Source organism: Varanus komodoensis, unplaced genomic scaffold (assembly GCF_004798865.1).
Source record: "Varanus komodoensis strain SLA01 unplaced genomic scaffold, ASM479886v1 scaffold25, whole genome shotgun sequence".
Lineage (NCBI taxonomy): Eukaryota > Metazoa > Chordata > Lepidosauria > Squamata > Varanidae > Varanus > Varanus komodoensis.
In genome coordinates, this window is record NW_025335661.1 from 6,279,813 (window position 1) to 6,568,170 (window position 288,358).

The following is a 288,358-nucleotide window of genomic DNA, read 5'->3' on the forward strand; positions in this document are numbered from 1 at the left end:
GAGATAAGACAATATAAAAAATTAAAATGATACAATTAAATTTTAAAAATTAGGATGGGGCAGGTTAAAAATCTAATAAATAAGAACACATTTTACTACCTCAAGTAACTAAAACCAGTCTGCATTAAAAAGAAAAAAGCTGGCAATACCCCCCCCCCCCAATCTCATGTGCTAGATAGAGTTGGTAAATGCCTGAGTAAAAAGAGCAGTCTTAACCTGACACTAAAAAGATAGTAAAATTGGTGCCAGAGGAACCTTGGTGGGTAGTTCATTCCATAATTTGGGACTACCATAGAGAAGGCTCTCACCTCTGCTGCCGCCAACCACACTTCCCTTGGAGATTGCACTGGAGGAAAGCGTTGTTGAATGCACTGTCTGGGGACATTGCGGGAAGTTGTGTGGGGCTTTAAAGGTTAAAACCAACACCTTCCCTCAGTCTCAGAATCACATAGGCAGCTTACGCAAGCAAGCCAGAACTGTTGTTATATTTTCAGACTGCCTGGTTCTAGTTAATTGTCTGGATGCTGCATTTTACATAAGCGGCAGCTTCAGAATTGTCTTCAAGAGCAGCCCTGTGTAGAGTATATTCCAGTAATCTAGTTTGTAGATTCCAGAACAGGGATTCTGAACCCAGGTTTTCCTTATCCAAATGGGAGTATAGCTGCACCTCAAGTGGCAAAGATGGATTAAGGACCCCACTCAGCATTGTCATGTAGATATTGAATAGCATGGGGGCAAGACAGATCCCATATTGGAGAGTTCACAGAGGCAAACAGTTCTCCCCATGCACCACATTTATTTACTATTTTTGTTTGTTTATTGGATTTCCATCTCACCCATTAGCCAAACTGGCTCTCCAGGCAGTTTACAGAGTATGTACTAGTAACAATGTACAAGAAAAGCATTATAAAATGAACAAATATATTACAACAATAAAGATGCAGGACAGAAAAGCCCACAATAAAACCAAACGATTCCACAGTTCTTAACAGAATAAAATAAAAAGGCACAGTAGCACAGGATACAATAAAAGTCAAAAAAATCTTTAAAATTACCTTAACAATTAAAATATTGGGTAAATAAAAAGGTCTTTGCCTGGTGCCAAAAACAATATAAAAATGCACCAAGCAAACCTCTTTAGGGAGCTGATTCCAAAGGCAGGTGCCACTACCAAAAAGACACTTTCTGCAATCAACTCTGCAAGTAGGAATGGACTACTGCAATGCAGTAGCCCCCACTCCCACTCAGATAGTCATCTGAGAAAGATACCATGGCTAATGGTATCAAAAGCCACTGAGGGACCCAAAACTATCAACAGCACCACACTCTTCCCTCTTGCTCCCAGTATAAATAGGAATAGAGGGCAAACAAAGCTGTTTCTGTGTCTAAATCCCAACTAAAACGGATCTAGATGATCAGTCTCATCCAAGAATGCCTGGAGTTGGTTGGCCATTATTCACTCAAGAAGGGAACATTCATCACTGGCCTAACACTGAGTCTTCCAGGTCCAAGAGGGTTTCTTCAGGAGTAGCCTCACTATTGCCTCTTTAAGGCAAATGTGGGACCACTTCCTCACATAAAGAGGCACTTTCTGGCCCTGCCCGTGCATTTACCAGCCAAAAGGGGAAAGGATCTGGTGCAGACATTGTTGCACCTTACATTGTTGCATTCTCAAGCTGTACCAACTGAAACTCATCTAAGAAAACTGGACCAGGCTGTGCTCTGGGGATCTTGCCAGGTTCAACTGCTGTAAAATTGGAGCCTAAGTCCTGGCAAATGCAAGTTACTTTATCCTGGAGGTGCCTAATGAATATATTGCAGCAGGTCTCAGAGGGAACTAAGCTGCCTTTGGGTCCAGAATGTAATATGCCCTGGATGACCCGAAAGAGCTCCACTGGTTGACAAAAAGACTGGATAGAGTAGTGTGATCTTGTTTCCCTGTCACCCTCACTGTCCATAAATATCCTTTACTATACTTTCCAGGGCTTGACTGATCCACTAGGAGATTCTCTCCATCTGCACTGCTCCTTTGGAGTTAACCATGCCATGGCTTACTCACACAGGGAGGTTATCCTTTCAAGTTGCAGTCATGAGCAGATCAAGCACATGAAATCTCAGTTCAGAATATGAATATTTTTAGTACACCTGTAGCTTTTGATCTCATAGTATAGCAAGAACGACCTAAGACTGAGAAGCATTTTGAATGTCCTTCTGAAAAGCAGAAAAATGCCAAAACTGTAGAGAGAAAGGTATTCAAGCTGGCTACAACACAAATATTGATACCGCAAATTTGAGCACACATGAATTCCTTTGCGTTACTATTTCCTTGAATCAAAGGAAATGCTCACACCCAAGAACATCAAGTAAATACAGCCACATCAAGGCTGAAACTACAGCAATTTAATACAGAATATGATACTTATTTATCTAGTACATTTCTAACCATGCAGGAACTAAAATTCTTAATGAATACATTAGTAACACAATACACAATACAACACATATTCATTTATGTTGTTATTAGCAAACAAGTAGACAACTGTCACAGGTCCTGCATTCATAATTCCTACCTAGGAATTACATGAATAATTCTAAGGCACTTTCCCCAACCTGGCACCCTCCAGCTGTTTTGGCCTTCAATTCCTGTTAGTCTTAGGTAGTCAGCGATTTTAGGAGTCACAGTCCAAACTAACTGGAAGACGCCAGGTTGCAACAGGCTGTTCAAAGGCCCTTTTCCCTCTTAACGTAGAAATCAGCTTGGGAAATTATGCTGAAAATTTCTGTACAAGGCATTCTGAGTCTCAGCCTTCATTCAGTGCAGCTAAAACAGAACTGGGGGTTGCATTTATTTTAAGGAAACATAGTGTAATTTGCAAAGAAGGTCCATCACTTCTAGAATGATTGTTCAAAGTTCCAACAAGACTGGCAGCCTCTGTTCACTGCATTTATTTATTTATCTATTTGGATATCAAGTTGTATCAACTAGGTAGGATCACAGCAGGCTTAGACAAGAAGTATAGCCCTTTTCTCTCCTGCTGTCACGAGGAAAGTCTCTTTTGTGAAGGTAGTATCTGCAATGAGGGGAAAGTACCAATTGGCACAACCCACAGATTAGTAGCTGTCACTGCCTGTTGAATAGTACAACCTGGGTGTCTTGCACTGGATATCTGACCAGGGTACATAAGTCACCTCTCTGCCAGCAACTGATATCTGCTTACCCAGCACCCCTAAAGTTTAACACACATCTGTTAGCTTGGCTGAGAAGTCCACGTCGACAATGTGGGTCAAGATATATTGGTCCACCATCCACCAGTATCAAAATATATCTGATTACTTTAACAAAGAATTTGATTAATTTATTAGAACACACACAGAGCACAGCAGTCAAGTAAACTAGAGCTAAGCAGAAGGTAAATTGGGATTTACAGAGCAATTTTGACATAATTTGCAGTAGATCAACAAGGGCCTCCAACCCTAATTGTTTAGTGATAGCAATCTGTCGTTTTCGATTAGATTCTAGAATCCTTACTTCGTCATAACTCAGATGGAGTTATTTTGCACATGCTGGTCATCCCAGTGTATATTTCATTAGGTAAAGAAGGTAATTGTCTTTACCCCTTTGGTCACTATTTTGTATCTAGATCCACTTGGTGGGCTTCTGAGATTTAGTAGAAAGCGAAGCAGATCCCACAAGACTGAAATCTCCCCTTCTGTGAAGTATGTAACATCTGATTAACATTCAGAAAAGCAATACTGCAATGCACTGGTGAGTTTTAAAGGTATATCAGATTAACACAGCCACCACTCCTAAGATTTCTAAACTCATAAACTTGCCTTATCTACTAAGGCTATTGTTACTTGTTTTTTGGCGCCAGGCCAAGACCTTTTTATTTAAATGTTATTTTAATTGTTGATTTTATTTATTGATTTTAACAATTTTATAAATAAATTACTATACTGTACTGTACTAGGCAGGCTCACATAAGATCAGTCCTAAGAAATACTATATTGGTTCAAACGTTTTGACCTACTGCTCCCAATGGTTTGTCACCATTGACTATCCTGGCCTGGACAAACTGAAGTTGCAGGCCCTACTTCTGTGGGGTGGGATGGCATGAGGTGCCCTCTCCTACACCTATTTCATGGAATTTCCAGGAATAAGGCTAGCTAGCTCTGAATGAGGACTGGAAACTGAATTGCTATACAAAAGACTACATAATTCTTTGCCAACATGGTATCTTCCAGATGTGATCACTGGCTCTGGATGTTGGACACTTGTACAGGGCACCAGGATGGTAAACTCTAGACACATTTCTCTCCCTGTAAAATTGGCACAGTGGCATGATATTAGACAAAGTGAAGCATACAGTGACATGTAATGTTACACTGTCAGGAACAATGAGAGATGCTCATCAATATCTTACTGTATTGACTGGACATCACTGTCTGCACAGAAACAAAAGATTTCAACAGTAAGAGGAGTTCCTGCCTTATCTGAGTTTTGCTTTGTATGAAATTTGCTTTCTGAAGTTGTTGAATATTTAAAAATATGACTCATCTGTATGCCAATCAATAGACTTTGAGGCTTTTGTATGCAACTGAGAAATGAGATTGGCATTGGAGGAGATGATGGGGAAGAAATTTGAGCATACTGACTCTTGCTGCAACAATGGATGTTTAGAATGAGGGCTAGTTGGCTGGGAATCTAAACAGCTTTAGCCCCATTAGCCATGGATTAAGAACGTAACAGCCATCCTGGACCATATCAAGGACCATCTAGTTCAGGATTCTGTTCACACATTGGCCAACCAGCTGCCCACGGGGTCCCATAGAGAGGACAGAAGTGCACCCATGCTTCCCACCCTCCCACCCATGCTTCTCAGCAACTGGTGAATATAGGAATTCTGCCTGATCACATAGGTGCCATATAGTCATCAAGACTAGTTAGTATTGATACTCTTCTCTTCCACACATTTGTCCAATACCCTTTTAAAGCTGCCCAATTTGATGGCATCTTGTCTAGATGAATTCCATGGTTTAACTATGTGCTGTGTGAAGAAGTACTTCTTTTTATCTATCCCGAATCTTCCACCAGTCAGCTTCATAAAATGGTTCCAAGTCCTAGAAAAATATCTCCCTATCCACTTTCCTCATCCCATGCATAATTCTGTACCTCTTCACCTTATTTGCTTTTTTATATGCTGAACAATCCCAGATGTTGTTCTCCTTCATCCCAGGGGGACTCTAGCCCCTCAATCCTTCTAGTTGCTCTTTCCTGTCCTTTTTCCAATTTTCCAATATTCTTTTCTAGGTATTGTGGCCAGAACTGTATGCAGGATTCTAAGTGTGATCACACTATAGTTTTGTATAAAGGCTGTTTGATACTGGCAGTTTTATTTTCAAATCCTTTCCTTACTATGCCTAAAGTGGATTTTACCTTTTATCACAGCAGCTGCACCCTGGGTCAGCACTGAGCCAGCCATGACAACCCCAAGTTCTTTTCCTTGGTCAGCCACCATTAGTTCTTATCCCAGTTGGTATTTTTTGTCCCAGCACACATTTTGATGCTCATTTACCCAGTTTGGAGAAATCATTTCAGAACTCGCCACAAGTCCTTTTTGTTTTAACTATCCTAAATAATTTGATGTCATCAACAAACTTGGCCATTTCATTGCTCACTCCTAATTCCAGATCATTTATGAGTAAGTTGAAAGGCATTGGTCCTAATCCCTGTGGAACTGCACTCTTTGTATCCCTCAGCTAGGAGAATTTTCCTTTCATTCTACTCTGTGCTTCCTGTTCTTTAACCAGTTAAAGAGGGGACCTTCCCTCTTATTCCGTACTGCATGGATTGTTCCTGTAGCTTTGCTGAGGGACTTTGTCAAAAGCCACATGTTCATTAACATTCTCAAAGAACTTTAAAAGGTTAGTGAGACAGAATTTAACTTCGGGAAAGCCGTGCTGATTCTTTCTCAGCAGCACTTGCCTTTCTATATGTGTACTAATTTTATCTTTAATAATACTTTCAACCAATTTATGAAGAGGAGCCATTAAACCAAATATCTTGTAATTTCCAAGATCTCTCCAGATTCTTTAAAAATGGTGTTGCATTAACTGTTCTCTAGTCCTTTGGTACAGAGGCTGATATTGGGACTGGTTAAATATTTTTGAAAGAATATCAGCAATTTCATATGCCAGCCTTTTATGAACTCTGTGATGGATACCATCTGGATCTGATGATTTGTTAGCCTTCAGTTTGTCAGTAAGGTTGAATAATATTTTGTTTCCACTGTCTGCCTGAATTCCGCAGACACCGTTCCTGAATATCTAAGTTCATGCACAGGTATCTGTCCTGATTTTCTTGCAGTGAAAGCAGATGGGGAAAAATGACCCAGTTTCTGTGCAATCTCCTTATCCTCCTTTAGCGATCCTTTAATTCCAAGAACATTCTACACTCCAACTGGCTTGCTAACTGGTTTCTTTTTTCTGATGTATTTAAATTATGATTTATTGTTGGCCTTGATATTGCTGGTTAATCGCTCTTCTCCCTCTCTTATCTCTCAAATGTTTGCATCTGTCTTGTTCAAAATTGTTTTTCCCTCACTTCCTGAGGATTTCAATTTTACAAAAGAAACCTTCTTTTCTCTAATAAATTCCATGACTAACTATGCTACCTACCTCTTGGACTTGGTGCTACTCTTGTTGGGCTGTTTCAAGCTCCTCATCATGTACCAGATGGATAATAAGACTGAACTATATCACACAGTTCCATTCTACTGTCGTTCTCAGTCCAATATCCCAATTTGGGATATAATACAACTGGACATTGCAGGTTTGTTGTATGCCACTTATCCCACTGAACATATAATATTCTGGGCAAATCCCACTGGAGTGCACAGTGTCCTCAGCCATAGCCCGCTCCATACTCCTGTTTGTGTATAACAGATTACATATGCGTTGGAATGTTTAACTGCATTGGCCATTCTTAAAACATTGAGGGAAGAGGAAGTATTTCACATAAAACAAGCAAACAAACAAACAAAACATAGGACCTGAGTTAGAAAAGGCAGAACTCCTCTCTGTTCCTCCAGCATTGTTTGGGAATGAACACCAGAGTCAGAGCTATGTTAAAATCTCAGATTTCTTAACTGAGTTCTATGGGCAGCTCCCAGCAGTGGTAAAGGGCAGATTTCAAAAATGTGTCTCAAATGGATGAGAAAATGGGAAAGATGCCTTGTGGCATCTTAAAAGCCAGGTCTGCAATCCCATGCAGTTATCTGGGAGTCAGACCCACTGAACTCAAAGGGGCTTATTTCTCTGTTAGGCAGGCAGAAGATTGCCTTATGCCACATTTATTACTAGATACAAGTCCTTCTTGAACTAAAAAGTGGTAAATGGCCAGATGTTTTCTACTACAACTCTCATAACTTCGGCAAGGGGCAAGGGGCGGCATAGAAATGTTATATTATTATTACTATTATTATTATTATTATTATTATTATTATTATTATTACATTTCTATGCCGCCCCTTGCCAAAGCCTTGGGGCGGCTTACAACACAATAAAATACATTGAAATACAATAGAACATAATAAATTACCATTAAATACAAAAAAATACACTGAGTTTCAAACAAAATAATATAAAATTAAAAATAACAGTATAAAATAAGTAAATAAATAATATAGGAGGAGAAAAGAGAAGGAAGAAGAAGTTGCCCTGGCCAGATCATATATAATAATATATATAATATATAATATAATAATAATAATAACAATAACAACAACAACCCCTGACGATTGGCCGCACTGGCTGGAGCTTCTGGAAGTTTCAGTCCAAAACTTGTGGACGATTTCAAATTGCGAACCCTCCTCTCAGATGCAGGATCCAGGAAATGGCACTTCGAAAAAGGTAGGGCAACCTGTTGCACCCCTTCGACCTCTCCTGATCTCTCTGTAGCCGACCACTAGACCACAGGACAGGATGCAGCAGAGGGAGAGCGCCAGGAATAGGATCCAGGGGCTCAGTTTCCACAGGGTCGGCCCGAGGAAGGCCACGGAGAAGAGCATCGCCAGCAGCAGGCAGAACGCCAGCCACTCCCAGGGCAAGATTTTCCGCAGCAGCCCCCTGAGGCTCGCTTCGGCGCTGCTGGCGGCGGCGAGGGCGGCCGCGGGAGGCGGCGACAGGGCCGTTTCCTCTCCTCCCTGCTCCGACAGGGGCCGCTGCGGGGCCGCCTCGGCTGCTTGTCCCGGAGGCAGCCGCGGCGTGGCTAGTTGGGCGTTGCTGTTGCCGGCGCCGCCGACAAGCAGGTGGTCCACGCCGCCATCCAGCACGGCGGTGAGGCGCCTGCAGAGCGGGCACTGGATCGCGGGGCCGGCGTCGCCGCTCCGGGCTTGGCACATCTGGCTCAGGCAATGCAGGCAGAAGGCATGGCGGCAGCCAAGCTGTCCTGGACCGCGGCTCTCCGCGTCGAACGGGCTGTAGCAAATCCGGCATTCCTTTTCCTCGAAGCAGCCGCTGAGCGATCCCTCGGTTCCAGGCGGCGGGGCAGAAGCGGCCGGGGGCTCATGGACGCCCCGCGGCGACCCCTTCTCGGTGGCCCCCGTCGCCTCATCGCGCCGAGCGCCTTCCTTTAGGCTGCAGCAGCTGCTTTCATCCTTGCCGGTGGCCGCCTCTTTCCGGTCCATCGTTGCGTCCGAGGGGGCTGGCGGAGAGCCGGGGGGGGGGCTGCGCTCACGCGCCCCCCGCCAACCCTCCTTGCTGCCGGCCCGTCTGCGCCGGAGACGAACGGCGCCGGGGGAGGAGGAGGAGGCACTGGAGAACCGGAGGGGCGTGAGTCGCCCGTGCCGCCGAGATAAGGGGCGATGCTCTTCGTGTGTGCCGGCGCGGCGCGCTCACCGGAGAAGCTGCTGGCCACAACGGCACGTGCTCCCGCGCTCTCCGCGCCGCCGGCGCTGCGTGCGCTCCTCCCGTGGCCATCGGGGTCCCTCCCAAGAAGAGCCGCAGGGTGCGCGCGTCCACCAGGGCTCTCTGCTTGGATCGCGGCCCGTCCATCCAGCAGCGATTCCATCAGCTCTAGCTCTTGCACTGCCCAGCACAGCCTGGTGCGCCCCTGAGATTTTCTCCCCTTGCCATATGGCGAAGATGACGTGTATATGGCAAGCAAGGCCTTTTTGGGTGGAAGCTTCCAGACTAGGCTTTCATTGTGCAATCACCTTGCTTTGCTCACAGGACCTTGGGGGAGTCCATATGCCCTCCCATTCCATTTGCAATCCTCTGGCGTTTGTTCTGTTTGGGGTTTGTTCTGCTTATCTTATTAAAGAAGTGGCCAAGGGATGTGCACAAATGTCTTGTCTTGCATTCTAGATTCATCTCTTTGGCAGCCTGTTGCTTTCTTGGCTTCCAACACTAAGCCTAAGGGAAAACATCATAATGCAATTCTTCCTATAGGACTTTTTCAGCTCAGGAAGCACATGCAGCCTGAGCGACTGAGGCTGATGGAGACCTGTGTAAAAAGACAGACAGACAGACAGACCACAGAAAGCACCCTCTGCTACCTCACCGTGATTAGGTGAGCTCAGAATCACCACAGAAATGAACTATAAAGGACTGAGAATAGGACAGAACAATGGAAGCCTCTGTCCAGGAAAGAAAGCCTATATGGAGGGCAGATTTGGGCTCAGTACTAGCTCCACCTCTTCCCTAGAACTAGATCTGCTTCCCCCTCATGCCCATGCTGAGGTGGATGCAAATAGCGGTCAGCCTAATCCCATTGCTGTCACTGTTGAAGTGACAGCAAAAACACGCGCACACGCAAAAGCCTCCGGAGGAAAAGAAAGGGGAATTGAGCTGCACAAACTCCGCCAATAGAGAATGCTACTTGTGAAAAGCTATTAGTAATTTCTGCGCTCACACTAGATAAATTTGGTAGAATTCCCACCATCGCTACAATTTTTGTGCCCACATTTAGCGTTGAGGGTTTTGAGAGGTCATTTGTGCACATCTCTATTCAGTAAGCCTATTGAGGAATTTCAACCCTCAATATGCATTTCAACCTTCAAGAGTATTTTTGGATGCAGGACAGGGGGGAGGGAGTCACAAAAGATGAGAAACTACCAAACAATTGTAGATTGGGGTTAGAGGGGTGGAGTTACCTGGGGAACCCCTGTGAGCTGGGTTGGAACCCCAAGATCACCGGATTTGACTAATGGGTCTGAAGTCCCCCTCCCTGGTCCAAAACTGTCTCTGCTTCTAGCCTCATTCATCCTCTAATCCAGAGGTGGGGAGTAATTTTTGCTCCCAGCCATCCAGCCACTCACCTAGGCCTGCTCAGGTTGAATGATGTCAGGGAGCATAAACATCAGATGGAGAGAGAGGTCCAGCTCTTACACATTATTGTCTCCTCAATTAGATTCATCCAATTCTGAGGAGAACCAGGGGCATCAGAACTAGCAGCCATTGCTAGCCTTCTCCTCTAAGAATTTATCCAATCCTGTTTAAAGCCTTCCAGATTAGTAGCCATTGCTGCCTCTTTTGCAACTGAACACCATATTTTAATTATGTGCTGTGTAAAGTACTTCCTTTTATCTGTCCTGAATCTCCCACCAATCGACTTCACGGGATGGCCCCAGGTTCTGGAATGATGAAAGATGGAGAAAAAATGTCTCCATGTTCACCTTCTCCATACCTTGCCTAATTCTGTATTTCTCCATTATCCTAAAGAAATTAAACCCCCTCTCAGGGAAGTAGGAAAAATTAGAAAGGGAAGGGTAGAACATGCACTACCATACATTTCATTTAATTATTTTTCGCTATATGTAGAAATAACCCCCCACATGCAGCCCCACTGCCCCTGCCATCCCCCACTGACCACTGATTTTTTTTAAATGCATTTGTAACAGAAATGGAGCACCCAAATAGCCAGATTTAGCTGGATCTAATCTTCAGAGAGCGTGTGAAGCTATCCAGAGAATAGGTTAAACCCCTATTCTCTGATTTGCCTTTTGACTCACCAAAATAACCTGTCCTCTCTGGAAGACAGAAACTTGCCCTGTGCTGAGTCAGACCCTTGTTCCATCTAGTCCAGTTTGTGGACACTCACTGGCAGCAGTGGCTCTCCAGGGCTTCAGGCCCAGCTGTTTCCTAGCCCAGCTTGGAGAAACCAAGGATTGCTCTTGGGACCTTCTGCCTGCAAAGCACATGCTCTGCCACTGAGCTGCAGCACCTCCCCATTCAGCTTCAGTGTTTGTCCTTAGCTAGTCCATAACTGGTGCCAGGCATTGATTCAGAAACCTGAATTTAGATGGAAAGGAGAGAGAGAGTTCAGTGCCATCCGCATACCGGTGACAGTGATTGTCCAAACTTCCAGTGGGTTCAGGAAGGAGAAATAAGATGCGACCATGAACCAATGGTTGCAGCATTGAAGAGAAATCCCTCAGCACCACCTTCTGAGATTGCGTTCCAAAAAAGACTGGAGCCACTATATAACAGTGTCTCCCCATCCCACCTCAAATGGATGCCTCAGAATGATACTGCAGTCAATGGTATCAAAAGCCACTGAATTTTCCAACAGAACTAGCAGGACACACTCCTGCTGCCCAGTTACTGGCACAGATCACCTGTCAGGTATCCCTTCCCATAACCAGGCTGAATGAGATAATGCATCTCATCCAGAAATCCCTGTAACTGGGAAGTGGTACAAGGTACAAGGCCTGGTACAAGGCCTGGTTCGAGTGGTACAAGGCCTGGTTCGCCTGGGTCCTAAGGAAGATCCGATGCCACCCTCAAAGGCCCACTGTGACGACTTTGCCAGGCATTTCAGGGAGAAAATCACTCAGATTCGTCACGAGCTGGACTCCACTAATGAATCAGAGGTCTCTGGGGAGATGCCAATGCTACCGTCTGGTCCAAAATTATTGGAGGAATTTCAATAATTGCGGCCCGATGATGTGGACAAGGTGCTTGGACGAGTACGTCCCACCACTTGCCTATTGGATCCTTGCCCATCTTGGTTAATAAATAACTCCAAGCACGGGATTGGGACCTGGATCTTGGAAGTGGTTAATGCTTCTCTGAGGGAGGGTCGAGTGCCTGCCCCTTTAAAGGAGGCGGTAATACGACCGGTCCTGAAGAAAGCGTCACTGGATCCAGAGATGGCCACTAACTATAGACCTGTGGCCAACATCCCGTTTCTGGGCAAGGTGTTGGAGCGAGTGGTGGCGGGACAACTCCAGGCACTCTTGGATGAAACTGATTATCTGGATCCTTTTCAGTCCGGCTTCAGACCCGGGTACAGTACTGAATCTGCCTTGGTCGCCCTGTACGATGACCTGTGCAGGGAGAAGGACAGGGGGAGTGCATCCCTGTTGGTTCTTCTGGACCTCTCGGTGGCTTTCGATACCATCGACCATGGTATCCTTCTGGATAGACTTGCGGGATTGGGGGTTGGAGGCACTGCTTTGCAGTGGTTCCGCTCCTATCTCAACGGTCGATTCCAGAAGGTAGTGCTGGGGGACTATGTCTCTGCGCCATGGCAGCTATGCCATGGAGTACCACAGGGCTCCATTCTCTGCTATTTAACATCTATATGAAACCGCTGGGAGAGGTCATCAGGAGGTGTGGGCTGCGGAATCATCAATACGCTGATGATACCCAGCTCTACCTCTCGTTTTCCACTAATCCAGGGGAGGCAGTGGCTGTGCTGAACCGGTGCTTGGCCGAGGTAATGGAATGGATGAGGGCCAACAAACTGAAACTCAATCCAGACAAGACGGAGGTCCTGTTGGTTGGCGGATCGGGCTTTGGAGAGGGTGGATTTGACCTGGTCCTGAATGGTGCAACACTCCCTCTTAGGGACAAGGTCCGCAGCTTGGGAGTACTCCTCGACCCGGAGCTTTCTTTGGAAGCTCAGGTGACAGCGGTGGCGAGGAGCGCCTTCCTTCAGCTTCAGCTGATTAATCAGCTGCGCCCCTACCTGGAGTATGACTGCCTGGCGACGGTGACACACGCGCTGGTGACTTCCCGCCTAGACTTCTGTAACGCGCTTTACGTGGGGCTTCCCCTGAAGACGGTCCGAACACTTCAATTGGTGCAAAATAGAGCTGCCAGGTTGCTGACAGGGATGGGGCGTTATGCTCACATGACTCCAGTCCTCCGTCAGCTTCACTGGCTGCCCATTGAAGCCCGGGCCCAATTCAAGGTGTTGGTTATGACCTATAAAGCCCTAAACGGCTTGGGTCCTGGCTACCTGAACGAGCGCTTACGTCCGTATATGCCCGACCGCCCCTTGAGATCTGCGGGAGAGTCCCTTCTCCAGGAACCCTCCATGAAAGAAATTAGGAGAGTAAGTACTCAGAGGAGGGCTTTCTCTGCGGTGGCACCCAACCTATGGAATTCACTCCCCAAAGAGGTCCACCTGGCACCGTCGTTACTGGTTTTTCGGCGCCAGGTAAAGACCTTTTTATTTAAACATCATTTTAATTGTTAAAATATATGATCTGGCCAGGGCAACTTCTTCTTCCTTCTCTTTCCTCCTCCTATATTCTTTATTTACTTATTTTATACTGTTAATTTTAATTTTATATTATTGTATCTCAATGTATTTTTTGTATTTTTGTATTTATTGGTAATTTATTATGTTCTATTGTATATCAATGTATCTCATTGTGTTGTAAGCCGCCCCGAGGCTTCGGCAAGGGGCGACATAGAAATGTTATAATAATAATAATAATAATAATAATAATAATAATAATAATAATGCCTCATGACCTTGCCCACAAATGGAATACAGGAGACCAGCCAGAAATGAGCAGTGAGGTTCAGGGTCAGATTTGTTTTAACAAAGCTTGTGCCATGACCTTCTTTAGGCAAGATGCAATCACACCCTGCCAATATGAAGTATTCACCACTAACTTTACTGTGTCTCCAACCCCCCTTGGATAATTGCATCAAAGGGTACAATTACATATTTCTGAATAATTAATAGTGTGCTTTTGTGTATCATTTTCTCCAGAACAAAGATGCAGGCATTCATCGATACACTGAAAATAAGGAAAATAATTTTGATGGGGGAAAAAGAGAGATAATACATTGATATTACTCCTATGGGCTCTTCATAACCAGATGTATCATGCAATTGCTCTCTCATTCATTCCACTGCTTAAAATAATGACTGTGACTTTCCATTGTGTGTGTGAGGCAGGGAGGAGGAGGGAATCCAGATCCACAGTGCTAAAAATAAGACTTTTTGTAACAGTGATCCTCTGGGCTTCCCTGTGAAATTTTCTCATTCAGTCAAGCAAGGATTGATTTTCGCCAGGCTGTTCATATCAGTGAAGGCCTTACAAGAGATACAAGGAAAGACAAATTGGCCATTTGGACTTTTAGCTCCCGCAATTTTTTAAAGATAAAAACGGTTGACAGTAGGTGTTGTAGAACTGCTTGAATGTAGGCTTAGGGCAGGCTTCCCTATCCTGGCCCTCTTTAGATGTGCTAGATGAGAACTTCCTTGCATTTGTGCCCTATTGCTAACAAAATAATTGGGTGTCAACATCCACAATGGTGGAATTGGTGCCTACCAGAGAAAGAGCCTTCTTTGTACTGTCCCCCAGCTGTGGAATGACCTTCTCAGGGATAGCCATCTGGCATCCTCTTCATATACAGAACCACACTGATTAAGAAAGCTTTCTCTACCAGAATGCATTTAATTTCTAATTAATTCATGCATTTTCAGAAAAAGTAATCCTGTGGCCCCTGAGTGAGAATCCCCTCCGAGATCAAAGATCCCACTCCGACCTTGGAAGGTGGACTGGGTGGACTTCCCTGTCACAGGACAGAAAGAACCACGCCAGCAACTTCTCTGAGGACAGAAAAGCAACTAGGGAGGGAGAGGAAAGGAGGCGTTCTGGTGTGAAGCCAGAGGGGCCTGCATGTAAGGTTATTCCAAGTATTCTTCCCTTCCCTTCCCTTCCCTTCCCTTCCCTTCCCTTCCCTTCCCTTCCCTAATGCCCTTTTTAGATGACTGAAAAGTCTGTTTAGTGAATGTGTAGGAGGGTAGGGAAGTGAAAATCAGCTCTGCAACCCCTCTCTTCCTGTTGACATCAGCCTATTGGAGCCTAGTGGAGCACAGGGCTTTTGGAAGCTCTGAGTTCAAGAGTTTCTGAGGACTGAAGCTGTAGCCCATAGGATTGTGCCCTAACAGTTGAGTAGCACAAATAGACTAAAGGTGCAGTCCTATGCGTAATTAGACAGAAGGAGTCTACAGCTCTCAGCATACTGAAACTGATTATTTAATAATAAATTCAGATTTTTCAAGTTTTTAGAAGCCAGGCATGCTTATACATGTAATCCTTTCTCTGATAGCTGTATTTGTTTCAAAAGGACATGTATTTTTCATCAGTATAATGCTACTCTAAAGGGGAGGAAGAAAACCAGTCAGTCAGTGCTACGTAGAGCCTTCTTGAAACCTTTAGAACTTCCTTCCACAACTCCAAGCTTGAACCCCAGACAGATGAGGTCCATTTATGCGGTAAGGGTAGTAAGTCCAGAGGAATCACACCTTTCTAAAACGACTTGCCATGTTTTCACTTTCAGGGCCACTAGAAGTGTTATCTTTCTATTATTATTTGTTTCCTTTATATCCCCACCTTTTTCCAAGGGGGCATTTTTGATTCTTGTCCTCATCATTTGCTTCTTGCAGCAACCCTTTGGCATAGGTTAGGATAAATCAGAGACTGGCCCATTGGCAGGTGGATACCTAGTCCCCACAGGTAGACGAGAGTCCCACTCCAACTGTGTTTCCGCAAAAAGCAATGCAATACAAGAAGGAGCCAGCAGGTGGATCTGTCTGTGCCATTTATTTCTATTACTAAAGGTTTTGTCAGTAGAAGAGCCATCTTGCTCCCTCTACTTTTTGCCCGCTGACATTCTCATAATCAATTCCTTTGTCCGTAAGAAAGCCCCAATAACTTTTCATTCCTAGATACACTGAAATTTTGCCTCACTGTAGCATACGGGATATCAAAAGCACCATTTTCTCCATTTCAATGTCTGACTTTTCTTTTTTATCCTCCCCTTGACATCTGCATCCGCTGCCAATGAAGCTGTTGGGGTTTGTGGGTTTCTGAGGCTGCAGTCCTATGCACCTATGCACCACTATGTATAGGTCTGAGGGGAGTTGAAGCCCAACAGCATCTGGAAGGCCACACAATGCTCCACTTCTGTGATATAGGAGTAAGTCCCACTGAGGTCTGTGGACAAGCATAGAATTGCACTGATGGCTGCACCTGCAACAGTGCAGACAGTGGCTCCCTCTGCAAACATTTACTCAGCTGAAGCAAATGTCTTCCAAATCTGGGCACCCAGGAGTCGCCTTCTTTATTTCTATGGTTGTGGCAGCCCCGCTCTGCATCCCCATCTGTCCTTAGCAGATCTGTTTTGCTATTACATTGCAATAGTCCAGATGCACTACTAGAGCAGAAGTTAGCTGTTGGCACACATATCTCACCTTCCTCATGAAGCTAGTGCATAGGAATGATATAACATAGAAAATTAAAACTCCAAAAGAAGGATTTTTCTGCTCTCTCTGTGTGTTTTTCATGCAGGGGCCCCAACAAGCCACAGATCTTAGGGTCCATTTTACTGAGCAATAATTTTAGTTTCATGTATATTGAACATTGCAGCATCTCTTTAATAAGGGATTGTCTAATTCAGCCAATTGCTGGCAGCACAATATAGCAAATGCATCATTTAAATGTATGTTTGGCAATACCCAGTGATTGCTTGTTTTGGGGCAGTATTTATTACATACACACTACTTGAAAAGGAACATTCTTAATATTCACTGTTGTACAAATTATTTGCCTGCTTCATGGAAATTAACAGATGGGAAGCAGATTCTCTGTGCCTTTTTAACAGCTAAAAGATTAATATTATAGAACTGAAAAGATACATACTCACCTGCTATAATGCAAAAGATTGAGGACCTCAACAGTACTTTCAGTATATGAATGGGTGGCATATGGATGCCAACTCCAAATGGATAATTATTTGGATATTTGTTCCACTTTTATTGAAGCTGTGTTGAGGACTCTTACAATATTTACAACCCACGGGTCAGACTAGATGGCCCGGGAGACCCCTTCTGACTTGCTCTATGTTTCTAATATTGATTAAATTGAACATAATATATCTCAAGACTAAAGAAACTAACAAGACCAGCCCTAGTATTAGGAAAAGTGAAGCAGTTGCCTCAGGTAGCAGAGGGTGGTGAAAAAGCGGCAATGTGAATGTTATGTAGCCTGCCCTGTGATAGAAGTCATGGCCTTATCAAGAGTATTGAAATAAGATTCAACATTACTGCAGTTGCTGACAAATGGGATGGGAGAGCTGCCTTTTATCTTTCACCACAGCCCAGCCCAAAATGGCATGGAATGGCTCTGCAAACTAACAACAAGAATTACTTTCAGCCTACCTGGATTAAAAATAATGCAAATGTAAGAGCTACCAAATTCCATAGGAACACTTATCTGCCTTGTCTGATTCCAGAAGAAATTCAGAAGCACATGACCATCAAGGTCCTTCAAAGTACAAGTTTCTCATGGACATTGATCTTCCAATTTTATAGTTTTCTGTGCCTCTCAGCTACTCAGGCAAAGGCTGTTCATCCAGCTCCCCTTGACATCAGAGCAGCTAAAAATGGAAGCCTGATCATAATAGTACACCTTTTTCTCTAAGTTGGCTTACATAGTTCTCCTCTTCTCAAGCTTATCTTCACAACAATAAATCTGTGAAGAAGGTTGGGCTGAGAGTCTGTGACTGGTCCAAAGTCACTCAGTGAGCTCCATGGCTGAGTGGGAAGTTGAACCCAGATTACCTGAATCAAAGTCCTGCACTCTTACACACTCAAGGGTTTATTAATTTCTGTATCCTCTGGCCTTTGCAAAAGTAAATGCTTGCAGTTTGTTATTTGTAAATCTGGGCTGAAATGAGGAATCCTCAAGAATAAGCTTAGAACTCACCAAATTGCTCAGCAGCCTAGAGCAGAGATGAAGAACAACTTGTCTACAAGACTTATTGACACACAGAACTCGGCCCTAAAAGCCTCTCCTAGTTAACATAGCCCTGTTTGGAACCATATCCCCATCCTGCTCTGGTTTGTCTTTTAGGCCACTGAAACACTTTTTGAGGAAGCTCTAGGACCTAAAGTGTCAGTTCAGGCTCTGGTGGCCACCTATTGTAATTCGTTTTTGGGGGGAACACTAATATAAAAAGGGGGCTGCCACAATGGAATACATATAACCTGTTCCATAACAAAGTGCCTGCTTTTAGCTGGTCAGTGTCCCTGCCCATAACACCTACCTTTGGGCTACTGTAAGCTGATAAGGGCTCAAGCAGGTCAATTCCCTCTCTCTTTATCCATTTTTGTCATGCCGCTGCTGGAACACTCATCTTTCTTTAAGGAACTAAAGTTTCCAGAGGCAGAAGATGCCATTGAGACCTAGGGAAGCCTGGGCCCTCACAGAAAAGGACCATGGGTCCATTCCCACAAGAAGAGAGGAGTCAGAGGCTTCAGAGTCATTGGCTGGAATCAAATTGTCCTGCTCCAACTAGTTTTAGTTCTCCACCATGCAAAACACAGAGCTGATGACAGGAGATATATCAAGCACAGTTTCACCAGGCAACCATGGATTTTCCAGAAAGACGTCAGAAGAGTAGCCAATGTCAACTGCATGGGCTAACAGTCAAGTGGAATCCCTAGAAGGCAGGGTCAGGCAGAAGTCAAAAGGTCGATAACAGAGAGGCCCCATCAAGGCAAGTGAAACAAGATACTGGGCAGAAAGAGCTGAAGCACTGGCATGATTTTCAGCCACTGTCTGAAGCAGAGCGTCTCTTCCTGACAAGATGAGCTTGTCTCCCTTGAGGGCCCATAAGCACCCAGGTCTTCTGATATGGATAGTTCTGTGGCATCATCTGCCTTTTGGGGGTTCTAGTTCCTTAGAGAAGGAGTCTGCCAGCCTTTTCCAACCTGGTATTGTTAGCAGCAAAACTGGGCCATGGACTAGATAGGGCAAGGGTGAACCATGATTTAGTTTTTATAGACTGCTGTCTCTCTCATTTTGCTCCAAGGCAGCAGCAACTATTTTCACAGGCTGTGCAAGTGTGAGAAATAACTGGCTTGCAACAATAAAACTGCTAAATTTGCAGGGTTGAAAACCAGCCAAGTTGGATGAGACCAGGAGTCCTGAGCTGAAGGCCAGCTAGAAAGAGAAAGATTGTGCATTATTCCAAGCAGATGCTGTCCCCCTTCATCTTAACCACCACCATCTCTCTCCAATTAGAGAACCATTTAGAAGATCCCACAAGTGTCTCAGACCAATGACAGAGCAAGTTGAAGTATCACAGGCTACAAGGAGGGTCAGGAAGAAAAGGGATATGTAGAGCATTCAGGATTCCTGCTAGTCTTTTCTTGAAAAGGATTCCATCCCAAGTTGAGCTGCTTCTGAGGCATTCTACTTGCAGTGGGCAACACCTTCGTTTTCTGAGTGTGTGTATATGTGTGTGCAAGCTGTCTGATTGGTTCTGGGCATTTAAGCCCAGGCTGATTTTCCTTTAAATCAGACTGCTTGGCTGCTCCAATGTCAATACACTGTTTGTCTTTACTTTGCCTTTACTTTCCCCTCCTGAAAGCAAGATTGATCTTGCTGCCTCTGGCTAGCAGAAACTGGCCATTCCTGTGAGACTACAAGTAGCAGTTGAGGAACAAGTTAGTCACCTACTTCACACTCAGAAGGAGTGCTTTTCGCAGTGTCTTGGACTAAAGTTCCCATCACCCTGGATCACTGGCCATCTTGGCTTGGGTGAGTGGGAATTGTAGTCCAAAACACCTGGAGGACACCAGGTTGGAGTAGGCTTGTGATGGAGGATGTACAAGATCTCATTGCAAGTCTCCACATATGATGACTATGACAACTATAATGATGGTGACAACAGCAGCAGGGCTGAGATGAATCACTGCCCATCAGAGCAGATGAAACTAGGCCAGGTAGACCCATTAGACTACTTCCGTATATAACAGTCCTATGTTCATAGATGGAACACACTTTTGCTGAAGTCTTAACATCTACTAGGTGGTATTTTTAAAAAAATGAATCTATAGAATCTAAGCTATGGGGAAAGACCATACATTATTTCTGTTATAAGCCCTAGTGCTTCAGATAACATACTTGGTTATCTGGAGCATCAGGATGACATCTGTTGTACTTGCTTTGGTGCAAAAATGAAAACTAAAGCACTCTTTGTGGGAGAACTGTTTGAATGAGTAACTAAAACATTCTCAAAAGAGCCAAGGCATGCTAGCAGTGAAGCAAAATACCATGTGTTGCAACCAAGTGATGAACAAGCATTCACATAAACAACAGTATGCCTATTGGAAGATTTGTCAATTGGCACTAACATATTGACTGCGGAATTGATACACTGAAGACACTGGTTATGCCTATATCGAGCTCAGTGAACACACAGCTTAAGAGAAATAATGCAATCTTAGTGTGTGTAGAAATGGCTTATATGCAATTGCTACTTTTACATTTATATCCCACCTTTCATCCTTTTGCAGGGAACCTAAGGCAGTTTATGACATTCTCCAGCTTTCCTTTTTATTTTCACAACCACTCTGTGCAGTAGGTTAGGTTGAGATTCAGAGACTGGGTCAAAGTCACCCAAGTGAGTTTCTCAGAAATGGGACTAAAACTCAGCTCTCCCGAGTCCCAGTCTAAAACTTTTAACCACTACACCAAACTGGCTTCCTTGCTTTCACATCCAAATATCCATTCCCTGGCAAGGTGAGAAGCACCTTTTATTGTATGTGCAGAAAGCACTTCTTATTTTATTTATTTTTATTTGGAAAAGGCAGAAAAGAGAACCCCACTGTCTTTTCTTCATATCTAAGTGCAGTCCTGCTGACTCTGTCTTGGATGAATTTTGCAGAAAGTGCAGTTAAAATGTTGTAGCTGTTCAAAGAGAACATAATAACTAATCTGTTTTGGAAAGCCATAACCACCCCCACCCCAAAATAAATTCTCCCAGCTAGAACAAGAGCATTTTAAGTGTCAGTTCCAAAAAAGGGAATGAAAGGTCCATATGCACCCCTCCGGGGGTGTTGTTCTGCGATCCGGGTGCCACAGTCAGAGATGGATCATGGCTGGGAAGCAGCACCTGTCATCATGATCACACTGGGTCAGAAATTAGCTTTTTTCCCAAAGGAATTGCTTGCACAGGAATGACCAGGTGGAATCTCAACTGGGATTAGCTGTGTGGTTTCCTGCCACACACATACGCAGCTGCAAACATACAGTTTATGGGTCTCTGCACACCACACAAAACGGTCCTTGAATAAAAGCTAAAACATCAGTTTGAGAAATAGGGAAGGAGTCAAGATGGTCATAAATCTTGTAGTACAATTTCTCAAGATAGCATAGGAATCATGTTTGAAAAGACTTTATAAGTACTATTTCTATTGATTTCAATAAATTTCATCTTACCTTTTTTTCCTTCAATCAATTCTGTAAGTACATTTGGGGAAATTTGCTTTCCTCTTTAAAAATTGTGTCAAACTCAACCAGGCATATTTCAATGTAACATTAAAACAATTTGGAGCAGATTAATTATTTTAAATGGCATGCAAAATTTCAATGGAAATTAGCATTACCATTTCACGCAATGCAAATCATACATAATTACACAGTATTATCTGGTTACTTACCACATAAACAGGAAAGTTAATTACTTCTATCTGGAGGAGATAAATTTGCAGCAGGCAGCTGCTTCAGTGCATGTGCTTGCAGTAATTTGTGGGATGTGCTTACCTTGTGCAAAAATTCACTTTTTTTGTTTTCATGATACCCAGAAACAGAACTGTGTGCCAAATGCAAAATAAGCATGTCAATCAGCAGAATTGTATATAAAACATAATCCCAGTAATTATTAAGTATTGAAAAACTTAATTTAAAATATTTAGGGCCCAGAACACAATTTTCCAAGGCACTGAAGAGAACCATATGTTTATTACACATACATCTGGGTATTGTTATATTTATGGTATATTTATACTTAAACTGAGCAATTTTTGTATTTATTGTACCTTTTAAGCAGTGTTAAGGACTCTACTACATACAGAGTAAGTAGCAGGAGGTTAATACATACAGCTATAATTTGTTTATATATCTGAAGCATTTTTATGCCACTCCCCTGCCAAAAAGCTCCTATTGCAGTTTACATAAAATCAATTAACCACAACCATCCCTGCTGCAGGCTTACAATCTAAAAATACATCAAACTCAAGAAAAACAGAATGGGGAAGGAAGAGGGAAGACCATTATTTCAGTAGGGCTGGTCTGGCCTTGCTGGCCATCTCATCTCATTCAGTCCAGGATGGAATGACTGCTGGCAGTGACTGCTGCGTAAGGCAAGCTTTCATGAGCGGGTTTTCAGAAGAACTCATGGAATGGACATTCAGCTTTTGATTGCAGACACCTTGGTACCTGTTGGGCACTCCCATTCCATCATAAACTTCATTTCCTGATACCCACTCAGTTAAACCCTTCTAACAGACCACCCCAGCAGTAAACTGCATCCTATGTGCATTCATTAGAATAGCCACTGAGGACTCCCCACATGTGCAGCTGTCCGCAGGCATCCCAGTAAACATATGGAAGTCAGGGTGCGGCAGGGCAGTGACCCCCCCCCCCAGTGCATGCTCACTGAATGCAGCCCCTCACACAGGACACCAACGGTGTGCTCACACTCTGTGTATTCATATTCAGATGCCTTGATTATTCTTATTTTTATTAAGTAATAACAATGCGATATGATACAAAAATACATTGGCTTTGTGATCATTAATTATTCAGATCCTTCTTCTCTTTTAACTTCTTCTATACTTCCCCTTTTCCCCTTCCATCCAAAACTGCATTAAATCATACAAAGGTTTGATATCCTTTCCTTTTATTAATACATGTTCAGTGAACAACCCCTAAATATCATTAAAATTGTTCTTATTTGTCAACCCTATTTTCACCCTAATACTAAATGTTTACTTATCATTAACGGCTATATTCCAGATTTCTTTATATCATTCGCTTAATTGGAAATCCCATTTTTCCTTGCAATTCTTTGCTATTATTAATCTTACAGCTGTTAATAAATCTGTTATTGATTTTTCTCTTTTCATTTCTTTTCATAAATACCAACAATAATGCAATTCCAGGATCTGCTTCAATATCTAAACACAATATTGCTAATTTCCTTAAAACCATTTTCCAAAATTACCTAATATTTTCACAGTCCCAACATATATGAATATATGGCAACCACCCATTTCAATACTAATTTTCATACTAGAAAATTACCATTACTATAAACTTTCTAGTACCATTTTCATACTATTACCATACTAGAATTTTCTTTAATTCTAATTGACATGTTTTTTAGTAAACCCATTCTTCCTTACTTATATTCCTGCTTAACTCTATTTCCCACAAAACTTTCCAAGGGTCATATTGGTCCTTCATTCCTAGAAAAATCTTACAGATCTCAATTATTATCCCTCTTGTTTGCATAATATATTGTTTTTCCCTACACAATCAAAACTTTCCAAAGGTCATATTGGTCCTTCATTCCTAGAAAAATCTTACAGATCTCAATTATTATCCCTCTTGCTTGCATAATATATTGTTTTTCCCTACACAATCAAAACTTTCCAAGGGTCATATTGGTCCTTCATTCCTAGAAAAATCTTACAGCTCTCAATTATCCCTCTTGTTTACATAATATATTGTTTTTCCGTACACAATCTCTTCAGTAAGATCTCTACATTTACCATTTTTCTTCATCCATTCTTTAGTCCATTGTTCTAATTCCACAACATTAAGGACCAGGTTAATCTTTCTTTTCCTAATGCCACCATTATCCTTTCCTTGTTATCCATTTTCTCCAAACAATCTTTTAACTTAAAAACATTTTCTTCTTTCAATACTTTTCTCAAACTACCTCTCATATTTTCCGGAAATTCTTTGATTTTTATAACTATAATTAGTGTGAGATAGTTGACACATATCTTGTTCTATACTCATCCCAAATTTGCACCATATTTTAAAGAAAGGGCTTTTCTATCTTTCTTACAATCTTCTTGTCATCCTGTTCTAAACAGTTTAGAAGGGATCCCTCATTTTGTTAGAGTCCAATTCTGCCCATATTATCTTTTCAGGCTGCATTATAATGCCTTTGATATATCTCATTTGATTTGCAACATAATACAATTTAATATTCAGAATACCTAATCCTCCCATTTTTAATTAATTATACCATAATTAATTATATTAATTATTACCTTTTCTTGCTAATCCTTGCTTTCTTATCCTCATTACAAATTTTTATTAATCATATTTTGCCAACCTTCCAATTCTTTTCCTAATATCTTAATCTGCAACATCCTGAATAAAAGATTAATCTTAAATTTTTGATTTTTCATACCGCTCTGATTTTAAGGATCTGTCTATGATCACACTGGCTGGGAATAAAGAAACTGAAGTCTGACATACCTAGCAAGCACCAGGTTGGTGTGGGGGGAGGGTGTCATGGCTCACGGCTGACTAACATCAGCCAGGATGGTTCATCAGATGAAGCACCTGAGAAAGCCAAGTGCACACTTCCAGTGGGGCTACTCCATGGTTTAGCAAAACACCAAGCTCCTCTGGCATCCAATGAGAAGACACCTCATCCCTTTCTACAGCAGTAGAGTCTGAACTGACCCGTTCCCCAGGATTGTGCCCTGAAGACTGCTGCATGGCAACAGTGAAGGAACTTGAGTGCCCACTCAACCTTCAAGTGTGTCAGTTCTGGAAGATGGAGGCACAGGATGCTAGGCAGAGATAAAATGTGTCCCTCAAGAAACACAGATTCTTCAAGAGTAAAGCTCATCACACGAGGAAGGTCCTTACTAGTAGGCCTGTAATGACCTGCATATGAGCCTAGAATATGGGGTGCAGAAGCTTTAAGTCAGCATTTACTAGTGCTTGGAATGTCTTACTTTCAGCTGTAGGGTGCAGTCCTATTGATGGCAACCTTGATGCTTATCCAAGCCTCTATGCAAAGTGACTTCTACCTCCTTGCTCCTCCCACTCTGAAATTCAGCTAGGCAATTCAGCAAGTTTCACAGGTGCCTCAAAAGGGGAGGGGAGGGAAGGATGCTGGAGTACCAACAGGAAACCTCATACACTAGTGGCCCTAGTCTCCTTTTTATCCCACCTCACTCCTCCCATCCCTTATCTTCACTCTGATTTTCTACCCTCAGAGAAACAGCTGGCATGGTTCTTTCTATGCCAGCTGGAAGGGGGAAAGGGGCATCAGAGCATGGATCCTGACCTCCTCCTGTTGCCAGCCTCAGATCTGAAGTACTCTGAAGCATCGTAGTTACTACCTATGGGCCCATTGGATCACTCTGCTAGTGACCTGTGTATTGTTTCCTTGGCCTTGCTTTCTGATTGAACCCCTGAGCTACAGACTTCTGCTTTTTGGACTGCAGTTCTGTTTGACTAGTCACCTGAGCCTGGGCCTTGGCTGGCCAGTGGCTGTATCCTGGCTTATTCTGACATAAACTGATCCCATACTAGACTGATACCACTTCTGCATGACATTTTGCTTGACTATTGATTTGTCCTAATGCCTGGTGTGACACAGTCTAAGCAGGAGCAGGAAAGTGGGTCTATATACTGGCCCCTGGAACTCCTTTGTATGTCAAGAATTATGCCCTTTACCCTTTTCAGTCAACTGGACCTTCTGAAACACTCATATGCCCCTTTTCATGCCTTCTGTTTTGATACAAAGAGATATAAAGACATCCGCAACACATTTCACAGGTGGATTGTTGGGACCAAGTTCAGTCAGTACAGGTGAACAGAATAAAACATGGCTTTCTTGAGGAGATCAGGCACTGCTTTGACTCGGCCTGGGACTGCCATATCAGCATTTGATCACCTGAGCATGAACCCAAACTTGTTGGAGGTCAAAACATGAGCAGACATTTTGTAAACATATAAGTCTAACTTCACTCTTCTTGTATGAAAGTTCAGAATGCAAAGAGTAGTACAGGGAAAAGACCCAGCATGGAAGGTGGAGAGGGAAATATAACTTTCCAATATTAATGAGAAGGAAAAGTCCATTGGATGTCAATCTACAACAAATGGACTTAAAACATGAAGTATAAACCATCTATTTTTATAGAGTTAAGAAATACTTTTAAAAAATCCTTTGTGCCTGATTTAAGCATGCTGAGATGTGTAGGCCCTTTCTGTCTAAACATATACATGGTTCTGCCTTTACTGATTTTTTAAAAAAGCTTGGAACTACCTAAAATATGCTTCTGATAAATTGGGCAATTACAAAGTTCTATTTTTAATTGAGGCTGTAGCATATGATTAATTAAATTAGTAGATTTGTAGCACAATTCAATGAAGCTGCCTGTAACCCTCGAAATTCAGAAGATTCTGGGCATCCCATGCAGAGCAGGAACACAGAGGCAAAGCCCATCTCCATGCTTCTCCTGCCTCACTAAGCACGTATATAGCCGATTTTGCCCATCTAAGTGTTTTGCCTCAGAGCTCAAGGCTTAGGCACTGCCAGGGTATTTTGTTTGCTGGTAGAACCTGTCTCCTCCCCATCCTCAAAAGGTTGCTCTTGTGACTTCAGAGACAGAGCATTTTTGGCTGTAGGGGCAGCAAGAAGCAGGTTTGATGTCCCTCTGGTTTGGTGTCCCAGCTCTGCTCTTAGAGCAAGTTTTGAGGCGAATGCTGGGACTATGAATAATGCTAGACTCTGCCCACTGGCCAAGGAATTGCAACCAAAAGCAACATGACTAAAAGGTATCCCCAATAAATTGTGATCAAGCTTTTATATAGTAATACACCTTACAATAAGTGCAGATGGCAACAATCATCTTGGAAGAGGCATCTCCTGCTTTATCTGTCTGAAGAGGAAGGGGAGTCTATGTGTCATGTAAAAAAAAGGACACATCTTGCTGCAAACTCAGAAAAACTATGCTAGAGCAGAACAAGAATCTGTGAAGTCCAGTATTCTGTTCACACAAAGACCAATCAGCTACTCATGGGAGGCCCATAACTGCAATGGCACCTTCCAAGCAGTGAACACAGACATACTACCTCTGACACTGGAATTAGCATATAGCCATCTGTCTGGACTAGTTTCCATTAAAAGCTTTATCCTCCATGAACTTCTCTAAACCCCTTTCAAATTGGTGGCCATTGTTACATCTTGTGGTAGCAAATTCTATAGTTTGACTGTGTGCTGTTTGAAGAAGTGCTTCTTTTTGTCTGTGCTGAATACCCCTCCGGTCACCTTCATGGGATGACCCTGCAGTCTAGCATTATGACAGGGAGAAAGTGTCCTCTCTGATGTTGCATCTGATGGTGACTTTAACAAAAAGCACCTTTACTCTTGCAAGGCAGGATTTTCACCACGAACTGCAACCCTCCAACATTAAGGACCAACTTGGAGGTAGGGACTAAATGGATAGGATCAAAAATCAGATGCCCTGCTTTGTATGAACAGAAATACTTTCCACCTACACAAAGCCAGCAACAACTGTCCATTGTGTGGATGCCAGGTAAGATGTAAGGTAATAAGGTATTATCACAATGGTCCTAATATTCTAGCAGCAGCACCACCAATATAGTTATATATATACTTATATATACAATTATATTATAATATAATAATATGATGATAAATATGTTGTTGGCATCACCTGCAAGCAACCATTGTCTTTAAACTTCTGAAATAACTGGCTATAAAAATCTCAGTTGGTCAAGTAAGATGGGAATGTGGTTTTTCTGCTCACATAGAGGACTGAAGTATGAGTCATTTACATACTTGGAACTAGGCTCGAGGTAGGCCTCTTCAAACAAGATCCTCTTTACCTTATACAGAAGAAAAGGGTGAAAGAGCAGACTCAACAGGAATGCAATTCTTCATCATGCCCATGTGACTGGGAGTGGGTGGAGACCAGGCTGGAGGCTGCTCTGCTGCCAAGAGCCAGAGCTGGTCTGGCATACAATAAAAACACAAAACAAACATGATATTCGTAGCAAAAGAAGGTGGTATTGAGTTTATGGATGTGAATCACATGAAAGTTCTCTTAGTATAATTGCTCAGCTGAAATAAACTTAGATTACTCTCCCCCACCTGGCAGCTGCCAGTTGACAATCCTATCAACCCCAGCCAGCATGGCCATGATGTTTTAGATTGGGGGTGGCAGGTATCCAGAAGGCACCAGGTTGGACTGACCTAGGTTAGCCAAATGTGGTACTGGCTTCATATTGCATACCTACAAGGATGGCAGCCAAACATATACTTCCTTACCATACATATACCCTCTAAAATATTGAGGGGATTTTGCTTTTTGTTTTTTTATTAATGGCATTTTAATGCTAGTCAATAGATGAAACTTACATTGCTTCAGCAGCATGCAGAATATGCATGCAGAAATAGCTAGTTTTTCTTCTAGGTGACGTGATGAACCAACCCAGCTATCCTGATGGCCACTTTAAAATGGGAACATTCTGCTGGAGTGTAAATATATTGTTATTACGGATTACAGCCAGACTTCCAATGAGTACTTTTCTTTTAATTTAATTTTGAAATATGTTTGAAAATATTTCAGAATGGAACATAGTCAAATTGCAAGTTTATTCTTCCATGCTTTTCATACTAAAATTGAGCAACTTTATTCCATTGTCTAGTCAATGGTGGTACCAAAGGTTTAGGAGACTGTCTTACAGTTTGGCATGTGTTTTCTCCTAAGGAAAGGAAAAACTGTTGGCCATCTGATATAACATTATTGTGATAAACAGAAGTGGATTGAACCTTGTCCATGTACATAAGAATATGAATTCAACAACTAAAATTTAAATATACAAAGAAAATACTGGTGTAACTCACGGTTACTTGGGTCATTTACAGTCAGTTCCCTCAAAAGTTTGCAAATTATAAGTCATGGGTTATTAGGGCTCAATTGACACTTGCAGAAGAAAAGGCAGGGGCAGGAGAATCAAGTACAGGGTGAAATCAGGCTCAGAGCAGAAGCAAGACACCACCAGATTCAAAAACAGTTTGGCAGAGAAACAGGCAGGGACAGAAAAAGGGGCCTCAGGAAAGACAATATGCTCAAAGGAAAGTGCATACATCATGCAAAGCTGTAATTCCAAAGGCCACGTCAGAGACTCAAAGTGTATTATGATATACAGACAAATTGAGTCCAGAATGTTGCATGACATTTGGCAAAACCCATTAGAGGGAGAGTCCCTTTCAAAGCTAAGGAGGAAGAAAAAGAAAGGGAGTACATTTCAGCAAGATCTTTAAGACATCTTCTACCCTTTTGAAGTCACCCATTGTTGTTGGGTTTTTTTTGGGGGGGGGGGTTGGTCTTTTTGTGATATGACATGGCCTGGTTCCTGGTACAGGCGAGGGAGAAATTTCACCCCATTGCCCTCACTTCTTTGCAACACAACAGCATTGTTTGCAATGCAACAGAAACGGCTGGCTGTTGAAGTGCTGGAGAACATCAACATGGTTGAAGAAACATCCAGCTCAGTTCCAGACAGCATCATCAAACATCCTAATTGACAATTGCTCAGAGAAGAGAAACATGTTGTTTGCTTCATATTCCTCATTTCCCCAAAACAATACAAAGGCCAATTCAAATTTGGTCTCATTTGGCAAGGGTGGCCATTTTCCACCATGGCTGCTCATGCAGTGGACATAATTTTAACAATGTGTTATGCATGTTGCCTGAAACTGAATTGAAAATAAAGTGAGTCAACTCAACACAGCACTGATCCTTATATCCTGTAACTGCCCAGAGAGCTGTGCCTACTGAGCAGTATAAAAATGAATGAATGAATGAATGTAGTCTAACGCATCTACTTTTTTCTTTTGCAGAAGTGAACAGTAGATAGCAATATATACTGACATATCTATGAATACACATATCTATACTGCACTTCATTCTTAGGACAGGAACCATTTTCAGCACAAGCAGTCCTACATCCAGAGAAAGACAGTTCACAGTAGGCATTCTGAATGTGCGGAAGAACAATCCAGTGAATTTCCCACCCCTGCTCATTATGCTCATTCCATCCCAAAACAGCCTGGTAGATGTTATTCATGAGGGATGCTGTTGCACACTATCTTCCATCAGTAGAATGTCTTTACAGCATCTTTCCTGTAAAAGACATTACCCCCTCTTCGTTCGCTAATATGCTCTCACTGTTGCAAAGCTAAATTGGATGGAGTACTGAACAACGTTGCCTCAACAATGCTCTGACTTCCTGCCTTTCAACACCAAAGTGAGCCAGCGCATGTGAAATCTCACTATCTGTCTCATGCAATCATTTTCCCCTTTCAGGAAAATAATGGTGCAATGTACAGCAAGCCTCAAAAAGACTGGTAATGCCTTTTCTACTCTTCACCAGGTTTTATGCTATTATCGTGATCATCTACATATGCAAAGTTAGTCCTAGTACCAAAACATACCCACAGTTGATGTACTAAATTAGGCATGGGCATGAAACTGAATTGTGTGAAATTCACAGCAGGTAAAAGGATGCACTTCTTTCAGAGTTAAACTGTAGCATTTGCTAGCATAAGATCTAGCAAGGGCCACAGACTTGAATGGCCTTAAAGACAAATTCATGGAGAAGAAAGTGATCAATGGCTGCTAGACCTGATGGCTATATGCCACCTCCAGGCTCAGAGGCAGTACGCCTATGAATACCGGTTGCTACTACACGCATGTTTTACTTGTGTGCTTCCCCACAGGCAGCTGGTTGACCACTATATGGGCAAAATGCTGGACCCTTGGTCTGATCCAGCATGGATCTACTTATGCCTCATGCTTTAGCCCAGCATCTTTCTAATATCCAAAATCAGGCTAATATCACATAAATGTCAGATACTGTACCTTTGCATATATGACACAACAATGTCAACTATAGAGAAAAACTGGGACTTGAAGATCAAACCAAACTTTACAGAGAGAACATGGGGTTCCTGATGTCATGACTCTACATTAACAGAGGCTAGAAACCACATGCAAAGACGAATCAGCCGAGGAGTGAGAAATACCTAATCTAGCCACTCTTTCAGTATCCAAAACTGGAAGTAATCCTGGCTGGGCGGGTGGCATGGCCTTTGGGAAGGCGTTTGCAGATAAGAAGGAGGAAGCAACTTTCTGTGAAGGAGCCAGAGCAGATGAGTTAATCTTTACCAGGAAAAATGACAGCTTTAAAGACTACTAGTTTAATCATGGGATAAGCTTATGTGGAATAAACTATACTTATTTCTGTTTCCTTCTATATCCCTGCATTGAAGGAAACATTCCTAAAATGGACTGGATATTCCATGAATTGAACTCAGAGCCATGGAAGCTCATTAATTAATTAATTAATTAATTAATTAATTAAAACATTTTTATGCCGCCCCATTCGCCGAAGCCTCGGGGCGGCTTACAATAATAAATAAAAGTAATTATAATATAAATTACAAAAAATATAAACATTAAAAATCCAAAAATACAATATAAAATAAGCTGCCCTGGCCAGATAAAATCAAGTAATACTAACAGTTAAAATGTTGCTTAAATAAAAAGGTCTTCGCCTGGCACCGAAAAACAAATAACAAAAAACAAATATGTCACAATAAATTCATTAGTCTCTAAGGTGTCATAAGACCTTTATTGTTTAGGCACAGGAAAGATTAAGAACGCCTTCTCATCACTGATCATCCCCGTGAGTGGTCCTCCAGCCACTTAACTCCTATTATTTCAGCACTTGTGCTGCTGCTCTTCAGAGACATCTCACTTCAAAACAAACAGAAGAATCAGTGAAAATTTCTGATTTCCTTCATCCTGATTTGAAACAATTCCTAATTCTTAAGTCTTGATACCATCATCCTAATATTTCCTCCTTGTCTGTGCATTTTTCCCCAAACGCATCCACTTATTACATGGGGTGCAGACCAGTATACATTGTAGGCTAAGGCAGCAGATTATGCTTATGGCCATTATCCCCAGTATGAAAACATGTGCTCCAACCGCATAAAGTTGGGGAGTCATTATGTCAGCCATTCTCCTATTCCTGACTCCTGCGTTATTTTGATCCCTGGTATTACCTGTTGGACTGCTCTTAAATCTTCCTTGACGTCTGTTGTGTTTAAATCCATCTCGTAGGTGTGTCCAATCACCCCACAGGCCCCTCCTTTGGTACTAAAACATGATTCAGAGCCACCCTATTTTGTGGTGTATATGCCTCCATGTGTTGCATCTCTCCAGCCGGCTTTCCTAGTGCGTGCATAGTAGCATTTCCAAGAGCCACTATTGCACAGGCCATTTGCTCCTGAAGATGTGCTAAATATACATGGGTAGACACTGCAAAGGAGGTTATTCCAATCCCTATCACCTCTCCTCTTGTTGGAATTGTCAGCTCCTTTCCTGCGCAGCTCCTCCGTTACTGTATGTCTCTAGCATGTCTTCGTGAATACTGATCCTGGCAGGGTACATCTCCTAACTTTATTATTCCTACTGCCACTCCTGCACCTTCCTTATGATAACTGGAGAATCTCCCCACACCCCCATTTTCAAGAAAAAATATCCAGGAAGGGTTACACACCCATCCTCACATACATAGGTGCCAACCCAGTGCAGCATGACTGCTTTCCAGTATCCTTTGGGCCTCCTCTTGTGATCTCAGATATATCACACTTCCATCCAGTCATGTTAACCGGTAAAAGACTCCATTCTCCTCAAACTGGAGCCCTGAGCACACACTCATTCACCTTTATGGTCCACCTGTCACAGTCCCTGGTGCATCCCCATTTTACACATTTAGCTTCCTTCTTCAAAACACTCCTCTTTCCCATAGATCCTCTAACCTTTGAAAAGAGGTTCTCTATCCAAGCCTGGAGCAGTCCTCATCTCCCGGTTCATTCCCCAATTTCCTGCTCACTCATATCCAAAATGCCCCTAAATTATCTTAATTATCTTTGATGTCCAAAAGTGAATTCCCCCTTATTCCCCTTTGCCAACAAGCATCAGTGGGCATCCTTGATGTCTTGCTGCACCGCTTTCCACTCTGGATTAGCCGCCCACACTTGCTCTATCCCTGCTTCCACTGTAACCCAGCTGTAAAATTGCCACTGAGGCACAGGGATCACTATGTGTTTTGGCATGCAAACGAGGACGATTGCAATGCTGTCTATCTGGCAGCGTTATCTGCCCTACCTGATCAGCAAAACAATGGCCCCAGCAGCCCCTATACAAGCCACCAGTTCCCATCCTCTTGAACCAACAGCCAATACCAACAGAGATCTGACCTTAGCACAGAGGTGCATATAAGCAACCCCCTCGCCAGGATTTTCATTTTTCTCCAACAGTTCCCCCCTTTTGTGAGCAACCAAACAAATCAGCCAGTTCAGATGACTCCTGGTGCTTCCTCTTTCTCAGGAAGCAGCTTCTATCCATGCAGCTCAGATGGGGATTGTCTTAGTCAAACCCCTTGATCTCTTTGCCTCCTCCTTTGGCTGCAAGGAACTTAGTGCCAGCCAGCTCTCACCTTTAACCTGCTCCCCTGCACTTTTGCAGCACTGCTACCCAATCTATTTTGAGGCCTGGTTTCTTTGCTCCCTAGGCCCCTCCTTTTGACCCATTGACCTAAAGATATGATCCTCACTAGGGTTGAGACCCCCACGATGATGAATACTTTGTCTAAGGCCACCATCCCTTTTTGGTCAACAGCCTTGGGTTAGCCTGCTTTGCAAGGTGGGAGCAGTGTGAAATGAGGCAATGGCCTAATGTCCAGTTCAGTTATCTGCTTTGTCCTTTGAGGCGATTCTTCGAGATTTCTTTGTCTAGGCTTCACTCAATTTCTGGACTCAGCTGTGCACTTGGGCTGTAGGATTTGTCTCTCACGGTTTGCCTGGTTAGTCCTTTGCTTCTTCATGGATGATACAAAGAGCAAGACAGAACACAGGAATCACAGTCTTTGCAGTTCCAGTTCATCTGGTGTCTGGAAAGTACAGCTCACAAAACAGGTGGATTAGAAAAAAACCCTTTACATTTCTTCACAGACACTGGTTAACCACGTTAGCTTGGAGAGAAAGTTGAGAAATCTTTGTCCCTTTTCAAGCCTGGTCCCCCCCCCCCCACACATGTCTGTTCAGCACAGTCTCAAGAAAAATGTCTGAGATGTTCAAATCCAACCCATGCCAAAAGCGCACACAAGAGGAACCCCTTGTTGAACTTGCGTGCTTCAAACCCATTGCTTGGTTAAAGCAAACTGTGCCTTCTGATGGCATTTGTCCAGTGAGAACATGGTATCACACAAATTCTTACAGAGATGGTACCCCCTCCCCCACATACAGAAATACAAAAATGTTCCAAATCCATTACATATACATGCTACTTGAACTAGCACCCTTCACAATCAAACAATCAATGCTTGTTCATCTTGATGAGCATGGCTGCTTATGCTCACAGCAAGAAAAATTAAAAAAAAAAAACCTTGCCATTTCCTGGGGCTAGCAAATAGGCTTAGTCCCCATCCCCACCCCACAAACATTAGGTTACTGTAAGGAAAACTGTCCTTAGCACCATCAATATTCCTTTCTTGTACAAAACACCCTCCATAGCTATCTTTCCTTGCAAAATTTGGAGCCTGATCAAAATATTTGGCAACATTGCAAAAAGGAAAAGGGAACGACCCTCTTGTTGAAACCACAGGGAAAAGTAGTCTCCCACTGTGCACCCATGTGCACACGCACACACCCAACCAAACCGCCCCAGTTCCACCCATTACCCCCCTTCTTCCACTCTTTGTGTTGTGGCACAGCCACAAGATGGTATACCTAGAATTCAGAACATATTCCCCTCCCCCTTCCACACAAAACTCCTGGTAGTCAACACAAACAATTAATGCATTCCCACAATACCGCTTCTAGGTGGTTTCCTTCCCTTAAAAAAATTCCCCTCAGCCTCCCCATTGAGAGTGCTCAAGGAGCCTTTGTTTCAACCCAATCCTTTCCCATGCAGAATTTTTCCTGAGGCAATGCAGGCACCCTCTGGTTGATGGACCTTAACAGTCTGGCAAAAAAACTAAAAACCTGAAAAATAGTAACAAATCAAAGTAGAACCCACAAGTCAGAGGCCAGCTCACCCAATGCATATTCTACCGCAGGACCACAACTCCTAAGTTTTGCAGCAGTATCCATAATGCTAACAGAAACTTGCTTGCACTATTGGTTGACTTGCTTAAGAGGAAACCACAGCAGACATTAGAAGAAACAGCAAGCTACTATCACTGTGTTTCTTCCTCTTCTTTTTCCATTAACTACTGTGTTGTACATTTTGCAGCTACATCCTGGGTGAGTTGTACATCCTTGGCTCACATGTTGTTGCATAATTTACTAAGAAGTAGACCTATAGTCTAGTAGTCCTTCTAGGACATTGTCACCTGCATAGTGCTAAACAGTGCCCTGATACTCAGTCACCTGCCTTCTACAGTTATTGTTCTATAAATGTAACATGCCTGGGGCATAAAATTCCCCCCTCCTAAATCTACATAACAATAGATAATTGAGGTGCTTTTGTGGTGGCACACAAACTGGGGTACAAAATAAAGTTGCCTACTGGAAATCTTAATTTGTTCTGAGTACCAAAAGAGGAACAAACCCCTCCTTCATCCAAAAACTGGAATCTATTTTCTTACGCTGATTATAAATTGATAGGGCAAAGCCTTGTTATTCAAATTGTAAGTTCATATAGAAAGGCGGTTGCTATGTTGATTGTATGTTGATAAGGAAAGGCACTGTTATGATAACTGTCTGAAGTTGTCTGTACTAGCTGAAACCTGAAATCCATTGTTTGTAACCTGTTGGGGAAACATTCAGTCAAATAATGGCCTTTCATAGGGGACATTTGCATTACCTGAGCTGATTTGTGTCTAGGGTGCAAAAAAGAGATCCTCAAAATGAAGAATATTATGGGCTGCTGCTACTGCTGCTGCAATAAATCAACTGGTCTAATACAATTAACACTGATATTTTTTTATTCTGGCCATGACAGGTAAAAGGCGAGAGGGGAGGATGTGAACTGCAACATCCAATTTCACCCTTGGATGAGGTTCATTTGATATTCCCAATAATCCTGCTAAAGCTGGGTCTTGATCTAGGCAGTACCCAGATGGGAGGACATAGAAGACCCTATACATGCCCCCTTGACTTTCATCACAGAATAAAGATAAGATATATATTTAACAGACTTGCTGGTATCTCTGCCCACAAATGCCCCAACATAAAATAATGGAACAATTCAGTATTTCCATAACTGCATTATATTCTATATTCTTCAGAATGGCCATTATGTGTTTCAGGATTACTAGATTCTTTCTAGGGGAGCATCTGACTCTATGCTGTTGCTGATAATTTTATTTACTAAATATTACACCCATGACTGCCTTGAGCACAAACAACGTAAAGTACATCAATACCTTAGGAGCACTGAACCTCCTACTGAATGTAGGCACAACCCTATATTTGTTTAGACAAAGTTAAGTCCAATGATTCATAGCATTTCCCTGACAGCCCTTAAAAACTGTTGTGTGACCTTTGGATATATAACAAATCTTACTGGGAGTGGTTCTCTAAGAAACTAGCACTGAATAAAGCACAATATCAGGTGCTGCAGAAAGGTATAGGAGCTACATGTCTACTCAGAAGTAAGTCCCTGAAGGATCTAGGAGCACCCCTACACTGTGTGCCTAGCATTGCAAGGGGAGTGCAATCCCACGCAAAATAGGAGAAATTCCCCTTTATATCCACACAGCCCTATGTTCAAAGCCATCTGATCTATTTTCATAGTGAAAAAAATGGTAAGGATTCTAAGAGAAACATCAATGAAGTGCCAAGTTTTGACAGAATGGAATAGGAAAGGATGGTTCAGAGAAGCATTCAGTGATTTCATTTAATATTTCATGCAAGCATACTAATCTCCATTTAGGCTGCAACCCTATATGGGAGTAAAACCCACTGAATTCAGTGAGACTTACCTCTGAGTAGATATGTCTAGGTAGCTAACGAGCATTAACTAATGTTTGGCACTTGAGTCAAGCCAGTACATCTTGCACCTATTTCTTCTTCTATGACTTCCTGTGTTAACTGAAACTATTTGCTTCCTGCCTGTGGTACACAGTGCTGGATCACCTTGCTTAATTGTGAGAAGGTAGTCTGTGAAGAGGCTTAAGGTCTCAGAACAATTGCATAAGTACAGTGGGATTGGACCAGATGAGTATCTGGTGCTATTAGGAACTCGAGGTCTACCCACTGAAATGCAGGATGCTCGGACCACAGTGGAGCATGCACTGTTAAGCTATTCAAAGGCAACAGCACTAAAAGCAGATCAGCACCAGGCTGCGCTGACAGCTGCGCTCTGCGGACTGGTGCCTCCGCATTGCAGTCTAACAGAGAAACTGATAGACAAGCGGAATGGCACTTACCCATGCAAGAGGAAAAGGCAGCTTCTCCTAAAATATCAACAGCCTAATCAGAGCACCACTGATGCAACTTAATCAGCCATGAATGTTATTTAATCAGCCAGGATAAATTAAAGGAAAGTCTTATTGTTATTTTGAAATGAGTGTCATGATACAGGGATAGTTTTATGTACATCCAGACAAACGGTGCATCTAACACAGCAATGCCAAGCTTGAGGACTCACAGCATCACACCAAAGTCAAAGGTGTTGCTAACATACATTAATTAGTGACTGAATTATGAATGAGGACACAATCCTATTCATGTTTAGACAAAACATCTACTGAACATTTAGAGTGAAAAGACGCTGGCTGGGAAATGCTGGAAGTCCGGATTTTTTCCCTTTTTTCTAAACATGCCCAGGATTGTACCGTAAATGTAGCATGGCTCTAACCAGGATTGAGATTCATCCTTTTAATCTATACAACCATTTAGTTTGAGTGTTATTTCTCCCCCACCTTTTTACTGATATGTTCAAAGCAACTAAGAATTTGGGCTGGAAAACTTCTCATTAGCTGCTTAAGCTTGTGAGATGATGCAACATTATTTCTGTTGTTACTTTAATTCATCCTTTACAGCACCACCCCAGAGACGTCCTACAGATGCTTTCCTGTGCAGTGACAGAAGTATTTGAAGAGGAGGGGCAGGACTTCAGATGACTGGAATGGCTCTAACTCAACTCCCCCACCTGGCATCCTCCCCTGCCAGCACAGAGATTTCACACATCTAGAGGAGGCCAAGCGGGGAGGGGGGCTGTACTAACAAAACAAGGGCATGATTCAAGGGTGAGCATCACCAATCATAATTCTCTGAATGACCACCTTTAGTGGCCAAAACAGTACCATCCACTAACAACACTGAAGGATCTGCAGGCTTGGGGAAGCCCAAAGGTTACATCAGACTCAAGGTGGGGGAACCTTTAAGGAGCAAGATAGCCTAATGAGCAAGGGAGCCAAAACAAGCAAGCACACCAAACAGCCTAATGAGGGCTCAACATGCTCACAGATCACAGAATGTAGAGTGTAGCAGGTAAATATATGTAGCAGGGTAAAGGAATCGAATAGAATATCGTGGGAAAGAATTGACCCTTAGAACATCTCAAACCTACACCCTTAGGAGCATCTCAAACAGGGGCATTTCGTTGTGGCAGCTACTTACAAAAGTATATACATTCGCTTCCACCTTTTATCCTCACAACACCCCTGTGAGGTGGGTCAGGCTGAGAACGGAGGACTTGCCTGAAGTCGTCCTGCGTGTGAGAGGTTTCCCCCAGGGCCCTAGTCCAATGCTCTGAAGCTCTACTACGGTCGAGGTTGCCCAGGACGGAGAGGAGCTTTGCATCATCAGGAAGGTTAGTGTTGAAACGGCCGCTTTGCGCAGTCCACGTAGCCACGCGCCCGTCAACGCGTACGAGGTCGCCATCTGATCTCTCAGACGGACCCACCTGCCCGCTGCTTCGGGAGCCGCGCCAGCCACAGCCGGGGAGCATTCCCGGGAAGGCCGAGCGGGCAGCGGCCCCGCCGCCGAGGAGAGGCTCGCTGGGCCGCAGGCGGAGCCACCTGCGCGTGGGCGGGGCTCGAGCCGGCGGCACCTGTCGGCCTGGCGCCCCAGCCGCTTCCCGGCCCTTTTCCTCGGGGCTCCGCCGCGACGCGGGAGCCGGCAGCACTCGGGGCACGAGCCTCCCGGCCGGCGCGGGACAGCATGGCCGCGGCGGTGCGCAGCCTCACGGACGCGCAACTCGTCGCCCGCTTCCAGCGCTTCTGTGGTCTCTTCCCGGGCGCCGGAGGCGGAGGAGCTCCGCGGGCGGGCAATGGCAGCCACAGCCTACCGCCGCGGGGCGCCTGGAGCGAAGGTCGCCAATGGGCCGCGAACGCCACCTGCAACGGCGCCATCAACGGCTGGAAGGCAAGTGCATCCGGGGATGGGAGCGCGTAAGAAGAGGAGGCTTCAGTTCAGAGGGTCATCAAGTTTTGGCGTCGGACCCGGAGAGCGCCGCCCGCGCGGCCGCCCCCCCGACCACCCGCCCCGGGACCGCCGTCTCGGGCTTTGCGGCAGGCTGGGCTCGGGAAATGGCGCGCGCCTTATCGAGGGGACTTCAGAAGCGGAGAGGGCAGGACACGCGCCCCATGCCTAGTAAAACTTCTCTCGCGCATCTCTGCAGCTTTCTCGTGTCCTTGCCTTGCCCCGGGATCTCGCTCCGGACGCGTCCCCCGCCCGCCGCGCATGGAGGCAGCTGGGCTTCCCGTTGTTGGGCGAGTGAGGTGCCAGGCGAGGGCGAAAGCAAAGCGCGCAGACCCGCCCGTGGGCAAATCCAGAAAGTGGGGCTTCGGTCAGACTCGCAGATCCGCACGCGCCGTTAACCTCGCCTCGTGCCCTGTGAATGTGAAACAGGCGCCGTACTGCAGCCTCGCCCGAGCTGGCGCCCTCCAGATGTATTACGCTGGAAATCTCACGGTCCTGAGCCATCCCTGGCCGATTGGCCATGCTGGCCGAGGATTGTGGGAGTTGTGGTTCCGCACATCTTGGGCAAGGCTATGGCACGGGTCGCTCTGGTACTTAAGACCAAGTCTGCAGCATTAAGGCATGAGCTGTGATTGCTTTGAAGCATCACGTGTGGGTGAGTGGTGTTTGCTTAAATGGAGTGGGAATTGGACAGTGACAGAATATAGGAGAGGGCTTGAGCTCAGATGAAGAAAAACCAGTGGATGCAATGGAATTCTAGTGCGTACCCATAATCAGGTATACTTGAGAATCGAGTGAGAATGGAGAAGAAGCATCTGAGTGCCTCTGTTTGATCTTCTGTTTGTCATTCAGTGGAAGTTCTTTAGAATTATTTGGGGCTATTACATGCTGGCTCCAAGGACATCCTAAACCCACTGTAATGTATTTGCTAGGCATTTCTAGGGCACAATCACTTGCATCCACCCAGACTTTGACTCCAGTGTTACAACAGGTGAGTCAGGCGAGGTTACTAGAGTACAGCTTGCTCTATTTGTCTTGGATAAACCTGGATGCTTGGACAGGTTTGTGTAGCTACCTCTACACAGGATCCTTGCCCCTTCTGACTTACAAAAATCAGAAAGGAGGCAGCACCTGGCTAGATCAGGGAGGAGATTGTCTCCTCAAGAAAGGGAGTGCTCCCATGTTCCTTAAAAAGGACAGTGGTGAGATCATTCCTGAAGACATAGAGCCTCCTGGTCATGTCCAGACTCAGAAGATCTCAACAACTTTAGGCCAGTGGCAAATGTTCCTTTTCTGGGCAATACCCTTGAGCAGCTCTAGATCCCTTATCTGTGTCAGTCTCAGTTGGGGTTCAAGTCAGCTTTTAGCATGAATACACCCTTGGTTGCCCTGTATGTTAGGAAAGAGACTGGAGGAGTGGTTCCCGGATGACACTCCTAAATATTTCAGTGGCGTTTGGAACCATCAACCTTGCTGTATTTTTGGGCTGACTGTGTGAGCTGGGAATGGGGGTGCTGCAATGCAATGGTTCTGCTCCCACCTGAATGGATGGCTGAATAGGATGGTACCTGGATGATATTGTTTGGGCTGTGGATTCTACAGTAAAGGATTCCTCGGGGTGGGTCTGATCCGCATGCTATTCAACAACTGCACAATACCACTGAGTTTTGGAGTGCATGTTTATCAGTATGGTGATGACGTGCAGCTTTTCTTTTCCATCTGGTGATGCTGTAGATGTGCTAAAGAAGGCTAAGAAGCTGAGATGTTGTTAGTGATCAGTTCTCCTGGCTAGATGGAGGGAACTCAACCAGTTCTGGATGGGGTTGCATTCTCCCAGAAGGAGCAGGTTCAAAGCTCAAGGGGCCAGCATTGTTACTTGAAGCTCAGCTGTCCCCAGTGACATGGAGTTCTTTCTGCTTCAGCTGGAGGTTCAGCTAGACCCTCTCTGGATATACATGCACTGTTTTCAGTAATATAGGTTTTGTAACCTCCAAATTAGACTAAAGGGGCTGCCCTTGAAGACTGTTCTGAAGCTGCAGCTGGTCACAAAACATGGAAGCTGCAACCAGATGATCTAAACATAAAAACCCAGTTCTAGCCCTCTTGCACTGGCTGACTGTATGCTTCCAAGCCTGATTCAAAGTGCTGCTTTTACTGTAGAAGGCCCTCCACTGGACAACAATACTTTATGGAAAGCCTCTTCCAGTCTGAATATAACTAGACCTTGCAATCTACAGCTGAGATCTTCCTCCAAGTGCCACCTCCAAGGAAGACTTAGAGGCTAGGCTGAAAGGAGGCTAGCCCTGACTTGAAATAATCTCCCTTGTTTAGGCCTGTCTAACATCAACTTCACCATCTTTTTTGGCAGTAGGACTGTCCTCTAGTGCTAAGTATTTATTTATTTGTTTGTTTATTTAAAACATTGCTATGCCGCCCCCATCGCAACAAAGCCTCGGGGCAGCTCACAACATAATTAAAAACATATAAATAATACTAAATATAATAAAGATTAAAAAGCCTGGTAACATCTCGGCTAAAAATTTAAAATCCTATAAATATATAATAAATTAACAATTAAAATAAATTTTAAATAAAAAGGTCTTAGCCTGGCGCCGAAAAACAAATAACAATGGCGCCAGGTGGACTTCTCTGGGGAGCGCATTCCATAGGTGGGGCGCCACCGCAGAGAAAGCCCTCCTCCGGGTACTCACCCTCCTAATATAATTCACGGAGGGTTCCTGGAGAAGGGCATCTGTTGCTGATCTCAAGGGGTGGGCGGGCATATATGGACGCAAGTGTTCCTTTAGATAACCAGGCATGATTTAATGGCATGTGATGAGACATGCCAGCTATTTTAGCAGGTCTAGTTCTTTTACTTAAATAGTTGTAGCTGTTTATATTATTTATTTTACATCTGTACTAATTTCTATCATGTATCTTAGAATTATAGTGCTGTATTTTGTTGGAATTGTAATTTTACTGTATCTGTGTTTTGTATTTTGTGATTTGTTGTAAACCCCCAAGAGCTTCAGCTCCTGGGTTGTACAGAAATTAAAGAAATATTTTTTCCCTTTTTTAAAAATAATCCTGACCTTGTAAAACTCAGTGAGATCTGGAACATCCCTACTCAGAAATAAGCTCCACTTGAGTTCAATGGGACTTACTGCTAGGTGAATGAGTGCTAGATTGTCACCTAAGAGTATTTCCATAGACAGGGCTCCAAGCCCTCTCAATTACCATTCAAAAGACATTGTGCATCTATTTCTATCTTTTTTTCAATTGATTTTTTTACTGTAAGAAAAATGACAGAAGAAGTGAAGGGAAAACGTTGCAGGGATATAAAGACTGCCTGCAAAACCCTGTGAATGGGAAAGGGCTAATGAAGAAGAAAGACTCATCCAAAAGCACCCACAAAGAATTGAAATAATTCAAGTCAACTAGATGATGATATCTAGCATTTGAAGATCTGGCAGTAAATACTGAAGATGCCGCAGTTTATTCCCTTTTTCCCAAGCAACTTGAACATTCCTCATGTCTAGCAGATCATCACAAACATATTGGCTTGGGTATAAAGTGGCATGTCTTCTACTCCATGCTATGTCAGAGAATGTAATGTAGAACAAACAGTGTGTACAATAGTAATGATTGGACTGAGTAATGATACCCTTTATTTACCAAACCTGAAGTCTGTTGACAAATGATCTTGTTTGATTCTATATTTGCACTAGAGGCACTGTTAGAACAAGCTTCAGTGGGTTACCATTATAGTACTGGTGGAAGGAGGAAAAATATTCTTCATGGAAATTCTGAAATACTATATTATTCAGGTAGACTCTCTGGTTTATTTTCTTTTCTCTCTGCTTCTATTGTCTTGTCTCAGGAGGTAACTGGACAAGGATGTATCAATTAATATGTAGTGCCATGTCCAGAATGCCTCTGTATATAAATGTTGCTCAACTTTCTTCTTAATCCTCCCATTGTCAGTCACAAATGTCCCCATATGAATTGGACCCTTGCATTTACCCATCCCAGAACTGCTGACACTTTCTGACAGCAATGCGGCTCCAGGGTTTAGGGTAAAACTTTTTCCTAGTCCTACGTAATAGTTGAACCAGAACCTTCTGGATACAAAGATTGTTCTCCTCGCACCTAGCTTCAGCCGTTCTTTTGCCCTATTTTATTCTCACTCCACAAGATGTATTTCTTGTGCTACTCCAACTCCCTTTTGTTCTGTCCTCCTACTGAAATTGCTTGTCTTGTGTCATCCAAACCAACCCCTTTCCTTCTGTGTCCAGTTTCTCTTGATACCTCATTTTAACTGCTGTTGTTACTCGCCATAAAGTCTCTGGCTTATGGCTACCTTATGAAGGAATGCCTTCTGCTCTTGTAAGCTCAAGGTTGTGGCTTCCTTTATGGAACTGAGTTATCTCTTAGTTGGTCTTCCTCTTCTCCTCCTGTCTTCAACTTTCTATCATGATTGTCGTCTCCAGTGACAGCATCAGTTTTGGCATTTTTCTTTCTATTTATTTATATCCATTTCTATGCCGCCCCATAACCTGAAATTTTTCTGGGTGGTTTAGCAAAAGGTAAGGGGAAGTTCTGGCTAGTTTTGGTCTAGAACCCACTTATTTGGTATGTATTTACAAAGATCTCCTCCAGCACCATTTTTGAACATATCAATTTTCTTCCTGTCAGCTTTCTTCACTGTCCAATTTGCCTTATTCTATTAGTTTGTATTTACTTCTGGAGCGTCTCCCATTTCAACCTCTCAGTTCAAGCCTGTTGGCCTCTCTTCTATTTTGAGAAGACTTAGTCTGATTGTTTTTAGTAGTATCTATCGTTCTGTGTTTTTTCCTCTTACATTTAAAAAGTATGTAGTCTATAGCTACATTAGCTTGAATTTCTTAGTTTCAGTCCTCTGCTTTAAGAGGATTAATTAGGGTTTCATGTGTTATATGCCATTCAATCTACTTTAGTATCTTCCTTTGCGTTTTCCTAGTAAAACCATATAATGATATTTAAGGTATCTGTCCTTAATGCTGATACTTTATTTGTAGGTTCTTCCAGATTTGTAACTTTGGTACTTATTTATTCTTCATTTTCCACTGCATTTGCAGTACCTGGTGTGCTGAGGCCCAGAGGTTTGTTCTGTGGAACATTTCTGAAGTTAATCTCATGAGTTTACTGTAAGCACAGATCAACCCATATAACTTTAGGCAATCATCTTATGTTTCTTGCTTGTTGTAATGCACCACTTTCAAAAGTTTCTTATCCTTGCAGGTGTTCCCTCAACCTATTTAATTTCCTTTGTTTCTTTTCCTAGAAGGACCACCACTGCTCTTTCCCTTTAAGAATTCTGGGAAGTGTGGAAATTGGGAGAGAGGGAATCCTGGCTACATCCCAAGCCTTCCCACCTCTATTCCTGGTGGAGGGCTTCTAGTAATAGCAGTCAAGACAATGGGCAGCTCTTCTGGCTTTTCCTCCCTAGTGTTTTGGTTTTCTCTGGAAAAAGTGGTACGAAAACACAGGAAAGCTACAAAGTTATGATAATGGCCAGGTTCCCACAGTTTCAGTAGGGGAAATAAGCCATGCTTGATGTGGGTCTCTGCATCATTACCCATTGCAGCTTGTCTCGCTGTGCAACCCAGTTTGCTATAGTTAACATGTACCCAACACCATGAAACAGCCTGCCACTTATTTCCCCCACAGGATTGTAAGAACCAGGACAGTGTTACCTGGACCCCTTTTAGTTCTGTGAATTAGGTGATGCAATTGCACAACACGATCCTATGGCAGCATCCTGTGCAGATGCGATCCTATGGCAGCATCCTGTGCAGATGCGACTCGTGGAAATGAATGGGGCTTATTTCAACATTTGCATATGCAAACTTCTGTTGGTGGTGGTGCATTTTCTCCTTTTGAGTGAGGAACATGTTGCTGGTACCAAATACTCTAGTTACTTTCCTTAAGTAAAGTAGGGAAAGACTAAAGTTTCACAATAATAAAATAAAAGAATTCGACTGCAAGGTATAGGCAAATTCTTCTTGCTCTCAGTCCTACCTCATTCAGTTACTAATGAGGTAACTTATTCCATATCCTCTCTCTTGCAATATCGGAGACTTTCAGCCTTAATCTAGCACTGCATAGCCTACAGCAGTTTACTCAAAACATTAGCTTGATACACGTTCTTTTATATTTAATTAAAAAAATAAGCCTGACTAACAAGAGGCAGGGATTGCCTATTGTGCTTAGCATTGGTCTGATCAAGAGTAATGCTGGAATTCTAATCCCTAGTAAGTCTATTTATATGCCTTTGGCAAGTCAATTGCTCTTTGAAAGGTGAGGTTGGCTGCTTCATTCAAACAATGAAGTCTAATTTATTAATGTTGTACAGCACTTTGAAGAGATAAAGTCATAAGTGAAAGCTGGGAATTAAGTATTGTCTAATCATGCCTCCCTGTTGGATACTAACTATAGATACTCAATACTGTAATTCTTGAACTGGTGAAAGTATAGAAGGATTTTCAGCCTTGAGTTTACATAACATGATTTTTGTGTGTGTCCTGAAAGTAGAATTTAAGTGTTTCTTTACCAAAAAAAAAAAGGGGGGGGTAGCTTCTGGGTTACAGCCATGTTCCCAGCTTCTGTTATAGATGTTTCAGATCTGATCTACTCCTGCGGCAGAATCACTCCAGATTGTGTTTTACAAAGTGTTTCACTTCAGATAATGGGTGGGTAAACTGCATATTTGAATGCACCCCTCTAAAAATCATTTGTTAATTTACAAAACCAGCATGTCAAGAAGAAACATTATCCAGCTTGCATCCAATGGTGCCATTCTGCCAATGAAAGGGAGTCCTCTGGCAGATTTCCAACAGATTTTCATGTTTCTCTGCTGCAGTCCCTGTGTGGCCCCAGATCTGTTCAGGTGGGTTGGGGGAGACTCTGCAAGGGATTTGGGGAGGTTTGGGAAGGAGGGGATGGGAAAGAACTCTTGCAGAAACAGACATCTGCTCAAGCATGGTTGAATCCAAGCATTGGTCAGATTTCTTAATACTGCTAGCTGTTCAGCTGCAAAAACTCTTTTTCATTTCATTCAATTCCTTTCCTGGTCTGCAGCCAGAAGCCAAGAAGTGTTGCTCCACATGAGTCTACTGCATCAGTAGGTCAGCTGTACCATTGCAAAGTTGCTAAAGAAGTATTTCTTCCAGAACTGCTTCCCTATATAAAAATGAAGTGATCAACCTGGAGTGCGCTAAACTTTTGTCCTGGGGCATTGCTTTATGCAGGAAATTTAATTTTATATGGGAAGGCTTTCTGAATACAAACTTTCCATCTGTTAATCCAAAATGGTACAGCTGAGAATTCTACTGCATAATTTATAGAAAAGCTCTTAATGAAGAATCTACAAGAAAATGTTTAAGGGACTCAGTACAGATGTCACAGCAAGTGGTCATTAACTTTTTCCATTGTGGGCTTGTATTGTCCAGATCAAGTCGTGGTATAGCACCATGGCTTGATTTGGGCCTGGATATCATGACAAAAAACAACCATCTGCTGTATGGTTTCTGCTTACCTGTCCCAATTATCTGTTGGGACTTTCTGATGTGGGGGTTCCATTTTTCTATTTGGGTGAAAACAAAACAAAACTCAACAGAGTCCTGTAGAAAAAGTAGTAACAGAAGAGCTGCTCTGGGGATCTGATCTTTTCTAGCAATGGTGTCCTAGCAACATGCACATCATAACTTGCCTTGTTCCTATTGGCTAAGAACTGGGCCCATCACCCTATTTACTTTCTGAAACAGGGAGAAAGCAGATAAATGCACAGTATGGGAAGGGGGGATTGTAGCAAAAGTGTTGATTTTAATTAAAAACAAAGACAATTCTTTGAGGACTGGATTGGTTAGGGATAATTAAAGAGACAGCAAAACAATCAGGATGGGAAAGAAGGAAAATCTGTCTCAAAACCTTGCCAGCCCAATCAGGAAGAGGTAGCTGAGGCAGAATTTTAAGAATTTTTAGCTGTTTTAAGAATTTAAAACAGCTAAAACATACAGTAAAATTGACCCTATAAAAAGAAAAATAAAATTCTGTGTTGGTTGATCCCCTCAAGCCCCTCGATAGCTTGAAGGCCTCAGCATAAAGGGCTACCTTAATGAAACACCAAAAAGAAGACAAGTTTGTCACCAGCTGGACTGCAATTTATTCCATAGATGGGAGGACACCACAAAGAAAGCTGTCCCTCTTGTTGCCACCTCTGAACTTCTCTCAGATTTGGCACTAGAAGGAAACCCCAGAGGTAGAGAGTGGTGTCTGATTCGATTACAGTTGGGAGAGGTACCCCACCAGGTATTGTAATCCCAAGCTGTGTAAAGGTTTATAGGTTAAAACCAGCACCTGAACTGGGCCAGAAGCAGACAGGCAACCAGTGCAAGCAGGCATAACCAGTCTTATATGTTCAAACCTACATGTCCTAGAAATCTGGTTTCTGCTACATTCTGCATCAGCCGTAGTTTCTTAACAGTCTTCAATGGCAGCCCCACATTGCAATAATCTAATTCAGATATTACCAGAGCTTAGATTACTGAAACTAGCCTATCCGTGTTCAGTATGAGTGTGGGTGGGCCAAACTCGTATCTGAACATGGAGAGGCTAGTTCAGATATGAGTGTAAAACTGATAGAAGGCATTCCAAACCACTAATGCCACTTGAGCCTTGAGCAATAAAGATGGATTTGAATGTGCTCCTCAGGCAGAGTGCAACCCCATCTAGAACAGGTAGCACACCTTCCATCCTGTAAGAGGAACTACCCGCCAACAACATCTCAGGCTTGTTTGGGTTTAACTCTTTAGTCCATTGGTGCAGCCAGACACTGGTTTAGCATATCCATACCTTTACCTGCTGATAATGGAAAGGAGACAGAGAACTGCTCATTATCAGCATACTGATGGCAACACACTCCAAAACTGCAGACAACCTCACTCAGTGGTTTCATGTAAATATTAAGTAGCATGCAGGTCAGAACAGACTCCTGAAGAGCTCCATGCTGGACAACCCATGGGGCTGAAGAATATTTTGAGCACCACCTTCTGGAGATGACCTGCAAAGTAAGGGGAGAACCACTGCAACGCAGTACTCCCCGTTTCTAACTGAGAGAGTCATTCCAGAGGGATACCATGATTGATGGTATCAGAAGCCACAGTGAGATACAGGAATATCAAGAAGGTCATGCTCCCCCAGTGGGCACCAGTGGCAGAGACTAACTTGTCCCTGTTCATCCACCCAGGTCTCAGTTACACAAGCCAGATTGGCTGCTTCATCCACCATTAAATCACGTATAAGGGAAAACTTACTCTGTACCGGTCTGGTATTTTGAAGTAGAATCTGCAAAAACAAGGACAGCCTGACATGGCAACCATCAAACCTGTAGGTGGAAGGAGGAATGGAATACTACCAGTCATGAGCTCAGGAGCATTCCCTGTACCAGGCCAGTTCTCCTTCCAGCACCATATCACCTTCTACCCAATACAACACAGATGGGGAACCACAACATTTCCCCACTTGGCCCTATACCCTCCCTGCCCCGCCCCAGGCACGTCTCAAGCAGATGCCCAAATTAGCAAATCAACACTGAAGAGGTAAGTAAGGGAGAAAGTGAAGACACACCTTATCTTTGTGACACCTGGATGAAGCAGACCAAATGGCCCTGCAGCAGGCCTGCCTGTTTGCTCAGGAGGATGCTGGATTCCAAGGCACCGTGACCGACCGCCCTCTGCATGAATGGGAGCAGCAGAGACAGTGAAGACAGCTGGAGGTCAGGACAGCTTGCAGCAGTATCCACCTGCCCAGGAGTCCCAAAGCTACGGGGTGCAGTGTCCAGGTCAGAGTGAGGAGGATTTTGCTAAGGTGGCTGCTAAGATCCATGGTGAGGAAGGTGTGGCAGGGTGGGGTGGAAAAAGATGGAACCAGCCAGAGTTTCTGATCATCTGTCAGGAAGAAGGTGACAAGTTACTGCCAGTCATGGCAACCTTTCCCCTGTGCTTGCTGTTTCATGCAAACCTGCTTAGCGTCTGGTGTGCCTGTTCAGAATGTTTTGTTCCACATGATTTGTTTGGGTTTTATTTCCTACTCCCCACGGTCGGTTGGCACTCTGCAGCCAGTGAGCGTGTTCAGGCAAGCAGGATGCACGCACCATTTTGACAAGCAGAAACAATGTTGTAATGCAGGCCTCATCCTACACATATTCCGGAATTGCATCCTATATGTATGCACCTCTTGAATTATGCAAAAGAAGTTCCTATTTTAATTCTGAAATCACATTTTCAACATTTCTAAAATGATTCCATTTCTGATATTTAATACCATGTTCTAAAATTCCCCTCTTGCCAGGTTGTTTAGTTAATTTAACATCCAGCCTGAAAAGGAGTCTTACAAAGTTTTGTAACATTTAGGTTGCTACTGAGAAAGTATCATCCCAATGTTTGGAGTTTAAAAGATATATAATGCACTTGTTCTCCTGTGACATCATGTTTGACTAACTTCAGAAAAATCTTGCAAGAACTGGAGGAAGATTCAAGGGGATAAGTTTCCATAGATATATTTGCTAATGGCTTTCATGTCTGAATGTTCTACTTGAGTGCAGCTAAAAGAATCACAACTGCTAGTCATGGAATCCTGCAGCTTAATTATACTATTTATAATTACTAACCTATGTTTTCTACTGGGTGGTCTTTGAGACTAGTCCAGTTTACCATTGTGGGACATGCAAATGCTGTGTGTTCCAGTTTCATGCCTTCTTTTGGTTACTTTGTGTTTAACTCTTTTATATTGGTTGTTATTGCAATGATTGGGCTGCTTCCTTTGGAGGCAACTTCAGGCTTGTTCCGTTTGTAACTGGTTCAGGCTGTAAATTATTAATTGCCTGTTATGTAATATCAAAGACATCAGGTTTCCTCATTTCATTAAGCCAATCATTTTTAATTTTGTTTTATTGTGAAGTTTATTAGATCTAAACAAAAACAAAACTTGGGTGTTCACATGAAATGTAAATAGGTCAATTACAATTGATACAGAAGAAACGTATATCCATCTATATTTTGCATAAAGCAAAATATGCTGCTACCCATAAGCATAGCAGTGCCACCCATTCTTAAACTGGTTTGGGAGGCTCACAGATCATGCTGATTTACATCCATTTTACCATGCCTTTAGAAGGAAATAGAAGGGCAGCAAGCATAGGAATATCCACTGCTGAACAGCTCATTGCTCTGTGTGTTTTGCATTCCATGCTGGAGGCCTGTGCCTTTTGGGGATACTCTACATGAAGAGTTTAATTTGCTGCTTTGCTGAGACAGCTTCTTTCATTTTCATGGCGGAAGGAAAAATGCATCCTTTACATGGGTTTTTTCCCTGGGGTTTGCACTTCCCTGTCTATTAAGGAACCACAAGATGATGCTATAGTATAGCTGCAGTAAAGTGGATTTGAGATTTTTCATGAGGTTTTTGTTCCAGCTTTTAAAGTTTATACCAGACTTTCCCCTTCTAAAAGAAAAAACCCACAAAAATGTCTGGCAAACATGGGAGGGGCCCTGGATGAGAATCTTGTCATGAAAGGGTCCCTAGAATGTCTGTGGGTGCACAATAAATTAACTGCGCAGACAAACCCTAAGAATGCCTGCAGTCCTGCATTTCCATCAGTTTCCAAAGGATCATCTTGTTGTGAAGTTAAAATAAGGGGCAGCCCTGTGATGCCTTTGGAAGGACATCAATTGGTTGGTTGTAGGATCAACTAAGATTTTAGTTCTGGAACTAAATATTGCAAGTTGCAATCACTGATTGCTTGGATACAACCCTTGTAGTAAACTGCTCAGAAAGCTTCAGCTATTAGGTGGAATAGAAAGGAAAGTAAATGAAATTGTGTCTTGAGTGATGAAGCTTCTTCCAAGGTTTTGTTGCTGCCAATTTTGTGTAATGTCTCTACATGGTTTCTTCCTCTTTCTTGCATCAGAAATTATTATACCTTTACCAGGTCTTGGAAGGAAAGCACAACAGACTTAGTCAGTGTTAATGATGTGAAGTGCTATGCTTGGAGAGTGTTCAAAAATTCATTAAAATGAATGAAAGATGCATCTGCTCTGCCTTTCACCATGGTCCTTATTCTAACAGCTTGTACCTGGTACCCTCCAGTTATGAGGAACTTCAGCTTCTCTTTGGCTGGCTGAAGGTGATGGGAGCTATAGTCCAACACCTTTCAAGGGCACCAGATTGAGGAAGGCTGGCATACAACCTCATCTGTCTCTTTGTTTAGTGGGACTTTCCCACAGCCCCTTATTAGCCCCTGGCCTCATCTGCTCCACCTGCCCTTCCATCATTTTGTAAGTAGTTCCACCCCTTTAGCCACACCTGCTGGTGAGTTTCCTACCTGCACACTTTGCTTCTATTGATAAATGACGTTGTTATCATGCCGTACCTCTAATGAACATTGAGTGTACGTGCATACATATGGTTCCCTCAGTTGATCTTCTTCAGAAGCCCTATAGAGAGCGAACTGGTTCAAGGAGGCTTTGCAGCTGAGATCGATTCAATCCACTTCTCCCAGGGCCGTAGCCAGTATACCACTCTGGTTTGCTTCACTCCTTCCAGTTCCTGTTCATTACTCTGTTCCCATATACTTTACAATCCCTGTCTATACCCATCTCCTCCTATGAGGGTCATTTTTCCTAGCCCAACAAATTATAGATGTGTATCAGATGCAATGCTAGAGAAAGTGGGCATTATCTTCATATTAGCTTTATATGTGAAAGTTAACCTTTATGTTTTCCTCTTTACTCACACCATTTCCCCCCATGAGTTCCTTGATTAGTTTGGTTACCTTCTCTCACCATCCACTAAACCTGACTTCTGCTTACCTTTACCTTGAACATGAATTGGTCCATCACTGATCGTGCTGCGAGGTAGGGGGCATGGGAAGAGCTATGCACCCGAGCTGAACTTCCCAGTGGAATTGCAGTCCTGGCAGCTCACAGGTTGCCAGCTTTTTGGAAGTCTGGTTCTGCAGGGAAAAAAGTCACACAGGAAGAGCCATATGTATAGTGCCCCTGAAGAAATCGGGCATGAAAGGGAAGCATCAGCAGCAGGGGGATTATGGTCGGGACACTCATGACAGGCCACATAAGTGACTTCTAAAGGCCATATGTGGTCTGTGGGTTGCCCATTCTGGCTTTAGCTACTCTTCTGGGCTTCCTGAACATTTATTTGATCTGTACTGAATTCTTGTAATACGTTCCTTGAAGGAGCTTGATATTATATATGTTTGTTTGCTTATTTGCATGTTTTTCACCCTGCCATTCTACAAAGAAAAGAGCAGTTTATTATCGTAGGTAAATAAAACTTGATGGAAACAATAATACCATTATATTGAATGGAATCTCTATCTTCCTTCCTTCCTGCTATGGCATTAATCATTTCTCCATTCAAAACTATCCTAATCATGTTTGAGCCTGGCGCCTCGTTGCCAGCTTTTGGTGTTTTGATGCCTGTATTTCTGGAGATACAGAAGCTGCATTCCAGCCTGTGCATCATACAGTTTCTCCAACTGGTGCCCACTGACATATGTTGCGCAGACAAACAGGCACCACGAGTTGTGGCTAGCCCTGAAGCAAGCCTGTGTTCAAAAACAGTGGAGAGCAAATTGGACCACAACAAGCACACAGACTGCCATGTCTTGCTTCTTTGTGTTCAAAGAACACAGTTGTTTGACATAAGAGGCTTCTAAGAACTTGGTATCTGAAAAACATCCTAAAGAGGCCATTTGTTTTTAATATTGTCAACCCTGAACATGATCCCTTGCAAGAGCAGGCCCTTCATCCCTTTGTGAAGTTAAGTGGATCAGATCTGGGAGCTTCTAAGATGGAAGGTTAGAATAAGTCTTCAGGTGCATCCATACAGAAGACTCTTAGCACTCCCCATAATTTCTTATTTTATTTTGTAGATTTGTATACTCCTCAGCAAATATATATATTTCTAAGACCTCTATTGTTTGCCTTTTCCACCAGTTTTTCCTTAGCATTTTTTTTCCACAGTAGGAAAACACGGAAAGGACAGGGACCTCATACTGCCTCCAGAAAGCTGGCTGGGACATCACTGTGATTTCCTGGTCCTGTAATAAGCGATGCACAAGACACTTGAGGAGCCAAAACTTAGTTTCGTAAGACTGAATAAAAGCAACATGTGTACCACCCTCTGACCGTAATTGTCTCCTGGCAGCTGCACCAGGAGCTGCCTTGCCCTCCTTTGCAGCTTCTGCTGGAGAGCAGGCACAGCTCCTTGAATCCTCTTGTTACCTCTACTCTGAGACTGGAAATAACAAGGGATTCCCGCACATGCCACTTTACCCTCCATTGGGAGGGATTCCTTTATGCAGGAGAGTCTTGGGATTCTTTTCCAATTCCTCAGGAAGCCTCCAGTATCCAGGGTGGATCAGATGAGCCCAAGCCTCTACAGGCCCAATGAGCAACCTCTGCAGCTTCTTGACTCCGAGTGACAGAGCTTACAAAAACTGCCATTCAGCATTTTGTCATTGAGAAAATGCATAATTGGTTGGTGTTAAGGCTCCTTTTCTAGTCTGGCTTATGCTTCAGTTCTGCTGAATGTGCTGTTGTTGAAGTTCTTTTAAAACAGCGCTCCCATGTTTTGTTTGTTTACTCCACCTCTCTTGTACAAAGTAACCTGTCTTGTAAATGGAGTGCGTACTGATACACATTATGAGTAATATTGTTGCTAGGATGGAAAGCATAGAATAAACAGTTGAGGTGCCTCCAAAGGTCATCACTATATTTTGGAAGAAGGGATAACAATTATCTCTAATAAGCACATTTATTTAATTCAAACTCACACAGTGTATTCATAGACATGAACTGGTCTGGTTTGTGGTTGAGTAACTATTTTAATCCAGGATTTCTTCCACTTCTGGAACTTCAAGCTTTAGTTTCATAAAAAAGCATAAGAGCAATAAAGCACCTTTCATATAAGTAATTTAATAGTTCTGCTAAAAATGTGGAGCATTTTCAGACACAGCTAAGTTTGGAGAGAATGAAGATCTGATTTGCCAGATGAAACTCTCTCCTTGTCATTCTGAATGGGGCAGCTGCACCTGGGAAATTGGGCTTGTGGGAACTCAGAAGAGGATATTTTGTATGGGTTGTCATGCATGACAAATAGCTGGACATGTTTTTACTCCCTCTCCCCTGCAGTCCTTGCAGCAGAGGGGTGCTGAACTTCATGCTTATTGACCACATCTGCCCCCCTTGAGATCCTGCAGAGACCATGTGGAAGTTCTTCTCCTGCCCCTGGCAGGAAGTGTTGGTTTCCCAGCATTTGTGCAGTGTGTTTCCCCATATTTGAAAAGGTTGACGTGCTTCTCCCAAAGTGTAATTACTGGCAGAAAGAGCTGGAATGTATAGGGGAGTTATGCATTAAATCTGCAGTGGGGAGCTATGTATTTCTGGTATTCTTGGCCCTGCACCTTTTGCATTTGACCTCACACTCACACTCACAGGGAGGCAGCCCCCTCGAGCTTCTATTTGGCTCTCAGGCAGAAAGCGGTTCCACACCCCACTCGGATCTGTGATCATGATCTATGCGGTGGTTTGCATGTGGACGGGGAAGTGTAAATGCAACTCATGGGCAGGAGAGCTTCCTTTGTAATAAATTTGCAGATTTGAAATGAGTGATTTCCCCCTTCCATCCATAATGTTTTCAGTATGAGGGCTAGCAGCAGGTGCTGGTGCTGGGAGATGTTCATTTGGAGGGCAGCAGGGAGAGGACTTTTCACAATACCATGTTGTGCCCAGCTACACCCCTGGCCAAAGCTGTGGCAACTTGGCACATATTAGCAGCAATCCATGTGATGATTAGTGCTAACTGCTGCAGACTCTTCTCCGTGACAGCGCTGCCATCAAATCGGTGTACTAGACACAACGCTGGCTGCTGGATACGATTAATGGGCACATTTTTCACATGTGAATAGCAGCTGCAGAGGAAGCCTTGGGACTGGGGTGATGTTGCGGGTAGCAATTGGAAGGGCAGATGGAATGCTACTTTGCCCTGTGTAAGGATGCTTCCAGATTAGGTTTTTAGGGCAACACTGCCTTCGCTATAATGCCTTTCCTAATCATAATCTTATTTTAGGAAAGGGGAGTTCTGGATTGTGTCATTGTCTTGCACTCCTCAACTTTTCATGTCTTATAACCATCCTGCTTCTTGATTACGGATAATTGATTAAGGAACCGGGGAGAAAGGATAGCTCAAATTGCTGCACGCTGCTTTCTGGTTGGCAATGCTAGGAGCACTTTTTCTGGAAGCACCCATAGTTAGGTGTCCAGATGCCCTAGTTGAGCTCTCTAATTTTGGAGATCTTTCAGAGAATAATCTCCTATCTGAAGCTTTCTCTGTTTGACTGGCTCTCCGGTCTGAAATCAAAGAATCATTAAAAAGCAGGTGAAGCAGAGTAAGAACTTCGGATTTGCCATCCTCAGCTAGCGACCGCAGACTGAGCAGGGACACAGGTCACCTAGCCAGTCTTCTCCCCATGGTAAGATGCCTTCTATTGCCATTTAAATTACTGTTGTTCTTTCTAAATTTGCACCGTAGGTTTGCATTTCAAAACATTGTGTTAAACAGTATCTTCTCCCCCCCTCTCCCATGGGTAAGTGGCCAACCTACCCTTAAGTGGCCAGCCTGCTATTTGTATTTCATGCAAAGCTCCCAGTGCTGACAGTGGCAGCTTTTGGGGATGTGATTTTTGTCAGGAGATGGTGGTAGCAGAAGACAGAGATAAATTTCTTGCCCATCCCATGCCAAGATTTCTCAGACTTCTCCATGGCTGCGATTTACATAAGGGAAAGGTGCATGTTGACAGCATTCACATAACTAAGATGTGTCCAGTGTCCTGTTTTCAAAAGTCATCTGCCTGGTCTGTGGTGAAGCTCAGATTCCAGTAGTGGCAACTTACACCATCCTCTTAAATTGCCCTGATGAGGCAGGAGTGGCATGAGGCGGGTGTTCTGCTCTATGTTGAGAAGGAAGTGTTTGCATCGATTTTGTGACTATCGGCCGGCCTATCATACTCTGCTTGCTTGTAAAAGGAATTCCCTTTTGTCTTCCAATCAGTGACCCCACTCCCATCAGAAGCAAGATAAGAGAGACTGCTGTTTAGGAAAACAAACCAGAACAGCTCCTTGTCTGCCCTTGCTGCTCGCAGACAAGCTGCCGCATGCATAGAAAAGGATCCCCTTGATAATGGGCAAAATTGACACTTTGTGAACAAAAAAACATCCCTTCTGATAAATAGACATTGGTTGAATATGTGTTGTCCAGAGGGAGAGGTCTTATGGACACTATCATTTTTGGAAAGTAACTCTTAAGATTCAGTAAAGATAGATCTTAAAGGGATGGTTCCTATCGGCTTTGGTTCTGGCCTAATACTAATAGAACCAGTGGGACTGGCACATTTTGTGAAAGTCATGGCTTCCACTAATGTGCCACCTTCACACACACACAGAAGAACAGCCATGCCAGAGCACTTCAAAGGTCCATCTAGTCCAGCACTCCATACCCATAGTGGCCAACCAGCTGCCCACAGGCAGGATGGCAAGACTTCCTCCTGCCCAAGGGGAAGTCTTGCCTCACAACTGGTACTCCTCACAACTGGTACATTGCGACATGCCACTTCTGCTAAAGGCTAGTAGTCACTGATAGCCTCCTTCCTCCTGAATCTATCCAGTCTCCGTTTAAACCCATCTAGATGTGTGGTGTCACCATGGCTTCTAGCAGGCATTTGAAAGGGCATGTGAGCAGGTCCCCTTTCTTTTCTAAGTGCCATGAACTTCTAGTATGCTCCAGAGATATAGGCAGCTCTCTGGGGCAGCTCCCTGTTAATGCCTCACTCGGGGGTAGGAAAAGAGGAGGTGGCGGCAGCTGCCTCTTCTCCTGCCTCAGGTGGTGGGAGGCTTTCTTCTGACCATGAAGATGATGCACTGTGTGGTGCTTCAGTGCACAATGCCTCTTGCCTCTCTAAAGGCTTAGTAAACAGCACAAAAGACGTTGCAGTGACTGGCACTGTTTGGGGCTCTCCAAGCTGTGGAGTCACAGACCTGTGCCCCTTGATCCAGCAGTGTTAGCTAACAGCAGAGAGGAAATTATAAATCAGTATATATTACAGAGCAATGGAATGCCTGCATTGCTGGAGTGCTTGATATCTTATAGGCATTTTACTAGGCTAGGCAGGAAATGGCTTGTCAATTTCCTCTTTTGTCAATTAAAGCTCTAGTGTTAGAAATCAAACTTTATCTGGAAAGAGAAATTGTTTGAATAACAAATTAGTTTATGGAGTTCTAAACACTGTTGAAACAATGAATGTAGCATTTGAGTTCTCCTTAAATGTTTGCTAATGTGTACAAAAATTCCCTTTCAGGACTGTTCGCAGGAGTACATTGTAAAGAATTATTTCTACTACTACCTGTTCAGGATTTCAGCTGCAATGGGTCAAGAAGTTTTCTATATTACATTCCTTCCATTCACTTACTGGAGCGTTAACCCATGTGTTGCTAGAAAGCTAATTATTATGTGGTCGGTAAGTATTTTTCAGAGTATTATCACATATCTCTACTTTCTTCCGTTTGCAAGGAATCCATAGCAGTTTATAAGGTTCTGCTGCTCTCCATGTTATGCTCACAACAACTATGTGAGTTAAGTTAGGCTGGGATGCAGTGACTGGCTAAAAGTCACCCACTGAGCTTTATGGCTGAAGATGGACTGGAACCTGGGTCTCTCAAATTCCAGGCCAGCACTGTTAACCAATAGACCACACAGACTCTCTGTATATTACTATATTTTGACAAGTTATTGTAACAGTTGCAGTTACTTTTTGTCTTACTTTTTGGTTGCAAATCAAGCTGTATAACTTTTACATTTGTGGGATGTAATTTTCTGGAAAATGTAACATTTTAGCATGCTTATTTCTGAGTTCCCAACACTAACCCTAACATAAGAACGTATGAAGAATCGTGCTAGATCAGACCAGGGTACATCAGGCCAGCGTTCTGATCACAAAGTGGCTAACCAGCTGCTCACAAAAGACGTAAGTGCAACAGAGACCCTACTTCCCATGTTCCCCCGCAACAATTATTACTAGCATGCAATTTTTAGGTTTGATGCAGTGTTAAGTGAGCAGGTGTGCAGTGTGGAGTCCCTTGTTTCCTCTCCTCACATGGCTCCAAGGCATTCCTCAAGAACAGATTTTTAGGTCTTGGGGACTGGGGTCTGTAAAGGGAGGAGAGCTGAGTTCTGCCAGGGATTTCTGTTCTGCTGGTAGATGGACAACTTTGGGTACAACTTTGCCAAAACAAGAGAAACAATTGTAATAAATTCTTATAAAAACCCTGTATTCAAAATAAGAACCCTCATCTCAAACTTCAATCTTATACCACCTGCCTGGGAGTAAGCAATGGTGCTTACTTCTGAGTAAATGTTGATGGAATTGCATTTTTCTTCCAACAGCGCTATTACAGAGGTCATCCCATATTTTCAAACACTGAACTGAAGCTGAGAGTGGGTAGGACCTACTAATCCAGACTTTCAAATTCTGACCTGAAGATTCTTGTGTGCAGAATCTGCTGTGTATTCTCAAGTCAGAAATAATTATTTGTTAGGGAAAGGAAGAGTAAATCTCCATTCAGGACCACAACTCTAAGCTCTCTCCTCTTAAGAGATGGCCGATGGGTGTTGTCAAATCTGGTAGCTCTAGACACCTATGAAATGCTATGCATGCAATTCCAATCAAGCAACTTGAACTGAGCACAAAGCCTTGGTCGTAGAATGTGGATGGTTAGCCAGATAAACACTATTGCTCCCCTGCGCTTGGTGGCTCACCCACCATGGAATATCAGCCTGGGAGTCTGCATCCATGCTCAGATCTCCTCCACGGAATTGGAGTAATAAGATACTTAGCAAAGAACTCCTGAACCATTTTGTCACTTCATATTTCACCCATGGTGATGCTTGTCGGAACATGCAGTTTTCTGCATTCTTCACCATCACATACTTTTAAACAAGCACATTGCAACATGAAACCTGAACTTGTTTAGACACAAGGGATGATCTTACCCCATCCAATGACAGCAGCTTAAATTGGCCATGTATGTTGTAGGAGAACCTGACTGGAACAAAGCAAATCTGGATGCTAATTTCAGTATTACTTTGATTGTCACACTGATTATCTCTCACTGGTGATTTTAAGCCTATTAATTTTTGAATGCTTGCAAGAATTGGGCATCCAATTATCTGGAATAGCTTGACAGGGTGGAGTGGTGGCTCCCCACACATTTTCGCTTGTGTTTCAAAATTTGCATTCATGTTTATGAGTTAAAGACTGTCTAATGTTTTTTTTATGTCTGCATGTGTGTGTGTAGTAGTGACCTCTGCTGGAGCCACATGGATATTACTCAAAAAGGTTAAACACACAGTAGCTTGAATTCTTGGAGAATCCAACTAGATCTCTTCTTGGAGATCTATCAAATATAATAGATCAAGAGGCAATGTTTGTTTCATTTCTGTACCACCCCATAGCCAAAACTCTCTGGGTAATTTACAACAGACAACATCTTTGTGCTTTTAAGGGTTTATCTTGGGGAGAAAAAGCCTTTGTCATGTGCTGTGTGATGGAGATGTTAAATCGATATATGGAAACAGTGATGCTACCCAAGTTGAGGGGTGCCTGGGTATGATGTCCACCTCCCCACAAATCTTTCTTGGAACTTGCTCCACCAACCATCTGCACCATGCAGTAGCAGAAAGAGAAGTATCTTCTGTTTCTTCTTTAAACCACCATCACCCCTTGTATAAAAGGTTGAGTGCCTGTAAATATCGCTAGTACTTGCCTTTCAGCTTCCTTCTCTGATGTCTTCTGGTTCAGGGATGTTTTGAAAAACACCAGTCAGTCACTATCTTTATTACATTGTCTAGTCAAACCTTTTACTATTTTGGAACATGCATGGATTTAAGCAGATTTTTCTTCATGGGAGATCTGAGTCCTTAATACAATTAATTACCTCTGCAATCTTCCAGCTGTAATTATTCCAGTTATAATGTTGCCTTTTTTAACTGCATTGATTTACCTGGAAGGCATAAAACAGTAAAATACTTCATTGTGTAGAAGTATGCAAACTTTCCAGTTTAACAGCACTCTTTCCACTTGAGGCTTTAAATAGCATTTTTGTGCTTAGTACTAATGTTTAGCTGCTATGAACAGTCTGGAAATGGCTACAAGCTTGGTGAAAATAAGCTCCTCCACTGTTTTTGGTCCAGTTCAGCATAGGAAGAGGAAATCCGGCTCTCAGGGATTTGTAATCCAGAAAATATTGAAAGCAAACCGATTGTTCAATGCTTTTAAGACCTGATGGCCTAAAACACAGGCGAGTTGCATCAATTTGTGGCCCCAGATTTCCCTTGGAAATTCTTGGGTTGAGTTGAGGAGAATGTATAAGAAGGCAAGTTACCACTGGTACTGCCAAATCATACAAGGCAATACAGAGAACATTCTTTTATCCAAGCATGCTTTTAACCTCTGTGGTGGAAAAGGATGCTTCACAGTATTTATATCTTGTATGCATATGATTGAGCTAAGTACATATGAATTATTCTGCACATTGTTTCAAGTGCTTTGCATATGTATGCAGGCAGGTACTGCTCATTCTGTGACACTCACAGCAAATATATTAAAGGGCTAAGCCTAGATTATTTGGATTTTGCCAGGGGAGTGTGATACAAACTGATAGATTATACCACATTTGGATGCTTAGCAGTGCCCAGCTGATGGCTTCAGAGTGGCTTGAACACATTACGTTTTCCCTGAAACTCAAAATCTCCAATGCTTTTATCTTGAGTTTGTGTTGGTATATTCACAATTGCCTTTATTGCTGCTGCACGCATCCGTTCTGATTCTTCCTTATTTCACCTTAAACTGCATTTTAGTTAAATTGAAAGACTGTGGTTCTCTGGTTTCTGGTCTAACATCACACTGTTGCAACCCCCTCATATTTTTAGACTTTGAATACAGGCAGTCCCTGAGTTATGAATGTTTGAGTTACCAACAAACTATACTTAAAAATGAACTACCATAAAGCCTATCAATTTAAAAAATACTACAAAAAATCATTATCATTATAGAAAGAGAGGAAGCAAAAGGGGAGCGGGAGGCCTCCAAAGCAAAGGGGAGATCTCTCTGGCATTTCCTTGCTGCAGAAGGGAGGCACTTGAGCGGCATATAGAGATTCTCAATTTTTCTAATTTCATGGGGGTCCTACACCCCTAATTGCCACGATTGTGGAGAGCCAACTATATGTGATCAGAATTACATACAAATTTGACTTAAAGATGATTTACCATTTTCTCAGAAATGAAACTCTTTCATAACCTGAAGACTTTAACCTGAAGTAAATTTTGAACTACATACCACATTACAGGTTCCTATCTTGTGTGAAAGTACTTTAATAATTTTGAGCCCCCTATAAGTGAATATGGGAGTCTAAAATATAGGTAAGGATGATTGAGATTGCCATACTCACTGATGGGGGTCTTAAAATATTATGAAACTTTCCTTTGTTGCCAAACAATACAGATGCAATGCCTTGAAACTTAATTCGCTTTAGCGTGATTGCAATGGCTTTATTTTGTCCAGTCTCTGTGACTGAAAGCTCCTATTCTTCCTACCTCTATACAAATACTTGGACCACAACATTCCACACCATGCCGTTCTCTAAGGTTCTAGTTCCTGATGTACCCACAACACTTGCTTGTTCTTTGAACTTGAGCTTCAGCTTTCCTTGGAATGAAGGAGTTAAAACTAATTCTGACAAAGTATTATGAGGTGTGTGCTTTACTTCAGTTTTCCAAACACTGCACAGAATTAGTCATGCTTCTCCCTTTAACTTCCATGAGTCACATAACTTAATCCCCATACATTGGTCTAAAATTTGCAGGCTAGCTATCTCACACCATCCATTATGTTTCCATTTTGATCCTTCAGTAATGGAAAGGAGAGCTCTAAAAGCATTTTCTACATTGCAAGACAAAACTAAATGCACATTTTAATGCATGTAAAACATCACATGCTTTAATAATTGCATATATAAACATGTCATATGCTAATAAACAAAAAACCCTCCACCAGCTTTTTTCATATTCTAGCTGCTTCTTAAAATAAGCAAACATCCCTGCAATTTATTGACTCATCTTGAAATCTGTTCTGAACTAAAGGGCACTCTTAATTTTATGAACTGATCTGGTAGAAAACCAAGGCTGATTTCTAATTTTGTAAAGGCCTAGAGTGCCAGCTGTAAATCAGAATGTCTTTGAGAAACAACACAAGATGCTTTATAAGTAGAAATGCACTATCAGACCTGGTAATGCGGCCAATTCTGGTCTTGCCTCCCTCTCAACGGGGTGAGGGGACATTTCTTTTTTGACTTGCAGGAGGATTTACTGGGCATTTGTTGATTCAAAAGTGAGTTTGGATTTCTTTCCTTTTTCTTTTTTAATCAGTTTGGGCCATCGTGGATGGTTCGCAAAATCCCATCTTCCTTATTTTTTCTTACTTTTAGCATTCAGTTGGATTGGGAATAGTAATACTTCTTGTGAAACAAATGAGGTCCTACATGCAAATTGTCTTGCCCCCATGTGTAGCTCCTTAGTGCAAGGGACACACTGATCGATCCAAGTTCCCTGCCTTGTACAGAGGCACACAGGACTGCAGAACACGCAGGCAGGGGTGCAATGTGAGATGCCAGTGCTCAGCCAAGGAGAATCCAGAATTGCAGGTAGTTCTGATGATTTACACAAACCAGTTCTAGATGTGTCCATCGGCTACAAGAAGTGGTTTTGCTTTGCATTTGGTTTGTTTTTGTTTTTTAATAAAGCTGCTGGATCTTAGTCCAGGACCAGTTCACACCAACACATTTGACGTTACAACAAGGAATGACACAGAAAATTCATTCTCCCCCAGCCACTGTAAGATTGCAGCTAAACAGAGAGGGGTATCAGGGATGAGAGCAGCATCTTTGCTAACACAAAAGTGTTGGTTCTGCATCCCTGTGAGTCTTGGGACCATTAAACCATGGTATGCAGGTGTATCAGCAGCAAGGTGTCAGACCAACCTCCAACCCTCTCACCTGTGCTTTTAGCTGAAGAAAAGATTTGCTACTCACTAAAGGATGGAAACTGGATTTAGGGTTATGAGCTTTTAACTCAGATCTCAACCCAAATAGAGAACAACTCATCACTCTGATGTTATTATGAGCAATACTTCAACTTGTTACATAGTTTCTTTTTTAATTTGTCTTCAAGCATTCTGCATTTCCATTCTGAACCAGAACAGCCAGTGCTTTGTGGAGTGAAATCCATTTGTGAAAGTGTAGCAAAAAATGGCGCCAGCATAGCATACTAAAAAAAAAGTCACTTTTCCTCAAATCTCCAGATGTGAGCTGCTGATAAAAGACCCAGTTAGGCTTTTGCTATGATCTTGACCTTGTGACCCAACCAGTGACTTCAATTAATACAGGCACTATCTGTCATTAGCTGTTATCCATGACCATCAAAGGAACTGTTGCGCTTCTGAAGTGCGTGATTCATTGAAGGCAAAGCTCCAGGCTACCAGTCTCAAAATCCTGATTTTAGGGGCGTTCTCGAGCAATTCTGTAGCCTTCACTGGTGCATGAGTGATAGTATGCTGAGAAAGCAGCTTGAAGATAGCAAACTCTGATGCTACGGCTTGGTTCCACTCTGTCACAGCTGATTTTTCCAGGAAGGTGGGAGAAGCTTTTGGCATTTTGTGTGAACATGCCATAGGAGTTAAAAACTTAGTGAGAGCAACAGAAAATGCAGTGAATGTGATGACGATAGCACAGAAAGGTGTTCATATTCAAGCTTCACATAAGTAGCATAATGTGCTACAACAAAACATTATTTGGCATGAGGGATATTTAAAAAACAAAGAAAGAAGGAACAGATGCACAAACGAAGAACAGCACTCTTAAGAATCATATTGGATCCTTTATGGCTTCTCTGTCCCCTGCCCGCCCCTCCCCTCTAGATGCCAATACCTTTTTCATTCTTTAGCATCGTCATAGAATTGTTGTAATGCACTCAAAGGAGCTGCTGAAATGCCATGGAAAACTTGTGACACTTTATCATGACGGGAAGGCTAGAGAATTAAATGCAAGAGGGCAGATGGAGTCTTCCACAGGAAATGATATGAAATTTAAACTGGAGTGGCATCTTGAGGCATAGTGAAATATAAAAAAGAGAGAGGTAGAGAAGGGGGGAGGGAGGAGTGGGGCAAAGCAAGATCAAAAAGAAATACAAATCCTGTAGACAAGAAATTAGTTACAAACTTTCAACAAGATGTGGCAGCCCAAATCCTTCCTGTTTTTATGTGTTTAATAATCCAGCTGAGCATGGCTTGCCATATCTTTGCTTAAGGCTATTGCCTAGAGATTAGGTTCATGAAAGAGGAACATGTTTTCTCCTTAAAGGTATAAAAATGCTGGTTGCTTATTGTTATTATTATTAATTCTATTTCTATACTACCCTCTGGCCAAAACTCACTGGCTGGTTTACAGTAGTTCAAAAACCAAATGCTACAATAACACACCATTTTAAAAAATCCAAACTACAAAAATCCAAAAACAAATTAAAAACGGTGAGATATGGTAAAGGTTAAGCCTGTTAACACCTGTTAACACTGAGATGGGTAGTCTTCACAAGCCCCTGAATATTCTTTTATGACTTTAAATGCTTTGGCATAAAGGAACAACTTAACTTGGCACCAGGATGATGAGATGAGCACCGGACAGGCTTCAGCAGGGAAACTATTTCATGGGTGGGTTACTACCATTGAGAAGGTCCTCTTGCTTGTTGCTGCCCTCCAAGACCTTCTCAGAGTCGGCACTTGGAGCAGGCCCCCGATGCTGACAGTAGAGTCAGTTGAAAGAGGTGCTCTATCAAGTGTAGCAATCCTAGACCACTTGGGTTTATGATGGGTGGGATTATGATGCCTTCTGCTGTGACTTCAGAAGAGTCTTTCCCAATCTGATGGTCTCCAGAAGTGTTGGACTACAACTCCCAGAGTTCTCTGCCAGTGTGGTCATTGACCCGACTGGCAGGGCATATTGGGAGCTGTGGTCTAAATATATGGAGAGCATCAGATTGGGGAAGACTGCTTTAGAACATTTTACCTTCTTCATGTATGATGCGTTTGGGGCACTTCTTTCAAAGTTGCTGCATTTCAATATCTTTGAAGTTACCTTTGTTCATGTTTTAATGCATGGTTTAATCTTACTTTGTGCCTTTGCCACAGAAAGTGAGGGAGCATAGGAAGCAGATAATAAAAATCCAAAAGGTTTTCTCTAGAGTTGAGTGATTTGAGTAGAGACGATCTAGTGTGTTGCCCAGAGTGCCAAGGTCCCTTGAGAGCTGTGATAGGTCTCCGAGAAAAACAGGGCACATGTGGACGGCTCCCCAGGTGTGCCCTTTCAGCAGAATGGGACTCCCAGCAGTTCACCAAACAGCAGGCTGTAACAATATGATTCAGCTGGAGCGCATTGCACCTCCTGAATTGAGAGCAGCACCCACTTGCTTTTAAACTGAAGACAGTCCCCAGCCAGAGAGCTCTGTGAAAAAGGCTTTGTTTAAATAAAACTTGACTGTTTGGAAGAGCCTGAGTCTGTGGGGTGCAGTCCACCAACTCAAACGGTCAGGAACTTGATTCTACTGGGAATTTGGAAGTCATAGCAGCTCCTATTAGGTTCAAGTGTGCCCACCTGAGAGTTACAGTTTTTGCAGGGTGGAGGAAAGCCCTTTCTCTAGAGCATGGGAAGCTAAGCTGATGCTCCTTCAGATGAACAATGTCATTATATAATAATTTAAAATTAATAAGATACAGGACATCCTTCTGCAAGGTACTGGGTTGGGGAAGGCTGATGCAGGGTTTCATAGGCCTAATTCTATGAAAAATGTCCTACCTTTTAATTTGTCTTCTTTTCAAACCAAATCTGCCAAGAAATAAGAGTATATAGACTGCTGAAGGGTTTACTTATGGTATTGGTGGGAATGTTTTGTCTTCCCTGGGATACTGCTTTTCAGTGTAAACAGACAAGGTAAAGCACAGTCCAGTTGCATGTTGGTGGAGTGAGGAACATCTAAATTGGCCTTCCCCCACCAGTTTTCCTGCTTTGGACTTCAAGTCCTATCGGCTCCCTCACCAGCATGGTTAATGGGCAAAAATGTTGGGAATTAAGTATCTAAAGGACACCTGATTATGAAAGGCTGGTCTAAAATCAGAGCCGGTGCACAAGAATGATTAGTGTTCAGCCACTGGGTGATCTGTGGCTACTCACTTTTTCTCAGTTTAACCCACTTCATGGGGCAATTGTGTGAATAAAGTGGGTTAGCTGTCTGTCTGTCTGTCTGTCTCAATTCTTGAACCACAGCAGTGAACTTCTGTACCCGAGAATCAGTCTGAAGTCTCCTTAGGCCAATGAAAGAAGCCCCTCTCCCTTGTAACTTCAGGACAAATGTAAACATAAATACCTTTCTGCTCTTCCAGATGGTCATGTACATTGGTCAAGTCTCCAAAGACCTTCTGAAGTGGCCTCGTCCTGGTTCTCCACCCGTGGTCAGGCTAGAGGAAAGGACAACTGCAGAGTATGGGATGCCATCCACACATGCAATGGCAGCAAGTGCGATCTCTTTCACTTTTGTTGCTATGACGGTGGACCAGTACAAGGTATGCATAAATAGTCCCACAGAGCCTCCCTGAACTGTGCAGTCTTCTTGTCCAGGACTTCAGAATGCCTCCTGCTCTAGATTCGTCCGTCCATCTGTCTGTCTCAGTATGCTTCACTAGCCTAGAGCCGTGAAAGCCTGAAAACAAACAAACAAACAGAATCTATGGGGAGGAAAACAGGGAAATTTGTTTTCTCCAACTTTTCCAAAAAGTCAATTTTCACCTTTTTCTCCCACTAGGTTTGTTTCTCCCTGGATGTTCACTGCACTTGGTGCTTATGCGCATTGGTTCTCATCTGTTATTCTAGCATGCTGCTATTAATTCTACTCCTAGTCCATCTTTGTTCTTTATTTTGATCCATGTGGGTCTTCAAATACAGTTCATTGGCAGTAAATTTCATAGTCATCCTTTTGCAGAGATTAATTTGGAGCTCTTCAACCAGGTTTAATGTAGACTTAATGCCTTCTGCAGTTGTGGCTGTCTTTACTCTCCATCGTGTGACTCCACATGAAAGAGTCAATTGCACAGGGCCAAATACAGGGCCAATATATTTGTGCACACACATAGCTGTGCCCTCTCTTCTCAATCCTCCACCCTTTTGCAGAGAGGTAGGGAAGAATCGATTCCCCTTCCTCCTCCTATAGGTGCTGCTGCTGCTGCTGTGTTGTTTTGTTGGATCAGCTTGGGTTTCAAATATAGCTGGTTGGCTCTCAGTTTAGAGACCCCTTGAAATGAACAGGATTCCAGCTGGTTGTGAACAGAGTATGTCATAACTGAGTATGGCCCTGGAGCCAACCCCCCCCCCCCCCCCCCGGTGATTCCTGCATCTCTGGCACCCAGTCCCAGCAGCGCCAACCCAGGCCCATGGCTGCAGGAATGAAATTCTTCTGACCACATCAATGCAGAACACGTGATTGCTAAATATTTTGCTCCTGGGTTTATGATTCTAATTCACAAGACTCGCAGTTACTCAGAACTTGCCCTGACACTAAACCCTGCATATGGATGGGCCCTTGTACCTGCTTGATTATACGCTACCTATGATTTGCTACTCATTTCCCCCACCTTTCTTATGTTCACAGTACCCACTTGAACTAGGCCTTATGGGAGCCTTTTTATTTTCAACCCTGGTATGCCTGAGCAGAATTTACACAGGAATGCACACGGTGCTGGTAAGGCGTCTCCTTGCTAAGTTGATCCATGCAATGACGTGTTGATTTCTCATGTTAGTCCTCAAGCGTAAATGTAAGTCAGTATTAGAAAAATTAAAGCTCTCTTTCACACACACAGTGATGCTTCTAACTACAGCCAGTGCAACATTTCTGTTGCATCCTTCCTGCACTAAGGCTATGCATGTAAATATACTCCATGCTTAAGCATCCTGAACATGAAAATAATTTTTCTCTCCTCTTCATGCCATCCTTTCTCCCCCAAAATTGAGTGCCATTCTTTAGGCATTGCCTATATGCAGGTGGCCCTTGGGACAAAGCTTTCTGGCCCAGTGAAATGGTGGACTTCCCAAAAACTTCCAGGGGTTACTCACTAAGTGCTTCAGGGGAATGGGAAGGACAGCAACAGCTGAATGGTTTGCTATTGGTGGAATACATAATCTTATGCACTATATAACTAAAAATAGCCCCAAAGTCAGCTTTCCAGCACATCTGTAGAATGTTAAGTTGGGGAAAATTTTTCTAATTTCTGTACTCAGAAAAAAGTAGATTATAAAACTTAAAATAAAATCTCAGCACAATAATCACAGGCAGTAATTCTTGTGATTTGGTAGTGTTTTGTGTATGTTGCCTTTCCTTGTGACAGAAGGACAAGGGACATTCTAATTTTAAATGCATACAGTGAAAAAGACTGTTCTCATTGGCTCTCCTGGCCCTGGTCTCATGCGAAAGTCTTCTGCTGTTACGTTCTGTGTAATGCAATTCCATCAGTCTGTATTATGATCCTGAATGAGTATTGGTACTTCTAGAACACCTGTTCAGTTAGTGAAGCCCCCTCTGCTATGTGCACACACATACATAGCACAGACCTGTTCACTGAACTTGACACCTACTTGACGGTAAGGAAGGGAGAAGCTATGGTGATCCCAGCTTCTACAGTATTACACTGCCATTTGAGGCAAGTAGGATTTTTAAATTAGATTAGATCATTGTTTAATTTAATTCCTCTCCAAATGTGTGTTTGGAATTATTTCCATAATGGGGAAGGGTTGTGCCAGAATTAGGTATCCACATGGAATTTACAGGGGAGATCAACAGACAAGAATGAACAGGAATTTAATAGCCTGTGCTCACATCTTCCTGGCAAATTCTATTCGTTCTGGATTTAATGAACTAAGGGAGCAATCCTGTGAGTGTTTATACAGAAAAAAGTCCTACAACTCACAGCATGCCCTGGCAACACTTTGAGGCATAGGATTATTCCTTAAGAGTCACGCACTAGAAAGGGTAGCCTCCAGGCAAAAGGTTATAGTGTTGCTAAAACTTGTACCCATCACCTGAACAAACTGGAAGTCTGAGGTTTGCTGTGTGTCTCTTTAGTACCTGCCAAATTGGCTATTTTAATCTGCCTGGGCTAGGATTGTGAGACTTCACAGGCATCTTTGAAGGATGAGAGAATTCTGTTGCCTTCAAGGAGGCACTTATGAAGCCTTTACCAAACATCCAGAGGTTTCAGAAAATGACTGCCCTGTGGCAGTTATTCAGTCATCTTCCATTCCTGGGGAAGGTGTTGGAGCTGCTTTCCAATACCAGGCAGCGTTGGATGCTGTAATATGTTTCGATCCATTCCAACCCATTTCTGACCCAGTAGAGGGATAGAGATAGACTTGGTTGCCCTGGTAGATGACTTAGGCCAGGTAATAGATACAATGAAGAATGCAACCTTGTTGATTTTCCTTGACTTCTTGATGGTAGGGTAGCATTTTATATGGATTGCAATAACCTTCTCGACCACCTATCCAGGTTGGGCTTGCAAAGTATGTTGCTATGATGGCTTCAGCCCTTTTTGGAGAATTAATCTCAAAAGGTGGTGACAGGGACTGTTGCTCTACACTTGGAGCCATTGGCTTATGGGTGCTGCAAGGGTCTGTCTTGTCCCCCATTCATTTTAATATGTATCTGAAACTGCTGGAAGAAGTTATCCAGAAGTTTAGGCTGAAATATCAGTGTACAAATGACAGTTCTGCCATATTACCTCTGTATGTCTTCCCCAAATTCTGAATAGATGTAAATGTGTGGTTGTTCTTCCTGCATTAGGGAGGATAGTTTTACAAAGAATTTATTTAGTTAAAAGCTTCATATGGTGCTTTTCAGGGGGACCTCTCCCTAATGTGCATGGCTGGAGAGGACCAGCAATCAGGGGTTGCAGTACCAAGCATTAGAAAAGAATGGCTTTAATTCATCTGAAAAGGAGGGAACAAGCAAGTGAATCAGCATAGCTACAGGAGGAGATCAGATTCAAGTCAACTCTATTCAATACAGATAACTGGATTCATTAAAATATATTTAAACTGCAGATGCTTTATTGTTGCCACAACTTTACCTCACTCTCTTGAGATCTAAAATGTTCTTACCAAACTATAATTCAATCTGTTGAAAAGGAGGACTCTCTTACACATTAAAATAGCTTTATTCTTTCAAGAGAGTCAACAAAGGCTTCACTCTTCACTGCCACCAACCAAATCTGAATTTAGAAAAGTTCTTTATTATCATCTCTGCATACTAAAGGAAGAATGCAGACTCCATTTTTACCAAGTTTGGGTCATTAATTAAAGATAGACTGGAGAATCTTCCCTTTTAAGCTACAGTTTGATCTAATAAAGGCAAGACATTTACCAACGTTCATGACAATGATGATAAACTTGCAAAATGTGGTGTACATGTGTGAAATATTTGCATGTCACGCTGTTGTATGATTATTAGCCACTCTAATATATATCCAATTTCCTGTATAACACAGGACAAAACAGCAGAGACATTGAACATTTCCGGACTTGGAAGGTCCATCATAATATACTAGCACAAGTTATGGAAGCTTCTATGTAAAATTATATATGAACATTTCCTAACCTGGGGCCCTTCAGATGTATTGGATTACAACACCTGTCATTTTCAGCTTGAATGGGGATGATGGGAGTTGTGATCTGTTGGATTGCATGTAGAGTTAATCTGAAGAGGGAGGAGGCTTACTATTCAAATCTGCCAATGTTCGTTGTGATCTTTTGAAATAATGTACATCGAGGTGAAAGAATGGTTTGTTGGGAAAGGTCTGTACTGTTTTGCATTCACCATGGAATGAGGATCGGCTGATACACTGGAATGTCTATTCTTGAACAGCCAAGCTGACAGTATTCCAAATAGTACTTTTGCTTCATTAACCTGAAAGTGAACTGGTTTCAAGCCACTCATCAATAATCCAGACCTAGGTTACTAGAATTACTTTTTTTCTTTTTTGCCTCTGTTAAACTGGCATACATTCAGTTCTTTCTGCTGTGTTCACACCTTTGTTCCTCCTCAATCTTTTCATTAATATTATTTCCTCCTTATGGAAAGTACATGAAGGACACACAATCCTTTCTGGAGAAAATATGAAATTAAACTGAGGTTATGGGTGGGGAGAAGTTTGTATTGATAGAAAAACTGTTGTCTAAACTTGCTTTAAATGTCTTTCTGAAACCCTTTGCATCTTTTAGTCATTGGAAGTTATATTTTTAGAAAACATGGATGAGGTCATTTTCCTTCCGGAACAAAGATGAAGATGAGTAGCTGAAGTATCTGTGTGTGTTTGAATGGTACATAATACAAAAATATGCACAATACTGCCATAACTCTACAAATGTAGGCAATATACTACCCCTGAAAATCCAATTTTCACCAATATTAAGAGTCCAGAAAAGAATTAAAGGGGCAAGTCCACAATCCCTTCTTTCTAGCACAGGTCTGGTTTATTTAGTCTTGTTATCTACTTGAATTCTGGCTACTATTATGAGGCGATGAACATATTGCAAGCTTTAGGTGAAACATGTAGAATTTTTTTTTCAGACTTCAGTAGTCACCCATCCTGCATTATATGTGACTACACTCTCTGTCTACTGGGGAAATATTCTAACAATTGGTATCCCTATAAGTAGATCAGTCAGTGAGGGTGATCAGTTGATATACAATTTAAACTATAGTGGATGGTGCAAACATGTGAAGAGTGCTCCAGACCCTGTTTTCTCTTGTCACATGTGTCAGTCAGCTGAACTAGAGAATCTCCATGGATAGAGAAGATTCTCTTCTTCAAACCCTCACCTTTCATGGGTATGGCTTGAAGGGAGCCATACCGATCTGCTGCTGTTGCAATTTAGAAAAATGTGTATCAAGCTGGTGCGGATGGAAGTGATGGGGGAAAGGAGCAGAGACGGTGTGCACCCTCTCCATGAAAGTCTGCTCATTCTGCATCTAGACCAACTGAACAGGGTCTGTATATCAGCTTTGCAGTGTATGGAGAAAGGGACTGAATTCTCCTTGGAACTGCACAGGGCTAACCACTAGACCCCCATCCATTTATCAAGGACAGTCCCCCCTAGACCAGCATCCTCCTGAAGTCACTCCTTCCCCACCTGAACAGTATCACAAGTTTATCTCACCGTGAAATCTACACAGCAGAAAATAATGCAACATATGAAGTTATGATATAACTTGTCTGAAGAAATCCAGGATATAATGGCAGAAACAGCATGAGGAGGTCAGTCTGAGGTGACCGCTATGTGATACGCCATTGAGGCAGGCACAGCATGCTGGTACAAACCCCTAGTTTAGCTCTCCTGCTAGATATTTTACCCTTAAATCTCAGATGAGGAATGCGCATCCTCAAGGGTGCTATCCAAATGCAGGTAGATACCCCCAGCTTCCTCCAGCATCAGTAGAATCAACCAGGAATTGTAGTGGAGGTGCTAAGCCTGTCAAGAGAAGCAGTTGATGTGCCACCCATACTGCGCCTATTCATTTACAGTTCTGTCCCCTCTCTCACCTGGTGTCCTCTAGATGTTTTGGACCATAGTTTCCAACATTCCTGATCATTGGCTTTCTTCATCAGAAGTCCAAAACATCTGGAGGGCACCAGGTTTGGGAACATAAGCCCCATTCACTTTAGTGACTGCACACTATGTAGAACTAACATTGGATAAAACCCCAGACTGGGGAAGGCTGGTCTAAGATAGCAGAAGAACCCTACTGGTTGGATCAGCCCAGAGGTCCATAAAATCCCGCACGGGGACACCTAATGCTCCTAACAGGGGCAGCAATCATGGAATATTGTTGCAGCGCCTCGTCTTAAAAAAAATAGGTCAAAAGCTAAAGGGAGAATTGCCTGTGTGTGCTGTCAAACTTTTAAATACACACTATAGTGAGAGAACATGCTGAAGGTAACAAAGAGGTGAAACTCTACAAATGCCTCCAAAACCACTAACTAAATGCGACAATAGTTTTAGTTTTAGTTCAGTTCATGCCTTGAATTGTTTTTTCTGGTGTTGTGAGAGAAGCTTTAAAGATCATGGTAAACTGTTTTTAAAAGAACAAAATAAAAGATAACGGGAGGGCCATGGGGAAAGATGCAGGAATGCCCTTTGTCTTGGGAGGAATGGAGGCTCTGGAATAAATTGAATTGGTGCCAATATGAAAAGAATAGCTAGTGTAGAAATATCCAGGATAAAGGTGTTGGCTATGAAAGCCACATTTTAACAAGGCCAAGAACAGAGAATCCTTTGTTTGTAGCTGTTTTGTTTGTTTGTAGCTGTCCTGTTCTCTTAAAAGGGAAGATCACTGCAAATATCTGAAAATGTAGGGGGATGCAACAAAGAGCCATTGCATAATGACCAGTATGTTACTGGGCTGAGTAAAAGGAGACAAGACGGAGGTGTACAAAATCATGCAAGGAATGGAGAAAGTGGACACAACAACATTTTTCTTCCACTCCTATAACATTGGAACCCATTGGGATCTTCCCATGAAGCCAAGTGAAGGGATATCCAGAAGAGATAAGAGAAAGTTCTTTTCCGTGCACTTGTATATGTAACCTATCCAATTTATCACCACTACGGCCATTGCTGTGGATGGCTTTAAAAAGGGATTGGACAAATTCCTGGATGAGAAGGCTATCCATGGCTACTAGTCCTGGTGGCTAAATGCTAACTCTGGTATCAGAGGCAGTATGCCTGCGTACACGTTGCTGGGGACATGAACAGGAGAGTGCTAATCCTCCCATGTCCCGCTTTAGCCAGTGGCGCATGGTTGGCCACTGAACAGAATGCTGGATGCAGCAAGCCTCTTACATTAGTCTCTTGCACCCCTATGCTAAAACATAAGTACTTTGGTATCGCATCATGTGGTACACTTTGGTATCTCGCCGTGTACACACTAACACCTCCTCCAGTGTCTGTCACTGGAATAAGTCAGTTTAATCAATTTTGTCCGGGCAGTACACAAAACCTGTGTAGGCTTTTAAAGGGTGTAGCTACTGGTTTTGGCAGCTCTGCTGAATAGAAACTGGCACTATGACCTTGTGTGGGAGTTAAGTATTGGCTGTCATTAAATCGTGGGTTGTTATTGCAGGTGTTCCCTAGAAAATAGGGTGACGATGACATGTTATCCACAAACAACCCAACAACAAAGTGTGGATTCTCTTCCTCGATTGCTTGTTATTAACAACTCATAGTTAAATCATAGCATGGAGTTACAACTCATGGTTCAGCAACAGTTCATGCTCTGGGTTGTTGTTACATGTGAATCAAGCAGCTTCTTTTCCTTTCTGCAAAGCTTAATTTTTTATAAAGGCAAAGGCATTTGCCAGAACATGATTCATCTGTTATTCATTATCCTAGTGATTCAGAAAACAAGGAGATGAGGTCATAACCAAACTTATTTATTTGTGTGTCCGTGTGCAGGCACTGTGGAGCCAGGCCTCTCCCCTCCGTTTTTTTGGTGCAAGTGGGAAAACATTAACGCTCATACTTCCATTCGCAGTGGTCACCAGTTCATTTCCAGGTTTTTAACCTTTAAAACCAAAGCCCCTAAATTGCTTAGGGCCATGTGTCTTTCCCAGTATCAATTCATCTGGACCTTTAAGCCATCATGTCACACCCTCCTCCAGATATTCCCACCAAATGAGACAAGGCAGGGTAGAACCCTGTATGTGGACTAGGACCACTTAGCACCTAAGTTACGATCCAGCCAGCTGTAGATGAAGACCTTCCTCCCACCCTCAGACATTTGAACACACATTTTCTGTTTTCAGCATTTTATTCCAATTCTAGTTTTAATCCAGCTTTAGGCAGCTGGTTTTATCTTGCCTTTATTCTGGAATGTTTTTATACATATACTTAATTTTTTAATATGTTGATATTTGATAGTATATTGTACAACACTCAAAGAACTTTGGTTATTTGGTGGTTTAAAAGTTTTGCAAATATATTATATGTATGACTAACATTATCTTCTTCTGTATCTTTCCAGGACGTGATTGTTGGCAGCCTGATCTCAGTACTATTAACTGCTCTTGCTTATCCTACCTGGGACCTCATTGATCACCTGATACTAACCAGCCCTTTGTGTCCTGTATTCTGCTTTACGGTGCCCCTTTTCTTATGCTACAACTATCCTAAAGTAGATTATTACAGCCCTACGAGGGCAGATACCACCACTGTTCTAGGAGCTGGGGCAGGAGCCACTATAGGATTCTGGATGAATAATCACTATGTCTCTGATGCTTTGACTGAAGCTCCTGCATACAGTACTGTGTCAGTCACTGGCAAGATGCTTCTGATGGTTGCAAAGTTCCTGGTAGGAATTGGTGTACTGCTTGTCACACGGCAGATCATAAAAAACTTGGCTCTTAAATCACTGTGTTCTTGGTACAAGGTTTCTATTAATGATCTTAAAGCTCTGCAGCAAGTTGAAATTGAAGTGCCCTATAAATTCATAACCTATTCTTCCGTTGCCCTGAATGCTACAGTGCTTGTGCCATTACTGCATAATATGTTGGGTTTAAGCTAAATGCTATGCATTTTTTCCAAGAATAGCCCAGATTATGGGATGCACTAGAAATGTATGCTATTGTAAAGACTTGAATAAAATAGTATTGTGCCTTTCTGCACTGCTAATACTGGAGATCTGAAAGGAGCTTCTTAGTGGTCTATTCCCTGCAGCACGAGACAATTAGATATTCAGCAGCTTCCATCTACCCGCAACTCTAGCAGTTTTGTGAACTTTAGGGAGTTTTCCAAATCAAGCCAAGCACTGCACTTCCTACAACAGAAGCATGATTCTGCAAGATCCAGTGTAGGTAAAGACGTTTCTACAAGCATGTAAGAAATGACAGTTGTAGGAAGATTAGGATGCTGTGTGCAAGGCAGTTATGAGGACACTGCAGTTGATTTGGCTCTGAAACAGGTTGCCCACCTAGCAAGAAGAGTGGAACCTTGAATTAATCTTCTCGAAAACCAGCCTATGAAATGCCCCTTTGTGTGTGAGTGGACTTTTATCTGTTCAGTCATTGCTGTGATGCTCTTGGCACTCCATCCTAACGTAGGACAATGTTGACAACATTCTGTGGCATGGTTTTGTATTACTTGTCCAAAAGGTGCAAGTAGAGCAGACATCTTGTTACAGGGTTTTTGTTGGTTGTTGTTAGTCGCGAAGTCGTGTCCGACCCATCGCAACCCCATGGACAACATTCCTCCAGGCCTTCCTGTCCTCTACCATCCCCAGGAGTCCACTCAAGCTCACACCAACTGCTTCAGTGACTCCATCTAGCCACCCCATTTTCTGCCATCCCCTTCTTCTTGTGCCGTCCATTGTTGCCAGCATTAGGCTCTTCTCCAGGGAGTCCTTCCTTCTCATTAGGTGGCCAAAGTATTTGAGTTTCATCTTCAGGATCTGGCCTTCTAAAGAGCAGTCAGGGTTGATCTCCTCTAGGACTGACTGATTTGATCGCCTTGCAGTCCAAGGGACTCGCAGGAGTCTCCTCCAGCACCACAATTCAAAGGCCTCAATCCTTCGGCATTCAGCCTTCCTTATGGTCCAGCTTCACAGCCATACACTGCAACTGGGAAAACCATAGCCTTGACTATATGCACTTTTGTTGGCAGGGTGATGTCTCTGCTTTTTAGTATGCTGTCTAGATTTGCCATAGCTTTCCTCCGCAGGAGCAAGCGTCTTTTCATTTCTTGGCTGCAGTCCCCGTCTGCAGTGATCTTGGAGCCCAGAAAAATAAAATCTGTCACTACCTCCATTTCTTCCCCATCTATTTGCCAGGAAGTGAGAGGACCAGATGCCATGATCTTAGTTTTCTTAATGTTGAGTTTCAAGCCAACTTGTTGGTACAGGCCATTAAGTCAATCCCTGACTTACGGAGTTCCTATGAAGGAAATCCTTCCAAAATGTCCTATCCATGACAGCCCTGCTCAGCGCTTATAAATTCAAGGCTGCAGCTTCCTTTATGGAGTCAGGTTATTGACTCTTGATTGCTGATCTGGGCTCCCATACAGGGTCCGCATCAAGGGTAGGCATGGTCAAGCACAGACCTACCAGCATGTGCCTCCTGGATTTACCTCTCCTCTTCCCCATTGCAATCTGTTTGTTCATCAGCCTCTTGACCTGGTCTAGACAACTGTGGTGCTGAGAAGGAAACATACTTGTTCTCACTAGATCTTCCTGTCAAGCAGGGAAATGGTAGTGGTGATGAGAAAGAGTAATGGTAACTGGTGATGAGAAGGTTCTCACTAAGAGGCAGGTCTCCTTGAGGGTACCTTGCCCAAGGGCCTTCAGAGACCTGGAGCTGACATGGCTCCCATGCTCCTCTTGTACAAATTTTGTGCCACTTTTAGCTTAATTCTTTCCTATCAGAAAATGTGACAATTCATCAGCTTTCAGGCTCAGTATTGGAAGAAATTTCATGGATATAGCAGTGCTATGATCCTCTGAAACTGTGCAATGGTAGGGTTTCTAGATCTGCAGTAGTGTGCATACTCCATCATCACAGCTACTCAATTGCTCCATCAGTGGGGCACTTAAGCACGAAACTTTAGAGCCAACAAATTTAATTGCGAGTGCAAATGTGATTATGGCGTATTTTTTGCTACCTAACAAGTTTCACTGCAAGACTTTGAATCTTTCCCTCTGATTTCCACTAGTCATTTTTGTGCAACTGGATAGTTCCTTTTGCCAGGTGAAAGCTTTAACCAAGCACACAAACAGCTACTGCCCTGGGAGCTTTTTAAAAACTTTCTCTATACTGGACTTTAGGGCAGGATGGAGCTAAAACTAGAAATGGTTTGATGCTAAAAAAGATCCATTAAGATCTCAATTATAATCATCATCACAAACTGCTATAAGACTGTAGTTTTGCACAGACTCTCCAATAGGGAATTAAATGCACTACAACAGCAGAAACTTCAGAGTTTAGACTTATAGGCCTGGGAATTTGCTCAAATATAAACACAGGCATAGACTTCTGTAACGCGCTATACGTGGGGCTGCCCTTGAAGATGGTCCAGATGGTCAATTGGTGCAAAATAGAGCTGCCAGGTTGCTGACGGGGACTGGGTGTTGTTCTCATATAACCCCAGTTCTCCGTCAGCTTCAGTGGCTCCCCATTGAAGTCTGGGCCCAATTCAAGGTGTTGGTTATCACCTATAAAGCCCTCAATGGCTTGGGACCTGGTTATCTAAAGGAGCGCTGGCGTCCATATATGCTCTCCCGCCCCCTGAGATCGGTGGAGGAGGAGCCCTCTGTGAAGGATGTTAGGAGGGTGAGTACCCGGAGGAGAGCCTTCTCTGTGGTGGCACCCCACCTATGGAATGCGCTCCCCAGAGAGGTCCGCCTGGTGCCATCGTTGTTTTTCGGCACCAGGCCAAGACCTTTTTATTTAAAAGATATTTTAATTGTTAATTGTTGTTCTTATTTATTGGTTTTAAACTATTGCCGAGATGCTCCAAATTTTTAATGTTATTCTATCTTACGTTGTTTATCTTTTTTTGTAAGCTGCCCCGAGGCTTTCTGCGATGGGGGTGGCATAAAAAATGCTATAAATAAATAAATAAATAAATAAATAAATAAGCTTTAAAGTAAAGTATTAAAAAACCAACACAAACCTAGCAGCTACTTAGGAAGCGAGATTATTATGCTAGGATTACATAAATATTCCCAGATATTTGAACTTCCACCATAAAAATAGGGCTGATTTCTACATTCATTACTCCCAGCATCTTAATGCTTTGGATGCATTCTGTAAAATATGGGTTGTATGAAGGCCAAAGGCACCTGAAACCCAATAAAGTGCTCATATTAAAATAGAAATTCATTAGGGCAATATAAGGGAAGACTTGGACTCCAGCCACTATTTTTATCCATACAGAAAGGTACTGAATTCTTTCTACACCTACATCCCCTCCCCTCCACCCCTTGCTCTGCTGATTGCTCATTACCTGTATTCCCATCATCTCCAGCCTTGAGAGCATGTTTGTGCAGAAATAATATCTAGTTCAGTCCTCAGGGAAATATATTGCAAACAGATTTCTTAATTATGTGCTAGGCTATGTAGTTGATTCTGATTTAGACATAGCTCTTGTTTTGTTTTTAGTTAAAGAACTGTTTTTCCAGATTGCATGTATTTTAGCTTGTTTTATAAACACATGTATATGCTCTGATTTATAAACTACAACCTGCACAATTTCTATTTTGTACCTTTTACTGTAACTTGTGAAATATGTAAAGTGTATTCTGAGAACTGGTTATCTCTGGCTTCAGTCAAACCTTACATGTCTCTGGAAACTCTATTTTTCATTAAAGTGTATTTTGTCCTGAATGTATTTGTAAGTGTATTAAATATTCATCTATAGCAGGGGTTGGTGTTCTTGGCCCTGGGCTGCTCTCTGTGTGAACAGCACTTCCACTGCCCTATAGCCCTGCCGATTCAGTAGCCCTGGGGAACTGACTTCCCCCTCAGTGACCCAAAGCAATCGGGGAAGCACTGATACTGATTGGGGGAGGCATCTGGGAACTAACGGGAACTAGGACTACTGCCTCCATGCTGCATTTGACCGGGCTGAAGCTGTTTGGCATGCTCATTGTGCCACCTTGTCCCCAGCGCCACACTTCCCAAACTCAAGGACAAGTTCTATAAAACTGGCCACACTTACTACTAGCCAATTGCCAAAGGTCAATTCCCCTGCACTCAGAATATATACTATAGCATTTTGAGCTCTGTAGAAAGCATTCTCGTCTGACATCATTGTTTACCCACTTGAACCTTATAAAGGGACTAACATCATGTCCACAAACCAGAGAGTTCCTTTAGGAATATACAAATAGACTGGGGACAATCCTTCTTTGCTGGTGGTACAAGAGATTCCTGGTGTCAGGACACACAGGATGACTGGGGACAATCCTTCTTTGCTGGTGGTACAAGAGATTCCTGGTGTCAGGACACACAGGATGACTCAAACACCTTGCAGCACAAGGCTGCTTCCATTAAACTCTGATATTCCACAGCACAAACAGGACTCACTTCTCAGTTCTCCCCTTTGGAGCTTAAGTCTCAGAATAGGTAAATACAGAACCTGCACATTTTATTTTGATCCCTTATTTTCCAGTGAAGCAACTTGACATGCAACTGTAACTACTGTAGAAACTGGTTTACAAAATTCTAAATTTTTGCAAGGAATACATATTTCCCTGCCCTCTGTTGAAGTTTGCTGCAACCCCTATACATGAAGAGCTAAATTGCTCAATTCTGTTCACATTTGTTCAACATTTGTTATAATAACTTATCTTACTTCATGCAGTAAGAATAGAATGAAATTCCTGTTACGCAGCTACAATCAGTTACAGTCTGAAGTTCATCCTCTGGAACCTTCTGGAAAACACATGTATTCTGTCCATACACTGAACTTATGGCTCAATCTATTGGGAAAGGTCATCTTTTGTTACTTAAATCAGCCTTGTTGCACTGAAGGAGCTTTTTTTTAAATTAAAGACCATAACAAGACGGGCTTAGCTCATTAAAAGTAGGGACAAGTGCCTGATGATAGGAAAAGTGGGATGGTTGCAGGACAAACGCGAACTGAAGGATGCCAATCTTCACAAGAAAGGTTCAATCTTGATTTCTAGAGCAGAACAGGGCATGGTGAGCTCAAATTTGGTGACAACATCAGGGTGGAGAACTCCTAGGCTCCCGATGCTCTGCCCTTTCGCAAAGATCTCAGCACAACGGCCAGGGAAAAAAGCAGAACCTGAAAGAAAAGAAAGGGAAGGGGGAAATTAATGTTTCTCCAGGAAAAAAAATGGCAGGAAACTTAAAATCAAGCACAAACATGATTGTATTGTAACTATTTCTGTTAAAACAATGAAAAATAGCTTTCAATGAGCAGCACTTCTAAAAGGTGCTTTTTTGATAAGTACATTTTTGATAATATACATTCTTGATAAGTAGGCTTATTTCATAATCAAAATGCATTTGACTTTGGTATTATCAATAACCAAATGGTATAACTGCAGCAATCCAAAAGCAAAGCTGTACCATATATTGTGAAATAAAATTATAAGCCCATGTTTTCAGGGATGGTTGAAAATCTTAGTTTCCAGACTGCTAGTCTTACATGGATATACAGTAGCATAGAGAGAGGTTTAAGCCCATTACAGCCAATATGGATCTACTTGTATTATATTCCCTACTTTGGAAACTTTCTTGTATTCCTATTAAAATTCTTTGAAATTGTAGTACAACTAAGGACTAATCCATGTTTTTATCATGGAGAAGTTATCACACAGTAACTTCCCCAAAGAGTTCTCATGTGGTGACATGTTCATGCAAGACTTCCCCAATACAGGGGAAAATGTTGCAGAGAAAGTTACATTATGTGGAAATGCTTATGCCCTTTTCCTTTTCTAGACGGGCACTGTTACCTAGACATAACATTTGCTATCTCCAGAGACAGATGACGCTGCAAAGGCCACCACGATGCTTTGCAATTGACTGCTAGAACTTTGTCCCACAAATATTTGCAACTTATGTATCTTACAGCAAAACAACATGCAGCACAAGATCTCTGTGACTTGTTTTTTCATTAAAAGCTGCTGCAAGGGACAGCGGAATGTAATCCTTTCCCCCACATTGTTTCCTCAGCTTAAACTATTCCCCTACCCAAGTTGCTTTTAGCCACATTTTTGCCCTGAGCTGTGCAAATTTCCTTCTGCTGGTGCATAAGTAGTAGTACCAGCCTGTAGTTAAGAGACCAGCAGATTGATGGAGTGGTGGTCTTCCAGGTGTTCCTGGACCATCATTCCTGAGCCCACTGATTGACTGATTACTTGATTTCTAGCCCACCCCATTAACCACATAGGTCCCTGGATGGGTTACAACAATAAAACACATGCTGCCTGGGGCTGAAGGGTGTTTGAATCTAATAACATCTGGAAGCCAAAGGGTCCAAAACTCTGATCCATAGGATCACTATGCTGAATTAAAAAAGAAACAGGAGGACTGCTACATTGGTCTTCAAATTCATCAAATTCCTGAATTAACTGCTTAATGGCAGTTCAGAGGTATTCTTTGTAAGTACGTTAGCATACTGCATAACCTTCTCCTCAGTCACAATGGATAAGTCATCCTAGAACAAAGAGATTAACATAACTAGCAAGCCATATATTTTTTGGAAAGGACTGATTGTTACCCAGCTTAACAAGGGATATATTATAGGTCAAATTACCACAATTCGGAACCTTATATTTGAGTAAAAAGGCAAAGTCACATACAACCCCAGCTGCAAAAAACTTCATCTGTCTCTCATCTAATCCTCAACAGAAATTCATAGGGAGAAAGACACTGAAGTCACTGGTTTCAGATAGAGTTGCATTAATGTAAGAGGTCTGAGTTACATACTTTTAAAAAGAAGCTATTAGCAAAAGCTCCCATGAAGTATCCTGTACTAAGTGACTCAAAAATGATCCCAGAAGAGCTGGAGACTATACTGCAGTGATGTACTTCTAGAAATAGCATACCAAGAAATGCTGAGTTAACAGCAATATGCAACCATTTCATTTTGATTTAGAAAATTTGCCAAAAAGAAAGATGCTGCTATCGCAAATTGGGGTGGGGGGGGCCCAATCTCAAAATCTCATATTTTGCCATTAACAAACTCCTACTGTGTATAAGGAAGAAATGCCACAGGACTTACACGGGATAATTCTATTCCCTGCATTCTGAAAATATCCATGTGGAAATTAAAACAAAAAACTCATTTACATACACACAAAATTATTAGCATTTAAAGAAATATATCACAACAGCAAGAACACAGCAAAACTTTGGAACTTGCTTGATTTCCTGTATCAGGCAGGCAGTGAATCACTTTCAAAAATTTATTTTCTAGCCCCTCCCCCCAAAAAATCAGAAATGGTATGTTGCATCATTTTCCTGGGTCTATACTGCCCCACCGGTAACTATCAAAGGTGGGGCAAAAAGTAGTTCATACTGACTATAAACAAATGTTTGTGCATTCTGGGAATAGAAGTTCTAACTATTCTTGTCAGAGAAGCATTATATGTAAGCTAGAAGCAAAAATAAGAATTCACAGTAAGGATGTGATCCCTAAAATGCTTTGAGGTTCAAAGAATTCTGTTATTACAGCTTTTACAATATGCCCCTAAGAACCAATCATTGTCTTTGTGTTCAGACTACAGAACCACTCTGATTACTCAAGGCATAACTCTTTGGTCACTAATCCAATGGAGTACCTGGTCTTTAGCACATTTTCTGGCTAACTGATCTTCAAAAGGCTTGTTGAATTCTCTATGTGCTTGGCTGTCAGACACCTAACATGACTGCTTTTATCTGTTCAATTCCTTCCCTTCTTCCCATATTTAGGAAGGGAAAAAAATAAAGGGATGATATAGGAACAGAGATAGGATAAGCTTTATAGATCATGCCACTTCCGCTCCTATAGTTTGAAATGAATGAATGCTAGATATATCTAAGCAACAGAAAGGAAGGGTTATGTTATGCAACATGATTCTTGAAGTTTCAAGTCACAATTTTCACTAGTTAATGTTTATTACCTGGAACCTGGAACAGAAACCTTCCTATATATGTTGACTAAAACATAGTACACATTTAAAATAGTTACAGTCATTCCAAACAAACAAGCTAGCTCTTTCAACAGGGAAAATATAGAAAACTTCAATTTGTCCATTTCAGGAAGCTTAGTGAACTTAAGTTATGAACAACTCTAACATGAACTTGGAATTAACATTTAAACACACAAAAATACAATATCTAATGATACAGGAATGCAAAACCTTCAAAATGCCAGACTCTATAATACTATTTTACTAATTGAATAAAATATATAAAATGTATTTCACTAATGCTGTTTTCATAGTAAATATATGGTTTGATAAATTTTGCATGTAAATAGCAATTAAGTATCTTTACCACACAGCTGCAATATTTTTTTCTCACCATTCTATTTGGCAGATAATCTTGCCCGCAATTAAATACGATTTTGCATGAAAATATGCCATACTCAGCATTCACAACTAGTATTAATTCCAAAATGCCCATTCCAAGAGAGAGAGAAAGAGTGAAAGAATAATTAAAGGAACTACTTACAGAGCAAATGCAAACATGTAATCTGATCTGTGTAAATTGCTTATGCCGGAAGTAAAACAGTTAACAGCCCCTGAAGTTTCTAATACATGTAATCCCCCAGTTTAACAGCAGGCTCTTGTCCCTTTTCTGAACATCAAAAAGAAGAATCTTTACTGTATGTTTGAATCAGTTGGACAGGTGTCGTAGTCTGGACAGGTATGCAGATGCAGGACAAAAAGGGATAATTACGTAGTTAGCCTATTGTGGAGTGTGAACTCCTTGAAAGGAGAAAGAAACATTTTCATTTCACAACTTCTGTGATGAAGTTCGTTATGAAAAGTTTTTCATCTCACAACTTCTGTACTGAAGTTTGTTACTGAAAAATGAACTTGAGCATACATCAGTCTTTGCATAAACTATTTACTGAGGTTAACTGAAGTATCCATTCTACTGCAGTGTATATAATTCCCCAGTGATGAGCCCATGAGAAACATGATTTAAGTTATCATCAATAGATCAAAAAGTACTTAAAAGCACCGAACCAGCAGTCATGGGACTGTATAGACAAGGAGCTATCCAGACTGAGCATTTCCTGGCAAAAATACTAGCTTTTGCCTTCCAAGGTGACATTTGCTATCATCTGCCTCCAATACCCTTCTGCTCTTTATATAAGGCAAACTGGCCATTCTCTGCACAAAAGACAAATGGCTAGATATTTAACATGCAAACTGGCAATGTCCAGTAACACGACCATTCAGTAAGAGAACATTTTAACCAGCCAGGTCACACTGTAACTGATCTTAAGGAGGCCACTGAAGAACAAAGGAATAAAGGAAACTCTAGCATGATAGATTGCAATTTATGAAAAAAAAAATCCTACTCATGTAGGTCTGCATTGAGACAATGGTTTTCTGTCCTACTACAAGAGTTACTTTACTCACCAGTGCTAAGTTGCTTCTGTAATTACCAATTCCTGTGGCTGCAAAGAGCCATTTTGCACACTTTCAAGCTATAATTGCCATTTAACTCCAGACTTTATTCTTTGCCTTTCACCCATACCTGACAACCAAGGATCACACTCTATGAATCTGATGAGGAAGATTCTAGTCCACCGAGGCTAACCCTCTGCAAACTGTTCCTAGAAATGCATGTTTTCCAAAGTAAACACCTTCATGCTACTTGACACATTACAATCTGTGTACTGAAGGCAAACACTTTTCTCTAAACCTGAGCAATTGACTGAAAATTTCTACAATCAATACATGGAGGGAAAAGGAGGCTAAAGACAGAATTCCCCACATCCTGTCTTCAGTATAAACTGTATCATGTAAACAGAGCTGCTGGTGTCAAATTTTGTGTTTCTATTACAGGCAAGACAATTTCTCTTCATAATGTGAAAATACTGAATTTTAGCAGTTTGTCTGTTTTTAATGCAGACTTACACTGACTTTGCATGTTCCCCAGATGCAGATACACCTGCTAGCTGAATTTTTGTGGTTGTCAATTTTCAGACTGCTTGACAATAATTTAACTGAAAAGTAACAAACAAGATAAAGATCTATGCTAATAATATGTTTAATATTTAAATGGGGTGATGTACTTTTTATTTGTGATAAGAACCACATGAGAACCATGAAGCTGTGGAAATACCTGCTTCATTTCCACTGTCTGAACAGAATAAAATTTAGATTCTTATTTAAAACAAGCTATTTGAATTAAACCTTCAAAACTGTGGAAATAATAATCTGTCAGCTTCCTTTAGACCAACCTCAGCAAGTAATGACCCAACACTTGGATAATTAGCAATTCATTGGATCCAGGTGTTTAGGATAGAATTCATCATGAAATTCTAGTCAATGCTGAAAGTTAATGGGAATTTTCAAAAGTACAACTGTGCTTTTACAGAAATCCAGTTCATCTCTATGGAAGTTCTGTTAGATGGCCCATAAGAGGAACAATTTTGTCTAAAAAATTCAGTATTATGCTACTTGCTTAGATTTGTATGGACATTTTTATTTTGTGATCAGCATTCAGATACCAACATATCTGGCAATAACTAAGGTAGATTTTTCAGTAGTATGATGGACAAATGAAAATGTCTCACAACCAGCACACCAGCTTTCCACCAATTTCTTGTTAGTAGGCTTCACAGACGCCACTCTGTCTGAGAATGACAAAGAGGCCAAATCAAGTTAAGATGATTCCAATTCCCTAGTGTGCCACTATTTCCACACTCCATTCTTTTCTCCTCATAAAGAGAGAATTATATCAACATGTCAACATGAGTTACAGTGTTTGATCTCACTATTAAGTGTTTGATCTAATGACAGAGAATCTAGCAGTGTCCTGTACCTGTGAAACATTCCAAAATGATTTCTAGTGAGAGAATTTAGTGTAGGGCAGCAAAATAAATTTAGGAATGAACATTTTAGAAGAAGCCTTTCCCTAAATCCTCCCCTTTCTAACCATCTCCTAATTTACCCCTTTCACTGATTAATATCTTTTAAAAATACATTTCCTATACCTTGCCTTTCTCCCACAATAAAGTATATATAGGATTTCTAGATAATCTCCATTCAAGCACCAACAAGACTCAGAATGGTTTCGCCTCAGCAAGATGATGGCAGCATGCCCCTCCAAGCATGAAATGGGTCAAGTTAGAACCCATGTCTGACTGGAGTAAAGGGGAAGAAAGGGAGCGCTGGGTGGGAGGATCAGTCTCCCCACATAGCACCTAAAGACTCATCCTATGATCAGCTTGCAGGCATTTCTGTGACTCAAGTTACTATATGATTGAGAAAGTGCAGCAGTTCATTCTTAAGACTTTAAGAAATATTAGATATTTATGCAATGTCTTAAAAAAAGACCCTCGAAAAACTAACTTAGTTTGTAGAATGACTAAAACAGTCTGCAACACATTTGTAACGCAAAAACCATTACAAACTATAGATTATAGTGTGACAAATCAAATACAAATGCTCCACATTTTGATTTCTTTGCAGGGATTTTATTATTACAGCATGGTTTTTGTTTTGTTTTAATGTATTGTTGCTTCACCTTACCTATCCACAACACTCCTAAAGGCTAGGAAAAGTGATAGGATGCAGCAGTTATGGCTTAGCAAACTACCTTGAAGCTATCGCCAGGATTTGTCTTCTGAAGATGTAGTTGTGAACTTGGCAATAATTAGATAACACCTCTGCCTGTAACCTGATCATATTCTTTTATAAAGGGGCATCTCAGAAACAGAAAAACCGACATGGAATTCCCTAGTCCCTCCTCTAGCAGTGCAGTGAGACAGTCCTACAGTTCCCAGAATCCCAATATATTTTTCTGCTAAATATGCATAGGATTGCATTGGGATCTTTCCCAGTGTTTTAGCTGGAATGCAAAGAAACCAGGAGCAAAAGGTAATCAATTAACCTTATTGCAACTGTATTGAAGTGAAAAAGGTCTTAAGCAGCATTTACAGTAGCTGCTTTTGGGCTTGCTGATCAAGATCTTTTCACATTTTTCAGAAGTGCATGAACTACTAGCTACTTGGTCATCCTGAATGTCACTGAGATTCTCATTACATTAGAGCAAAGCTCATTTTGCAGTCCTGGGAACTGTCTTCATTTATGCCATAAATATTGTGGTAATGTAAATATGCTGGACATTTTCCAACAGATGTAATAACTGCCTGACTGCCAACCAAACTTGAAATGGAAAACTGTCATTATAGTTTACTGTCGTTAGCATTTTCTACACAACATCACACCTTCAATTAAGTAAATGGGGGCAAGAAACAAAGGAACAGAACATTATTAAGCGGCAGCATTATGATAAAATTCTCTCATCTGGTATTAAAACACAGCCAGGACTTTAAAGGAATTTCATCCCAATTGGCTGGTCTACAAACACATTTATATAATTAGGGGAGCAGAAGGACTCTTAGGACAGCATACATTTTTCTTCTACAGCTCTGGACAAAAGATATTACAAGATGTTCAATTTCTAAGGCAGCAATCCTATACATGCCTACTTGGGACCATTTTGCTCAGTCTTGCCTATGGGTTCACATGTAGAGGACTGCAGTGTGTTAGAACTGGATCCGGACTAAGCTGGTTACACTTTAGTCCCACTGAAATATAATGAGACATAATCAACTAACTTGTCCCACTGATTTCAATAGGAGTAAAGCACAGTCTAACTTAAATCTGGATCTAATCCTTAGTTTCTGAATGGAAGGATAAATCAAAGAAATGTACTTTTGATCCCCTTTAAGTGTCAGGCAGTTTATTATTTTGGGTTGTCCCAAAATGAGTCAAGGTTTCAAAGATGAGCAAGGTTTTATCTTTAATAAACTTGATCACCAAGGGCTAAATTTCCCATTCAATATATTGCAGGGTTCTAGTTACACTAAATACTAGTGTGAAGGCCTGGGGAACATTACAATTTCACCCATATTTTCAAGCATCTGCAATTGTTGCACAGGTGTTGCTATAAGGGCAAAAAGGTCATGACCCCAAGATTAACTTAATGGATATTTAGGTATTACTGGAACAGAAGGTGATCTAATAACCATGGTTTGCACATACGGAACAAGAACAAACATATAGCGTAAACAGACACCTTATTACATACAGTAAACAGACACCTGAGTCATATTATATAGATCATAGCAGAAGTTTTGTATTTAAAATGTACAATCTTTTAACTCAGGCTTCTTACCCCGGTCAGTAATTTAATGCATACAGTTGCAAAACACACACACACACCCCGACTAATCTATAGGAATCATACATGTATATCCTGACATTGATTTATAGTACAATTTTAATACTTGTTTTTCAACCACACAGCTATGCTTTTAGCTCACTAGCTCTTGTTTTAAGAAAAATGCTAGAAATTTGTAGCTAAACACATATTTGCAAGACAAATGCAATTGTAGGAAAATGTTTTTAAATATAAACATATCCCATAGAAATATATACATTAAAATGAAGCCATGCATATGTTATATTCTTAACTAGAACATATTCATAACCCTTATTCTCATCTGGCTTCATACTGCTGTCCATCTGACATTCAGTCCTTCAAGTGTTTCAGTCCTATGATACAAGTATCCTGTGATCTGAAATACGAGTCTATAAGAGAAGCTGCAGAATAACACTACATTAACTATTATAATAAAGTAGTGTTGTTGTGATTGTGATGCTTTTCGGTTGCAATTTTAATGCTATATACCAATGTGATGTGTTTATGTTCAGGCTTGTATACATTTGTACAAATCAAGAAATTATATACAAAGCATCTGTTTTTATTAACAATGCATCAGTAGCTTGGATCCTAAGTTGTACAGACAAAATGAAGTTGTTGCTGCCCTGTCTGAACTGATTCCTCCTTCCCCAGTAAGCTCCCGAATCCCGTCCCTCACCAGGTCTCATGTGGGAGTTCCCTGACTCTCCAGAAAGGCTTTTGGGGATACTGCACAAGATTGGAAAGAACAAGAAAGTTCATTTGAGCTTCTTCCTACTTGTATTACTTCAGATCTAAGCCATTTGCACCAAATAATTGCCTTTGCAATTGGGCTGTAAGCAAGGTGAACTCTCATTCTCCCATCTGTGCAAGAGCTTAGTCATTACTGTGCCTAAGGGAAACTGTACAGCGACAGGAGCTCCGCAATAGCCTCCCCTGACCTAGTGTCCTACACTTCCCTTCATCTCCAGCCAGCCTTGGCCAGATCATGCCACAGAGAGCTAAATGAGGATGTAAGGCAGCAATCGGAGCATTTGCTTAAAAGGCATGGGAAGTGAGGCAGTCGAGAATTTTTAAAAGACCAGTATTTAGAAGTGAATCAGACACTGTCCAGATGGGCTTGCATTTTGGTACAATGCAGACAAGCAGGCAAGGTTTGGATGCATTTTCTAAGCTTTCCTTACCTTCAGTTGCTTTAATGTAGTATCCATTCTCTTTACTTGGTGGGACTTCCAGGAGCTGCATGACTCTATCTAGCAAACCATGAATGACCTCAAAGCCAGGGTTTTTATTATAGTAGACAGCACAGAGATGCCTGTGGTTTCTTGCACCCACATCTGAAAGAAAAAGAAACAACATGCCGAAGTTATCAATTTTGTAAAGACTGCATTTTAAAGACTTCGTGTGCTTTGATCTTAGTTAATATCAAAATTCATTTAGAATTTCACACTAACTGAAAGGAATATCAAAAGGAAAATATGCAATGCAGTAACTTTTCTTATAAGAAATAAAAACCAAACTCTTTCCTGGGTTTTAGATCTGACTGCAGCTGGTAAACCTGTATTTGAACTGTACCACCTTCAGACTACTTGTCAATTGTTGAATTTTCTTCACTACCCCCACTGGATCTAGCTTAGCCTTCTCCCTGATGCACTAGTTTTCAATGGATGTATTCACATGTCATGCCAAACCATGGCTTAGCATGACATAAAAGAGCAGCAGAGGGCCTTAAGCTCACATACTCTGTCCCATGGAAGTAAAAGCTTCCAAATTCTCCCTTCCCAGCTGTGCTAGAAGAAGGAAAGCCGAAGCATAAGGTTCACTACAGCTCATTCAGAGGCACAGGTAAGTCGATAAAACACAATGAAAAACAGTGGTAAGTGCTGCCCTCTAGCATCCCAAAATTGCCTACAGCCTGATGTAGCTCAGGACCAGGTTTACCATCACACTCAGGACTAGGCCACAGTCTGGTCCATAACTAGAAGGCACTAACAGCTCTAGAGGACTTTCTCCTCAACAGTAATGTCAGGCAGGCTTGAACTATTGTAGTTGATTATGGAGTTCATTCATTACAGATCACACAGAAGACATGCTGCCAAACCTGAGCTAAGCTTTCTTGGACAAGCCTCAATTCATTTTAACTAACTAGAAACCTATTGCATCATTCCATAAAACAATTCTGCAGTGTTTTAAAAATGGAGCAGCCAAGTATGTTAGCATAAATTACACATGTATCACAGAGACTTCAAAGTGCTGTCTGGTGATCCTGTTCCATACAATTTGCAGGACAGATAACTGGCCTTTCAGGAGCTGGGAAAATGCAATGAGAATCAAAACTGGTAGATGCTGCCCTCTACCCTCGCGAAAGTCACTTGCATCTTGGAAAAGTACATCTTTCCTCCAGCATTGCTCACAATTTTAACAGAGCATCTGCAGAGGATTCATTTTCTCAAACAAGCCATGCTGTCCCCTCTACACATATGTCTGCGGTTGTGCCCAGCCACTGCCAGAGGTCATGAGAAGGAATGGCATGTACTCATCCACCAAGCGCTGCAAGCTGGGTATGGGAAGGGCAGGATCAGGATTCAGCAGGTGGACAAAAGACATCCCATTCCATTAGACATCCATGCATGAACTAGAGCACAGGAAAAACTCAGCTGTATGAAACCTGCAGGAATCCTTCACACCTAAGTATTGAAGCAGTGATGGAATCAATCGTGTCCTAAATATTTAAGTCATCATTGTTAAATTGAAATTGTCTTACCCTTGGTGGAATCTTTCAGTACAATGTCAGAGATTTCAAAGAGTTTCAGTGGCAAAGGCATTTTCCTGTTAGCAGCAATTGTTTTCAGGAGACCAGGCAAGAGAGTCGTGCGTGCCACCTGCAGCCACATAGGAAAATCTATCCATTATCTATCTATTATAGGAAAGAACATCTCCAACTGAGAATCATGCATGGCAACCATGGAATATTGACACCGACAATAAAGATGATAATTTGTTCCTGACTCCTCAGTAATTTCCTAACCCTTTACAGTCTGCAAACCAAGTCCAATGTTCACAGCCCTGGCATGTGAGAACATCATGTTTTAAACAAAGCAGTTTTTAACTGCTTTGCCTCCCTGCTGTGCCATCAAAAGCTCACTCATTAGACCCCGATTTCCTCCAGCAAGGCAGTTCCAGGGATTAGGGCTACAGTGCAATTTTAAATGTCACAACAAATCAAAGCTTTGCATTCACCATCAACTCCCATCAGCTCCAGCTAGCATAGCCAATCAAAACAGATAATGGGAATTATACCCCAACATCATCTAGAAATACATATTTGCCAACCTTAGTTAAAATTTGCAGATATGAACTGGCACTGACTCTGTAGTCCTCACCTGAAATTCTGCTGTTTTGGGGTTTGCTATGTGAACAGCTTTTGTTTCAGAGGTGTCAGTCCCCAGCTTATTAGCAATGTCTTCTTGGGAACACTAACATTTGACAGGGAGAGAAAACAAATCAATTTAATCAACTAAATTATAACTCAAGTGAGAAAACAGAAAGTGAAAACTCCAGAATCCTTTCTTTATGGTATGTTAACTCTGGTGTCACAGACAAAAATTCACTACTGGAGAAAATATTATTTTTGATAACATATCGGTGTTAAAATAAAGTGAATCTGAATTCTAACTGAAAGGATCACACCATTTCCATGTGCAAGACATTGAAAGGACAGGGGAGTAGGGTAGTATTATATTGTGCTTATGCACTTGTGGGACCTAGTGTTCATGCCACAGGCTTTTTGTGGTGCTAAAAATATTCTAAAATGAGCTTTTCTGCTTTTTCACAAAAATGGCAAGTTAGTGAAGCTAACAGGTGGAAGCTTCAGCAACATGTTCCAATCTGGAAACAAGTGTTTCATTTCCACACAGTATTAGATGTATTTTGTATTCGATGTTGTAAGCTGCCCCGAGGCCTTGGCAAGGGGCGGCATAGAAATGTTTTAATAAATAAATAAATAAAAATTAGAAGTAAAAAAAAAAAAAACAAAAGTGCATGAGTGGTGAGTCTAGTGAGCACAATGGACCTAGCAAAGGCATGGCAGTCCTGCTACATACTTGTGTCAATTTTAGCATTCTTCTCTAATACTGCTTTCTACAGAATTATTAAAAGACCTGCTTGTATAGCTATACATTGAGTTAGTATGTCAAGTCATCTTATCAAGTCACCTGCCATACTAACTGGAAAAGTGCAGGCCTGTAGCCACACAACTCTACTTCTTAGCTTACCAAATAAAACAGGGTCGATTCACATCTTCACCCAACTGTGTATATTGAACACAGCTAGTCTGTTTGCCATCACGTATTCCTGTGTGCGTCCTTGGAATCCCAAAGAACTACATGAATTGGAAGTGTATATGCAGGATTGCATGTGTATCCAATCACATAGTGTAGCTGTACACAATGATTGGGACTGTACAGCCTTGCTACCCCAATGCAAGCTCAGAATACATAGTGCGATGAAGTGGTACACATATGACATAATCATATGAACTGAGTATATGGCAGAAATCATTTGAGAGCTCTCATATTCAATTAAGCATCTAAGAATAGCTAGAAAAGGAGCCAAACCTAACTAGGATAAAATAATCTGAACTGGCAGTATTCTAGTTTAATGTCATTCATATTACCATTCTGTTTCAGATATTATGCCTACAACTCCCAGAGTCCTTCACCACTGGCTATGCTGGCTAGGACTAATGGCAGCTGTGGAATTCCTGATGTTTTGGCCTACATGCTGTTCATCCTGGATTTATTTGGTACCTCTGTTAGTTGCCCTTAAGTGGTGTACTTTAAAAAATTAATGCAATAGAACACAGGAGTAGAAGCAAAGAAACAGAAACATCAATGAATATAAGCCAACAGAACATGCAAACATATATGCACAAGATAATTATATCAGATCATCAGTTTTATCCAAGGCTGTGCTTAGCCAGTTATTACAATCCATAGGGTCCAAGGGTTTCTTGAGAAGCAGTCTCATAACTATTTTTTTCAAAGAAGGTCAGTTGCCCTCTTTGATGTCTGCTGACATATCACGTTTCAAGTATTCATATTACAAAATAGGAAAAAAAGATTTGTTTGAGAAATTCTTTTCCATTAAGGAGACAGCAAAGCCACCAGCGAACTCCTCTGACATCCAAGGCATAACCAGAAAATTTATTTTCCATTCTGATGAAGTATTCCTCCTCAGTCTCAGCTCTGCAGGACAGCTGGAACACCTGAATGCAGAAAGGAGCTTGATGCCTTGCCAGCTACAACCTCCCCAAAAGGGAAGCTCCTAATTCTTCTCTTTCCTCCAGCCTCTTGACTGGCAGAGAGAAAAAGCCAGCTTGTTATGTTAGGTTGTAGAGTGCAAAATAAGAGCAACTTTTACTTTCTGCTACCAATGCAGGGCCATGTAAAATGTTTACAGGGAGGCATTAGCGAATCAGGACTTGATAGAGCAATCAGAAAACACAACAACAGTCTGCACCCTTGTAAGATGCACTTCTGCCGCTGAAGCCTTAACCTCCTGAATTAGATCTTTAATACACACCAGAGCAAAAGTGAGAGCTTCGGTAAAACCTGCCGCTGCCAGATCTTGTCTCAGAAGTTCTGTGAGCTTATTAAGAGGGAACTAGAGGGGAAAGAAAACATTTTTCAAGTTTCAGCTAAGTATCATGAAATTATGGAGATGACTGCTATGTGCCCTTAAAAAAAAAAGAAAAGAAAGAAGTAACCCCAACCAGCTACATCTGGTCTTTACGGAGGAAATGCAATTCCCGGTTCGAGATTTAATATGGCCTCCAGGTTTAAACCTTGCCGTTTTTGAAAGCCCATCCACTGCAGGTCTTTTGAGTTTCTCAGATCAGTTGGGCATCTGTTTTGTATCCTTGCTATGGTAAACTCCCCTTACTACAAGACATGACAGAATATTGTTTTAATTCTTAGACTCAGTTTTCTTCTAAGAACCCTTCTGGCATACCTCTAGCCTTTTAACCGACAATACAGACTGTTTACTTAAGGGTGCAATCTTACTTGATTAGCTATGGTGTATGTTTTCGGAATAGTCATCTGAATGTTATTATAGCCATACGCTATTGCTGCGTCTTCTATGATATCACATGCATGGATAATGTCAGCTCTGGTAGGAGGGATTTCAACCTCTATATTGTTCCCATTCCCTATGACGTGTGACTTCAAACACATTCTGGTGAGCAGCTTTGCAAGGCTTGATGGAGTCTCACTAAAACAAAAGCAAGAGCAATTTTTAAAGAAGAAATATCACATGGTTTCATTCTGAAGCCACTGACTTTCATTTGCAATGATCAAGCCCTGTAGCTCCAAAATAGCCAAGACGCCTTCACAAATAAAACAAGGAGATAAAATAGTTGTCTCCAAAAGTATCATGCTAGTCTTTATGATATAAAGACCTTATATTTTATCTATGTTATAAAATATGTTATGTTATATATATGTAAATATATAAAATAGCATATGTTATAAATATATGCTATTTTATTGTATTTTATCTATGTGAGCCGTCCTGAGGCTTTCGCGACAGGACGGCATATAAATACTTTAATAAATATTCATAAAACCTTTATATTCTGCAAAAATTGCCCTTACAGTTTTCAAATACACTGTTATTTTGAGCAAGTATCCTAACTCTTCTGTACTCTAACCAATGTGTATTTCTTTCAGCATTTAGCTTATAGGATGTCCTCAGATTTACAGTGTGGTACAGGAGAAAAACTGGAGTACTAAAAATGTCCTAGGCTGAAACATGAAGATTCATCTCTCAAAAGTATTTACTTGTTTCAGGAGTTACAATCTAATTACTCTCCTCACAGAACTTTTTGAAACTGTTAGGTCTTCTGTTGGCAAGGAAGAAAAAGAAGGAATCTTCTCAGGGGACTGCAAAGTACAGCCTGGCTTAAAAAGATGGGATATGATTTCAAGGCAACTGAAGCCAGAGTAACAAAAGTTACTTTAAGAAGTGGGGAGACAGATAGTTTGGGGAAAGCTGATCAGAAAGAAGAATGTAAATGGACTTTAGCAACCTTCTTTAAGTGGATAACAAGAATCACTGGCACATGTTAAAACTCCAGGTACAGAAGCTTTGTGTAGACTCAGTAAACAGAGATGAACTATTTATTTATTTAATTTTCTGCCAATTTGGCTCAAGAACCCCCTAAAAAGATATGTTACATATGCTGTAGAACTTGCCTGCTCTAACCGGGAGGTTCCTACTAAGATAGCTGCCTGAGTGCAATTTTTCTTCATAAAAAGACATAGCACAAAAAAGTGAGTGTGCTTTCATTGTATTTCTTGGGAGACAAAAGGGTAGAGCAGGGATTCTACATTGCAGTAGAATCTAAGACACTTTACTTTGCACTAAATAACCATGTACATATAGAAAAAATGGGTTCATCCAATGTTAAGCTGGCAGAAAAAAGTACCAGTGGCGGTGTTATATTGGTGGAACAACTAGCACAAACAATATCTATTATAATGAAGTCATAATGAGTTGGAGTTGTACAATGGCTTACAAAAGGGAATCGAAGTTGCAGATTTGACACTTGTACAAGGATGAAAACAATGTTCCACAATTTATAGGAGTTTTACACTAGCAGGGGTACATTGCATTTAATTACACAATTAAAATGTACAAAGCAATTGAATAATTAAAGGCTCAGAATGGTAGCACAGCTGCCCCACTAAGAAACTAGAGATCAGGTTCAGCATATCTAAACCAGTCCCCTGACTATCTCCAACATCCATGAATCAACACATTTCTCCAAGATCTTAAGTATAAAATAAGCTGCTTGAATTTTCAGCACTCAGAATACTGTGGCATTGCCTTCCAAAGGGCTTCAGAGGATAAGTTGTGTATTTGACATGGGGACATACTTCTAAAGGCTAAGATTTCAAGTGTAGCATGGTTGGGTGGAATCCATGTGCTGAAAGATGGGAGATGATGTACCTTTTAATCTGAGCTGTGTGGAAGACTGGAGACAACTGATTTCTTGGAAGTAATGGTCTAACCACCTTAGCAATATTGGTAATATTTTAATAGAACAGCATTACAAGACACAGCTTCAGGGTAATCATATGTGTTCATTCAAAGTGATTGAAAAACTAACAATTTTAATAAATATAATAGAACAAATGTGTACTCACAATAAATTACTAAAATTATATTCTGATATTTATTAAATGACACTTCTGAAGCTTGTCTCAGACTTGATTTATATAGCACAATAAAAAATACATTTCTATGGTTGTCACATGACCAGCCTTGTCTACTCTTACTAATTACTAAAAAAACAAAACAACATAGCATGCACTAGAAATGCAACACAGATGCTTTCACTGGCAGGCTTATGTGTATTTTTCAAAAAGAGAGAGGGAGAGATTATGAACAAACCTAATTCCTATTTTCTTGTTAATTATTTCAGGCTTTATCTTTTCACGACGATAAGCCAGCTCCTGCAAAAGAAGGAGAAATACAGAAGTCCAATCATTTTAAGAACCTTAGAAAATGTTTGCAGAACAGAACCGCCTGTGGTTGTTCAACCCCAGCAGGTGGTAATCTGAAGAATGTATAGCATCTCTGAACATGAACATTTTTAGTACACTGGCTAACAGCCAATGAGAGGCATATTTGACATGAATCACTGCAATCCTTTAAAAAGCCATCCAACTTAGCAGCCATAAAAACATCCTGTGGCAACAAATTCCTTAATTATTTATTGCATGAAGAATTTGCAAGATGTTACCTTCAGCTTTTCCTGCTGCCTGACTGCGCTGCTCATTACAAGCAAGTCCATCTTTATTGCCAAGAGTTAGTCAAACACTGGGAAATTAAAGTGACCCAGCTGGCACTATTTCTCTTGCTGTGAAATGCCTGAATGGCATAACTTATTTAGAGGCTACTCAAGAGAGACTAGCATGGTGAGAAACTCTTGACACTTTTCTTTTTCAGAGTTACATGAACTCTGCATAATAAAGAAGGGATGGCTTTCTCTTTTCTGGATAAAGTTACACTCCCCCTAAAAGGACAATTTGCAGAAAATAGAGGCACTCTTGAACACAACTTCTTTGCAGCTGGATTCTCAGATGACACCTTTTAACAGCTGTAATTCAGCTTCAGTCATCCATGTTTTGGTAAGTTACTATACTGAATGCTGCAATGAGGTCTATGCAGGGACCTCCCCTGAAGACACTTCAGAAGCTTCACCTGCCCTTTTAAAAAGGACTGGCCATGGGCATGATTCTTAAACCAGATAAACTACCCAGGGCCTTCTGGTGCCACTTCAAGGCACTGGCAATTGCTTTCTGACAACCTAAGCAGTCTGAGACCTGCTTACCACAGCACTCACTTCCATGTCTCTTTGCACTCTCTCAGATCTGTGTTTCAAAAAGTGAGGATGGTGAGGGGAAGGAGATGCACCTTTTCTGTGGTGGTCCCCATTTTCTAGAGCATGTTCTGTTGGAAGCATTCTTAGTCACTCCCTTGTTAGCATCACAGAAGGAAGCTAAAAGCCAAATTGGTAGGAAGATGTTTTGTCTTGGCCAACTGGCTCTTGTTAATCTTCTTATTGCTGCAGGCCAAGATTCAAAGTATCACAGTGTTCTGATCACACATGAGAATTTTCCAGTTCCACCTTTCCAATAGCAGATTTTTGCACTGTCTCAGCTGCAAGGTCAGTGAGCCACTCTGCAGAAGCACACTCAGAGGCATGAGGGCCTGCTGATGCTTTAAGACTAAACATACATGGCCCTCAATATGGAAACACACAAGCAGTTTTGGATCCCAGCCATTCTTTGGATTATTTTCATAGTTACCTTAATGGCTTTAACGATTCATGGTATTTTTTTAAATTATTTGATTAAACTATTTTATTTTGTTCTACACTGCTTTGGATGCCACTTCAGCAATGGAAAATACATCACAGGACAAAAATTAAATGCATCCCCCTTATAAAAGTTGGACTAGAACTTTGGGTAAGTGAGTATATGCTCTTCTCTCAACCACAGCATGTTGAAAAAAGATCAGAATGCCTGCTTGAACAGGACCAAAGTTACACCACTGGCCAAAGTGACCTGTATCAGATGCCAACAGGAATTACTGTCTGACTGAATTCTTTTAAGTGTTGACTCAGAATATAAGATATGATTAATATCAGATAAGATCATCTGATCCAGCATTCTGCTTACAAAGCGGCCAACCAGCTGCCTACAGAAACCCACAAACAGGACATGAATGCAACAATACCCTCTACCACTCCAAGTTCCCCAACATTTGATGTATACAGGAGGACACATGGAGCCATCAGGACTAGTAGTGATGGACAGGCTTCTCCTCCATAAATTTAGTCAATAAAGGCATCTGAATTGGTGGCCATCACTACAGCTTGTGGAAGTGAATGCTTAACTGTGTGCTGTGTGAAGAAGGACTTCCTTTTACCTGTCCTGAATTTCCCACCAATCTACTTAATGGAATGGCCTAAGGTTGCTCTATTATGAGACAGGGAGAAAAATCTTTCCCTACTTACTTTCTCTACAAGATGCATAATTTTGCACAGCTCTTTCCTTACTGTCCCTTTTTCTAAACTAAACAATCCCAGCTATTGTCACCTTTCCTCCCAGAGGATTGGCTCCAGCCCCTTGATCATTTTAGCTTCCCTTTCCTGCACTTTTCCTGCTCTACAATAACCTTGTCTAGGTGTGGTAACCAGAAATGCAGGTAACATTCTAAGGGCGGATGCCCCACAGATTTGTACAGGGCACTAGGAAACTTGAGGTTTTATTTTCAATTCCTTTATTCATTATGCCTAACATGGAATTACACTTTCATCACTTCCCTACCCCCAGCAGGAGAGAGAAGCGGGAAGGCACCATTTAGGGTCTACTTCAAGCAGTACATCTTGAGGCCAACCCAAGATACTAAGCAGGACAATTGTGGGAAAACAGTTTAAACTATAAAAAGACGTTATGTAAGAAAACAAATCAGAAGTGGGACCTACCTGCAAGCCAGGAAGAAAAAGAGCATATGTTAGCTTATGGCTCCTGTCATCACCATCACATTGCATTTATATTGCTTTTTTTCTTACATAGCTGCATAGCCAAGGCAGCTTACATAGCTCTATTTTATCCTCAGAGCAACTCTGTGAGGAAGGTTGGGCTGAGAGTTTGGAACTGGCCCAAATTCACCCAAGTGAGCTTCATGGCCAAGCAGGGACTAGAACCCAGGTGTCCCCAGTCCTACTACCATACCACACTGGCTTTTAAAATATGGGACCTTTCAACAGTGTTCAAGAACCTTGTGTGTGCTTTTCTTAAAACACCTTTAATTAGCAACATTTTAATCACTTCTATAATGCTTACTGGACAGATGTAGCTTTTTCCATTGGGATAAGTTACTTCTGCTGCTTCAACACTAAAGGGGAAAAAACAAGCAAACATGTTTAAGGTACAGGATATGGGGAACATGAATATATTTACAGTAGAAAGAATTCATATTAACTCACGTGAATGGCTTCTGACAGTATTCACTGAACATTGTGACGAGGATATCAAGGACAATTTTTGCCTTAAAGACAGACAATATACCAACTTTTTAGCTTCAGTTATGCATCATATTTTAAATACAAGGTTACAATATTAATTCACAATCTGTAACTTTAAAAAATAGCTTTCAGAAACAACAGCTTTCCTAGGCAGAGGTGTGTGGGGAGTCACAGTCTAAAACCAACTGATGTTCATCCACAAGATGAGATGAGTGGATGCCTAAGAGGCTGCCAGAAAATCAGAGTTTTGAACTGGCATGGTAACATATGGATCATTGATCTAAACTTCAGTTTCCAGAGGGACAAATGTTAATTCAACACTGCAGCCCAGCAATTATCCATTGGCTTTGGAAACAGGCACCCTTTATAAAATACTTGAACTCTTGGCATTTAGCTGAAGATACAGTTTTGGAGGTTTTATACAAAGTGTTGTGATTAGCTTTAAAAATGCATCCTTTCCATTTTGCTTCACAAATCAGAAATATACTATTGCTCTATATTCTGCTCCTTGATCAAGATTATTTACCTTGGTAAGATCTGTGGCTGTACATTCGATGAGCACATTTTTGGTGTTCAGACTTATTTTTGAATGGTCCCCTGGAAAATACAGGTGCAGACATTTGAAGTTGTTGGATGTTGCAAGGGTTGACCTCTTATTTAAAATACAAACAAGCTTTTAGACACTTCTATTAATTCAACAGCACCTAAGCTGAGTTGCTAGCAGGTCAGATGACACAATTTAACCAATTTGCATAGGTGGAGAGAAGCCTTTTAGGCATGCAAAAGGATCTGGAGGTGTCCAGCAAGTTTCCTTGCTTCCCTCTGCCATCACTGCTCATCCTGTACAAGAGATGTATGATAAACTTTAATTCAGTTCCAAAAACAGCACAGCACTCACTTCCTGGACAGTGTACTCAGCTGCTGTCTGGAACACACTATGAAAGCACAGCTATACAAACAAAGCTCGCTCGCTCTCTCTCTCTCTCTCGCGCGCTCTCTCTCTCTCTCTCTCTCTCTTTATTTATATATATATATATATGTATAGGTTTGTGAAGGGAGTCAAGGGAGAAGAACAGCCAGCAAAATTCAAAATCATTAATGCAAGTTCTTCTGGCTATTCTTCTCCCCCACTTTCCAAGCAGACCAGGTCAAAGTCTTTAAAAATGACCAAGAAGGGAACTGCAGAAGTCAAGGAGAACTTTGTTAAGTACTGTAGATTCTTTGCAAGCACAGACACAGTGGAGTATACATACTAAAAACAAGAACAACTAAAGAAGTAAGCTGATTCCAAATTGAATACCCCTCCTCTGTTCCAAAACTAAAAAGAGCAAACCCCACCTTCAGGGTGGGTTCTCCTGCTTAAGGGTCAATTGCTTGGTGCATCTGAAATTCATCTCAGTACATTATGCACAAGCCAATTCCACTGAAGCCACTGAAGCCAACAGGCCTTACTTCCATAAGCCATCTTTAAAATTACAGCATCAAGCTCATGTGACCCTCTAATATGAGAGAGAATTGGTTCCCTTTCACCCCTCCACCATTTCCACAATTAGAAAGTCTCACATGCAGACACAACACTGCCTAAATGGATTGCATGTAAAACTCCATTCCACAGCAAAACAAAAACACTGAATGAATGGAGGCGAATTACTCAGTTTGAGAACACTGTTCAGTACTAAAATGGCACAAGATAAAACTATTTGGAATTAACTTATTTGGAGTTAAAGTAGTATCTGTAACAAACTGAAATATTAACTGCCACCTATGCCCATGGTTTTTGAAGTGCAATTCCTAAGCTTTTCAATACCATTTTAAGGATGGGCTCATACAAATATGTAGTCCTGGAGCTGCTTCACACTTTCTTTTTCTTTCTTTCTTTCTTTCTTTCTTTCTTTATTTATTTATTTATTTATTAAATAATTAATGAATAAATAAATACAATAATTAATATAATGTAATATAATATAATTAATATAAAACATAAAACATTATAAAATCACATTAATACAGTTAGTATAAAATACAATGATACAATAATAATACATATTATTGTGTTACTGTATTAATACAATTATGGAGCAACGAACAGATTTACAAATTAGCGTACACTTGGAAGTCAAGCCCGGTGTGCCTTGCAATTCATGCATTTCTGAACTACTCTTCATTATATAAGTTGTAATTTATTCAAAAATATTTTTGTTTAAAAAATAAATTATGTTTCTTTTTTGTTGCAGATTCATGACAAACAAACCTTGAGAACACTTTTCAAAATGTCTGAAGGTTTCCCCAGAGACAGAAAAGGTCACTAGGTTCAAGATAAGTTTAAATAAAGAATGCTCTGTTGGTACAAGCATTAGCATTGAACTTCACCAGAAAACATCTGGGGCAAAACCATCATTCTTAAGCCACAGGAAATTAACACAAAAGCAGTAAAGAACAATCTTACCATTGATTATTGGTGGCATGGAAAGAACAACACCATTGCTGTCATAGATGACTGGATAAAGTGGTTCATTTTCAATAATATGAAGATAATGCTTAAGATGACTATCTGTCTAAAACAAACACATACTAATGTTTACATTTCTTGCCTGAGAAGCTATACCAAGTTATCACTTCATAGTTACAGCATCATGATCTTATTTAAACTAAAAGACAATGCTAATGCTTCTAGCAATAAATTTCAACCTTTCCCACAGAAATATGTTATATATTAAAGAGCTTTACTAAGGAAAAAAACACATATATACACACACTTGGAAAACAGTGTCCAATTCACCCAACAGATTAGCTTTATTCCTTGTATGTCCCTGTTCTCATGATCTTCTAACAGGAGTCTATAAATGACACAAGTAGGAGCCTTGATCAGAAAGAGGACTAAACTGGCATGTCATGAGTGGAGCTGGCTGGAGCTGGGGATCAGACTAGATGGCCCAGGAGACCCCTTCTGACTCACTCTGTTTCTATGTTTCTATCTCATGGTGATACTGACACTGCTACTTGGTGTAAAACAAGCTATATGTCTAAGAGTGTGCATGCTGAAGCAGAAGGGTTTAGAGTCATAGCAAGTAATTGTCTTATCTATAATTTGGGAGTCTGAATGAACAAATAATATGTTTGGCCACCCTTCCTCCTGCAGAGTGCAGCACTATGGACATAGGAGAGAAGCTATAAAGTCAAGAGTCAAAAGAACAGAAAAGCAGCTCTAAAACATATTTTGCTCTCCTGCGCTTGGAAATGAGAAAGGAATGTCATGTAGTGTTTGAATTGAGTTGGTTGTGTATATTGCAACAATGTAATTTTTCTTAGAACCGTATTGTTCTCATCACAAAATTAACTCCCTCTGGAGCCACACCTGGTACAAAATGTCACAACCCAGATAGCTATTTTAGAGATGTTCAGGCACAGCCATCTCCAACCTGATCCCTTAGAATTACACTCCCTTCAGTCCAGCCATCATGCCCACGGTCAGAGTTTAGAAGGTTCAGTCAAAAGCAGAAAAAATACTATATGATTATTTAGATTGTGAGCAGCATATCTCTTCTAACACTTGGAACTTTCTTCCAGAAACACCTCTTAAATAGTGTGAAGGTACCTACCTTGTACAAATCCATGATTTCATTAGCATTATACTCCTTGTCCTGATTCAAGGGCTTGAATTTAATTTCAGATGGTGGCTTAGCTGTATATGTAAATGGGCCAGAGATTGTATCTAGATCATGGGTACCAATTGCAACTAATGATCTTTTCCTAAAACAAAAACAAGAGAAATAATGAAGACTCAAGCTACACCTGAAATTCCCATTAAATAATATAATGATGAAAAATGAAGGTATAGAATTTTACAAGAATATTAAAGGTGAAATCCTATTCAAGTCTAGGTAGAAAGAATGCTTATGGCCAGCACGGCTAGTAGAGACATGCTGGAAGATGTAAGCCTTTTTCTTTCTAAACTTGCACAGGATTCTTCTCTAAGGAAATATTCTATGGCCTCCCAATAGCATCAAGGAGGTCACAGATATTACAGATTCCCAAATCTAAGGTCAGTAACAGAGTTCTGATTGCACAGCTGAGGATCTGTGCTCCAATCCCTCCCCTTCTGGACTCCCCTGTTCCAGCATGGAAACATCACTGCCAGCTTAGTGTAAGGTTGGGAAACTGACTCTGGAGAATGGAATAAAGGTAACGTGTGTGTGTGGGGGGGAGGGCGCGATAGTGGAGCTGCCAGAAAATAAGTTATCCTGATTGTACTCTAACCACCTTCCCTCCTCAGCTCAATGATCAAAAATGGTCTTCTAACTGAAATGCAGAGTACAAGGTGCTCCTCCCACTCTGCACTGGGCGCTCTTAAACCACCAAGCATTAAGGGCAAAATTGATAAGTGTGTACCCTAAGACACTTAATTTAGTCTCCAAACAGAGATTCCAACATCACGTGCTAAAGTGCATATCAAGCATGACTGTTCTCAAAGGTTTTTTATCCAAGCAGTTTCCTCAGTTATAGCGATACTAATTTTTTTTCCTTTCCACGAAAAACACACATCTCAAAATACTGCTTTAAGAACATTTTCCTTATCGCGTATAAGACTGCCTCTTTCAATATGCAAAATCACTACGGTTACAAAACATAGCTCGGAATTTCATCATTAAATGTATTCTATCCAACTAACCTGCATATATTCTGATGTAGTTTTTCTTGTAGGTCAATGAAACTATCATAGCGGTCCTTCACAAAAGCTATGTTACGAAGAACTGCAGCCACAGCATAAGGACGGACATGGGCTGTCTGCAATATAAAAGGGTACAATTATAGACTGTATAATAATGATTTTTAAGGGATTTTGGTAGTATAAGAAATCAAGTGTAGTTATGAAAATATATGGCATGACCAAAAACTTTAGAAGCACTAATGCTATATTTAGCACTATGTTTTGCTTTCAAGCAAACAATGTCTCTTTGGTTTCACAGGTGAAAGGCCAGGGACAATTGCCAGTGATCACTTTCACCCACAGGTTGCTTGTAATTGTCTACTGAACTCTGATGTGATTTGAAGTTAAACTCTCTCAATCACCCACCCAAAACATCCAACCACCAGATCTGCAAAAATATATTAACATTCACAGAAAAAACTACCACTAGTACTAATGAAATCACAATGAACAAGCACTGCTTGTCAGTCCTCACCCGACCTCTAACAAAAGTAAGTTTAAGAATAATTATGAAAATTTATTGTTAATCTACACACAATCTGAGATATAGTTCAGTTTTATTTACCTCTTCTGTGATGGTAAGCCGTTGTATTTCACCACTGGATGGCGTGATCTTTTTGTATCGTGGGGCTCTTATTCTAAAATATTGAGAGTACAACTGTAACATTAAAGGGCATTTTACATCCACACAAGTGCAGGGGATTGGACCGTTCCTACTTGAATCCTCCTTTTCTCTAATCAATATGTACAGCATTCTGTCACTTTTCCATCAGCCTCACACTCACGTGTACAGGATAAGGCCAGACAGTTCCTTCAATATCTTAAATTACACCAAGTATTTAATGATAATTTCACTTTTTTAAGCCTCAAAAATCTACTGGAAACACCTGCACTTTTAGTTGTATTTACTGAAAGTAAAATATATCAGTGTGCTCCAGCAGTGTACAAATTGTGACGACTCCCACCCCAAAGAAAAACTGCATTCCATTTTCTCACTTATAAAAGTTTGCTTTACAGAATAATTAAACAACAACAAGCACCCAGGACTGTCTATCAAGTTCCACTGACTGACCATAACATGGATTTTTCAGAAAGATGGTTTGTTCCAACATATTAAGTACACCAGACTGATTGTTTGGGGTGCTATGGAAAGGGTGAAGATTGTGAATAAAGCCCCTCCTCCTTCTCTTATATGAAAAGTGACCACACCAAATGCCTGTTTGGCAAAGAAGGAGAGATGGCAGTACAACCTACTAGAAGTGGGGAGTCCCTATCTTGTAAAGATCATTTGGATCACTCCAAAATGGAGAGGATGATTATGCTGTCTTTGAGTCCTTGCAAGGAGAAACAGGTGGGACATAAACATGATAAATAACAATAAAAATGTTATTAAAGGACATTTGTGAATAAGGTTGCAATCCTATGCACATTTACTTAAGATGGTCTTAAATACAATGGAACTGAATTCAAAGAAAGAATGCACAAGATTGGATACATTTCTGGGTCTTAAACAAATAGACAGACAAACATTGCTGAGCTATAAGTTGCTACTTAAAAAATAAACAAACAGCCAATGAATGCAAAAAGCACTTACATAAACTGAAAGTAAAGCAAATCATCTGAGTTTTTAATAATCTAATAATTACTAACCTTGTTGAAATTAGGAAAGGCAAGAATACAGTGTTACTTTTACATCAAAAATATGTGTATAATCATTCAATTGCTTCCAAGCATATTGCAAGCTTTGCTTACTTAAGGCAGTTCATCCGTTCTCAAGTTACACAAATGCTGTTTGCAGCTAAACAAGTTACATTGTTTCACCTGGCTGCTTATTTCATCTCTGGCTAATACAGGTTAGCAAGTATCTACATGTAGCATTTCTAAATTGCACATTACCTCTCTTTAAAGACCTGAAGACCTCTGACAAGACCTTCTAAGCAAAGAAGATCATACCGATTAGCAGGAACATCAATTTTATACAGAACAACGTCTGAGGCACCCTCTGCTTTCCCATCACCCTTCTCTTTGCTTATGATGTCCTTCTCCGAAGTCTGAAATTAAACAATATGCTTTACATACAGAATGGCATATCAAAAATTGTGCATTTTGATCAAGTCAAAATGGAGAGGTACAAGATGCTTAACAGAATATATCCATCAAATAGTGGAACCATTTTTATGTTGGATACTACAATCCTTACTAGGGTAACTCACTGGGATTTACTCTGACATAAGCATATGCAGGATTTCACCTGAGGCAAAAAAAAAAAAAAATCCAAACTGTGCTTACCATCCCCAAAGATAGTAAGTATCTAATAAACTGTTAGCTCGCAACTTTTAATACCAACCCAAACCTTCCCTCCTGAGGCAAGTTCTTACCCTAGTTTGCTGCCCCAATAGCAGTATATTCCTAAGTAGCTGTGTCCTATTATACATTAGAACACCACAAATATAATTACTTTCTAGTGAAGCTTAGAACTTACTTGTTATAGAACAGTCACAAATCAAATACCCCAATTAAAAAGTAAAAACAAAATATTCATCAACACAATCCTGAGTTTGCATATCGGTCCGATTAGCTACATAACAAGTAAGGTGCAAAATCAGAGCTATAAGGCAGTTGGACTAGCTGAAACCCAATTTTCTAGAGGTTTAAAACATCACAATCTAGAAAAACTTCCATTATCAGCAACATAATTAATATTCAGGTACAAAGTTATATCCCATGTTAGTATAACAGGGTAATTTATTTCAGTGAGTCTATTCTAAGTAGGACTAACATTGGATACAACCTCTAACATTACTGTGATATTTGGGAGATATGATAGGGATGTTGCTATGTACATTACTTCCTGATAACCCAAGGTAACAAGTAATCATTTTATTTTTGCTGGATACAGAAAACTTCTAAAATGCAAATTAATTATACTTCTACACCACCTAATAGCCAAAGCTCTATCGGGTAGTGAACAACAATTTATACAATGTTAACTGACCGATAAATGAATATTAAAAGAAATAAAGTTATACATAGAAACTATATTCAGTTCATTGAAGGATATGTATCTCTGCACAGAAATACAGAAGAATGAGGTTAGTAGGTCCACAAGAGTATCTGGATTAAAATTAATGGAGCAAAGAATAAAGGGAACATGGTGGTCGGAATCTACTACCAAGCATGAGGAAGAAAAAATTTTAAAAGTAAATTCTCATTGTGTCAAGGAAGTATGATGCAGAAGTAATGGTGGGGAGTGTTTTATTTCCCCAGTATCTGTCAGAAGACAAATGCTGCCAAACACATCCTTCCAAGAAATGCCTCACTTGTGTCATTGATAACTTTCTCCTACAGCAAGTGGAGGAAGGAACTAGCCCATTGGCTGTCCTTGACTTGATTCTAACTTACAGGGATGATACAATTGATCAAGTGGCAGTTATAAGAACTCTGGGGCAAAGTGACCTGAATTCTTGATTTTAAAAGAAGCTAAAGCTGGGGGTAATCAAACATGTACCCTAGGTTGTAGGAAAGCCAATTTTAATACATTCAGAACAATGATTCATGGCAAGCAACTCTAATGAGAAAAGGAGTCCAAGATGGATGGAATTTCTGGAAAATAAAATTCTAAAAGCACAATTACAAACATTTCCAACAAGAAGAAGGCTGAAAACAAAAGAAGAAAACAATGTGGCTTCAAGGAAAGCTTTGAGATGACCTGAACACAAAAAAGGACACATACACAAAGTTGGAAGGAAGGCTAGGCTACAAAGGAAGAGTGCAGGCAGCTAGCAAGAAATTGCAGAAATGGCATCATGAAGGCTAAAGCTGAGAATGAACTGAAGTTATCTTCTTCAGATACATTCACAGTAAGTCAGAAGAAAGAAAAGGTCAACATCCACAACTAATGTGAATCTGGATGACAAAAAGATAACAGCTGACAAAGAAAGGGGAAGTGCTCACTCCCTACTCTGTCTCAGTTTTTCCCCTAAAGAGGGTCTATGACTAGCTGAAGGGTCAAGGTCGCAGCTTGAGACTGATAGCAACTGGTGAAGGAACTACTCATTACTTTGAATGAGGGCCTGGTGTACTGCATCCTAAAACAATAAAGAAACTGAAAAAATAATTCTCAGAACCACTGTCTATTATCTTTAAAAATCATGGAGGATAGGAGAAGCACCAGATGACTGGAGAAGGGCTAATGTTGTTCCCATCTTAAAAAATGGAAAGAGAGGTAACTATAGACCAGTCAGTCTGATATCAATCCCTGGGAAAATTCTGGAGCAGATGATAAAGTAGTCAGTCTGCAAACACCTTGAAAACAATGTAGTGATTACTAGAAGCCAACATGAATTTTTCAAGAACAAATCCTGCCAGAATAATCTGATCCTGATTTTTGATCAGGTAGCTTTCTTGGTGGACTGCAGGAATGCTGCCAACATAATATATCTTGACTTCAGCAAAGTTTTTGAGAAAGTGTCCCATAATGCTCTGATTAACAAAATAGCTAAAAGTAGGCTCAATGGGACAACTATCCGGTGGATCCATTGTTGTCTACAAAATCAGACTCAGTGAATGTTCATCAATGGCACCTTCTTACACTAGGGACAAGTAATAAGTATCCCAGGTACATTGCTCTTCAGTATTTTTTTCAATGGTTTGGATGAGGAAGTGCAGGGAATAATTATCAGATTTGCAGATGACACAAAACTGGGTGGAATAGCTAATACCCTGGAAGACAGAAACAAAATTCAAATTTTATTTACCGTATTTTTTGCTCTATAAGACGCACTTTTTCCCCCCTCAAAAGCAAGGGGAAATGTCTGTGCGTCTTATAGAGTGAATATGTATGTGCAGTAAGTCTGTCAGATGTGCAGCCCATGGGGAAGTGATGGGGAATGTGCCTGTGATCATGTGCCCATTTGATTCAGAATATTTTTTTTCTTGTTTTCCTCCTCTAAAAACTAGGTGCGTCTTATGGTCAGGCGCGTCTTATAGAGCAAAAAATACGGTATTTATCTAGTTAAAGCTTTTATATCTCACCCTTTACAATGCCTCAGGGTGGTGATCTGAATAGATTGGAATACTGAGCTGAAAACAAAAGAAAGAAATTTAATATGGAAAAATGTCAATTCTGCACCAAGGAAAAAGAAACCAAATTCATAGGTATAAGATGGTGAATACTTGGCTCAACAATACTATAGGCAAGAAGGATCTTAGAATTGTAGATCACAAGTCAAATATGAATCATCAATGTGATGTGGCTGCAAAAAAGGGCAAATGCTATTTGGGATATGTTAACAAATGTCCAAATCACATGAAATACTAGTTCCTTTCTACTCAATATTGTTTAGCCCTCATCTTGACTACCACATCCAGTTCTGGGCACCTCAGCTTCAGAAAGATGCAAGCAATCTGGAAAAGGTGCAGAAGAGGGCAATAAAATGCTCTGGGAATGGAAATAAAGCCCTAGAAGAGACTGAAAAAGCTGGGCATGTTTAGCCTTAAGAAAAGAAGACAGAGGGGAGATATGATAGCACTGAGTCCTTGAATGGCTGTCACAAAGAAGGAACACAGAGATGTTCCTGGTCAGTAAAAAAGCAATCCAAAAAAGAGATGAGGACACAGTTCCCTTGAGGTTTGGGTTCACTCTTGAACTTGGTGCTGAACTTGGATTTCCAGGTCTTAGCAGTTAACTGAGCATATACTTGGACAGCCAAGACTGAAGCACCACTTGTATCCATTGCTAGAGACATTTTATCTGGCTATGGTCACATGTTACATCTCATTTGAACTACTATAATTTTCTCAATGTGAGGCTGCCTTTGAAAACAGTTCAGAAACTTGAGCTGGTCCAGAATGCTGAGGCTAGTCTGTTGTCCAAAGCCAGCTGCAGGAAGCACACATCTGCCTTGTTACAGCAGTTTCACTGGCTGCTAGAATGTTTCTAGGAAGAATTCAAAGTGCTGGTTATGGCCTATAAAACCCTATACAGCTTGGGAACAGGCTACCAGGAAGACCACCCTCTGCCATGCAATTCTGCTGAGTCCTTAAGATCTTTGGAAAAAGTCCTTCTTTTGAGACTGCCACCATCAGATGTACATTTGGTTGCAATGCAAAAGGGACCCTTTTGGTGACTTCCTATCTGTGATGCTCCTTCCCATGAAAGGCTAGGTTTGTTCCCTCTCTGCTCTTGCTCTGACTACAGACAAATATCACTTTATTTAAGAAGGCTTCTGGCTTGTCAGTATGTGACTTGGGTGCTGTTTCTATTCCTGAAGTGCTATGTTTTTACTGTTTTTTATTTCAATGTGAGGGATTGTTTCAATCTATTTTAAATAGGATTTGTAGGTTGCTTTGAGTGCCATTTTTTGGTAGAAAGGCAGGGTATAATCCCTCACATTGAAATCAAACCAAATCAATAAATACAAATTAGATGAGTAGAAAAAGAAAGACCCTTTCAATGACAATACAATATTTCTCCTACAAGAAGCTATCTAGGGAACCATTTGGAACAAGGGCAGACAGTTCCTGAAAAGCAGCATAGGATTGTAAGAACTGGGGAAAGAACATTTAGAATAAATTGCTCTAAAGCACTGCTAGAATAAGGCATTTACAGAACTAGATTCTAAAGACATAGGAAGAAAACTTTGTAGGACAACAGCTATAGACCACATTTGCTAGATCTTAAATACTTCCGCAAGTATAAAAGGCAGTAACTAATACTTACAATTTCGTCAAGTTCCAAACCAAATTCAAAGCAAAGTTCATCAAATTCTTCATCCGCTGAAAATAAATTCCTCTAATTAGTTTTGGGATGCTTGAAATTTACAATAAGTCAAAATTATCCAGTAGTTTTGAAAAGAGTAACTGATTCTGTACTGGCAGTTAATTAGGAATTATCTCTGAAGATGCTTCAGCTATTGGGCAAGATAGAAATGAAATAAATAAATATGAACATGTGGAATATAAATTGATAGAAAAAGACTGAATTTTGCTAAGTAATCCATTTAGCAGAACAGTACTCCTCTCAGAATAATAGAATCATAGAATAGAAGAGTTGGAAGGGGCCATGATGGCCCTTGAGTCCAAGCCCCTGCTGTTGCAGGACACTACATTATACCATCCCACTCAGATGGCTGTCCAGGTTCTTTTTGAATGTCTCCAGTGTGGGAGAGCCCACCACCTCTCTAGGCAGCTGGTTCCACTGCTGTATTGCTCTGACCATGAGGAAGCTTTTCCTGATGTCCAGCCTGAATCTGGGTTGCTGCAACTTGACTTGATTATTCTATGTCCTACATTCTGGCATTAGCAAGAAAAGATCTTGACCTTCCTCTTTGTGACAGCCTTTGAGGTACTTATAGAGGGATATCATGTCCCCCCTCAGTCTTCTCTTCTCAAGGCTGAACATGACCAGTTCCCTCAGTCTCTCCTCACAGGGCAGTGTTTCCAAACCCTGGATCATTTTTGTTGCCATCTGCTGGACCCTTTCTAATTTACCTGTATCTTTCTTAAATCTTGGTGCCCAGAACTGGTCACAGTATTCCAGGTGAGGTCTGACTAGTGAGGAGTATAGAGGAACTATTAATTCTCATGATTGGGAAGTAATACTTCTGTTAATGCATCCCAAAACAGCATTTGCCCTTTTGGCGGCTGCATCGCAATGTTGGCTCATGTTTGAATTTATTTGCAATGGGATAATCTTTAGATTACCAAGACTGCTAATGTCATTGTACAACATTGATTACAAATTCATAACTGAAAACAGGAATTCTTCCTTCTTATATTTTACTTTACAAGCCAACCATCTGATTTGAGTTCCTCTTCTGATCTTTTTCATCTTCTTCATGATATTAATCTAATCCATTTTCTGCGCCCTATTGCTTCCAATTTCTCTTCACCCTCAGACTGTATATTTCTACATGTTCTTGGAAGATCAAGCTGTGCCCCAACTAGACTATCAAAAATCTGCTTTCAACAACAATGTAATATTCCTTCAGTACAAAGTCAATGAGAGTTTTGGGTACAGAAAAGTAGGAAGATAGCTATTGGCAAGTATGCTGGGTGCAAAGAATCAGAACTCCAAAGCTTCCTTATTTTTGTTTACAATAAATACAAAATTAATAAAACTGTAAAATACTATTGCATCCAAATCCTAGCTTTGCCCAGCACCAGTTAGCACCTGAACAGCAGACTAAACAAACAGGCACAGAGGGCACCTGTCACAGTGTTCCACATTATGATGGCAGCCATTGCATTTCTACTTATAGTAATTTCGTAATCCGCAACGATACATATGAATACATGCAAATATGATGCAAATCATTATCTGTTATTGTCCTTTTTATAAGTGGCCACTCTCTTAACCTCTTAGGTCTGAGAAGACGCATATTCTGGGCAGTCCTGCTGCCTTTTCTCCCGTCTCCCCCATGTCAGAAGCATCCAAGCATTACATCCGATGTAAGTCTAACTTAAGTGTCATTCATTTAAATTGATCTACTGAAATAGGACTAATATTGGCTACAACCCCGAGCACCCTTAGCCAGACCCTTCGATCATCTGCCCCTTACTGTAACTCCTTCCCAGCGCTTGGAAAAGCAAATCCCGCTTCACACTGACAGTCGGCATGATTCGAACGCACGCCGAACAGCGCTTACTCGCTCAGAACACTGCGAAGGCGCATGCGCCACAGACACGTTTAACGAAGAAAGCCCCTTCGCCGGGTCGGCGCCAGCCCTCGCCGGTCAATGTCTTCTGTCCGAGCTGCTGCCTTATCCGACTCTGTCGATCCAATGCGCTCTTCGCTCATTCTCCCACGCATGAACTTAAACCCTGTTAAGTTATGAAGACACGCGAGCATTCACGTTTTGTATAGCACAATAGGCTGAACCTGCCGAAAATTTGAGAAACATTTGCTCAGGCACATTTTTAGACAGCTCAACCGCAGAAAGTTACATCAGCCGAAGAAAGGGTGGTGGTTCGTTCCGTGGACTTATCCATGGACTAAGCAAAGGTTATAGCATCGCCCTCCCCTTGCCTTCCGGTCGTATTTAGCACCTCCTTCAAGGAGCTGGCAAGAAGAGAGCAGCCTCCATGCGAGTCAGTGGAGACCGATCCTTTCACATTCAGCTGGGCACTGGATTTGGGCTTAGAAGAGCTTTGATGCGGCAATGGAGGTGTCAATGTATTAGATGTCTCTTTGCTGTAGCCTGAGATGTACTCTTTCCAGAGGATCTTTTGCTGTAATTTAGATTTAATATATTCCTTGTATATTTCCATTTTTCAGCCTGGCTACAGGATAATTACAGGCGATTTACAGTACGGTCGTATCCCCGTCTACTCCGAAGGAATCTCCTATATATTTCAATGGGACTTGCTCCCTAGTAAGTTTGTATAGGATTTCAGCTGTGAAGTGCATATAGGATTTCAGACACTGTTAGTAAACTGAATTCATGTAAAATGTCTTTATAACTTGCTGACTGCGATTGTTCTACCATTTGCATCCTGACACAATGTGAGTATTGTTAGTATTGCAGCGCAAATGTGTATCTAAGATGTTATTTTTTACCAATAAAGGTGAAGGTCACAGTTTTTAAATCCTTTGACATTTAGGTTTTCCCTAATACCCCTCCCCGCCGTTCAGATATAGATATGTGTGTGTGTGTGTGTGTGTGTGTGTGTGTTTGTGTATACACGAAAGCTCCCTCTTGGGTGCAGATGCTGTAGTTTTGGTTATACAAAGATCAGCACTAAAAGAATGAAATTGCTTTTTTAATGTATATAGGGTATGTCACTCATCTTCAAGGCCACTCACGGTATAGAGATAATAATACAGCAGCTTATTGCAAGCCAGTCTTTCTTGGATTCATCTACCTAACTTTCTTTCACTCCATCCCATCCATATCTGGAGACAACACAGAAAAGTTTATTGCTACTTTTGGAACTTGCTCCCCAGGGAGATTCACCTGGCGCTGTCACTTTATTCTTTTTGGAGTTAAGCGAAACCCCTTTTATTTTCCCAGCATTTTAATATTTAATTGGTTTTATCTTTGAATTTAACACTAATGGTGAGATGTAGTGTGTTGTTGGTTGGTATGTTATTGTTTTTTTCTAAGCTGTCCAGAGACTGTGGTATTGGACAGCATATAAAAACTTTAAATAAATAAGTAAATAATAAATATTTTTCTGCTTCAGGTAGCATTTGTAAGGCAGCCCTAACATTTCTTAAATACTTGTAACTAATTTAAACTTTAGTTTGGAAGGGAATAAACTTCTGCCTTTGCTTCTGCTTTTTTGCTGATGTGAACACGTTACTTCATTATAGCATCAAAATTGCTTACTTCATTATAGCATCAAAATTGCGAGGCTGATGTTAGTTACCTGTTCCTTCTTCCATACTAGATTCCTTCCCAGTAGTATGAGATAGTCATGCTATCAAAATTAACCAGGGAATTCCAGCTTCACACAAGAGTCCATCATAGTTTCCAATAAAGGAGGTTCCCCTGGAGTCAACAGGGCTTTCTTACAAATGCACAGAATTGCCATCTTGTCATAATTCTAGCAGTTCAGTGTCTGCTCTTAGCCAGCTTGCCCACTGTTATTGCTTGTCATCATAAGGGAGTTGCTCCAGCCCCTTGATCATTTTAGTTCCCATTTTCTGCATACCACAATATACTTTTTAGGTATAGTGTCCTTTTTCACAATGGATTAACATTTCATTGAGCTGTTCCCTACAATCTCAAGATATTTTTCTTGGTTAATCACTTTTAGCTCAGATCGCATGAGGCTATACATGAAGTTGAGATTTATTGCTCAAAAATGCATCACATTAGACTTGATTACATTGAATCACATTTACTGTTCTGATACCCATTTGGAGAGATTGTTTTGGAGCTTCTCACAATCTTTCTTTGTTTTAACTACACACTAAATGATTTGGTGTCATCTACAAAACTTGCCTCCTCATTGCTCACTCCTAATTCCAAGTCATTCATGAATACATTGAGACCTTCCCTATGTGCCTTCTCGTCTCTTAAGATCTGAGGTGGATGTGCTTCTCTGGGAGCCCTCCTTGAAGGAGATTGGGAGGGTGGCTACCCAGAGAAGAACCTTCTCTGCGGTGGTACCCTGATTATGGAATACACTCCCCAGAGAGGTTCGCCTGATACTGACACTTTATTCTTTTCAGTGCTAGGCAAAACCTTTTTATTTCCCATTATTTTAACATTTATGTTTAAACATAAAATATCTGAGTGGGATGGTGTAACATAGTGTCCTGCAACAGCAAGGACTCAATGACCTTCATGGCCTCTTCTATGATTCTAATAGGTTTTAATGTGGGTTTGCATTATACTGAAGTATTGGATGCTGTGCTGCAATTTATTTGTGTTGCTTTTATTGTAAAACTGTCCTGAGATGCCAGTAGCTGGATGAGATATAAAAGCTTTGAATGAATGAATGAATGAATGCGTTTGGTCCCACTACAGATCCCTGTGGGATCCTACTATTTTCATTTCCCCATTAGAAGAATTTACCATTTATTTCAACTTATTTGCTTTGTGCTCTTCTCTAATGAGTTACTGGTCTATAAGAGGACCTTTTCTTTTATTCTGTGACTGCTAAATTTGCTCTGGAGTCTTTGATGAAGGACTTGGTCAAACACCCTTTAGAAATCAGAGAGAGAATTCTATGGTTCCTTCTAAAAAGCATCTGAGGAACCATAGCATATATCTGTTTCACAGCTCTTAGTTCAGAGACTGCCCTCTGGCTTTGGAATGAAGCTCCAAAACCACCACGTTCTTGCGGATGGTAAGAAAAGAACCATGCCAGCTACTCTCTAAGGTCAGAAAATAACCTCAAAGGGAGGTTAAAAGGGTTGTTTCAGTGGGCAGGGGAAAGAAGAGACTGCAGAGGCCAACATGTGAGCTGTCCTGAAGCTTTTCCAGCCTCCTCCTCTCCCCCTCCAAAATGTCTTAGCTAAATGGGTAAAAAGGCCCATCTAATGAAAAATGCAGGCTAGAAGTACAGGGAGGCAAAGATTACCTTCATCTCTCTTTCAACCCTGCATAGGATGACTGTAAGTCTCTGAGTGATACATGTATTGCTATAGAATTGTGCCCAATGAAACAATGTATACTGAACCCCATCCACATGTTTGCTGAAATAATTCTATACAGTTGGTGAGATAGAAATTACTTTTACAAAAACCATGTTGTTTTTCAGCAAGACATTTCTCTCAATATGCTTATACATTTCATCTTTAATAATGATTTCCACCAGTTTACTCTAAACAGACATCAAGTTAACAGGTATCCAGTTTCCTCAACTCTTTTTTAAAAATTGGTTGTACCAGTGGTCTTTCTCCAGTCCTCTGATCTTAGGGATATGTTACATATTCTTGTTCACATTTGAACTTTTTAAGAACACTAGGATGGATACCATCTAGGCCTGCCAATTCATTAGCTTTCAGTTTGTCAGTATTTCTGCCCTCCTGCACTGGAGGTGCCAGTAATTTGTAGCTGTTAGAAATGAGGAATATGGAAATGAGGGCATTTTTCCTACTGGCAGACCCTCTTCTTCACAAGTGTTCCCCAAAAGGAAATGCAGTAGGCCGCCACTGGTCAGGAGAGGATAGATCCTTGTTTGTTTAGGTGCTTGGGACATTTCTAAGCCCTTCTACCAATGGCCCCTTCTTTCAGCCCAGCTCTTGCAAACAAATCAAAGGGAACCTTGGGGTAGCTGAAATCACAGGATCAACATGCACGAATTTTTGTTGGCAGAGACCATCAATCAGCTCAGGCTTCCATTTCTCCTCTGTGGTTAGTTGCAGTCCTCACAATAGCTGAGGGAAAATGGATCACCCACCCCCCAATATATTGTTATGAGCTATTCCTATTCTGCAGCTAAGTATTTTGGGGTACTAAGTTTTGAATGAACAATTCAGGCCCATTCGTATTACAAGGCAGCATGGCCCATTTGAAATGAATGGGGCCTTTTTTGTATTTTAAGGTGAAATGTTTTAGTCAGAAAAAAAAAGCCTATAGCTTCCAGCATGTCAGCTAGTTTTGTTCTGTCCAAATGTGAATAGGATTGTGCCCTATGACTTTTAGCACAACACAGAATGTGCTATTTGTATAATTATTTTGTTTGGTGGCTAATTGGTTAGGTCTTATGCTGCCACGGGCATGTAATTTCTTGCACTTTTAACTGCGGGCAAGCTAGACATTGCAGGTCTTCGCTTGCATAGGATTGTGCTCAAACATGCTTAGGATCAGGAACCTATAAATGCAGGGCAAGAAAGGGCCAAGCCCCACACCCCCATAGCTAGACCCCCACAGTTAAATGAAGGAGAGGTCCCTCTTGCCACTTAGAAATAACTGAATCATAAACTGGTCCTTGAGATAAAGAAGCCTGTGACAACCGGAAACATGGTGAGCAGTGTTACCACCACCCACACTCAATAGGATTTACTTTAGAGATTCAGGGAAGAATGGGAATATTAATATGTCTTTAGTAAAGCAATTAAACTCCTTGTAAAATAAAATGATCTAGGAGTTTTATAGTACTATATCAGAAAATGAAAAAAACAATACAAAATCACAGGTATGCAAACAAAATACAGCGCAGAAAAACAGTGCCACGCTTCGGGGCTTGGATAAGCTGAAATGTGCCGCGTTTCTCGTTCACACGGGACAAAACCTGCTCCCCTCCGCAGGGCCCAAATGCGCTCCCCTCCTCCTATCCCGCCGTGCAGCGGCCGGCACTTCCGCAGAGCCGCTCTCGGCTCTGGAGCCACGACCCGCTGCCCGCGAGCGGCCGCAGGAGGGACACCCCACGCTGCTCCGAAGGCAACGCGCACCGCGCCGCTTCCACGCCGCTGCCCCTGCTCCTGCTCCGGCGATCACCTCTGCGCCTTGCAGGAAAACAACCCGCCGAAGCCTCGCTGTCCGGCGGCCGGGAGAGGGCGACGGCGGCCGGCAGGTCAGGTTGCCCTCCAGGAGTTCGTGGGGAGGCAGGCGCTACGGGATGCCTGAGCGTGGTAGGCGAGGCAGCTGGGAACCGCTGGGCGGCCCGACTGACCCGCTGTTCCGGGACCGGAGGTCTCCAAACTTGGAAGGAGGCGCTCGGCTCGCTCGGAGTGGGATTACGGGCTGGCAGGCGCCGCCGCGCTGGGACCCCGCCTTGTTGCAGGAGCCGAGGCGAGACGGCTCGCCTCTGACCCTTTCGGCGCGTTCTCCACCTTGCGCCACGGACAGCGGGGACATGAAGGTCGAATTCGCCCCGCTCCACATTCCCCTGGCGCGGAGAGCGCAGACGGCGGCCGTGTTGCAATGGGTCTTCTCCTTCCTGCTGCTAGGTAACCGGGGCTGCGCGGGGTGCCCTCCCCGCATCTGCTCGCCTTGTGTGTGCGCCTGGTCCTGACGAACCACGTTCGCTTGGGAGAAAAGCCTTCAGCTCCTCCCGGCGGCGACTTGAACATCCCAGCGGATGGGTTCATACGGTTGAGCCTGGCGCTACCATGTTCCCACGTGTCTGAGAGGAAGCCCAGCTCAACCCAGCAGAACTTGACCTAGGGGAAGTGTGAGGCAGCCTTTTCCATCCGAATGCCCTCCAGATCAGTTGGACTACAACTCCCAGCATCCTTGGATGCTAGAAGGAGTAGTCCAACAGCCCAAGCTGGGGAAAGTCCTCTTCGGGGATTCAGCATTGAAAAGAAGATCTGGTCGTTTTGGGTTTCTAGGTAATTCTGTTGTCATGAAATAGATTTTGTTCAAGGATAGGTTGGACATTCACATGGTAGGCATGTCATGAGCAGAGCCGCGGGTCAGACTAAATGGCCCGGGAGGTCCCTTATGACTCGTTCTGTTTCTATGTTTCTAGATATGTAGCTATGTTTCTAGAGCTTCAGCAACTCAACCTCCTGATTTAGGATGTCCTTATTGCAATTCTGCAATCTGTGTGTGTGTTGGTGGTGGAACTAATCTTGCAAGTCACCACATGGCAAAGTACTGGAAGCAATGGAGGGATGCTGAAGCTGTGCAAAATAGAATTGCATGCTATTATATGGAGGAGGAGAACATGTTTCTATCCCAATATAATTCTGCAAAGTACCCCATTTTCCCACTCCTTGAACTTAAAAGATGGATAGAAATGATTCTGAGATCTGGGTATTTCAAAATAAAAGTATCTTCTGTGAAAGGAGTTTTATTCCTTGCTACCACTTCATAGATTTCGAAGGGAATGCCCCTTAGTCCTTTTTTTCTCAGTCTGTTAGTAGAGCCATCATAGGATGTTCAAGGTAAGAAAAATGATAGGCAGTTTATTGTTGCTTCTTCTACACAGTACTACCCAGAGGTAGTTTAGGCATCACGTCCACTGTATGTGAAAGATCTTCCTCCAGTACCACCGTCAGCTATTGTTACTGTCCAGGAGCTGCACTTCAGAAGTTTCTCCACCTTCATCACCACTGGGGAGATCGATTTTCTTTTGCTGATGTGGCCATTACTCCTGAAGGTGGCTATACAGTGTAGCCAAGCTTAGGTGGATTCCAGGGGATGGTGGAGGACAGGAAGGCCTGGAGGAATGTTGTCCATGGGGTTGGGATGGGTTGGTCACGACTTTGCATCTAACAACAACAAATAGCATAGGCATGGCCTGCTTGTTTCAACCAATTCATTGCCAGTTTGAAAGGAGCTGCTTCCAAGATCCTTTACTCTCTAGACATTAAGTCATTTGTTAAAACCAGAGTTATACTGTTTGAACTAAGCACTGGCTTGGTTTCATTTCATCCTGCACGTTCCAGGGAACTGTTGATTAAGGCTTAACCAGAGTTTCTTGATTTTGCCTGCTGCTACCTTTATATCCATATCTCTCTAGACAGCTATTATGTAACAAAGTAAAGCAAATAGTTGCCATCCTACAGTTTGGACCAGTAAGGATTGTCCAGATCACATGTGACTTTTGGGATTCTGGAACCACTTCCTTTGATGTAAAATAAAACCACGTTTTCTAAGGCTACAGTGTTGAATTGTAAGCTACCCTGAGCTTTGGGAAAGTCAAGTAGAAATGTTTAAAACAAAGTCACTAGGAAAAAAACGCAGACAGGCATAACTTTATGGTTTATCAGACCTTTATGGTTGCTGAAAGGTTTATTCTGTTCTTTCAAAGTCTCATGTTTAAAAGATATTCCCCCAAAAACAAGGCTGCCAAATTTCAAGCAGGTACGATGAAAATGTTTAGCATATCTGGGGAATCAGTTTTCACTGCATGTGTGCACTTCCTTTTGTGAAGCCACAAGTGCTGAGCAATGTGGATTCTCTTCTGCCCAGCTTCTGTGTTTCCTGTTCTGAAAGCAGACCAGTTCCATAACTGTAAATCTGTTTACACGGAAGTAAATCTAACTGGTTTCAATAACTACTTCCAAATAAATGTATTTAGCATTATTACTATAGTGATACAGAAATTGAGATCTAGAATCACCCCCCATAAAAAAATCAGTCTATTCTCAGCATTATTTGGCATAGCTCTGGTTGGAGCAAACTAAACTCAAGTAACTGGTGCCTTTATTAAATAATGTTCAAGAATCCCTGAGGAACAGCTAACAGCTTCGCTTATTGGAAAATGCCTAAAGCAAACTTTTTCAGTCCTGTGTGCTTTAAACTGCATCCTTTATGAAATCAAAGCACTAGATATTTAGACAATGTCCAGAGGAAACTCAAAATATGACTTGGGCACAACAACCAGGATTTGACGGATAGGACATGAGTGATGTTAAATTATTTTGGATAGTACATAAATTAAGCACAGTGGCAGTATTTACAAACTTGTACCATAGCACATCTCCAAATCACTCTGATGCTTTGTAAATAAATTAGTTTGCTGCTGTGTAACTTACAAGGAACAACTTTGAGAAGCCCTTATCAAGAATAACTAGCCTGAGGCACAGTTTTCTCCAACCTGATGTTTGGACTGCAGCTCTCATAATTACATATCATTGGGCAAGTTGACTGGGAATTTGGAAGCTGCAGTCCAGCGTATTGGGAATACACTTCCAGAATCCCCAAAATATTGGGGAACTCTGCCAAATGATCTAAGTAGAAAGAGAAAAATAGTCTTCAGATGCTCATAGGCTACATCTTCAATTGTAAGGCACATTTACCTGAAAGTAACTCCCATTGAACTCAGTGGCATTTACTTCTAAGTAAATGTTTAGGGTTAGGGTTAACACAATGTCTAAAATTGTGCTATGCTTCTGCATACAATTAAGTGACATGGTTTGCATGGATATACATTAACTGCACAGAATGGTAGTCTAGGAGATGGGATTGAAAACATTGGAACAGATCATATGCATCAATAGAAACTTAGTTTATTAGCACAGTTATTGTTGGTTCCTGACCTTTTCTCTAACTTCCTGTTCAGTTTTCCTTATTAAGGACTGCAAAATTGAAGTGACAACCCCTAGAACACCAGCGAGAGGCAGTCAGGCCTGTGAGGAAAGAGAGGTCAAGCAGGGTTTTCTACAAACCTCTTTGCCCTTTTCATCAAGAAAGCTGTAAATCTCAAATGGTGTTAAAGAAAATATTTATTCATAGGAACGCTCCAATTTCTTGCTTGCAGATTAACAAATTTTCTCAGTATCTTTGCCCTAGAGTTAATGCTGCCCTTCTTGGCTCTGAGTTTTGAGGTTCTTTGTCCAAAATTAGCCCTTTCAATATAACCTTTTTGCATGACACAACAGCCCATTGTGGGTTGCAGTACAGGCTGGCTACCATTATGAAGGCTCAAGCCCCTGTTAGAGTGGTTGTTGTGGCTTGTTTTATCTTCTGAATCTGGCCAACAGGGGTTATTTAAGTGTTAAACATCCTTGCATAACCTAAACCGGAATTTTCTTTAACCCTGTTGCTTGGTTTTGGATGATACCACAGTAGCCCCTAGCAGGCTTACATATTCTAATGGCAGCTGAGGCATGCCCTGGTGGTCCAAGGGTTAACTGAACCTTGGTAGGTTATCATATTACCTGAATAGGTCATTGAAATGAGTAAGTCATGACTAACATAAACTCCATTTCAATGAGGCTAACATAAACTCCATTCATGACTAACATAAATTCTATTTCAATGAAGCTTCAATAAGCAAGATTAGAATTGCATATGACCTATAGGCTTTCTAGTCTTGCACCTTCAGATGTTCCTTCTTATTTTTTAGAAATTAAAAAGTATTGGCTTGGTATTAGTCCAAATACTTATCAATCATTTTCTTTCCACATTCTGATGTCTGTCAATATAATCCTAAACTCATTTTTTCAGTGAGCTCTAATAGTTTCAATATTTCTCTACTAATTGTGCAAAGACCTGCAGCCCGAGGGTGCCAGTATTTCCTAAAATATTTTCCTCAAACAATTCCTCAAACAAAAGCAGATGTTTGCCAATAACAATAGCAATTAAGGCAGCATTTATTAGCACTTTGGTAGGTACAACCAGGTCAAATCTAGGGGAAAAAAATCATCTAGGACATTTGCAACAAATAAAAATAGGATTGCTCTTAGGAAATCGAACCATTTGAAAAGCAAATATCAATAAAATAATTACTTTCTAAAAAGTTCTCAGCCCAACTTAGGCCTTGGTTTGCTAAACCAAATAAAACATTGTGGTTCCTTCCCTCCCATGCCAAGGACCCCACTTGCCTAGCCTTTCCAGCAGGTAAAAGCAGGTGGGAAAGTGTCAGCTTGGCTGCCACTGTGGACAAGTCAAGACTACCTTTGCAGCAGCAGTGCAGGTAGGCTGGTCCAGGTCCAGGGTCTCTCAACTTGTGGTGGTGGTGGTGATGGTGGGAATGAACAACCAGAGATCAGTAGATAGCTGTCACTTGCTCAGCCCCTGTGTCTTGCTAATTACCTTTATTATGCAAATTACAAACAAGCATTGCTTGCCAAAAAAGACAGAAGTTTCAGAGAGGTACTGAATGACACAATACCTCTTAAACTTCAAGTATTGTCATGAAACTGGTACTGCTTCTGCATCCCTGCGGGGGTTTATTTAAAGGTCTCTAAATGTCTCAGTCCATTTCCAGAGATGAAGCCAAGGGTCTTGGAGGCAGGCAGGCAAACTCCACTGCCCTCATGCATGTACAGGAGGCCAAATAACAATTAGCCTCCTGACAAAAGAATTTCCTGAGAAATTGGAGTCATGCCCTTTTAATAGGAAAGGTTGCCAAGGTTGAACAAGGGATAAACAACTGGATTTCCATCATGGTTTAATCCGAATCTTATAAGATTTCAAGGACAGTTATACAGGAAAAATTACTTACACTTACTTAATTTATCTGCTGTCTTTCTGCCAAACATGGTTCTCAGAGTGGCATCTCATGCCAAGCTGAAAATGTCCATCTCTGTGCTAATAGAGCTGGTTTCCAGCTGAGCACTCTTTTAAGAGATAGTGCAGCATGAAAGCACTAGAACTTTTTAATCAATAGATAGACTGATGTTAACTGCTACCCCAGCCTCCAGCTCCTGTTCAGAATTCCCTGCTCCCTTTTTGCTTAGCTGCAATTTTCACCATAGGCAGTGGGGGAATGGAATGTACTGTATCATAATTACTGCTATGTTCCTTATTTATTTATTTATTTATTTATTTATCTATCTATTTATTTATAAAATACTGTTCCAAATCCAAACAGGTTTAAAACATTTTAAAATAGCATAACATTAACACTGTAGCTGGTCAACAAGAAAAGTCTTCCTGGATTACAACTGTTTTAGCGGGTACCAAAAACAGCACAATGTTGGTGCTTCCCTGACCTTCCAAGGCAGGGAATTCTATAGAAATGGGGCCACCATACTGAAGGCTTTTCTTCTGGTACACTCCAGTTGGACCATGGGTCCATGTGCAGCTACCATGACAATCTCCTGCAGTGACTGATTGGTAAGAAACTACCATGCTTAACTATCCTGGTCCCAAGTTGTTCAGGGCTTAGTACACTAGAACTATAAACGTGGCTCAGTAGTAACATGGTAGCCAGTGCATGTCCCTTCAGGAAAGGAATTGCATGCTGCAAAGCGACAGCCCTTGACAAAAGCTGAGCTGCTGCATTCTGCACTAGCTCTGAAGCAGTCTTAGGTGCAGCCCTCATCGAGTGCATTGCATTAATCCACTCTTGAGGCTACCAGCACTTGCATCACTGTGGCCAAGCAAGAATGATCACCCCTCAGGTACCTAGCCACCAAGGTTCGGCCAACAACTCTCACTCTAGAAGAGGCCCATTGACTGGAGTCCCTGGGAGCTGATCCCCCTCTGCATCATTGTAATATTGGCTGGCATTAGCTCTCCAGCCTTTCAGGCAGTTTTTCCAGTGCTACCTGGAGACGCTGGTGCTTCAACCTGGGACTTCTGCTTGTGAAGCAGCAGCTCCACAACTGAGCTCCTGCCCTTCAACTGAACATCTCTGAAAATGCTGGGGTTTGGTTCTAGAACTCAGGTTGCCTGCTCAATAATATTTCTAAAACAATTTCCAAGTTGAACTATGATGCCCTGTTTCAAGTGGGAAGGAAAATGGCACCAGTCTTAAAGATGAAGAGATTAGTTGCACTTAGCTGCTCTCTTATAAGAGATTTCAACTTAAGCTCCACTACATTTGTGGGGAAAGTCCATTTGTTCTTCTCATATTTGCAAATGGGTCAAGTGTTGGCAAGTGAGTTACTGCATTATGAGGTTTATTGCATTATAGGGTGACCAGAAACCATAGTCATGAGCCAACGGGAAGGTCCACAGTTTGTTTAGCTGCTACCAGCTGCAGGAGGAGCCAGATGTGAATGGGCAGGATGCATGATAAGCCATGGCTCCCCCAGAACCCTATGTCAGAACTGGGTCAATTTCTGAGCAGACAGAATGCAGATGGTTGCATCCACATGGCAAACTTTGAAAAGGCATGGTGTATCTAAGTGAGCATTGGCATGAGTAAAAAATCAGGAGGAGTCTCCCTTTTCCATGGTTAGTAGGGTCAGCCAGAGTTGCAAGAATATCCTCCAATAACAGAGTGTCCGTGTCCTTATGAAATGCTTCTCCATGACTAATAGCAATTCAAGGCCAAGTGCCTGAATTTACCAAAGCACTCTCTTTGAATGTCTGGCTTGAAGTTCATCTCCCTTGCCTTTCCTCTAGTTTCTGCCAAAGACTACCCTCCAAAACTGAGCAGACAACAGTAGCAGTTGTTCTCTTATTCATCATCTATAAAGATCAAGGGCACTGTGTCATGGATAAAGAGGAATGTAGCTTCATGGGGCTTGATGCCCGGAAAAACAGATGAAAGGGACTGAGTCTCCTGTCATTCCTGCTCAAACCAGGTTAGGCACAGGCTTCTAAATATGGATGCAGCCTTGCTGAATGGGCCTTTCCAGGTCTAATGTAACTCATAAGATACATTGCAGAAAAAATATAAGGAAGAAAATGTTACCAATAATTGGTGAAAAGGGATTAATCTTTGTCATAACATGCCACTCTGCTTGCCTGATCTTTTGCCAGTGAGATAAGTCAGCTCTTTGCCATCCCAACTAATGGTTTGGCAGATCCTTCACCATTTATTATTCATTAGTGGAAACTAGAGCCATGGCACTGGAGGAGATTTTTCTGTTTAATTCAATTAGTGTAATGTATCATCTTACATGTGCAGAACACCCAGTGTGAATGAAGCAAAGAGGAGATAACCTGTTTCAGTACCATGACTTTGAGACAAACATGTCTGTGGTTTCTTTCTTTTCATATTTTTAATCCTTAAGAAAATCATATTTTAACCATTCTTTTTATTTTCCTTTCCTTTTCATACTGTTCAATAGCCAAAGTTCTCTGGCCAGTTTGGAACAATTCATAGAATTACAAACCACAAACACTGGTAATAACATACCATATAAAATACCAGATTTAAAACAATTTATGGTACATTCCAATGGGGAAGCCCATGCATTTCTGAACTCAAAGATTACAGGCATCTTAATCAGGGGAGAAGGAATACAGCAGAAATTGTGAGTACAGCAGAGATCGTCTAATAGAAAGACCCTTTCCATACTTTCCCCATCTCTTTTCTTTCTAGCCCTCTTGCCCTTTATAGATGTGCTTACAATTTCAAGGCTTCACTGAAGCCATCACACTACAGAAGGTTCCCCCGCCCACACACACACAAACCCACCACCAACAAGATGTGTATCTTGCCCTTTCTGTAATCATTTCAAGGCAATGTGCATGGTATCCTGCGCATTATCTTCATGGGGCTGAGATATACTATATATAGTGGCTAGTCAAAGTCACTGAGATACACCGGGGATGTGAAGACATATGTGAAGATATAAAAAAGATAATTATGAGAGTTGGAATCCCACATCAAGCTAAGGAGGTTTGCTCAGATCAGTGAAGGGCAAAAGTGAAATTAAATGCAACAAGAGCCATGTTCTAGAGCAGCTGTCAGCAACCTGATGCCTGCCAGATGTGTCTGGCTGCAATTCCTATTATCCCCCAGCCAGCATAGCCAAGCTGGTTGTGGTTGATGGGAGATATAGTCTAACACATCTGAACAACACCAGATTTGGAATGGCTGGTCTGGGCACACTCTTGGATGTTTATTGTGCTGATTTCTTGGCCCTGTCAAGCCTAGATGGCCGATCGCTTACACATTCAAGGTCTTGCGTTGGCTCTGTAAGGCATGCAGAAATTGGCAGGCAGAGCTGCCCATACCACAGCCAGTCACCTTTCATGAAGAAGCAGCTCCTGCCAAGCTTTACACAAAAGTCATCAACAGGCTTTTGATAGAAACTATCAAAAGTACAAAAGTACAAAATCTCTTAAGGGTTCAGACTAGCTTATTGTTGATCTATTTGACTCATGAATTCACTCAGTAACTTATTCAAACAGACACACAATATCGGGTGTGTCTGAATTTGTTCTGGTCTTAGTGTTTTAGAGTTCATTCAGCTTCATATTTGTCCTTAAGGAGAGGAGAGTGAAGTTCACAGTAGAGATAGATGAGGAATCCAATAGGGTGACAAAAATCCAATGGATTTGCTTAATTCAGCTTCCAGATTCCAGTTTGTTTGCTCTCTGCTGGTGCACACTTGCTGTGATGCAAGTCGGCCAGCTCACTGACTTCCTTTTCTAAGAGAAACTGTGATCTTAAAACTGATAATGACATTTCCATGAATTAGCACCAGAAAACAGTATGCATCTGCTTCAATTTGTGCAAAATCAACCAATTTGCTCAAATAACAATTTGTGCAAATTATTCAAATTGGCCACTTCTGCACATCTTATTCCAGGGCCAAGAGGTTTTCACATGCTTATTTCTGCAGATTTCATTAGTGCAGGTTTTTTAAATCTGTGAATTACACTTTGCCTTAGAAACAAAAGTCTGCAGACCCTCTCCCCAAATTTGGCTTTCCTTCTTATCATCACATTGGAAAAGAGTAGGAAATCCATCATGCTAAAAAAAGCTAGATTTCCTTGTTTTGAGACCCTAACCCTAACATGAAGGTCCGTGACTACTCTATAATCCCTCCGCATTCCAAAAGCGTGCACAAAGGTAGCACGGAAGTGGTGCTCCTTGATTGCTTACTTGGAACAATCTTAGAGACAGAAGTCTGTGGAAAATACTTGAATTGGCCTGCTTCCAGTCATCAGGTGAAAGGCAGGCAAGAAATCTGTCAAGCTCAAATGAGCCAGATTTCTCTGTTTCAATACGTTGCTAGTTCAGATGATCTGCCCCACTTGGAACTATAGCCAGTTATGATGCTTTTATTGCTATCTGGATTGTGGAGGCCTTTGTGGATTCTTTGACTAGTGTCACTGCTTTGTGTGATGTTCTTCAGTCAAGGTCACACTGATGTCAAGCAACATGGAATCTTGCCAAGGTGCTGAAAGGGTGGCAGTTTTGTTAAGCCAAGTAGTTCTGTGTTGAATCATCATTGTGCCGGGAACTCACCCAGCCACAAATTGCATCCATATATCTTGCCTTTTAGATATGGGTGTGGTGTGGAATTAAACTGAGATGCAACATACATTTCAAAAGTATTTATTGTCAAAATCAAGGGGAAAGAGGACATTTCACCATGACCATAATCTTTTGAATATTTTCTTTGTGGAGTTTGCACCTGTGTTCATATAGTGCCAAATTTCAACAAATTCAGAACTTGCACAGTAAGTTTACTGTGAAATTTGTTGAAATTTGGTGCTATTTTTGTTGTGTCTGTAAAGCTGATTTACTAGTCCTCACTGGGGGAAGTGTCCTGACTATATTTCCTGTTCCATGCCTTTTCTTCCTGCCTTTTTTCCTTGTTGCTGCTTTCCTGGCCAAAATAGTTCTAAATTATAGCCAGTGAGGGATGACACGTATATTATGGAAATTAAACCAGTGTATTTAATTTGAATGTTTTACAGTATTTGAAATTTTAAACAATTCTGCTTATGGCCAAATTATTCTCAATTTGTTGCCCTTTAAAACAACCAGAGGCTAAGATTGTCTGTGTACTTGTCTGAGATTGTCTGAGAATAAGCCCCCATTGGACTCAATATGACTTATTTCTGAGGAAATACTTAACTATGAATATAGCCAGTTCTCCCCATGTTGTGTTCCTTTAGACTTATTCATTGTAATCCTCCATGTGGATAACAACGTTATTGTTAACAAGGTTAGAAACATTGTTATTCTATGGAAAGAAGCAAGACTGGGCCATCTTTGTGCTGTTCATTTGATTATATTTGGCCTTCCTCAAAAGGAGCCATGTAAAACAGTGCAAAGTATAAATGCTGTTAGTGTCTTAACTCTAAAATTACAAACTTCATAAAATACAAGAAAGCTATCACTGCCAGACACTGGAAAGGGTGAGCTTAGGTGCTTGTAGCTGTATAGCACACATTAGCTGACCCTTTCAGACATGCATGAGAAATGTGTGGGTGTCGGCAATGTGATGCTGCTTGCCTCGTTTGTACAGGACATCGATGGAGGACTGTGAATGGAAAGGACTCTGGCTGACTAGAGTTGCCACAAAGGAGGTGGAAATCGAGTGGGACACACTGCTTTTGAATGATTCTTACATTTCAGGAAACAGCAAACTCCATACAAGCCTCTTTGGGGTGGAGATTCTATTGCAGTCTTTTATTCTGCATTGTCTGTATAAGCCAGACTGTGTAATCACTAAGTTTAGGCATGCAGAGCAGATGACAAGTGTAGCTGAACGGTTCCTGTTTTGTTTCCCAGAGTAGATTATAGACATTTTGGGCCAATTTCAGCTTGAAAATATTGTGCAGCATTAATAGCACCAAACCAAATAGTCTCAGCATAACTCTTATTTATCACATTTAAATGCTGAAAAGCAGGATGGTATGACACCCTGCCCTGATTTGATTAATGTTTCATTTGGCAGAATTACCAAAATCCCAGTTTGGGTGTATAGATAGGATTATATGTCATGTTACATGTTCCCAAATCAAGGAGAAGCCCTCCTAAAGCTTAATAAACCCCTGAAGATGTAAAGAATTGATTCCAGGGATGTGTAAGTTAAAATACAGTTTATGCTCAAATATTTATAATGGTATGAATTGAGGGCACACTCTAATCAAGATGCCCACAAGCCTCCAAATTCGAATTTTGAGCAGCCTGTTCAGAAGCAGCGATGATCTCTGACTCCCAGCTCCTCCTGCTCTGCATTTTTGCTGGATAGCCTTTTTCAACTGTGTAGCTAGTGCAGTTTGAAGTGGAAGGAAGCACTGAAACAGCTCGTATCTTTTGGGGAAGATTTGAGGGAGGGGGAGGGAGAAACCTCTTTAATATTTACCAAGGCATGTGTGCTTCTTGATTATATACCAACTTCTTGGCCAATATAAATTAATTTTCTGCATGGTTTTGACAGCTAAACAACTAAAATTACAGCACTGTAAGAACAAACAGCCACCGGCAATAACACAACGGGCTGAGGACTTGGCAAAACTTTGTTTTTCACTGGGAGGTCTTTAGGTGTGATCTACAAATGGATGTATAAATGGATATTTGGACTGCTTTTACTGATGCCTGTATATAATTAAGACAGTAGTATATCTTGCTGCAAGAGGGTGCTGGAAAGTTCTTGGCCAGACAAAGAAAGAAAGAAAACAAACAAAGCAAAACCAAGATGCATAAAATGAAACAAAAAATAAAAACGTAACAAAAGCAGAAAAAATGAACAACACAAGAATAAATAAAACTGAAACAAAAAAGAGATAACAATAACAGTGGGTTAGGCTGTGATTTTTTCAGCCCCCCTCATTTATATAAAATATATAGGGGCATACACTGCATATGTATCTGCTGTTACTGATTTACTCAAATTTCACTGAGAAAACTAATATATCATTTCATTTTATGGTTTTTGTTTCTTTTGATTTATGGAAGCCCACAGCAAAAAATATGAAAAAGCAAAAGAATGACTCATATTCTGGCTACGCCAGTCTCCCCTCTGCCGCTTTCCCTTTAGCCCTTGTCCAAGGTTGTTTTCCAACTTCAGAGAGCTGCCATTGCGGTTCTTTCTGCCTTACTACAGGGAGGTGGGGGCAGGCGATCAGAGCCCCAGTCTCCCATCTACAGGTCTGGATTACTGTCTCCAGCCCTGGAGCTGGAAATATGAATGAACCTTACCCCAGCGGACACTGTCTACAGGCCAAAGGATTGCTCCTTTAGGAGGTAATCTTAATTTACCCACATACAGTATAGGCAACCCATGGACTAGTGCATGGGACGCAATGGTTGTGCACAGCAGGATGGTGAGTTAGCTGATGAGTGATTGACTTCTTGTTACACAGCCCTTAAATGTGATTATTTAGGTGTCTGTCTTGAACATCTGCACACACACAAACATACACTCAGACACACTCTACTACCTGCCTATCTAGTTTTCCTGAATGAAGAGGTCTTGTCATACTTTAAAACAGGTCTTGGTCTGTTTAGGACCTCCAGAGGTCTCACAGTTTTGGGGAGTAGTGGGCACTGAGAATGCCTCTGTTTGCACCCTCAGTGTATGAACTTGGTACATGGAGTGAACCACCAAGGGGTCACTCTTGGCTCACAACTGAGATTACAAAGAAAGGAAGACCATACTGAGTTAAAACTGTGTGTGGGTGGAATACTTCAAATGTTTTCAGCTTTTTTTATTTCCTTTTTAGCACAGTGCTGTTGTGCAGTCTTCCTGATCTTCCTTTTTGGAGATTTCTGGTTTATCTCAGCATTTTATGCACTTTGGCTGTACCTTGACTGGGAAACACCCCAAAATGGAGGGAGAAGATCTAAATGGGTACGAAATTGGACTGTATGGAGATACTTTAAAGAATACTTTCCAATACATGTGAGTAAATCAATTATTGGTGCTTACAACTTGGAATAAATTCAGTCCTGACTGGTATGTTCCCAGGCACAGTGGGAAAAGCTGGCTTGGTCTACAACTCGTCCTGGTTAGTGTTCCTAGTCAGAGGTTCACCTCTGGTTTCAGGAAAGTCAACACATTAGGAGAAAGCTGGGGTATCTGGACAAAGGTAGTTAGGAACTTTTTCCCCTGCTAACCTGTTGCTAATAGAGAGGCACCTACCTGTCAGTAGATCTATGCAGAAGTGGATCCATAGCCTGCAATTTGAATTAATCATAAATTTATGTGCAGATAAAGCCTGATATTTGTCCCTCCTCTATTTTCCTGTCCCGTTGAGATCCTGTGCTTGCATTTTGCACATGTGGACTGCAAATATGGAAAGGCCCCTCAATGTGAAACAATTGATACAGATGGAGAGACAAATGGGGGCAATGAGAAGCAAATGGAGAGCTGGGGCAGGGGGACTAGAACGAGAAGCAGTGATGTAGAAAGGTATTTTCTGTGCTAAGTGGATTTTTTCCAGGAAAGAAATATCTCTTGTTGAACAAATTGAGATCAAAGTTATGGGGAGAATGAAGAAGAAAAATAAACCAGTCCTCCTTCTAGTAATGGCTGGTTCTAGGCAAGAGCAGGTGCGATCTTGGGATTTGTTATCTTAAAACAACATAGGCTGGCATCCCATGCCTGCTAACTTGGAAGTACAGTAATTGACACTGAAAGTAAGAACTGTGCTGAATCGGACCCAAGGCCTCTGCTCCTGCTTTTTCCCATCGAGTGGGAAGGCATCACTTAGGATACAATTATAATACCACCATGTTCCCTAGCAGCTGGTATGCAGACACATCCTGCTCCAATACAGCCCTCAGGCCTAGCAGGCTCATCCTTGAAAAGCTTGCTCATGTTGAAATCAGGGTTTGTCAGGAAATATGCACAAGATTGGGCTTTGGGATTCTTACATAGAGTAAAGAATGGTATAATAAATACTTTTTTACCTACCTTGATCTCTCAGTGACTCAGAACTTAATTGGATGCTATTGTGTGTGTTGTTGTAATAGGTTCTTTTATTATGTTTTGTGTTTATCATTGTTTTATTGTTGTTTGTGTTCTCAACATTTGTACGTTGGCTTGGGAGGGGTTTTCATAAAACACAGCTGCTACCTGATTTAACTAAATAAATAAAGCCTGTGCACAATTACATGGGAGTAAATTGCCTTGAACACTGTGGCATTTATTTCTGAGTAAACCTGCATAGGATTCTACTATAAGAATATAGAGTTAAAATATCTTCATATACTCAACAAAAGCCACATTTTCCCTTTTATTAACCCACCAAATGAACATTTGAACGGCATTTGTTTTAGCTCATAAAAACCTCAGATTTGGATCCAAGCCACAACTACCTCTTTGGATTTCACCCACATGGTGTCCTTGTTGCCGGAGCCTTTGGAAACTTTTGCACAGAATACACAGGTTTTCAGAAATTATTCCCTGGTCTGACTCCATATCTGCACATATTGCCTTTCTGGTTCAGATGCCCTTTCTTCAGAGAGTATATTATGTGTGCTGGTAAGTAAACCTGGATGAGCTTATTGCTTAACCTAAGGTGTGATATAGGGATGTGCAATGAATCTGTTTGCGGGTAGGAATCAGATTCTCTGGGCTCACCCCGCATACTCTGGTCAGTGGCCCTGAGTCCAAGGTCCTGGTGAGCATGCACAATGTTTGTAGGGTGCGCACCAGGAAGTCCCATGTGCCACACAAGCAGCAGCCCTCTTCTATGCTTGGTGCTGCCACCACTGGCTGTGCTGGGTGGGGAGGAAGGTAGGTCACTGGGAATGGCACCTGCTCTTCCTTTGTGTCCTTCAGCTGCTCTTTGGGTGTCTGCACCTGACAGGGAAGGTTGCTGGTTGCACAGTGAGGGATCTGTGAATGTTTGTGGACTTCCTCTTGGCTTGACTAACTGTAAAACTTGGCCAAGCAGAAGGGCAACTCTGCAGGTGCGAGAGGGATGAATCCCCAAAGGATTTGTCCCAGCCCTGGTGTGGTATTTGGTTAACCAACCTTTCCTAACCAGGGGCCATTCAGAAGGGTTGAGCTATGATTTCCATCACCCCAGTGTAAGAGGGGCAAGACTGTGTGTGATGGCGGGGATGCTAGCAGGCAGTTTCTCTTACGTGAGAGGGACTGCCCTGGCAGGGCTCTTTCTCATGTTGTATTTGTTGCGTAGAAACAAATGTGTGCCAATCCTCTCTATCGTTGTGGAGAGCTCCATTGTTGGTGCCTTCAGTGAATCCAAAGCCCTGCTGGTGTGAGTCCAGAAGGACAGAACACAGGGAGCAGGATTATATCTCCTTTTTTGCCCTCCTTATGGGACAATTTAAAAAAATCTTTAAATTCTACTTTTAAAAAGATATTTTACAAAACTAGCTGTATTTATGTGTCACAGGGGGAAAACGTCTGCCAGCTCAAGAGCTTGGTTAGATCAGGAGGCAGTTTGGGTGTATGTTTGAAGGCCTGTGGGGCCTGTGGAGCTCTCCCAGAATATCCCCAATCTCCCTAGTATATCCTGGAACAGGAGTCAGCATTGATTGATGGTTTAAGGGATAAAGCCACATAACGCCTTTTGTTCACCAGAGGGGCAGCCTGATAAGGGAGCCACCAGAACAGGAAGGGACTGGGCCATGGCAAAGCAGCCATCTCACTCTGCAATACTACCACCTGCATTGCAGGGCTTGAATTATACACTGCTCATATCAGCATTCATGGCAGCCCAGATCAGAATGCAAAGTTTGGCCTCAGCATACTGCCCAGGTCCAAGGCGTGGGCAGCATGAAACAAGGCAGATACACCAGGAGCCAAGGCTGGACAGAGGCCAGACACGGTCCTGAGTGCAATTGCAAAGAGAGAGTCACAGGCCAAGGAACAAGACGGAAGGAGGGGAAGGGAGGGAGTGAAACAGCCATGGAGATCCCCATCATCTGTGAGGCTTATTACAAGTACTTTGGGCAAATTGCCACAATGGGTTCTCATGATGAGCAAGCCCAGCTATCTTTCTGCCTTGCTGCAAAGAAACACCAGGTCATGCAAGCTGAGAAATACTGAGCATTCGGTGAGAGTTTAGATAATATAATTTCAAAATATACTGATGTGCAATCCAGTGGGACAGTTTGAAGGTCTACAGCAATATTTGTCTTCACATTTTTAGACATGAGATGTGCAACATTCTTCACTTTTATTAGGTTTTGTGCAAAATGTAGCAATAGGAAAGATGGTTTATGATAGAAAAGAATATCTGAAGAAGGTTAGATAAGAACCTTCTAACGAAAATGAAAAATAAATAACTTCAAAGAGATTGTAATTCGCACATAATGTGAAAATGCTTGGAAATTGATTTATAGGTTCTATAACCTTGATATTTGAATTCTTCAAGAAACGGTCATCAGGAGAAGCACTTGTTTTAGAATGCTGCCATCATTGCTATGCTAGGAATCTGGGTTTTCTCAGGTGCATTCATATGCTGATAAGATTAGCTGAATGTCACATTTGTGCATGTTTTAGTGCCAAACCAGGAAGGATGTAAAATATATTGTTGGCATCTATATATGAGTCTCTCATGAGCTTGCTTGCTTGCCTGTCTGAAGCAACAATAGGTATGGTTGAGCACTGATCTGGATCAGGTCTATATTTTGGTGTTCATTCCACCCTTTGTTCTGTTCCTGTTTACCAATGAAAGCAGCCTCCTCTCCACAGAACTCTATTTGTGGCATGAATTTGATTTCAGTATGAATGGATACATCATGGCCACGAACAGTTTAAATGTCACATAGCACAGCTCAAACTGACTGGGCTTTCTCTTTTCTTCATGTTGTTTTACACAATCAGGGCTGGTTTCAGCTACCAAGCGGAGTGTGTCTCATGTGCTGAGCAATGAAAAAGGTGGCAACATTTCAGTGATAGTCATTGGAGGGGCAGAAGAGTCTTTGGATGCCCGCCCAGGAAGCTTAACTCTGAATATCCTCAAAAGGAAAGGTTTCATTAAGGTTGCTTTGAAACACGGGTAAGTGCCACCCAGTGCCAAGGCTGCTCTTTAAGAACGAATTGGTAACACTGGACATTAACGGAGGATCTGAGATTGTGTTTGGAAAGAGAGGCCAGGCTTGGGCCCAGTCTAGCTATGAAGCCCACCTCAGACAAGGGAGCAAGAGTAACAGTGCCACGCTGTGCTTTTCTCCTGCCCTCCCCAGAGGGTCCTCCACCACATACCCCAGGAGGAGCTTTGGAGAACTTCCCCCAGCTGCTCACCCACATTTGCCACTGTGAGAGAGTGGCCAGCTGGGCTCTCTAGAGCAGCCTTCTGCCCTTTCCCTTGTTCTGCATGGCTGGAAGAAAAGTCATGCGTGCTCCTGTGAGAGAGCGGTGAGGACTTGCAAGAGCCCCACAGCCACTTCTGGCTGCTTAGCTCTCCACAGAGCTGATGTGGAGGCAGCAGCAAAGGTAAAGGTGAGGGTGCTGTGGGGAGGGTGCCATGGGGAGCAGAAAGTAGTTGCGGGGAGACAGCAGAAGTGCCTCAGGAAGCGGCACACCTTGTGTCTAGCTTGGATTTGTGTTTTAAACATAAGAAATACATTGCTCACCTGTATCCTAAGAGTGAATGCCACAGAATGTGTGTGATATTAAAGCAGTTTAGGCCATCTGTCCTTATTTTCTAATTAGCAACTGGGTCACTTTTCTTACTGGGAGTTCCCTTCCCAAACAGAAAATATTCATTTTTTTAAAGAACTTAACTCGTAAATGATCTGAAATTAAATGTAAGCTGATAAGTGGTCAAGTTTGTGGCTGTCATCAAATTATCAAGCATTTGGTTAAAACAAAATTGGAACTGAGAAGAGCTCCAAACAGAACTTTCCAAACTGCGCAAATGGGCATCAAAATGGTTAATGTAATTCAGTGCAAAGTAAAAAGTAAAAATGATGAAAGTTGGAGCAAACAATCCCAACTTCAGCCATAAGCTGACAGAATCTGAGCTAGCAGTGACTCACCAAGTTGTGGTGGACAGCTCAGTGAAAAATAACCCAGTGTGCAGAAGCTGTGAAAATGCATATTCCAAGTTAAACATAATGAGGTGGTAACTGAAAATAAAGCTGCCAATATCATACTCCTTTTGTATAAATCTGTAGTGCAACTGGACTTACTATGTACAGATCTGTTCACCTCACCTAAAAAAAGGATATTGTAGAGTTGGAAGAAGCACAGGAAAGGGTAACTCAAGAGATCAAGGGCTGCAGCAACTCCCCTATGAGGAAAGCTGACAACATCTGGGATTATTTAGCTTCCAGAAAAGGCGAGGAAGGACAGTGCATAATAGAGCTGTATGGAATTGTGCATGAGGTGGAGAAAGTGGGTAGGGGGACCTTTTTCTCCCTTTCTCATAATAAGAGGACCCGGCATCATCCCATGAAGACAAATGCTGGAAAATTCAGGACAGATAAAAGGAAGTATTTCATCAGGCAGCACTTGCCAAACCAAGGGAAATCACCTCCACAGGATGTAGTGAAGGCCACCGATTTGGATGGCATTGAAAGGGAGTTGGACAAATTTGTGGAGGAGAAAGCTCTCAATGGCTACTAATTCTGACAGCTGTATGCCTCCACCAGTATCAGAGGCAGTATGCCAGTATGCCTGTATACACCAGTTGCTGGGACACATGGATGAGGGGTGCTGCTGCCCTCATGTCCTGCCTGTGGCCTTCCCATGGGTAGCTGTTTGGCCAATGTGTCAACAGAATGTGGGACTAAATGAACCCTTGGTCTGATCACTCTTCTTATGTCCTTGGCGGGGGAGGGGGCGGGGTGTGTGGCTCTGCACATATGCTGGCGTAAAGTGGTGGGCCCAGACCTCTTGGAGAGATGGCCACTTGGGGATCTCTGCAGGGTTGGATTTGGCTCCTAGGCCTGCAATTCTGCACCCTGTTCTCTGAAGTACAGCTCATATGATGACCTCCAATTTTAGTCCTTCAGGTTAGGAATTCAAAAGAAATGGCCTAATTACCATCTCCTTTAAAGAGCCTGGTACCATTCCCTCTCTCAAGGAGGTGTTTATGACCTCCTGGACTCAGCCCGATATCCCCTCCTTCTTGGAAGTAGTAAGTCATGAAGAGGCAAACAGGTGTTTGATTGGACTTGGCCAAACAGACTGTCCACATCCTCAGGCCACAACTGAAATTCATCCAATAAAACTGGAGCAGAAATCCACATTCCCCTATAAGTTAAAGCATGAAAATGCAGATGGGGTGGATTTGCACATGTGTGTATTTCTGGAAGTTTGTGCTTTTGAACACAAATTTGACTAATTGCAAACATTTCCTGAGAACAGCATTTCTGCTTCTATTTGGGTTGTGAATGGGACACGTTTGCATGATTTGCAAACAGGAATGAAAACAGGACATCCATAAATCTGCTGTTTGATGTCTCTATATTAACATGTTCACTTATACTTTTAGCCTTTTTGGAGTGCTTTGCATACACTGTCATCATAGGTAACCATCTTATGCCATGAGACTTCAGGCCATTCTGGGTGACTTCAGGCCATTCACTCAGTCTCAGCCTAATCTGCTATGTGGATAAAACGGAGCTATGTAAGCTGTCTTGGGTTGCTTACATGAGGAAAAAAGGAAGATGTAATGTAATGCAGTTTGATGATGATGATGATGATGATGATGCATGGACATGGTAGAGTGAGATACTGTTGTTTGCTCAGGAAATTGCAGCTGCTTGCCTCTTTTGCCCAGATATATTTGAAGTAACAAAAGACGCAGTACATTTTGAAATCAGAAACCACAGCCACAAGAAGGGAAAGGTCCATAGGACTGCTGTTGACTAACAGCCCATTGCCAAATAGCTACTACAAGCACAGAGGGAGCAATAGGAAATTACTACACATGCTGTTTCAGTTCCGTAGCGTAATGTGAAGGTCAGCCAATTGTGTTAAAGGTAAAGTCCTAAGCACTCTTACCAGGGATTAAGGTCCAATGTCCTCAGTGGGACTTACTTTTGGATAGGCATGTATATCACTGCTCTGTAAGTATGACTATAAGGACCCATTTGATTCTTGTTTTTAGAGGACATGCCATTTCACAGCACTGCACACATTGCATCCTTTTAAAAAGTGTACATTCAAGCTGGAGCTTGCAAAAGGAAAATGGAATGCACTGATCAGCAGAACAGAGTTGAACAGAGTGTACCTAGCTGTTTTAGCCGTTCCCTGAAGGGCACGGCCCTATGTGTATTTAGATAGAAAAAGGTCTCTCTGGAGAAGCAAGAAGGACATCTCTCTGCCCAAACATGCATCAAATGGGCCTTCAAGCAATTATAGGCATTTTATTAAATACTCTATTCTCAACCAGATAGATTGGATGGTTCCTTCCTCCCCCCCCACCCCCAGATGTCTTCTCCCTGGATCCTGCTAGGGAGCTATCTTCCTTAGCTTGCTACCTTCATAACTGCGCCCCAACTTTGACCTCAAATTCTTCTTCTGTTCCCACTCAGAACTTCCTTCTATTCCCATTCCTGGAACAATGCCAGTTATTTCTTCTTAAGGGGGATTTGGGGGCTTGTAGACGTTGGAGCCCCCTTTCCTCTTCACTGTATCTGTGGATTTTCGGGTCTCATTCAACACTGATAAATGCCTTATTGGTTTATTACTTAGATCCCACTTTTCTTTGAGGAAGATCATTGTACTTTTCATGGTGGTTAAGACTTGTGTATTCAGCATATGGAAATTACTGCTAGTGTACATGAGATCATAAGTTTGTCTCTAGCTCTATTCAACTGAACAAGAGAGGATGTAAGAGGGATGGGGTCATTGCTACATCTTCTGCCTCTTGGTTGGTTGGCTAAAATACCAACAATGCAAGCAGATTACACCTCTTATTGCCAGTAACTAATCTTTAGGAGATGTGTTTGAAGCTGTATGAATGGGGAAAAGCAGCATAAATGCCATGGAACTGCTGAACAATTGGTGCTTGGGAGAGACAAGATGGGTCAGGGAAAGGGAATGTGGCCATTTGTGATTCCTGAAGGGCCAACTTGAGAGAGCCATATTCGGCCCTGCAACTGAGGTTCTGCATTTTCCCAATCAGCTACTACTGCTGAGATAAAAACTTGGATTTGTTTGCTTTCCACTTTTCTCCCCATTCCAGGCTAGAGCTACTAGTGGTCTGACTAGTTAAGGATGCAGTTCTATGGAGATGGATGAACTCTCACAGGTTCACATTCCTGCAATGCAGAGTAGAAAGAATGGGGGAGACAATCTTTGCTTCCTTGCTCTTCCTGCCCTGCATTTTTGCTAGATGGCCATTGTCAGATATCTGTAGCAATGGTGTTACAAAATATGTGTTATTTAAATACATGCAAACCAAACACATGCACAAAGAAACTTTTTTGACCCTGGGCTTTGGGAAAACCTGATACCCACGAATGCAGAGAGACTCAAAGACAGCAACGAAGTCCTTGAAAGCAATTCTTTGCTTTCCTAATGAATTATTTAACATGAATCAAGATCACATATTTAGGACTATTCATATATCCCGGGAATTAGAACCACACATTAACACTGAAATGGAAGACGTTAGCAAGCATTAAAGTCAACATTGACGTTAGATGCAGTGGAGGGCATAGAAAATCGTGTGTACGCCCCAAAGTCAAGCATTATTGGAGTTTTGAATACTGAGGAAAAGGGAAGGAAGAGAAAGTCTGGGTTACTTAAAAAGAAAAAGGAAATAGAAGGTAATATAAGGATTTACTCCTGGTATCTTCTGGTTTGATGGGAAGCTCCTTCTCCAGAGCAGAAGGAAAGAGAGGAAAAAATGGAGTGAGTTGCTTTTCAGAGTAGAAAGAAGGGTTTCTTCTGATGGAATAGATCTTCTCTGTTTTTATAGATCTGGAATGCTCTCTTTATCTTTCTTCCCAGGACTTAACAACAAACAAATAAACCAAGTTCTTTTTCTAAGATTCCTCATGGATGTCAGAAAAGGGATTTTAGGTGTCACTCCTTAAGGGAAGAAAGAAGACAATGAGCACTTCTTTCCTTCTTGATGGGAGGAGAGGATGGGAGCTGGTGGGTAGTATTTTGCATATCTCTGGCTATCACAGATCCAGGTGTGTGAGATAGCCCTGGGGATTTGGGTGATTGTTTTTTTAAAAAGGTAACAAAAGAGTCAAGTATCCCTGCTTACATAGTAATGGGTTTCCAAGGTTTCACAGCTTTAAAGACCTTGATTTTAAAAAAAGAACCATCCCTTCTGCTTAACCTAGAAAGTATTTCATGGTTGAGTCTTCTGTGATGTGGCCCTGAGGCGAGATCTCAAACCTACTAGTGTTAACACTGAGGAACTGAGGAAATCAGGGCACAGTGACTGGGCAGAAAATTGCATGCAAGAAGTCTGCAGTTCCCCTTAGGCTATGCAGTGCCTTTCATATCCTATGGAATGTTCTTTGTTGCCTCTCTCCAATACCAAAACATCTCCTTCTAAGATATAGTGAATTAGTGGGTACTTAGTAACAATGAGTTTCAGAGGGGAGGACCTCGTATGCTGTCCCCAAATGCCCTGCTTTCTCCTTTTCTGAGGTTTTCCCCTTTCTTTTCCCCTTCTCTTTTCCCCTTCTCTTCCCAACTGTGGAAAGCAGCTAGGGCTGTTACTTTCATGCTGACTATGAAGAGAATGGAGAGGAGCTGTAACTCCATATTCAAACTCCATGCTCTCTGACCTCAGAGCTAGGAATCTAAACTTTCTTATGGCCCTCTCAGGCATTGTCTAGTGGCCACAGGTTGGCCATCCCCTCCTGCAGCTTTCTATTTCCAAAACTTAACTCCCATTTTCTTCCATAATATTCAGGTACATCTTCTGGGTGGTACCCAATGCCTTGGACAGTCATAAATAAAGGCTTAGTTATGCTGCCTGTTGACTTTTTTCCCTAGGAGCCAGTAAATTATTGTGTGATTAAAACACACATGCACAACTACCACCTTCATCTGGTGTTACAGTGTGGATTTATGAACTTGGGGCATTTGAACGTTCGGATATGTGACAATGTTCTTCAGCTACCTTTTATCCAACTTGGATAATCCATTTACACAGACTACATTGATGAACTGTTTTATTTATTGATGGGTTTTCTCTTAACAGGGCTCAATTGGTGCCAGTGTTTTCTTTTGGTGAAAATGAACTATTCAAGCAAATTTCAAATCCAAAAGGATCATGGCTTAGAACATGGCAGGAAAAACTGCAGAAGATTATGGGTTTTGCTTTGCCCCTGTTTCATGGCAGAGGGATATTTCAGTATAGTTTTGGCTTGATGCCTTACAGGAAACCTATTCACACTGTTGGTAAGTTCTTGTTTTACAGATTTTGGCACAGATATTGAAATGCACCCATTTCTTCTTACAAATACTAGCTGCTCATGCTTTGCCAAGTGTACTCTCTGCAGCATATATGCATCAAAGTTAGAGGAGACAAATGTCTGAATAAATATATTTCTCCCTGTTAATCCGATGGTTTTTTATTTATTTTCTATACCACCCAACAGGTGAAGCTATCTGGAAAGTTTCGTGTTTACCTTCTTCCCCCTTCTCTGCCTCTCCTATATTGTGTGTACATATAGGTCATGGGAATTGAATATTGAATTTTGAATATTCTATATTGGTGCCTTTGGGTTTTTTGAACCAGAACTACCATCACCCTCAGACAGCAAGGTCAATGTAAAGGATCATGGGAGTGGTCTTCTTCAAGAGGATGCCAGAGTGCCTTCCTCTGATGTACCTCCATCCAAGCTTTGTTATCTTCATCCTTAAGAAGCCAATGTGATGTAGTGCATAGGATGCTAGACTTGAACCAGAGAGACATGGGTCTGCCTCCATTCAGCCAAAGCACACTGGTTAACCCTGGATGAATGCAGACCCCATTACTTCCCAGTCTGATTATGGAGCCCATTACCTCTGAGCCTAACCTACCACACAGAGTTGTTGTAAGGATAAAATGGTATATTCCTCATGCATATCTCCCCGAGCTTCTTGGAGAAAGATGCAGCTTACAAATTAGTTGATAATAAAACATAGGGACCTGTCATCCTATTTTGATTGTCTACCAAAGCAAGACCAATTTTATCCTTCTAGGGCATTTCTGAGTTCCTATTTTTTCTTTCTCCTGAAGCATCCAGGGATTGGTAGCCCAAGCCCCTAAAGCACAAACATGGAATACCTCTCTGCATCCACTTCCAGGAAAAAGCAATTCTTGCAGAAGTTGGATAACATTTGGAGCAGCGTAGTTTTAAAGCATTACTTTGTTTTCAAATAGCAGACTTCTAATGGTAATCTCAGTCCTTGAGATCTTGTAAAATGATTATGTCAATAACTTTTAGATATCAATTGAACCACAAGAGCCATTTTGCAAGAAGTGCAGGGGAGAGAGCTGACTAAGAAACACTTCTGGCTCAACCTTTGATTAAGGGAAGTGCTCTTCTAAGAAGTGACATTTTCTTCTTTACACTCCATAATATAATATGATAAGGTTACAAGGATGATGAGGGGTTGAAGTGATTTACTTGGGTAGATCCTTGAATTTACACTTGGAGATCCCTGAAAAAAGAGGCTTAAAGGGGAATGAATGATATCACAGATAACCAGAACCTATAATAATGAGTATATTTCTTTGATATCATTAATTAAAATCTAAAATCTAACTAACAAGAATCTTTTAAGGTGGAACTAGTTCAGGTTCTTCTTTTATGCAAGTGATTGCAAAAAGAAAGAAAAAGCACTGATAAATGCAAATGGTGCATAGAGAATTAGATTGTAGAACAAAATTGAACAAAGCAATTGTAATTTTTGGAAATGGAAAGGTGTAAGAAAAGTCAACATTTTATTGTTACCAATTTATAGTAAGAAGCATATCTACTCAGAAGTAAGCATGAGCTGCATGTCAACTCAGAAATAAGTGGGGCCACTCTCAAAAGGAAACTGAACAACCACCCAGGCCACCACTGTGGCCACCACTGAGAAAGTGACCCTTTCTCAGTTCTATGCAGGAAAACCACATGTATCTGGTCCGACACAGCTGATCAGACGCAGCAGAGGAAGAAGTTAGGAAGCCACCAAGCCTTAGCAAGCTGGAGGTTATCCATCTTGCAATTGCTTGTGGCTAGGAAAGCTACAGAGGTTTTTCCCACTTGCAAATGTATATTGACTGCTACTTTCTTTCAGTGTGGCTTCCCCTCAGGCACGCTAGTCTGAATTACTGAGACAGCTTCAAGAAACCCCATTGTCTTCCATTTGCAAACTGATATTGCAGTTCATATTGATTTGATAATAAAGTCTTGTAGGTTTATGTACAATTTGGCCTGTACAATTTGCCACAATGTACAGGCAAATTGATATTCAAATGGCTCACAATAGACAACGTTGTTTATGATGCTCTGTCTGTAAAGAGAATTATAGAAACATAGAAATAGAGCGAGTCAGAAGGGGCCTCCCAGGCCATCAATTCTGACCCCTGGCTCCAGCCAGCTCCACTCACGACATGCCCACCATGTGCATGTATAGCCCAGAATTTTGACCTCTAGGAAATTCTTGAGGTCCTTTACCATTATGAAAGCTGTTAGATCATTGTGTGCGTGTCTTGTGTGGACAAAAAGAATGAAACCAAACTGTGAAAATGCCAATGTAGAACAAAACAGCTGAAACACTTGTTCATGGAGTGCAGCATTTATGCAGATGACAATGTAGGTACCAAAACTCTGGCTGAGTTTTTTTGTTGCTTGGGTTTACAGTTGGGGATCCTATTGTGGTGAAACAGAATCTGAATCCCACCATTGAAGAGATTGATCAACTCCATCAGAAATATCTGCAAGAGCTACAAAAGTTATTTGACAAAAACAAAGAAAAGTATGGAATACCAGAGCAGATGTCTCTCACTTTTACCTAAACAGAAGGACACTGAAAATCTGATTTAAAGGCTTGTGGTGAAAATGAACTTTTAATGTCACTCTTTTCTCTTTTCCTCTTTCTCCCTCCGCTCTGCAAGATTTCCAGGAATTACACTCTTCTTGTGTGACTAAATTCAGTGTGACTTATGAAAAGATCTATTAGATTTTAAAGAAAAAGTATGATCACTGTATGAAACTAATTCCATTAGTTTGTGAGGCTCACTGGAAATGTTTCCTTCCTTCATTCTCTAGGTAGACGTGCGTTGGTTAAGGGAAGGGCAGGCAGATGGTAGAGCTGGATCTGTAGATCAGTACATGCTTTGCAATCCAGCAAACAGACCAGGAACCCCAGCTAGTTACCTGTAACAGCAACAAAATCTCAGGAGACTCCTGTTCCCTAAATGGAACTGCCACATTGAAGAAACCTTAGGGGTAACCAGTAGATTTTTGTATAGACAAACTGGATTGCGGAAGTCAAAAAGCAAATGCCTGAACTCATAATTCTTTGATTCTAAGTGTATGCCTTTTGCATTAGGCTCTGATTAAAGTCAAGGAAGGAAAAAGGAAGATCCTGCAGAAACACAGAATGCTGGAAACATTTTGAAGAATGCTTTTTTGAGAATGAATCAGTTCTAATAGCCTTTGGCTCCTATGTCTTCTGCCATGTCCCATTTTGCATGTATGAACACCTTTTGAAACACATGTGGTTTTTCAAATCAAAATAGGAGCCATGCTCTTGCAGTTTCTATTTATATCATGGTGAGCGCAGAGTGGGCATTCTGAGTAGAGTGTTCCATTGTTCATGTGTTTTTGTTTTTTGAACAGCTTCAGGGATATGTTGTGTTTATTTGACTTGGTTGAATTATTTTTATTGTTATTGTTAACTGGAAACTGCATCTCTCTCTGTGTCTATATCTGTCCTAACTGCAATGTCAATATGTGGCATTTTAGGCTTTCCTAAGCCATATGGTATTCTGCCTGAAGTGGTTTAATAAGCCATAAACCCTATTTTAACAGGGGTAGTAATTTGGTACTTTTGTAATAGGTGCATTTGTCTAATCATGATTCTCTGTGGGATTTATTTTAACCTACTCTAAAAAATGTGAGGAGGAACTCAAAAACATTTTTGATTTCAAAGGAGTGATGTATGCTCTAGATTTTTTGGCTCAGAGTTCATTCTCCAAAGGGATAAGAAATAAAAGTAGTATGTTGTAGTCCAATTTTAAAAATATTAGGGCTGAGCTGAATATTCCCTAGGTTTGATTATGGTTGAAAAATATAACCATTACAAAGGGATTTTTTTCACCCAGTTTACGTGAACATTTCCCCTATTGTTTCCCCTGGTGGTGGCTACATCAATGCCAATTTCATCGACCCATAGCTGGGGTTTTTTGCTCATTAATCTATCTGCAGATTAGAGATACAGTGATTCTCATTAATAAGGTATCATTTGCTGACCATCATAATATGTTGCCATGCAAATTTGGCATCATGACCACAGCAGTCCAAACCCTGGACTGTAGAAATATACTTCAGATGATGGATAATGGGCCAGTAGTCTGATTACATAAGACTGCTTCTTATGTCTCGATGAAGGCAATTCTGATTTAAAGTGATGCTTCTTATACTGGTCACATCATAGCCAATCAGGGATCACTCTAACAATTTATCACTTTTCACAGTCCTTTTAAAGTGTTCTGACTTCATTTTTTCAAAATCCTATCAACCCACCCCTTGTTTCCACTCAGCCTTAGTTAATATATCCTCACTTCCTTTTAAAAGGGATGTTTGATTCTGATGAACAAACAGCTAGGAACAATAAATTATTTTGATACCAATATGTGTCTACATTCACTGACTCCTCTTTGTGTACACTTTAATTTCCCTGTAGCAGCCCACCAATGAAAAGACTGACTATACTAAAATAGCCTGAAGTTAATGTCTTCCCATCTTGGTTTCCCCCCACAATGGCCATATCAGATGCTGTTTATATTGGCAGCTACTCCATTTGGTTAATCTGCAGATACATCATACAGTTGAGTCCCATTCAAAGCAGCTGGGTGTTTGTGATTTTAGTATTCTTTCCACAGTGAAATGCAAGCGGCATGCTATGGTGTAACAGAAATCAAGAAAAGGCAGGAAGAAAACCAGCTCAAAGGTCATAACGAAGTATGGTCTCATTATACTTGGGATGAATGAAAGCAACAGCTGCTTCATAGTAGGGCACCCTCAGATTTGGTAATGGGAGATCAACATTGTAGCTTGTTACTATGGAAGTAGGAGTAAATTATCATTTGGGATATGTGGAAGAGTTGATAATCTTTATTAACATTGTATATTATCAAGCTGTCTTAAATATTGAACATGAAATCCTTGTGCACAGCATGGTTCTTAAAATGACAGCTGGACTGATTCTTTTCTCAAGTGACTATTATTGTCTGAAACCTGTTGGCCAACTCATTCTATGACACTGACACTAAAATAAAACAGGTTTAACCCTAGCTCAGAAGGCCTAGAAGATGCGGATGCTAGAAATCAAAGTCATTTCAGCCTATAACTACATGAAGTGTGTTAACTTGCAGCCCTCCAGATGTTGTGACACCCAGCACCCAACAGCTCTAGTCAACATGGCCTGTGGTCAAGGATGATCAGGCTTGAGGTCCGATAACATCTGGAAGCCACAGCTTCTGCACCCCTGACATTAAAAGTCTGATGTATTGAAAGCAGTTAGGTGTTTAAAAACTGGTGAAGGCCCAAGGATTCAAGGAGTTATTTTTTTCTCCCTAACTAACAATGACATGGCTCTGTAGTTTGTTTAATCTATTTCTATATTTTTGAACAGCCAAAGCTCTTTGGACAGTTCTCAAAACAAAGTTGGGACTATGGTAAATCCATGCATCTAGGCTACTAATTGATTAGGGGTGCAATCCTGCATATATAGGATTCTCCCCTAAACTGCTGATCTTCCTGGTAGCATCAGTTTTTGTGCTTCTGCCTAAAAAGGAGGATTGACCACAATGCCAAGGATAATTCTTCTGTTTACTCAGTCAAGAACTGTAAACAGTTCTTTACAGTACAAACTTTTCTTTACAATAATGGCAAGGATTATCATAGAGGGAAGGCTCCAAAAGTGTTCAGTTGCTAATGCTATTTATGTTGCAATGGCAGAAACCAACACTTGCAGAATGTCAATAGTGCGTGCCAGCATGACCGGTTTTCTGCAAAAGCCACCACACTAACAAAAGCTACAGACTTTGCACTAGTGTTGATTTCTACTAATTCAACTATATACTACTAATGACCCAGCACCATTGGATTCTTCCCTGTTATTTGTACTGTTATTGTGTATTCCCCATGCGCAGGCTCAGTTGTCCTCCTGTCATAGGTGTGGAATGTGGCTTTAGCAGCAAGTCTCAAGTTTTGTACTCTGTTTTCCTTTTACCACAAAGTTTCTCAGCTCTGTGAAGACAGCCTTCTAACCAAATTCTCTAGCAAAGCATTTTATAGCACAAAAGTCCAACTTTTAAAATAATTATTGGATACAAAATGCATTTCTTGATCCTTGAGACAAAATCACATAGAGGGAAAGCTTCAGTGAGTTTCAGTGCAGAAGAAAGGCATGGACTGCTGAGTACCATTTGCCAATTACTTGGTTTCGTTCTGCATATTTTCTCTATTGTCTCGTTTCCTCTGAAATCCCTACTGGATCGGACCCCTCTTGCTTCTTCCAGAGCAAATTGGCAATCCCTAATTTCTTGCTGCGCTGTGTAACTCTATGCCTAGACCCAGCAAATAGAGTTATTAATGTAGAATTAACATGGTGCTTTACTGGGGCCTCAAAGAACCAAAGAGGAGCACTACTGGATCAGAGTCAAGGTCCATCTAATCAAGCATTCTGTTCACACATGGGCAAATCAGTTGCCCCAGTGGGAGGCTCACAAGCAGGATGTGAGTGGAACAGCACCCTCCACTTCGGGATCTCCAGCAATGCATGTACAGAAGCATGCTGGCTTCAATACTGGGAGTATGATGCAGCTGTCATGAGTAGTAACCACTGATCGTGTTATCCTCCATGGACGTGTCTAATCCTGTTCTAAAGCCATCCAGGCTAGGGTGCATTACCATTTCTTGTGGTAGCAAATTCCAAATATCCACTTTTTATCTGCCCTGTATTTTCCTTTATCCAGCTTCATTGAATGTGACAGGGTTCTAATTCTTTGACAAACAATCACTTTCTCCATACCATACATCCTTTTATATACCTCTGCCATATCTCTGCCCACTCATACACACTATTTTTCTAAGCTAAACAGCCCCAAACATACATTTTGTTCATAGATGGCTTCAACATTTGCTGTCCTTCTCTGCAGCTTTCCCCACTCTGCAATATCCTATTTGAAATATATCTACCTGAACAGTACACAGATTTCCAAGTGCACAGTACTGTATTGTACTGGTATATTTCACAGTGTGCACAGTATTCCAGGGTATACAGCATTGCATTTCGGGGACCAAGTGCCTTGTTTAGTATCTGGAGCAAACATACCTGCTCTATATTTCTTCAGCTCCACTAGATGGCACCTCTCCTTTTCCTCTTCCATTTGTTGTTCACCAATGGCGTAAGGGAAAGAAGTAGTCTGGTAGGGTCAGAAAGTGAAAAGCTGTTTGCTGTGTCATCCCCAATGCAAGACAGTGTGCATCTCTTTCTCATGATGTGCTGAAAGGTTGCATACTGCCTTATGGCCACTGTTTTTCCATTAAAGTCACCAAACAGGGAGGGGTGATATAAATATACTATCCTGTCTGTAGCAAACAGCTTTATTTTGAGCTCTGTGCATAACAGGCAACTAGATGTTCCTGCAAAAATTAATGAAGTAGCCTGCAAAGGGCAGCTTCTATTATCTAAGATTGCCTGGACAAGCTGTACCATTGTGCTCCATCTGAGATTCCTTGAGACATCATGAAATGAACACAATCAATCATCCCCTTGGTGTTGTATTTGGTTAACTGATTGGCAGCTATTTACCTATTAATGATGGAGTACACAAAATACAACTTTAGACTTTGTGGTTTAGATATAATCATGATACTGAAACCGATTTTCTAAGACAAATATATCTCAGAAAGTATCTATCCTACCTAGCTTTTTATGAGCAGTGATTTAATGGGGTGGGGGGGGGGAGAAGCAATCCCATTTGTTCTCCTGTACAACTTAAAAGGAGATGTTATAGTAAAAATGAAAATGAAAGCTTGATCTCAGTTGGTAATATGCTTTCAATTGTGCTCAGCTAGAGAAAATCCCTTAATCTGAGTTCTGGCTCATTTTAAATTTGGATGAGTCACATCAGAAAGAGCTTATGGGCCTTGCATTTCCCTTAAGTGAATGTTGCTACAAGAAAATATGTGATCTAAGATAAGATGGAAAGAATCTTCCAATTTTACACTGGACATGCTACAGTAATTGGAGTCGCAAGCCTAAAGCTGCAATCGGATATCCACTTACCTGGGAGAACTTCCATTTAACTTGGGGTTTACTTTTCAGTAGTCACTGCACTGTTAATCTCAGAATATAAACAAGGATAGAAAAGCAGAAATTGAATCACAAACAAAATGATGTGACAAATACCCTTGTGGCAAGAATAACCTTGTGGAGTTAAAAGGGACAGGTGTCTCAGGTTTGCACAATTACTAGTTCTAATGACAACAGTTTAGTCCAGCTTCAAATACTTCAGTTTTTGCCCATTTTTTGTCCTTTCTCAAATATTATTAAAGCACCACAAATAGGATATAGCAGTAGGTGCTCTTTTCCTCTCACTAACTAATCATGGGAAGGTTCCTTGTATGGAAACAGACTGTTGGTCCATTGGTATTGTCAACACTGGCTGGCAGTGCTTCTTCTGGCTTCAGGCAGGGCTCTTTCTTCACCAGAGACTGCACCTGAGACCTCTGGCACACAGACAAGCATATATGTGCTTTGGGGCCTGAATCACTGCTGCCTGCCTTTCGCACCTCTGTGCTCATTCTCCTTGCCCGCTACTTGTATTTTCTTTGCTCATAGTTGCCTTCTGTCCTACAATCTCTCTCACTCTTTTGGCCACGTTCTTGATTTTGCTTTCCCCTTGCCACCATTGACTCTCTTACTCTGTGTCCCAGACTTGCTTGCACAATTTTCCCATCCTAGACATGTTTGCACAATTTTTGGTCACTCCACTGCTTTAATTCTTATCTATCCCCATGGAATTCAGCTCTGTCAGCATTCTGCTTCTGACTTCTAACACCTTATGGTATTTTGTAATGGATATGCAAGTCTTAGGGTACAATGCAGTGAGGCTGCGCAAGCTTGGAAAATTATGAGAATCCTATCCATGGTGGGAGGCACATGGGGGAAATGTCAACTTCACGCTCTCCTTGTGATGCAAAACACTTCACTGATTTCAGCTAAGTATTCAGCCTTGGAGTAGGTGGGAAAGGGTGTGAGCCATTGCCAGGATACTTTGTATGCTGGCAAAGCCTGTCTTGGCCCATCTCTGCCCCAGAAGCCCAGCTCCAAGGTTTCTCTTGAGACCCCAGAGCCACAGCCATTGCAGCTTTTTCTGTGCTCACTGTGAGGATGAGGGGAGGGTGCTCCAAATTCAAGTCCCCTCTTCAACTTCAGAGCAAGCTTTTGTGGTCAGAGCTGGGGCCTGTGACTATGTGGATTCTGTCCACCATTTACAGGACTGTGCTACCCATGCCTTATCTTGAAGAGGGCAATGGCTTCAGATTCAGCCCTGTTTCACGTAGTCAGTGAAGCAAAAATGTAACAAATTTGATGGATTTTTAAACTGGATGCATGAGAATAAAACAATTAAGGGGAATTATTTGTGCATGTTAACAAAAGAGTATCACATGATCTGAATTTTAAACTTTGATTATTAAAGATGATAAACATTTCAAACCCATTATCTGCACTTCTCAGAAGTATCGAACAATCCTATCAGATTATATTGAAGTCTTTAAACCAGGGGTGCAGAACCTCAGGTCTTCTGGTGAACCTCATATAGCATGGTGGAGGTCCCCAGAAAGCTACACCCCCTTAAGAACAGAAGAAAAACCATGCTGGATCAGCTCAATGGTCCATCTAGTCCAGCATTCCATTCACACAGTGGCAAACCAGCTGTCCACGGGATCCCTCAAGTAGGATGGGTACAACTCATCCTCTTTTCCCTAAACCACTGATCCCCATGGCCCCCTTTTCTGAAAACCAGTGGATATACCACTTCCATTTTTCTTTTCTAAAAGACTGAAATGCCTTTCCTATGACAATAAGCTAAAACATGCTGCCATTTTTTGCTGGTGTTTTTGGCTCTCTCTGTTTGCCTTCAGCCTTAGCCACCACTGGAATGCAGCCCCGAGAGCTTCTCCATACTGGAAACTGGCTTCACAGTCCACGACAAGACCAGTTTCTCTAATGTTACAATCTCCCCAAATGGTAATTGACTCCACATAGCAACATATGTCGCTGATGGGAGTTAGTGGCACATGTTATGTTGTCATGTGCTGTCAGGTTGTCTCAATGTATGGTGACCCTATGAATGAAACCCTCCTAAATGTCCTATCCATTATAACTCCATTCAGCTCTTCCAAGTTCAAGCCTATGGCTTCCTTTATGGATCAGTCCATCTACATTTAGCCTTCTCTTTCATCTTCTGTCATTGAATTTCTCTCACAGGATTGTCATCTCTAGTGAGTCTTGCCTTCTTATGATGTGTCAAAAGTATGACAGTCTCAATTTTGTCATGTTTGCTTCTAGGGAAAGCTCTGGTTTTATCTGATCTAGGACCCACTTGTTTGTCTTTCTATCAGACCAGGGTCTTTGCAAAGCTCTCCTCCAGCACCGTGTTTCAAATGCTTAAATTTTCTTCCTGCTAGCTTTCTTCACTGTCCAGCTTTCACATCCATGCACTGCAATTGAGAATACAATGGTTTCGATTATCTTGACCATAAAATGTCCTTATACTTGATGATTTTCTAGGTCCACATTCTTCAATTATTCCCATATAATCTGATAGAAAAGAAATTGCCTTTGAAAAGAAATCCAGTGATAAAGAAAACATTGGAGAAATTCTCATGTTTGGGTTTCTTGAACTTATCTTAGTGAGTGGCTGAGGAGTTTGTGCCAGTGTCTTTTCTTCCGTGTGCAAGCATCTTTAGCAGCCTGTTAGTTTCCACACTTGAGTCAAAATCAAGGGAGAAACATCATGAGGTAATTCCTGTCATAGGACTTTTCTTCAACGCAGGAAGCCCAGGAAGCCTGAAAGGCTGCAGAGCAATTGAGTGACGTCTAATAGAAAGAAAAAAATTTACACAACACCCTCGGCCACTCCACTTCGCAGTGATTATATACACTCAAAAATGAGCACAAACTAGCTTGCATAATCTCAAACGAAGCCTCTTTCAAGGGGAAGAAAACTTTCAGGAAATCAGAGGACAATTTTTGGCTCAGCATAAGCTCCACCTCTTCCTTGGAGCAAGATAACATTGCCCCAGCCCCCCCACACACTCCTGTGGATGCAGACCATCCTGCCAACACAGTTGAGGGTGCTGTCACTTGCAGTAGCGGGATGTGCCCATGTTTACAGGTTCTGGCCAGTAGGTGCAGGGGTGGCAGAGAGGGGAGAAGAGGCTTTGCTGCAACCACTGTCAATTGTGCCATGAAAAACTGTTGAGAATTTCTCCTCCTCCTGGAAAAAACATGCTGAATTGTCCCCAAGAATTCTCTGTTCATGACTACTTTAAAGAATTTAGGGAGGTCATTTGTGCAGAGCTCTGATACAGACATCCTATTTTATTTGCATATTATGTAGTTTTCAGTCAAATCTACCATGTATTTAGCTTCACTGTAGCACCATTTGCCTTGTAGCAGAGCCCATTCTCCTGCTTGTTGTAGACAGATGATTGTCTGATTTCAAAAGGCCTGACTGAGAGCAGGTTGATTGCAGCAATATTTGACAGTGCTAATCTGCATTACATAGGATTAACCAGGCAGAGTAATTAACTTGCATAAGCTCTTTAGCAACATTGAGCTCCTATACATTCTTTAAGTTGGGATGGGAATATTTAAAAAGCAGGCAGCATGCTGGTGTAGGGAAATGAAAACGACAGATAATGGGGCAAGCAAGATCAACTCAAATGGGCACAGCAGATTGCTGGACAGGACGACAAATTAATCAGTAAGGATGCCTCCTGGTTGCTAGTGCACCCTCCCTATTTTCCTTGCACTCCATTTGGAGATCCTTTTAAAGTCTTCAGGTTTAAAAACTGAATTGTGCACAGTTTTAGATCTTTACACTGCTGTTGGCATTTCCATGGCTGCTTTCCAATCCTGTTATGTTTTAAATGTATGGTGTTTGTACTATGCTTTGCCAGAAATGAAACAAACAAGCAATCAGAACATAAATGAATCCTGAACAGCTTCCTTTTCCAAGCCCAAGGCTATAATTGAATATACCAGTCTTCCTCACTTCGGTGCCTACGAGCTGTTGAACTAGAATCCCTAACATCCCCAGGCCAGAATTCTGGGAAACGTAGCCCAGCACGTATGGAGAGAACCAAGCTGGAGAAGGCTGCTGCGCACACTTACTTGAGAATAAGTGCCACTGAAAGCCATGAGATTTGCTCCTAAGTAAACATGCTTAGATTGCACAAATACGCTTCAGGCAAGCTTTCATTGTTGGGTGTGTCTGGTTGCTAATGCTAATGCAACAGTAGCCACCCCAAAGGAAAACTGACCAATTTGAGAGAGTAACTGGATTTACTAGGAATGCCCAGACAGGAATATAATGTCAAGTCAATCCAAAATACTCATTCCAAACAGCCAGGACTGACTTAGAAAGCACAGACACACAGATGCTGCGCACACACCTCTATCCGTGGAACCAGATCACTGATGTTTGCAGCATTTCACAAAACGAACTCTCACCCAGTGAACTTAGTACCTTCACACTGTTTTTAATAGGGCACTTTTATGACTATGCAATGAGCAAGGCTGCATGGACTTTAACTAATCATCTTTATACCCTATTAGGCAGAACATAGATGGAACATTGCCACCATTTACTCCACAGAACATGTTTGAAGGCATTCCTGGTTATTTCACTGATTCATTCACAATTGCTGCTTTCTGCCTGTTTATAGCAGGAAGAGAATGACATAACAGATCACCGTGTGCAGCACAGCACAGCACTAGAAAAAGGCTGTGCTCAGGAACTATATATAGGAACGATGGCCAAATGTGTAACATGATTTTGTCCAAAAAGAAAGGAAAAAAGACACCCATTATGGCCTTTCTTCATGCAATCTCTTGCACTTCAGTCACTGGACAGAGTTCTGGACCACCATTCATCAACACTGAATAGAATGAAAATTGTGCTCTGAATATACTAACCAGTGAAATTAAAGGGCTCATTGGTCAGGCAGTTTGCCCAGTTTGTTGCTTACAAATCCACACAGACTGCTGGGTGGAATCTTGTAAAGGAGAATAGGTAAGGTTTGTTTTAAAGAAAGTATCTGTAATGTCTTTCTATGATCTGTCCCATTTCTACCTGCTGCAAGAATCAACACAGTTTCCTTTTTAAAGTAAATTTTCTCTTTAAAAGATGTACAATTGTTCTGTCTTCCAAGTGATTCATCATTGCTATGAAGCAAAGCTCTAATTCATGTGCCAAAATTTCAGGGTGACAGAGAATGGCTGGGAGTGGGTGGAAGGACAGGCAGCACTATATGAATAGATCTGATGCATAAATAATAAAAATGGCCCATTGATAAGTTATAGCACAATTCTCATATTATCTCCTTGACATGCCTGACTACTGAAGACCTATGGACATAGATAAAATATTATGTTTTTGGCATAGTTGCAGTTCTTAAAAGAAATCCCTCAGATTTGCATCCTGATCCTAAACATCTTTATGCAGAACAAGGTCTCATTCATTTCTTTGAAAGGCCACACTCAGGATATAATGGCTGAAACTTGTAATGCCATATTAAGCAGCTACATGAAGCATATCCATATATTTCTGATATGATACATGTGTTAACACACATAGGCTGCAATCTTAAACTTGCTGACTAGACTGTAGGTCTCACTGAACATTTACTTCCAAGTAGGGGCATGGTCTGTGTTTCACAGATTGTCAAACATCTTTTATTTCATCTTTGTTGCTAGAATTGGGTTTTTCGCAATCTCACCCCCTCTGCATTTCACACACTAGCCTATGAGGAAATGTACGTTTTAGCCACACGCACCCATTTTCATAGGAATAAATCAAAAAGTAAAAACCAAAACAAAAAAGAAGCCTTCTCCAAGTCCATGCAAGTCAGGAAATACCTGGTTTGCAGCAGAATCTGTGGGCCAGATTCATACCAATTTCCACTTATTTTAATGTGTTGTAGATTTCTCTAACATCACTACTTTTCAGTGGCGTATACCCCTCTGAAACAGTAGGACTTACTGCTGCATAAATTTGTGTGAAAATGCATTATACAATTGGGACCAATAATCTCAATTCAATTTCCATCTTTAAAATGTCACTACTGTTTTGAAATGCCATTGTACTTATTAAATATAACTTCATTTTCATGGTGAGAAGTCTAGTCTATCTTCCTGACTGACAATAGCATATTTCATTATGATTGGAATAATAGTTCCCCTTAGACATGAATTAATTGGAAAGATTATTCTCAAGCCCAACATTTAAATTAAGTGATCATGCAAAAATATTCATTTGTGAAGCATTATTCATTCATTTCACTGGAAATTTTCTGGTAACTCAAAGTAATAAGGCAAGCAAAAATATTAGCGAACCTGTCTTGTGCAAAATATATTGAAATGATTGGATTTCACCAGTCATTTACTCTGGAACTTGGCCTCTGAACTGCTGGTGAAATCTGTATAACTATGACAAGACAAAAGCATTTGGAGTCATGTAAGAGGGGTTCTTCAAAGCCGTACAATTTTACTGAATACTGTTTTTGCTTAAATGAAGGATTTGTGCTTGCTTTAGCAACATCTTTACCATCTTCTTACAATGTGCATGTTTGTATACATACATACCAAAAGGACAATATCTAATTCAGCTGTTTTTATCTGCCATAATTTTTATTTTAATGGTTGTTCTAATTCTGTGGTTTTCATATTGTATATTTTATTGTTTTAATGTCTTGCATTATTTTGTTTTTGTCAGCCACTCTAGGTTCTCAATGGAAGGAGAGCAGAATATAAATACTATACTTGCTCTGACTTTCACTTTTTATTGAACCCATAATTCACCATGCAATGGAGAAAAGTAGAATGCAATTGGTCATCTAAGTAACTAGTGGGTAATGGTAAGGCTCTGTTAATATTATCAGGTATGCTACAAACTCACCCAAACTTTGGCCACGTAAGATTTTTATAATTCAAGCACTGAACAAGATGAAAATCTCTGCATCCTGGTTAAGGAATATGCATGCCTGGCTGGGACATGCTGGGAGTTGTAAGCTGGTTTTCTATCTGAATGTGCATAAGCTTGATCCCCAGTCTGCTGTCTTGGTCTTCTTTGGTACAGTGGAATATTCCAGCCAGTTTTCCATTCAGTTATCCAGATCAAAAGGCTGGGTCGCACCGATATTAGGGTTGTTTTCTCAATGGCTGGAAAAACGGGAGAAAATAAGTGGATTTAACACTCTTCCCAATTTACTTCCATGCCTGCTTTGTTTTCTCCATTGTAACTGAATAGTTGCAATTCATATTATCACGACATTGCATGTACATCCTGCCTTTCTTCCTCTTGCCCAAGGCAGCTTGCAGGTTCTACTGCTCTCCATTTATCCTCACAACCACGTTTCTGGTCAAAAATCATGACTGGTCCAAAGGCATTCAATGGGCTTCATGGCTGAATGGGGACTGGAGCATAGATCTGAAGTTTGCATCCAGCACTCTTAATGGTTGCACCACACTGGCTTGTCATTTTGAGGAGAGAGGGGAGAAAAATGCTGCCTCTGGGAACCGAGGTGAGATGGGCAAAACCTCCCCCCACCCCACGACCCTAGCAGTACGTATTGCACTCTCACCAACACTGTGCAATGAGTCTTAGCGGGCTGAACACAGAAAGCCCATTTTGCAATAGAGAGGAAGTATTCCTTGATGTCGGCATTTCACTAGTATAAAACAAATTTCACATGAAGCTTTAAAAAATGAAATAAGAAACCTGCTCTTCTGCAAACAGAGCAGTGGGTTCTGCAGTAAACAGAGCTGTTAAAATACTTGCTCAGTGCACCACAGCGAATCAGTTCTCTGTTTGGTAACACCACTTGGTTAGACTCCAGAAAGCAGTAATACCCAAATGTTTGGTACAGAAGAAATGACAAACAAACAGGGCCATTTTTTCCATGTTCTCAGAGTGTGGTGCAAGCTATTTTAGGTTACTATATTCTCAGTGTAAGGCACGGCAGCAGTACCTCTTTTATCCAAACAGCCAAATTTTATTTCTGAGAAGCTCTCAGGAGCCATACACCAGTGGTGGCTGAGACTAAAGGCCAAAGGAGTAAGTCTCAGAATACAAAACGATCAGCGTACTGTTGTGCAAAGATATTTCTGCTAGTAACTTAGCCTTTGAAGTTAGGGAAAATTGTGCAAAAGCTGGAAAACCACCACCAAATGATTGTTGTTGAGGGAAAGAAGGTGGGACCAGGGGAAGGGGCTGTGTTTTTTGCAAAAATGAAAGGCATGGTTCCCACTATATTTGGAGAGCTGTTATACCTTGGGCCAAGGTTATGGTATTAAGGTACATGATGTCACAACCACTTAGCAGTTCAGGGGCTCTGTTTGCCTGGTCGGTGCCTGCAGATCACCTGGAGCTTACCGGCAAAAGGTGGCTAGAAATAAATTATATAAATAAATGCCACTGATGTAATTGATGCTTTCCAATAGGGTTGGTGAACGTTTTTCAACCTTAGGCCAAACTGCAAAATAGGAAATGTCTTACAGACCACATTAAATCTGTGGGTGAGGCCAAAGGCAGAGCAAACAAAGCCCTGCTAGGTCAGCCTAAGGGTCCATCTAATCCAACATTCTGTTCACATAGTGGCCAACTTGCAGCCTATGGGAAACTCACAAGCAGAATATGAGTGCAATAGTACTCCCAGCATGCAACATCTTGCAGGAGTGCAACAGCGGGTGAAGCTAAATATGCTTACTACCATTTTAAGCTTACTCAGATCTAAGCAAGACAAGGTTTCTGCATTTCTATTCAGATGTAAGCACAACTGGATCATGCAGCAGCACCTTCAAAGAACATCCCAAATCTATGGAATGCACTCCCCAGAGAGGTCCGCCTGGCGCCATCGTTATTTGTTTTTCGGCACCAGGCGAAGACCTTTTTATTCAAATACCATTTTAATTGCTAATATTATTTATTTTACTTCTCTGGCAAGGACGTCTCCAATTATATTGTTTTTATATTGTTATTATTTATTTATTGTTGTGAGCCACCCTGAGGCTTCGGTGAATGGGGCTTCATAGAAGCTTTCAAAATAAAATAAAATAAAATAAAAGCCGTGCTTTACGTACCATGTCTACTCACAAGTAAGCAGCTCTCCTGCCTGGAAAAACATACATATGTTGGGTTCAACAAGGCTTCCTGCCTGCAAACTGCACACCTAACTTCTGTCAATACAGTTACAGAGTAAAATAAATAAAAATTATGTTCCTGCCCAGACAGCTTACAATCAAAATTCTATCCATGTGTAATGCAGAATGTGTTTTTCAAATGTAGCATCAGAGTTCTGGCTCTGTAGCTGAGAAGTTTTCCCCTCAAGGAGCTTTTGCCATTTGTAAATGGACTCTGAAAACTTTGTTCATTCAGTAATGAAAGGTTTTTGATTCTGAATGGCTACTTTTTTGGTTTTGTGCAGGCTGTTTTGTTTTGAACTTGTAGTTTTAGTATTGCTTTGATGCTTTATCATCACCTCCTTTATTGAGGAGAATAACTATGCGATTCAAAAATAATAAATCTGTGCCAGAAATCTGCTTTCCATACAAATGTACTTGTCCCACTTGCTGCTAAATATTAGCCATGTTTGCATGTGAGAATTGCTGGCAAGTTCTAGTACAGTTCAGTATCAGCCATCTTTGTGCAGATGTAAATATTATAATAAATGTTTTCTTTTTCTTGCCTGCACCCAACTCAGTATTCCAATCTTAGAAATCTAACCTGCAAAACGGGTCTTACTGTGCTTTAAAGAATCCTCTGTGGGGTTTCTATTATACACCCAGGTGGAAAATTACTGTCTGGCAGCAGAAGGAGCTAAAACTTGGGTTTTATGTGTAAAGAAAAGGAAGGGAAACGGATCAAAGAGGGCACTAAGGGGTGGTGGGGGAGGAAGCAATGTCTGTGCTTGCACAGAACACCAAGCTAAATTTTATATTAGCATGGTTTGTTGCTTAAGCCATTGTTTGTTTTGCACATAAGCAAGCAAGCCAAAGCTTGCTTTCCTTATTTCTGGTTTGTTTCTCTTCCACCTGGTTTGTCAGTCTTCAGAGCTAGATTCATTTTAAGGTTACTCAAGCTGCATATCTCTGTTTCACAGTGAACTGCTATACAAACAAGCTGGAGATTAGCTATGGTTTTGGACTCTGATATAATGACAGTCCATGGCTTAATCAAGACAGACTATAAACCAATAACGAATCATTTGAGTGTTGTGATCGGTTAACAAATCATGGATGATTGTGCAGATAGTTTCAGACAGAACAACAAACCAGGTTTCAACACATCACAGGTTTAGTGTTGCATGCAAACAAAACCTGGGTGCACTCAAGGAACATTCTTGTTGTCTTTCTGCATCCCATAAAGCTAATCCAGTAAAAAAAGTCATATGGTTGTCATTTTAGAGGCCATTTGTTAAGACAGAGCCATTCTTACATAACTGCTTGCAGGTGGATCTACCCATTTTGTGCTACAGTGTCACCCCAAATACATCACCAGGTGCTCACCAGCTGTCTCAAAATGGTTTTTTTTTTTTTGTAAGTTCCACCCTTAGATTGCTTCTTAAGTGCCTCAAACCTCTTATTACCCTACTTGTTTCTCTGCACTGTCCTGAAATTTCATTTCCATTGCAACAGGCCAGAGTATGTGAGGTAAAGAGGTGAACCCAGTGTGGTTAGTTAAAAACAGAAGGGAAAGATTCTAGTCTCCCTTACAGACACAGTAAGGAGGAAATGAGAGGGGAAACACGTAAGCACAATGTTTGCCTAGATTCATTCCTATAACAATAAACCAAACTATATAAACTACAGTTTTTAAACCATAGTCTATTGTTACATCTGAATAAGGTCATTTATTCTATTAGAAAAAAATATAATGTTAACACCAGCTTTTATTTGTAATTGCCAAATATATGTAACTGCATATTTTATTTACAAATTACTTGAGTTTTCTTGCTGCCAAGCTTGTGGGGTTTTTAAAATCTATTCTACTTTTCTTTAAATTATTAATCCCTAGATAGTCTGCAATTGAAATAATTTGGCATTCATATTGTACATTTAGTAATCCCAGCCATAGGATATTTGCTTCCTGCTTCTTGAGGCTATATTTAATACAACTACAAATATTTAATACAACTGCAAATTCATGAATGTTAAAATAATCCAACAGATGGACAATCTGGACAGGATAGTACTTCCAGTGGCGAACAGCTTCAACTGGAAGACTGTTCTCTGTAGAAGAGAACAGCTGGCTACCCTTCTTGCCATGAGAACTTTAAGTTCAGATTGCAACTTCTTTCTTGTCCTTGCCCTAAAACACCCTTTAGGGAAATGTTCGCACAGTGCAACATAGCATGTATTTTGACCCTTAGATTATTATGCTAAAAGGCAAGGGGAAGGCATTCATTTTTAGATGCCCCCATGATACAAATGTTGGACAGAGATTTGTAACAGAGTAAAGTTCAGATGTGGTCGGCTCCAACATGCTGGTTCAGTTTATGATGGCAACTGCGAGATCAATGTCCAGTTTAGAATACACAAGAGGATGTCTTTTGCCTTTCTCCCTGAACATTTGAGGATGAATAGATCATTTTGTTCAAGGTCTTGGCTAAAACAGAAAATGAAATATTCTTGGTCTTCTTCACTCCTCCATTGCAAATAATTCACACTCCTTGGCAACTCCATAAGGTAGCAAAAAGAGCCAGTTTCGAAGAATCCAGAAAATGACCTTCATCTCTACAGTAACTAACTGTGGCATCAGATTAATGAATCAAATGAATTCCTTGGCAAGGTGCATTTGAACCCTCTGGTGCCAGTCTTATCCAACATTTGAACTCAAAGTTTCAGTGGTATCCAATAACTATGCATAATGAGCATCACCATAACATAACACCATTGAAGTAGAGCTTTTTCTCAGTTGCTCTGACCCTTATTCCATTCTGGGCTCTAGAACCTGTGGCTGTTGAAGGCTCAGGCTGGGCTCTCCTGAACCCTCCACCATCACCATATTCCCCTCTCAATTTCCTCAGAGAAAGTGCTCTTTTTCTGATACTGCTAACAGTGAGGAAATACCTATTTGTATCCAGATCACTGAGACCTCTCTCAGCATACGTGGGCCTATGTGGATGTGCATCCCCAAACCCTTAAGACTGCAAACGTTGAAGTTGTGTCTAATTTAAGCTGTCAGTTTCTATGTGCACATGTGTGCGCGCACACATATTTATGTACACATAGAATATATATATTACACACACACACATCTTACAAATACACACACACACATACACACACACACAAAACGAACAACCCCTCAGATTGATAGGGCGTGTGGGGCGGTGCGGGAAAGGAGAGGTACATTCTGTTTTTCCACCCTATACTCTTCGTGAAGCCCCTTCCTCACCTGTTATATTTCATCTGCTCCAGGATAATCCAGCTCACTCTGTCATGCACACCCAAGCTCTGTCTTGTGCACAGAGCCAGCTTGCATCCCTGCCGCTTCTCTGCCTGTCATATTTGAACTCAAGTATGACACCAAAGTGAGGGAATAGCCTCTTTTTAACTGTCCCCTTGGAAGTCCACCAAGGGGCTGATCTGCTTAAAACAATGCTCAGTCTCTTACACTCAGGCTAAGACCTTATGTGACTGACCAGACATGAACAATATCGGATGGCATTCAGCAGGGTTGCCTGCCACCGCTGAAACTCATTTTTACATTGAGGCAGGTCCAATATTACTGGTTCAAACGAGGCAGGATGAACATCTCATGAGCCATCCAATTTATGCCCCAACTACTAGAGATGTTAGTCGCTTATTTAAGTAACCCTCTTAAAGAGAAGCAGCAGCAGCAGCAGTAGCAGCAGCTGAGGGACCCCAATCTGGAAGTGTTTTCAGTCCCTGATTTTCAGAAGAAATCTGACACAGGCCACTGATCTGATTCAGAATCATGTTCCAGATCAGGTCTATTTGCAGCAAGAATAGACAACTTTTGGCCTGCCAAGTCTTTTCATAACAACTCCTCTCAGTCTAGTTAGCATAGCCAATAATAAAGGATCATGAGCACAGGAGGTAAAAACATCTGGACCACCACAAGCTGCCTGTCCCTGAAGGCCTGTCTGAAAATATTCTGTCTGAATGGGAAGGGGCAATATAAGCATAGTACTTTGATTAGGGAGTTGGAACTGTCATTTGGCAAAACTGCCCGAACTGGTAAGGAACAGAAGAGAGGTTGTTGAGGCAATCTTGCAAGCCTTTAGGCAGCAAAACCAGACAAGAGACCTGGCAGATTATAGTGAGCTGGAGGATTTGCTTTTTTTTTCCATCTCCAATTATAAATTTAACTTCTCAGAGATACCTCTTCACTGTTCCAGTTCTCTGCTCCTATTTTTTGCAGCCCTCCGTATGTTAATTCCTGTGCATAGATTTTTATTTGTCTTTCATCTACAAATATCTTAACGCCATTCATTTTGTTTACTAATTGTAACTTTATCCCAAGGTTCATGTTGTGTTGTATCACTATGAGTTTAAAAGCTGGCCCAATATTGGTGCAAAACCTTGAGCAACACTTCCATGGCTAACGCTTTGTTTGGCTTTCAGAAACTTATGTCAGATCCGACTAAGATATATAGATGAGTCATTATGGGGAAGGAAACCAGGCACAACAAGAAGGGTGTGTAGATACTATCAGGGAATGTTTAGGATATCTGGCCAGGGTTTTGAATAGTTGTGGCAAACTTCAGTTTTGCCGGCTCTGCTAGCTGTTGTAGTATGTATTTTGTTTTTATTTTTACTAGAACCCAGAAATCCAAAAATAGTAGTAAATTAGTGATTGGGCTGCAGTGGGAGGTTTGACATTGTTAATTTAGAAGCAGGCTATCTCTGAGCCTAAGTCCAGCCTTAGAATGTGTTTTAGTACCATAACTAAGCTTGCAGTCTTTTTACAGACACTCCCCCTCCTGCTTTTCCCCTAAGCTTTCTCCATGTTGGCATCCAAATGTAGGGAAAGACCTTCCATTGTTGTCTTACTGTGAAACAATAGGGAATCAGGCTCAACGATCTACCAGGATCATCTAGAGAGCTATTAGTAGATCAAGATCTACCATCTACCTTCCTCTGATCTATACAATACACACATGGATAGCTGTGGAATGTGCACAATGGATAAAGGAAAAACAAAATATACCTACGTCTCCCAGACTGAACCTATAACCAGAGTAGTCTTCAATTCAGATACCTTCAAGACAGACACTGTGGCTACAGCACCAAAATGAATATAGAGAACAGCACTATTCACATTTCTTATATTTTCTGAAGCTTTTAAAATGATCCAGCCAGAACATTTGCTTAATTCTATCTGGATTTCAAAAAGCTTTCATAAAATTTTGATGGTGTTAAGAGAAAATTTGAAGGATTTGGATGGTAAGTACTGAATTTGATCTCTGCATGTCACACGACACCGAGGCCAAGCCCTTGTGGTGTCTGATGTTCACCCAATTGCTGGAGTCCTTATTCAGGAAAGAATGTGCTGATGTGCTGGGATGCATTTCAGTACATTATTTAATGCTACAGCTGTTGGAACTGAATTGTTATATTTAGTATGATATATCAACTATGTTTATATTTCTTATTTTTCATCTTCCTGTTGAATTATCCTCCATTTTATACTCATTCCACTTGAACCATGTTTTCTTCAAGTTTAGCACTAAACTTTGACCTAGTGTGTGAAAATGTCATACAAAGCATTTTAGATCTAGGACTGATTTTCCATTGCAGCAAAGCCAATAGCACCAGCTAGGGACCCTGAAGGACAGAGTCCAAGAGTACTTACCCACAAGATCTCATTATGCAACTGCCTTGCCTCATTCACAGAAATTTACAGGCAGTCCAAATGATGTTATCTTCCATTTGAAACCCTCGTGTGATTCCCCACCACTTTCCCATGCTTTCTTAGTCCAGAAGATCCATTAATGGGGCAAATATGAAATAACTACATTGGTAGAAATCCTATGTTCTTACATTCTTATGAACTTAACTTTTCTTAAGTTATGTTCTTAACTAGCTGGTGCTAGTAAAAGGTTCTTCTAGCCACTGAGGCCATTTGTACTTCTAATGAAGAAGATAGTTCCAGGGGCATTTGACAGCTTTACACTTGTTCCTTCAGTGAAAGTGCAACTCCATCCAGGACTCAAGACCCACCTACACATATTCTATCTTGCAAGGATTCAGACTCAGTTTATTGGCAGTCATCCAGTCTACCATTGCATCTAAGCACCAGTCTAGAACCTGCATAGCCATACGCGATGCAGATGTTAGAGAAAAATGGTGTCATTCACATACTGAAGATATCTTGTTCCAAATCCCTAGAAGATCACTCTCAGCATCTTCATAAAGATTCTAAATAAACTGGTAACAGAATAGTGCCATATGGCATTCCAGGGGCCAAAGTGTGCTCCCTTAGCATCACTCTCTGAGACCAATCCTGTAGATAAAAGGTTTCAAAGGCTACTTGCAGTTTGCCCTTTGTCAGGGGTGGGCAATTAATTTTCCTATGGGGCCACATGAGAAACTTTGACAGTTGTTAAGGGCCGGACCAATACACTTACAGCTCTGCTCAATATATATCTCTGTAAAAACAGTAAATGAAACATTACAATGATACAATGAAAATGTGGAGCACAGAACAACACTATTTAATGAATATTCACAAAAACATTAACATTAACATTACACGAAAAGCAATAAATTCAATTCAATTTAGCAGATCCTTCAAAATAAAAGCAGTGCAGTTGTATTGCTTGCATCTATATTACAACGATATATATTTGCATTGACTTTTAATTTGCCAGTGACCTCATGCAGGCCAGTCAGGGTCAGCCATCGGGCCAGATGTGGCCCGCGGGCCGTACAATGCCCAGGTCTGCTCTTTGTTATCTACAGAATAACAGTTGCTTAAATACCTATATCTTCTATAGAAGGCAGCGTATGGTTTTCTATTGGTGGTGTCATGCAGATAGGCCCCCTCTGCAGTAGCACCCACCTGTGGAACAACCATCCTCTTGAGGCAGGTCAGGCCTCAATGCTGGTGTGTTTTTGTTGTTCATTGAAAACATATGCGCTTGCTTTGCCTTTCCTCCAGCTATCCTTGTACTATCTTCATGATACCACTGTGTGTGGCGGGGGGCAGGGGGGGAGCTTTTTTGGGGTTCGTTCTATCTTTTTAGTTTTGTAAACCAGGATTTGTTTCAAATGGTATATGGATATTGTTAATAAATAAGTTATGTTATTAATAAAAGAAAGGGCAACACTGTAAGGTAGAGCAGGCTGAGAGATAGTGACTGGCCCAGGATCACCCAGTGAGCATCATTACTGGATTCCCAGTTCTGGTTCTTATCTCTGAAACCAGGGATGGGAAATACTTCTTTGGGGAGGGGCAAATGAGCCCTCTGGCCCCTTGTCATCTGGAACATGTCAAGGTTAATGGCCATGCTTTGTGTGAACTGTGTTCTTCCCCACTCAGCTGGGGAAAGCGCACATGGAGCAAAGCCACTCCCAGAGGGGAAAGGCACTGTGCAGGCAACGCCAGGGCAGACTTGCTTACACAGCACCTTACCCAGTGAGGAAGGTACACTGTGGGTAAATGCACTTTGTCCCAGGAGACTGGAGTCTAACCACTGCGCCACACCACATAATGCTTTCAAGCCTGCTCTTTTATATTTCTGCCTACTAGCATCCTGACAATTGGCTCCATGTCCATGTCCAGAAAATTTCAACAGGCGCTGCAGCATTCTTTATATCCTCTTCATCCCAGTGATCTACTGGCACCTCCAGCTATCTGGGTCAGGTCATTGAAGAAACCTTTTCCAGCCTCTTGCCCCTTGTCCTTAGAGCTATGCAAATAAGCCACTGACTAAGCTGCAATGACAATTAATAGTTACTTCACTTGTCAGAATGGTCCCACTTAAGAGTTACTTGACATGTTGACTTTACTCGTCTGCTCATTTTATCCTATCTGTTGACTTTACCCAGTCTGCTGATTTTACTCTGATTGTTGTTACATATTAACTACCCTTTTGATTGCTGCTCCCTCTGCAGTTATTTTCTCTGCCCCTCCACCCCACAAAGACCATCTCTAAAGAGACAAAAGGGAGAGAGCTTTTTGTAGATACTTTGGAACCGAATTTTAGATGCATAGTAGAAGTGCAGAACTTCATTCACCTTGAGAACTGAATTCCATTTCAGGAAATCTCTCCCAGGTCCCATTCCAGTGGCAACCAAGGCCAAAGCAAATATAGCCAGAATGCCAAAACTACCAGTGTATGTTAGCTTAATGCTTGTACTGCCAATAACTAATAACTAAGCCTTAGCAGAAGCATCTCAAGCCTTTTAGAGCCAGCAGCACGAGGAGGGCTATAAAAAGCCAGAAAGATTACTAAAGGATTGGTAATTAGGGAAATGTTTGGGCCCTACAAAAGGGGACCTGGCCTTCTGGGAATCCCTGGAGGGCTAGATTTGGTATCCATGCATGAGATTCTGCACTACTGCTGTACAGAATCATACTGGTGTTTAAGGGTTTTTTTATGGCAAAGTATGAATTTAGAAGGAGCAAATTAATTTCTGAGGTGCAAAGTGTTGTATTTGTTATATCCATGGTTAGTGGTATTTGTCATTTGATTGTGTATCTATTTGCTTCACACGTTGGCATATTTTATTTCTGCATTGTTTTGTTATTTTTGCTGTTGTGATTGGATTATGTTGTAAGCTAACATAGGCATTGAAAAAAAGAAAAACTACTGAAAGTGGTTTTCTACATGACAGCTGTTTGCTAAAGGTACAGAGGGGTTACTTATAGCAAAAAATGACAAACACGCGTCCTCAAACATTTATGTACATGAATGGGATGGCGAGAATTGAGTTCAGCCCAATCAGAGCTCCCAAACACATGTACTTATGATGACGTGTTTATTAGGTGTTTTACACTGTAAGCCGTCCACGGAGGAACCATAATGGATGGGTTAGAAATACCCTAATAAATAAAATAAATAAAAATACTTGATGATTGCAACTGTCCCATATTTTGCAGTAGGCATCACTATTCTAATAAACAGCGGAGACCTGCCACCACAGCTACTAGGAACAAAACTGTCTTAATGGTGTTCTGCACCTTTGGAACTCCCTTCCCAGGGAAATACATTGCCTTCTTCGATACTGGTATTTGGTTTTTCTTTGAAAACAGCCTCTGAAGCTATTTTTTATTCCTGTTTAGATATATTGTGGTGGTTCTGGGAATGGGGAGTTCTACAATGTGCCTTTTTAAAAATTAAGATTAGGAAGTTTTGAAGCCCATTCAGATAGTGATTTCCTGCAGAGGCTATTGAGGCCTCTTGTGCAAATCCAAAAGTTTGTAGGTACCCACAAAAGTCAGATGTTGTGTACAGTATCTGCAGAAAATGCTCTCTGGTGCTTCCACACAAAGCTTTTATTGTGCAACTGGGCTGCTGCATTCATGTAATGTTATGGGGATGGAGGTCCAGATGGTATCATCCTCAGGCTCTTACATGTTTTCTCACTGCTTCTTCCATCTAACAGAGGGGATGGGGGAAAACCAAACCAAACCAAACACCATTAAGGAGGAAAAATCAGAATTGCTGCACAATACCTGGGGGAAGTAAATGCTAGGAGCCTTCATTTGGAAGTCCGTTGTGAGAGTGATCCCTGCTGAATCATTTTGACAGTGTTGTTGGGTCAGCGCACTTACCGGATACAGGCTGCACCTCCTATCAGTGCATTTAATGTCATTGTACCTAAGGCTACAGCCCTAAATACACTTGTCTGGGAATGGAGCCCACCGGAAGAATTGGAGTTCACTTCCAAGTAAACATGGGTAGAATTAGGAATTAAGCAGAATAATTTAAAATTGGTGTCCTTAACTGCTCTATAAATGTACTCAGGGTCATATTCGTGTGCTTTGCTTCCAATTGCAGAGTTATTATCCTATTTAGTCTACCTTCCATAGGGCTGCAGCCATGTATGTTTAAACAAAGAAAATTCCTATAGCTCCCTGCATGCCCTTCAGCTGGCTAGAGCATGCTGGGAGCTATAGGACTTCAATTCTGTCTAAACAAGCATAGGACTGAATCCTTATTCGGACATACACTTCCATAGACTTTATCCAATGCATGGAGCATTATGGAGAGGTTGAGGTTTATACACAATACGTATGTTGCAGGTGTGCAGGAAAGAAGAATTGTAAACAGTGAAGTTAAAAGGAAAGTGTTGCTTGGAAATATTGATGTCAGAAAGCACTGCCACTGTCAGTCTTCTATGAATTTAATTTCTTTTTGACTGCACTGTTTAGTCATGGCCTTACTACATATGAACCTGACACTCTGCATAACTGCAAATGGATTGTTATTTTTATTTTTATAGCTCACACTTTTACATATTACAAAGGACCCAAGGTGGTTTACATGGTCCACCTCTTTTCTATTTTATTCTCACAACCTTTGAGGTAAGTTAGGCTGAGAATTCATGATTGCCCCAAAGTCACCCAATGAGTTTCATGGCCAATGGGGACTAGAACCCAGTCCAGTCCACACTGACATAATACTCAGTGCATCTCTAGTCCGTGAAATGTTTGTGGCAAAATAAATGTGCTTCTCTATATGGTGCCACAAGACCAGTTATAAAGTGTGCAAGAGGGATATCCCCTTTAGAGCTGCACCGTTCCTTTAAATCGGAGGAACCACTGACGCTGAGCTTCCTGTGTTCCCATTCATGGTTTCCCCGCAGCACGCACAGCGATTGAAGCGAAGACGCGCAGCTCACGTTCTTACGTAATCAATAATAGCTCCGATGTCGAAAAAGCGGGGCATGAGCCGCCAGACACACTGATCTGCACATTTCGCAGTAACCATTTATTTAGGTAATAATCACGTAAGATCAGAAACCATACATGAAGAAGTTAAACCGTAACAATTGCTAGTATCAATAGCATACCCTAATGCGTTAAATATATATTATAATATGCCCAGTACTGTTGCGTTTGTTTGTAGGATGAACTCTGTGTGTGTGTGTGTGTGCGTGTGTGTGCACGCGCGCATATCTATTTGCATTCAGAGCCTCCCTTTCCCTTAAGCAGAATAAACTGCTGCTGCTGCCGCCGCCGCCGCCACGGGACTCTGGTGCCGTCCCCAAGAAGCAGCGGCGGTGCCGGCGGCAGTCTCCTCCCTCGTCTCCTCTTCTACCGCAGCCGCCTGTGACCCCAAGCAAGGAGTGACCGATAGTAACCCTTGTACAACTCGCGCGCGCTTCTCCCACCTCTCAGCGAGACAGCCGTTTTAGAACGTAACACAGCCAGCCCCTCGCGCGCCACCCTGCGCGAGCCAATGAGAATTCGCCGCCGCGGCATACGGAATGAGGATACTCGTCCGCGGCGGCGATTGTGAGGTGCGCCAGCTCGAAGCGGAAGGGTCGGGCGGGGTTGGGTAGGAGGGCGGGGGAGGAGGAGGGGTGGGGGCTCCGAGCGACTTGGGCCCCGCTCATTGGCTCCGTGGGGCTGGCCGGCCCGCCTGTCGGCCCGAGACTGGAAGTACAGCAGGCCGGCTACGGGGCCCCTCGGCACACGCGCAGATTCGGTCACCGGCTTCGCTTCTGGCTGCGGTGGTGAGTGTGGCGGAGCCGGCCCGGCAGGCAAGCTGGGACGGGGCAGAGGAGTGAGGGAAGCGGGAAGCGGAGGGCCAGCGGTGGGAGGCTCCCGGGCTCTGACAGGCAGACAGTGGCAGGCAGGACAGCAGGGAAGAGCCCTTCCAGGGAGACTGGGGCCGCAGCCGTGGGCCTGCCCAAGACCCAGTAGTGCACGTGGGGAAGGGGGCCGTGGGACAAGGTAAAGCCTGAGGTTACACCGGTGAGGCCTGCTGGGTCCCAGGTACTCCGATTTTATTTCGGAGATATTAGTTCGGAGTGATTTCACCCGAAGGCACACTTTTACCATTTATGCTTTTAATTGGGTCTGCAGCCCACATGGGTGCAAGCCCTTTTGAAATTGGAAGAGCTCACTTTTAAGGAAGGGTGTTTGGATTGGACTGGCATTCGTACATGTGCTCCCATGGCTCGCAGTAGACCTGTCCCTATCGTTTTTGCGTAGTGTGGAAGGTCACTGTGTTGGATTTGATAGGTGCTGGTGGTGGTTCCCTACGTGGGAAGTTGCTTAAATGGCATCCAGCGATAAATATGCGTGTCTGAGGCTCTGAGCTTATACTTATTGTGCCATCTTATGCATGTTGACTCCATAGCAAGCTTCATTCTATCCAGTGGGATTTACTCTCTAGTGCTTAAGATTGCATTCTTAATTATTTAATAACTTTTGACTTTACTCACAGGTAAGGTGGTTGAGGAGGTTGTTCCCTCGCTCCACTGTGTTTTGTTTTTGTTTTTACCCTTTCAATTAATGTAAATAAGGTGAGAAGTTTAATGTATGTTACTGAAAGTGGATATAGTTTATGAGGCTATTTGTATACCACCAACAGTATGCATGTTCATTAATACAAGCTGGTGTGTATTAATAACATGTCACCCAATCGTGTAGATTACACTAGAGCATACTTTAGGAAATGTATGGTGTTATAGGGACTGGCAAATGTCATTACAAGATGTTGAAGGTTTGAGGCTACAGCATAATCTTATAGGCAGTATAGTGTTCATCTGTCTTCAGTGTGGGTGACTGTAAATTGGGATGGGTAAATGTTTTGTTTGGCTTAATGTTGGGAACCCAAGAAACTGAACGGAAATAAGCTCAAAAGATTCACCTATCTCTAGTTGTAAACTGATTGTTTATAAAATCAGTTTCAGGTTGCAACAACATGTGGAACTGTGGAGTCATCTTCATGGCCTTTTGATTTCTTTTTCTGATTCTAAAGAAGTGAGCTCACTTCTTTAGGAAAGACATACAATTGTGTTAATCTGGAGAATAAGACATTCAACCAACCAATCATTATAGGCATCCCAAATACTCTGGGGCTTAAAAACTTGTTTTGAAAAGGTATCAGAAAGAAATTTAGAATGATAATTGAAACTAGAGGAAATGACTTGTGTTTCTATTCAGCCTGGCAGATGCAATATGCATTAAGTCTTGATCAGCAATGTGAAGGCCAATGTCTGGCATACAAATATTTATTTATTTATTTGACTTGTATGCTTCCGACATGCTATTAGGCAGTTTGATTCCAGTGTTGGCATCAGAGTACACCATGTTTTGTGATAATCATTAATTAAACTGGCTTGAAATCACACCAGGTTAAATTCAAGTTTATTGTAAAGCTTTATTATTGGAAGTCCCTTCAGAATTTAGTTGCAAGTCATCTCTGTGTTCTTCATGCTGCATTTCATTTTCGGGAAATCTTTTTGACATTGATCATTTCAACATCCTTATATAGATTCTGAAGTAATGAGATTTCAGAACATAATTATAGTAGGTTTTGATTTGGTCATGTTTAAATTTAGTTTTGACTACAATACAAATAACTACCTGATGTCAAGCTTCTTCTTCACAATAAAGAAGATTGAAGCTTAAAAAGAAAATTAAATTTTGGATTATTGTTTTCAGCAGTGCTGTAAACAACCCAGAGAGCTTTAGCTGTGGGATGGTATAGAAATGAAATAAATAAAGCCCCAGGGAAGTTAAAAGAATGACATTATAGAATTAACACACAACTATGCTACTGCTTTCTTTTGTTGCTAGGAAAAGAAAGATAGGGAGCTTTTACAAAATGGCCTTAATCCCGCCTGGTCTTCCGGTGTGTGCTGTAGGGTTCCAGTACACATGTAGAACTTTTCATAATCAGCACTTGCTCTGTTTCCATCACAGCTAGGAAGCACTCTACAGCAACTGTTGAGATATGCAGTGAGTGTTCCTTGCTGTGGAATAAAATGGAATAGCTCCTGGTTATGTAGAGATCACAGTAGGCAATACTACCCTGCAGCACTTTAGATATGACAGGGTAAATATTGCAGCTTGTGGACAAACAGGAAAGAACACTTGCCATATTAGTACAGTGTCTATAGAGTTCCAAAGCAATAAATGAAATGATAGGAAGAGTGTTACTAGTAGTATATTACTGGTGATAAGAGAGACATTTGTGAGTATGTTCTTCCTTACTAGAATTCACACTAGAAGTGATTGAATAAATGAAACCATCCTTATTCGCAAATTGAGACTTTAACTGGAGGTGCCTTATGCTACATACAAAGGTCAGTCATTAATAGGATTAATTAGTCATTAATGGGATGTCATTAATAGGATGTGGACACCTTCCCATCATGGAAACATGCTTCCATAAATCTCAGAAATTTGCAAACACTTGTTCCAACCCATAGTCCTATATTGGCTGCAATTTACACAAAGAGGCCATATATTGTTTGTGCTGGACTTCTTCACTTGAATGTGGTAGAGAAGCCTTTGCCTTTAGAAGAGCTCCATCAGTGGATTGCAGAAGTTTTCAGAATTGGAGCAGTAATTATAACAAAGGACTGGATATAGACTTAGCTCATGACTAACTTAAATCTCATTGGTTCAATGGATCCACTTTTAAGTGTACCTAAGTCTGATTCCAATATTTCCAACTTTCTGCCTTGCCAACAGGATTCTGTTTGCAGAAAAACGCAAGTACAATTCAGGGGATTCTGGAAATTAGTTACAGTACATATTGACTTGGATGGAAACAACACCTTAGTTTAACATTGTATTAAACTTGGTCTTTTATGATACCGTCTTGTCTGACACAGCAGCAAGGAGTGGAAGTTTTCACTTGTATTCCCATTAACATAGAGTTCAGTGCAATGTCCAAACCCCAAACTGTGATTACTCTTTTAACTATTGTTTATAGAAACACACCAACTCCATAAACTGAGTTGGAAGTTGGATTATTTCAGTAGAGCAGTGTTAAAAGGCTAGACAGAGTTTGTCCAGACATAACTATGTGGCTTCAATTGGATGCAAAAGCTTCCAATCTTGTTGCAGTCATGCCAAAAGGGAGGGAGCAGTACACAAACATGATTCTCAGATGTGTTTCATTCATTTCATGTGGGGAACTGCAGGCATGTTTGTCCTCATTGTTGCCCCACATGACCCTTTGAGCTACTGCAGAACCTTCCAGCACTCCCCTCTGACTATGCACTGTAGTGGGAGGCCATTGGTAATGGACAAGCTCCTTTTCAGGAAAACTTGGCCTCTCTTGTTGACCTTCTCATAGAGGAACCTGATAGGCTTCTTAAGATTTTCAGGGTTTCACTGGCTTATAAGACAAGGTGTGTGCTGCATTGTAAGTGTACACTTACACAGTAGGACACTTACTGGAGAATTGAGACTGACTAGAGATTCGTCCTATAGTCAGTTTGCCACCATTTCTATAGATGGTGACAAACATAATATGCAGTAAATACATGTTTAAACTGTAAAATTTTCTTTTTGTTGGTATTTTTATATTGCTTTGCTAATATTCCTAGGTGAACTTAGAGTCTGTGTTGCTTGTCTTAAAATAATTAAGTAGAGGAAGGCTGGACACGCTCCAGTGGAGCACAGCTCAGGGAACCAAGGTTCCATTTGGATGCCAGGAAGCACTTCCTGACAGTTAGGACCCCGAGGGTATGGAATGGGCTTCCACGGGAGGTTGTTGAGGCCCCATTGGTGAGGGTGTTCAAAGATAGGCTGGACATGCACATGGTGGGCATGTCGTGACCAGAGCTGGCTGGAACCGGGGGTCTGACTAGATGGCCCAAGAGACCCCTTCTAACTTGCTATGTTTCTATGTTTCTAAGTAGCAATTAAGATACTATTTTAAAATGCAGTTTTATCTTTGAAAAACTATTCTTGTAGTAGTGTCTTTTTAGCATTTCCTTACTTCCAGAGAAACTATAAAACACATTGCTCCTAGATGGTGAAGTAGAAATAAAAATAGATGTGATTTTTTAAATGAATGAAACGTGGTCCCATGAGAAAATCTCTCCTGAATTTGTCCAAAAAATCTCAGCAAAGTTTCTGTTTTCATATCACTAAATAGGATGCATGAAACTGGAATTTGTATAGGCGTCTGGTCATATGGTTGTATTTTTTTTGTATTCTGTGCTCCATAGTATATCAAAACTATGCAAATCAGTCTTCTCTGGTCTGATAGCCCAGTGCTGTGCTAGAATTTACCTAATATAAATGACTGGTGAATCTACATATCCTGGTCTGAAGAAAACTGGGTTTCTAATGTAAAAACATTAATAACATTGCCATGTTTATTTGGATCCTAGACCACATTTTCTGGTGCCTAATGGTCATGAAGGTTCAGAGTCTGATGAACTAACTGAATCCTTAAAGGTGGGATACTTTGCTTTACCAACATTAAACATATTGTTTGGAGTGTTGATTATTGACAAAAAGGAACATGCACACTCACCTGGTTCACATGACAGCCTAACATTGGCAGCAAACCAAGGTTGGTTGTTGTGTCATCTGAACCCAGTCATTTTTATTCACTGGCTTGTTTTATTGTGTAATTGGCTTGCTTGTTTTCAGACAAGCTACCCTGTTGTAGGGTTTGCTTGACCCACCAAGGGTTGTGATATAAAATGTATCTGGACAACTGATCCCATCATGGGTAAAGTCCACTGGTTAACAACCCTTTTGTCAAGAATAGCAAAAACCCATTGCTGCCCTTTCAGAGTTCATCCTATCCACCACCAGGGCCAGCCTTTTCATAAGTGCCAAAGTGGCTGGCACTGACTTACTGCTCTCTCAGGTGGGACCCAAAGCAGTTTTTGGTTCCCAGTAGTTTTTTGTACTTCAGACTCCCCAGACTCCCCTTTTGCAAACCCCACTTTGACAGCCCCTGACAGTCCCTACAAAATGCCCAAGTGACACCTTAGAGCAGCTGGCAATGGCTATCTAATTTGTTTATGCGGGGGCACACATTCAATTTGTACGCAGATTTGTATCATTGTCACAGTCAGTGTTACTATTATTTAATTAGCCACATGTGTACAGCAGTGGATGTTTACAGTTGCATCTTTGTGGGACCATGAAGCCTTGGCTGGGGCAATGTTCTGGGGACAGGGTACCCTCTGCTAAGATGAAACAGCTGTGTATCTTGGACATTGTACCAAAGAGCTTAAACTACAATTTCCTCCCTTTAGTTTATCTTGACAGCTTTCTTGTGCAAAGAGGGTAGTGTTTTACACCACCATCATACCAAGATCATCATCTTTTTTAAAGTAATCTTGACAGTTCTCAGGGGGTACACATTTTGCCTTTTTTTGGTGAGACTCTATTTGGAAAAAAAATGCAAAAGCACATTCTTAAACTTTTTCTTAAGCAGCTAGCTATCAATGCTCTGCATCTCTTTAAAAAGGGATTTTGCCAATGCTAGATGGTGTTTTTGACTGGAATATACTGTATATAGCCATATGTTCCAATCCAAAACCATGTACAGTGGTACCTTGGCTCAAGAACTTAATCCATTTCAGGACTCTGGTCGTGACCCAAATTGGTCATGAGCCAAGTTAAATTTCCCCATAAGGTTCAATGTAAATAAGGTTAATCGGTTCTGTAACTATTTTTTTAATCAGAAAAATGTGAAGCAAAGTGACAACCGACAACAAAGATCGTGACCATCTCCCCGCCCCCCAGCCTGACTGCGATCATGCCCGTCATCCCTGCATGCGCCCATCATCCCTGCACGCGCATGTCATCCTGGCATGCTGGTGGGGAGAGAGACAGGAGTGAACATGGGTGCGTTGGGGGGGAAAGACGGTGTGAACGCGGGTGCGCTCGGTGGGGGGGGGGAATGGGGGGGTTCTTGCTTGGGGCCGCCGTTTTACCCCGGGGGGAAAAAGGGGGCCCCTCTGGCCCCCCCCCCCCCCCCCCCCAGTCCCAGCACGATCACGGCCATCTCCCCACTTGGGAGAGGGTGGGGAGATGGCTGCAATCTTGGTTGCCACCCAATACAGAGTTCTCTGAATCAAAATTTTTATGAAACTTTTGTTTGCAACCTGATTTGGCCGTGAACTGAGGCGTTCGTGAGCTGAGGTACCACTGTATTGCCCTGTTAAAGCTCCTTTAAATATATCCCAGTGTTCTGACAACTGGCTAATTGTCAATATTCCTTTTCCCCAGAAAAAAGGATGCACTTTTGTATTTTCCTGAGCAGCTCAAGTTTTGGGAATGAGTGCAAAATGTGCACCAACCTGAATACTCAAGGTGTTTTAAAAACAAGTTGAGGGTCTTGCTGCAAGGGACACCACCTCCTTCTCACAAGAAAATGTCACTTGCATTTTTGATTTCTCTTAAGAGTTAGCCTTTTTGCAGCTTTCAAGAGAAACCAAAGGGGGGCTTTAAACACATGCACAGACTTTACAGCATATGTAAATTAGTATATGTAAATTTATGCATTTTCTTGGGGGTGGAACCCTTGATATTTTCAGTACCTAGCATCACCCCAGTCTCTAGGGCAGCAAGCCACTGCTGTACCTTAGCATTGCTCCAACCAAGGCTTCAAATTCCCAGAGCTGTGCAAGACCCACAAAATGTTTTTAAAAACATTAGGAATGTATTTGTACACAGTTAATGTGCAAAAAGAAAAAACAATTGCTGGCCACTGCCAGTTCCTCCATGGTCTCACTTAGGCACATTGAAGGGGTGTCAGTGGCTGTTAAAATGGGGATTGTGAAATTAGGCTTTCAAGCTGGCTTTCTCTGTGAAAAGGTTAATGTGCAGTAACACTGGAGAGAGCTGAAATTGGCTCTTGATTGCAGTGGAAAGGGATGCCACCTGCAAGATTAAGAGGAAGGGAGAGAGTTAGCTGGTTACAGTGGGCCTGGTGTTCCATTGCAAAACCACCAACCTACCCTGACTTTTTGCCAGGATATCTTTTTGCCAGGAAGTGCAAGCTTACCCACTGTGCATTCTATTCTAGCTTATCTTTACTTTTTAATAATGCTATGCATATGGATTGAATGAATGTTAATTGTATCTGTACTTTCCAACAAGACACATTCCTGTAAGTTTTTCAGTAGAAGCATTGTACTTGGCTAATAAGGGAAGGGGTACCCAAATTACAGTGTTCTATGAATCAGCTGCCAAAATTGGCATGAAAGAGGGATTGGTGGGGGTTGAAGAGAAGTCTTGACTTAAAAGGAAAAAGGCTTTGCCCTCTGCATCTTGGTATTAAACCTAAGGTTTTGCTCTCACTGAGGTGATAAACTGGTATTTGAACTGAAGGTGGAGCTGGCATGATAGAATGCTTCCCTGTATTAAATTATTTGCATAGAACAGTAGTAATGAGAGAAAGGTTCTAGCCTAGCTTCTCCTTGATAAACTTTAGTGGGGCATTGTTGTTCGGGGAACATTCATTCATTCATTCATTCATTCATTCATGTTAACACCACTCACGGCCTGAAACAGTGTAACACAGATGCAGATTTAGCACCTTGGTAAGCACCAGGTGCCTAGTCTCAGTTAGACTTATCTCATCATTTCTTCAGTTTGCTCTGCATCTGAGGCATTGCATTTAGGTAACAAGAGCTGGTGACTATAGTCTTTTGTTTTTCCAATTAATCTGAGTCAGTTTAGTAACAATGATGCTCTTAATCTGAAGACAAGGTACATCTAGTATATCTAGAGTAAGGTATGTTATCTGTGTCTGTTGATGAAGCTTGAAAGGCTTAGTAATGCTTTCATGTTGACTTTTAACCATACATATATGTTGTAAAACCTAAGACATTTATTGTGTTCTTAACTAGATGAATGAATCTAGTGGGAATTACAAGAGACAACCGTTTTTGGAGCTGCATGCCATGTTACAGCAGACATAGACTCCCTGCTTTTCCACTACACATTGATGACAACATTTGGTAAAGTTTGAAAGTTGTTCATCTGTCTGGAAATGCATGGCAAATACTTTCCAGGAGCTACAATTAACTGACATATCTAGGTAATAAGGATTTACTGTATCAACTCAGTTGTGTAGGAATGCAGTGGAAACATAGGGACCCACTTCTAGTGTGATTTCTGGTGTGAAGCAGTCTCAGTAAACCATTATAATGTTTTTTAGAGTTTTCATTTAGGCTTGTCCTTTCTCTTAATCTGTAAAACCTGTGAGCTTAAAATGGTTCAGTGTAAAATCATGTTTGTGCCACTGTGAATTTGCTGCAGGCTATCTCTTTCCCATAGTAAGGTTAGTCTCCTTCACCTCCTGATTTGTGGCTAGTTTAGATAGCTGGGATGTCTGAATTGTACAATTTAAGGATTGCATGGAGAGTTTTACTCTCTAAAGCTCAAGCTTTTTTCCCTTGCTGCTACTAGATAATTTCTCCCCCTGTAGTGTTGAGTATCAGGGTCCTCAGTATTGAAGAATACACTAAATACCCAAAATATACTTTCAGTGTGCCTGGATTATGGAAGATAGTTCTCCCTAGCCAGTTTACTTGATTCCTTTGATAGTGATATACCAGAAAAGCTGTGTAAACCACTTAACTAGTTAAGTGGTGTCTTCTTTACTGCTTCCTGCAATTCTGTAAAAAGTCATATACTGTGATTGCCTTAGATGAATAGTAAGTGAGGTGTCATCAAAAGGTAAATTACCAGACAGTCAATATAGTTGGTATTCTGTGGTGCATGTATCTGCACTGACATTACTTGGATTTTTGGTTGACTCAGCTCAATGTATAGAAGAACCAGAGAAAGTACAAGAAATGCACCCAAATGATCAAGACACTGCCAGAGTTTCACTGTCAGATTAAAGATGCAGCTCAGTGATGCATGGAATGAACGAGTATTCCCATACATAAAATGGCTCTCATAACATCAAATTTAAAGGAGGAATCACATATTTGTGCATATTCAATCATGAGATTCCTACCTTTTCAGAGGATACTTTTGCTAATCAGCATTTCTTCTGTTAGTCCTTAATATCTATCATCTTGCTGCTCTTGTAAAATCACCTGTGGTCATTTCATTAGGAATTTCTTTCTAAAGTGAGCAGTGCTGGGGTTCAAGTCTTCCAAGAAGTCATAGTTTCTTGCATTGGAAGATGTTCTCCTAATCTCACAAATTGCAGTGCATACTATTGAAGATAAGGAAAAACACCCTGCATATGCTTACTATGAGACACATAGCTATACTAGTTTGTTCCAAATTAGGTGCTTGATTGTGCCATTGCTTTATATATTCTTGGGGCCAAAGCCTTGCATTGAAAATAGGGATAGAGCCAGTATTAAGCCACAGAGCTGGTCAACCATGCTCCGCTGAATAGACTACCTGGTCCTATGTGCCTTCAATTCTATCAGGCAACAGTTCCATGGGTAAAACTTTCCCATTTTGCAATTGAATAATTGCAATTGAATAATAGGAAAAGCTTCAGTGATGGAGTGTCTGATGAAATTAAGTTGGAGAAGTCACAGAGGTAAGGATATTACTGGTAGTTTACCATTAACAAACCGTAGAATTTCACCCTTACAAATGGTAATAACTGAATTTTTGTCATGCAACTGTAGTTTAGCTTTATTTGCTATAACATTTGAATATAACATCTACTGAAAAGTAAAATTAACATACAGTAGACCATTATTGCCATATTTTAATAATGTGAACATGCATTTGCCTGATAAAATTAATCTAGTCAGAATGTTTACATATCTTTAGAAAGCTACTTTAGAGTCTTAAATCTAAAAAAAAAGTTCTGTGTATTATAATACATTTAGGCTGTTGGTAGAGCTAAACTGGTAATTTCAACTGACTCCTTGTTTCTCTGAGGTAAGTAGTATTCTCTGCTATGCATGCAAGTATATTGACATAATAAAACACTTAAAAGTAAAACATACATCTTTTGTCATGTCTGTTTTTTTCCTTTAAGAGTTAGTATGATCACTTTCCTTTCACCCCTTCCTGGCTCTATTATTAGTACAATTTACCTCTGTACAATCCATTATTTATAAGGTCAGGGCTTTGGAGATACGAAGCAAGCAGTCGGGTTGTACTGATTGCAATACAGTAATATTTACTCCTCTTTACTTTTGCAGTTTTATTAGCAGAATACACTTAAAATAAAAGCAGTCATTATGTGATTTGTATATTGTATTCTTTAGAGCAGGGATGGGTAGCTTGGTACCTTCCAGATGTTTTGGACTACAATTTCCAGGAACCCTGAGCACCAGCATCTGTGGTAGTTCTGTAGTGTAAAATGTTTGGAAGCAATCAGCAGGTTGCCCAGGTTAGGCTTTGAGTGTTTGATTACCAATTCAGTTACTATGAATTGCATAGTAGAGTTCCATGGGACTTACCAATAATATGAGTCGTTAGTATTGCAGTTCTAAAGTTTGCATTGTATCATACAATGAGCAAAGGTGTCCGATGTTGGAGTATTTAATGACTGAAGAAAACTCCCCATATAACAGTGTGAAAGTGCAATCCACAGCTTAAATGCTATTTACTTGTCTTAAAAGTGGATTGCAACCTGAAACTAAGAATAAAGTTCCGTTTTTGTTTTATAGGTGAACACATTCTGAGATGTTATTCAAGTTAGTTTACAAGTGAATAAACACAAAAGAATTGCCGTTAAAAATAAGCAAAAGAAATCACATTTTGACAGCAGCATAAAAAGAGAACAAATTTAGTATAGTAGATACCCATTGTGAAAACAGACTCTAGGCTGTCCTAGAGGCTCCTTCGGTTACAATCCCATGCAAATATTAGTTATGCTAACTGCGGCAAGCTGGTTGTTGTAGGCTTTTTTGGGGGTGGGCTAAGTTTAGATAGAATTGAGCCCTTCGACTCCTGAATCGTTTGGAATTATTTGCAGTCTGCCGAAAAGTAACACCCCCCCCCCACAGGCTTTCTGCTTGGGCACGAAGGCTTCCTTCTGGGAATTCCAATGATGAAGGAATGCTTCTTTCCACCCGAGAAGCAGCGACGCACCTTTTCGACGTAAAAAACGCCGGCCGCAAGGTCGCCGCGCAAGCCTCGCCTAACTTTTCCCACCACGCAATGCAGCGGGATGCGTTGGCGAGCCCAGCTTTAGGTTCCTGCGCGGTGGCGGTGCGGGGAGGCTTGTGCAAGCCAGTGCCTTCCGCGTGGGGAAAGAGCAACCGGCCTTTTTTTCCCCCCTGGGTCACAGGTGGGAGGGGTGGAGGGAAGAAGCCCGGTGTAGAACCGCGTCACAAAGCGGATTTGTTTCCAGGGCAACGCCGTCGCTGTGGCTTCTCGAGTTGAAGAAGCGGATGGCAGCGGGTTTGCTTAGAACGCCTAGCGGGTGGGGCTTGGCTGGTGGGTGGGAGGGGCAGGGTGAAGTCTGGCTGCCCTCCCGCCCACCAGGGGACCGCAAGGTAAGGCTTGCCCATAAGCTGAAAGAAGCTTTTCAAAAAGTGTCATCCGGGATCCGACGCCAGCAAAGATGGCTAGCGAGCATCACGCGGCAGCCTCTTCCCCAACATGGTAGCATTCTTCCCGGAGCAATAGGTATGGGGCGCAATCGTGTGCGTATTTGCGCAGCAAAAAAGTGCTACGACTTAAATTGGTTAGAAACAGGAACAGAATCAAGACTCCTTTTTCACCTAAATAAGCAGAGGATTCCGTCCGTAGGTGCTGCAGATTCCGAGTAAATGCACAGTGACGTGAGTTCTTTATTGAAACCGAACAGCAGAGGGCGGTTCTCTAAGAATGTAGCTCGTTTTTAAAGGAAGATGTGTCTCCGCATGAGCTATCCTCTGAGAATGGCTTTAAACGTCATCTTGAATCGTGTGTCAAGGCGGTGAGCCACAAATGCAGCGGATCTAGATTCTAGTTCATACTGAAGAAATAACCTGGAGGCTCTTTACCTCCATTATAATTTTATATCAAATTCTGCTCCAAACATGTTTTCCTGAAACATAACCTCATGCAGTTTTAACACTTTCCCCATGAACTGAATGATGCTGAAAGCTTTTCAATAAGCTGGAATATCAGGTTTTTTTCTCCAGTGCTAAGTAGCAGACAATCAAAGCTACAATTCTGGATACACTCACTTGAAGTCACTGCAGGTAAAATAGGTAGTAAGCATGTGCTTGGGTGAACATCATTTCTCTGTACTGTGTCTACCAGAACCTGATTTCCTGATGTATATAGTTAGTTGGGAGTACACAAGTGGTTTGCTGCCTAGTTGGAGTAACTGAACTGTGTTCTGAGAGTGACTGTTGGGTATTTTTCTATGCAGTAAAGCTCTGAAGTGTAACTGAATAGTGCACAAATCTGAATCTTATGCTGGTGGTAAACTTAACACACAAGGTATAAGCAGATGTAGACCAAATTTGGATTGATAGTGGAGTTGGATTGATTTGTTACCATGTACCTTCTGTTCTGCTCTGTTTAAAAGGCTTAACACAAGTGAACACCCATTCTTATATAATATTGCCACAACCCTGTTAGTTGCATTAGGTTGACATTAAGCTGCAATATTTGTTTTTAACCCTGTCCCCCAAACAAGAAAATGTGTAGTTCTAATGATAATTCATTATGTGTTAACAGTGCTTCAGAGACTTTGCTGATTGGTAATGTTTATATTAAAGAATAGTATTAAAGTATAGGTCACAGTGCTCCTTTGTTTAGTTTGCAGCATATGCTTACTGTGCCTGCTTTTCATATTCTATCTATATACAGCGTTAATCTAAATTTTAAGAATTGAAAACTATAGCTGTTGTCCTTCTAGTTCATGAATTGGCAATTTGAGGGTTAAAAGACTTAGAGGGCTGCAGTTCCCATCAGCTCTCACCATTTATTATATTGCCTATGGTTGATAGGAGTTGTGGGCCAAAACATCTGGAAGGCCTCAAGTTGCCCACTTTCGATTAGTGTCATGATGTGCATTTTAGGAATACGGCTGAGGAGAATAGTTTAAGCACAGTGTGCAAACCTAAGTGCTTATTTATATTTAACCTGAAATAAATGGAATTCATTGTAATGAAATACGTTTAGCATTCTGTTTTCAATACTAGCCAGCAAGTTGCCACTTAAAGCTTACAGATCTGCCACAAATAGCCCCTATTGTCTGTTCCCAAATGTGTGTACTCAGAAGTATATTGCCTTTAACAATAGGAAATTTTTTTAGCTGTTGCCTATAGCTATTGATAGATGTGTTTAATATCTCCCATTAATTTGTCCAGTCAATTTAAACCCATCTAACAGTTTAATCCTATGTGACATTGAATTGTGACAGTGAATTCACTTGTGAATTGCATACAATTCATGAGTTAAAAATCTGCTGCTGTGATCTTTAGTTAGCTGAATTGATGCTAATCTGTGTGCTTATAAAAATATAAGTCATACACCTCTAAATCATGGCAAAGATATCTTACAACAATAAAAATAATAATAGTTGAATTAATTCAAATCACATTTTGTTTTACATTTTGATAACTTCAATAAGGTTTCTTATATTCTTTAAATCTACTTATTTTATGTCATGTTAAGACAAAGAAGGGGAGAGTTGATTCTAATTTGTATAATTAAGAGCATTTCCATATACCTGTTTGTCTTTTTAAAATAAAGTTGGCTAGCTTTTGAGTTTCTATTCTGTTTTATAAATGCATATTACTTGCTTAACTACCTTGCCCTCAAAGTGACTTCCAACTCAAAATAAAAAATGGAATATTATTGGAGTATAAGAAACTAATTGATTAAAGTGGCAATTCTAAGCTAGAATTGTGTGTGCCTGAAAAGAGAAAAGCAAAAGAAAAGATTTTTTTCCTTGTTTCTGGGGTGGGGAGAAACTGATCCCCCCTCCAGATTTTTTTTCTAGGCCTTTACATCTTTATTCTAAGCATGCATAACCACTAAAAATGAATGTCCATCAGTTATCCCAAGCTGTTCTCAAGCTCAGAAAATGCTATTCTGAGGAAGAGAGTCTTCTGAAAGCAGAGAGGGGATCTAAGGGGTTTCTATAAGGAGAATGCTACCACCAAGAGCTTCCTGAACCTGGTACTTTCTTGATGAACTTGAGATGTTATGGATGCATGAAAGGGCTCAGTGAATGACCGTAAGGCACACACACAGGGATGTAAACTCAGGCAAGCACTGTCAGATGTACATCATATGCCAGATTTGGTGGCTGCTACATGTCCAGTGTTGCAGAAATAGGCCTTTAGTTTGCAATCAGTATGAAACATACTTTGCTTAGTCAGAGATGTTAGAGAGTTCTTTAAAAAAAAAATTCTTGTGAGCCTCCGTGAGTGCTATGTGAGTAGTTTACAAATCTAAAAATGAAATTAAACATGAAGCAGTGGACTGAGGTATATTCTTCTTGGACTAACAAACCTGTATTTATTTTGTACATGCATAAATAATGCAGCTTGGAAAGTGCAGGTATGTTTTTATATCTGCTTAGGTAAAAGTGCAGCAATTCATGGTGTGATATTTTTAACAGATGCTTTATTTGTTTCAATTTTTCATCTTTAGATTTCTTCAGCCTTGCCTGTGACAAATCCAGTTGAGACTCAAGTGTCTGGAAACTTCTGTCCCATTGGTACCATCCGCAACAACGATGAGAAGTCATTTAAGGTTTTTGTTTTTTTTACTTGACACTTTGTACTTTATTCTAGTTGCATTGTTTGTCACAAGATTATCAGATCAGGCGCAAAACACTTTTTTTCTTGGTCTTTTCCCTTTTCTGAATGAACAAACAGAACTCTGAAAGTAATAGGTGAAAGAATAAATTATATTGCATAATAGGGATCAACTCTAGCAGTAGGCAGAACATTTCCTGGATTAAATTCCCTTGTTAAAGTTATTTGACTTTTGATTTATTTAAATTCTAACACAAGTTCATTTTTGTTTCAACTTTAGTTGAAGTAAGTATTTAGGGCTGCAAGTGTACTTAATATGATTGTGGGTCAGATATCATGAAGTTTTGAAATAATGTAGCTAGCATAGTTTTTAAAAAATGTAATAGCATGGATTACTTAATTAAAGGAAAGATTATTTTGATCACCTCCAAGAATAATTAAAAGAAAATAAAGTCAAGTCATGCACCTCATAGTATTAGGGGTTCAGTTTAGGGAGGAAGAAACACCCCTTTTACATAATATTCCAGGCCACCAATGAGTACCTCTTTTATACTTTATAACAGCTAATTAGGGGTTCAGTCAGAAGTATTTTGAAAGTTTCTATAAATTTTGTCCCATGGAACTGAAGCCTGAAATGTCATCTGTAGTTAGCATTTTAATTTTTTTAATTTTGTATTTCATTTTATTTGGACACAGACGCATACAACTTGTGTTCTAGTGGCTTACCCTTTTAAGAATTCAGAAGTAGAAACTTCAGGGAAACTTCAGCATTGCATTAAAATATATCTGTTGCTCTTTTAATGCCAAGGATATCCACAGCTCAAATAGATGGGAACAAACATTACAAAAATGAGACTGGGAGGATTCATAAAGCAGGATGTTTACACTTCTCCATATGAACTACTGTTGCAGCGATGAACTGCCTACATCCCTTAGCCTGATTTCAAAATCCCTTTGCAAATAATCAATTCTGGCAAAAATTATCTTCCCTCCCTTCATAGCCTGGTGGGCGGGGAGGCTGGACAGGTGAGAAAGGAAGGGGGTAGCTCTGCTCAGCACAGGCATACAGCCTGACTGGCTACTCCTAAGAACATCTGACCCTATACAGTCCTAAATCATAGATTAGCAGTACGTTTATTTCTACCAGATTGTCATTTGAAATGTAGAATATCACCATAACTACTAGACATGTGTGTTGCTGAATGACCAGAAGTGTAGTCTAGTGCTGGAAACAAGAATTATGTGTCTTTGTTCAAATATTCTGAAAATCCTTTGATTTAAAATTTGGTGTTGATTTGCTATTTAGCAAATTGGCTCAGTTTTTTGGGTTTTTTTTTCTTTTTAGCCTTAATTGTCTACTACAAGATTACAGTATAAAAATTGTGATTAACGTTTCTGTATTTGCACTGCATACTCGAGGGAATAATTGAGCATATTGTCAGCCAATTTTTTTATATTGCCCTTTTTAAAATAGTGCCTTTTTAAAGAGAAAGAATCCCTGATCGATTTTATGCATTTGTTCATGTTTAAGGTAGCAGAAGACTGTTGCTGCTCAATTTCACAAGACTCAATTCCTGTCTGAAATAACGTGGTGAAGTCACTGCTACTCAGTTGAACTGATGCACTGAAATTGTATGAATAGAATGGGACTGATGAAGTGTTTTGTGTCAAAGCTTGCATATGCCATTGTAGTCTGTAGACTCCAGCCACAAACCAAAGATGCTAGACAGTCATAGGTTCATAACTTCATTGCCTAATGGTGTCTAACAGTCCTCAAGCTACTTCAGAACACATGCAGAAAGTTTGTTTGCATTTGCTAAGTACTGTTGTGGCTTCCTGGTGTAACTAGAATATTGTAGTAAAACTGATTTGTGTGTAACTTGAACAGTGTTTAGATTTTCAGTATCTTTTAATTGCAGAACTTCTGAAGAGTTTGTCAGCTTACAGTAAATTTCTTTCTAGCGTGAACATTTGGGAAGAGAAATGATTCCCTTCTATCAGATGGGTATTGAATTTTGAATTACCAATTTAAGAAATAGGCCTTTTCTCCTCACTTTCCTGCAGATACTGCAGAAGGTGTTGATACAAGTTCTGCCAGTGGATTAAACAGATGTTTAAAGGCTACATCATATAGCAAAATGGCTTGGTAAGCAAAGTGGACAAGTAAGGTGGTTCTTTATGATATTGAATAAGTTCTTCATGATTCTGGCACTGGATGTACCATTCATAGCTTTCTTTAGCTTATTCCATGGACACTTTCAAGGATGATTAGAGATTTTTCCACCTAATCATTATTAATAAAAACATGTGTGTGTCCTTTGGGTACTGCATAGTTTGTGTGTTTGCCCTTGGCCTAGACACCATCTGGGACACATGAGATACTATATATCCCTATTTGCACCTGTAGGCAGAGCAGCAAACATGGAAGAAAAGATCCTATTATAGAGGAAGCTGTATGTCAGCTCCTTTTTGGGGATTGTAACAATTATTTTGGTACTCTTGGCAACCATGCTTGATAACAGGTACCAAATCTAGTTCTAAGGGCTGTAGTGAGGTTTTTTCCCAGTCGTGATCTCTTAACTGAAGCTGCTGTGAAAAAACCTGTGGGCTTTATTCATGAAGGATGTGCTAAAGCATTTAACTTTCCCTATTCCTATTTGGCTTTACATTTAAATTTTATGAGAAGGAATTCTTTTTTTATGGAAGCAATGATATTTTTAGACTAAACATGTAAGTCAGTGCTATCAATATTTAATGGTATGTTTTCTTTTTTGTTTCAGGACTTTGGCAATCCTTATGTGATACACTTGTCATGCTGTTTGAGTAGCTTACAGACTTCAAAGATGGAAACAATGAAGCTAAAGCACAATATTAATCCATTTCTTCTTTATATTATAAACTTTGTAATTTTAGTATACACATGTATAACCTTTATTCCATGGTATTTATTTTCTGGATCAAGATATGCCATAGCCAAGTCAAAGCAGGTTAAAGCTAAGTCTGTGACTAACAAGCCAAGTAGTCCATACAGGTCTGTGAACAGTCTGCATTGCTTAGCATCTGTATTATATCCTGGGTGTGATACACTTGACAAAGCTTTCAAATATGCTAGAAGTAAATTTAAGGACAGAAAACTCCTGGGAACAAGAGAAATCTTGAAGGAAGAAGATGAAATCCAGCCATCAGGCAAAGTTTTTAAAAAGGTATGTTACTCCTTGGATTTAAAAACAAGGAAGAGTAGGGAGGTGGCTGAAAGTCTTATTATGTATATTATAGGATCATTTTATAGCAGGTTAAGAGTCTTAAGGAGTATAGGCAGTTTTTGTGTTGTTAGTGTATAACTTTATTAAGAGTATGTGGTGTCCTGTGGGAAGGTCTGTGTAGTCTGCCTTTTGAACTGAATGTTTCAGAAGACTTGGCTGCTCATCAGAAATTCTCAGAAGCATGTGTAGTCATAGTTTATTTCAACAAACAGTGGTTAAAATGCTTTTCCTAGTACCCTCCAAGCATGCCTTTCTTTTGGCAACCTGGAGACTCTAGGGTGAGGAATGTAAAAGTGGTGTACAAATGAGCAACTTGCAAAATGAAATTTTAGGTATATTTTAGATCCTTTCCATAATTAACCTAGAAGTTTGCTGTTTCTCAGACTTCTGGTTTGTTGTTCAAACACTCCGTGTCTCTTCTTTCTGTGGTAGCTATTGTGTAGGACAGTGGTTTTCAACCTTTCCACAACTGGGGACTGGCAAAAACAGGAAAACCACCTCAGGGACCATTGAGACGGAAACAAAATTCACTGAACACATAAATCATTATTCTGTTTCTTAGTGTCCAAATGAATTTTTGCTTCTGTTTTGACAGCATTATGAATAAGATACGTTCCTTTTCTTATTTTCTGGCCAAGCAATATGTTTTATCTTTGTTGTTTCTGACTAGCCAACCAGAAATACTAAGGATTTCATTGCTTAGTGTAACTCTACATGTTTTGAACAAAAGCCTCCTCCAGGACCTAATGCTATGAGCAAAACAGAAGACAACCTTTTAAGAATATTACTGATTTGGAAGCAACAAAAAGAAATACTTATATTAAAACATATAAGTTCACAAAGGGAACTTACTCTACAATGTAAAATACCAAAATACATTGAAAAGATATGCTGAAAGACCACACCAAACCATGACCCACCTGATAGTTTATTCTTTTAACTGTTTTAATAGTTTTTAATACGTTGTTACTTGTAAGCCACCTAGAAAGGCCCTTGGCAGTTACAGGTGGCATATAAATATGTGAATAAACAAACAAACCACTGTCTAAAAGCATCTAAATTGTTGAAACTCACAAATACTTACTTTGCAAGAAACTGCAGTAATTCCAAAAGTAGGGAGCTTATTTGCTCTCTAACCTTTACAAATCAAAAGGTATGAAACCTTTACAAATCAATTGAAGAAAACCAAACCGTTGTCTTATATACTCTGTATTATTTGCATGTTTAGTAAATAATACAGAGAATAAGGACAGGTCTATTTCATAACATGTAGGACCCAGTTAAAGATTTCTGTTAGCACTCAGCACATTTTTTCCTCTTTTCTGGTTTGTCTAATTGAGAGGCCATGTTTTCCTCCTAATTCCAAATTGTTCCTTTTAGCTGCTCAGTTAAAATCTTCTCTTTCTGTAAGATCACATAATCTGAATACAGAATGAAAAATTGCTTACATTCTGCTGATAAAATAACATTACGTAGATTAAGATGAGAAGCCTTTTATTTCCTCTCTGCTTGATCTTTACTGCTTGCTTGCTTGCTTGTTTCTATAACACCCTGTAGCCAAGGCTTTCTGGGCAGTTTGCAGCAGTTCATAATAAAATACCATTTAAAATTTCCAAAATGCAAACATTTGAAAACAAAAAACAGCTAAAACAACATATGATAGAAGGTAGATTTGTAAAATATCTGGGGCAGGTAGTGTCTCAAACTCTATTCAAATTCTTGAATATCCTTGTATGTCTTACAATTCTTAAGAAAACAGATTGAAATTCATGAATCAAATGTCATCTTTTGACTCCTTTATTCTCTTCCTGCATTCATTGTCCAGAAATCCACTGAACCCATGCATTGTACAAAGCAGCTTTTTAGGGAAACCCCGAACAAATATGCACTTATTTTTACAGCAATTTCCATAGGTCCTGTTGTGCTTGCCTTATCTATGGAACATTTTTATTGAAAGTTAAAACTGTGTGGAGCACTATGGTTTTCTGGTATGCACTTCTGTTTGGTGCAAAGTGAGGAAAAAGACCTTTTCGCTTATCTAATATACTTTCCCCCTGCCTGAGAACTTGGAGGAAAAGATGGATCAGTAGAAATGCTGAGCAACCAGAAATAATGGCTAGACAAAATTTGTAAGTCCCTGTTCCTGAACAGTGAGTGCTCATGATGCATAAATAAATAACTCCACCTTGTTTGCCCAGAGATTTTACTAAAAACAAGTTGTGACTGCTTATAAAGAGGTCTTTTCAGCACAGATTAAGATTTTATCTACTTAGTAAGTTTCTTTCTCAGCATAATTAGAGGAATGAATGATCAGCATTAGGGAACTTTGGACCATTATGTTATGCAAGTTATTAAACTACCAGGCTGCTGAGAAATGCAGGAACAGAACTGCTTGTTTTTACCAGAGGGTGGTTTTACCACACTTCTATTTTGAGAAGGGGAGAATAGATACCCTTTACATTTGCTACTGCCTAGTCTGATGTAGAAGGAACAGCCCAAATAACCCCAGCTTTCCTTCATTCACTGTATCTGACCCTCAGAGCTCCATGTTAGACTTAACATGATGATGGCTGCAGCTGGAAGAAGGAGTAATTTTCCATTGACACTTGGAAGATCCTATACCCAGTTTTAAACTGCTTATAATCTACCCAGGGAACACTGATTACTGGGTAAACTAAAACAAAACAAACAATTAGCATTACCACAAGCTTCAGAAATGATTAAATTTAAAATTTATTTAGGATGTTAACTACAGAAGTGCTCAGCATTTATATTTGATAAACCTTACCATTTTTCTGTTTTATGCTGGACACTGGGATCTTATTTTTGGATATGAATCTAATCATCTTCCATGATTTTCCTGTATACCCAACATGTTCATGATTTGTTGTTCTAGTAAGGTAAAATTCCAGTGAGCATTTGGAAGTATTATTTGCCACTTGATTAAAATTAGAGCAACCTGAGCAGGATCACATTGTGCACTAAGTATATTGAGCTGGAAGTAAATGAAGACACAGTTTGTAAAACTTATCTCCAATAAGTGTGCATAGGAATTCAGCTTTAGCAACCTGAAAGAAGCCATGGACTTGGTTTTCACATAATGGCTAATTTTGGGTTAAATAACCTGTAGTTAGCAGTGGCTGCACTGGAAGAGCACTCTGTTTCCTGGGTTTTTGTTGTTGTTGTTGTTTTGTTGTTGTTGAGATGTTTGAACCTGGTTCTTTGTGTTGTTTAGGATTAAACACCCCAGAGTTTTAATGCATCAGTCACCTTTATGGTTAAACAAACCATGAATTGCAGTTACATGCAAATCTGATCATACTGTAGTGTAATTTGTCATTGTCCATAGGAGCTTTGTATTTGTTGTTAAGTGCTGTAACAAGGAGTGCACACTAGAGAGCAGCATATATCCTTCAATACTCTTTCAAATGCTTACAGGGAGTATTGTTTGCTTTGTAGTGATCTGCAGTTTGTATAATGTAGTTTTAGGTGTGTCAGCTCTGTTGCTTCTGTTGCATCTCTGTGGAACCTTCAAGCAGCCCAATGTGGTTTAACTCTTTTAGAGTCACAGAAATTATTGCAAACTTTCATTTCTGGAATGAGGCAAGTTGGCAGAACTCTCTTTTGGGAGCTCAGCAGATATACTCCAGAAATGGTTTTTTTCCTACCTCTTTCAAGAATTTTTAGCATCCCATTGTGTTTTTTCCCACTAGGGCACGGACAGAATGGATACTGCCCAAAGTTTTTCATTTGTTTCATTTGTTTTTACATTAGAAATCTCTTTCTAATTGGATAATGTGGACAGTGTCCATGAATACTTAAGTCATGGCCTTTTTTAGTCTTTAAGACCCCAAAGACTCTTCATTGTTTTTGTTGCAATGGACTAGTGCAAGTACCCCTCTGAAACTTTCCAGTTTTGACAACAACAAACTCTTTGAGCTTATTTCTAAGTGTCCTGTTTATTTATTAGTAAATGGATGCAGGCTCACATGCTTGGGATAGGTATTTATTTGATACAGTAATGTCTTCAAGAAAATTTTAAAAAGTTGGTCAGATTTTGCTTGCCCTGCCTGAGTGAAACTGTGCCTGCTGACACCCCTGGGTACATGTGCACTGCTGTAGCCCCATGAAGGATGGGTTTGTGAACTCCATTCTCTTGAAGGAGGTCAGTCTACAACAATATGGGAGAGGGCAAGCTTAGAGCTTTGTCCCTTGGCTTCCTGATCTCTCCTGGCTTCAAACTGTATTGATTGTGAAATTGTGTGCTGCTTGAAAAGACTACCCTTAGAGGCTGAAAATATTAATAGAGGTTTACACTTATATTAATTTTAAATATAAAATAATTAATTTAAAACAGAAAATAATCTCTGGGTATGTGCCCCCAGGTTTCCTTTAAGACGCTTGCCATGTTTTACATGTCTAGGTTTCATAGTCTTGCTGCTGTGACACAGACACAAACACACTTTTCTGTTGTTATAGCTTTACTTTACTTACCCTTATATTCTTTGGAATTACAGCAATGAGATGGAATAGGATAGAGGAATCAGGACAGAAAACTGATTATATAGGCTGTGCATATCTGATAGTTTTAAAGAATAGTGTTAAGGCTGCAAAGTCAGCCTTGATCCATTCGATTCTGTGAGTAGCAAGGGAAATTCATCCATTTGAGAAATGGCGTACATTTCAAGAATTATTGAATAATCATTTTTAGTAGTATTGACAGATAGTATAGGTTATGTTTGTCTTTGTATAACCAAATAAATTATTATTTTTGACTAGGAACCCAAGAAACCATTTATTACTGTTCCTATAGTAGTAACTTCTTTATTATTGTACCATTACTTTGCTATCATTTAATTAGTATTTTATTTATGTAGGTTACTTTCAAATGCATTTTGTACAAAGGCAACTTGCTGCCCATGGACTTTGCAATCAGAATTTTGATAGAATTGAGAACCATGTGGTAAAAGAAGGAAGAGAAAGAATATTCATAAATTTGCTTGCACACATGTAGGGATAGTTTCTGCTTTTTAAATGTCTATATTTTTATCAGGTCATCCTTGGAGATTATCACTGGCTCACATATGATGAGGTTTTCAAGAAAGCTAAAACATTTGGAGATGGATTACTAGTGTTGGGCCAACAACCAAAGACCAATATTGCCATCTTCTGTGAAACCAGAGCAGAATGGATGATCGCTGCTCAAGCTTGCTTTATGAACAACTTCCAACGTAAGTCTTTTTTCTGGCAATCTTTTGTGCACTATGTAATATATGACCGGACTTTTCTAACCATCTTGTTCTGTAGAACAGCTGTCAAATTCACCTTTCCCAGCCTGGTGCCCTCCAGGCATTTTAGATGTCAACTTGCATCAGCCCCAGGCAGTAAATCTGATGGTGATACATGCAGGAAGTTGTAGGGCAGAGCATTCATTGGAGGGCACTAGGCTGGGGAAGGCTATATACTAATGTGACTATAATGGTTCTTCCCCAGCTCCTAGAGCAGAGGTGGGGAGACTTCAGGCATGTAGAGTCTCTTTTGTTCTTTTATGAGAGCCCTGGCATTCTTCAGCCAGAGGGTGGTGCAGAAGGCATACAACAGAATCAAAGCATTATGAGAGCCCAGGGATTTGGTCTGAATAAAAGAACTGAAATGAGCTCACAGTCCTTTCATGCAAACAACCACTTTTGATTAACCCAAGCTTTTTTCATTTCAGCATGATGATTTGGAAAGCAAGGAGTATGATTATTTTGTTGCTGTTATTGGGAGCCAGAAATGCTTGTTGATCCATTATAAATCACTCTGAGAACAGTAGACACAGGCTTAACTTCCCTCTACTTCTCTTCTAGGGTTTTCCTCTCACCAACATCTAGGTTGTTCTAGAATTGACTTACTTGTTCACTCTTTTTGTAGAGTATCCATAAAACAGGCAAATTGGCACAAAATTTTTCTGCTGTATTTTCTCTATGTTTCTTATGTCTATTTTGAAGCTTATGTCTAAAGTAGGAAAGCCAACTTTATTATTTATTGAATGAAAAGAAGTACAACGCCAGTAAGTATAGATCACCCCGTGCAACTCTTCTTTTTCTTCACCCCCACCCACTTCCAAAGCTATGTTCTTCAACAAGTGCTGTACTTTTGGATGCTGAACTATATTGCAATACCTGCCATACCATAACTATATTGCTAAAATATTTTTTCCATTTTCATTAACAGACAAATAATTTAAAGATTGTACAGTAGTAATCAGTTGTGGGTTTGGGATTTGGTTTGTCTTGTTTAAAGTAGACCAAACTGGGTAAAAAACATAAATATGGTGATGAAACATAATGACAAAAGAGAGAACAAGGAAATGGCCAGTATAAAGAAAATAAGCAGTTAAAGGGCTGAAAGAAATGATTTCAGGAAATGCAGAGCAAGTCCAGCAAGATGAATCCATTCTGCAGGGTCTGCATGGAGATCTTGAAAGCCCACTTCAGGTGGCCCTCTCTGGAGAAGCTGTTTTAGTATTTGATATGTGTGCACATAAGAATTAGACTTGGTAAAAACCCTGCTGCTCTGCTAGGAACTTAAAGAGGTCCTTGAAACAGCCCTTGGGCTTGGAGGGCTCCAGGACCACCTCCTTGGGGCCACCTTCTTCCCTGACTATGCTGCCCTGGCCGTTGCTGGATACCTTGGCCACCTGCCTACTGCTCTCCACCGTGGCCTTGATGGAGTGGGATGCCACAGTTCCATGTTGCAGGCTGCTGATGTGTAGCCACCAATGTTGGTCCAGCACCAGAGGGCTCAGCCTGTCTCCATGAGTGTGGTGTAGCTGTTGGGCGGTTCAGACCTGAACTTGTCAAAGGAAGATGAATATATCCAGGTCTAGCACTGCTGTTCTTCTCTGGCTACACAAGGAGGTTAGTGTGAAAAGGCAGAGTAGACACCAGGCACTCGTGAATTAATAGAATGAATTTGCTATTGATTGCCAACAGATCATTAAGCTCCAAGTGGTCTGTGTACCATTCCCAGTACTGGCATTCCTAGGTGACATCAAACAGGAAGTATTTCTCCCAGAAAGCTCTGACCAGCATTAGGTTTACCTTGGGGCTCAGTACTTTTATCATGTATGAGAAAAACATCCACTTTCTTAACGTTTTCATATGAAAATATGCAAACGCCCAGTAGGGGGGGGGAGAGAGAGAGATCAGCCCTGGCTCCACCATAAAGCTAAGAGTAAACCCTTGTTCTCCTTCCCGTAGCAGGTGAAAGAGTGGGGGATGACATCACAATGTAAAGAGACAGGGTAAGCAATGATGGGAAAAGCAGGGGCCACTTCAGACCTTATTAAAGGAGGGCCCCTTGTTGAGTGAAGGCTGTAGCTTTCATTCAGAATATACTGTAAGATTCCCAGCTAGTAATGCCTGCTTGCCTGCCTGCGCTTTTTCCAAGAGGCTAGAGTACAATGGCAATGAATCATATGTGTGAAGTACCATATGAGGTGTAGTGTGCAGCCAGTGTTGCAAATTCATTTCCAGGTCACCATGCAGGAGCAACATTTCAGCTGTGTTGATGAGAGACAGAAAAAATCCATAGAAGTCTGAGCAATTCTTACCTAAAACTGTATATGTACTTGTATCATGTCCGCTCACTAAAATGTGAATAGGAGCAATTGAATGAACAACTGCAGTGAAAAGAGCAAAGTTCATATACACCTGAAATTGTTCTTTTCAGAGAATAGTTTTGCAGAACTTGAAATTAGAATTTAAAAGAAAAATCAGTAAATCCCTGGTATTAAGAAGCTAAGGCAAATTGGCATAATAGGCCATTATAAGCAATTACAAAAAACACTTTGAGGATTTGGTCATTCTTCCTTGACAGATTATTATCGCTTTTCTGTGAACAATGGCAATGTTCCTGCTTTTTTAATTAATGCTGTATATTCTGAGGAAAATGGAACTGAACATTCAGAATCAAAATATCTCAATGAATGAGTCTTCGACAAGTAACCTGCATCTTTGTAAAATCCCCACAGGCTTTATCTGTAATGCTTTGCTACTTTTTAGTATGAATGGCTTGCTAAAAGCAATGCATAAGCCTGGATAATAGTCTCCTCCATTAGTAGCAAAACTGACTGCTGGTAGTAGTATCTGGTATTGTTTCCATCTTTCCGCATGATAGGATAAGAGAAAAATGGCAGGGATTCCCTTGTTAGCAGACTGTCTAGTGCCATTTGCAAGAACAGGGAAATAAGGTAGGATGTAAATAGTCAACCTGCAGCACCCACTTAGGGTTTTACTGTTTTGTCCTGACTAAATAAGGTCCTTTTGATGATGGTGGTGTCTGCTCTGGGGAAGCAGCAAGTCTGAGTATTTTTAATGTATGCATTTCACAGCACAGGCTTTAACTTACATCTCACTGACAAATGTGAAGGTGATCTCAGTACAGTTAGGTTTCACATTGTTTAGTGAATACAAGAAGATTTGTATTGTTGGGAAGGAAAAGACATGACAAGAAAAACGAAGCAGTATGTCTGCTGAGAATGTGTAAGACTACATTAAGCTACTTGTGGGGCAGTTGTCCCTTTGCATGTGTAGTTATATGCAGGGTTGATCTGTTATTTCAGTTCTGTTTCTCACTGCAGCTATTCTGGCTACATTTCTTTCAGCATTTAACATCTGAGGTCACTATTACTACTACTACTACTACTACTACTACTACTACTACTATTTCTCACCAATCAGTGTCATGGAATGCAGCTCAGCTGTGTTAACTAAGATGAAGTAGGGTTGCCACTAAGGGGCTAGTCGCCTTGGTTCAGTTGATAGCCGTCACGGGGACAACAATCCCAACTATTGTTGGCCTCAAACAAGCCACCCTGTGGGATTTGGTTTGGGTTTGCAAGACATGACACACCACTGTGGACGACAGTGCTGCAAGTTTAGCAGCCATGCCAAAATTGGTATTATCCCAGTTCTTCAAGTTCTTACGTAGAAGGAGGACACATGTTATTGTATTTGAGAATCTCCACTCATGCTGCTTGCCTCAAAGATGTTTTACATGGGTGGGCCTTAGTTCAGAAAGTATTGTAACTTTTTTCTGTAGAAACAGCTCCCCACTCTTTTTTGTCCTGGAAGGCATCTTTCTTTCTGAGCTTATCCAGAGTTTCAGGCTGCATTCATATATCCAGTTTCTTTGGAGTAAGCCACATTGAATTCAGTGGAATTTGTTTTTGTGTAAACATGTATAGAATTGTGCTGTAAATGATTCAGTAATTTGTCATTAATATGTTTTCTATTTGGACATTTTTCTACCTGCTTTCTTCCTACATCAAAACAGAATACTGCCTACATATTTAAGTCAGGCCCACAGCCTGATTAAAATTATCTGTTAATTTAGTCTGGTAAGTGCTGAGTAGCCAAAATGCAATTCTGCACATGTTTATTCAGAAGATGCAAGTTCCATTTAATTTAGTGGTGCTCACTGTCAGGTAAGTGGGTATAGGATTAGCGCCTAAGTAGTTTAAATTCATTCATTCTCTTTCTCTTGCTTGGCTGAGCTTAATTTTAGCTCTTTGCTTGACAACACATTTTTCAACAGAAATCAGATCTCTCTTCTACCTTTATTAAAATCTAGTTCTAGCTAAACATTATCTTCCATAGTAATGTTTTAAAATGATTCTGGGATGGAAGTGAATGTTTGTGCGGAGACAGTTGTGAACAGGAATAGATAGTAGCTTCCTCCTTTTGGATCACTTCTGAAAAAAAAAACCCTATTTAATTTTTACTCTGACCTAATGAGCTGGGTCAGACATTATTTATTTATTTGTAGCTTGTCGTTTTCCTGCAAAAAAGTCAGAGTGGCTCATAAAATCTTTTTTCTCCTCTCCTCTCTACTTTATCCTCATAACAAACCTGTGAGGTAGGTTAAGATGAGAGTCAGTGACTGGCACAAAGTCATCTAGTACACTTCATGGCCAACTTGGACTAGAACCAGATTTCCTCACCCCGATCCAACATTCTGTCCATACTACCACACTGACTGCTAAATTTTAGGCTGGTATTAAATGAGCACGCTTTGTGTCAATGTTATCCATGCCTCCCATGCTCAGAATACAGTTAGGATGAGCCCTAGTGAATTCTGTTGCTCTAGTGTTTGTATTCTTACTCCCATGCTCAGTCTGGTCTTGCAGAGTGAGCCAAGTTGAAAAGAAGTCTGCAAATGTTTGCAAAATGAAGATTGTGCACCTGGCAGCCTTCTTCCATATCACATGCAGAAAAGCATATGTCTCCCGTAGGTGGCAGGGAAGGGGGACACTGCTTGTGCAGGGCTCAATTCCTGGTGAGCCCTTTATGACCAACCTTCTTCCATGTCAGGCAGCGGAAGGTGGCACCTGACGAGGGGCATTATTTGAGCAGTGCACTGGGTCAATATTATTATTATTATTATTATTATTATTATTATTATTATTAACATTTCTATGCTGCCCCTTGCCGAAGCCTCGGGGCGGCTTACAACACAATAAGATACATTGAAATACAATAGAACATAATAAATTACCAATAAATACAGAAATACAAAAAATACACTGAGATACAATAATATAAAATTAAATTTAATAGTATAAAATAAGTAAATAAAGAATATAGGAGGAGGAAAGAGAAGGAAGAGGAAGTTGCCCTGGCCAGATCATATATTTTAACAATTAAAATGATGTTTAAATAAGAAGGTCTTTACCTGGCGCCGAAAAACCAGTAACAACGGTGCCAGGCGGACCTCTTTGGGGAGTGAATTCCTTAGGTTGGGTGCCACCACAGAGAAAGCCCTCCTCCGAGTACTTACTCTCCTAATTTCTTTCATGGAGGGTTCCCAGAGAAGGGACTCTCCTGCAGATCTCAAGGGGCGGTCGGGCATATACGTATGTAAGCGCTCGTTCAGGTAGCCAGGACCCAAGCCGTTTAGGGCTTTATAGGTCATAATCAACACCTTGAATTGGGCCTGGGCTTCAATGGGAAGCCAGTGAAGTTGACGGAGGACTGGAGTCATGTGAGCATAACGCCCCATCCCCGTCAGCAACCTGGCAGCTCTATTTTGCACCAATTGAAGTGTTCGGACCGTCTTCAGGGGAAGCCCCACGTAAAGCGCGTTACAGAAGTCTAGGTGGGAAGTCACCAGCGTGTGTGTCACCGTCGCCAGGCAGTCGTACTCCAGGTAGGGGCGCAGCTGATTAATCAGCTGAAGCTGAAGGAAGGCGCTCCTCGCCACCGCTGTCACCTGAGCTTCCAAAGAAAGCTCCGGGTCGAGGAGTACTCCCAAGCTGCGGACTTTGTCCCTAAGAGGGAGTGTTGCACCATTCAGGACCAGGTCAAATCCACCCTCTCCGAAGCCCGATCCGCCAACCAACAGGACCTCCGTCTTGTCTGGATTGAGTTTCAGTTTGTTGGCCCTCATCCATTCCATTACCTCGGCCAAGCACCGGTTCAGCACAGCCACTGCCTCACCTGGATTAGTGGAAAACGAGAGGTAGAGCTGGGTATCATCAGTGTATTGATGATTCCGCAGCCCACACCTCCTGATGACCTCTCCCAGCGGTTTCATATAGATGTTAAATAGCAGAGGGGATAGAATGGAGCCCTGTGGTACTCCATGGCATAGCTGCCATGGGGCAGAGACATAGTCCCCCAGCGCTACCTTCTGGAATCGACTGTTGAGATAAGAGCGGAACCACTGCAAAGCAGTGCCTCCAACCCCCAATCCCGCTAGCCTATCCAGAAGGATACTATGGTCGATGGTATCGAAAGCCGCCGAGAGGTCCAGAAGAACCAACAGGGATGCACTCCCCCTGTCCTTCTCCCTGTACAGGTCATCGTACAGGGCGACCAAGGCAGATTCAGTACTGTACCCGGGTCTGAAGCCGGACTGAAAAGGATCCAGATAATCAGTTTCATCCAAGAGTGCCTGGAGTTGTCCCGCCACCACTTGCTCCAACACCTTGCCCAGAAACGGGATGTTGGCCACAGGTCTATAGTTAGTGGCCATCTCTGGATCCAGTGACGCTTTCTTCAGGACCGGTCGTATTACCACCTCCTTTAAAGGGGCAGGCACTCGACCCTCCCTCAGAGAAGCGTTAACCACTTCCAAGATCCAGGTCCCAATCCCGTGCTTGGAGTTATTTATTAACCAAGACAGGCAAGGATCCAATAGGCAAGTGGTGGGACGTACTCGTCCAAGCACCTTGTCCACATCATCGGGCCGCAATAATTGAAATTCCTCCAATAATTTTGGACCAGACGGTAGCATTGGCGTCTCCCCAGAGACTTCTGATTCATTAGTGGAGTCCAGCTCGTGACGAATCTGAGCGATTTTCTCCCTGAAATGCCTGGCAAAGTCGTCACAGTGGGCCTTTGAGGGTGGCATCGGATCTTCCTTAGGACCCGGGCGAACCAGGCCTTGTACCACTCGAAAAAGCTCCGCCGGATGGCATTGTGAGGAGGCAATGGAAGCGGAAAAAAACTTCTTTTTTGCCGCCTGCACCACCACAGCATAGGCCCGATAGTGGGCTCTCAAGTGTGTTCGGTCAGATTCATCCTGTGATTTCCTCCACCTACGCTCTAGTTGTCTCCCAACCCGCTTCAGCGCCCACAATTCAGGTGTATACCAAGGGGAAGAGCGGACTCTGCCCGGTGGGAGAGGACGCTTGGGAGGGATCGTGTCCACAGCCCTGGTCATCTCTCCGTTCCACAGTTCGACCAGAGCCTCGACAGGAGCACCCTACAAATGCTAGGTACACTCACCAGGGACTTGGGATGCAGGGCTGCTGCAAAGCAGACTGTAGACTGGGGAGCTGAGCCCAGGGAAACTGATGGATTCCCACCTCCAGATTCTTCATACATCCCTAGCTCAGTGTTTCCAGTCAGGGATCAGAGTCCTCAGCAAGTCATAATTTGCCATGATAGGCAAACTATGCACTATGTTAATTCCTCAAATACATTTCATGTATTTATTACTAGATTTGTTTGAAACCCTGCCCCATTAGCATCACACTCTCTGGGCAGCCATTACAATAAAATTACCATTAAGTAAGTTTAAATAAAATGATGCAGGTAAAACATCATGTTAAATAAACAGGATAAAATCACATACGCAGATCAAGTAAAACTAAAACTTAAGTTAATGTATTCAAACCAGTGCAAATTCATGTAAATCTAAGTAGTCCATAAGTGTGCCATATATGCACCACAAATATGTATGGAAAGGTGTGCCATACATAGATGTGCCACAAATACATATGTGCCCCTAGGTGAATGCATGGCTGTCTGGTTCTCCTGGCGTCTTCTGCTCTGTAACCTAATGGTTGATTTTCGTCCTCCTATGTTTGACTAAATTGTGTATGTAGACTGCTTTTGCTCTGCCATGTTAATTAGAGCCTTTGATAGCCTCAGAGGTTCGTTTCTTCCCCACCTTGCCCTCTGTTATTGAGTGTTAGAAGGTTCAGTGAAGCTTCTTATTTTTCTAGTTTGAATTTTGACTTTGCCAAATTGATGTTCATTCCATAGGTTTTCATTTCCAGCATCCTTTGGTCTCACTGTGCATGACATTACAGACATGAATGTTCATGGGGAGTATTCAGTTCCTCAGTCTGCCTGAAGTCTCTTTGGAATATATTCAGGAAAGTCAGGCAAATGTACTGCTAGCCTTTCCTATTAGCTGACAAGAACTCTACAGTACAGTACACAATTTTGTATTGTATTTCTGTATTTTATTGTGTTTGATACTCCAGCATATCAAATGCTCCCAACCTAAAACACACCCACTTATATACATGTCAAATTTTCAAAGTTAATGTTGTAGATCATCAGTGACATTAGGCATTCCTACAACTAGTGTAAAGTCTGGTTTTCTCTGGTGGCTTTTGGGCATGACAATTTGCTTGGTTTGAATGAAATACAAATTTTGGTTTGCTGCGATCCTGTAGAACTAAGTGAGGGAATTGGAATTAGGAGAGACCATGAGAGCACATTGTCATCTTGTGACTCATTCCCACTTGTGATTATATCTGAAGTAGCCCAATGTTTTCTTCATGGCCCTTTGCAGAAATCAGTGCTGCAAAGAACTGTATTATGCTAGAAAAGTGCATTGTACTAGAAAATGGAGTCATGGGTCATTTTTTCTGCTTTTTATCATGATAGATAGATAGATAATTAACCTGAAAGTGAGACAGAAAAAAAATTAAGAGTGCAATCCAGTCAGGATATCTGTAAGCCTCTGAACTTGGAGGAATATGGGCATCCAGTGCAGGGAAAGGAAGATGGAAGAAGCAATCTCTGCTTCCTTCTCCTGCTACTCTGCAGTTCAGCAACACCCAATTTCAGTTCTCCAGCTACAGCACTTTGGAGGGGATACCTTGTTTGTTGGCAGCCCTGTTCTCCTTCCCTGCCCAGCAGAACAACCCTTTTACCCTTTCCTTCAAGTTGCTCTTAGGACCTCAGAGAAGGAACTTACGCAGTTCTTTCTGTGCTGGTTCTGAGGAGGGAGTACATATTCAAACAGAGATCCCCCACTCTGCAGTCAGAACACTGTCTATGACCTAAGGTCTCGAAATCTGAAGAATACTGTGTGCCTTCTAAGTGCTGGCTAGGAGCCATAGGATTGCTCTTCCCAGCATTTTCAGAAAAGTTAAGGGATTTGAAAAGGAAATTTGGTAGAAGCTTCATTATCACATTATGGGAAACCTTCCATATCTTCAAACTGAGGGTTTCAATTTTAATCTGAAAATAAAGTGAATTTTGAAACATTTGGAATAGAGAAGCTTGCATTTTAATCCATGGAGTGGGTCAGCAGGGAGATTTGTGACTGGAATTTAACTGGACGTTTCAAGTTCCCAAGACGTGCTTCAGCTCACAGCGTGACACAGCATTTGGTGATCTCAAATGAATGAACTTGGCTGACTTATTTGCTGGCAGATGGTAATACTGTCATACACTTTTCACGTAGTCATTTCTCAAAGCTGAGTTTAGGCCAGTGAAACATGATGAGTTAAAATCTGTTTAATTTTGCAAGGCAAGATGCTTGCTGTTCCAGTATTTGACAAGCGATGCTTTTCCTGCATTCTTCAACTTCTGTGCCTGATTTTGCTATGCTAATTTTTAAAAATCTTATTTTATAGTCTTCTGTGGTTGGTTTGTTTGGGTGATTTTTTTTGTTTGCCACAGCACAAAAATAAGAATTCCATTTTAACATTGCTGTTATTTAAGAATGTGTTTCATGTGATTTTATCTCATGAGAATTCTTTTATTGCAAAAAAATATATTTTTCATTCATTGGGTAATAAGTTTTGGTTACAAGTGAAAATAACAGAATAGAATCTCCATTTTAATGATTTCCCCCAGATTTAATATGTGCCTTCCTTTTTGTCTTTATTATGTGTTGAATCATAAAAAATAGCTGATTTGAATTTGTCTCTGGAGAATTTTTTCCTTTTCTCCCTCACACCACACTAAAAAATAGCAAATAAACACCTGCTGGCTTTTACTTTTATATTTGCTCCTGGAGCTGTACATTTCAATTAGATTTTTATGTGTCCATGTGCAAGTGTTATGCACAGTGTCAAGTGGCAACTCTGCAGATCAGGCTGTGTGATAATAGTTTGCAGCTGCTGTAGCTTACTTCAACTCTTACTGCCTGACGTCAGTGCACCATTTTGTAAACTGGGCAAGCGTCTCAAGTTCATTAACTGCTGAATTGTTTTTCACTGCATTCATTTCCTCTTCCATCTGTAGGTGAATAATATCAATTATTATTTAAGAGATTATATGTTGCCTTCCACAGCTTGCTAAGAGCTGGCGAGGGAAAACTTATGTTTACATAATAGGGGTCACTGGATTAGACACGGAAAGCACATGGGAACCAGGAAAGGCCATCTTTTTTTATGTTGCTCCCACCAAATTAAAGAAAACACTGTGCATGTATATTTGCTTTACAATTTGGAATTGTATTCCTTCTTAAATTGCCTACTCCCCAAATGCACACAGTTTCAACAGCTATTTTTTTGAGTAAAAGAAAACACTTTTGTTGATATGTTGGAACTACTGACTCTCAAGCAGCACATCTAGTAGACTAATAGTCTAATCATCTACAAAGTTAGGTGTGCCTAAGTCCATTTATTTTAGGGCTTAGAAAATAGTTGAAACCTCAATATAAATTGTAACTATTCCATAAATGCCTGTCTATATAAATGCTCTTTCTGTTTGGTTTAGGATTACACTGCATGAAAAAGTGATGTGACTGTGGTAGCTATAACTATAAGAATTGCATCCATGTTGGCTGTAAAATGTTTAAGTGTGACACTTTTTTTTGAAACCTATGCTGGTGTTCAATCCATCATGTAATTAAGATCACGTGAGGCAGAGAGCAAGGTCATTCTTTCTAGCCATGTCCTATCCTTTATGTCCCATTGGCTTCCATGCGTTAGAGGAAAAGTTTTGAATGGGAAGCCTGCTTTATATGCATATGCTTCTCTCCTGATTTAGAACTTTGAATTCTAAATCATATTGGAGCCTATGTAGAGTGTTTTCTTCCCCCTTACTCAGTTCTGTGTGGCATTAATGCCCTGGTGGGGCTTTTCTTTAGGATAAAATGGTTGTACCAAGTTTAGATCAGGAGTACAGAACCTCAAGACTGGGTTCCAAATCTGGCCCACTGGGGTTTTCCAGATGGCCATGCCCCCTTTCCTCGGCACTACCCTTTCCCCCAAGCCACTTGTTTACTGATTCTTGTGCTGTTTTTCACCATTCTAAAAAGTTAAAATGCCTGTCTTAAGACTTAGTTACTGCCTGAAAGAGCATTACATAATATTATGCTGATATTTTTGGTATTTTGGCCCTGCTTACAACTGCAATGTAGCCTGCAAGGGCTTCTCCACAATGGCTTCAGCCCCCTCAAGCTTAAACAGATTCAACACCCCTAATTTAGACCACTGTTTTGGTTGCCTTTTAGTTGTCATGAATTCTGAAGAAACACTTCAAAATCCACAAAGCAAGTGGCAGTGTGTCCTTTGCAACAAAGAGATGGGCATATCTTTAAGAAAGACTTACATTTCTTTACCATGTAATTAATTGCTGCTGATACATATAACCCCTGATCTTAAACCTGATTACTTGAAAGTATGTGCGGATGTGTTTATGATGTAAACTCAAGTGGAGACTACTGAAAACTGCCTCAGCATGATGACATACTCCTGACAAGCCCAGGCTGTCTGTTTTGCACAGAGAATTCCCAAACACTGGCTTCTGGGAAGTGTCTGGCATTGACTGACATGTAAACTCTCCATGCCTCCTGCCTGAAGGAGAATGCTAATGTTATATATTGCAGCTGCAGTGAGAATAAGTCATAGTGCAGAAGCTCTTTTCTAGCAGGTTTCTTGTGCCAGTCAGTCCATGTCCTACAGCTTGATTTTTAGGTGAGCAGGATGAGCAGGGCCCTGTTGTACATGAAACTGGCCCTCAGTTAGTAATTGAAAGATGTGCCATAGGCCTTTAAGAATTTCCCAACAGTTGCAGAGACTATCCTTTTCAAGGGTCAGTTCTATGCATAGTGGTGCACTAGAGGTTCTTTCCTGTCAAACTAATGGTTGCAGTCTCAATTTTGTCAATTGTTGACTACGACTGGAGTGAAGACAGCTGAAATCAAATCCACCATGTAGGTGATCACTGCTCCCCTCAGTGCTGAATGTACCTTCCTGCACTTTCAAAAACACCAGATCAGAAGGTCTTCTTAAATTTAGTGTAGTGTGTTCTGTTCTTGTACTGGTGGTTGATTTATGCAATGCTTTTTCATCCCCACTGTACATTTATGGTGGAGCAGCTGCAACTCAGAGTAGCATATTGCCTCCTATAGAGTGAAATAGGGCTTCTGTTGAAGGATTTAAAGAAGCTGCACTGCAGCTTTTCTGAGCAATCAGTAGAAATATGTGAGTGAAAATATTTCTGTATTTTATTTTTCTCAGTGTTCCAGTTATTACATTCCAAGCAGTGTGCAAGTGCTTAAAATATAACTGAGTGGGGTTTTCAACATTCAGTTTATATTTTGATATAATGGACATTTCTAATAGGAAATGCATTCTTTTTTTCCCGCAGTTGTTACACTTTATGCCACTCTAGGAGGCCCTGCAATAGTACATGGATTAAATGAAACAGAGGTGACAACCATTATTACTAGCAAAGAATTGATGCAGACAAGATTAAAGGTAAGGCATAGCCATGTCTAGATAAAAATTGGATCCATATATTCAGACATGATCTCATGGAGGGGAATGTGATATGCATACAGCACAGTTTATTATTTCCCTTTCTCCCCTCTCATGTCTTCCCTCCATCTTATCTAAACAGTTACGTTCTAATCTATGAGAACAAGCACAGAAGTGTGGCTAGCTTGTATGCAGCATAGCTTGCAAAAAGGATTGTGAGCCTGTTCACTGCCATTTCTGAACTAATTCATAAATAGTCCAAAGATACACACACGTTATAGGCCACTAGGTATGTAAACCTTCTGGGACAGTGCCACGCTCTCCTTTTTTTGAAAAGTGCCATGAACATGGATGGTGCTAAATCTAAATTCCTAGACTGCAACTTTAGTTTTGTATGTCCACTTCCTTTTCAGCTTTTGTACAACTTAAACATGACTTTAGCTTGTATGCTTGTGACAGAGATGTGTTTTATTTAATTGTGTAAAATGCTGTACATCTAATAGTCATTTATACAACAGATTAACTGAAACAGCAAAAAGCTAGTTTTTTTTAAAGTTAGATTAGGTTATTATCTATTTGTTCCCACTTGAACAAAGCATAGATAAATCATACTAGATCTGAATTTTCTTCCCATAAATGGATATATAGAAATATCCTATTTGAATACTAGCTTCATAGGACACAATCTTGGCTCACAGCATGCTTATAAAACATATTTGCAGTATTGTTAGAAAAGCACTTTATAAAGGATGTCTCCAAGTATAATCTGTATTATAATTCACTAAGGATTTTGTGGTGCCAATGAGGCCATCCCCTATTGGCAGATGAGACATTGTAGAATGTTTTTGAATGTTCTAATTGCCAAAGAAAGCTGTCAACAATACAGTATTTTCAGCATTGCACTTCTGTGAGTTGAAGCTGAAAGTTCAGTTTTCTAAGGCTTTTCTCAAAGTCCCTAGAGACAGGAGATGCTTTGAGAACAAGGTAGGAAGATTGACAAGACAGTTCAACTGACAGAGGTCCCAGGAGATAGAAAATCTAAGGGTCAGGGAACCAAAAGACAGATTAGCTAGAGGACGGAGGCAGAGCAGGCAGCAGACTGAAACAAGAATCAGAACACATAATTTGTAGAGGAAAGGAGACAGTCTTGAGGGAAAGGACTGTGGAAATGGGGAGTTGATGAAAGAAGGAACCATTGAAAGCAACAGGGGGTAGAAGAGTTAATAGAGATGCTTGGAGGGACAAGACAGCAGGGGTTATGAGCTAATGGTAGAAAAAAAGTGGACAGAAAAGGAAGTTGTGGTATTGTGGGCCAGGAACTGTAAACTTCAAGCTATTTCTTTTAATGTTGCATGCATAGGAAAATTCTGGCTTTGATCTGCTTAACGTTTTCTGCTGTGCTGCTAGTAGGCAGTGTACAGTGTGGTGTCAAATGCATAAAACGTAGACATGTAAGAATCACAGTATACTAGATATGTAAACCTCTAGGACGAGGGCCATTCATTCTTTGCACAGTATCATGTACATGAATGGTGCTTTATATCATTTTCATATTCACCTTTCCTACAACTTCCATATTAAAAAATGAACTAATGCACTAGTTTTAAGGATAGTAATATGTTAAAAGTGTCTCCCAGAGTAGTCTCCCACTCTGTTCTTTTTATTTATTTTTTGCAGAGTGTCATTTGTTTGTGAAGCAAGGGGAATTTTAAAACTATATTTTTCCTCCACAGAGTATTGCTTCCCAGGTCCCTCTATTACGTCATATTATTACTGTAGATGGCAAGCCAACATCATGGTCTGAATTCCCAAAAGGTGTAATTGTTCACACTATGGCATCTGTTGAAGCTATGGGGGAGAAAATGGAAAATAGTATGTATATTTCTTTTCTTGATCACTTGTTTTATCCTTATGATAATGAATATGTTTTCCTGGGGGTGGAAAGAAAGTGGAAGAGATAACATTATGCATAGAGGGGTGTCAGCAACTGTTATTTCTACCATGGAACATAGAGTTCCATGAGCATACTTTTTTTTTCTTTTTAGTCTTTGCCATGGCTATACATTCTAAAGTTTTATGAGCTCATATCCTTAACAACTAGTAGAAGTTCTCCTGATGTATGTTAATTTAATGTGTAGCTATGTGACCAAAACATGAAAGGGTGCTATCCTATTCATGTTTAAATAGAAAAACCCTGAAACTCCCAGAATTTTCTGTGGAATTTTCTGTTGTGGACCTTTATCATATCATGCATACAATTGCATCCTAAGAGAGTGTGACAGGAAATTATCACTTCTTGGCATATGTGATAAAAGTTTTCCTTTGGGATTTCAAGAATGTACATGCAATGCTTCATCATGCCTGCTGTTAGCAAGAAAAGATTAGGCTGACCCTAGCAAACTTCTTAAATGTGCACATGGGGGAATGCTCGGATAAGTTGCTATATATAATTTGGTTGTTATCATTAGATTTTGTTAAAGCAGGCTAGGCAATTATTTTGCCAGGATAGTTTTGGTGAAGTCAATTCCACCAAAACAAGTATTGATTGTACAAATGATTGAGAATGCTTCCAGTCTTATATGGAATGAGGCCTGCTGCTGAAAGTGAAGATGAATGGCCTTTTCACAGTACAAACTAAGATTTCTGTATATAGCTATGGGTTGGATTTTGTGCGGTTTAAGTTTCCAGCTGAGATACTGTTTACACATTTTGGGGTTACAGATCTGTGGTTCCAAATTCAATATAATTAAAAAGAAAGACTCCTAGACATGAACATTCTAGAGTGATTAAGTATTTCTCTCCGTATAAAAGTATAGAATGCATTAACATTTTTACAAATGTAAAAATGTAAATATTAAAATCCCCCCAAACTGTTCTTGTGCCCCATCCCACTACTGGTGCAAGCTGACAGAGCTCTGGATGGGATGGTAATGGTGGTGCTGTCTGTTTCTCCCTCCCAGGAAGCTAGACCTGCTTCACCTGTTAGATCTTTAAAAACCATAATTGTCAGAAAAAATTGCTTTCTTTTTAATTGCTTCTTTGTGTTTGCTTGTCATTTTTTTCAAGTATCAAGCAACAAACAAAGGCTGAGACCCCTACCCTCAGACATTGCCGTAATTATGTATACGAGTGGCTCCACAGGAGTTCCAAAAGGTGTAATGATCTCTCACTGTAATCTTATTTCTGGGATAACTGGGATGGCTGAAAGGATTCCTAATCTGGGGTATGTATCAAGGCATATATATTTCTACACAGCACTTGTGTGTCTTACAGTCTCAAGGTCCACTGAAATATTATTTTTTAACACACACATTTCTAATATTTTGGAAAATGTAAGACTGACTTTAATCAAGCATGTGTTATGGTGTGGGGGAGTGGAGTAAAGGACCTATGGAACATTTCTCATGTAAATTCCACATCTTCAAATTGATGTAGTTTTATGTTATGATTTGGTATTCTTTAGTTCATATTAAGTAAAGGAAAGTTCCATTATTTGGCAAGGGTACAACAAAGTCAAAATGTCTTACTGTTTTCATTTAGCTTCACTATCATTCTAGAAAGAGAACATCAATATCATAGAAATTTGGTTTTGACATTTAAGTTAAAATGCCGATGAGGGCAAAATGTTCTGAGACTTCAGGACAACTGGATAGTCTAGCGAAGGGTATCAATACAATGCTTAACTTCATTCACAGGAAGCAAGGGCAAGTTGAGTCGAAGGAAAAAGCTGCGAGGATGGAGAACCAGTTCTTTAGGTTGACTTACAAGACATAGTAGGGAGCCAGTGTTACACACCCATGGTGGCTCCACTCTTTCTGAATATGCCGGTATGCCAGCATTACAGAGTTGTTGTGGCAGGACACCGTTTGGATCACTATGCTGCAGTCTTAGGAATGGATTGACACAGCTTGACACACAATATATATTCTAATCTCTTTTTCAGAGAAAAAGATATCTACATTGGCTACTTACCGCTTGCTCATGTTCTGGAATTAAGTGCTGAACTTGTCTGTTTGGCCCATGGATGCCGTATTGGCTACTCATCACCTCAGACTCTAAGCGATCAGGTATGGTTTTTCCATAATAAGAATGTATCAATTGTATTTTAAAATTTGTCTGAACTTCACCGAAATGGAAAATTAAATAATTATGTCTCTTTTAAGCTGGCATCAATGTCAAAATAGTTTCCTAACAGATGTTATGGTGAAACTCTACTTTTTTTCCAGGATGTGCACAAATTTTATGTTGCACAAGTTTTGGTGAAAGGTAATTTAAGGTTACATGTTGTTTTCTTCATTTCTGTTTTAGTCTTCGAAAATAAAGAAAGGAAGTAAAGGTGATGTTTCTGCACTGAAACCAACTCTAATGGCAGCTGTGCCGGTAAGCTGAGCATTTGAGGTCTACGTTTTTCAAATATTAAATGAGAACTTGGAGATTACAGGATAATTCCTGATTAATGCTTTTTTTCCATGTTTTCATGACACATGTAGAAAACTTTGGAGGAATCAGCACATGAATGGGATCTGGGAATGTGTGGGAGGAGAAGATTGTATCGAAAATTATGTTAGCATTCTAGTAAATTCCTCTGCTTGTAGACATTTCCAGAAAATTCCCATGGTTGAATGAATGCTTAAACGTTTAATAATCAAAGATGTAAGAATACCAAACAAGACTTAGAGGAGTATACTGTTCATTTTCCAAAAAGAAATGGAAATTTCAGCAACCTTTCTTAAGGAATAAGGAACTTACTTAATAAGGCACATTACAGTATGGAAATAATTTTAGTCTAAACACCTGTTAGAACTGTATTAACAATCTGAATGTTTAGATTGCACAGTGAGTATTGTTTAGACCTTAATTTCCAGAGGGACAGCCATGTAAGCTTGTTGCAGTAAAACTAACAAAAGAGTTCTGTGGCACGTTTAAGACTAACAGATTATGACACTTCAGCTGCCTCAGACTTCATTGCTTATAATCCCCACCTCCTCAAGCATGTGTATACAAATCTGCCAACCTGAGGTTAACACTGCAGGCATCTGATAAAGTGGATAGTGTCCATGAAAGCTTATGCTATAATGCTTGTATTAGTATTTAGGGTGTCTCATGACTCTTCGTTGTTTAAAGCTTAAGCCAGCCATGTAAATTGATGCTCAGCCAGTGCAGACAGCAATTTTTTTCCAACATGCAAGTGGTGACGTACATAACCCCTATTCTTTCTTTCTCTTTCTTAATGATTGAAAGCTTACTAGTGGTGTCCAGTATCTGAGCAATTCAGTATGCCCTGCGTTAACTATCGTGGTACTGAGCTAATTGCACAAGTACTATGGGGGGGGGGGGATGAATGAAAACCATATTGGTCGACCCACCCCCCCACCCAACCTCTGTTTAAGGACTCCCATATCTGACAAGCAGAAGAAATAGAGGCCACACATGCAGCAAGACGTGGAGCTGGCATGACATTCTTTGCCATGCCTTTACTGAGTCCAAAGGTAGCAATGGCTGTACAGTATGGTGTTTGTCTGACTTGGCTCCCTCTTTACCTTGAGGCTGAAAATCAGAAGGATGATAGGGGGGAAAAGGGCTACATTGGCAATGTACTAATAATGGCAATGCACTACTGCAGTTGTCCGTCCTATTTTTTGCTTTCTCTCTGCCTCCTTTATGAATTCCATCCTCAAAGAAAGAATTAAGAGTGGGATTTGCCCCATTGTATTTCTCTGCCTTTGAATGGATGATGCAAATTTGGATGGGTTGAAACATGTAAATTAGTGTTGTTGTTTACCTGACATCCTGTTTTCATATTTTTAAATCTTCTAATGCATCATGAGCCTTTAGAGAAACTAAGATCTGAGCTAATGTTAAGAGAGGACTGTACCCTCAAAGAATGCTACAGCAAAGTGAATGTATTGCACACAGCTATATTTCTTTGTTTGATCTATGCAATCCATTTCTGTAACTAGGAAATCATGGATCGAATCTACAAAAATGTCATGAGTCGAGTTAATGAAATGTCCAGTTTCCAACGTAATCTATTTATATTGGCTTATAATTACAAAATGGAGCAGATTTCAAAAGGCTATAGTACTCCACTCTGTGACAGGTAGGTAAATGAGTTTTTTTCTTCCTCAAGGGTAAAGCTACTGAGAAGCTGGCCAAATGGCTGGATCAGTCAGAGAAAGAGAAAGCTTGTATTGGTCACAATGGGACAATGTATATTTTATTTATTTATTAGATATTTTTTAGCCTGCCTCATTAGTCACAAGGCTCCCTGGGCAGGTTACAATCATATACAATCAATAAAATCATATGAAAGACCATATAATAAATAACACTAAAATCACAATATTAAATTCTATTATAAAGCAGTTAAAAGCACATTGATGTCACAGCTTGACAGAAGCTATGATTATACAAAAGGCAAAACCATACTCTATGTTAAAATATACAACCATTAAAACCAGACTAACAATTAAAATACTGTCAAAATAAAAAGATCTTTGCCTGGTGCTGAAAATAAAGCGGGTGCCAGGCAAACCTCTGGGGAGCTTATTCCAAATCAAGGTACCACTCCCCAAAAGGCCCTTCTTGTAGCCATACTCCTTATTTCCTGAGTAGGATGCTTTTTCAGAAGGGTCTCAGATGATGATCTAAGGGGCTGGGTAGGTTCATATGGGAAGGTATAAACCAGGTGACATTGATGAAGAAAGATACCTTTATCCCAAATTTGCTAAACCTGTTGCCAAGTAGAATGTTTAAAAGGAAAATCCAGGCAAGGTACTGTGTCATCAGAGTAGTGGTAGTGATAGTGATATGCACCCTTGCTAGGAAGTAAGTCCTAATGAACTCAGTGGGAGTTGACACATATAGCATCGTATTGCATATTCTGTTGAAAAACCTTTACACAAAGCTATGGACCTTCTGGTTGGGTACACATGGTACTTTAGGTAATCTTTGGTTAAGCAATAAAAATATATTATTATCTTTTTAGCCTCGTTTTCCGGAAAGTCCGGATGCTACTAGGTGGAAAGATTCGGGTCTTGTTGTGTGGAGGAGCTCCACTTTCTGCAGCAACTCAGAGATTTATGAATATCTGTTTTTGTTGCCCTGTGGGACAGGGCTATGGCCTAACAGAATCTTCTGGGGCTGGAACAATCACTGAAGGTTAGTGGTGTTTATAGGGTAGAATACAACCAGGATACAGATTGTATAATTGGGAATTACCAGCATGTTGGCAATGCTTCACTCCAAAATCTCTCAATGCATCACTGATAACTGCAGGAGAAACCTATTCAAATATCTATTTTAGTAAAACTAATTCTAGGGTCCACTTTTCTAAGCCTTTAATAATGTCTCCCCCCCTACTTTTCAGTTTGGGACTACACAACAGGCAGAGTGGGAGCACCCTTGGTTTGCTGTGAAATCAAATTAGTGAACTGGAAAGAAGGTAAGGTGTTATTTTACGATGACACTTACTTGGCATGTGACAGTTTCAGGACAAACTTTGAAATGCCTTGTTTTAACATGATGATATAGCTGTGGTGTTGTGCACCTTTAACATACCTTCAAAGCCTTGTCTTTGCGGAATTGAATAAGAGCAGGTTTTCTCTGCGGTTTCATAGCAATTTGCTTTGAGGGCTAATTTAAGCCTGATGTGGACTGACTAAGTTTCCCAGAGCTTCTTGACAAGGTTTTCACGTGCTGCCTTACTGAGTTTTCTTCAGTTTCTTTTGCACAAGTAAAAGCATATTTTACACAAGAATGGGAGAGGGTTACTTTCATGTCTCACCTGGAGGAGGATTCTTCAGATGAAGAGAGCCATCACAATGGGCCCCAGCCACAATCAGATGCAGGGGTTGAGGCTGCAGTTGACTGCCTTCCATTAGAAGAGCAGCCAGAACCTTCTTGGGCAGTCCCTGAAAGTCCTCAAGGGCAGGAGCTAGAGTCCGAAGGAATCCACTCCTTAGAAAGGAGGAGGAGATCATGGATCCAGCAGAAGTTCAAGCAGCAGGCTGCGTATGGAGCCTCCCATGAAATAGCACACTGACTTAATTCTCCAGCTGTGCTATAAATTAGATCAGCCAGAACCTATTCTTTATGGCAAAACAACAAGAACGTTTATCTGTGTCTTTGACTTTGTTTAAGACAAATTGAATACCTAGACTTTTGGCTTACTTTCTGGACATTCTTTTGGGCACCCCTGCCCGATTTAAACTCTGGACATACAAATGAGCAGCCTTGACCTTCATACTGCATTGACTAATCTTTTGGGAAGTAACACAGGGAATGCGCATGGACAGTTTGTTTTACATCCACATTCTCTCTACCACTGTGTGTCCACTGAGAGATTGGAGACTGTATTACAGGGAAACTCAGTCTTCAGAGATCAGGTGGCTCAGCTTGCTGCTTCTATAGCTAACCTGCAGTCTCAGTCAAACCAGCTGCATACTCTACTGCCCCCTCCAGTTCCTGCTCCAAAACGTAAGTGCCCAGTGACACACCCAGAAAAAATAGATGGGAATCCAGATCAGTTCTCTGCTTTTTTGGCACCCTATTTCAGTTATATATGCAGCTCCAACCAAAAGACTTCCCAACTCCCCGGGTAAAGTGCCTTTTGTGATCTGCCTGCTTATTGGCTCAGCAGCCAAATGGGCTATCCCCTATCTCCTCCAAGGTAGTCCCCTCCTTATGAATTTCTCAGGATTTTGGAGGCAATGCAGTCTGTCTGGTAGGATCTCTAAAGAAGAAAAAAACCAATCATTGTATTCACTATCTTTGCCAGGGAAAAGGAACTTTCAGCTCCTATGCCACTGCCTCTTGCTTGCTGATCCAGGATTTGACCTGGAATGAGCCTGCCTTGATGCATCAGTTCTGAGAAGGGTTGGCAGGTGACATCCTGCATGAGTTAGCCTGAATAGACCCCCATACCCCACTACATTGCAGGCGCTGATACAACAATGCCTGCAGAACAATGGCATACTGAATGCCGTTGTCTAGGGATTGACCAAGCACCCCTAGAACAAGGTTGCCAGCTGTAGAATTACAGAGGTCTGTGGGACCTGAGTTTCAGCCATTCATCTCAGCAAAAGAACCCATGCAGTTGTGGGGAAGCCAACCTCACCTCACTCCCAAGGAAAAGGAGGAGTGCCAACAGCAGGGGCACTGCTTGTACTGTGGTATGGCAAGGCACTTTTCATGAAACAGCTCAGTAAAGAAAAAAAGTGAGATCCACCTTGCCAGACAATGACCATACTATGAGTACAAAGTTGCAAGTAAATTGTTTGGAAATGCAAAAAAATGGCAACTATGTATATGCTTCATAAGTAATGAGAATACAAAATACATGCTGGAGCAAAACAGTTTGATTCTCTAGCTGTACTTCTTTCCATCAGTGTTTAAAGAAATAAACTATCTGTCATATTGTGCACAAAACGTTTGAACAAAGTTTCATTAGTAAAGTGCAAGATGAAGAATTAACAGTATTTTCCACGTATTTGTTCTATTTTAAGCAGTTTGGATTATATTGCTCTCCACTATATAATACTGCTTTTAAAAGTTATGATACACAGTTTTACATCTACTAGGTAAGCAAACATTAACTAAAGGAAACATGCAGAAGGATTTGGCCTCCTTAAAAAATTACCACCAGAATGTCACTAAAGAATTCAAAATTGAGAATAAATTTAATTTGCTCTTCTGTTTTGTTTATTCTTAGATCTCAAAATGGAAAATCTGTGAGTCATTATTAAGGAGATAAATGTAGAACACTAAGTGCACTAAACTGACACATGAAGAACTGCATGATACATTGGATAGTAATGGACTTAGAAGGGCAGGAATCAAGTTCAGATAGTTGTTCCTGCACATCATTTTCAGGACCACTATACATGCTAATGCCTGTGTTGCAAGCATAATTTGCAAGCATAATTTCCACATCAGAGGAACTTTTGCCCATCCATAGTTATACCATGCATGCACTTTGATAGCCAGTTTGGTTATAGTGATTAAGAGTTCAGGACTGGAACTCAGGCAACCTGGGTTCTCGTCCTTACTCTAACTGGGTGACTTTGGGCCAGTCACAGACTCTCAGCCTAGTTTCACTCACAGAGTAGTTGTAAGGATAAGATTGAGAGGGGGAGGATAATTGTGTAAGCTGCCTTGAGTTCCTTGAAAGGAAAAAAGGTAGAATATAAATATAATAAAAATAATAATATGTTTTTCCATGTTGCATAACGTGTGAACTCATCTTATCTGAAAAAGTCTGATATCTAAGTTTCAGAGAAAATCAGGCTTTACACCAATCTTTACATCACTTTTAATGCTTCAGCACTTAAGAGTTCAATTTTGCACAGTGTGAAAACTATGGTTTGATGGTACATGAATAGGTGCTGTTGTCTTCCCTTCTATGGTCTTTATATGTTCTAGGCAATTTGTTACCTTCTGGTTTGCAGCAAGGAGGGCTTAATACTATGTCTACATTGACAAATGATGGCTTGTGCTTGCTTTGTAAACCAGAATCAAACCCTAATTTACCAATCTGATTTGGAGGATTGTATAAATCATACTTTGCAAGTTCAAGCATGTAAATTGTCCCATAGCTTTCAGAACAGGGACGGAGAACCTTTATCAGACCAGGGGTTGAATTCCAATCTAGGAAAGGTCTTGGAGGCTTCATTCCATCTGTGGGAAAGGCTAAAGAAAAGTAGACAGGCCAGCATCTGAGTTTAAAAACCTATTTTAAGGTTACGTTGGGTTTCAAGTGCCAAGCCTTTATGTATCTACTCAGAAGTGGCATGTCTTCTTACAAGCAGGGCAAGCTTCCATTTTCAAGTCAAATCATTCACCCAATTCCCACCCAAGTCCTTCTCTTCAACAGGGAAATTTTTAAATCACCAGTCAGTTACTAATCAAAATTAAATGCCTTATCCTGCCAGTAGAGGCAGAGGAGCGGGGCTTGGAGAAGAAGCTGGTGGCTCTAGTGGGGAACTTCATGAGCAATATATGGTCTGCTTGTCAGAGGTTGCCCATGTCTGTTTTAGAGGATTTGCAAGGGTATTGTGAGTACTGAGTAAAACATTTTTAATATTGTAAATTAAATGAGTCATCTTTGGGTGATGGGAATGGAGTCAGATTATTGTTTGGATTTAATATTCTAAAATAAGTTCCTTTGGATTTTTTAAAAAAATCAGGATTTGCGATATCAGAAGCTTCTGTCAGTCAACTAGCAGAATAGACAGGTAATGCTGGCTGCATAAATGCTTCTCAATTCATTGCTAAGAACTGTTTCCACAGCTTCAGCTCTTGTCTACAAAAATGCACTTCCCTGAGTTGTTTCAATCACAACCTTTTTTTAAACACATAGTAGACAGTCCAACAGATAGATAGATGTAAGTCTGCTTTGTCACACCATCGGTGAATTAGCCACTGTGGCCTCGATATATAATAGTACATGCATTGTAAAATGTTAAGTTGTAATTGAAATATAGTTTACTATGCTGAATTTCGTTTATTCTGTATTTTAAAAATACACATTAGCTTCCTTAATTTTACAAAAATTTCAATTGCAGGTGGATACTTCAACACAGATAAACCATATCCTAGAGGTGAGATTGTTATTGGAGGTCAAAACATAACCATGGGCTACTACAAAAATGAAGAACGAACACATCTTGATTTCATAGTAGATGAGAATGGACAGAGGTGGCTCTACACTGGAGACATTGGGGAATTCCATCCAGATGGCTGTCTAAAAATTATTGGTGAGTTAGCCATATAACATTTGACAGTTCTACAATTTTGTCATACTATCATTTCATTCTAGTGAAGGATGTTCTTATTTATTTGAATGCATTTAATATTTTGAATATGTGCTCTTTCAGTTAATCTTAACTTTATTAATTCATTTCATTGTTAATTGAAATCTTATTTTACTCTGGATATTGTGCATTTACAACACAATCCTAGGCATGCTTACCTGGAATTAAGTGTCACTGAGTTCAGCAAGGCTTTCTCCCAAATGAGTATGCATTGGATTGTAGCCTCCAAGAGTTGGAGCCACAGGGTGGCTATGTAGTAATTGGAGCAGTCCTATCCTTTGAAGTAATTCCTGCTGAATTCACTGATATTAAATCCGAGAGAGGAGTGTTTGGGTTTGCAGCCTTAATAAGGAGTTAAGTACCTGTTTAAATGTAACTCAGATCAGTGAGTTCACCTTGACTTCACCAGGATGGTTTGTCTTTATTCAGTGGCTATTTATAAAAGTTCACATTTCAAATCCAGAGTAATAATTGGAGGAGGACTACTCTGTTCGGAATACTACAATAGCATCTTTAATTGAATTTGGTGGCACAGACTCGCAAGTAAATATGTATTGGTTATTGCTATTAATGGTTTCAGTTTTTTAGTTTGGAAAGTAGTTGTATGAATTTTGTCTGGCAAGTTTGCAGGTGTTTATGAATATTGTGGTAATGAAAGCAAATGCAATCTAATAAAGTTATTTGTTTAAGAAAGACTTTTAAAAACACAGCACATGATTGAAATGTTGAAGGGTTAAGTTACTAGGTGTTAGTCCAAGGAATTCTGCCTAGACTGTTAAAATCTCATAGGTCCAGTGTGGAAAAGAACAGGAGGACTAAGGTGAATCTGTATGACTATACAGAGTTATGACCTTTGTACAAATATAACATTTTCATTTCCTTTTCTTTAGATCGTAAAAAAGATCTTGTAAAACTTCAAGCAGGAGAATATGTTTCTCTTGGTAAAGTTGAAGCAGCTTTGAAGAACCTTCCACTGGTAGATAACATTTGTGTATATGCAAGCAGGTAAAGTGGCTCACATGTTCTTTAGGCTGGAGAACACATACATTTTAGAAACTCTTCTGTGCTTTTAGCTAAAAAGCAATCACACACCCTTTTGAATATATATAGATTCTGCAGGAGATGACAGGAACATAAATTCTTTCTTGCCCACTTATCGCCAAACATTACATCAGCAGTTAAGTCTCTTTAACAAGACATTGTTGAGAAGCATCCATGTTTAACCATTTCTGTGGGGGATGTAATGCTCTATTGTTTTTTTGTTTTAAAAGAAGTGAACCAATTGAATTTACTGAACCTATGTAAGAGCCCTCAATTCAGTCATAGCTTAGCTATGTATTACGTATCACTCACACTACAAGCTGGCTTGTTAGAACAGCCAGAGAGCTGAATTCCATTTTGGAAAAGCTCTAGAGGCTGCATTCCAGCAGTGAGCAGAGTTGAAGGCAAAGGAGGCAGGGCCAAAAATAATGAAAATAGCAGTATATTTCAGCTTAAAGCTCCTACTGCTGTAATTAAGGCACATTTCAATTTTTTAAAATGGGTCAAAGAATGGACTAAAGCTGGGAGAAACATGAAACGGTGATGAACGGAAAGGGGGTGGGACCAGGAAAGGGGATAGGCCAACTGGGAACCTTAGAAGTCCAGAGTGGGACATCAAAAGAGCTGGATTTGGCCCCCAGGCAAAAACCTTGAGCTCTCCAGATGTTCTATACTGTAGCTCCCGTCCTTCCCCAGCGTGAATGGCCAATTGTTGCAATCCGATATTTCTTGAGAGCACCAGGTTGAGGAAGGCTGCTGTTGGCTGATATTCTCCTTCTCACAATTGTACCATCAAGCTGACATAACTGAGTGGCTTGAAGTCCTGGCTAACCTATTGCATTTCCTGCACTTCTAAGGAGGAGGACGAACCCCCTCCAAGCAAATCAAAGGAGTTTTATAGGAATAGCTTCTTGACTAAGGGAAGAAGTTATGTTGCTGCCTGATTGAGTTTTTGATAATTTGTTTGTTTAATCTTTTGTCTGTTTGTGGAAAGAGCAGTTAACTCTCATGTTGCAAATCTTCACTTTTCCCCAGCTTCCCTAACCCCTGCCTCCTCCCCCACTAACACCAGAAGATGTAATAAAATAGCCATGTAGCAACCAGGTGAAAAACTGGCTCCTTCCTCTAGACAAGCTGTTTCTCGGAGACTCTTTTGTGGTGGTCTGAGTATCCTTAAAGTCTTGTCACTGTAGCACTAAACTATGGTTTAGTATTGCATTTAAACCAGCCCTGTACATTGGCTTAACTGTTCATGTAAAGTCCTTGGGGAGTGTAAACTCAGCATGGGGACGCTTTCTGCAGTGGCAACTTTGGCAGAAGTTCACGGTTAGGATCACACAATAGAGCAAGCAACCCTGTACTCCTTCCATGGCATGTGAATTTTTGCTGGAACTTACCAGTCAGACAATCACATGGTTGTTTGGGCAGTATGGTTTTTGTGCTCCCTGTTCATCCATCTGGCCTCCCTAAGCACTCTGGCAGCTCTGCAAGCAAATTCCCTGCTGATTCCTTATTCTTACCTATGCACTCCTCACCTATGCAGCCTCCTTCTGATTGTTCTGCTGCAGGTCTCCTCCTTGATAGAGGCTCCCCCTTCTTCCTCAATTGTATCTGCATATCTGCTTCACTTGTCAATCATTCCAGACCCACAGAGATGTTTTATTAAATGAAAAGAATTTTGCAATGTTTCCTCCCACTTCTTCCTCAGTGTATTTTCATTCTGTCTCCATGTTTTAAAAAGTAAATAGGGAGATGAGCACATAACTTGGCCAGTGGGAATAGAGTGAGCAAGGACGCATCTGTTGCTAGGGAGCTAAGGGCAGTAGAGATCAAAATCTAAAAGTGGCTATTCTCTGTGGCTGCTCTTCCCAGAGGACTGTATGGTGTTTCCATACCAACATTGGTAAAATGGTGTTCCTGGGTTTGGACAGCTGGAGAAGCCATGGTGAAATCTAGAAAATTTAAGAGTGTTAATTTCTCTCCATGGTTTCAGAAATCTGATCCTACCACTCCAGAACTGGGTTCTGACCACACAACAGACCCATCGTAAGATTCTATCCTAGCTTCTCATTTTGTGTGAACCTGCCAAATGGGTATGCCATTGTATTCTTGGTGGAAAAAATAGAGAAAAGTGAAAATATTAAAGGTCACATAAACAGAAATATGAGTATTGGTATGGAGTGATGTATTTTTATTTTTTTTCAGTTTCCAATCTTATGTCATTGCATTTGTTGTGCCAAACCATAAAGAACTTAAAGAGTTAGCACGAAAGAAAGGATTTAAAGGAACCCTGGAAGAAATATGTAACAGTGCTGAAATGGAGAAAGAAGTACAGAAACTTTTAGCTGAGGCTGCTAAGACAGGTATGCAAAGTGCAGTACTCTTTGCACAGTTCTTTAAGATACTTTTATTTCATGAAAATAGACGTTTAAAAATGTAGTGCTATGGTGGATTAAAGGAAATAATTTGAAAATTGGGAATTCTTTTTGAGATGCTAGATTTGTTTTCCTTACCACAAGGGGTAGACAATTGCTAAAACAAATCTTAGGACATAAGAAGAGCCCTGCTGGATCAGACCAAAGGTTCATCTAGTCCAGCATCCTGTTTCCCACACTATCCCACCAGGTGCTCAGGGTATGAAGGCAAGAGCCTTCCCTGTTCTTGCTTCCTAGCAACCAGTATTCATGGGTAGGCTGCCCTTGAAACTGAAGGTTCCCATATAGCTACCATGACCATTAGTCCATCCTGAATAAATTGATCAAAGACACATTTTAAAAGGTGTTTTTCTGTATTAGTGGCTATCACTACAACTTTCAGTAGGGAATTCTGTATATTAATTATGCTTTGTAGAAGAAGGTAATTTCTTTGGTTTGCTTTGACTCTACTACCAGTCAGTTTCCTTGGAGGATATGAGACTGCTGTTTCAGAGAGAGAAAAAGCCTCTCCCACCCCCCTGACCTGGTCTTTCCACTCTTTCAGGATCATGTGTGTTTTATTAAAACTTTTGTAACAGGGATGGGGAACATTTCTTTGGCCTTGGGCTAGGATATTTGGAGGCGGGAGGGCATGCCCGTAGTGGTTGGGGCTAATACTGGTGTGCAGCACACACCCATACATTTTCTCTCAACTGTCTTTGCCTGTGGGGAAAAGGAGAAATGTAAGTAAAGGCCCGAGGAAAGACTGCTTCAGAGCTCCAGCAGTGCCTTCAAGTAATGGCTCCCTGGTGAGCTAGCTTTACTTCCCATTTGCCTCTATTAAGAACAGAGCAGACATTTCCCATGTGGCCTCTATAAGGTTCATTCTTAGTCATTTTATAATCTGAAATACTTTCTTTTAATTGTTGCAGCTAACCTGGAAAAATTTGAAATCCCCCTCAAAATTCGGTTAAGCCCAGAACCTTGGACCCCAGAGATGGGCTTGGTGACAGATGCCTTCAAATTAAAACGTAAAGAGCTTACTGCGTACTACCAGGGAGATATTAATCGAATGTATGGAACAAAACTCAAATAATCATTTCATTTGTTCATTCTTTTTCTTTCTTGCTTACCTTTTTTTTTGGTGCACCATTTTCTATGGTGAGCTCAGATCAAATAGGAAATACTTGAATCACATGTCTCATCACTTGGGACCAACATAAACACACCTTTAATCATTTCAGCTTATGCTGTTACTTCTGATAACATCTTTAACTGGCAGGATTAGTAAAGTGTTAAGGCAGGAAATGTGTCTGTCTCCTTTTTTCTTTTCAATTTCTTCTGCTACCTTGTCAGTGTGTGGATTTTCCTAAAGTCCTTTTGGGCAAACATGATTTTGAAGCCTCAAGTTTTTAAACCTGATTTATAAATCCTGTACAATGTTTTGTTTGTAACTTTTTGAAGTTTGGCTATTAGACAGAGAACTTGGTTATAAAAGAAATTATTAGGGGGGGCTTTTTATATAAGTATTTAAATATTAAAGAGGTATCAATGTGAAATTATGTACAGTGAAATGACTTATAGGTGAAAATCATTGTTGGGCAGAAGACCAGATTATTTGTTGCTGTGCAATTGTTTTGTACAAAATTGCAGGAGAAATAGTCTGACATTCTGACTTTATAAAGTAACAGCTGAAGTATATGCCTGACAATTTCCTCCTACATATATATTATTTTTATCTGAAATAAGGAAAAGTGGTCATGGCAAAGCACTGTATATATGTGAGCATACCTGCAAAGCAAGCTGTATTGAGGCTGTAGTCATGCAAAGTATGCTTTAACACCGCAAATCTTACACCTGTGAATCTGTCTAACAGAGGTAATTCACTTTTCAAAATATTTTGAGGCCATTTTATAAAGAAACTCAATGGATAAAACTAGTGAGAACTCAGTTTTAAATTAATTGCTTTATGATTGGCAATATTCTTTTCCAAAGTAGGACTCTCATTTGTGTTCATTTTATCTGCTTCACCATTCAGACTTTGTGTGTGCGTGTGTGCATGTGTGTAAAAGTCAACAGTTACAGTCGAGTTGAAGCCTAGCTGAAACAGCCCACATATTTGAAAAACAGTCTTTTGTGTCCTTTTCATGCACAGGACCAGCAGTAATGGATATTAAAGTGCACTCTTGCATATCCCGTGTGGGGTGGGGGTTTTGTACAGGATAAATCTGTAGTGGATTGCGCACTTGGAAGACAGTGGTATGAATGATGGTAGAAATATCATCTTTAATTACCTGTTTGTGAACACCATCACTCTAACCTAACATTCATTGATTTTTTAAAATAAGACCTTCTCTTAAGTTGTGCTTGAGCTCAAAACCTGAGTCACATTCCTGTGGATGTTTCTTCATTGTTGTATTCAAAATCTTTAATCTGAAAACATGTTGCATTAGCAACACTACTGTGAAGCTTTTAGATCCCATCCATCTGGTTCCATGTGTACCCAGAGCTTTGTAGAAGAGGGAGAAGCAGTCTGACTTGCAGAACAGTGGCAAATACTGCCAGGTTCTGTGAAAGGGGCATCTACTGCTTTTCCTGATGGTCAAGAGGTGATGTAGCCTCTACATATGCAGTTATGTGTGTACATCTGAGCTTCATGGAGTTCTAGGTTATGTTAATGTGTTGAATGTTTGTAATACCATGCAAGATCTAAATGTAGAAAGCCTCTGAGCTTTGTATCACTCCATTTCTTTCAATGTAATAAGATATATATTACCATGGGCAGGCTGAAAATATGAAAGATCAAGTGTAGAACAGACATGAGCTTGAAAGGATTTTCTTCCTTTCTTATAAAAAGTACAAAAGCATTCATGGATCTGTATCTTGGAAATGGTTTTCAGGTCTTGAAAAGAGTTTGTGGTTAAGCATAACATTAACCACATACAGGGAACAGTTATATGGCCCTTGGATGGCATCTTTTTCCCAAATCCCCTGATCCAAGGTTAGAAATCTAACCTCAAAGCTGGAAATCAGAGATATGACACCCTTCTTCCACCCCCTCACATTGGCTGTTCTCCAAGGTCAGGAAAGCAAACTCAGAGGATGGAGAAGGAGACATTTCAGGGTATAGGAAAGCGAGGAGATTAGAGAAGCCGGATACGAGCATTCCTGATGCCTCTCCAGATTCCTTCCCTTCCTTTCTGAAATACTCCAGTTCCTGGGCAAGCAAGAAGCCAGTCTAGCAGAAAATGCAGGTCAGGCAAACGAGTCAAAAATCGTCTCCGCAGTCTCCATAAATGAATGTAATCTTGGAAATTCAACCATAGTGTTAGGGCTTCTTCTTGTGCTATGAAATGAAACTGATCAGTAGAACTATCTAAACTTTACAAGGTCCCACAGTCAAAGCATTAATTGAAAAGTATTGTTGTTTTTCCAAAATATAAACTGGAATTTATGTTACTCCCTTTGGAAGTAACAGCTCATTTGAAAATAAAACAACATTTGCCAGATGATGCTGATATTTTATGGTTCTTAATGTTTTGTTCCTTGATTGTATTAAAGTAGCTGTTCAATTCTTTAATAGTTTGGGGGATTACATTTGTGCAAAACCCCAAATCTAATTCTGTTTTCTTTTTCCTAGTTCCATGGGTTCAAGTCACTGCTATTAATATTGCTAGAGATGTTTAATTGATACTTACCCCGTATCTTTAAGAATTCTTGTAACAAATTAGTTTTCTGTGCACCAATGTGCACTCTTCATTGGAGGAATGTTATATATGATAGCTATTCATGTTCACACTGAGAAAACCAAATGTCCTAACTTGTGGTTACATGGAATGTCTTATGATTTCCATTAAATTGTTTTTATGTGTTTGGGTTCTTCATGCTTTTCAGATTCAGGTACTTAAGGCAGAGAACCAGAGTGAGAAGACTATTGGCCATGTTTAGTCTTTAGACCACAAACATTAAAAAGCAAGAGTTTCTTGCAACCTTTTTCTTCCCTTTTGAAGCAGGAGCATTCTCTGACCTCTCTGGATGAAAGTCACCTTGTCTTTTCTGTAAGGAAAAGGAGATAGAAGTGAGACCTAGCAGGCATTACTTTTAGCACCTAGCCCTAGAAAAACATTTTTGTGTCTTTTTAACCTTTGAAAAAGTACTACTTGAAAATTTAAGATGAACAATACTTTAGAACAAAGGTGGACATTAGTGTGTGTGTGTGTGTGTGTGTGTGTGTGTGTGTGTGTGTGTGAGAGAGAGAGAGAGAGAGAGAGAGAGAGAGAGAGAGAGAGAGAGAGAGACCACTTTGTAGTTTTGTTTTTAATGAAAAGCTCCAGTTATGAGCAAACAGCAGGGCCAAGGTCCTGCTCAGCTTTCTCTTCTTTCTGGTTGAAATCGCCTCCACTTTGCTTTTCATCCACAGGTAAAACAAAAAAACAAACAAAACCCCCCCACCCTTTTTCTTAAACAACTGATGAGCAGGGCAATCTTGAATGAGAAAATGGCTGGAGGAGAAGTTCAGTCGTCCCCCCCACCCCCAACATACATACTAATTCCTCTGCCTAAGACCTGAATTTCCTAGTACTGCTTTTTGCACTTTTTTTTTTTTTTTTAAGCTATGTGATTATTACCTGGAGATGCTCTTGCAGAGCTCTTGGACCAGCAGCAGGGAAGCCATGGCACTGCAGATAGTGTTGGGCCGGATCTTCGATTAGTTCTAGCCAGCATAGCCAATGAAGAGCGATAATGGGAGTTGCAGTTCAGCAGCATTTGGAGAGCCTCACCTTCCCAATCCCTGCCTTAGACCACTTTAGAGCATTTACTTTTCCCAGTGTAAAGTTTTGCAAGGTAGATTTTGGCATTAAGAGTCGTTAAGGCCTCCTTCACACCCATCTGTTGCCATGGGGGACCTACTTCTTTACGGTGCAGCTCTAAGCCAACCATGGTATTTAGTGACTAATACAACTCTGGATTGGGGTAATCTTGTGCATCTGCACTGCCCTGTTGTCTTCCCACTGGAAGCAGCATATGTAATGGTAAGGGCCTCAGGACAAGAATGTGACTCTCCCATGAATTTGATAACAACTATAAGGAAATAAACCTTTAAGAGTGCCCAGATATGTGTCCGTTTTTAGCATTTTGGAATACTTTAGGGTCTAAGAATTGCATGCATCCTCCAAAAAGATTTGTGTGCGTGTGTGTGTGTGCATGCAGATGTGTATGAAACAAACCAAGCAAGCACTGCTTTTTTCCAACTTTACCAATATTTGTGAGGGAGCTCCATGCAAAAGTCCATCAAAAAGACTAAAGTGGCAGTGATTGTACCTTTTATATCAGGATACACTTTTCAGTGGTTCTACTGATGCTGCTGCTGTTGCAGTTTACAGATAACGCATTGATTACCTCAAGGGGAAGCTGTCTTTTTAGCAGGAAAATGTTTTGCTCAAGTTAAAGCTAAAAGCAGTGTGCAATTGAAAGTCAAAATGAAGCCTCTAAGTGTTCTGTGGGCTTTGACTTTTTAATAAAGATAAGAAAAATGTTTGCCAATGAAACACAAAGATGTTTCATTCAATAACTTAAGAACTTGTGCAGCAATTTCAACAGAACAGACATAATTAGAAAATAACTGCTGAAAAAAATGTGCAAGCTTGGTTTTTCTTTCAGCTTTAGAATTCTTTTTTTCCCATTATTTTTAAGTAAGTGTAATCTGTGTGTTCTTCTGGGCTTGTAAGAAAATTGTTTGCATCTGTTGTCTTCTGAACTGGCAAAAAGGAGGGAACTTTTTAAATGGCTGTACACATATTTAGACCAAGCTGCAAATGTAACTGGATAACCAGTTGTTTGATGTAGTAATTGGTTATTTAATGTAAATTCATTGATCTTGGTTGTTCTGAACTGCCTGAAAATGTGTCTGTTATAACTGAGTTATACTGTATGAATTATTTATTTGTAATTGGACATTTACACTTCAAAAATAAAATTAAAATTGAGTTTCACAAGTTAACTTGTTTTTTCTGTTTTATGTGTTTCTGGTTTATCATTCTTAAGTGCCTTAACTCCAGCCCTCACCTCCCTGAAGATTAATTCCTACTCAGACAATGAAATCATGTACATGTCCACTCAATGGGAACTACTATTAAGTATGTATTACTTATGTATTACAACAGCCAAACTGTCAGAATATTAAGGAATACTTAGTTCAGCTCTGGAGACAAAAGACTCCTTCTGTAGCCCAAGCAAAAACTATACCTCTGGATTCCTTCAGTATCACTGAGACTTGTCAATCAATGTATTGATTCATGACCTTTATTCCACAATCCTATCTGCTTATGTGCAAGGCAGGATCTCTGACAGAAGCAAGATGTATCTTGAGCATCCTTGAGTAAGCACCCATTACTAGAAGCTTACTTTAAAAAGACCCTTGCTATTCGAGATTGCTTTGGGCAATTGTTTCTTACATTTGTAAAGGAACCTGTCAGTGCTTTATATGAGTCCACTTCAGGGCTAGCGGTGGGTTGATGGACACACACACTCATGCACACATACGGGAATCCTACAGCGTGCTTCCTCACATTGCTTCCACCTCACCAATTCCCTTCTGCAAGTGTTGGGTTCCACAAGTGCAAGGGAGATTTAGCATGTGCTAGCCTTGAAAAGAGTGGAAATGCTTGTTTCTGGAAGGAGGCATGCTCCCTTGTGTGAGTTCTGCCAATCTAGTTCCTTCCAGAAATGAGTGATGTCACTCATTTTGGGTCACTGTCCTGGAATAGCTAAATTGTCAGTTTGGAAGCAGTACAGGCCTGCAACCACTGGATTTTGCCCCCCAACATTAACAAAAGTGCTCAGGTTTTAAATTTAATACACCAGCAGCTGAGGTGGTAAAACCTTTGACTGCATCACTTTAGACTCCAGGTGGTAGAATCAATCACATGACACTTTATTTAAATATTTAACATCCCTCCTGATAGAATTGTTAGAGCAGCTGCTGAGTTTGTCTTATTCTGATTTTTACAGTAGCACTGTAAATAAAAGCTGAGGTGTGTACTTGCTGTTTTTACTCAAGACTTCTGTCTCCTTAAGAGCCCAAAGGGACATAAGCAGGGGTTAACTTGCATATGCAGGTACATCTGTTCTAACATACCATCCAGTGCTCAACTGAACCGGGCAACTTTAGCCACTGAAACATAGCCTGTGTGACATGATAATTAAGTAGCATCTGATCCGTAGTGCTCATATAAGGCAGCATTTGGTCTGCGTGTTTGCTCCAGCTAGTATGTATGCATGTTCCACATTTTCACAGTGACTCTGCATTGGCATGAGAATGCAATAGCCAATTGAGTGATGACCTGCTTTGAGCTCTTTAAGAGACAGACCCCCCTCCCCCCATGCCTCTTAGTTTGGAACAGTAGACCAGATGCCTTCGAATGGAATTGCTGGCACTGGTAACTGCAGGAACGTGCAAACTGGGCCTTTTGAGAAGAAATGCTGCCATTCTGTCTTTTTGGCACATGTGCAAAGTTCCTGAAATGACCCTGAACTAATGTGACCTGATTACTCCCACACTGTCATGCTTAAAGTACTTAATTGCTTTCATCTGTTGGTGTGCGCTCTCACACAGAGAGACATGCATTTTTTGTTCAGCTATTTCAGCCACAGCAAGCATAGTCTTAACTTCCTTGGAATCAGCAGAAAAGCAAGCGTGTAACATTGTGAAAGGTTTTGCTGTAGCAAGCACAGAACTATGAGCTTTTTAACAGTGCTAGTTACCAGTATGCTTCCAGACCCAACTCAATGTGATTTTCCTGACCTTGGGAACCCCAAGTGACCTGAGGCAATATCCAAATATCATATGTCCCATGTGTGTCTACCAGCCAACACTTTGGATCCAACACCCTCCTTTATGTTTTCCACCTTTTGAGATGGCAAAAGGAGAACATACATGCAACAAGACCCTTTTAGTCATGGTACCACAACTCTGGAAGGCCCTCCTGAGGAAGCACTGCCTGGCACAACCAGTGCCTGCTTATCACTGGGAGAGGGAGGTAAATATTACCTGTTTAGGAGGACCTTGGAGTAAAGCCAAACAGCAAAGGTAATGTTTGTACCTGCACCAAATGGCATTGATATTCTGCATTTCTCTGCAGGAATATCTTAACAGTTATTCTTTTCTTCGTATTACCCATTACATAAAGACTGTCCCTATATAATGACAACTCCTTGTGGGGGCGGGGTCTTTCGAAACCAAAAGATTAACCAGAACATGTTCTGAATCTAAAATCAACAAACCTAGGCAGCTAGAAATAAGACAGGGAGAGCAACAAATATCATTGTGGCAGAAATACTTTTGTATAATTATATGCACATGCACTCAGAAATAAATCCTACTGAGTTTGATTGGACTTTTTCCCAGGTAAGTTTGTGTAGTATTGTATCCTTAACTGAAATATTTTAGCACACCTTTAAGGGTGTGCTGTACCCTCTCAAGGTGGTGTCCAAACTACAACGTAGGAGAACAATAAAGAGAATAATAAAAATCAATGACATTACTAAAACATCCTATTCAAGCAACGACAGGTTTGGGGAATTGAGCAACTGATGCATGTACTCCTAACAGAAAGGAAATCACAGAGATGGTCTAAATAGTAGAGTAGAAAATAATTTATTTTTACTTGGAGGATCACAGAGACAGGAAAAGAGGCAAACAGCAGGTGGATGCCTGCAGGAAAGAACAAGTATTTACATTCTGCTCAGGCTCTATATACCATGACTCAACTGTTACTTCCTTTTCTCATGTGTCTAAAGATAAGTTCCATATGCTTCACTTGAAGGTATGTGATATGCTTCATCCACATCCCACAATGGTTTGCTTTTATAAGATAGTCACCAGTCAGTCACTTTCTACATTTATTCACTGACCAGTAGCCAAAGCTCTCTGGGCAGTTGACAAAAATCAAAACCCTAAAATACATCATGATAAAACATACACTTTTAAAACAATATTATATCAGAATCCATTAAAGCAACTAACACTGAAAAGTCCATCAAATACTGAAAGCAAAAAAAAGTCTTCACATGGTGCTGAAAAGATGACTGTGCCAAGTGGATCTCACTGGGGAGAACAATTCTATACCCTTGTTGCTATTCTCAAACCTCCTGAAGGTACTTATTATAGTGTGTCATCAGGGATCAGTGCCATTTAATAACTTGCTATAATTTCAAACATTTTCCTTTTTGGAAAAGGGTAGGTGGGTATGTGTAGCTGAAAGTCGCTAGGTGATGAGTGAACAAGCACTAAAACAGCCTGTGGAAACTAGTAAGAGATAAGTGATCTTCTGCATTGGAATTTTCAGAATGTTTAGATTTCTGCAAGTTGCATCACATTGATATATCAGGATATGTGAAAATATCTTAGATTATCTAGTTCTAAAGTAAGCTATAGTCATACGTTTCTAAGATGATAGATTTCTGATAGATCTCACATTTCTCAAACTGCTGTAAGGACTCATTTGTGCATAGAATCAGTGAATAGTAGATTTGGAAGGGGCCTATAGGGCCATCGAGTCCAACTCCCTGCTCAATGCAGGACCACAGGTTAAAGCAACCCTGACAGATGGCTGTCTAACTGCCTTTCAAATGTCTCCAGTATGGGAAAGCCCACAATCTCCTTAGGTCATTGGTTCCATTGATGTATTGCTCTAACATTTCAATCTTTCCTGATATCTAGCTGGAATCTGGCTTCATGTAACTGAAGCCCATGATTCTCTGTCCTGAACTCTGGGATGATTGAGAAGAGAACCTGGCCCTCTTCTGTGCAAAAGCCTTTCAAATAATTGAAAAGTGCTATCATATTTCTCCTCAATCTTCCCAAAACATTGCCAGCTCTTTTGATCTCACCTCATAGGTTGTTCTTTCCAGTTCCCTGGTCGGCTTTGATGCCCTCTTCTGAACCTTTTCCAGTTTGTCTGCATCTTTCTTGAAGTGCAGTGCCCAGAACTGGACACAATGGGATGAGTCATGTGGTGGGATCCTAACTGTATTTTATTCAGTATATTCCACTAAGTTCAGTGAGTTCTGCTAATCTATCACATCAACCAGGAATATAGCAGTTTATTGCATGGAAAAGGTAAATCTTCTTACATTGATATCTCAGGGAAATTTGGAGTGGCTTACCTTTTCATTGAATGTATGAAAACTCAAACCTTGCCTTTCACAGGTTTAGCTTTCGCAGATTTGATTATTTGCATGGTTGCCATCAGTAATTAAATGGGAATATTTTTGGAGGGCTGGGACATGAAGCAGTCCTGGGTGTGAGCTGTGGCTGGAAGCGGGGCCATGGCAGTGACTCTGGACATGAGCTGCGCCCTTCCTGTTAGTTGCCCCAGCTGTGGCAGGTGTTCCCCGCCCTTCCTCTCTCATGGGAGGGGTTGGGCTGTCATTCTACATCAGCTAGTGCCTAGCAGCTGACCCTGTTTAAGAGTTAAGGGGTTTTCTTTTTGAGGAGGGGGATAGAGCTATTTGCAGTTCTTTTCACTTTCACGGGGATCCTGCTCCTCTACCCTTGTGAATGTGGAGGGCTGACTGTGCTCCTGTAGTCAGACATTCTCCGGAGAGGCCCAAATAGTTAAAAACAGGGCCCGTTCTGCTAGGAAGTGTTATGAAATGATTCAGATGTCGTGGAATGGTTGTGATTTTTACTGCTCAAGGAGGAGGAGGGTGCTTATGGGATGTTCTGTCTCAGGTGTCAGAGGTATTGTGCTTCATGGCTGGGGAGGAGGCTAAGGGCAAACTGCACCAGTTCAACAAGCAAAGTGTCTTGGGATGGCCCTGCCAATGTGCTCCTAATCACTGAAGTTCAAATGTGTGCCCAGGCCCTCTGTAAATCAGCCTTGGTGTTTTCCGTGTTTGTAAACTCCGTGTATGCTATAAGCTACAGACATTTTTAATGGCTGTATTGTACTTTTTATGCCTCACTGAATACATTACCGTAATGCATCCAAGACCAAAAGGCAATCTAAGTTCTACTTATGTAAATTCCTTTATTTGTGTGTGTTCTTTCCAAGGCTGAGGCATTTGAAATGTGAGGTACATTTAACCTGACAAATAAAAGAATGGAAATGAAAGATTTTTAAATGTCCTTTATGCTTAGTTACCTCTCACCAACTCATGTGCTTTCCAGATAACCCATTAAAACAAATTTCTATCAGCTGATTGGCTCCTCCAATGCATGAAGCTTGCCAAAAGAGTTTTCCGTGATGATATCCAGTGTTGCTGCTGGAACTAGAACACCATGTAGTCCTGAGCATCAGTGCCAGCTGTTTCTTAAAACAGCCAGCTGCCACACGAAAGACCTCAACCACTAACTGATGTGTTAGGCAGATCAGAGAACAAAAATTTTTTCTACTGTAGCTAAAGTAACAGCAGAGTTCCCAGAGCAAATGTGAAGCAGCGTTTTAATAGAGGAAGTGATCAATAAAGAAATCTTCAAGAGGTTTGAATGTTGATAAAGATTTCCCAGTGCGATAAACACAGTATCTCAATGGCTAAAATAGGTTGTTTGGGGCTGACTTCCCATAGTGCCTCCTTGTGACTATCTGAAACAGAAGATGTTTACATTTCTCAAACCACAGTCTCTGCAGACTCCAAAAGGTGGAAAACAGAGGAAAGGGGATAAAAAAGCTTGCTAAGCAGTTGGAGCAAAAAATGCCATTGTGGCTCAGAGGCTGGAATGTTGGACTGGGATGCAGGAGATCTGGGTCCTAATCCACATTCGGCCATGAAGCTTGCTGGGAGATCTTGTGCCATGCACTCACCCTCAATTTAATCTACCTCACAGGGTTATTGTGAGAATAAAATGGAGAGAAGGAAATCATGCAAGCCACCCTGGGTCCCTTACAAGAGAAAACATGCAGAATATAAATCTAATAGCAACAATTCAAGGGAAGACCCAAAAAACCCAGGAATGTATTTCTTAAAAATCATGTATTTCTGTTCACATGTTCAAAGTTCAGTCACCTTCAAAGAACTTTCTGTTTGATGCAATACACCTATAGAGACTTTCCCCCCACTGCTCATACCATTTTGAACTCAATTTTGCTGCCTTTTAGTGCTTCTGGCATTTTTTGTTTCACCTCTTCCACACTGGCAAAATGTTTCCCTTGTTTTTCTTCAACCAAGGAAACAAAAAAGAGTTGCACAGGGCAAGATTGGGTGAATAGGGAGGGTGGGGCACAAGGATCATGCCATTTTTGGTCAAAAACTGCTGAACACTCAGCTGAACAAAATTTCACCACCACACATGGTTCATGTAAATCAGCCATCAAGAAATAGGCAAACTTGTTGAAAGAACTCAGAACAAACAAACAACATACTGAAGCTGAATTCAGCATCTCACAACAACCCAGATGGGTTCCTAGAGCACTCACCTAGCAGGAGAAGCCTGCACTACATGGGGCCCATCCTCCAAAGGATAATTCTTGTGTATTGTTGGGTTCTTCCTCGTATATGCTTTGTTCCTGACCATGGGCTACTTAAAAGAGGGTTGAAGGACATTTGGCCTGTCCTTGCATAATTTCATCTGCGCCTGGTCCCAGGAAGCTCCCCATCAACGAGAAGGACCAATGGGGCGAGCCATTGCTTGGGCCCATTGTTGCAAGGTAATCTGAGCAATTTACAGCAGCAGTTTCCACATCCCCACCTTTCTCATTGCCTTGTTTCAAGGTCCCTGGTGCAGAAAAGAAGGCTCCTGCACTTTTAGGAGTTACACAGAAAAGGGGTTTTGGGCAGGTGGGCTTGCATTCCAAGCTGTACCTGCAGGAATTCCATCTTTTTACAAAAGAGACAGCAGCCTTTCCCCCCCTTTGACCTTTCCTGGAATAAGGAATTTGCTGTCTCTTTTTCTGTTCTTTTTCTTCTAAACCAGAAAAGGAAATGAAACACACCAAAGAAAAGCAGGTACTCTCATTTATGGATAAGAAAGGAGAGACTTTATGGCAGATCTGGAAGAAATGGATTACAAATCACTGTGCTATTGCATTACCCAATGAATATTATAACCAAGGAGAAATCAGGCTGACAAAGCTTCATGTGTTCCATAGGGATTATGCCCTAGCTAACAACAGGTATCACCATATAGCAGGGGTGGCCAAACTGAGGCTCGCGAGCCACATGCGACTCTCTGAGTTTATTTTGTAGCTAGCTGCTCATGGCTGTGGGTACCCACAGGCATTTTCTTGCCACTTGTTGCCCACTGATGCCGCCTGCAGGTGTCCTCTTGCAGTTCTCAAACATTTGACATTTACTTTATGTGGCTCTGCCACTGAGCAAGTCTGACCATCCCTGCCATACGGGGTGCATGAACTAGAATGTCTTAGAAAGCCCTGGATACAATATGAATGTAATATCCAGATGTCTGATATTGCTGAACAATTTAATTTTGATAGTACTGCAGTTATTGTCTGCAGTTACCCTTTCTGTGGGTAACTATAGCAACAAGCACTCTACCAAGACGGCTACATAGGGCATTGGTAATTGTGATGACTGATTTACAAAAATCACTACTACTGTCTTAAAGCACAACATACTTTGCAGCTACCTCCTTGTAAAAATCTGTTTGAGATGCCCAGAGTGGCACTAGGCTGTCAGAATAGGAAGGAGACAGACAGAAGGATCACTAGAGACTCCCTCATTTCTGCTGACAGTGATGACAGGGTTTAAGCGAACTGTATGGAGGACAGTGTGTTTGGATCAGCTCCAAGTAATAGCTGGATTAGGAGAAAGGAACCATACATGTCATGCAGAAAACATGATATTTAATTCCAGATTATGTTAGCCATACTTTAGTCCCATAATTGGACCAATTTAAGTTAGTTGTGACAACTAGCTGATCCCATTAACTAAAGTGGGAGTCCCTTAGCCTGGATTCAATACAGTGGATACAAATATTTTAAAGTAACAATCCTTTGCAGGTATAGGCAAAAAAGCAACAGCCAGCATTCCCTACCAGGCTAAACCTGCATAGGTCTGCACCTGCAAAGAACTCATTGTTTGAATCAGTATTCTGACTGGGACTAAACATCCCTCCCCTGATTTTAAGCTCTACAAGATCTGGAATAATAGATTGGATTCTCCTTGTTGGCTGTACAAAGGAAAGATTCGTTAAGATATGCCATTTCAAATATTGGGTCTGTGGGGGTAGAAAGAGAGAAGATATGAACGTAAGGTCTTTTCTTGGCTACAGTGTGTTTCAATTGCAAAAAAGCAGTTTTTAGAACATTTCTTGTGTCCTCCTCCTCATCCCTTAGTATATCAGTTCCTAGTCATTTTTCAGTGAAAGTAATGTTCATGGATATTTTGGTTTCAATATGAAAATGGCTGTTATTCAGTCATCCCTGATGTAAAATATGAAGGGACTCATGACAGTTTTCTTTTCAGTTTCAACACATATTCTCAGAAGGCGTGGTAGGAAAAAGTCACTTTGCCCATGCTCTTAAAACAGCTACAGAAATGGCTACATACCAATGGTTCCCCCATTTCTTGGGGTGTGGTTATCTTCAAGATGAACCCTAATTCAGATCATAAAATGAAGTTCACTCTTCTCTTTTGATAGCTATCCTATACTCCTAGTTGGAAAATTTATTGGAACCTGTTCTATACTACCTTGTGATGCCATTGGCTGAGTTCACGCATGACAACAGCCCAAGGGCTGTTTAAACCATGCATAGAGATGCACATTTGGAAATAGCTACCACAGAAAGACTATATGGGCTTGAGTTGTCAGGCTATGCAGTAGCAGACTAAGCAACTGCAGGCTCAGTTGCTTCTGTTTGCAGTTAATGTTACTGCATAACTCACAGTCTGTTGTATGGTTATATGAGTGTTGTTTAAGAATTAAAACGTGCCTGGCATATGTTATAGCTGTGGTCCTTTGCACCAGGGCACAAGCCCATTGTGACCCTTTTTGCCTTGATACCTACAGGGACCCCTTTTTATGGCTCTGATTCCCATATACAACAGCCTTTTTTGAGTATGGCTCTTTAGCGTTCTCGAGTGCTGAAGAAAACTGAGTTGCAAGTATGTCTTTAAGGAATACTGATCTGGAGGGTAAGCTGAATGTCTAAAACCTTAAATATAGTGATGCCTTATGGAGGGAAATTTGTTTTCTTGCACATAGCATGTTTAAAATGATGATTGTTATGTCTGGAAGAGAAGCAATCGTAATATAACTGTTAGATTTCCACTAGACTTTCCAAGCTAAACAGTGTTTTCAGATGTTCATAACTGTTTTGAGATTATCTGTGCCTGCCAACTTTTTGACTGCCAAAGCAGCCATACTGAAAGTTTGTCCTGCTAAGCATAAACTCCCCACTGATGCTGTCTATAACCTACTTTCAAACCATCTGAGTAAAATATAGAAAATCAAGATAGGTATTATTGCAGTACTTATACATTTTAATCTGGAGAAAAGTGCAAGGGTCTTTTTAATTTTTTATTGTTTTCTTAAAATAGATACGATACAGAAGAAGAAGAGCATACAAAAACTTTAAATAGAATTGCCAAGGGATTTTAAACAAGTGTAACCAATACATTCATAACCTGCAAATTTCCAAAGAGACCAAACATTTCTATCTTTCTGTCAGTCAAAACTCTGTTGAAGCTTGAAAAAGGAATGACTATAGTTCTCTAAACTGACAAATTTTCCAATCACCTCAAATCAACTATAAATCATCAACAATATTTCAACAAGCTACCTTTTATATCATATTAATTATACTGGATATAATGGAAATGCCTTTATCATTACATTCTTCAATTGGTCTTCTGTTTACATAATTAGATAATTTTGTCATCACTGCACACTCTGCCAACATATTTTTAAAAGGCCAAAGGTCTTCTAAGGAAATTGGCATGGAATATTTATCTTGTTTTAATTAATTTGCAGAAAAGGTTTTTTTGTCACAATGTCATCAACCTCCAGGGCCTCTCTTAAGATTTCAGGCCATTCTTACAGCTTTCGAAAGAGGTGTCCTGTCCTGTCTAAATTGAACTTTAGACAATCCTAAGAAGGGAAAGCCATGCAGGGGCCTGAAGTTGAACATCAGCAGCAAGGACCTGGATCATGGCAGACTGAACATGACACCTGGTCATGGTCTTTCACATTGTGAGATACATGCCTTGCTGAATGAGGCATTTATGGTGCACTTGTGACCCCTCACCCCTGGAATTTTGAGAGGGCTTCTCACAATGTCATCAACCTCCAGGGCCTCTCCTAAGATTTCAGGCCATTCTTACAACTTTTCTTAGTAGGAGGAAAGTCTGGCAGTTTCCTAGATGGCACCATTATTTGCTACAGAAACTGAGCATAAGTTTGCAATTCTACTCTATACCACAGCACCATCTTGTTTAGCATAATGAAACATAGAGGCGCATATGGAAAGAGCACAAAGAAAAACCTGAAAAGAAAAGGGAAGAAGAGGCCTCAGTAACATTGCTTGCCTTGGTTATATGTCTCGAGGACAGAAGTCCATATAGTCTTTCTACTTAAATTGTGGTAGGTATTTTCGAATGTGCATCTCTATGCATGAATTAGCTCATACAAGATGTATGTGGATCTTTTTTCCTGTTCTTTGGCAAGTGTCAATGGCCACACTTCCCCTCTTGGATGTATGCACCTTAATGTGATGACTTGAGTGTGTTGGAGAAGCCAAGGACAATGCCACTAGGAAGCCAAACTCTCTCACTAGTCTGGTCTCCTAACTCCATCACTCAAGGTAGAATGGTCAACACTAGACACCAGATTGAGACATCAAAAAAGCAAGAAACGCAATGCTTAAATGTCACAAAACTTGGTGTAAGTGAACAAGAGTAGACTGGACTGAAACATTTTCCATCAGACAGACATAAAGTGCTGGAAACAACAATCTCACAGTATCAGAGTGGCTTTAACACTGAGGCAAGTTGTTGCACAGGCAGTCAGGTGCTTTAATGCAAAGTCCAAATGAATGAGAATTCTTAGAAAACCTTTCAACATGACCATCTCTCAAGTCTATGCTCCAACTACAGAGGCTGAAGAAGAAGAAATTGAACATTTTTATGCAAGAGTCCAAGAGGAAATTCATCACACACCAAAACAATACAAGCTGATAATCCTAGGTGACTGAAAACACAAAAGCAGGAAACACTGCAGAAGCAAAAGTGAGAAAATTTGGCCTGGGGTACATGAAATGAAGCAAGAGAACAACTCACAGAATTCTGCAAAGCCAACCATATGTTTATTGCAAACTTTTATTTATTTATAATATTTATATGCTTCCTATTCCACCAATAGCATTGCTAGGCAGCTTACATACTTCAGGCAATCAATCAGGCAATTGTACACATGGTCATCACTAGGTCGCCAAGACAGTGTATTCTCATTGCCCAAAGCAGACCAGGTAGTGAACTCTTAATATAAGAAATCAGAGTAAAGCTGAAAAAGATCATTAACAGAATCATCATACCAAAATACAACTTAATTAACCTTCCTGAGGAATTTAAAACTCACATATAGAATGGATTTGCATAATTGAATTTAATTAACCAGAGACTTTATTAGGGAAGAATATAGTCTTTTTAAATCTTCACAATCTTTGTAAATTTGATTGTAAGTCACTCAGAGGGGCTGTGGCACAATTGGGCAGCGTGCAAATAAATAAAACCAAAACCAAAACCCTTCCTGTAGTAAACAGAAAGAAAAGCCTAGGTGGATGACATAAGATACCCTCAGAAGTGTTAAGCACAGGCAAGAAGCAAAAGTGAAAATTGGCAAATCAGACCGGTAACAGGGTCAGAATTCTGAATGAAACTTTTCAGCAGCTATCATGCAGTGAAAAAAAGAACTATTAGTATGGCTAGTGCAAAGAAATTGAGGGGAACAATAAAAGAGGAAAACAAGTGCTCCTTCCAGAAGATCCAAGAAATCAAAGGGAAATTCATACTTAGGTTAGGAGTGTTAAAAGACCAACAGAAGAATATGCTATCTAACCTGGGTAAAATAAAGGGAAGATGGAAACGGTATGATTCATTTATTTATTTACTTACAGTGTGTTTTATTTATTTATTTCAATTGATATGCCACTACAATAGCCCATACCTGGGCTCTCTGTGAGGCTTGCAATAACTGAAACAGCATAACACTCAGAATTAATAATACTAAATCATTAACAACATGTCCAAAATATTAAAAATTAATCATTTTGTTATATAATTTTATAGTGCTCAATAGCTGAGGCTCTCTGGGCAGTTAACAAAAGTTAAAGAAAAACATATGCACATAAACAAAAATTAACTTAAAACAACTGTACCATAATAACAACTGACTCGGCACAGAAGCATAGCAGAAGTACAGAATAAAATACAACATTAAAAATAAAGTTAAACTGTTAAAATGCTGATCAGATACAAAGGTCTTCACCTGGCACTGAGAAGAAGACAAAGCAGGTGCCAGCACACCTCTTTACTCATTCCACAACCAGGGGGCCACAACTGAAAAGATCTTCCATTTGGAAGCCACCCACCCCACTTTCTTTGGAATGGGATCCTGGAGAAGGAATACACAGAGAAGATAAAAAGATGATAGATTTCTTTGATGAAGAGCCCTATGAGGAAGAGCCTGCAATATTAGAAAGTGAACTGAAAGATGATTCAAAGCACTTGGAAGGAAAAGAGCACTAGAGTAGATAGGCTACCAATAAAACTATCTGAAGTTGCAGAGACTGAATCAGTCCAATCCTAACAAAAATATGCCAACAGATATGAAAAAATGGCTTTCATACTAGAAGCATTCAATATACATCAGTTCCCCAGTTCCCAAGAAAGGAGATGCTAAGCAGTACAGCAACTATAGGGTCATTGCAGTAATTTCCCATGCAAGAGAGGGATGCTGAAGGTTCCTGGCAAGAAAGAACATTAGAGTATATGGAGCAAAAAGTGCCTGATATTCAAGATGGATTCTGAAAAGGAAGAGGCTTTCAAGATCATTGAGAGTCAGTGTGGTGCAGTGCTTAAGACTATGGGACTGGGACCCAGGAGATTTGGGTTCTAGATCAGTGAAACCTCAGGGGAAAGAATGGATACGTACCAAGTCAAGAGCTGCAAAATCAAGCTCACAGGCTATTTTAGCACTTGAGGATTTTATATTCTCTTTCCAACCATTGTTACAGTCAATAAAACATTAAAAGCAAAGCAGATAATGACAACAAAAAAATGTTGTAGCCAAGATGTGAACGGTTTTAAAAATCCGACAGAAGATTGATGCAGCATATTGTGTGTGTGTGTGTGTGTGTGTGTGTGTGTGTGTGTGTGTGTGTGTTTAAAACTATAGGGTGAAAATTGCCCTTTGCCAGTACTGGTATTATTTTCATGCTGTGACATTCCCCTATAGCAATTGCAGAATGTTATCTTTGCTGAATAGCTCGTATAATCATGGATGCATGGTAAATAAGTACTGCTGATCAGGCAAAACTCATGAAGGCCATATGCTCTGTTATAGTTCAGCTATATGAAAAAAAAAATCTGCTCCACAGCTGCACCCTATAAGTACTGTCTTCAAACCAGGTTAAATGATCCAGAAAGCCCCCTCCTGCCAAGTGACTTGCAATCTGAGAACAGGACAAAAACGGGCTTTTAGAAACAGAGAGCAGAGCTAATTTATTTCAAATCACTCAAAGAGTTTAAAAGCACAATCCTATGCATGTATGAAAACAAATGCTACAGTTCCCAGCATTCCTGAGCCAGCATGGGGAATTCTGGGAGTTGTGGGACTTTTTCCTATCTAAACATACATAGGATTGCTCCCTCACCAACACACACCCACACACACACACACAAACAAATGGGGGGGGGGGCAGTCTAGCTTGAGGCTTCCATAACTGAGGTGGCCGCAGAGGGAAAGCCTTGCCCCATCTTCCATCTGACCTTGTCACGGGCATTCGGAAAGGCTTCTGAAGCAGATCCTTGGACAGGTTTGCTCTAAACTTGGGGTAGCCAGTGTAAACTCACAAATACCAGTGTTTTTCCTCAGACAGAAACCCTGGCACCTGCTATGTTGCCCTAGTCCTCTTAACTTGTGGGAAGTTTAGAATTAGCAGGGGACAGCCAAAGTTTATACTTTTTTGCTATTTTATTTTTAGAGGTCACCATGGTATGTACAGGCACTGCGCGTCCAAGTTTCAGGGCTTCCCGTATTCACCCACAGTTCAGTTTCTTTTGAAGGAAAGTTAACGGCATTTTTGTGGAAAAGGTTTATTTGCACATATACACGGGCAGATCATAAGATTAGAAAGATGGACAAGTGGCTCCTGCTTTCCATTGGGTTAGATGGTCGGTCCATCTAGGTCAGTGCTATTTGAACTGACTGGCAAACACACCACAGGGTTTCAGGCCAGGGTGTTCCCAACCCAATCTGGAAATGCTCAGGACTGAACCATGCAAAAGATGTGTTCTACCACCAAACTATGACTCTGTGTATTTCCTTAAAAATGCAATAGCAACTTACAGGCTTCCTGATTTTTTCCCTTAGAAAAACTGATATAAGGAATAACATTAAACTAACACTTACTGTATTCCCTTGTTCTGTATTCTTTTACATGCTTCAGCATCTGACCCATGTACAGCAATGGGACCACACACATTTCTGCATACCAGCTGTTCATTTGTTTACACTGATTGCCTAATTGTATGTCATTAGAAGACCCCTGAATACAATTTAAAACTTCAAAACAGAACCCCCAACATTCCTTTGGATTAACAATAATCTTTATTTTATTTTTTAAAAAATATACAAGCATTAATTATTCTGTCTCCAAATTGTCAGCCAAAAGTTTCAGCCATCCTCGCACTCCAGAACATTCCAGCTTTCTTTATCATCCAACAGTATTACTTTCTTACAGCAGAATCAGACTTTTGAATGGAATTATATTAAAAGTGTTAATAGATGCATTTTACTGTCAAAACCAACCCAAAGTGACTCACAGCATTGTATCAGTATGTAATCAGATACAATAAAGTAATGCAGAAGTATAAAATATAAAGCAATAACGATAAAAAAGAATACAAAAATGTAGTTTAATGGCAGTATTATGGAATAACTAGGGGTGCTTGCAAATGGAAGACTCCTGGTCTTACAAATCAGAAGACAATCAGAAGCGTTACAAGGGAAAAACAACATTCTCTGAACCTCTGTAAAATTCTGTGAATGAAGCAGAATAATGGCACTACAAAAAGCCTTGCCTAGAAGCACCTTAAGGAGTAAAATAGACATTACTTTAAATCCATATTTATCAGCTAGGTCTTCTTCATTTTTACTTAGGGAAGGTACAGGGGTCTAATCCAAATATTAACCCTACTGCTGCAACAGTCACAATTCAGATCAGCCACCCTTGCAACTCCTCTCAGGTAAAAATGAAAGTGAGATGCAGCTCCTTGAAAGAGCAGGGTTCCCCAGGGCACCTATGGACTCCTAACCCCCTCCCCAATTTTAAATGTACATACATGGATTTGTATGCAATGCATGCAACTTTATAGCATTTATACAGCGACTTCAACAAAAGCAGACTACATATCCAAACAAGGATGCATCTGAAGGTGGCCACTTGTCCATGTATGGAAAGCATTGCAAAGTCCTCAATGCCCTCATTAGAGAAGGTGAATATTTATCCTCTCAGTGCTGTATTCCCAGACAGTGAACTGTCAAAAGATCACTGAGTATCCATTTACATCAACTATTTTTTCAATTTCTGTGAAGCAAGTAAATAATTTAAAGGAGCCTATACATCAGCGAAAGTTAAAGACAGTTCCAGTACAGAATTTATCTGTGTAATAACCTCCTCCTGCAAAGAAACAATTCCTGGATGGTGCCAAAGTATATGTTTCAGAGAAGCAATAATCACTAGCAATTAACTGAATTAGACTTTTTTTAATTAATGAGACATTGTGGTGTTCAAAAGACATGAAACTAAAATTCTTGCTGAATAAGACACAGGCTTATACACCAGTTTTATGCTTTTTTAGGTTTGTAGGCCAAGCTATTGATATGCAGAGTAAAGACCAATAGGTTAGACATTGTTTTGCAGATTTTTATTGTTATGCATAGCCTCAGGGAAGCTTAATTCTACACTTACTGAAAGCCACCCTTAGCTAATTGAAACCTCCTGAGGGATGCATTCAGCTAGAACTTTTGTCTGATGGCCTCAGATGCCCCCAAATGCAACTAATCGTATGTTCCATGTTGATATAGGATGAGGAGGTTGTTCTTGCTTGGTTGTCATACTGAGTAGTTAGAATTTTTATTAGTTTTGATCTTTTCATTAGAGGTAAATAAGTTTTGAATAAAATTGTAAGAGATCACAGCATATTTTGCATTTTTATTTATTTATTTAAAACTTTTATATATCGTCTCATCACTGAGGTCTTGGGACAGTTCACAATCGCAACAGTAAAATAAGATAAAAATATAAAAGTAGTACAGCATCCAATAACTATTAAACCACAGACTTTTTTTTCTAAAATCACACACAACACAAAATTTTCTAAATCGTGTGTTGATTTAATGCATCAGGAACCTTGCTTATTTGTTCCTTACAGCATTCCCCGATGGAAAGGTATGTATGATCCAACAGACGCTGGACTTTTTGAGCTAATTCATCTATTTAAAAAATAGTAATAAATCAGTTCCCAAACCCTTCTGGGAAATATTCTTCTGCTGCTTGACATGAACTGAATAGGTCAGCCTTGCAAGCATGAACATGAGCTCTATTTGTGCACTGGAGCATATTGTGATCCAGAAAACGGCGTGCCTGCTAGAGTTAGGATGAACCAGTATGTATTATTTTAGGAGTGGGGGCATTGTTCCCCAACCCTGTTTATCATGGTAGCAGTGACCTCATGGCACTTTTACTTGCTAAACTTAAGTACAGGGCATCTCTTTCAAATGCTCTCTCCACTACAGGTCGCTCAAATCTCTCTGCAACAGAGGCCAAGAAGCTTTCCTCAACCCGGTGATAAGCCTGGTGATAACAGAGGCCAAGAAGCTTTCCTCAACCAGCCTGATACATGTCTGGGATTCCTAACATGGGGGTATTAGGAATCATACTCCAGTTTGGATAAGGCTGCAGTAAAAGAATAAGTAAATAATTCCCATTAATATGGAAGAAATCCTTCAAACGGAGGACACCTTCAAATAGAGGGTTGTCCGCTGGAAACCCTTTACATAGACTGCTGTCTTCCGTAAAAGAGGGCACCTGGCCACCTTAAGGAAGCTTGAGTGAGCAGCAAACTCCTGCACTCTGGTCTTTCTTCATCCCCCCACCCCCTGCAAGCACTCGTAATGTTCTCCAAGCCACTCAGGAAAACTCAAGTGACTGCTTGGTGTTACATGAACGAACTGCCCTTTTCCACATTAATTTTAAACTCTGGAAAAATGTTGTGCAAAAATCTCTCTTCGCCATTTCATAGTCTTCTCAGAGGAGCATCCTGGGTCACACTAACCTTAAACGCACAACAGCAGCTGTTTTATTTCACACAGAGAGCAGTTGCTGGGATGTAATTCAGCTGTACTCTACCCAAGTCTTCCTCCAGCACAGGGCATACATGTCTTGCACATGTGTCGTGCTTGTGCTGAATTTTTCTCAAAGCTTTGCTGTATTGTTTTTCTAAGCAACATGTCATCGCTCATTAATGTCAAAGACCACCTGGCCTCGTAATGTGAGTAGGGAAGCTGAACAAAGGTGATCTCTGAAATTTCCTTGCCTATTTGCATTCATTGCCTCATCCCTGGTCTGAGCCCCATGGGCAGAAAAGGAGCACACAATCGTCAGAAGAACAATCTGTACTGAAAGCCCTTGATGGCGGCTGTTCAGTGGTACCTGTGGAGGCCCACCAGTTCCCTGGACCCTTCTGATTTTTGTTTTATTTCTAAGATGTGTTAATCTTTTTTCTTTGTTTAATTTTTTTATTTAGGTTCAAAGAGTGGCTCTGCCTTATAATTAGGGTTTTGGGCAACTTACTCCTTGGGCAACGTCCTTCTTACTTTTCTTTTAGTTGCACCAGTTTCCTTTCTGGAAGTGGAGTGACTGAGCAGGTCCGCCATAAGGGCTGCTTAATGAATGGCAGCCCCTGCCCCCTTACAGCAGTTCTTCTGAGAGGGTGCCTGGAACAATCTCTCCAGGTTGAAAGTTGGGAGGGGGGTTAGTTCTCCCAGTGCTGGAATTCTGACATTGCAGAAGTAGGTTGGAAAAAGTACGGGGAAGGCAAACAAAAATGATCAGGGGGCTGGAGCTATGAGGGCTGTGAGAAGTGGTTGCAACATCTGGGACTGTTCAGCTTAGAAAAGAGGTGAGTAAGGTGTTTAAGAGAGGTGTTTAAAAGAATGCATGGTGTGGAGAAAGTGGAGATGGAGACCTTTTTCTCCGTCTGCCATAACCCAGGGCCATCCCGTGAAGCTGAATGGTGGGAAGTTTAGGACAGATAAAAGTACTTCCATAGTTAAACTATGGAATTCACTGCCATGGGACGAAGGGATGGCCACCAGTCTGGGTGGCTTGAAAGAGGGACTGGACCGCTTCATGAGGGAAGAGGCTATCAGTGGCTGCTAGACTTGCTGGCTGTGAGATACCTCCTTTAGCAGAGGTGACATGCCTGCGTAAACCAGTTGCTGAGGAGCTTAGGCAGGAGAAGGTCTTGCGAGGGGTCCTGTGGGCATCTGGTTTGCCACCGTGTCTACAGACTGCTGGACTAGATGGACATTTGGTCTGATCCGTCATGGCTCTTATGTTTTTGAGTGATGTAGAATTTCCTTCACATGGACCATCAGATTTTAGTTTTAGAATCTTAATTTATCCTGTTGATAGCATCTTTCAAATGGATTTCCAGGAAAGGGCTTATTTTTTTAATGGTGTTTCTAGAAGTAATTTGACATTAGAGGCCTCCACACATTTTCCCAAGCGATGTGTGAGGAATTTGCTTTGGGGCTGGGAATCCACTGGATTCCCCAGACTCTGGCCTGATTTCTTATGGCCATGGGTCTGACTTCTGGGTGTCTATAACCATCCAATTAAGAGTCAGTCTCCCCAAAGCTTTGTGTCTTGCAAGGTCCTTGTCCCACATCTGCCAAATTCATGTCTGCCCTTTAACTCCTTGTAAGAGTAAGGATACCCAACCATTTTGCCTCCATCCTTGCTTACTTCAAGATTCAAGCATGGGAAAAGTAATGTCTGAAATTGCCCTGAATGAAACTAAAGGAAATACTGCGTTCTTTTACACAAGGCTGTTAATCATTGCATCCCCTTTTGATTTCTTCTCAGAACTGAGGTCTGAGCTCTACACAAAGTGCTTTTCCTTTCCTTCTTTTCCAGTACATAACCTCTAGGTGGTACTGTGCCGTAGCAGAATAGGATAAACACACAAGAAGGAAAAGACCTTTTCTTTCACTTTCAGAAATAATACTGCATTTTTACTGCTCTAAATAAAGTGAGGGAGGAGGGAGGGAAATCTCTTAAACTCTCTGAAACTGGAGGATTACAACATTGTCTAAAGAATCTCTAGAAAACCACAGGTAAGGAATCACACATGTGTGATAAATGCCTCATGTAGAAAAGCTTATTAAGCCATATATTTTTGAGGAAGCTGTTTTATGTATGAATGTTAGAAGCAAATGAATAATTATATACAGACGTTGGTCTATGACCACATTATTACATTTTAAATAAAAGCCTTCTTAGGAAAAGATACTTTGCCCATTCCTCAATGCGGTGCCTTACAGACGTCATTAAACTCCAGCTCCTGTTGTTCCTGCCAGCATTGCTGGTCAATGGTCAAAGACGGTTGTAGCCCAACATAATCTGGAGGGCACCAGGTTGGGCACCTTATGACCCTCCAGATGTTTTGATCTACAGGTCCCAACAACTCTAACTAGATAGCCACAATTTGCTATCCCCCTGAGGTAAGGAAATACTAAATTAAAATAAAATACTTGGGTATAAATCCTATGACCAGTTAACTTAAAGAGTTCTCCTCTCCTTCCATCATGCAACTGTCTGTATTCCCAAAAGTCTCCCCAAGGGTGTGGGGAGCCCTCCAGGGCAATGTGAGGTGGGCTTTGGGGAATGACTTCTGGGGATGAGGAGAGTTCCCCTTGCCCAGTGTGGGCAGATCTTTTTTCTTTTTTTTTGGAGGGTGGGCTCAGGCAGCTGCATGGGAGATGGGAAACATTCTTTCCATGAACTGTCCCAGCATTTGGCTTTTCCTCTGTTTATCTGCATGTGGCTTTTTCACAGATTCCTCAAGGACCCTGCCTTTGAAAGTGGGGAAATCCTAACTCTTGCTGCGCCCTTGCCCTTTTCCTCTCTCTGCCCTTTCCTTTCATTCTGATCATAAACAGACTGCTTCAGGGAAGGATAACAGAGCCTGTATATGTGAAGTCCTGCTCAGTTATGTGCACAAGTTGTGGGGCCAATGGGAACTGAATAGGGACCAGCGTCTCATGGAGCAACCAAACCAGAGGGTTGATGTCATTAATCTTCTTTGACTCATTAGATAGAATCTGGCAGTTAAAACAGACCACAGGGAGAATGCTCTTTTCCAAAGGGTTAATGCTGCAGCAAGCTGAGTAATCATGTTTCCTTGGGAGAACATTTGCTTTAACTCAGGTTGGGTAGCAACAGTGTATGTTGTGAAATTTATTGTCTTCCTGGGAAGACTGTAGGATGAGAGGATGCATAGGTTTATCAGGGAGGGGAAAGTTGGTGAACAGGTGGATCCTCCTTGTGAGGGGTAGCAGAGGTTTGCTAGAGGTACTTTTTTGATGCAGAATTCTAATCTGGCTGGGCTTACCATAATGCAGCATGTGGCAGCTGCCTCAGGCAGCTAGATAGTTAATTATTCAAGATATTGTTATTGCATTTTTACCATCAGTTAGTGGGAGAAGTGCTTGTAGGATTTGCTGTCTGGGGTGCCAAGATAATTTGACTTGTCCTATGTGCCCTACGCTTTAATAGGGTGCAAAAGAGACATCAGGTGATGCTCAGCCTCGGGCAGCTAAATGTCTTTGACTAACCCAGGCTGTAATTCTAGGATCAAAATTCCTCTAGAACATTCAGTGCTATTTTTCCACATAATGAAGGGAAGCCAGACCATTTTTGGCTTACCCCAGTAATGTGTTCAGACTGAATGTTTACTTGTGTGTTCATTACTGTTGTATTTCACCTTTCCCCACTGGAAGCCCATGGCATCATGCATGGTCCTCCACATTCTCTTCATTTTATCCTCACAACAACCTTGTGAGGTAGCTTAGGATGAGAGTGGGTGATCACCCCAAAGTCACCCCATGAACTTCAGGGCTGAGTGGAGACTTGAATCTGAGTGCTCTGGCTGTATTCCAATACTCTGACCACTGCACCACATTGGACTGTGATTCCTGTGCATTGCGGTAGGTGCCAGGAATAATCCACTCTGCTCCCTAGCATACGAGTCAATGCAGTGCTGGACAACTTCTGGGGCACATGTGCTACAGGTCTGATCCAAACTATGAGGTTTCTCCGGTGAGAATTGTATTTGCACAATACTGTAGGAATAAAGAGTTACTGAGTGAAGATTTGATTTTAAAGAAGATATTGGACTGTGCAGAAATGGACTGACTGACTTTATCTCTTAAGGAAAAAGAAGATACATGTTACTATCAAACATGGGACTTTTTACCATTGGTTAGAGAAACTGAATCTCAACTAGGGCTGAAATACATAGTAATTGGAGAGAGAATAAGATTTTGAACTCAGTATGTTCAGCATTTTGAACTCAGTATGTTATGTTTGGAATAACTATCTGTTTAGAGTGTAGAAAACAATAAAAAATTCTTAAAACCAAACTCGGAGGTTGCTCCACAGCAATGTGCTACAGAATGAAGGCAGTCTTCACCAGGCTTGGGTTGGTAGCTTTGCATACTAAGGCAGACAGTAGCCCAGTAGCATGGGTGCGGGCAGTTGTGCCTGATAAGGAGGCAGGTAACATAAAACAGGGGTCATCCTTGATAAACAGAGGCAGCTGGAGTGGCTGTGGAAATAAAATTTCCCGGAATATTGAGAAATATCCATGCACAGGCTCTGTGAATCAGGTCTCCATCACAGTGCAGTCAGTTGCATAAATGTATGAGCCACATGGATATTGCTCAGCATTTCTTATTCATTTGTCCCATTTGTATCCCACACTTCTTCCTCTGGGAGTCCTCTGAGCAGTGTCTTATTCTCACAGCAACTCAGTGAGATAGGCCAGTTTGTGTGAAATCTTCTGTCCAAGGCCGTTCAGCAAATTTCTGAACCAAGTGAGGATTTGAATAAGGTTTTCAAATTCAAGGATATTCCCTATCCTAATTCAGTTGTTGTGCCATTACAGCTGGACCAATATTTTGCTTGCTTGCTTTCTGTGTCATAACATATCATGATATTATGAATGGAGAGGGGAACAGAAGGAAAGAGAGGAGTATTCCTAGGGGGTCTATAGCCACATTCATTATGCCAAAGTATTCTCAGCAAGCCTAAGTATACTCTTTTTTGCTTTACTCTGGTAACTACAAAAGCAATTGCGGCAGTCTCCTTGCCACCAAGGAAAGGAGTAACAGTGTTTACTTACTTTTTGACAGCAGTTTATTCAAATGATAGTAGTGTAGGGGGACTGAAATTGGATTTTCCTTGCTGTGGCAAATTTCTGTGAAGTTATAACATTCACTGAGTGAGGCAAAGTTTAGGTGGTTTATCAAAACATTTGCAAATCTGCACTGCTATCTGTGGGGGACATGAAAAGCCAGATATGATATAGTTAAGTCAACAGTAAAGGGAGTTTATGACGGTAAGGGGAGGGGGAAAATCCTACACACTCAGGCTTGGCAAAACAATGATGCCTTCAAATGTTATTATATCAAGTCCCAGTAGAGGTTAATCCAACATCAACAACTTCTGGGCTATTGTATGGGAATAAAGGGATAACAATCAACGTAGTCGAGAACAAAGCCATGCTGATGTTGAGCAATGGGAAGACCATGATTCCAGTCTGCATCTATATTAGAAAAGAGAAGAAAAAAGTAGAAGATGTGAATGTTTTTGATTCTACAAACATGCTTGCTTAACCTTTACAGAAAGAGTCAATATCAGGCTGGGAAATGTTCAGACTGTCATAGATGAGTCCACAAAATCCTAGTGAGAAGTTGAAATGACATTTGAGTAGGCATGGTTGAGCCAGGGCTACTTTCACATGTTGCCGTCTGAGGACTTCATTTGTTTTTGGAAATGTGAAATTTCAGAAAATAAAAGGGAAGGCAGAACTATGGCAAATAATGAGTAGTTAAATTTGTTCAGTGGGAAAATGAACATAAACATCTGCCAAATTGCCATCTAGATTTCACTTATGTTAAACTTTAATTTCTGAATGAATTCATTCCTTTAAGCAGTGGACAATGCAAATGATGAAACATAAGGAAGAAAAGAGAAAAGCAAAGCAGGAAAGAACTTATAACTGAGACAGTGAACCCCCCACGTTTCACTTGGTGGCCTCTTGGGTGGCTTCCTTGCTAGCTGTTTCATCTGGAATTGTCATTGTTTGTTCACTCACTTTCTTAGTGAAAATCCTGGCATTGTTACCAGTCTGTTGCATCTCAGTGTCTTCTTTGTTGTGTTCCCATTTTTTTTTCCAGGCACGATTTGGGGCAATTAACACCAAAAATCAAATATACTTGCCATGCTTAGTCTGCTCAGTGCTATTGAGGCTTTCCAGGGCCTTTGTACTTTCTATGGAAAGCTCCTCCGTTGTGCTTTTGGTGTTTTCTGTTATTTCCATGGTGTACAGCAGGAAGCTTATGAAGGATTAGCCTCTTGTACAGAGGGATGCTTGGGCAGGCTGCTTTAGGAATGGGACTCCATCAGCTCCCTGGACTCTGGCCTGTGTTCTTGTGGCTGTGGCTTGGTGCTGAGTAGCTCATGCAAGTACCCACCAGGAATCAAGACCACATGAACGTTGCATAGTGGCATCCCTCTTCTGTGTGCATGGATCGCAACCTTTGTACTGCAAGTGCCGTGGAAGAAGATTTCTGGTTGTTCTATGACTGCTTGCAGACCTCCTCTCAGTTTGGCTTGTTTCCCAAGTTGGGGCTGAGCATGTGAAGAAGTCTGAAGAACAGAAGAGAGCCAGATCCTGAGAGAATCATTGCAAACCTACCTGTGCGCAGCTCAATGAGAATACCCATCACTGTCTGAACTTGGCAGTTTATGGGTATCCCATGCAGCGTGGAGGACAGCAGAAGCGCTCTTTGTCTCCTTGGTATGCTTGCTGTGCGGTGCAGCTGGAGTGCTTTGGATGGAACGAGAAGGAGGCTGGGGCATTGTCTAGATACATCATATCCTGATGGCCCCAATCATTTTACCTTCTCAGCCCTTTCCGCTTCCCTGAACTTGCTTTCCTGATCTCAGAAAAGCAGCCAGCAGGACAGCATGGATCCCCAGCTCTGATATTGGAGGTCTTTCCAACCTCAGATCTGGGAAACCAAAGAATCCCATGGCTCCCTGGACACTGAGGGGGATCAGTGGGTGGATTTTTGCCTCAACCTGCCAGTTGGAGGGTCACATGGTTCCCATGGCCACACAGTTCCTGTGTTTCCTCATACCTCCTCCTGCTTTTGCCATGCATCCCAGCAGCCTGCTTGAGCAGAATCCCTTCTGTGCTGTCCAGCTACCTCTTCTTGATCGGTCCACTGAGGTTCTGAGGTTCTCCCTCTTCCCTCTCCTGAGTGTAGCTGCATCTTGGTAACACTTCCTAGGCACTTTAGCCCCCAAAGTGTTTTTGTATTAAAAGGAAATAAGCACTTTTGCTGCTATCCCCACCTTCTCTTTCCTTGCAGCCTCCCACTTTTTCTCTCTTCCAAGGGTAAACAGGATGACAGGCACATCACTCAGCCAAAAAGAACAAAGGGAGTGATGACGTGTGTTGTTTGGGAGCTGTGGATAGTAGAGATGCTTTGAGCAGCAGCTTCCATTGCTCTTCTTTCTACAGGATTCTGCTGTGATTCCTCACCACTGATGGCAAAATGGAGCTTCTGGGTCTGAACTCCAGGAGAAGTCACAGTGAAGCCTTAGCATCTCCCTGTGCAGTTGGGAAATCAAACATACTGTATTGAAACTCTGGCTGGGTTCTATGATACAACAGATCAGCAATGGTAAAAAATTCACCATGACGTCTTATGACATTTGAACCTGGCCACTGCCTATGGGCTGTGTAGGACCACTCTGCCCATTCAAATAGGCAGTCAATTACCTTTAGTATAAATTGCTGTTCCTGTGACAGGCCACCCAGAGTCTTCAATCTGTTCGCTTCTGGTTTTGGCAACACATAATAGCACTTCAGAAAGGCAAAATCTCTTCACAGTAAGGATTTTATTGCCCACTACAAAGAATTATTGCCAGTGCCTTAACTGTCCTTTTGAAAATGACTAATAATAAATAATGCAATTTATCTTTAGCCAACAATAATAGCCTATTTCTTCCTGGGCAAAGTGGGTCCAGATTATATTGAACAGGTAGCTCCCAGAAGAAGCTCCATTCCGAAGAATTAAGATGACGTGCCTGATGTACAATCTGTCAGCTTATAATGGATGCTTCATTATATCAGATGTAAGCCATTATTATAACCCAATAAAAAGATTGCAGCCAGTATGATCTAATGCTGAGGTCTGAATTTCAGAGAAGCTGTTGGGGGTCTCATTTCAGAAATGGTTGTGACTGAAGACAATCCCTCCCCCACCAGCATATTGTAGCTTAAAGCTCTTAATATTTGTTTATGCAGATATTCACTAAATTGCATTTTCTGAACATATACATGTGTTAAACTAGTCCTGCGGATAGTTCAGACACATTCATCCAAGTTTTCAGATCCTGTTTCAATTAAATCTTTATGGTTTTCCAGGAAAAGATTAAATTCATCTTGCCATGTATTAAACCAGGTGAACACATACACATACAGATTGACTGGAAAAGTTCATTTGGGTTGCCTTTTATATGCAAAGCTACATAACATCACAACTGTCTGTGTGGAGTTGTTCTATGAAAGGAGCTGCAGGCCAAAAAGACCTTACTTTAATTCCATATGGAGTAGCCACAAGTGTCCCTCCCCTCTTGTTTCCTACAGAATAGGCATAGGAGGTCCTGTCTGGATTTTGACTTTCCATCCTCTGCACAAGAGTTCCAGTGCAATTCAGATCAGTCCCTGCGCCCCGCAGCTACTCTACAACAAGAATGACACAAAAGAAGAGAAAAAGTTGCTGCTAGATGCATATCTAAAGTAATGTCTCTTTTGGCCCTGAGCCCAGTCAAGTGGCCAGAGAATGGTCAGTTGACCAGGGCCGCTTCCAGATGAAGATTTTCTGGTTCCGTCACCCTGTCTCATTCACAGCATTTTACGAGGGATAAAATGGATTACATCTTCCGTTTGTAATTCTCCCATGGGTTCTTACTGCTGTGTCTGTCTTTTTTCTTACCACAAAAAATCTGTTAAGGAAAGAAAAAAAAGACAGCTTTGCTCCCCAGTACCTTCTGATTGATCGTTTTGGACCCCTCCATCTGGAAGCACTCAGATAAGAGCACCGAAGTTGCATTGCTTTTTGTTACTGTTTCCAGAGACTAGCAGATTGAAAAACTAGCTTTCCGCATGATATTCACTGACTGTACACCATTTACAGTAGAATTGCTCCAGGAGGCAGCTTGTCCTAGATCAGAGCTCTGATTAAAAGCACAATTCAGTGCCCACTTACTGGAGACTGATGTACCATTGAAATCAGAAGGATTTGTATCACTTCACTTTGCTATTACTTCACATCCAGATGCAAAGGATTGCATCTTGCTGAAAAGAAGAAAGTTTGTGGAACAGGAGAGTGTCAAAGCTTTAACCCCCATGGCAGGTTTGGTCTACTTGTAGAAAGCAGCTGCACAATTGCAAGACTAGTCACAGTAGGGTGCTTCCTGGTTTTAAGCCCTCCCTTTTCCCAAACCTGATGCTCCCAGACAGTATGGACAACAACACTCATCATCTCCAGCCATTGGACATGATGGCCAGGGCAGATGAGGACAGCAGACTGGAGAAGGGCTACTCTAAATTACAGCACAATACAGCTCACCTACAGCTAGGGTGGTCACATGCACATAGGCAAAAGAGAAATGCACCACCAAGAAAGAGAACACAGATACGCATTAATTTGTATGTACTAATTTATTTGCAGAGGTGCAAATTTATGGGAAATTGTAGTTTAAATAGGAATGCAATGCATATCAGCATATGGAAGAGACTGTGTGCCTCTTCGATCTACATGAATAGGTACAAGGCCACTGTTCTTCCTTGTTATACTACTTTATCTTTAATTGTCACGGGCCAAAGAAACCTACAAGTACAGGATGCACTCTAACAGAAGTTGATCTTCTGACATGCCCTCAAACTGAGGACTGTCCCCTGTTCAGTAGCACACATGGCCACCCTACAGCCAAGACAACTGCAGAGTCAAAAAAGGCAAAACTTTGCACATAGCTATGAAAGCGGTTTCTTTTTTTCTTTTTTAACCCCTCTAATTACTCTTTGCTGTAGTGCCTGGTAAATCTTCATAAACCATTGGCAGAACTTGCCCCTGTATATACAAACTGCTTTCAGAACAAGTTGCATAATTTATCATCGGCGTGTATGTACTGGACAGTGGTATTCATGTCCAGACTCTCTGGCACTGGCTTTTGTTTAGGAAAGAGTAACTCAGCTTTCCCACCCTTCTTCCATTTACTGAGGTGTCAGGAATCCAAGCAGTTAAGCTGAGAGCCTTTCAGTTCATGGGCTGTCTTCAGCCACAAGCTATTGTAAACTTTGGGTCACGTGATGAAAGTTGGCTTCAGAGGCTATTAATTCCGGCAGCAGCCGGGGAAAGTTTCAGAACTCAGGAATCTGCCAGATGAAACTGTCTTCTTCGAGCACTGGAAAGCACAACTTTATTTGCAGACTCACGTAAGTTCTTTAAAGTTCTTCTTCACTTCACTGTGGTGGATATAATAATACATCATCAGAATTATGATATTTAATGCTTAGATTTTTGCTGTTCAAAACAATTTATACACTTTATCTTGGCAATTCATGAAAAGTTCCAGGAAGAGGAGCAAGTATTACAGAGCAGGGACTCAGGCTGCAAGGTTGTATCTTACCACTTTGGTGGGATTTGAACTCAGAATTTCCTTGTTCATATTCCTAGAGCACATTATATGGGAGCAAGGACACTTCGGGCTTGTGGAAACTTGAACCCTGAGATCCACTATAACTTCTGCCTTGAGCAACTGTTATAGTGTGAGGCAGGTGGGACTTTTTTTGGGCCATTGTCTTGTGTTATTCACCAAAATTTACTCATTTAATTTATTTATTTATTACATACATTTATACCCTGTCCTATTACTTCAATTTACAGGGGGTTCACCTGTAGATGTCTTCCCTTTGTATCCCTTCTTGCTGACCTGTAGTAAATCATCCAGAAATCTGTCCCCTAGATCCTTATCAACCTTCTGTCTAAGCTTGCTGCACCAGTAAGCTCGCACAGAATGGAAGAGATCCAGGAGATGTACATATTGTGAAGGGGGGAGGGGGTGCAGTTCAGTGGTGAAGTGCTTATTTCCCATGTAGATCGTTCCAGGTTCATTCCCTGGAGATTCACTGCCAATCATGTGGACAATCCTGAACTCTGAAAGATGCATGGTTTGACTTAGGTTTGATTTTCTATGTTCATTGAAACTAATCTCCAGTAAAACTCCCTCCTCCTATTCTATTAAAAGCACAATCTAATGCATGCTTAGACAGAAAGACCTGGTTCAGCCATGCTAGGAATTATAAGCCTTTTTTCTATCTAAGCATGCCTAGGATTGGGCCCTAAATTACTTAACTCTGTTAAAAGTATTAGCATCTCAAATGGAAAACAAGAATCTTTCATTCTCATTTAGGATTAATTTTTGCTTTCCAAGCTTTGCTTTCTGTTGTTTTCAACCTCAAAACTATTTCCTCTTCCAGGTTCTGACCTTCCAAGGAGAGCTTTGATGTTCATGATGGACCATCCCAACATGACCCAGTCCATACTTGCTGCTGAAAGCACTTCTCCTGCTGCTTCCACTCTTGAGAAGGGTGGAGGTAATGGAAATGAATATTTTTATATCCTGATTGTGATGTCCTTCTATGGAATCTTCCTAATGGGAATCATGTTGGGCTACATGAAGTCCAAGAGGAAAGAAAAGAAATCTAACTTGCTGCTCCTCTACAAAGATGAGGAACGGGAGTGGGGACAAGCTGTCAAGCCCCTGCCAACTGTCTCAGGACTGAGGTCTGTCCAGATTCCTATGATGCTGAGCATGCTGCAAGAAAGCATGGCCCCAGCTCTCTCTTGCACCCTCTGCTCCATGGAGGGCAACAGTGTGAGTGAGTCTTCCCTGTCCGATGTTCACCTCACCATTCAAGAGGAAGTGACTGATGCTGAAACAGAGGAATTTGCTGAAGCGGTTCTTCTTGACAGCAGTGATGGCTCTTCAGAAAGTATCCACCAGAATTCCTAGCATTTGCTAGCTTTGGAGACACAGCATCTCTTGAACAAGTAGAACCGAAGGCTAAAGTTTCTGCCTTCTGCCCTGATTCATCTACCACTAGGGAGGGAAGGGATGGCCATTATGTGACTGAAAGCAGGAATGAGAGGTAGCAAACACACGCAATGTACAAGAGAATGCCTTTGCTGTTAAGGACACAGGGGATATTTCTTCCCTGGCAAAATACATTGCATAGGCTTGGCAAATGGCTGGGAAGAAGTTGATCATCTATAAGCAACCACTTGTATTTTCACGGTCACTCTCATGGATTTGTGCTTATGAATATTTTACTCTACAAAACTGCAAAATTCATTGAGGAAAATGTCTGAGTCTAAAAGTGACTGGTAAAGACAAACTTTTCAATATAAATGTTGTCAGCAAGGGGAGAAAAAGGAAGATTTTTCTTCAATCAGTGGCTAACCTGGAACAACATACTTGCATGAAGTCTGAGTTCTCAGAGATGTACAGGGAAGCAGTGGTTCATGTGTATATCTGAGCAAACATTGCCTTTTTAGGGTAAGGATGATGTGAACAACAATGAAAGAAATAAGGTAAATGCATTATGTGATCACAATTCTTGGAGCTGCTCAACTGTCTTTCATTTTAATGATGTTAAAGGGAGGGGAACAAGCCAATGCAAAGGAGTAAAGCTCTCCAGCACCAGCTCCCCATGGCTTCTAATTCTGTGGAAGCAAATTAAGACCAGGATAGGTTTGGATCATTCATTTTGCATGTGATGCATTCATTTCTGTAGATTGACATGTTATAAAGAATATTTTTCTGCTTCATAGCTGACCACAAAGATATGTCCATTTAGACCACCAAACTGTGAATTAGAACGCAAACGATACTTAAGCTTCTAAATGAGCCTTTCCCAACCTGCCATCTTCCAGATACATTGGACCACAATTCCCATCAGTCATGCTTGGTGGGTATCATGGGACATGTAGTCCAACCTGCATGGTTCTCTTTAGAAAAGAAATTAAGATTTAAAGCAGCTTGTCTTTCTTTGTTTTCCACCAGCTCAGTGCCCCTTCTTCCCTGGTCCGGTAGCCCCTGGACATGGATTTGTTCTTCATCTGCCAATTCAAGTTCAATACTAAACTATCATTAGCCCAGAACATGGTTTGCAAATCCCTTTGGAAGTGTGATTTCTGCTGCTACTTTGCTGGCTGATTGCAAACCACAATTTTTCTGTGCAGATGCCATGCTAATCTATAGTCAAGTTTTTCTGATATGCAGTCTGGTATGACGCCTGAACTGAAAAGCATTAAGTGTATATTTCATCAATAAGTGTGCATGGTGCATTAAGCTACCACACAATTTTCACAAAGGCTCCAGTGCTGCACCAGAGGGTGATTACTTCCATCATGCATTATATTTGGCAATAGCATCAATGTTTGGGTTGGTCCTGTAAGCATGAGAACAGAAACATTGCCAAAAGCTTTGCTGGGTGTTCTGAGCTAAGTAGTTCAGGGACACACTCATTGTCTGGGAAAACAGAGCATGAAAAAGAAGTAGGCAGAAGCCCCACTTTTTCATTTCCATATTAAGGCCTCTACTCCAAATTCAGTGTGAATGGGGGTGCTTTAATGCTGTGCATGAAAAAAAATCATCACTCCGATGCTCTGTCACAGGGGAACATTTTGTTTATAGAGAGGGTCTGTTGTTCATTGACAACTGGCTGCGGAGCTCATTAAAGGCAATGGGAGCATTTCTATTGACTCTGCTGAGCAACCCATGAGCACAGACTTTATTACTATATTATTACTGGGTTACTTTATTCCAAGAGGAGCTGTTCTAAGTAAAAAAAAAAAAAAAGGCCAAATTACTTTGGCATTTTGCCTGGAATCACTTGAATTCTGAAACTTTCCAATGTGGACTGACATTTGAGTCACGTTTTCCGTTCCTTTATCCTAATTTCTTACATTCGAATGCATATCTTTGTGACTCTCTGCAGAAGAACATTGTATATATACTTTGATACCAAGTTGTATATATTTTATCTTATGTATTTAAGTTTAACTGTTTCTTTCTGATGACCCTAAGTTTTATTTAAATAAAGGGATCAAGTTTTGTGAATTTTATGTGTCATCTCTCTTGTTACTCCAAAGGGTGCCCTGCAGCTCCAAACACCCTGAATCAAATCTAATCTCTGCTGTGAACTCTGCCTGCCACTTTCTCTCTCTCAAACTCAGCCTTCTCACTATTAAGGTTTATCCTGGTTTACACATAATGGTGTCACATGGAATGGGTTGTTAAATCCTGGTTAGTTATGATGTGCAGACACAACCATGCTAACCATGGTTCATTAATCAAGAATAACTCAGAGAGAAACCCATGGTTTTGTTGTTGGGTTGTGAACTTTGGCTTGTTTAAAATATGTGCTCCTTTTGAATGTGAAACAGAATTGTGGGTTCTGCAAAAGTCATTTTGCTAGGCCACATTGGTGACAGGTAAGGAAAAAACCCGAGCAGCATAAAATAATCTGTCATTGTTCATGTGACACTAATGTATTAGAAAGATATTTGGGATACAGAGCTTTTATTTTTTATTTTTTATTTATTTATTTATTAAAACATTTTTATGCCGCCCCATTCACCGAAGCCTCGGGGTGGCTTACAACAATAAGTTAAAAAATAATTATAATATTAAATTAAAAAAAATATAAACATTAGGTTAAAAATACAAAAATACCAATATAAAATAAGCCACCCTGGCCAGATAAAATCCAATAATATTAACAGTTAAAATGCCACTTAAAAGGTCTTCGCCTGGCACCAAAAAACAAATAACGACGGCGCCAGGTGGACCTCTCTGGGGAGCGCATTCCATAACTTAGGCGCCACCGCAGAGAAAGCCCTCCTCCGAGTACCCACCCTCCTAATTTCTTTCACGGAGGGTTCCCGTGAGGGTTTCTAGATGAAGCTGTTTAATATGTTGTTTCTAATTCTTGTTTTGTTGCAGAATTAAAGTCAGAGGTTTACAAGAAGCTATTTTATCTTTCCTGTCATTCTGATATCTAACCTGTAGGTGGCATTGTGGTATAGCAGAATAATACAACTATATTGGTGGAAACTTTGTTTCAGTATACCAAAAAATGCCAGATATTTCCAGCTCTCAAGCAACTTGGAAAAGTGGTTATAAAACAAAACAAAAATGGAAGGGAAGCTAGAAGGTTGCAATGTTGTCTAAAGCACTGTAAATAATGATGAGTGAGAAATAGTGAGTCTATAAAAGCCTTGTCTAGGAAAGCTCACAGGAAAAGAGAGGACAAATAAAGAGGGAAGCTAACAACCCAAGGATCTGTCTGATCATCCACTGGTCAAATCCTGATTTAAATAAACTAGCATAGCCCAGCCTTTTGGAACACTCAGAACCACAACACAAAAATGTAGATACTTTAGTTTATTCTAGCTAGGGCCATATCTGCCACTAAACACTTTTGACAAATCAACAGTTCATCGGTTTTTGATTGTATGCATTCACTAGACTGACAGGTTATTTGACCTCTCTTTTGGCTTTATCAGTTTATCACTTGCCGGATAAATTGATATTGTTACAATTTTAGAGATAAGTAAATGTGGGGTATGTTTTAACACGAGACTTTTAACCTCTCATTTCATCACTCCCACTTTCTTTATGACATTAAGATCAGGTTCTTTAAATGAACAAGAACAAGAGGCTAGTGCTTAAAATGTGTGACTAGAACAAACTGTTTCTGTGTGAATGTGGAGTGCTGCTGTGGTTGAACATTTTGAAGATGTAAGCACATACGTTGGGTTTGGCAAGATCTCCTTGGAAGTCTATGGTGGAACTGAGAAAGGAGCCCCAATCTTCTTGTTTCTAACAAGTTGCTGCTCTAATTTAATTGGGATATTACTTATTTTGGGACTGACCCTAGCAAATATGAAGGATCTCCTTACATTTTAGGACGGTCATTGACTTGATAAGGACATAATATTTGCGATAGGACTTAGCAATGGTCTGGCCAACTCAACTACTATTCTTCCAGCAGAGGCCATCTCCTACTTCATAACATCTCTGGTCAAGCATATTAACTTTAAACATGAAGGTTGCATTTTCTGGACTTCAGTGTTAGTAGTAAGTCAGTACAAAGTTCAAATGCTTCGTCCTTCAGTACCATAACCACCACCTCTCAGCAATTGTCCAGGATGGCTTATTACACATTTTTGGGCTAAAAATTTGCTTCACCAGGTTTGGAACTGGGTTATGCAATGAAATCGAAAGCCCTTTTCACACAATCGCAGCAAGTGAATTAATTTGGAGAAAGGACCTACATGAAGGCAGCTGAATGTGTCCATGTAGGCAATATGTGCACAATTGTATGTGAGCAGGGTTCTTTCCAAATGACTAGGAACACAAATAAATAGGGCAAAGACTGGCCTTGCTGCCATTATTTTGTGTTAGTGATGTGACTGTGTTACCCATGCTGTGTCACCTCAGAAAGACTCCTGCAGTTTATAGTTTAGTTTATTTAATACTTGCAAATGCATCCAGGCTTGCACAGACTGGAATGCCATTTGATGCAAGGAAGACTTCAAGCAAAAATATGCAGCTGTCAGCACTGGGCGCAATGTGCTTGCCTGTCCTGTCCTGTCCTACCTGGAGGAGGATTCTTCAGATGACGAGAGCCAGCAGAGCAGGCCCCAGCCACCATCAGATGCAGGGGTCGAGGCTACAGCTGACTCTCTTCCAGTAAAGGAGCAACCAGGGCATCTTGGGCAGTTCCTGGAGTTCCTCAAGGGCAGGAGCTGGAGTCAGAAGGAATTCACCCCTCAGAAAGGAGGAGGAGTTCACAGATCCAGCAGAAGTTCAAGCAGCAGGCCGCGCATGGAGCTTCCCATAAAACAACACATTAGCCTGCTGTGCTGATTTACAGGGGGCTATAGATCAGCCAGGACCTATTCTTTGTGCCAAACAGCAAGAATTGCTATCTGTTTCTTTGGCTTTGTTCAAGACTAATTATATACCTAAACTTTTGGCTTGCTTCCTGAACGTTCAGATTTGTCAAACAGGAACAGCTTCATTTCCCAGCCTGCACATGACTATTGGCCTGATGACTGGAAATTACAGGAGCTGCAGCCCTAAGTATCTGAAAGGTCTCTGGTTCAGAAAGGCTGAGACAGGGAGCTATTTTCCTTTTAAGTGGGGCATGGTGAGTGGGAAGAGGGCTGACAAAGTCCTTCAGAGGCCAACTACCCACCTGGGCTGCAAAAGGGCAGTCTAAATCCCTCCTTACTGCAAAATCTGCCTGATGCTCCCATGCAGATGCCTTCTGGTAAGGTCGAACAACTGGCTGGCTAGCCAGCTGACTGGGAAATAACGGAGAAATTTGACCTACTGACCTATGGACACAAATGCCCTGTTCTTCCTGTGATGATTTGCATGAGCCCTTTTCAGTGGGAATATTTGCATGTACATTTTTGCATTGGATGACTGAAATCTGCCTTTCCTTTCCAATTCTTTTATCGCAATAGAGCTCAGGAGTAGCAGTGTGTGCACATGAGGGCACGTGTACATGCGTGCGGGCACACACACATGCTCTCTCTCCCTCCCCCTCCCCCCTCCCCCTTAGGGTTCCCTTATATCCTACTTTACAAAGGACAGTCCTCTCTTGGAAGATGTTCTCCATTTGCAAGTCTGGTCCAAGTTTACACCTGTCCAAGAAGGGAGATCAAGGGCTTTGTTGTTACCACTGAATACTTAGCGCTTGGGAACAGACTGAGGAATGACACAGGCCACTTGGTCACAGTCCTCTTCAATATAGTTGGATGTGTAATAAGGGAAGCTAAAACTAAATGTAGCTGATCATGCAATCTGGATTTCCAAAAGGCCAACTTTAACAAATTCGGGGCCCCATGACAAGCCACTCGAAAGGCAAAAGAGCTCAAGAAGGATGAGGTTTCTTTAAAATGCTTAAGCCACAACTACAACAAAGAAAAAGAGTAGTAGACAACAGAGGAAGCCTATATGGTTTCACAAAAACAAAAAGGACATATAGAGGAGGCAGAAGCAAGGCCAGGTTAAAAAGGAGGAATATAAGCAAAGGTTATATTAAAAAGGAGGAAAATAAGAAGAAGAAGAAAAAAAGGCCAAATTACTTTTGGCATTTTGCCTGGAATCACTTGAATCCTGAAACTTTCCAATGTGGACTAACATTTGAGTCACAAAAGGAGGAATATAAGCAAAGGTTATATTAAAAAGGAGCAATATAAGAAAAAAAAAGGCCAAATTACTTTTGGCATTTTGCCTGGAATCACTTGAATCCTGAAATCCTGAATATAAATATAAGCAAGTAACAAGGAACTGCAGGGATGATGTCAGGAAGGTCAAAACCAAGGCTAGGGCGGGAAGCTAAAAGCAACAAAAAAGCCTTCTTCACATATGTCCGCAGCAGAAGACAGACGAAAGAGAAGGGAGTTCAACTATTCACCAGTGATAACAGATGACAAAGAAAAGGCAGAAGTGCTCACCTCCTACTTTGGCTCAGTCTTCTCCCAAAAGAGCTACAACCTTTTTGATGAAGGTGTAGTACAAGCTGAACGGGCAGGACAGCTGACAGGCAAATAGTCAAAGATTTTCTAATTGGGTTAAATGAGTTCCAATCTCCAGGGCCTGACTAACTATCCCAGAGTCATAAAAGAACTAGTGGAAGAATTCTCAGAACCACTATCTTATCTTCTTTGAGAATTCATGGAAGACAAGGAAAGTGCCAACTGAAGAAAGGCTAGTGTCAGTCTATAGACCAGTTAGGCTGGCATCAGTCCCTGGAAAAATTCTAGAGAAAATTATAAAACTAACAGTAATTACTAGAAGTAACATGAATTACTCAAGAATAAATCTGCCAGACTAATCTAATTTCATTCTTTGACTGGGTAACCTTCCAAATGAACTGAGGGAATGCTGTGGACATACTCCCTCTTTGTTGTTCTTTAGCAAAGTCAAGTCCAACCCATTGCTACCCCATGGACAACATTCCTCCATGCTTTCCTGTCCTCCACCATCCCCTGGAGTCCACCTAAGCTCACACTTACTGCTTCAGTGACTCCATCTAGCCACCTCACCCTCTCCCATCCCCTTCTTTTGCTGTTAATAATGTCTCTAGACTTTAGCAAAAACTTTGACCAAGTGCCCCATGACATCCTGATTACCAAACTAGCAAAAGGCAAGCTAAATACTGCAACCATTAGGTGGAGCCACAATCTGCTGCAAAATTGGACTCAAGGAGAGTTAATCAATGGCACATTACCAAACTGGGGAGATGTGACAAGTGGGTGCTTCACGGTTTTGTCCTGGAATTGCTAATCTTCAACTTTTTAATTAAAGATTTAGATGAGGAAGTACAAGGAAAGAAAATTTAATTTGCATATGAATGAGTGGAATAGCAAATATCCTGGAAGACAGAGATAAGATATAGGGTGATCTCAATAGGATAGAACACTGGGCAGAGAAAAAGAATGAAATTCAGTAGGAATAAATGCCAAGTTCTCCACTTAGGAACAAGAAACAAGATGCATCACTACAAAATGGTGAATACTTAAGAATACTGCAAATGAGAGGGGTCTTGGAATTGTTTGAGACCGCAAGCTAAATATAAGCCAACAATGTGATGCAACTGCAAAAAGGGCAAATGCCATTTGGAGCTGCATTAACGAAAGTACCATTTCCAAAGCATGTGAAGTACTAGTTCCACTATACTCAGCACTAGTCAGATCTCACCTGGCGTACCATGTCCAGTTCTGGGCACCTAAGTTTTAAGAAGATACAGAAAAGCTAGAAAGGGTACAGAGGAGGGCAACAAGGATGATTCAGGAACTGGAGGCAAAGCCCTATGAGGAAAGATCGAGAAAACTAGGCATGTTCAGCTTCAAGAAGAGAAGACTGAGGGATGATAGGATAGTGCTGTACAAGTACCTGAAAGGCAGAGAAGGACAAGATCTCTTCTCACCCATTCCAGAGTGCAGGACATGGAATAATGGACTTAAGAAACCAGATTTAGACTAGACACCAGAAAGAATTTTTTCACTGTCAGAGCAGTACAACAATGGAACCTATTATCTGGGGAACTTGTGGGCTCTCCCTTGCTGGAGACATTCGAAAATGATCTGGATGGTCATCTGAATGGGGTGGTGTAACTTAGTGTCTTAGCAGGGGATTGGTCCCAATGGCCTTCTGGCCCCTTTCAACTCTACTGTTCCATGATTCTATGTGTTGCATTTCTGCTGAAATTCCAGTAACTATTTCCAAATTTGCATCCATGCAGAATGAATTAACAATTGCTAAAAATAAAAAAGCAAATTTCTATCTTCTCTTGAGCTCTTTTTGGATGATGAGTTCCCTCTTTCTTCCTTGCACATGAATTAGCATATGAAAAATATGTATATCTTCCTCCTCTTGTTCTTTTTAAATAGGATTTCCTCTCTTTTGACGATGCCTACAATCACTATAACCGATGGATAAATGTCCTGTGCATAAGAACCCTTGCACATTTTAGGCCTCTCCAGCACTGCTAGAGCACTTTAGTACTGGAAGCAGGTCTGTTACTAGGGTTCCACATGATATTTATTGTGCTACTATGTTCCATTCTGCAATCTCACAATGCCCATTACCACTAAAGTGACAAAGTTTTGCACCCACCAACCATTGCAATCCCAAGCAAAGCCAAAACAAAACTGATTGTTTCCTTTTCATCATTTTATTTATTTCTATTTCTATTTTTTACTTACTTAAAAAATTATATACCATTTGATTAGCACAATGCTCTCAAAAGGGTTTACTTGGTTTATAATGCCTTTTTAGTACACTTGCAATTTAGTGTACAATGGGAAAAATATTTTAGGATGCCATACAGTGTGTGTTTAGAGATAGAAACCTCCTCTATTCCCCAACCAGCACTTATGTTCTTAGTTTGTATTGGTGCACTTCTGCTATAGCACAAACAATAGTGGGGAAAGAACTCAAAAAGTAATAGGAAGAGGAAGTCATTGTGCTCTTTCTCTCCATTGCTAACACTTGCTTGCCTGGCCACCAGGGAGGCACTGATCAAAAATGCAGTGGCACCTGCTGGTTCTCATTCACATTGCCACTGTTGTCTGCAAGAGGCAGATGTATTGCAATGTACAGATTGCACTGATAAAGATTTCAGTGGGCCCCCTGCTGGGGTATGGGCTGCTAACTGGTGCTAAACCCAGCTGATCCTTGATGCTTGCCCTGATTCTGATCATCCCAAGCTGGCTTGTAGGCTAACGCATTTGGAGGGGCCCAGGTTAGGGACCATTGCTATAATCTGAGATCTCCCGAGACAGCCCAGTTCTTGTTGTGAAGAAAATTCTGCACTAGGTAAGGAAAAGCGATAGCCCCAAGACAAAACATTGGTTCGACAAATGCATATGTGCTCTGATTGCGTGTTTCTGCAATAACAGTTTTGCTATTCCATGTCTGCTATTCATGGGAGCAACTGCCTCCCCTCTACAAAAAGAACTTTCAAAACTTTTGCCCTTACTTTGATTTGGGAAGTTATGAAATGGAGTCAGTGACCTTTTGAGACTTTGAAAATAATATGAAACAATAACAAACATTCCACTTCAACTCAACTTGTTCCAGCAGTGCCTGAATGCTAATAAAAAAAATCAGCCAAAAAACTATATACACCATACTTTCGATCAGCTGATAACCCCCCAATATGTTCTAAGATCTAATGTGAGGCTTATTTTGCCTTGGTTATTTGCAAAAAGAAGGGTGAAAATGCTCTTAATTTCCAAAACATATATTATCATGCTTGTGGGATCAACCTCTTTTGGAATGGGGTTCAGCACAATGGAGAGATCCTATAAAACTCAAAAGAAAAGCAGCAGCCGATGGTGAACCCCACTGACATAGGAGTTACCAGCCCCCCCCCCCCCCCCCCCCGCCGGCATTCTGTTGACATCTCACATCATTCATTCCATCTGTTTTCTTTCACCTACAAAATAATCTGTTGAGCAGAGTAAGACTAAATAGCTGTACAATCTCTTTTTCAGTCATGTTTGGAGTCCATGTCCATACACTGCTACATTCAGGTAATTTTAAATGCATTGTTGGGATTATATAAGATAAGGAAGATATTAAGTCATAGCATGAATTATGGAAGTATGCAAAACCCCACTTGGAACTAAAATTTGTCATCACTGAGAAATACAGTTATATATAATGTTTTTGATCTGGAGCATTCAAAATTTAAATATATGGGTGTTTCTTTAAAAACAAAACAAAAAACCAGGAGCACACACACACACACACAATAACAACTTTTAAAGAAGGCAATTTTACAGTTGTAAGTAACCTAAACATGGCTTTTCTGAGCTGCCAATCAAAAAGCATGATGCAGCTATTCTGTCGTTCTCTGTTTAACAAATTTTCTGTGGGAGGAAACAAGGGAGAAGAAGTGGTGGGAAAACACCAGAGGGTTATGAATGGAAAATGATTTCGTCTGAACTCCTGTAAAATTCCATGAATGAAGCAAGACAATTCCACAGTAAAAGTCTTGTCTGGAAAAATTCAAACTTGCCCATTATATTTTATAATGTCAACCCAAATATGCTACATGTGTGATATTTCTTCTTAGTGGTGGTGTTTATAGCAGAGGCCTGTGTGTGTGTGTGTGTGTGTGTGTGTGTGTGTATCTTTGGTAGGAATCCTCTGAGATCATTTCATAATAAATAATATTTATACTTACGCACTTTTAAATTTTTGGTTCTTCATCTTTGTTTATATTCATCAGATATGCACAAATTATATTATATTTGTATATATTCATCACCCTCATATGATTTTCCTTTCTGCAAATACAATGGCACAAACTTACTCATCAATGTTTCTGTATACTAATTATTTCATATTTACAAATATAGGATTTGTATATAGATATTGTTTAGTTACACGGACTGCATAAATGCAGTAGCAATTTCAGAACAGTCCTCCTTTTCACTGTGCACATATGTGGGTAATCATAGATGAGGTTGCACAACACATTGACATGGTGGCCGAGAAGGTATTAGTGTGGCTGTCTGAACCCAGCACTCTTCCCTCAGAGTGGGTCATGAGCCACCCGAATGAGCTATGACTTGTAGGAGAGTTAAATAAACGCACTGTGGTTTATGTATTGTGTTTCCAAATGCAGGCGACAAAATAGGCCATGGTCAAGTTAAAAAATAAAATGGATGACCCATTGGCAACAGCAGTAGAAACGTTTGCCGCTCTAGCCAAGGGACTAGCAGACAACTGCCCTTCCAAGAATCCTAAAGAACCAAAGCAACATTTGGAGACAGCCAGGAAATGTTCCTTGCTACCAGCAGAGGGCATGTCAACACTTGGGAAAAGTCCCCATGTTGCCCCTTGTGCCACCCTCACAGGGGTTTCCCTCAGATCTTGCCATTTCTCAAGGTAATATCCACTCAGTGTAAATTGTGCAACTGAAGGAACAGCTAGGGATTCCATTAAACAACAACAACAACACAGATAGCACTTTTTAAAAAGCCAGTATTAAATTACTTGTCAAAGCTCAGTGGACATTTTGGTGCTCCTGTAATGTCCTCTGGGATGCTATGGGAGGACTGAGGGAGGGAGGAAGGTGACAACCCCTGCTACAGCTGATGGACTGATGAGGACAAAGGAATTCTATTCAGAGTGCGTGGTTAACATTCCCTAGCAGATTATGGTGTTACGATATGAACCCAGCCAGGGAGTGCTAATTTATCACATGTGCTCAGAATCACTTTCTAAACACTTTGACTTGCATTCTGCCAGATGAGGAGAAAGATCTGGTGTTTAGGGTCAGGCAGTTGCAGGGTGTCCACCCACCAGCAGGAGCCCTTTAACTAGCCCTGGACTAGTTCCTCCCTTTTACCAAAGTTAGCCTGCTTGTTCACCTGCTTCTCCGCCTTGCTCAGGCAATGGGGTGATGAGAAGAAAGGGCAGGAGATGCCCATGCTCACTTGTGCACTGAGTAGGAGTCCACCCTGGAGCCAGTTCCATTCACCAGTGAAGGGTATCTCAGTAGTCATCCAAAACTCTGTTGGGGCATATGATAATCAATACTGCCTGATCTTGTATCACACACAAACACAATTGTGGGAGGAGCTGAAAAAATGACGTGTATAGGAAAACATCCCTTTAAGTTTAACTGGTTGGTTTGTCTTGTGAAGCCATTGCATTATGTGCAGGCTTGCTAGTGCGAAGGAGCAGAGGTTTCAAAAGAAGTAATTAACAGACCCTTCTGAAAGCTGAAGCAAACCACCGTGTCCCATGCTCACTTGTGCAGGGGTGAGTGCCACTGAAGGCGATGTGATTTACTTTTGGGTAAACATGTATATCGAGCCATTCTCAGCTAGTTGTTCCTTGTGGTCCTGTAAGACCACAAGACCAGGAGAAAGTAAGCTCTGAAGGCAATATGATTTATGGCTGAGTGTACATACATAGCTGGGTATTTTCCGCTATTTGTTTCTTGCTGCCCCTTTCCTCTGCTGGCATTCACAGGAAGGAGCATGGCTGAGTAGATGTGTATATTGGGGCATTTTCAGCTAGTTATTCTTGATCCAGCACTTGCAGCAATGTGAAAAGGTCATGTTATGCACAGGTACATATCTCCATACTTGCGCATTAGCAAATACTGTGTTTTAAAAAACCCCATAGGACACTTCCTCATTGCACTACCACTCTGCTAAAGTTACTCCTCTTCCCCCCAAAGCAGCACTGCCAGTTTAGCACACACTGGAACATAAACCACTGAAAAACCTCAGCATATAAAAAAATCAGATATAACTGGTCTGATGAAATCCTGGGAATAATGCAGGAATACCAGAAGGTGGATTTGGCTTTTGTGACTGTGAGTGACGCAGGCGTTATAATGTTGGTAAAAATCCCTTCTGTGTTTCTGTCTATTGAACAAGTCAGTGCTGAGGAAGAAGAGGGGGAACAACAGCAGCTGGTAACCATGGAGCGACTCACTGAGGGAAAGGCCATTGAGGAAGGGGTCCATTGCCCAAGGGCCTTTGAAAACCTGCCACAGGCACAGGCACTGGCCCTGCATTTCTTTTTCCTGTTAGAAAGCTGGTAGATCAGTGGTGATCAAGGCCAAGATCATCCACTGCTGTATCTCCAGTCACTATGGTTGGGTGTGAAAGCAGGACAGTGAAGAAAGCTGACCGGACAAAAACCGCATCATTCCAAACATGGTACTGGAGGAGGGCTTTTCGAATATTCTGGACCAACAGAAAGCCAAACAAGTGGGTCCTAGATCAAATCAAGGCAGCACTTTCCCTAGAAGCAAAAATGATAAAACGGAGGCTGTCATACCTTGGGCACATCCTGAGAAGGCAAAACTCCCTGGAGAAGACAGTAACGCTAGGGAAGGTCCAAGACAGAAGCCAAGAAGGAAGACGAGGTGGATTGAGATGGATTGACTCCTTCTCATGGAGTCAATGAAAGAATGAGATGGATTGACTCCATGAAGGAATCTCCAGCCCTGAATTTACTAAAGCTGAGCAGGGCATTTTGGAGGTCTTTCATTCATAGGGTCACCATAAGTTAGAAACAACTTGATGGCTCATAACAAGCTGGTAGATCTGCTTCAATAGGTTGCTTCATAAATATAATTCCTGAACATTTAATTCAACCACTTTGAGGGTTATTTTTTGTGGGGGGGGGGGCAGGGGTGAATACAGTCATGAAGCCTAGAAGAGTCTACATTCAAGAACATGATCTCTCTCCCAATATGTGACTAATACTCCTTAGAAACTCAATACCATGAAAATGGAGCATCAGGGGACACGTAACTCCAGGATGTGAAGATGAGCTCATCTACTATAAACATGCGCTCTGAATGAGAAAAGCTTTCCTTCTGCTTGCATCACATCCATCCTTTGTAACTGTGAGCTTTTCTGTGTGAGGTCTTAATGCCTGTATATACTTCTGATTTCATCACAGAACTTAGATTTAAACATTACATGAAGAATGTTTCCTTTCCTGTTTGTCCACTATATAATCTCTAGGTAGCACTGTGCTATGTCAGAATAGCACAAATACATTAGTGAAGGATGCAGTTTTATTTTCACTCTTAAATTTAATACCCCATTTCCTCTGCTCTAAAAAGTGCACTAGGACAACTCTTTAGACACAGATGAAAAGATGAAAGGTTATGATGTCATTAAAGAACCCTCTGACAAATGCACGACAGACACCTTGCGTAGAAAATCCCTGAATGAAGTCTGCCATACACCTTTCTTTCCTTTCTGTGCAGAGCTCTTATAAATGCAGTGAGGCCACTGAAGCAGGTGTTTCATGGTTATCAGGAGGTAGGTTCAAAACCCGGCCTTGCTTACCCAGTGTTTCTTGCTTCTGCCTGAGGAGCTAATGGCAGCAGAGTTCCTGTGGACTGGAAAAACTCTAAGCTCATCTTCTTATAGCCATTTTCTCACAGTGAGTTCCCATCAGGATTTCTCTCAGGCCTGAACCAAACGCCTACTCAAACAGAAAACTGTAAACTAATCAAATAATGTATTTTGCTGGATGGGAAAGAAGGAACACACTGTTATTATTATTGCCTTAAAATGTTTGGTTAGTAGACAGATAATCTGATGAATACCAGTACCAAGACAATTAGATAAGTGGAGGTGATGAGTAGAGAAGAACAGACTCTCTGTGTAGAATGTCCCTGAATCATAAAACTCAGATCTGAAGAATGGCAATGGCCATGTTATAGTACCATCTGGACGACCTATCCATCCATCCATCCATCCATCACCCCCTCAGGCTATGCTTCTGCTAAAGTAGCTAGAAAAGCATAGTTTCAAGCCTTTCCCCCTCACTTGCAATATTATTAGTGAATTCAAACATCAAACAACATCAGCTGTTTCCAGCTTTTTACAACAGAGATAATTGACAACCAACATATGTAATGGGAAACAGACTCAAAGAGACAACATGCATAAAAATGGCTTCCAGGTGGCATACATTTTGTACAGGTCAACTCTTGCTTTTCTGTTGCCACTGCACATTTGATGACAAGAGTGTTCTTTCTCTCATCACCTCCTCTTGCTCCTTCCATCTCAAGTGAGTCTGGCCTTTCAGTGAAAGACTTTCACTGACTCTCTTGCCATAGAACCCAAGGCACATAATTCTGCAGAGACAGGATGAGGCCCAAGTTCATAATTGTTGAGACAATTACATTTTCATGTGGTGAGGATATGTAGAATATTTCAGAGCTGCAGGCAAATGAAATGCCCTCTGTTTCCTTTTTGGCTATGGAAAGTTACACATTATTTCTTTAAGCTCTACTGGGGAGATTAATGGTTTGTGAAAGAACATTTGGGATTTAGATTGTCATCAGGAGACTCATAAAGCAAACATGTAAAAAGTGTTCTGGAAACATCGCTTGGTCCCTCAGTGTTTTAAAGTATGAATGCCAAGTTGTATCCACTGCCAGAACAAAGAGACCTAACCTTTCCCCATGAAAAAGGGTACGGTAGAACCAAAAGAACAATGTCAGGAATCATTGTAGACTCATTGGAAATAAACTGGGCTTCTTTTGATGTAAATTCCTTTGTTCCTCACCCTCTGCATTCCTTTCCACATGAGCTGCGGCATATGCCTCATACGTCACGGGAGAGACATGGGGAATGACTGGAAACATTCTCCCCCCCCCCCCCAATCATCACAGATCTCTTCCCTCAGATGGAATGTGAAGTGCAGCCTGGTGAATGACTAATTCACTGAAAAGCACGTGGTATGGCCCCGCTCTTTTGGTGCATGCTCTAGTGACTCTGCTGAAGCCTTTGGGCTCCTCTCCAGGGAAATAGTTTCTTTGGAATTCTCACATGGTTTACTTTTCAGAAAAGGAAGCTGGGGTGTGCGTGGAATCAGCCACTAAAGAACAACTCATGAGAGGTCTCCGGGTATTTGCATTCCACTTTCCTTGGATACTGGAACTGATGGTGGGGAGATTACCAGCTGTGAGACAAAGGGAGTGGGGCCTTCACAAGCTATCAGCTCTTTAAAATGCACTTCCCCAGAGGATAGCTGGAATCACCATCACAGCCTCTTCCACCACAGATTAGCTAAACAGTTCATTGAATTCTTCTCTGCAAGCTGATATAGTATTTTATGCCCGATATACATGCAATTGACTTTCTAGGAACTGAGTCTTATAATGATTTTAAGAAAATGAATTGTGGTTTTGGACAAACAGTGAGTAATAAACAAAATAACAACAATGACGAAGTCTTCTGATCCTTTCATGGTGGTCTGGACTGAGTCAGTCCAAGAACCTGCCAAAGTGGGATGAGCTTATGCAGAGGTTTATGTGCCTCTGAAGTGGAGGGCATTGCACTGGGCCCTAAATTTATAATTTTCAGTTTATAAGCAAAGGAAGTATGTGCTCCGGTGAAAAGGCAGACACTGTAAGATCAAAGTCATTCAGGAGGATTTTCAGGCTATAGTACTTTGACATACATTTACTTTATCATTTTTGGTTTGGAAAGGATTTGTGGCCTGGATGGGTGAGTCTTTTATATATAACATATTTCTATTATACACACACATGCATGTATATTTTAAAACTAAAATATAAATATTTAGGTGCCTTTTGTTCCCACATCAAGTCTCTAGTGTGAATTCAACAGCCTAAGTCTCTTCCAGAGGGACCAAAAACAACAAGCTTTTCTTCCTGAAGCATGCATTATTGCGCAGTCACGATGGTTTATCCATTCTTTAGAGAAGAATGTGACCCTCCAGTTTTGCTTCCGTTTGTAAGTAGCACTTTTGGACAGGGATGTTATTTTTTATGGGGGGAGTTTTCTTTTAAGCAGAGAAAATGTGGTATTATCTCTGTGGTATGGCAAAATGTGGTATGGCAACAGAAAACCTTGTTTCTGTTTGTGCTGTTGCTTTGCTCCATTCTATCATAGTGTCACCTAGAGGTTTTGTAGCAGGAAGCAGGAAAGGAAAAGCTCTTTGCTTCAATAGATACATTAACAACTTTGTGCTAAAGTTCACTGTGTCTTTTTCAGTCTCACTCCAACCACAACCTGTCCTTTCTGTTGATCACGGACATTTCAACAGCCTTTTCTGGGAGACTGATGGTGGGAGAGAGAAGGCCTGCCTTTGCCCACTTTTTCATATTTCCTACACATTTTGAAAACTTAAGGAAAATGGTCTTTAAATTAATTTCCATGGAAACTTGTAATTATCCTATGAATGTCCTTTGTTTAAGTTAAAGGGCAACTTTTCCCTCAGGGCAGCTTTCCCCAGTCTGGTGCCATCCAGATGTTTGGGCTATAGCTTGCATCACTCTGACCATTAGCCATGTTGCTTAGAGCCAGTGGCAGTTGTAGTCCAAACACTGGGACGGAAGCATATTGAGAAACTCTGCCTTGGGGTAGCCCACGTTCTCTTGCTCACAGAAATCTAGTAGGAAACCCACAGTAAGACATCCACAGTAAATGCAAGGTAAATAGCCTACGTATGCAGAAAAGAACACTATTGACCTGAGTTATTTTCTTGGGCAGAGCTTCCATGAGTTTCATTGAATGATAGCTTTGCCTTAAAGGAAGTCATTGTTGCTTGTGCACGGAGGAGCATCTGATTTTCACTGATCCCTCCTGCTCATTTAAGCCCTCCTGCTATCCTGCCTTCCCAGCTGTTACTAGGTCACCACCCCAAAGCAGTTCATCATCCAGAAAATTGTGGAATGCAGTGCGGAAGGATTGCCTGAAGGAAGGGTGAACATCAGTCCAAGGTTCAGGGAAAATTGGGTGCTCCAAATTGCAGAAGTGGAAGCTTTATCTACTAATGCAAATCCAAGGTGGCTACAACACTGTGCCCTTCACACTGTAGAACAGGCAGCAATTGATGGATGCTGCTTTTCCTGAAATGGGGATACAGGGAAATTCTTCAGTGGATGCCCTCATATGTAATTGCTGACAGCACGGATCCTCTGTTCATAAAATACTGCCAACATCCCTAGCCTGTTAACAACTTCTCCAAACTTGTTGCCCTTCAGAAGCTTTGGACTTTAGTTCCCATCAGTTCCAGTCAGCATGGTCAACAGCAGGAAACTCTAAAAATTGTTGTCCCAGACATCTGAAGTTGGGAAGGCAGCTGCAAATCATAAAGGTGGTGATTGTGGTGGTGGGAACCCTACATTTCTTCTGCACCTCTGCTAGTTTTTCATTTTTTGTTTTAATAACATGTGAACAGTGTAGGCTTGGCGTTATCCAATGTTAGTAGAGAGACCCTGTAAAATGAATGGGACTTACTATAGACTAATGCTCGGTACAGCTCTTTGCTTGCATTCATTCTTTTCTTTTCTTTTTCTTCTATATGTTGCTGGGGCACATGCAACCTACTTGTGCCATTCCATACCCTTCTTGCTGTGAAAACAGTTAGCTGTGATTCTGTAACCCAAAGCTGCCAGAAAAATCTGCCAACACCTAATCCATTGCTCTGAGTTCTTTCCACAAGATGGCACCACAGGGCTTTAGGTTCACTGCAGACTCATTTCAACATGCTAGAAGAATCTATTGAAACGGTGCTGCCTTAACAGCGATATCCCCCCTGGATATTTTGCCGTGAAAATCACAGCAGGCTCATCATTCATTCCTGAATATTTCCTACATTTTAATTTAGATCTAGTGTAGCTATCAATCCCCAAGCCCCCACAACTGTAGGACCCTTCCACCTCATCTGACTAAACATGTGATGGAGTTTGCCCAGCATCAGTCATCTGGCAGCTTCATTGCCTCCTCACTAGGGCTGGCAATTTATTTCTTTATGTTTCCCTGTTCTGCTCATATAGCCTTTCGCTCTGACTAAATGGGTTCCTGCTAGTTGCCATAACATTGCCAAGGAGCACTTTCACCTCTGGTAGCCGACCAGTTCAACAGATGGCTGCGCTTCTCTGTGTGTGCCCTTGGACATTGTCAGGTGCAAGACTGAAAGTGAAGACAGGTGATAAAATGAAGACAGATGAAGCATGTTTTGCATCGATAATCAATAATAATATCAATAATAACACAATAATATGTTGCAGCCATTTTGGTCCTGAATACTGTGGAAGGAAAAGAGTGACCATAGAGTTTGTTGAGGACACAGAGGGAGAGGAGGGGCAACCCTCCCCCGGCAAGTAGCTAGCCCCTAGCCTATTGCAAGATCTAGATCCTACCTTTGCTGCTCTTTCAAGGAGCCCAGGCTGGCTTATATGGTCCTTCTTCTCACCAATGTGGGAAGGCTAGGCTGGGAGTCAGTGACTGGCCCAGAGTCACCCAATAAGCATTATGGCTGAATGGACGGGAATGCCAGGTTTCCCAAATCCCAGTCCAACATTATAGCCACTACACCACACTGGTCGCTTGAATGAAAGGTAGTATATGCACCCAAAATTATATCTGCATCCAAGCCTGGAAGTTAAATAAAGCTGCAATAACTCTTGAAAGTTAGTTCTTTTAGCTAGGTGGTAGAGCTCATACTTTGCACGTACAGGTCCCTAACCACTGACATCTCTGGGCTTTTCTGCATGCAGCCATTAATTTGTTGCATCTATTTTCAGCTTCATTACAGAAAAAGCATTTTCTTTCCTGTTTTCACACTATGTGCAGTAATATCTAGGTGGCACCAGGATACAGAGTAGCACAAACATACAAGAGAAAACAGCATTTATTTCTGCTAACAAATATAATAATTTATGTTCCCTGCTTAAAATTGGAATTAAAATGCCATCTAAAGAACCTGTAAATAACTATGAATAGGGAATAATAAGTATGAGATAAATGCCTCCTGTAGAAAAGCTTTTCAAGATGGGCTGAAAAAGATAATCATTAGATGCTCTGGAGTTGTGAGTTGAAGTCTAATCCATTGGAAGCATGCTGGATTGGGGAAGGCTGAACAATACCACATTAAATATTACTTTAATTTTCAGTTAATTTGTTTTACCTGAGGCTTTATCCTTTGATTGTAAATTAGACATTTGCTATTTTCTATTTTTTACAATGTTTTACATAAGCGGATATTTTGCATTTATTTTTTATATTGAAAACCATTTCAGGATGTCTTTATAGATATAGTCAAGTGCTCTGTAGATTAAAGCTACCATCCAGTGCATGTTTAGATAAACTGGAAGTTGTTAGACTTTCTTTGTTTAAATGTGTATAGGATTGCACCTTAAATGCCTAGAACATTTATTTTTATTTATTTTATTTAAACAACGTATATGCCTGCATAAAATACAAAAAAAAAAAAAAAAGAACATTAGTCGAGAATATTTTGGCAAGTGAAGGGAAGGTTAAATAGCTTTTCCAGAGGAATTGCCATGCCAGTCTGCCACAGTGGGGGAAAGAGTGCCGTATGACACTTAAAGTGGAACAAAAATATTTGGGCATATTGAAATATTTTGGGCATATTTCAATGTTTGGGTCAGAAGTTCTGATTAAGTGGATTCTCTGGACCACAAAAGTTGATGCCACAATATCTTTGCTTATCTTGAGAATGCCATGGGACTCTTTGATGCTAAATGGCTATTTCATCTCTGTCCTGATATGGAAAATGCTAATTACAAAACAAACAGCATTTTCTAATACTCCTCTAAAAGTCTTCTCTTGTTGCTTTAAACCTGCAATTATGCTGAGGCTTCTGCTTCCAGATTCATTGCAAGGATTAAGATCAGCTTCTTCACACAAGCAGTTTGTTTTCAGGGGTTTTTTCCTTTGCCTCGCTCTATGTTCTATTACACCATCACAAGATGGCACTGTGATGGGACAGAATTACAAAAACAGTTGTACTTCCCTGTGGGTCATTCCACCATATTCAGATAGTAGTACACTTTTCTTGTTCTAAAGAAAACCGCAGAAATGCTTGGAAGCACAGGAGAGTCCTTGGAGGATGTCAACATCATACAAAGCACCCACAGGTTCCTGTAAGAGAAGAATCACAAGAGCATGACAAAAACCTTGTGTAGAGAGACCCAAAATCTGGTATAGTACCAACACCTGGTACTGTACATGACACTAGCGATACAGCATTTATCATAAAACTCAGTTTTTTATCTGATTTGCTGTAATTCCTCAACATGAGTTGCAAATCTCACATGCTTGCAGTTTGCTGCAGAAGAAGCTGAATAAAATGGGTTCTTGATACCCTGGAGCCTTTAGAAAGGGATGGTCTTTGGGAAGCTGCAACAGGCCCTTCCTTCCCACATTGCAGAGGCACCAATGCTGCTCTGAAGCAGCACGTAGCACAAGATGTGATATCAAGCACTAAGGCAGTTTTTCACTGTTGGAAATAATAAATCTTTGAAGGGGCATCAATGAATTTCAAAATTAAAACAACAACCATGACTTTGTTGCTGCATGTCACACAGGAATGCAACATTGATCTCGAAGCACTCAGTGCTGTCAGTTTGGGAAACTGCAGTCAGGATCCTGCAGAGATTCTGAAAAGGCACCATTTAAAGGAGAAAAAGCAAAAAACAAAAACCAGCCTGCTGTAAATTGTTCAGTATGTCAGTTATTGATTGTCTGGAACTCCAAAGCAGCAGGCCATTTACCTTGCCCTCTATACATTTTACATAACGGCATCCCCAGTCTGATTGCTGCCATGCTGTATGGTTGGCATGAGCAGCATGGGGAAAAGCTGAGCTCCTTGAAGTCCCAGATCAATGAGAAGTTTCTTGCCCAACAGATGTTTTCCCTTCTTGCATAGAGTTTCACTGCCACTGTCAGGAATACTAAGAAGTGTCCAATATGAAGAAACCTTGGGATGGCCAAGGGCAATATCCACTGCTGACATTTCAGAAACTCAGGTAGTGCCAGCACAGCTCTGTCAGAGCTCCCTGCCATGTTATGTGCCTTGTGTTTGTGCATGCATAAGGTGAAAGCAGTTGTACAACCCACTACACGAGCACAGTGCACAAGCAATTGCACAGCTGCAGTGTGCAAAGGTAGCTTTAGTTGGATTTTCTTCTAGCGCATAATTTGAAACCTTGCCTCTGCTAGTGAGTAATCATTTGCATTAGTGGAATGACACAGCTGGATACTGCCCCGTGCTTTGTTCGAAGGGCTGTCAGTCCTAGTCGGGTTTAACAAGCAGAAACCACTAGAAGGGAGGGCCAGGGACTTGAGGTTGCCCATCAGGCATCACTTGAGCAGCAGACTGGGCAGCTAGAGGCTGCCTCTGTAGCCAGAGGTGATATACCCATGGTGGGAAAGTGGGTGGGACAGTGCAGGTGCTTTGCCTCTGGGGGCAGCTGGTTTGCCAGTGTGCAAACAGAATGCTGGACTTGGTCTGATCCAGCAGGGCCTTTCTTATGTTCACATAGCTCACTGGTCTTCTCCACCCTAGTGACATGTGTTATATTTCTGTTTTAAAAATAGCAAATATTTCTAAATTTTGCACCAATGCATATAAATCAGCACAAGCAACTTTTATGCAAACTTTTGTCATCAATATTTGGTGGTGTGCAAAAGGCCATCTGACTAGATGCTACATGATAACATCCAGAATGTAGTGATTAATCCAGTTTACTAAATAACCCTTTTTTTGTATTAAAAATGCTTTCCAAAACACTGTTTTGGCCTCAGGATGCCTTTTATTATCAATCTTGATTTCACTATCAAAGACAGACTTTGCAGGTCGCCCAGATGGCATCCCAGCAGACCTGGTGGCTGAAGTCCCCCTGTCTCCTCTCTCAGTCATGGCTGCAAGCCACTTTCTAGCATACTAACATTTCTTTGCCTTTTATATCCCCCAACCCCACCAATATCATGAACAGAAATCTCCAAATTGACAGCAAATGGCAGCATCTTCAAAGTGGCTCATGGGGTGGGGGGAGCTGTCAAACAAACAAACAAACAAACAAAGATTTAGGAAGGTCTAGATAGGGTAGTTTGAACACAGAAATAGTCATATGTGTACTTTCCTGTCCAAGCTTCCCTCCCTTGACCTGCTTAAATTCATTTTGTTGTTTTTAAGCCCTACTTCTGCCAGGTGTCAGATGCATATACTAGTGAAAAAGGGATATAGCTCATTGTCCCACCTTCCTGAGCACCTAGATTCTCAGGGATGGGTGAAGAAGAAGGGGGCACTTGGGTACACATGGTGACACTCAAAATACCAAGAATCTCACTGTGAAGGGAGAAAAGGTACCTAACCTCTTTTTCAAGCAGCCATGACTTTGCTTTCCCTTGACAGCTTTCTCTTTGGCAGCTGCCAAGACAAAGCAAAGTTAAAAAGAAAAGCTTATTTGGAGTCTTTCTGGGTCAATGTATAGGGTTTGTGCCTGCTACATTTTGCTTTTGGATACCCCCAAGACATTAAGCAGGTGAGGCTTCCCATTTAGGATCTGCAAAAGTGCATCCCACTGCATTTGCTCAAGTCCAACTAGAATAAATTAAAATTACAAATGATCATATATGGAGTTCATTTTTTAAAAGGGCACCCTATCAATGACAATTGTTCCAATGTGCTTCTTGGCACTTGAGAGGAATTCTCACTAGTACCAGCATGGGTGGGATCTCCAAGAACGGCAAGGTTTTGTTTTTTGTTATGCCAAGTGTTTTGCTCACCATTTGCAATGCCCCCCCCCATGCACATACATACAGAAGCAATTATGAATGTGCAGCAGCAAAGACAATCATTTAATTGAAGGGTAGGAGATTTAGGATGGTCAAATTTAGGAAGCACTTCACAGAGCACATAGCTATGGAATTCACACCCACAATATGCAGGGATAGCAGCTGATGCAGAGAGCAGAGAATTAGAGAAAATGATGTAGGATAAAGCTAGCAATAGCTGCTTTGTATGGTAACTGTTTTAACTCCCATGTCAGAAAGAGCTTATGCCAGCTGAATGGGTGGATGCTATTGCATTCTTGTCCTGTTTGTCAGCATCCCATAGGCATCTGGCTGGCCACTGTGGAAACAGCATATCGGACTAGAGAGCCCTTTTGGTCAGATCCATCAACTTTATCTGAAGTTCTTTTGTGTGCAGGGTTCACATACAGGGCACTCCATGAAAGCCATTAGTAATGAATGGATCAGGGTGTACATTTCTTAAGGCAATCTTACAAGAAGAAGAACGAATGAAAGAAAGAGGGAAGGAGGCAGGGGGTTCAGAAAAAACCTTTGTCTGAAATTCCTTTTTAGAACCTCAGCAGTGTGGTTTTGATGTTGGGAGAGATCTCTTGATATATTCAATCTGACATAGTTCTGTGGAGAAATATCTGAATCTTTTAAACCAGACATAGTTGGATTTTGTTTCCTGACCATAGGTAGCAAGCTGGAAAACTTGTTGTTTTTGGCATGACATGCTGGAAAGCATTCACAATAGATACAGGAATTTGGCTTGAGTTTACTTTCAATAAAATCTATATGTATGCCTTATTTATTTTCTTCTTCATTTCTTCCTGTTCTAATAACCTAGTTTCCTTTAGGACAGGCCCATACATCATGCTAAGCCACTTCTGTGAATAAGCCTCATATTGCAGGTTCCTTGCTGAACAACCCATGGTTCATTTGGCCTTGGGCTTGCCATGGGTTGTTCTCTCCCTTCTTTCCCCACAGTCCTCCAGCTGGCTTTGGGGCCTATCCCAGAGGACTTTGTGGAAGAACCCATCTTCTCTCTTGAACTTCTTCCCCACTGCTATGATGATTTCCAGTTAAACTTCCCTGACTTTTTATTTTAAAGTACCTCAAAAAAGAATATCTGGGTTGTTAAGTTTGTTTGGAGGAGAGGCTGTCAGTTTTTCACAAGTCCATGCATGGCTGTCTGATCTGTGTGGTCAATTTCGTTGTATGTCTCAGCTGTCAAAGAGAGTGCTGAGGTAGACAAGACAACGTACAAGGAAAGTGCCAGTACAAGATGGCAGGCAGGCTAATTTGTCCACAGTTGACAAAGACAAGTGTTAGGGTTGGGGTTGGGGTTTGGGGAAAAATACTGAGGTGCGGGGAAGCCATTTGCTCCATGGAAAAGCACTGAAAGATGAGAAAAAGAACTGAGGATGTAAGTTTACCAAAAGTGAACAGTTTGACAATATTTCCCACTTAGCAATGTATTCGGCTCAATTTTAAATGCGGAATTGTCTGGACTCACTGGCCGTTACCTTTCCAGTACTTCCCTGAGTCTGCAGTCACTTTCCATGGCTCCTTGTGGAGCACTTTATTATGGTTACTGCTGTTCCCTTAATGTTTTTTTTTTTTTTTAAAGCAAATCCTGAGGAAGAGACTAAATGGAATGGAGTGAATGCTGCATTGGGAGATGGGTATAACTAGTTCAGGCATCCCATTTCCTTGGTTCCATTCTGCCAACTCTAGGGGTTTTTTTAACCATCAAGAATATGTGCACAGGTTGCAGGGATGGGGGTGTTGCTGCTCTTGTGGACAGGCTGTGTAGCTGACTCTGGCAGCTCACCATGACCATGCTTTCTTGGGTACAGATGACAGGACAACTCATCAGGGTATGAACAACCCCTGGAACAATCCATGGGTTGTTAGAGTGGCTTGCTTAAAAAAACCAAACTGCTCTGTGGAAAGTGTCCAAATTTGCATAAATCACAGTCAGTCATCACTAGGGAGCTATGACGGGCTGTCACGTTGTATAAACCAGGTTTCAGATTCTGCTTGGGATACCCATAAAACTGCTCTGCAGAACCTGCACAACATTAGGGTTAACTGTGAAACTTCTAGAAAGGCTTTTATTTAGCACTAGTATTTCACTTCATTCTCTTTGGAGGTAGCTTGAATTGGAATTGATAGATTTTGTAAATGTGCATGTTTTTGTCTCTATAGGTCTGTTCCTAAAGGGGCAAGGCATACATTACTTTGAAGACATAACTAGCAGCTGTGTATTTTCTCTTTCTTTCCATAGAATTACTGGAGGGCCCCTGATCTGGATTAGGACCCCGGTGTGGAAATGAGAGGCTTTAGCCCTTTGCTTGACTGTGGTCCCCTGCTCCTTCAATATATATTGTGACATCATTTTGGAAAGCAATTATAATAGGAATTCAAGATGCACCCTTCTGGACATGAGCAAGGCTCCACCCAGTACAGGGTTCTTGTTCACACAGAGGCCAAGCACAGCTACCAGGTGTTCATATCAGCCAGTGCTCACCAGCAGCCTAGCTGCCCTATTCTGGACCAGTGGAAGCTTCCAGACTGTCTTCAAGAGAAACCCCACATAAAGTGCCTTGTAATAATCCAGGCAAGAGGTTATCAGTGCATGAATAACTGTTGCCAGGTCCTATCTGCCCAGATAGGGACACAGCTGATATATCAGCCTTAGCTGATAGAAGGTGCTCCTCGCCATCAAATCCGCTTGGAATTCCAGTGATAATTTGGAGTCCCAAGCTATGAGTGCTGTCCTTTAGGGGGAGTGTGTCCCCATCCAGGACAGGAACGATGTTGTCCATCTGAACAGGTGGTCCTCCCACCAACAGAATCTCCATCTTGTCTGGATTATTTTTCAGTTTATTGACTGTGATCCAATCCATGATTGAGGCCAGATCCGCATTCAGAACAAATACTGCCACACCTGCATCAGATGAAAAAGAAAGGTAGAGCTGAGTATTATCAGGTGCATCATCTTCTGATGGCCTTCTGATGTACCCCAGTGAGCAGTGTACATGGCGCACTGTCTGATAATGGAGGTAGCATTAGGAGAAAACAAATATATGAGTGGTCAGGTTCATACGTGAATGACTTACTGAGCCAGTGCAGAAATATCCTGGATGAAACCACCTCAGATTAGCAAATGTCAGCATATCGACAGTCATATAATATGCAACTATCTCCTATAGTTTCATATTAGCATTGATGATTGACAGTACAATCCTCTATGCATCTACTCAGAAGTAAGCCCAATTGATTTCTGTACATGCCAGTAAATTCATACAGGATTCCTGACAAAAGTAATTGTGCCTGATTTTAAGAATCCTTGATAGATGATCATCAGGGAAAGCGCTTATGTAGGAGAAGACAGAAAGAAAGGTGCTTGCAAAGACCAATTTTTTCAGGCTCATTTTCCGGAAGAGTGCTGCAAGTTTACATTGCTCAACGGGCCTTAGCACAACCAGTCCACTGAAACAGAAGGTACATCAACAGAAGTGTGTTGCAAAATGAATCAAACAGTCTCAGGCTGCCAGAGGCACAGGGAGACTAAATACTTGGCAGGAGAAAATAGAGCTGGCAAGAAATTGCTTTACTTCTCACAGTGCAGTTTAGATGACTTGAAGGCAGGCTCAGCCACTTCTTTCTGCAAATTTAGAAAGAAAATGTCCTGAACTCATAACATTCCCCAGCCAGCCATTTTGCAACAAGAGGTGCAAATACTTCATTTATAGATTTGTTTCTTGGACCTCACTACAAAGCTTCTGACAAGATAAGAGATAAAAGTATAAATGATAAAATCCCCATGGAGCAAGGCATAAGATAGGAAATAATGATAAAAAGGCTGCAGCCCCGGAAAATAAAAAGGCTAGTGCTGAAAAGACAAAGGGAAGTGTCCCTGCTAAAGCTTCCTAGGGCGATTACTCCAGAAACAGTGTCAAAACAGAGAAGGCGCTCTTCCAGTTGCCACCCCGCAGGGTGACTGCACCTCAGAGAAAGCTCCCTGGGTGGCCTAACCCCACTGACAGATTTTGTGGGGCTTGGCCTTCCTTCAGAGACCCATATCCCAAGCCATGCCATTCCCACCTGCACTGACATTTTCCATTCATCTTCTGTCCTCACAAAGGGTGGGTATAATTGCTGCTCATTCCCCACTCCATCTGCTGTCACCTCCGCAGTGTATCCTACACCATTTCCAATGGTCCTCAGGAGATTAGGGACAAGAGGAAGAAGTGGTGGGGGAGGCACCATTGAAAAATCAGGTTTACCTGCTCATGAGTTGTTGGGGCCATGTGTGAGTGAGCTCTGTGCTTCCTGCCTGCTTGTTGCTTCTATTTTGTACCTGAGTTAGCAAACAACCACAGTGGTGTCCAATTCATACACTCTGGGTTGTTGTGAGTAGGTTAAAACTCCAAGTTGTTTCTCTCTCAGCAATCCTGAATACCAGGTTTGGACTTCACACTGAATAACCCAAGATTGAGAGTTCTTGATGCGTTTGCTAAAACCAGATGCAAAGCATGAGTGGTGACTGGGCATGGTTGGTTGTTAAATGAAAACCAGATCAATGAACAGAACATTAGTATATTTGACTAGCGAAAGACTCCATGAATAAGAAACAAAGGAAAAATAAATAATCTAAAACCCAGATCCAAGCAATTCTTGAAATATTTATATGAAGCAGGAATTCATGATTCATAATGAAACTTGAATATATTTAAAGCAGGAACATAGAGGTGTTTTCTCTCCATTTTTACAAAAAGTG

The 288,358-nt window shown here is 41.1% G+C and overlaps 5 protein-coding genes and 2 long non-coding RNA genes across 11 annotated transcripts; 4 read left to right on the top strand and 3 right to left on the bottom strand.

The window, feature by feature from the left end:
- Nucleotides 1-34,410: 34,410 nt before the first annotated feature.
- On the bottom strand, nucleotides 34,411-58,030 carry LOC123024843. The gene is made up of 3 exons (XR_006414995.1): nucleotides 58,013-58,030; nucleotides 53,720-53,729; nucleotides 34,411-34,470 (listed from the first exon to the last, which is right to left on the bottom strand). It is a non-coding gene; the product is annotated as an uncharacterized LOC123024843 (long non-coding RNA).
- Nucleotides 58,031-58,105: 75 nt separating this feature from the next.
- SGPP2 (sphingosine-1-phosphate phosphatase 2) lies at nucleotides 58,106-77,229 on the top strand. Its single transcript, XM_044433019.1, has 4 exons — nucleotides 58,106-58,243; nucleotides 67,271-67,450; nucleotides 68,533-68,622; nucleotides 75,955-77,229. Exons 1-4 carry the CDS (start codon nucleotides 58,151-58,153, stop codon nucleotides 76,492-76,494), a joined length of 903 nt encoding a protein of 300 aa, XP_044288954.1. The 5' UTR covers nucleotides 58,106-58,150; the 3' UTR covers nucleotides 76,495-77,229.
- Nucleotides 77,230-81,051: 3,822 nt separating this feature from the next.
- FARSB (phenylalanyl-tRNA synthetase subunit beta) lies at nucleotides 81,052-114,806 on the bottom strand. The gene is made up of 17 exons (XM_044432926.1): nucleotides 114,699-114,806; nucleotides 112,859-112,914; nucleotides 108,034-108,188; nucleotides 106,703-106,775; nucleotides 106,099-106,214; nucleotides 105,029-105,179; nucleotides 103,876-103,984; nucleotides 101,956-102,026; nucleotides 101,391-101,452; nucleotides 101,248-101,299; nucleotides 98,285-98,346; nucleotides 95,893-96,100; nucleotides 95,411-95,491; nucleotides 93,211-93,303; nucleotides 92,592-92,709; nucleotides 91,012-91,164; nucleotides 81,052-81,731 (listed from the first exon to the last, which is right to left on the bottom strand). Exons 1-17 carry the CDS (start codon nucleotides 114,754-114,756, stop codon nucleotides 81,580-81,582), a joined length of 1,770 nt encoding a protein of 589 aa, XP_044288861.1. The 5' UTR covers nucleotides 114,757-114,806; the 3' UTR covers nucleotides 81,052-81,579.
- Nucleotides 114,807-115,159: 353 nt separating this feature from the next.
- On the top strand, nucleotides 115,160-148,313 carry MOGAT1 (monoacylglycerol O-acyltransferase 1). Of its 3 annotated transcripts, XM_044432961.1 has the most exons (7): nucleotides 115,160-115,304; nucleotides 115,415-115,511; nucleotides 133,302-133,480; nucleotides 134,860-135,064; nucleotides 137,381-137,555; nucleotides 143,682-143,881; nucleotides 146,320-148,313. In XM_044432961.1, the coding sequence occupies exons 1-7, from the start codon at nucleotides 115,299-115,301 to the stop codon at nucleotides 146,472-146,474; spliced, it is 1,017 nt and encodes a 338-aa protein (XP_044288896.1). In that variant the 5' UTR covers nucleotides 115,160-115,298; the 3' UTR covers nucleotides 146,475-148,313. The 3 variants fall into 3 exon arrangements, with proteins under 3 accessions (XP_044288896.1, XP_044288895.1, XP_044288897.1); XM_044432960.1 differs by having other exon boundaries at nucleotides 115,160-115,511; XM_044432962.1 differs by lacking the exons at nucleotides 115,160-115,304; nucleotides 115,415-115,511 and adding an exon at nucleotides 120,260-120,484.
- Nucleotides 148,314-158,888: 10,575 nt separating this feature from the next.
- LOC123024711 lies at nucleotides 158,889-172,414 on the bottom strand. The gene is made up of 2 exons (XR_006414973.1): nucleotides 172,295-172,414; nucleotides 158,889-159,145 (listed from the first exon to the last, which is right to left on the bottom strand). It is a non-coding gene; the product is annotated as an uncharacterized LOC123024711 (long non-coding RNA).
- A 97-nt stretch (nucleotides 172,415-172,511) lies between these two features.
- On the top strand, nucleotides 172,512-225,608 carry ACSL3 (acyl-CoA synthetase long chain family member 3). 3 transcript variants are annotated; one of them, XM_044432761.1, is made up of 18 exons: nucleotides 172,512-172,639; nucleotides 187,437-187,538; nucleotides 189,075-189,134; nucleotides 189,608-189,689; nucleotides 190,324-190,746; nucleotides 195,860-196,037; nucleotides 208,923-209,032; nucleotides 210,766-210,904; nucleotides 212,099-212,255; nucleotides 212,976-213,099; nucleotides 213,341-213,412; nucleotides 214,993-215,132; nucleotides 216,021-216,193; nucleotides 216,402-216,476; nucleotides 220,597-220,788; nucleotides 221,736-221,850; nucleotides 224,092-224,249; nucleotides 225,233-225,608. In XM_044432761.1, exons 5-18 carry the CDS (start codon nucleotides 190,387-190,389, stop codon nucleotides 225,394-225,396), a joined length of 2,157 nt encoding a protein of 718 aa, XP_044288696.1. In that variant the 5' UTR covers nucleotides 172,512-172,639; nucleotides 187,437-187,538; nucleotides 189,075-189,134; nucleotides 189,608-189,689; nucleotides 190,324-190,386; the 3' UTR covers nucleotides 225,397-225,608. The 3 variants fall into 3 exon arrangements, with proteins under 3 accessions (XP_044288696.1, XP_044288693.1, XP_044288694.1); XM_044432759.1 differs by lacking the exon at nucleotides 189,075-189,134 and adding an exon at nucleotides 177,269-177,335 and having other exon boundaries at nucleotides 172,539-172,639; XM_044432758.1 differs by lacking the exon at nucleotides 189,075-189,134.
- Nucleotides 225,609-258,301: 32,693 nt separating this feature from the next.
- KCNE4 (potassium voltage-gated channel subfamily E regulatory subunit 4) lies at nucleotides 258,302-262,030 on the top strand (the record flags this gene model as incomplete). Its single annotated transcript, XM_044432741.1, has 2 exons — nucleotides 258,302-258,341; nucleotides 259,386-262,030. Coding segments are annotated over 2 exons (576 nt in total), but the record flags the coding sequence as incomplete, so codon positions are not given.
- Between the last annotated feature and the right edge of the window lie 26,328 nt (nucleotides 262,031-288,358).

What these genes read in the sequence shown, in the direction of transcription:
- SGPP2 (XM_044433019.1), top strand. Translation starts at nt 58,151, where the DNA reads ATGGGTCAAGAAGTTTTCTATATTACATTCCTTCCATTCACTTACTGG. An exon ending in TGACGGTGGACCAGTACAAG is followed by an intron (nt 67,451 to 68,532) that starts GTATGCATAAAT and finishes TTATGTTCACAG; the next exon opens with TACCCACTTGAACTAGGCCT. An exon ending in CAGGAATGCACACGGTGCTG is followed by an intron (nt 68,623 to 75,954) that starts GTAAGGCGTCTC and finishes GTATCTTTCCAG; the next exon opens with GACGTGATTGTTGGCAGCCT.
- MOGAT1 (XM_044432960.1), top strand. Translation starts at nt 115,343, where the DNA reads ATGTACTCTTTCCAGAGGATCTTTTGCTGTAATTTAGATTTAATATAT. An exon ending in AAGAATACTTTCCAATACAT is followed by an intron (nt 133,481 to 134,859) that starts GTGAGTAAATCA and finishes CATTTGTTTTAG; the next exon opens with CTCATAAAAACCTCAGATTT. An exon ending in GAAACCTATTCACACTGTTG is followed by an intron (nt 143,882 to 146,319) that starts GTAAGTTCTTGT and finishes TTGGGTTTACAG; the next exon opens with TTGGGGATCCTATTGTGGTG.
- FARSB (XM_044432926.1), bottom strand. Translation starts at nt 114,756, where the DNA reads ATGCCGACTGTCAGTGTGAAGCGGGATTTGCTTTTCCAAGCGCTGGGA. An exon ending in CTTCAGGTCTTTAAAGAGAG is followed by an intron (nt 106,776 to 108,033) that starts GTAATGTGCAAT and finishes TCAATATTTTAG; the next exon opens with AATAAGAGCCCCACGATACA. An exon ending in CTACATCAGAATATATGCAG is followed by an intron (nt 105,180 to 106,098) that starts GTTAGTTGGATA and finishes TTTTTGTTTTAG; the next exon opens with GAAAAGATCATTAGTTGCAA.
- ACSL3 (XM_044432761.1), top strand. Translation starts at nt 190,387, where the DNA reads ATGGAAACAATGAAGCTAAAGCACAATATTAATCCATTTCTTCTTTAT. An exon ending in CAGGCAAAGTTTTTAAAAAG is followed by an intron (nt 190,747 to 195,859) that starts GTATGTTACTCC and finishes TATTTTTATCAG; the next exon opens with GTCATCCTTGGAGATTATCA. An exon ending in CTCAGACTCTAAGCGATCAG is followed by an intron (nt 213,100 to 213,340) that starts GTATGGTTTTTC and finishes TTTCTGTTTTAG; the next exon opens with TCTTCGAAAATAAAGAAAGG.